The sequence below is a fragment of the Leucoraja erinacea genome, chromosome 26 (genome assembly GCF_028641065.1).
Source record: "Leucoraja erinacea ecotype New England chromosome 26, Leri_hhj_1, whole genome shotgun sequence".
Classification (NCBI taxonomy): domain Eukaryota; kingdom Metazoa; phylum Chordata; class Chondrichthyes; order Rajiformes; family Rajidae; genus Leucoraja; species Leucoraja erinaceus.
Genome location: NC_073402.1, coordinates 18,805,650 through 19,094,007, shown reverse-complemented (window position 1 = coordinate 19,094,007; position 288,358 = coordinate 18,805,650). Strand labels below are relative to the sequence as shown.

Here is a 288,358-nt window from a genome sequence, read left to right as displayed (position 1 = left end):
ATTGTTGGGAGATCAATACCATCTTACACTGCTGTGCTTGCTGATGGCCCTGCAGGATCTAAGGATGAGTCGAGCTAATTTAGAAGCAGAGGCGATTCAAGAAGGCGGCTCACCATCACATTTTCAAAGGTAATTAGGGATGAACATACATTACCAGAGATACCCAAGTAATGAACAAAGGGAAAAGAATGCTGAACACTGATATAATGAGTTAATGCAGTCACCAGATCAGGCACAAACTACTGACTACTGTCAAACGCATGCTGCAAGGGCCTGATCGATTTGGGGTTCCTTGGAATGTAACCTGACGGGTCTCAGGTTTTGTGGTCATGTACTGCCTCCTGCACAGTTTTGTCTTACAAGAAGCCTCGGTCACAGGGTTCCCAGAGGAGGAAGGACATGAGGTCAGAAAGGGGATCAGTTCAAGGAACAGATGAAGAGGATGCAGAAATAATCCTATTGCTGTCTGACCAAGATGTTCAAGATACTCACACTGACGGCCTTCATTGGGTTTCTAAAATCTGATTATTGCATTCACAGTCTTCTCTGCATCTTATTCCTTTGCTCCACAGATATTTCATCATCTATTTGCCAAGCCTCCCCGCACACAGTCGGTTCACTTGAGATGGCTTTGAAAGTATTTAGGTCTTTGAGCTGAGACCAGATCAGGTCAGGCTAACAACCAGCTGCTCCTTATAAACAACTACACTTAGATTTATAGGTTTGGAACAACATTTTTAAAGTTGGACATATAGACACAGGACACCAGCCTCTGTGCTGGGGTGGGTTTAGATTGTGTTTGTGAACTGGGAAGAAATAAATTAAGACAGCATACAGTATGCTTGCTTTGATGGTTGGGGCATTGAGTAGATGAGTCAGGAAGTCATGTTGTAGTGAAATAATATTGCAGCTTCATAAAAATGTTGTTTGCCCACTTCTGGAGTTTGGGTGCTGTTCTGGTCACACTATACAGGAAGGATTTGGAAAGTTTGGAGCGGCTGCAGAAGAGGTTTATCATCATGCTGCTTGGATTGGAGGGTGTTAGCTATAAGAAAGGTTTGGACAAACTTGCATTGGTGTCTCTGGAGTATCATAGGCTGGGGGGAGACCTGCTAGAAGTTTGTAAAATTATGAAGGGCATTGGTATAGTAGAGAGCCGGAACCTTCTTCCCAGCACGGAAATGTCAAAGGCTAGAAGGCAGAGCTTTAAGGTGAGAGGGGTGGTGGTAGAAGCAGATACAACAATGGCGCTGAAGAGGTTTTTGGATACATCTGCAGGGAATGGAAGGATATGGACTACATGCAGGCAGAGGAGAGTGGTTTAACTTGGAAACATGTTCAGCACAAACATTGTGGACCGAAGGGCCTGTTCCTGCAGTGCGTTATTCTATGTTCTATATGTTTTTGGGATTGGCTTGGGCTTGGATTGGCTGTGGGGGTCGGATTAACTTTGAGTCTGATTTAACATTTCTACCTGAGCTCAGATCCGAGATTTTATCTTCACAAACGCAGGTAAGGGCTAATGTCAAAATATGTGGAATGCCTATTTTCCATCCATTTTTGAACAGTAGCTGTGGACAACTTACACAGTAAAATGTAAATCAATAAGATGTTGGTAAAATACTCACATTGAGCTGTTGGGCACTTCCTCAACATCTGTTTTACAAAAAATAACATGGCTTTATATATTCATTCATATCTATATTTCTTGTAATGGGGTCGAGGTGCTAATTTTTAGAGAAACAGCACAGAAAGAGGCCTTTTGGCCCACCGAGCCCATGCTGGCCATCAATCACCTGTTCAAACTAGCTCTATGCTATCCCACTTTCCCATTCATTTCCCAAGCACTAGGGGCTATTTGTAAAGACCAATTAACCTACGTTGCGCCACCCTAATAACACACCTTTTTACACAAAAACTCAAACTTTCTTCAATTTATAAGTCAATCTGCAGTGAGACTAACTAACCCATTGTCATTGAGATGGCACCACTGGTGCCCAGTGAGTTGTTGGTCCTTTTGTGCATCCCACGAGCTACATGGTTTACCTTGGAGGTGCCAACATCAGAAACCGTTTGCCAAGGGCTGAAGTCAAATGAATTTCAACTTTTTAAAGTCACTGTTTGGAACAAATTTACACCATTAACAAATTAACAAATTAACAAATTTAAGGTGGAATCAAACAATTTTTTGGAAACTACTGGGTCTTTTCAGCGACATCATTAAACCCTAACCCACCCACTCCCACAACTGATTCCATAACAATTATCCCCTCCCGCAATTCAAATTAATTAAATTATCTATCATTATGGTTGGAGGGAGGTGGTGGGGCGCAGCCAGGAAAATAGGCTTACCATTTATTGTGACATTGCCCCATCCCAGTATTATTATTACAACATAAGAACATAAGTAAGTAGGAGCAGGAGTGGGAGTCTGAAGAAGGGTCTCAACCCAAAACGTCGCCTATTCCTTTTATAGAGTCATAGAGTGATATAGTGTGGAAACAGGTTCTTCAGTCCAACTCACCCACACCAGCCAACAATGTCCGTCCCAGATACACTAGTCCCACGCCTGCGCTTGGTCCATATCCTTCCAAACCTGTTCTATCCATTTCTCCAGAGATGATGCCGGATCCACTGAGTTAGTCGAGCTTTATGTGGCTATCTTCAGCAAGAGCAGATAATTTGTCTTTCACGACTGCCCCGCCATTCAATATGATTATGGCTGACCTACCTCAGGCCTAATCCCCTCTTCTGCAAAAGAATTTAAGCTGACAAAATGATGCCTAGTAAAATGAAAGATAGAGCCTCACACAATGAAGTGTGCAGTGGAATACTTTGAATACAAGAATAGGAGGGAGAAAGCTAATAGATCTCCTGTCGACGACCCATCCATACTCACTCCATCAACCAATTTCTCTGCATGTGATCTGCATCATACACCACAGCGATTTAACAAAGTTCCTTCTGTGTCAGCTACTAAATCAACAACCCTCATCAATTGGTGTGTTAAAGTGGAGATCACTTCCAAATCACTCACCATCATGTATTGGACAAGTTCAAGTTCAAGTTTGCGTTTATTATCACTTAACCAACTAAGGTACACTGAAATTTGGGTCATCATTCCGAAGGAATATTAACCATTTCATCATTCGATAAAATGTTGGCAGGCGGAAATACACATTTGCAATTGAGAAATAAAACTACATGATTGATACAAACAATACCCCTGAGTTCCCAAAGCAAAATTCCGCATTCCAAAATAAAACAAAAACTTCTAGAAATACACAAAATGTCTGTGGAGCCAAAAATATAATCTCCGACCTCAGAGTTTCAGAGCTCCGATGAATGTTCACAGACCTGAAACATTGCCGCTTATTTTCTCTCCACAGATCTTGCCTGAGCTGCTGACCATTTCTATCATCTCTTGTTTCATTTCAGATGCACCTTATTTTCTGATGTGTGTACTATCTCAGAACATTTCAGGTGGATGAAGATTCATCGGGACCTTGGCAACACTGGCTCTACCGTCTGCTCCATCGACACTGACATATCTCCATCAACATCGCTGAGTGTTTCTAACAGCTTCTGTACAGAAAGCAGCTGCTGCAATGTACTTTGGATCTTAGGGGCACCGTAATCACTTGTACTCATCATGTATATTTACAGTATTTCTAAACCCCAAGTACCCTGCTACAATGTCGTTGCCACTTTAAATAACTTGTGTTCAATGAAAGAACCATAGTGGAACAAGGGATTTATACACTGTATAGGTTGTGTTGAGAAGAGAAGTAGCGGGCAAGAAGGCCAGGAAATAGAGAAATAAGAAAAGGAGAGAGATAAGAGCAGATCGACAGCAGAGACAGAGGGACAGAGTCAAGCAGAGACAGACAGCATGACACTGAAGTTGTCTGTCTCTGTCACAGGGTGACAGAGACAGACAACTGTGTCTCTGCAGTGTCTCTCCAAGCGATACAGTTGCTTTACTTGTCAACTTGCCAAATGTCGAGTGTTGAGTGGAGTTTTCCCCCCCACAAAGACAGACGTTGGTTGAACATTTAAATCAGCAAAGAGGAAAGGGCACATTTCCTTTCAAACTTCAGGATATTTTGCTCACAGTTTATCAACGCCAACTCGATAAAAACAAGTCATGGAAAGTAATTGCTGGCACAATAAAAGACATTGATTTCACACTGAGTTCCAGAGTTCCCTTAAAACTGTATTACAAAGCTGCACCTTAGGCTGATTGAAATGCAGGCGGCTGGTAAGAGCAATGTTGGCGGGGAGAGAGAGTGATTTGTTCATATGGGTCTGGCATCTGATACCTGCCGTTGCTTCACCAAAGCAGGCAATTTGCTTTAATCCATTGCATGAACGCTTTGCAGTGCAAGTATTCCAAAATGTAATACTGTGGATTTTTAATAAACTTACAAATCTACTTCATAAGTTCATAAGATCTAGGAGCAGAATTAGTCCAGCCAGCCCATCAAGTCTACTCTGCCATTCAATCATGGCTGATCTATCTCGATTACTCTCAACCCCATTCTCCTGCCTTCTCCCCATAACCCCTGACACCCTTTCTAATCAAGAATCGGTCAATCTCCAGTCAATCTCTATAATCTTCTGCGGCACAACTTGTCACAAACAGTTCTTGTTTTAATTGAAGGTGGGTAACTTTATTTTTAACGTGCACATTTTTAAGAAATAAAGAAATTCACAAGGAAATATGTTAGAAAGGATCTGCTGATGCTGGTTTAAACCAAAGATAGACACAAAATGCTGGAGTAACACAGTGGCACAGGCAGCATCTCTGCAGAGAAGGAATGGGTGGCATTTCGGGTAGAACGGTCTTGACCAGAAACGTCGCCTATTCCTTCTCTCCACAGATGCTGCCTGTCTTATTGAGTTACTCCAGCATTTGGTGTCTACACAAGGAACTACATCGGATGGCACTCTGTTTTCCTGTTATTCGTGGACTGAAGGAGAACTGTTTTTTGTTTCCAAAGAGTTCTGTCCCTTGGTGATACCTCTGTTGCATAAAAAGCCGGCAATATCGAACTCCTCATTGCAGGAAACAGAGGAGGGGAGCTTTGATCTATCGATTACAAAACAGCTGCAAAAGCAAAAAGCAACAATTTTCAACTGCATGAACAGCGACAAGGAATTTCTGCAGAACGATACTCATAGATAGTGCCTTCTGAAACTCTTCAGAAGCATCCCATCTTTCTTTGTGCACAGACGTGCAATGGCCTTTAGATGGGCAAAATGTGTTGCCTGGTTCTGCACCAATAAATTGCTAAAAACAATCAGGAGGCTTCTATTTTTAGGTGGTTGTGCTTGACAGAGAAACATTGGCTTGGCCACCGAGAGAAATATGATTCCGAATAGCACAAGGTGATCTGTAACAGCCCTTAGTTTAAAATCTTGTCCAACGGATGGGTTTTGCACCCTCTCTGCCATTTACTGTTTTGTTGTGATTTTTTTAATCAAATCTTTGCTTGTGTATATTTTCAAATTCAGTCACTAGGTTCTTGGTAATTGTTATTATATTCTTAGAATTCATGGGTTGCTGGCATTCAGGGTCCCACCTTTAATCTAGTGAATTTCAACAGATTTACACAATGTCATGGACCTTACTGTGGTCTTCTCCTGTTCTGGATGTGACCAGAGATTCCGGCTCCTATACATCCTGAGAAAACCACATTTCCAGGAAAGAAGAGAAATCAGATCAGAAACCAGATGCACAGAATAATCTCCAATCCAGTGTGATGCTGCTGATGTATCCTGATGGTCACAGAGCTCTTCCATTCAATGAACAGCAGAATGGTTTCATCTGCCATCTCTTCTTTCATAAATTATGATTTATTTGATATCCTGCTAACCAACAGTGGGACTAATTTCACTGTATAGTACAACGGTGAAGTACAACGGGATCTGGGGGTCTTTGTACATCAGTCTATGAACGTAAGCATGCAGGTATAGCAGGTAGTGAAGAAAGCGAATGGCATATAATCGAATATAGGAGCAAAGAGATCCTTCTGCAGTTGTACAGAGCCCCAGTGAGACCACACCTGGAGTATTGTGTGCAGTTTTGGTCCCCTAATTTGAGGAAGGACATTCTTGCTATTGAGGGAGTGCAGCGTAGGTTTACAAGGGATTCCTGGGATGGTGGGACTGTCATATGCTGAGAGGATGGAGCAGCTGGGCTTGTACACTCTGGAGTTTAGATGGATGAGAGGGGATCTCATTGAAACATATAAGATTGTTAAGGGCTTGGACACGCTAGAGGCAGGAAACATGATCTGATGTAGGGGGAGTCCAGAACTAGGGGTCACAGTTTAAGAATAAGGAGTAAGCCATTTAGAATGGAGACGAGGAAAGACTTTTGCTCACAGAGAGTGGTGAGTCTGTGGAATTATCTGCCTCAGAGGGCGGTGGAGGCAGGTTCTCTAGATGCTTTCAAGAGAGCTAGATAGGGCTCTTAAAAATAACGGAGTCAGGGGATATGGGGAGGAGGCAGGAACGGGGTACTGATTGGGGATGATCAGCCATGATCACATTGAATGGCGGTGCTGGCTCTAAGGGCCGAATGGCCTACTCCTGCACCTATTGTCTATTGGATAACTGCAATGGTTTAAGAAGGCAGCCCACCACCACTTTTACAAGGACAGTTAAGGATGGTCGGTAAATGTTCCCCTTATAGCGAGACACATGTTGTAAAACAAAGTGATCTTTATTGTGTTTAACAGAGAACAGCTCACACACCACTGGGGAGGGTTCTCTTTCCCACCAAACTCAGTCACGTGACCCTGCTAGTCCAAGGACCGTGGGTTTACCTAGTAAGTGGCCTGACCCCCAGGTGGCGCCACAGGACCTCCCCCCCCCCCCCCCCCCCCCCCCCCCCCCCCCCAGAACCAGAGACACCCTCACCATTGATAACCACCATGCACTAAAATAATCTAAAAAGCAATCAATGCCTCAACTGGGTCGGCACAGTGACAGTGGGGCGGCGGTAGGGCTGCTGCTTCACAGCACCAGAGACCCCCTCCTCGCGGCCTACCATCTGGATTGGTGCGGCCTTTCCTGCCGGTGACTGGCCAGAGCCTCAGCAGCGGCGCAGCACTGAATTACCATCGCGGAGTGGGCGATGCCTTACTGGGGATCGCCGTGTGGCGTGGACGTGGAGCTGTGGTTTGAGGAACTTCCAGCCACGGGCACCGCTGACTTTAACATCGCGTAGTCCTGGGATCCTTTGTCTGGGATCGCCAGTGTTGGAGCTCCATCCAGCTCAGCCTGTGGACTTCGGGAGCCACGGTCTCCGGTAGGAAGCGGCCGATTCGGAAACTTCAAGCCGCTGAGTGTGTTCTTCCGTTTTCAAAGTCGGAGTTTCATCATCCCGGTGAGAGGGCCTGAACATCGGGCTGCCCGTGGCAGTGACTGCTCAAAGGCCCCAACCACGGGTGAACAAAGAGGAAGAGGACTGAACTTTGTTGCCTTCTCTCACAGTGGGAACGTTGATTCCGCTGTGTGGGGATGTTTATGTTAAACTCTATCGTGTATTGTCTTATTTTTATTGTAAGGCTGTATGGTAACCCAAATCTCACTGTACCAATTGGTGCTTGTGACAATAAATGTAACTTGAACTTAACTTGAACTTGAATTACCCCTAGTGTGTAAGGATAATATCAAACTAATATATAGATGATTGATGGTGGCTGTGGATTCGGTGGGCTGATGAGCCTGTTTCCATGCTGTATCTCTAAACTAAACTGACTGGTGGGCAGACGTTGGCTCAGAGCTTCTTTCAGGCATTGGATCAAGACCTCATTCAACAGGTTCAGGGAATCAAGGATTGGGGGCCAGAGCGCCCACTTGTAGAGTAGCTCGCACTAGTTGGTAAACTGGGTAGTATATGCATTACCCTCGCACATCAAAAGTAGGCTGTGCAAATCATCTTGCAATGCTGCTTTGGTGCCAGCTTTGGATGGTCCAAAAATATGGCATGTGCCATCCTTGAATAGATACCAGGCATTTAGTAGCAGTTAGAACGTGTGGGTAAACACAAAATGCTGAAGTAACTCAGCGGGACAGGCAGCATCTGTGGAGAGAAAGTGTGACTCTCCCTGGAAAGACATCATGGAAGAGATCATTAGTTGCAAACAGGCTTGCTGGAGATTGATTGGAAAGTTGCTTGGAGGGAACTGTACTAATCCAGGGATAATATTTGACACTGGTACAGCAGGGCTGTAAGAGATTCCACTCTTTTGACAAAATGGGCTTCATGCGACAGAGAAGAGAGTAGGTAGCCTGCTGACTGGACTCATGAATGCATGAATGCTCCTGCCTTCTCCCCACAGGCTATGACACACTTCCTAATCAAGAACCTGTCCATCTCCGCTTAAAAATACCCAATGCCTTGGCCTCCACGGCCAGCTGTGGCAATGATTGTGCAGATCACCAACCTCTGACTAAAGAAATTCCTCCCCATCTCCTTTCTAAAGATACGTCCTATTATTCTGTGGTAGTGCCCTCTGGTCCTAGACTCTCCCTCTAGTGGAGACATCACTCAAGACCACATACTGTATATCATCAGGCACCCATTGTCGGTGAATCCTTATCAATCTCATTTATATCCACATCACATTGCCATTTAATTTCCCCCCCACCCACTACACCTTCTCTCCCCAATTCTATCACTTACCGTAGTTTTAGGTTTAAATTAGTTTATTGTCATTTGCACCAAAGTTGCGTGCTAACCAATCAGCAGAAAGAGTATACCTGGTTACAATTGAGCCGGTTTACAGCATACAGATACATGTTAAAGAGAAGATAGACACAAAAAACTGGAGTAACTCAGCGACACAGACAGCATCTGGTCAAGTCAGACTCTTCAGGGAGATAAAACTCCACCCGAAACGTCACCCATCCCTTCCCTTGGCTTACACCAGCATCTGCGGTTCCTTTCTATACATGATAAAGAGAATCACCTGCACACTAGCGGCAGTTTATCTGGCACTGTGCAAGTCTTTGAGGGGACTGTGAGGGGAGATCAGTATCCGGACACAAGGGGAGCTTGCAAACTACACAGACTCGAGGTCAGGATTGAACCTACATTGCTGGAACTGTGAGCCAGATTCTATACCAGGAGCGCCAATGTGCTGCCCATTTATTTACTTCTATTAATAGTAAAACCTTGCAAAAGTCAGCAGGCACATTTGTTCCTGGGAAATCAATAGCTTAAAGTACATAAACAGTTTTTATATGCCTTTAAACTATTTAAAAGATGCTATTAAATTGTGCCTGTGGAGTGTTTTACCATGGGAACTATTGATTTGTTTCTCAATACACATGCCTCTGTGCTGCAATTTCCTGTTCCAATCCAGGTCCTTGGCTGCTTTGGCTCATTGTATCTGCTAGGGAAACAGGTGTGTCTGCACTTTACCCCCTCCGTTATTCCTGCTGCTGAATCAGCCCGAAGAAGGGTTACGACTCAAGGAATCCAAGTCAATGGATATTCTTAAGGCGGACATTGACAGATTCTTGATTAGTACGAGTGTCAGGGGTTATGGAGAGAAGGCAGGAGAATGGGGTTGGGAGGGAAAGATAGATCAGCCATGAAAAGACTTGATGGGCTGAATGGCCTCATTCTGCTCCTATAACTTATGAACATCTGAATTACCTATCTATTCAGTCCACAGATCCTGCCTGACCCGTTGAGCATTCCAGCACTTTGTGCTTTACACAAGATTCTAGCCTCTACAATTCCTTCTGTATTCGATATACAGAATGAGCTATAGATAAAATGATGCATAGAGATCATCAAAACTGAGGGCTGCAGATGGGAGATAACGATGATGGTATTATTGGGATCTCTGGATCTAGAGAATAGTTTCTCTTAGCCCTACAGCGTGTAAATGAAATACAAGATACCTCGCTTTTTTTTGCAAAGTAATTCCTTTTTGATGTACCTATACTTTTTAAAGTTTTTCATCAAAATCATATCAGTGATAAATTACATTGTGCGGTAATTAAATAAATTGGTTAAGGTGCTTTAAGTTTCATGCTCGGGTTGGCTCACTATATTGCTGCCTATTCACCCAGGCTTTGCTATAGCACTCCAGAAAAGCTAAACCACAGCTGCAGTGCTCTCCATCAGATGAGCTTCATAGTCTAAGATCTGGTGGCATCCTGTGGCTATTGTGGTGAATTACATGAACTAGTCTACATTTACACAAAAATCATTCTATATCTTAGTTTATTCGGAAAATGTATTTGCTATTAGTCAGCGTTTAAAGATGTCAATTGCAAAACTCATTTCCCGAAGTGGTATTAAGTGTGGAAAACTTCAATTAACATTCATTGAAAGGAACAGCACAGGAAGAAAATGCCTTCTTACAAAGATTGTCTACTCTAGGACACTCTTGGCTGTCTAAGGAAGCTACGGATGATATTAGATTGAAAGAAAACACATGGAAATTGCAAAGAATAGTATTAGATTTTAGAAATGGGAGAATTTTACAAACTAACACAAAAATTAATTAAAAATGTGATAAAAAGTTGGAAAATAAAGATTAACCCTATACTACCAAATAATGTGATGAATGTAAGAGATTCTGTAAGTGAGTAAAAAGGAAGGTTCAAAAGTGAAAGTAAACATTGGTCTCTTAGAAAATGAGATGGAAGGATTAGCATTGGCAGATAAGAAAATGGCAGTGACTCTAAATAGTATCTTGATTTGTCTTCATATTATAAGAAACAAAAAGTGTATTTAAAAAAATCTAAATTGGAAAAGAAAATGAGGAATATAAAAAAGTATAGCATGAGAGGAAAAACTACCAGGCTAAAGCTGACAAATCTCTGACCTAAGGGCCTACATTCTAGGTTTCCAACAGAGCTGGCTACGGAGCGAATAGTTGCTTTTGGATACTATCTCTGAAAATTCATAACATATTGGAAACACCCAACAGATTGGGAAACAACTGTAATCCCACACATTCATTGCCTTATTGCTAACTTAATTGATTTGTGCACACACATCACCAACCCCATAAAGCTCTATCGTCATTTAGAAGGGTTACATGGTTTGATTATGGAATGTTTTGCAACACACAGTTCTTCCAGAGGTCTATGCCGGGTTGAAGAGAACCTGTGGTTGGAAGAAATATAAAAACAAAAATGTATAATTTTTCATTCCTAACTCAAGAGTCAAGCGTGAAGTGTCAAGGGTTAGAAGCACGGAAACATAGAAAATAGGTGCAGGAGTAGGCCATTTGACCCTTCGAGCCAGCACCGCCATTCAATATGATCATGGCTGATCATCCTAAATCAGTACCCCGTTCCTGCTTTCTCCCCCATATCCTTTGATTCCATTGGCCCTAAGAGCTATATCCAACTCTCTTGAATACATTCAGTTAATTGGGATATTTTTTACCTAATGCTCTTGTTAAGAATGTCATTCTTAAACAGTCTACAAAATGGTTAAACTTATATACAGTGCATATCATCATGCCGAGCAAGTGGGGGCAATGAACTTAATGACATAATTTGGAAATATTGAACGATCAACTAATTTGATCCTTTGACATATCTCAAGTGGGAATGCTATTTTTCCTATCCTAAAATAGAGCACAGAGCTAAAAAATGCTCCATCTGGTGGTTCATCTGACAACTGGTCGCGATGCATATTGTTTAAGCTGAAAGGCACATCAGACTCGGAATTTAAGTTATTACCCTGTAATGAAAATAAACACCGAAGGTCTGTTTATTGCTGATGCATAGGAATGTTGAAATTAGGCATCCAGGAATTTATATTGTAACTTCTGCTGCCTGAATTTTAGGAATCAACGTTGTTAATAGTGTGAGAAATATAGCTCAATATTGTGAAATCCAGTTATGAATTTAGGAATGTTATTCAAGAAATAAAATGAGGTGTGATCTCTGATGTGTAAATGGGGATAATTAAATAAGGAGTTGCTCTTCATATCGTGCCTTAACCAAGGCTTCCTAATATCTCAGACTTACCCTAAAACATTTAGGAATAGCTAGTGCATGAATTTAAATTTTAACTTTTCGCTTCTGGGATTTGAATTCAGCATAGAATAATTTAAAAACTACTTGGATGTGCATTCATTCTATTGTTGCTGACTCAGTCATGAAGCAGGTGTGATTGGGCAAAGCAAGTGGAAACAATTAACTGAATGAATGAATTTGGAAATATTGACCTGGTCATTTGACAAGTTGACCAGTTTGAAGTGGAAATTATATATTTCCTGATCCTGAGCCATCAAACACTCACCTATTTGGTTTTGTCATTAGTAGCCCAAGTGCTGCAATATAAACAGAAAATTCTGCAAAGCTCCATCGGTCAGGTAACACCTATAGAAAGAGAAACACAAGGTTGTGAAGGAATTCAACAGGTCTGCAGCATCTTTGGAGGGAATAGACAGGTGACATTTCAGGTTAGGTCCCTTCCTCAGACCTTGTAGCAACAGATTTAGCCTTTCAGGTTCAATACCCTTTGCCAGAACTGGGAACGAGAGAGATCTGGTTAGTTTTAAGTTGCCGAGAGGACGAGAGACGGATGAATGGGACAAAATAATTTTGTTATATTATTAAATAACAATTAACTGAATGAATAAATATTGTTGAGAGAAGCCCAATTGACAATTTGAAGCAGATTACAGTGTATTGTTTCTAACATTTGGATGGGAAAGGTTTATATGAATATGGGTCAAATGTAGGCAAAACAGATTAGAATAGATGGGCATCTTGTTTTGCATGGATAAGTTGGGCCTGATGGGGTTGCTTCTGGGCTGAGTGACACTACGACTCTTAGAGCAGTACTGATGGACACCAGTACACCAGGCAAGGTAATGGAGAAAAATATAACAAGCCAAAATCACAGCTGGATGACTGGCAAAAGTGGCTAGTCCTATTACAGAGAAGAAAGAGTGAATTACCTAAAAATTGGAGAGTTAATTAATAAGTTAAAGGCTGCAATTTGCCTAGACATAAGATGATATGTTGTTGCATTGGGCCTCGTGGTAACAGTGCAGAACGCACAGGGGAAGATCAGAGTGGAAGTTACTTTGCAAGTAACTGGAACAGGAACTCCCCTTGTCCACATCTCAAGCCTAGGCGTTCAACAGATGATTTTTCACAATTTTTAGCCAGTGGCAATATAAAAATGTCGCCACAAAATACACATTCCCCTCCCCTCCCCTTTTAGCGTTTCAAAGGGATTGTTCCCTTCACAATTCCTTGATTTGCTCTTCCTTCCTAGCCTAGCATTTTCCTATGTAACCACGGGAGGTACAATATCTGTCGCTTCACCTCCGCTTCCCTTATCTGTGAACCAGACAGTTTTTCTCGATAAAACAGTTTGATTCATTTACACTCCTTCAAGGACTGAAATTATTAATAGCCTTGATCTAAAAATGGACCAAAAGAAATAAAATCCAAGAGGTGAGGTGAAAGTGATTGCCTCTGATACAACTGGGTGTGGGTTCAAGGGACCAGGGGGAAACTGAAGTCAATTTGCCTCAAGGGCCAAACACACCATAGGCTGGAGTTGTACTTTGCTCATAAGAGGATAGTTGTAGTTGTTGGATGTTAATCATCCCAGCCATGAGTTTTCACTGCAAAACTTATTCAGATCTTCTAGGCCCAAGCATCTTCAGCTGTTTCATCAATGGTCTTCCTTCTGTGAGATGTTGAAATGTTCTCTGATGATGGTACCATGTTCAATTCCATTCACAACTTCTCAACAAACAGTACCTGCAATCATCAAGCCTAGGACAACATACAGGCTTGGGTTAATATAGTGGCGGGTAATGTTCATACCATGAAAATGCCAGGCAATGAATAACTCCATCTAAACTCTAACCTCCCACACTGGTTATTCATTGGATTGCCATCATCTGTGTTTGCGGGCGGGGGCTGTGTTCGTGGGCTGTGTTCCGCGGGCGGGGACTGTATTCCGTGGGCGGCGGTGACCACTGCAACGAGCCAGGAGCGTTGAGTGCCACGGGGGCCGGGAGCCGCTGAGTACGACAGGAGCCGAGTCCTGGAGCCGATGAATGCAGTCGGGGCCGGGGCCGGGGCCGGGGCAAGGAGCTACTGAGCCCCCCCCCACACACACACACCCACACCCCCCCCCCCCCCTCGCACCCCCTCCCTCAAACCCTCCCGATCCCACAACCACCCCCCCCCCCCCCCCCCCTCCCCTACACCCCCCTCCTCTCCCCCTCCCCCACAGCCCCCACGCCCTCCCTCCCCTACATTCCCTCCCCCCCACCCCTCCTCCCACACACACCCGTCCCCCACAAACCCCTTCCCCCACACCTGCCCCTCCCTCACACCTCCCCCCCCCCCACTCCACTCCCCCCTCGCCCACACACCCACCCTCCCCACCGCCACCTCCCCGCCCCACCACCCCCCCCCTACCTTACCCCCCCCCCCACAACCCCCCCCCCTACCTTACCCCCTCCCCCACATCCCCACACCGGTCCCCCCGCCCTCCCCCCCACTCCCCCCCCCACCCCCCGACAGACCCTCCTGAAGCCGAACCCCCCTCGCTGCAGGACGCTCCCCACCTGAAGCCGTCCCCGGACTACAGAGCGCTCCCGCCGTTGCGTTGGGGGAACAGGTGAGTGGTGGAATATTGCATTGGGGAATGGGTTGCGTTGGGGGACCAGGCCTCCCATGTGACTGGGACCCAACCGGTCCCACTTGGTCTAGTCTAACATAAAACTAGTGTATGGGTGATCGATGACTAGGTGGGCCGATGTGCCTATTTTCACGCTGTATATCTAAACTTTCTATCATAAACAAGGCACTTGTTAGGACCGTGGTGGAAAACTCTTCATTTGTCTGGATGAATGCAACACTAAGCACATTCAAGGTGTTTGACACCATTAATAATAAAGCCGGCTGCACCCATCCATTCCCCTAATCCTTCATTCCCTCGAACACCAGGACACTGTGCCTACAGTACAAGATACAAGATGCAAGATACATTTAATTGTCACATGTGCCAGATGGCACAGTGAAATGAAATTCCCATACAGCCATACAATAAAAATAAAGAACATAACACACTATAGAATTTGACATAAAACATCCCCACACAGCAGAATCAAAGTTTCCCACTGTGTGGGAAGGCACCAAAGTCAGTCTCTTCCTCCACTGTTCCTCGTGGTCAGGGCCTCCCCAAGCCCTCCGCAGTTGCAGCTACGGGCAGCCCGATGTTCAGGACCGCTCGCCGGGGTGATACAAGTCCGACGTCGGGGCTGCGGGACGTCCTCAGCGGCGTGGACACCAGAGTCGGCCCCCTCCTACCGGAGTCGGCGGCTTCCAAAGTCCGCAGGCCGCGCCGGGTGGAGACTGCTGCTGTAGACCCTCTGCAAGGCGCCCCAGGACTCCACGATGTTGTTCAGCGCCGCCCGCGTTGGAAGCTCTCCGCACCAGAGCTCCACGATGTTGGAGCAGCGGCTCAACACTCCGGAGCTCCAAACGGCGACCCAGGTAGGCATCGCCCGCTCCGCGGTGACTCCAGCGCTGCGCCGCCGCTGTAGCAGCTCATGTCCGGTGCTCGGTCCCCGGCAGGAAAGGCCGCTCCGATCCAGCTGGTAGGCCGCGAAGTGGGGGGCGAGGACGCAACTCGGAGAAATAGTCTCGTCCCCGCCAGGAAGAGACTGGGAGACGGTTTCCCCCTTACCCTGCCCCCCTCCCCCACATAGAAAAGCAAAAGTTCCCCCCCAAAACAGACCCTGGACTAACTGAAAATTTTAAAAAAGATAGAAATGACAGACAGGCTGTAGGCAGAGGCTGCTGCCAGTGCAGCGCCCCTAGAGGAGTAGCCCCCATCTACATATTGCACTGTACTTACTGACCTATTTCCACTGCCTCTCCCAAACCAACAGGAAGCCCAGGAAACAATAGGAATGAGAACCTATGGATTTCCCTCCAAGTTACACACATCCCAACAGGTCATTTCATCACTACTGATCCTTCATCACTACTGAGTCTAATTTTTGGAGCATCGCCCCAGTAGCATTGTTGGAGTCCCATCACACTCTCTGTGTGAAACATTTTTACACAGAGAGTGGTGAATCTCTGGAACTCTCTGCCACAGAGGGTAGTTGAGGCCAGTTCATTGACTATATTTAAGAGGGAGTTAGATGTGGCCCTTGTGGCTAAGGGGATCAGAGGGTATGGAGAGAAGGCAGGTACGGGATACTGAGTTGGATGATCAGCCATGATCATATTGAATGGCGGTGCAGGCTCGAAGGGCCGAATGGCCTACTTCTGCACCTATTTTCTATGTATCTATGTATCACTAGAAGGAAGGCAGCAGCTGCAGAAAGTGCCCCAGCACCGCCCTCTTCAGGACAAGTACGATATAACTGCTGCCTGTAGTCAAAACACCCCACAGACAAATAAATAAAGGAAAGTCCCCTGGATGTGGTCCAAATAGTTTTATGCTGATTTTACTATAAACACTGCTTGTTTAACCATTAAAGACTAGTATTCTGAATGCTACCCTGACCACATTATTTACCCATGTCCTGCAGGGGTCAGTAAAAGTACATCCCAGCTCCCACTGCTCTTCAGTCTTCAGCAGCCACAGTTTGTGTTAGGTCATCATCTGTTGGATTTCACAGATGGTTCACCTCAGACTTCTGAAGATTGATTTTCATTTGTCGCTTTCCTGTCCGAGAGACTGTTCCATCCATTCACTCCGACTCTCTGCCTCTATTTCCTGCCCCCAATTTAGCAATCTGCAAACTTCTTCATTCAGGACTCCACTATTCACATCCAAATCATTGATACAAGCCATGAAAAGCAAGAATCATCACCGCAGTCCCCATTGCTATCCTCTTTCCAGTCACCATAACACATCGTGGCTGTTGTCTTCAGTTAGCTGCCATTGAATGTGGACTTTCCCTTTCCCTGGGGGGCTCATGGTATTTTAATTTTGGTTGTTACTTCCTTGCTCATTCTGTCTAAAGCATTTGAATATGCATGTGCAGTGGCGGACTAGGTCTAAAAATATTGGTTGCCAGGAAACAAAGGGGGCCCACTTCATCAGGGGCCCACTTGCCATCGGGCAAGCTGACACCCTGGCCAGTCCATCACTGTGCATGTGCTGAAATATGCAGACACAGAGATTAACAGAGGAAATTAAAATACAATAAACTCCAATAATCCAGCATGCTTGTATTTCTGGTGGTTCCAGATTGGCAGGTATTTTTGGACTACATTGGTATTTCTATTTATAAAGCAATACAGTGGCGCAGCTGTTAGAGCTGCTGCTTCATTACACAAGGGACACGGGTTCGATTCTGACTTTGGGTGCTGTCTATGTGGAGTTTACACATTCTCCCTGAGACCATGTGGGTTTTTCCCATGTGCTCCGGTTCCACCTACATCCTTAAGATGTGCAAGTTTATAGGTTAATTGGCCTCAATAAGGGAATCCGCTCCCCGATGGGACGAGAGTTGTTGTTGCTGGGCTGTGAGTCTCTGGATCTCCGGCTTGCGCGTCATCGGGGGAGTGCTTCTGGTGGGCCAAGTGGGGGATAACATAGAACTAGTGTGAACAGATGATGGGCTTTGGTGGGCTGAAGATCCTGTTTCTATGAATAAACTAAAGTAAATTAAACATTACTTTTATTAAGTACTGCACAGAAATTTTTTCCAGCAAACTAGCTGAAAGATCGTGCCGGACTAACTATCGACCAGTGGCACTAACGTCTGTGGTGATGAAATGCTTTGAGAGGCTGACCATGGCGCAAATCAACTCCTACCTCGACAAAACCTGGACCCACTGCAGTTCGCTTACTGCCACAACAGATCAACGGTGGATGCGATCTCACTGGCTCTCCACTCCGCTCTGGGCCACTTGGACAACAAAAACTCATATGTCAGGCTGTTATCCATTGACTACAGCTCGGCATGTAATACCATTATCCCCTACAAGCTGGTTACCAAGCTCTCAGATCTTGGTCTCTTCGCATCCCTCTGCAATTGGATCCTCGACTCTCCTCATTCAAGGATCTTACTGCTAAAATGTCTGCTCATTTATACGGGAGGTACAGTGGCGCAGCTGTTTACAGACCTTTCTTCAAGGACTGAAAAAATGTCTGCTATTCATTTGGATCAAAGTGTGTCCGTATTGGTGGGAGCTGTAGAGTCAGCCTCGTTAACAATCAGCACTTTGGGTGCTGTTTATGGGAGCACCTCCCAAGGCTGCATGCTCCAGCCCCCAACTGTACCCACTCTATACTCATGACTGCGTAGCCAGACATAGTGCGAACTCCATCGTCAAGTTCGCCGAAGACACCACTGTTGTGGGACGTATCACTAATGGGGACGAGTCAGAGTATAGAAGTGAGATCGACCGATTGACCAAATGGTGCCAGCACAATAACCTGGCTCTCAACACCAGCAAAACCAAGGAACTGATTGTGGACTTCGGAAGGGGTAGGATGGGGACCCACAGTCCCATTTATATCAACGGGTCGATGGTGGAAAGGGTCAAGAACTTCAAATTCCTGGGCGTGCATATTTCCGAAGATCTCTCCTGGTCCCAGAACACTGATGCAATCAAAAGGAAAGCACATCAGCGCCTCTACTTCCTGAGAAGATTACGGAAAGTCGGTATGTCAAGGGGGACTCTCTCGAACTTCTACAGGTGCACAGCAGAGCATGCTGACCGGTTGCATCGTGGCTTGGTTCGGCAACTTGAGCGTCCAGGAGCGGAAAAGGCTGCAAAAGGTTGTAAACACTGCCCAGTCCATCATCGGCTCTGACCTCCCTACCATCGAGGGGATCTATCGCTGGCGCTGCCTCAAAAAGGCTGGCAGCATCATCAAGGACCCACACCATCCCGGCCACACACTCATCTCTCCGCTGCAATCAGGTAGAATGTATAGGAGCCTGAAATCTGCAACATCCAGGTGCAGGAACAGCTTCTTCCCCACAACCATCAGACTATTAAACTCAACTTCAAACAAACTATGAACTTTAACAGCCTATTGCACTTTTATCTGTGTATTTAAGTGTATATATATATATATATATATTCTATGATATATGGTCACACTGATCTGTATTTATGCCTTAAAATATTCTGTTGTGCTGCAGCAAGCAAAAATTTCATTGTCTTATCTGGGACACATGACAATAAACTTTCTTCACTTGACTTGACGAAAGGAATAAACCACCCATCACAACTGTCGTATTCCACTTTCCCAATCGGCAATCAAAAATAAAGAATAATAAAAGGAACCAATTCCAAGCCTTGAACTGAGTTGTTGTTCAGCACCTGACATGTATAAACATAGACATAGACATAGAAAATAGGTGCAGGAGTAGGCCATTCGGCCCTTCGAGCCTGCACCGCCATTCGATATGATCACGGCTGATCATCCAACTCAGTATCCCATACCTGCCTTCTCTCCATACCCCCTGATCCCTTTAGCCACAAGGGCCACATCTAACTCCCTCTTAAATATAGGCAAGGAACTGGCCTCAACTACCTTCTGTGGCAGAGAATTCCACAGATTCACCACTCTCTGTGTAAAAAATGATTTTCTCATCTCGGTCCTAAAAGACTTCCCTCTTATCCTTAAACTGTGACCCCTATTTCTGGACTTCCCCAACATCGGGAAAAATCTTCCTGTATCTAGCCTGTCCAACCCCTTAAGAATTTTGTAAGTTTCTATAAGATCCCCCCCTCAATCTTCTGAATTCTAGCATGTACAAGCTGAGTCTATCCAGTCTTTCTTCATATGAAAGTCCTGCCATCCCAGGAATCTGTCTGGTGAACCTTCTCTGTACTACCTCTATAGCAAGAATGTCTTTCCTCAGATTGGGAGACCAAAACTGTACGCAATACTCCAGGTGTGGTCTCACTGTACAACTGTACAACCCTGTACAACTGCAGTAGAACCTCCCTGCTCATATACTCAAATCCTTTTGCTATGAATGCTAACATACCATTTGCTTTCTTCACTGCCTGCTGCACCTGCATTCCTGTCTGCTGGGTAAGTGAGTTGTTCTGGGGATTGAGGAGTGGGCTGGGGTGGGGGTTACGATTAACTTCACTGTGGCCCACATTACATCCTAAACATGATTACAATTAATTCATGTTACGACAACACGATGCAAAGTTCAGAGAGGGAATTTCCCTGATTTACTTCCAAAGATCCAGCCCAGCATTGTTGGGCAAAACTTCCAAAGCTCTAAAAGAGTGCAGAGGGCAAAACTCTAAAACTTCCAGCATGTTTCAAATATAGGACATCACAGCCAAAGCAGCATGACCCTAGCGCTGGCATTATTTGGCTCATGTCATCTCACCTCCACCTCCTGCTTTCTGCCACTAGGAGGCACTTGGGTATTTCTGTAGCTCACTGAGAACATCGGGTGGATGACTAAAGCAATTGCAGCATCACCATACACGCACTGGACTAGAAGAACCTCAATAACTGGGTCTTATCAGCACCAGAATTATTATCCTGCAAACTCCCCACCCTGCATTTCTAAATTGGAGCTCAAGAATCTAGGCTAATGCACCACTGCATAACAGTGGTGGTGGTGGTGGTGGGGGGGGGGGGGGGGGGGGGGGGGGGGTTGCCCTCTTAGCAGTGCAGCCTTTAGGCTTAGATGTCGAAATAAAACTTTCCCTATTCCTTCATTTTTTGTCATAAAAGATCCCAAGGCCACATTTGAAGATCTGGGAGTTATTCCAACTGCCCTGCCTGATATTTATTACCCAGCTAACATCATTGAACGTCTGATCATAATCGCATTGTCTGCTAGTGCCCACTGTGGGCAAACGACATAACAACCATGACAACATGCTTTTAAATGATTTGGGAACAGGTGCTATACAAATCCAATTCTTCGTAATATGTTGAAACTCCCCCAGTCGCTCTCAATATTTTCCATATTCCCGGTGTTATTAAATTCTTTATCACCATTAATTCTGCAACTACCAAGCTTCTAGGATAAGTTTCATGATATCGTAACAATTTCTCCTCTTCCATCCAACCTAGGCCTTATTTCACCAGTTAATAATACAATTTCTGTTGCCACAAAGTACTGTTAAATAAACCATGGTTAAAATCTCCATCCAGAAAGCCATATGATTCCCAGGCTTTACAAACACAGGGTTAGACTACAGAATTAATACTTTTGCTCAGCTTGTAACTCTGCACATTGGGCTATATCTGGAATATTACACAACACGATTTAGGAAGGACTTGGGACACTGGCTGCACAGTGGCGCAGTAAGAAAGCGCAGTTGCACAGTGGGGCAGCACAGTGTGTGTACAGTAACACAGCCGATAGATCTGGTGCCTCATGTCACCAGAGATCTGACTTCAATCCTGACCTTGGGTGCTGTCTGTGTGGAGTTTGCACGTTCTCCCAATGACCGTGTGGGCTTCTTCTGGTTTTCACCCATATCCCAAAGATGTGTGGGTCTCTAAGTTAATTGGCCCCTGTAAATTGCTCTAGTGTGTGGAGTGGATGGGAAAGTGGGATAACATAGAACTAGTGTGAACAGTTGATGGATACTCAGTGGGCTGAATGGCCTGTTTCCATGCTGTCTCTCTAAACTAAACTAAACTAAACTAAACTAAACTAAACTAAACTAAACTAAAACGAAACTGGAAAGAGTGCAGAAACAATTTTTAAAAATCACTCCAAGAATATTGGTTCATAGTTGCAGTGAAGTGCTGGAGTAACTCAGCAGGTCAAGCAACATCTGTAGCTGCAGAGGGGAGACTGCCAGAAATAAAAAGATCACTGACTGTTTGGAGAAGGAATCCGACTGGAAATGTCGTCTGTCCATTTCCCTTTATAGATGCTGCCTGGTCTGCTGAGTTCCTCCAGCACTTTTTTTAATCTTTTCTTCAAGATCTTACACGATTCAATTACAACTCACCTCGCCATCTGAAACCTTTGCAAATACAAGTTTAACCTGCCCAGTTTTAGATAGAGTGTGGAAACTGACCTTTTGGCCGAGTCCATGCCAACCATCATCGATCAATCGTTCACACTGGTTCTATGTTATTTAGTGACCTCACCCACTCACTACACACAAAGGGCAATTCACTGAGGCCAATTTACCTGCAAACCCGGGTGTCTTTGAGGTGTTGGAGGAAGATGGAACACCTGGAGGAAACCCACGTTGTCATTGGTAGAAGTGCATACCCGAGGTCAGGATTGAACCTGGGTCTCTGGCGCTGTGAAGCAGCAACTCTACTAGCTGCACCATTGTGCCACCCATCACCACTGTGCAACATCTTTGCCCACGCACTGAACCTATCACTATTCTTTATGTCCCCTTAAGTGTTCCTTGCATCTCGCTTTCACCCATATCTTGGAGTATAATTGGTTCAGGAAAAGAAACTAAAGACAAAATGGGGATCAATTTTCTACAGTTACAAGAGATACCTTCCAAAGGATCAGAAAAGTACATGAAGGAGAAATATTGCAGGCATATGGGATGAATGCGGGAGTGAAATTAACTGGACTGTTCTTTAAAAGATGCAACGTGGTCTCATGGCTTCCATGTTGTACAAATCTGTGACCCTATGATTTAGATGTTGTCAAGATGATCTCTGGTGTTTCCTTTTGGTAGCATTGGTTATACCACAAGAAACCTGGTACAATTAGGCAGTGAGTGTAATTTATATTGGAAAAGCATTGCAGCCCCCTGTAACTGGCAGGAGACCCCGAGAGAACCGTTGAACAAATCAGCCCTTACGCTCTATTTACTAAACCCAGGGTTCCACTCACTTTAATAACTGCTTTGATATCTGTCCCTCTGCCTTCTTAGATTTGTCCCCTCTGTTCTCCCACTCCTTTTACAATTATCATATCTACATTACTAAAAGTCTGATCTTGACCTGTTGTTCTGTATATTGATTTTAGAAAAAACGCTGCCACTTACGGCTGTGATTTGTGGCCATCTTACTCACAGTCCCCCTCCGCTGTGCAGAACAAGAGGATTTTCCCCATCGAAGAAAAATAAAAGAGTTATTAGTGTTTAAAAAATGTTGAGATTCTCTCTCATGAAGGCCACACCCCTTCCGGAGGGACTATAAAACCCGTATATTGGAATTAGTGGAGAGGTGGAATATTGCATTGGGGGACCAGCCCTCCCATGTGAACTTGGGACCCAACGGGTCCTACTTAGTCCAGTAACTATTAAAACTCTCTTTGTTAGTACGTTTGTTTGTTTGTCATTCACATCTGCTCCAAAACCCGACGTGGTAACAGAGAAATTTTTACATATTCCAGTAAAGATTTACCTCATGCTTTCAAAAATCCCCTCATCTGAATGTTTGGTTAATTATTTCCCAAGTTTATTACTAAAATTGTTTTAAAATCTAACTGCTGAAGCCAGCTGCATTACGTCACAATGCTTTTGCTCCTCGCGCAGCCACGAGCTGCGGGTTACTTAGCCCAGCCGTCCTCCCCCCCCCCAGTGCTCTGGATTGAAGCCCGTGAGCACGTGATCAACCCGGAGGTTCCCGGAGGTCTTTGTCAGTCTCCCTACCTGCTTCCACTACCTGCAACCTCCGGCAACCACCTGCAACCCCCGGGAACCGCACGGAAACCTTGGGTGGGGCGCAAAGTCTCCAGAGGTTTCCGTTCAGGTTTCCTAAGTGGGAGAGGGGCATAAGGTTCCTTACCACTTCAGGTGGGAAAGATTTCAAAACCAACGCAGACAATGAGCTGGGCAAGTTCTGGCATCCAATTTTCAAATTTGTAATTGTCAGTCAGTATAGTTTATGGAAAGCAAGGTAAAATCTATTATATTATGTTCTTTAGTAAACACATCTTCAGTGTGGATAGGCTGTGTGATGGGAGAGGTGCTGAACAATCAAGAATGGCAAACTCCAGTAAACGTATATTCAAAGCAACTTACTGAAGACACCATTCTTCCAACACGAGTTTACATTTATTCAAATATCTTATCTAAAAATCTTAATTGCTGAAGAAAATGGAGTTTAGGAAAAAGAGACACTCAATTCACTATGCAAAAATAGCCACCTATAATCACCTTTCATGAATATCAATCAGATGTAAAATTCCATTGTAAGACATTGAATATAAGAAATGCAAACTTTACTTGGTAAACTTTCACTAAGTTGAAAGCGCTTATTGAAGAACATTTGCTTATCAGGAGAACTTAAACTGAATTAAAATTGCACCAGTTGATATTAAAATATATGGTTTTGTCTCGTGTGGAAACAAAGGACTCTCTCATGCCTTTATAGAACTCTCCCGTGCATTGAATGTTCTGCTGTGTCACATCAAAGTCTGAAAATAACTCTTCCAACATCTTTGATTGTCTGCACAATTGTTTCACAGTCTAAAGAAGGGTCTCGACCCAAAATTCCTTTTCTCCAGAGATGCTGCCGGACCCACTGAGCTACTTCTGCTTTTTGTGTCTACCTTTTATAGTTCATCTCTATTCACCTTACTGCTATTTTTTAATTTCCTTCATTGTAGCTGCTGCAAAATGTTAATGAAAGTTAACGCTAAATTAACAATACGTAACAGAGGCCACAAATGCATCTCAGTGACTTCAACACGATGCATATATGGTGAAATATTTCACCAAGTTTAGAAGTCAAGACTGAGGTGAAGAGAAATTTCTTCCCTCATGGTTGTGAATCTTTGGAATTATCTTCCTCTGAGAGTTGCGGACAATTCAATGCCAAGGTCGAATTTTGGACATGGAGAAACGGAATGAAAGTGGAGTCGAGGCCAAAATTTAGTCCACCCCTGATCTAGAATAGTTATATGGTATTGAAGATTGTTTTGCCTACTTCTCTTCCTATTTCTAACATTTGTGCTTTGTTTCTCTGAATGCAACAGCTTTGTATCATTGTGGATATGTTGCAAGCTGGGCATCACAGGATATAAAGGTGACAGTGGCAAACTTTGCCACTCTAGAATACATTAAAGTCACTTACATGAAATCACATTGAACATACAAAAGTACAACCGGAATGTGCCCACAATGGCCCACAATGTTTGTGCTGAACATAAGATTCAAGGCCTACCACTGACCAGATTGTGTTCAGTAAAAATACTTCCACATACAAATTCAGATATTGTTAAATTGAATAATTCTTCAGAAATCTGGTAGCACAATGGGTTAAATCCTTGGCTGTTATCTGCCTGTTCATGATCCACATCTCACTAGTCCGTGCATATCTATATACCTATCCAATAGCCTCTTAAACGTCACTACTTATCTGCCTCTTCTACCACCCTGGCAGTATATTCCAGGCACCGATCACGGCCTATGTAAAACACCTACACCACTCATCTCCTTTCAGTTTTGCCCCTCTAACCTTAAAGCAATGCCCTCTAGTATTTGATATTTCCATCCTGGGGAAACGGTTCTAACTGATTACCCTAATTAAGCCTCTCACAATTGTATATACTTCTATCGGGTCTACCCTCAGCTTCCAACATTCCAGTGAAACCAATCCAGGTTTGTTCAACCTCTTCTTGTTGTTAATACCCCCTAACTCAGGCATCGTTCTGGTAAACCTCCTCTGTGCCATTTCCTAAACTTCCACATCTTTCTTGTAATGGGGTGACCAGATCTGCATGTAATAATCCAAATGCAGCCTAACCTACTCAATAATACTTTAACAATGTAACAGATTTTGTTAAATTGACAAATTCTACAGCAACCTGGTAGCACAGTGGGTTAAATCCTTGACTGTTAAATACTCACTCCCTCTACAATTCAAGGTAACATCTGAACCAGCTGTATATATATTCTCCAGTGACAGACTGAATTGTTCCAAATAATGTTAGAGGAATGCCGGGGAGTTAGTTGTGCGTCAGAGTTGCCGACCTTGGGCGGATACAACTAAAGTTGTTCCATTCTTTCCAAAATATTGCAGGTCTGATCAAGGGTAAAGCTTCTGAAACACTGGCACAGTGTGAGGGCCTTTAAAGGCAAAATCATCTTAAAGGTGGTCAAGGAAATATTGGACATGCTCTGAATGATGCCCAATGGATAGTGAAGGAGGGAAGGTGGGAAAAGGAAGGGAGGAGGAGGAAAAGACACCATAATTACAACCCACCTTCTAAAGATTGAAAAATATTGATCAGAGTTCTTTCAGGACCTTGCCCAGATTGACATTAAACTAACTATGGTTAAGTATTTTTTACTGATCGCAATTTAGCCTGTGTCCTAGTAGGTGGGCCTGGAACTTTAATGTTTCAAAGCAAATCCAAGATGGAAGAAAAATACAAGGCATGGTGTAACCATGAATTTACTTGGTTTCAGCTACACTAAATATGATTTGGAGGTGAGGAGAAAGAATCTTCTAAATTTATATTTAAAACAGAGAAATCTATAAAGTGTAGCTGGCATGCAGTACAGAACATATTTCTGCAGGAAGGTTAAATGCCACATTTCATTCTCTCATACTAACATAGAAGTGATTTAAGTCAGAATGAATACATTGTTCAATTACATTTCTACAACAACAACCTGCATGTGTGCAGCATGAAAACAAATGACCAGAAGCTACTGTAGGTGGAGAGAAAAAGATGACTAAAACATAGCTGTCTTCATGACCTTGAGAAGGTTTGTAAAGGAGGAGAGGGAGGGTGACAAGGTTGAGGAGGAATGATTACGAGTTGAAGCTGAGGCTCTGTGAGTGTCGGTGAATCAGGGCAGGGAATAAGACCAGAGGTGAGGAAATCAAATATTTCAGCAGGTGATGAAAAACGGAATAAATATTGTGAACGTGGGAGAAAACATGTCCATGGAGGATTAAAGCACTTTGCACAGAGAGCTCAGGGGAAATAGGGTTTCTAGATCAGCTTGACATATTGCAGGCTTAAGTATCAGTGGACAAGTTGCAGTCCCTGGAATGCAATGAAGACAAGATAATAGCAAATGGTAACGATCATAACATCATAAATGATTGGAGCAGAATTTAGGCAATTCTGCCCATCAAGTTTACTCTGCCATTCAATCATGACTGATCTATCTCTCCTCATAACCCTATTTTCCTGCCTTCTGCTCATAACCTCTGTCACCCGTACTAATCAGGAATCTTTCTATCTCTGTCCTAAATTTATCCACTGACTTTGCCTCAGCAGCCTTCAGTGGCAAAGAACTCCACAGATTCACCACTCTCTGATAGCAAAATGGGTTCAACAATTAGTGACAGATCACAACCCACTGTTCACCCTCATCACAATTAGACAATTAGACAATATACAATAGACAATAGGTGCAGGAGTAGGCCATTTGGCCCTTCGAGCCAGCACAACCATTCAATGTGATCATGGCTGATCATCCCCAATCAGTACCCCATTCCTGCCTTCTCCCCATATCCCCTGACCCCACTATTTTTAAGAGCCCTATCTAGCTCTCTCTTGAAAGCATCCAGAAAACCTGCCTCCACCGCCCTCTGAGGCAGAGAATTCCACACTCACCACTCCCTGTGAGAAAAAGTGTTTCCTTGTCTCCGTTCTAAATGGCTTACTCCTTATTCTTAAACTGTGGCCCCAGGTTCTGGACTCCCCAACATTAGGAACATGTTTCCTGCCTCTAGCGTGTCCAAGCCCTTAACAATCTTATATGTTTCAATGAGATATCCTCTCATCCTTCTAAACTCCAGAGTGTACAAGCCCAGGTGCTCCATTCTCTCAGCATATGACAGTTCCACCATCCCGGGAATGAATAGAATAAAATAGAATAGTTTTATAGAATAGTTTCTTTATTGTCATTGTAACATGAACCATGTACAACAAAATTTAAAAATGTCAGCCAGTCAGTGCACCATTCAACCATTTCTAAAAGCTAACGATACATACAAGATAAAATATTAAAAGATAAACAACTAAAATAAATATCATGAAAATAGCACGCATAAACACCCAACCCTCCATCCTTCTGTCGATTTCACAGTGTACCACAGTCCCTTAGTATGTCTCGCCCCTGCGTTCCTTGGCGGCTACATTTAGTGCTTTTATAGCAGTGGGGTAAAAACTGTTTTTTAGTCTGTTCGTCCTTGTCCTTGTAGATCTGTACCGTCTGCCTGACGGCAACAGTTCAAACAGGGAGTGTCCGGGGTGGGAAATGTCCTTTATAATACTCTGGGATTTTTTGATGCAGCGGGAACTGTGTAAGTCCTCCAAGGTAAGGAGAGGGCAGCCGACAATCCTCTGGGCGTTGTCAATGGCCCTCTGGAGCGCTTTCCTCTGAGCCGCTGTGCAGCTGGTGTACCACACGCATACACAGTATGTTAGTATGCTCTCAATGGAGCACCGATAAAAGGACAGCAGCAGTCTCTGAGTGATGTTGTTCTTCCTGAGCACCCTCAGGAAGTGCAGTCTCTGCTGGACCTTTTTCAGCAGCGCAGTGGTGTTCACGCTCCATGTCAGGTCCTCCTCAATATGGATTCCCAGGAAGCGGAAATTAACCTTGTAAACCTACGCTGCACTCCCTCAATAGCAAGAATGTCCTTCCTCAAATTAAGGGACCAAAACTGCACACAATACTCCAGGTGTGGTCTCACTAGGGCTCTGTACAACTGCAGAAAGACCTCTTTGCTCCAATATCCGATTTGTCGTGTTATAAAGGCCAACATGCAATTCTTTGATGTTACAATGAACCATTGTTCTGCTTGCAAATTATGGCCCGCAGTTGGTATAATTGTAAAACTTAATCATTTCCATTTTCAACTATTTAAATGATGTCAAATCATGATATGAATGTTGTACTGTATTATAACAAAGATACTGCACGTTACCAACCACAGAAGCGCAGCTGAATGTCACATCAGGCCAAAGTTAGATTGAAACTGTTAAATTTAAATTTATTCCTGGAAAAACTGATGATACCAGAGGGCCATTACATTTGCAATAATTGATATCATTCGTTATAAACAAAACATTTAAGTATTTGGTTATTGAGCAAAACCACATAGTAATAAGTTGCAAAGTTGCACTAAGTACACTATTATTCAGTAATACAAAGAACACTGTCAACACATATTAACATTCGCTGTAATAGGTGCAGGGAGAGAAACAACGGGCCACAATTATCACTTCATTCCAACTGGTCAATGCTCAGCCTTTACCAGAAAAATTATCGTTGATTAAAATGGAAATGTACTTAAGGGCTTAATCAGTATTTTTGCATCTGACGTATGCAGCAATCTAGTCAGCTTCAGCTGTAGTGAAACATGAACATAAGGATCTAGCAAGTGCCTGAAGAAAGCCAAGCATCTGCATCCCAGGTACCAGGGATAGAGACACATTGCACGGAAGGGGGAATGTATGATTAATATTGTGGGAAATCAAACAAAAACGCCATATTATTCAAGTCGATGAGGTTGCGGCACTATTGAATGGTTCAGTTAAGCTAAATACAATGTACTCCGCCAATGTCTGCCAAGGTCCAAGAAAAAATATGAAGACTCAGTGGTGGGATAGGGCTACTGCTGAGCCATTTATTATAATTTGGTGAGCAGTACTTATAAATCCAAAGAGGAGAAAGAGTGACAGTTCCCAAAACAATATAAACCATCATGTTGTAACGATAATGTTCAGAATTAAACTTTGCTTCCTTTTGAAAATATTGCTACTTGGCTGTTGCTCTCCTCCAGCGATTTTATTGCAAGGCACTTCATGTATCGGGAGGTCAATGGTTGATAGTTTTGAATCTGTGGAACCATGTGGACTGAACGTCCAAAGTCTTCCGAGTTGTTATGCAGATGAGAAGCTATTACTAATTAATGGCAGGGACTGAAGTGAAGCATGGGGGGGACATTAAACTAGAGCAAAGTATCATGGTGCAATGGTAGCAGTTTGTTTCTGGTTAACTCTTAATTAGCCACGGTAAATCAACATTAAAGCAATTAACTATTCACAACAATCCCACAGAAAAAAATCAGTTGTTCATTTGCCAGGGTCATGTATCAGAGCAAAAAAAATGTAAGGAAGTCAGAATGATGAAAGACCAGTGTATGTTGTCTACTGCATCCATTCTTATCACCATGGGATTGGGAGTCAGTGATGTCCAAAGGTTTGAAAGGTAACCCTAAGCTGAGGGAATCTCCAAGTCTGTATAGAAAGCAGGCAATTCATCTCACTTATTGTAAAGCAATAACCAATCATCAGGTGTGAGGTGCTCTCGGGGTTGCTGTACTTGGCACAAGTGTGGCCTGTCCCTCCCTCCTACGCCACGGAGATCACCCGGGCCGTCTTCCAGTTCATCTGGGGGTCGAGGATGGACCGGGTGCGACGGGTCACAATGTACAAGTTGGCAGACAACGGGGGTAAAAGCGTGCCCAACGTCGCCCTCATCCTGATGGCCACCTTTGTGTGTGGCTGCATCAGGCGGAGTGTAGAGCCAAGGCACGTGGGCACTAAGTGTCACTACCTGCTGAGGTTCTACCTGTCCCCGGTGTTGCGAAGGATGGGCCTGGCGCAGATGCCACGCAATGTGCCAGTCACCTGGACATTGCCGCCCCATCTGTCGTCTGTGGAGAGCTTCTTCCGGATCAACACCTTTGACCACAAGTCCATCGGGCAGTGGTCAGCACGGAATGTCCTGCAGGCACTGCAGGGAAAGGACTCAATGGATCCAGTGGCGTGGTTCCCAGAGCAGACTGCCCAGCTTGTCTGGCAAAATGCCTCATCGCCAGAACTCACCAACAAGCACCAAGACCTGGCTTGGCTGGCGGTGAGGGGAGCCCTCCCAGTTAGATCCTTCCTGCACCGTCGGAACCTCACCACCAGCTCACGCTGCCCCCGGGACGGTTGCGGTGGAGAGGAGACGGTTGCCCACCTCTTTGCAGAGTGTGGGTTTGCAAAAAGAGTCTGGAGAGGTATGCAAGGGTCCCTGGAACGATTTATCCCGAACAGCTCCGTCACAGAGGACTCTGTGATCTACGGACTGTTCCCAGGGACACATTCAGAGACTGACATCGAGTGCTGCTGGAGGGTCATCAACTCGGTCAAAGACGCTCTTTGGTCTGCCCGAGCGTTGCTCACCACCCAGCAGAGCGAGATGTCCGTCAGGGAATGTTGCCGACTGGCCCACTGCAGACTGCAGGAGTACGTGCTAAGGGACTCGCTGAAGCTTGGTGCAGCCAACGCCAAGGCTCGGTGGGGGAGGGCCACAGTCTAGGGTCCTTCCGCTGCTGGACATGGGGGGCACGGTATGGTGGAGACGCCCCTCAAATTAAATTAAGGGAAGGTATCCCACGCCAGGGGGCCACAGAGTGGCACGGGTGGGGGACTGTTTGGTGAAATTTGAAAAATGTAAAAAAATTGTACTGAAAAAACTTGTATAGTCTCCGAAAATGTCGGATGAATTTTGTTTGTTTGAATGGTTCAGGAATTGTATATATTTATCAATGAATAAAGTCTATTTTGAAATTAAAAAAAAAAAAAATAACCAACCGTATGACCACATATACCATTGTAACAACTTGGATAATTGGCAGATCCATGGCTTTGTAAGAGCGAGTGCTGGTGTATACCTCTGCGCCGCAGTTACAGGCAGGTGGCAACTTCAGGAGTTTGGTTCTTAATTTCGTTGTACATGGTTCATGTTACAATGACAATAAAGAAACTATTCTATTCTACATGTATCTCTCGTTTGGTCTTCACTGCTGACTGTGGGTTTGATGGCTATCGGCAAATCTTACTCCCTGACGGGATATACAGTCTCCAGGTTCTGCCCCACAGGAGGGTCAACAGCTACCAAATTCAGGCCATTACTCCAGCTTCATCATTACTGATTAAACAAGTATTAATCAGTTGTAAATGTTTCACTTACTTACACCGTCTGGTGCCGTACAGATTATTCTATCTTTGATCTGACATTGGTACCGGCTGATATTTTCCTAAATAAGAATCTTGTTACACATTTTGAACATTTAAAATGAATCTACTTCAACTTGCTTCCTGTTGCCTCTATGACAACCCGGCCTGCACTGGCATTGGTGCTGTAAACCATGGTAGGGAAGATCATTGGTCATTAGGTCTATGCTGACAAGAATTTTAAGTCTAAGTAACAATTGAATGTATTCTATGATACCATACGATAGATCTGCCAACAGTCATAAATCACAAAATACATGAAACATGAATTTAAAGTGAGAAGTGGAAAGGACTGGGGATGTGCAAAGATTGGGTGGGGGGGGGGGGGGGGGGGGGGGGTAGGGGGGGGGGGGGGGGGGGGGGGGGGGGGGGGGGGGGGGAGAGGGGAGTCAGTCACCCCCCATGACACAAGGGGGAGGAGTTGTACAGTTTGATAGCCACAGTGAAGAAGGATGTCCTGTGGCGTTCTGTACTGCATCTTGGTGGAACCAGTCTGTTGCTGAAGGTACTCCACTGGTTGGCCATTGTGTCCAGTTGGCCAGTGAGCTGTATTGTCCAAGATGCTACCTTGTACAAAATTCTAGCTTAAGTGCCGTAAAATGACAACTACCACTTTAGTGGGCAGGGGCCAAGCTGTAATGATTATTTTCTAACTGTCTTCCAAGGGTAGCAGACGTTGAAGAGGTTGTAGAAAAATACAGAATAACATCATTAATTGTACAATCTACTTATTACATGTTTCTTAAGTGCTCTCATGGCTTTCTTAACCATAAGTGTGTCCAAAATTCCCAGAAAAACCTAGGCCAAATCTTTAATTTTGAAGCAGTTAATTCTCAATTTATTACAGTTTCCATGTTGTAACATTGGATCTTGATATTATGTCATAAACGCTTTCACGTGCATCAAAAATCAGAATTGTATTCACTGTCCAAAAAGATCCATTATTTTCTCTTTTGCATCTCCTCATATACACGTGTTTGGAAGTGCTGCATCATAATTATTGTCCTTCTCTCCAGTATAGTAGCAGGCAGAACTTGCTGGCAGAGGCCTACAGTCTGTAGTCACCACAACTGGCCACCGTAGGCCTCTACCACATGCAGACAACGCATCTCGTTGGCTTGAAGCATCCCAGACTCCAGCAGCGAGCCTGGAGCCCAACAGCAACTCTTTGGAGAACAGGAACAGAGTGAAATGGATAATAGTAACAGATTGTCTCAGAAAACGACAGAGCATACAAATATGCAAGTGTACCTCCAAACAGACGGCAATCTACAGAGTTCCGCAATAGCCAATATGGCGATATTTTCAAAAGGAAGCAAAATTGATTCTGAACATTGTTGCAACATATGGTTTAAAGTTCAAATTGTTTGGAGAATTGTCACTTTATTTTCCCAATCAATTGATTTACAAGTACTGTTCCCCCAATCATAATAAATTATTCAGAAGTGGCACTACCTCTTTATATTCTTTACATGCCTGTAATATGCCTATTTCTATGCTCTGAGACCATGGATGTTGTTTTCTTTCTGATTATTCCCAGTAGCTGAGGGGCAGATGGTTGGCCTTCTTCAGGCACCTGCTGGGCACTTGTGTTGATGGTGCACCACGGCTTAAGATAGCCTGGTTGCTTCATAGGTCAGATGCTAAGATGATGATATACCCCTCAATTACATTTCCATTTCACTCTTTTCCTTCATCCCCAGCTTTTAACCTTCCCGTTTCCTTGCAGACCCTCCACCACCCTTTCCTTCAGTCTCCCCCACCCCCATTTCCATTTCCACAGCCTTCAATCACTTTGGGAGCAATTGCTTTAACTGTTATCTACTTATTACCTGACACGCAAACTGCAATGTGATCGGCCAATTTGCCTTGAGGCATCCAAAACCTGTCAGGTTGGTCATATGGCTGACTTCATCATTTTGCTAAATTCAGAAATATTTTTATTTGCATAAAATACATATCAATATACATTCAATATTCAACGATACTTTATGTAGATGGTTTATGCATGCAACCTATAATGTAGCTACCTCATCACCATTAACACACCCCATCATATCAGTATCACTATGATATCCGCCCCTTGCTTCCTCCCATTTTGGTCCCGGTATGCCTGTAGGCTGGATGCAGCCAGTGCTGGGACGTGTGTACCATGTGCTTTAATAAACGCTTTAGTAAAGGTTACAGTGTGTCAGACTAAGCACCTTTACAGGATTACCGGTCCTCTGTCGACCCTGCCCCCCCCCCCCCCCCGACTCTGAGCTCGGTTATTCCATGGGAGAGGCAAGTGTTTACCCAGTCCACCACAGCCGATCTCGCCTCCCTCCTTCTGTGCTCATTACGGTGAACATGTAAAGGTGCTTAGTCTGACACACTGTAACCTTTACTAAAGCGTTTATTAAAGCACATGGTACACATGTCCCAGCACTGGCTGCATCCAGCCTACAGGCATACCGGGACCAAAATGGGAGGAAGCAAGGGGAGGATATCATAGTGATACTGATATGATGGGGCATGTTAATGGTGATGAGGTAGCTACATTATAGGTTGCATGCATAAACCATCTACACTTTATTTGTCACGTACCAAGATACAGTGAAATTCATTTTTCTATACAATTCAGTACAGGTAACACGTAGATACATCTTAGGCAAGCATCCCAGATATGGTACAATTATATAGCAGTGGTACACTAGAGTTGCCAGAGTGGGAGCCAATTTCAAGTCCCAGTTGTTGTTAAGTGCTCCACCGCTCCGTACAGCTGCAGGCTGCGTTGGGTACACTTTCTGGTATTACTCAGAAAATAATAGCACTGAGTGCCTACTTCATTATTACATCTATATGCAGGGGCTAGGACAGGTCATCAGAGGCATTAACACCCAAGAATGTAAAGTTGCTGGTTCTCTCTGATGCTGATCCACCAATGCAAGGCGGCACATTGTCTCCCGACATCCCATTTATGAAGTCGGGACACCTGATTTGGAAGTGTGTGTAGATGGCATGGCCAGTGTGTCTGCATTGAGTGAAACAGTGTGGAAACAGGCCCTACGGCCCAACTAGCCCACACCAGCCAACATGTCCCATCTACACTAGTCCCACCTGCCAGCATTTGATCCATATCCCTCCAAACCTGCCCTATTCATGCACCTGTCTAACTGTTTCTTAGATGTTGGTATAGTCCCTGCCTTGACAACTTCCTCTGGCAGCTTGTTCCATACATCCACCACCCTTTGTATGAAAAGATTATCCCTCAGATTCCTATTAATTTATTTCCCCTTCACCTTAAACCTATGTCCTCTGGTCCTCAATTCACCTACTCTGGACAAGAGACTCTGTACATCTACCCAATCTATTCCTTTCATGATCTTATACACCTCTATAAGATTACTCTTCATCCTCCTGCACACCAAGGAATAGAGTCCCAGCCTACCCAACATCTGCCTATTAATTGCTCAGACCCTCTAGTCCTGGCAACATCCTTGTAAATCTTCTCTGTACCCTTTCCAGCTTTAAACATCTTTCCTATAACATGGTGCCCAGAACTGAACACAATGGTAACCAATGGTAACGACAGTTAACGCCTTTTGGATCAGCGCCCAATCCAGCCGAGCCCCAGGCTTTTGCTGGGCCTCCAACAGCCCACTCCACCATCGAGGTGCACTGCACTCCCGCAGATCATCAAGTCAAGTTGAGTTTATTGTAAGGTGAGGTGCAGGTATTATAAAAATCTTGCTTGCAGCAGTAGGACAGGCACATAGACTCAGACAACACACAAAAACATAAATCACATAAATTACATGTAAATTTTACGAGGAAATGAAAAGAGACAGTCTGCACAATAAAAAAGTGCACAACACAATTAGGAAACAAGTTCACGGTAGTCTAATTGGTGGTCGGTAATGTTCCGTGCACTAGGCCTACTCATCTATGCCATCCAAAATACCCCATCTAAGCTAGTCCCACCTGCCCCTGCCCACAATTGGCCCATAGACCCTCTAAGGCCTTTCGTATACCGCCACATTTCCCAGATCATCAACTCAGTACCTTCTGTCGGCAGAGAGTTCCAGACACTAACCACTCTCTGTGTGCCAAAAATCCTCAACTTTTCTCATCTCAGGTCACCACTCCTAAAGGTTTTTCTCATCCCCTAAAGGATATCCCGTATCCTAAACTGTGACCCCTTGTCCTGGACTTCCCCAACATCGGGAACAATCTTCCTGCATCTAGCCTGTCCAACCCCCTAAGAATTTTGTAAGTTTCAAAAGATTTTTTATAGATATGTGAAAAGAAAGAGATTAGTTAAAACAAATGTAGGTCCCTTGTAGTCAGAAACAGGTGAGTTGATCATGGGGAACAAGGATATGGCAGACCAATTGAATAACTACTTTGGTTCCGTCTTCACTAAGGAAGACATAAATAATCTGCCGGAAATAGCAGGGGACCGCGGGTCAAAGGAGTTGGAGGAATTGAGTGAAATCCAGGTTAGTCGGGAAGTGGTGTTGGGTAAATTGAATGGATTAAAGGCCGATAAATCCCCAGGGCCAGATAGGCTGCATCCCAGAGTACTTAAGTAAGTAGCTCCAGAAATAGTGGATGCATTAGTAATAATCTTTCAAAACTCTTTATATTCTGGAGTAGTTCCTGAGGATTGGCGGGTAGCAAACGTAACCCCACTTTTTAAGAAGGGAGGGAGAGAGAAAACGGGGAATTACAGACCAGTTAGTCTAACATCGGTAGTGGGGAAACTGCTAGAGTCAGTTATTAAAGATGGGATAGCAGCACATTTGGAAAGTGGTGAAATCATTGGACAAAGTCAGCATGGATTTACGAAAGGTAAATCATGTCTGACAAATCTTATAGCCCCTCCACCACCCTTATCTTATAGCAAATGGATTTGAGTATAGGAGCAGGGAGGTTCTACTGCAGTTGTACAGGGTCTTGGTGAGACCACACCTGGAGTATTGCGTACTGTTTTGGTCTCCAAATCTGAGGAAGGACATTATTGCCATAGAGGCAGTGCAGAGAAGGTTCACCAGACTGATTCCTGGGATGTCAGGACTGTCTTATGAAGAAAGACTGGATAGACTTGGTTTATACTCTCTAGAATTTAGGAGATTGAGAGGGGATCTTATAGAAACTTACAAAATTCTTAAGGGGTTGGACAGGCTAGATGCAGGAAGATTGTTCCCGATGTTGGGGAAGTCCAGGACAAGGGGTCACAGCTTAAGGATAAGGGGGAAATCCTTTAAAAACCGAGGTGAGAAGAACTTTTTTCACACAGAGAGTGGTGAATCTCTGGAACTCTCTGCCACAGAGGGTAGTTGAGGCCAGTTCATTGGCTATATTCAAGAGGGAGTTAGATGTGGCCCTTGTGGCTGAGGGGATCAGAGAGTATGGAGAGAAGGCAGGTATGGGATACTGAGTTGGATGATCAGCCATGGTCATATTGAATGACAGTGCAGGCTCGAAGGGCCGAATGGCCTACCCCTGCACCTAATTTCTATGTTTCTATGTAACATCCTCCCTCAATCTTCTAAATTCTAGTGAGTACAAGCTGAGTCTATCCAGTCTTTCTTCATATGAAAGTCCTGACATCCCAGGAATCAGTCTGGTGAACCTTCTCTGTACTCCCTTTAAGGCAAGAATGTCTTTCCTCAGATTTGGAGACCAAAACTGTACACAATACTCCAGGCGTGGTCTCACCAATACCCTGTACAACTGAAGTAAAACCTCCCTGCTCCTATACTCAAATCCATTTGCTATGAATGCTAACATACCATTCGCTTTTTACGCTGCCTGCTGCACCTGCATTATCTCCTCCCTCCCCTTCCTCAGTCCCCCTGCTGTCTCCTCCCATCCCCCAGCCTTCGGGCTCCTCCTCCTTTGTCCTTTCTTGTCCCCGCCCCCCCCACCCCCGATCAGTCTGAAGAAGGGTTTTGGCCCGAAACGTTGCCTATTTCCTTCGCTCCATAGATGCTGCTGCACCCACTGAGTTTCTCCAGCTTTTTTGTGTACCTTTGTATGCCTAATTTCACCTCCGCAACATCGCCAAAATCAGACCCTCTCTCACACCTCCCGCTGCTGAAAGACTCATCCATGCCTTCATCTACTCCCGACTGGACTACTGCAACTCACTTCTCCTTGGCATCAGCTCCACCTACATCAACCGACTCCAACTGGTCCAGAACGCAGCCACCCAACTCATCGCCCACACCAAATCCTGGCATCACATCACCATAGTCCTCAAACAACTTCACTGGCTTCCCATCTCCCACCGGATCACCTACAAAATCCTGATCCTCACCTACAAAGCCCTCCACCATCTGCCCCCCCCATATCTCACTGACCTCCTCTCCCCCTACCAACCCTCACGGTCCCTCAGATCCACATCAGCCGGTCTCCTCTCCACCCACAAGTCCAACCTCCGCAGTTTTGGGGACAGAGCCTTCCCCAGGACAGCTCCCAGGCTCTGGAACCCCCTCCCCCAACTGATCCGCAATTCCGTGTCCCTCACCATCTTCCAGTCCCGCCTCAAGACCCATCTCTTCACCTCTGCCTATCCTTAGCCCCACGTCCCCCTCCCTTTTCATCTGTGCATGAATTGCCTCATATTGTGTTTTGAATTGAATTCTGTCTTTAATTTGTGTACTAGTCATGTCTCTACTATTTATTTCATTCCGCTTACATGTTTTTCCTCTACTTGCTAAATTTTTGTAAGGTGTCCTTGAGACTCTTGAAAGGCACCCATAAATAAAATAAAATAAATAAATAAAATGAAATACTTTCAATGACTGGTGTACCATGACACCCAGGTCTCATTGCATCTCCCCTTTTCCTAATCGGCCACCATTTAGATAATAGTCTACTTTCCTGTTTTTGCCACCAAAGTGGATAACCTCACATTTATCCACATTACACTGCATCTGCCATGCATTTGCCCACTCACCCAGCCTATCCAAGTCACCCTGCAGCCTCCTAGCATCCTCCTCACAGCTAACACTGCCCCCCAGCTTCGTGTCATCTGCAAACTTGGAGATGTTGCATTCAATTCCCTCGTCCAAATCATTAATATATATTGTAAATAGCTGGGGTCCCAGCACTGAGCCTTGCGGTACCCCACTAGTCACTCCCTGCCATTCTGAAAAGGACCCGTTTACTCCTACTCTTTGCTTCCTGTTTGCTAGCCAGTTCTCTATCCACATCAATACTGAACCCCCCATTACTATGTGCTTTAAGTTTGTATACTAATCTCTTATGTGGGATCTTGTCGAAAGCCTTCTGAAAGTCCAGATATAACACATACACTGGTTCTCCCTTATCCACTCTATTAGTTACATCCTCGAAAATTTTTATAAGATTCGTCAGACATGATTTACCTTTCGTAAATCCATGCTGACTATGTCCAATGATTTTACCACTTTCAAAATGTGCTGCTATCCCATCTTTAATAACTGACTCTAGTAGTTTCCCCTCTACCGATGTTAGACTAACTGGTCTGTAATTCCCCGTTTTCTCTCTCCCTCCCTTTTTACTTGTCCAAGTGTCCATCCATTTACTTGTCCAAGTGTCTTTTAAATGCTGTTATTGTACCTGCCTCAACTACCTCCTCTGGCAGCTCGTTCCATATACACAACTTTGTGTGAAAAAGTTGCCACTCAGGTTCCTATGAAACTTTGCTCCCTCACCTTAAACCTATGCCCTCCTGTCCTTGATTCATCTACTCTGGGTAAAAGACTGTGTATCTACCCTAACTGTACCCCTCACGATTTTAATCACTAAAAGATCACCTCAGCCTCGTACACCTCAAGAAATAAAGTCCTAGCCTGCCCAAATACTCTCTATTACCATGCCCTAAAATCCTGGCAACATCCTCATAAACCTTTGCTGCACTGTTTCCAGCATAACAACATCTTTCTTATAGGAGGGCGACCAAAACTGAACACAATGCTCCAACTGTGGCCTCACCAGTGCCTTGTACAGTTGTAATATCACATCTCACCTTGCAGTGTCAGAATCCTGACTGGTGAAAACCAATGTGCCAAAATGATGCTTGACCACCTTTCTAGGAACAAGGATCTACACCTCTAGATCCCTCCGCTCTATAATATTCCCCCCAACTCTGCCAATTCCCATGAAGGGACTCGAAATGTTGACAAAGGACTCTAAATATTACTGAACGTTTCAGTAATGTTTTCTGCCAGTTTTCTAAAAAAATAGCATAAATGGAATAAAGAGTTAATTTTTAAATATTTAATTTTTTAATAATAATCAGATGAAATAAATCAAATTCCTTAAAATACGTCAAACACATAGTACAAAAGACATAATTCTTTCATCCAAAAGTTGATTCCCCAGTGTAAATGCTATGATTGGGATCACCGTGATAAAAACTGGCAATTGTAATCCAGCAAAACTTGATAGCATCAATTAAAATGTTCACTGAACTAAATTTGCATGCACCCAATGTCCTCTTTGTCTCCACATTTTATCACTCCATTGTGACGACAATATTTCTGCACTTTACCATCTATCACACCCAAAACCTCTTCCTATTCCATCTCATGGAATGGCACATTGCCCACTGTGGTTTAATGATTGTTGATATACAGTCAGAGCGTTTATGAATGTATCTTGCATCTCACTGGTCCAAAGCACCCAGGAAGGTTTACAGAGCAGCATGTCCTTAAACTATTAACTGGCATGAACAAGTTTCTGTTTTGGTTTGTTCAAGAGTAAAAACAAAAAGGAACCGAACAAATGTTGCACAAACAACTTACACAGCCTCAATCTTTAACTCGTTATCATGTAAGGTAATTACTCACAGGCCTCTGTTACACATCCATGTCAGTCTAAAGGAATTTCAAATGAAAAATTGATGTAAAGGGAACCTGCTTAATTAAGTCCTTGACTGTAACATCACTATCACTCCAGCTTTAAAATATCACCCTATAATCTTTTTCTTCAGAATTAAAGAGTTACATCCTGCCACTGAGGTTTGGGATTTGTTTGGGGGGGAGGGGGGTTTGGAGGTAAGGGGAGGTGGGGATTGGGACACAGTGCAAGAAACACAGATTACATATGGAGATACTGTGTTCAAGAGACCTGGAGGACTGTCGATATCATCCAATCTCACTATGGAATAAACTTAAATACTTTGTGAAAGTATAGTGAATAAACTTGCTCTATATAGAACTTAACCAGACTGATAACACATAGTGTCAAAAAAGCTATGACATTGTATTTTTTTTTTAATTTAGCTGAGAGACCTTTAAATGTAACTTTAACAAAATAGTAGGTAATTAACTGTGGCCTTCCAATAATACAATGCACTTGCCTGGGCTGTGGAAATTTGCACATGGGTAAATGTGCACAAACTCAGGAAGAATGCAGTTGCTAGCCGAATGTTAATGCTAATCATATTTCATTCTTGGCATCTGCAGTCTTAGGCCAGCTTTAAGAGTTGTTCAGAATCATTTTTTTCCAACACTGATTACAGGTAACTGATTATAAATAGTAAGCTAACCAACTAGATTTTAAAACCAGTGTACACATGTGGTTTCTTGCACTGCCACAATCCCCACCCCCACCCTTACCTCCAAGCCCCCCTGCCCCCAAACAAAATCCCAAACCTCAGTGGCAGGGTGTAACTCTTTAACACTGAAGAAAAAGATGATGTGATATTTTAAAGCTGTAAGCTGGAGTGATAGTGATGTTATAGTCAAGGACTAGTTCCAACGTGAACTTTTACACCCTGGCACTGGAACAGATAAGGGATTACACAAAATGGATTAATTGGCTGTGTGGAGGTTTCTGAAAAGCAAGTTGTGATCAAGCATCAATTACGATTACGTCACCTTTAGATGTGGGCAAACTTGTGACAACATGCAATTATTCAAAAGAAACAGGTAAATGTTCTATTATTAATAAAAAAATATCCCACATTTCTGTTTGGTTAAGTAAGCAAAAGAAATACAGGCATCATTTCTCCAAATGTGCACTCCCGTGAAAGCAGGAGGTCAAACGAGTGCCAGGCTATGGGAGATGCACTGTGCAGGCAGGTTTATCCTGGCACCGAGTCAAAAAACAGTCCAAAAATGATGAGGGGAGCTCAGCACAAGATGGCACAGGTGTTAGTATAAGCAGATTCTGACTGGACTCTTATCACAGCTAATTAGGAATAGTTGAACTACACTGATTTTTTTCAAATTCTGAGCACAGATACATCAAAATTTTGAGTAACCTACAAATTCCGAACTTTAGAAACCGCAAACTCTTACCAGATAATAGACCCCTTATTATTTCCAGAGCCATTTGAAGTTTGGGTTTAGGTTTATTATTACTACTCCTACTGACGTACAATGAAAGGATTGAGTTTACACGCTTTTCAGTCAAATCAGATGATACTAAACATAAATTCTATCAGGTCAAACTCAAATGCAACAGGTAGAGCAAAGGGGATGATACAGAGTGCAGAATATAGTTCTCAGCATTGTAGCATACCAGTTCCATAGACAAAGTCCAATGTCTGCAATGGGTTAGAGGTGAATTGGACTATCCTAGATTATGGAAGGACTGTTCGGAAGCCTATGATAGAGGGGAAGAAGCTGGTCCTCAGTCTGATAGTCCACGCTTTCATGCTTCTGTATTCTTCTGCCCAGTGGGAGTGGGGAGAAGAAGGAATGACTGGGATATGACACATCTTTGATTATGTTGGCTGTTTTTCCAAGGAAGAAGGAAGTCAAGAGTCACGAGTCAAGGGTGTTTTATTGTCATGTGTACCAGATTAATAGCTGCAGCACAACAGAGTATGTAAACATAGTACATTGTAAACAATATGATAAACGAGAGAAAATAAAAATTCAGTGTGTATATATAAACATACCCACAAGTACACACATACAGTATATATAAATATTAGACGTGGGACCCGTTGGGTCCCTGTCACACAGGAGGCCCGGTCCCCTAAAGCAACCCGTTCCCCAACATAATCTTCCACCACTCACCCATAGCCGCCAACTGCGCAGGGGCTGCTCATTTCGCCTCATGCACCCTCCCTCATTTTTAAAGTTAAAAGAAAATGTATTTACACTTTCTAGCTAGCAGAATTGAGTGCACTGTGACTTTAAAAAAATGCGTTTACACTTGCTAGGGCGAGCAGAACTCCGTGTACTTGGATAGCAACAATGTTGCGAGCAGGGCTAAGCACAGGGACTAAGCGAAAGACAGTTTTTTTTCCAACGTTTTTAGAGATATTTGAACATTTTCATAAATGACTCGAGATATAATGCATGAAATTTCCATACAATTTTTGACATCACGGCAAAAATCTCTATCAGAATATGTAAAAATGTCACCGTTAGTGCATCATGTTTTCGAGGAGATGTGAAACGCAATTGAACATCACACACACACACACAAATACACGCACATCCAATATCAGAGTTTTATAAGTATACTAGACCACGTGCAGACCCGTTGGGTCTGTTCCCCCAACGTGCGGTTGGGGGGGGGGTAGGGGGGGGAGGGGAGGAGAGGGGTGGGGAGAGGAGGGGAGGGGAGGGGAGGGGAGAGGGGGGGGGGAGAGGAGAGGGGGGAGAGGAGAGGGGGGGGGAGAGGGGAGAGGAGGGGGGAGAGAGAGAGACAGAGAGAAGAGAGGAAGAGGGAAAGAGAGAGGAGAGGGGAGAGAGGGAGGAGGGAGAGAGGAGGGGGGGAGAGGAGAGGAGAGGGGGAGAGAGGAGAGAGGGGGGGAGAGCGGGAGAGGGGGGAGAGGAGAGAGGGGGGAAGAGGAGAGGAGGGGGAGGGGGGGGAGGGAGAGGAGAGGAGAGTGGAGGGAGGAGGGGGGGGAGAGGAGAGAGGGGGGGACGAGAAGGGGGGGGGGAGGAGAGTAGGGGGGGGAGAGGAGAGGGGAGGGAGAGGAGGAGAGGGGAGAGGAGGGGGGGGTGAGGAGAGGAGAGGGGGGGGGGAAGAGGGGGGGGAGAGGAGAGGGGGGGGAAGAGGAGGAGAGAGAGGGGGGGAGAGGGGGGGGGGGGGGGGGGGGAGGGGGGGGGGGGGGGGGGGGGGGGGGGGGAGGGGGGGGGGGGGGGGGGGGGGGGGGGGAGAGAGAGAGGGATAGGGAGAGAGAGAGAGAGGGGGGGGGGGGGAGGGGGGGGGGGGGGGGGGAGAGAGAGAGGGTGCCTTTTTACTTCAACCCAAACAACCATTTGCAGGCAGTGCTTTTTTCCTCAAACTAACCATATTTTCATTTTCAAACCACATTATGGGTACTCACAGCTGTGGAGACATTTGTTCAGTGTTATTCAGAGCTCTGATTGAGGCACACCACTTGAAGAGGCTGATTGAGGCACACCACTTCCTGGTTTTATAGTCCCTCCCCCTCCCTCCAGCAGGGGCAGCAGAGAGAATGGGGAATTTTGTAAAAATATTAATATCTCTGTCATTTTTCATCGACGGGAAAAATCCTCGGCACACATGCGGCGGAGGGGGGCTCTGAGCGAGGTGGTCAAAAATGACGGCCGTAGGTGGCGGCATTCTCTCGGAAATCGCAGCACAGAAGGCCAAAAGTGGTCAAGAACAGAGATTTAGTAATATAGATAGATAGAAGATAGATATATCGACATACATACATATATATATATATATACACACACACATAAACATATGCATACACACACATACACAAAAAACAAACAATAGTAGTGCAATAATAATAATAATATGAACAACAACAACAATAATAATAATAATAATAATAATAATAATAATAATAATAATAATAATAATAATAATAATATATTGAAGTTCAGAGCTTATTTGAGGTTGTAGTGTTTAATAGCCTGATGGCTGTTTGGAAGAACCTGTTCCTGAACCTGGATGTTACAGTTTTCTGGCCCCTGTACCTTCTTCCCAATAGTAGTGGTGAAATGAATGGGTGGCCAGGATGGTGTGGGTCTCTGATGATGCTGGCTTTCTTTTTGAGGCAGCGACTCCGATAAATCCCTTAGATGGTAGGAGAGCCAATGATGGACTGGGCAGTGACCACTCCCGGACATTTAAGTGGCTGAACCAGACCATTGCTGAACTAGTCAATGTGCTCTCTACTGTACGCCTGTAGAAGTTCTGACATAACGAATCTCCGTAATTTTCTCAGGAAGTGGAGGCATTGATGTGCTTTATTTATAATTGCATCACTGTGCTGGGTCCAGGAAAGATCTTCGGAAATATGCATGCCCAGGAATGTGACGTTTTTGACTATCTCCACCATCGTCAAATTGATATAAACAGGATTGTGGGTCCTCATCTTTCAAAGTCTCCAATCAGTTCATTGGTTTTACCAATATTGAGAGCCAGGTTGTTGTGCTGGGACCATTTGGTCAATCAGTCGATCTCACTTCTATACTCATCACCATCTGTAATTCGTCCAACAATGTTGGCGTCATCGGCGAACTTGAAGGTGGAGTTCGCACTGTGTCCGGCTACATAGTCATGAGTATAGAGTGAGTAGAGCAGGGGGCTGAGCACACAGCCTTTTTTTTACTAAAAATTATTGAATCAATTATTTACAATAATATTTACAGTAAATATTAAACAAAACAAAACCCACCACCATAATACAAGACAAACAAATGTACTAAATAAACTATTGTAGCGGTGCCTGCTGGCGTACGCAGAGATCGAACCCAGCGGTCGGAAGCCGCGGTCACGTGATTCGGGAGGGGCCACTTGTTTTGCGCGGTTTTTCACTGCACGCATTAGTTCAGCACTGATCACCATTGTGGGCAGACGGATCTGTAGAACCTGCATACTGGCAATCAAACTTGTGAATAAAGATTTGTTGAAAACTCCAGTAGTCGTTACTCAGGCCACTAAACTATTATACAACGATATTACAATCCTTATTGAGGATGACTTCCACCCCCCGCGGTGCTCAGCGGTCCCAGAAATCCCCCAGGGTGCCCATGGACATTGCATAGTCCCTCTCTAAAACCACCTGGGCGCAGACGTAACCCGGGAAAAGGGGCAGGCAGCCGGCTCGGGCAGAGCTGGTAACCAAATTGGAGGGGATGATGGTATTGAACGCTGAGCTCTAGTCTATAAACAACAACCTGACGTAAGTGTTTTTATTGTCCAAGTGGCCAATAGTGTCCAAGCATAATGGAGTCAAGAGTATCTATCCTGCCTATATTCTACAGTATAGAATTGCTCGCTTGTGGTTGTGTTATCAAGGGTGTTGGGGTTGAGAACGTAGTTGCCATTATAAATAAAGCTGTTTTAAGGGTTGGCAATATCTCCCCTCTTTCCTCTCCCCCATGTCCCTCCCTCCAGCTTTACATTTCACTCCTCCTCTTCTCTCCTTATCTGACTCCCTCTTGTCTCCTTTTCACCTTCAGCCTATGTCACTTACTCCACCCAATCAAACACCCATCACCAGTATGCACCTATTTCTTACAAGACTTTGTCCCACTCCCATCTCTCTTTTCCAACTTTCTTCTCCCTACTCCAAACTGTCCCAACCCAAAACGTTGCCTGTCCATTCCCCCCACAGACACCGAGTTCCTCCAGCAATTTGAGTGTTGCTCATGATTCCAACCTGCAGTTTCTTGTGTCATTATTTTTGGTACATGGATCGGGTCTAGTAGCAAGTTTAAGCAAATAGCCTTTACTTGGATATAACTCAATGTTGTAGAAAGCCTTTTTATCGGGATGCATCACAGCATGGTTTTGGAATAGCTCCATCCAAGACCGCAAGAAATTGAAGAGAGTTGTGGGAGTAGCCCAGATCATCACGTGACCAACTTCCCTTCCACTGACTCCATCTATATTCACAGGCCACAAGCATAATCAAGGACCAGTCACACCCCCTCTTCCATCAGGCAAGAGTAGTTTGAAAGCACATACCTCCAGATTCAGGGACAGTTTCTTCTCAGCTGTTATCAGACAATTGAACCATCCTACCATCAACCAGTGGGTTTTTGACCTACCATCTACCTCATTGGGGGCCTTCAAACTAATCGGATTTTGGTGGACTTTATATTGCACTAAATGTTAATACCTTTACCCTGCATCTGTACACAGAGGACGGATTGATTGTAATCACGTGCAGCCTTTTCGATGACTGGATAGCACGCAACAAAAAAAGCTTTTATCTGAGTACACATGACAATAATAAACAAAACTAAAATTAAACTAAACTAAGCAACAGTATGTGGGAACAAGAAGAAACGGAATTAAGGTTGGTTTTCACACTATGTTGAATTACTGACATGAGCAACGTGACACCAGAGACCTGGTACTTTCCTTCAAGAGGATAAAATCACAGTGGGATAGAGTTCCCCTGCAACCGCAGAAGATGCAACACCTGTCACTATACCTCCCCCCTCAACTCTGTCCAGGGACCCTGACAGTCCTTTCAGGTTAGGCAGCGTTTTACTTGCACTTCATCTACTGTATCCGTTGTTCAAGATGTGAACTCGTATACAACGGCGAGAACAAACGCAGACTGGGCGATAGGTTTGCGGAACAAACTGAACCAATCTGATCTCCCAGTTGCTGGACACGTTAATCCTCCTCCCCATTCCTACACAGACCTTTCTGTCCTCGGTCTCCTCCATGTACCCTCTCTAGAGCTTCCACATTCTTCCTGAAATGAGGCGACCAGAACTGCACACAATTCTCCAAATGCGGCCTGACCAAGGATTTATAAAATTGTAATCTGTCTTTCCGATTATATGACTTCCTGACATATTCAATGCCTGACTGTTGAATACAATTATACCGTACTCCTTCTTAACCACACTATCCACTTCTTATGCTTCTTTTAGAGAGCTGTGACATAGACCCCAAGATTTGTCTTCACATCATTGATGTTTAGTGCTACCAGTGACATTACACTGTATATTGTTACATTTGATCTCCCAAAGACCACCTCACACTGTCCGGATTAAACTACATCTGCCATTCTACACCCATATCTGTAACTGATCTACATCCTGCTACAGCCTTCTTCACCGTCCCCGATTCCACCAATTTTTGTGTCATCTGCAAATCAACTATCCAGCCCATCTCCATTTACATCCAACATAAAACAAAGTGCAGGAGGATCTCAGTGGGTTAGGCTGCATCTGTGTAGATGGACCAGTGATGCTTCAGGTTGTGAATCAGTCTGAAGAACGGTCCTCACCTCACCTCACATATTCTATCCATTTTATCCCCATAAATGTTGCTGGAGCCACTTTCCTGCAGCACTTTGTATTTTGCTCAGGGTACCTGTATATTCAGTTCCATGTGTCTACGTTTTCATCCAAGTCATTCATATATATCAGAACCACAGAACTTGCAGAGATCCGAGATACAGAGGGATCTGGCATCCTAAACAAAGCTAGCATGCAGGTAAAGTAAGTCATTAGGGAAGAATATTACTTATTACTGAGAGAATTGAATACAAAATGTAGAGGGCACTGATGAGGCCACATCTGATGTATTCTGTGAAGTCTAAAGGGCCTGTCCCACGAGCATGCGACTGCATGCGGCAAGCGCTACCTAACGTGGTCGCTTGAGCCGTATGGCCTCACGGGGCCGGTCCCACTTCGATCATCGGAGCCGTATGGAGTTGTGCGGAGCTGGTCCCGACGTCGCGCGGGGCTCCGAAAAACTGACAGTGTTCAAAAATTCCGCGCGGCAATGGCCTGCCGGCCCGCAGCCGCCTCGATGCCGTACGCAACGCCTCGATGGGCATACGCAGCGTCTTGATGCCGTACGTCACGCGCGAACTTCCCGCGGACTTCGCTCAAACTTCACGTCACTGACTCGACCTCCGCGCGGTCCTCGCTTCCGGTTTGGTCGCGCTCGCCGCATGCAGGCGCATGTTGGTGGGACCGGCCCTTTAGTCCTTTTTTTTAAGGTAAAAATTAATTGGAAATAGTTTGGAGAAGTTTTACTGGACTAATGCATAGAACAGTGGATTATTGAATGAAGAAGGATTAAATTGCTGGAATTCAGATGAGTGAGAAGATTTGATTGAAATGTATTGGGTCCCCAGGGGGCAGAACAGGATGCATGTAGCGAGGATGTTTCCTCTTGTGGAATAATTATTTCTAGTGGGCACTATTTAAAAAAAGAAACACCCATTTAAGACATGTGAGGATTTTTCTTTTTGTATTTTTAAGTCAGAGTAAATACTAGGTAAATAGGAAGGTGAAATGTTACCATGGGTAGATTGGATTGCCAAATTGAAGTTACAATCAGATCAGGCATGGGCTCTTAAGTGGCAGAGTAGATTTGAGGGGCTGAGTACTGCTATGCCTAACTCGTGTCTACGATTGTACATATGTTTTTCATTTATTTATTATTCAATGGAAGATACATCTCCAAGCTGATCGGCGATTCAAAGTAAACTGGCAAAGTGAGCTCTGAAGTGATGCAGAGATATGACATTTGGTGTTTTGGCCTTTATTGCAAATGCTGCAACAGCGAAGAAGTTTGATAAGTTTATTTAGAGCATTTAATGCAGTTATGATTTTCATGGTAAAGAACGGATATACTGGCCTGGAGGTACTGCAACTGGGTTTATTTCTAGAGTGCGGAACCTTGCCGAATGAAGCAAGATTGAGCAAAGTCAGCCAATGCCCCATGGAGTTTAGATCAGTAAAAGTATAATATTGTGGGAGGAAGTGCCATGGTCAATGCTGAGAGGCCCTAACTCAAGCTAGAAAATCTATAACTGGAGGCATTTTCATGATCATGGGTTGGCTGTTTAGGACCGAGATAAGGAAAGGTTTCTCTGCTTCGAAGGTTGTACATATTTTCACTAAGGGGGGTGAGGATATTCAAGACCAAGATGGATAAAACTGTAGATGCTAATGAAACCAGGGGAGATGTAGGTTGGATAAAGAACATGATCCACAGCAAACAAATGGTTTAGCAGGTCACTGGGGTAATATAGTCCACCCAGGCTTCTGTATATTCCATTGTTCTTACCATGATCTGAGAGGAAGATTGAGTTTGAAACTATTTTGTGATACACCGATGAAGTAAGAGGTGTTATTCAGGTGGAACAGGGGGAATTTTGCTCTGTAGCTGTTGTTCAATATCTGTTCAAAGTGTTTAACACTGACACAGTAATGTGAATCTCCAATTTCAATTAATGCCGGAAAAAATTAGCAAAAACATCTTCTGAAAGAACTCCTCCGGAATGTAGGCAGGTGTTAAAGACAGATATGCAGCCTGATAGTTTAACTGATATGTACAAGCTGTGCTGGATTTATTCTTGAGCTGTGCCATTATTTGAACTCGCAGAATGTACTATTTGCCAAGTTTACTTCTAGATTCTAGTTTCATCTCAGCTCTGCTTAATTTCAAAATAATTGAAATGGTTGCATTGAGGGATTTCTAATCATGCTGTAAATTTCAAAGGCTTCAAGTAACAGCATCTGCAGGTTTAGTACCACAGCACCTCTTCACAACACATATTTTGGAAGTTGCCATAGACAGGAGACAGGAGACAGTACCTCAATCAACATGTCAGTCCCTCAGGGTCGTTACGATGAAAGCAGCAAAGCTTCTGACATTTCAATAGTAGTGTCAGAACTAGACATCGCAGATAAAAAGTTTCCATATTTGAAACAAGTTTTAGTTGCAGAGATACAGTGTGGAAAAAGGCCCTCCAGCCCACCGAGTCCACTCCGACCATTAAACTAGTTCTATATTATCCCACATTCACATCCACTCCCTACACACTAAGGGCAATTTACAATGAACCAATAAACCTGCATGAATTTTGGGATGTTTTTGGATTTTGGGAGGAAAGTGGAGCACTCAGAGGAAACCCACGTGGTCACGTGCAAACTCCACACAGAGGGCACCTGAGGTCAGGTTTGAACCTGGTTCTCTGGCCCTGTGAGAAAGTATCTCTACCTGCTGTGCCACTGTGCTGCCTTCACATGCAAGCTTAGCATTGGCGTTTGGGTGCAGCCTCCTATCTGTGAGTAGAAACAATCTTCCCTGCGGTAACCTATCGCTACGACTATCCATCCCACAGATGGATGTGAGTTGGACCTTATTAACCATGGCACATTTAGTGTTAACATTGTGAAATGTAATGCCAATCCTTATTGCTGACAGTTCATGTCCCACTAACGTCTCTACTGGTTCCTCTATTTTCACTGCTGTGCTCCATTTTCATTTGCCGACTTTTGCTTGCCATTTGCTTTTATCCTTGGGCTGCCGAGACTGTATAGCTTTTACAATATTGCCGTATGGAGTTATAAATTGCAGGATGAAGGAAGTTTTAGACTCTTCCTCTGCGGCGTGTTCAGACGACTCGCTGCTTGCACCAGAAATTGCGGATGTAATAATGGGGAATGATTTATCTGTTTATTTGAATGCACTCTCTCCGTTCAGGAAATGTCATGCTGCAATAGAGCAGTTTAGGAAACTGTGAGAAGAAAGATTGGAGCGTGGGGCACGGCTCCAGCAACTGAATGACGCCGGTGGAATCGGGGTTGGCACGAGTCACAGGGGTAAAGGTCCACTCACACCCAGCGAAGCACACACCCAGCTGACTGCAGGCACAACTGTTGACTTCCTTTCCTTGCGTTAACATTTGACCTCCATTTGATTGTACTTCCTTCCTTTCTCCTTTTACACCCGTTGCATTAGTGTCCACTCTTGCAATCTTTTCTAATATCCTGTTTTGGTCACTACCCCTGTTTAAATCGCTTCATAAAAATCCAGCTTCAGTGGCCAGTGATTCAGATTCAAAATCCAGCTTCAGTGGCCACGAAATGCATTATTTTTTAAGAGGAGTTGGCAATGATCATCAACAGCACTTAAAAAAGGATTCTGTCCTATTTAGCAGTAACCCCAAATAACAACACATTAAGCCATGCAAGCCTCTGTTTCACTTCATTGGTTAAAATTTTACTTTCTCCCATAAAATAGACAATTTTTATTTTTTTTATCCAAACATTTAGTACAACTGAGTTCTCTAATAGCTATGTCATAGAAATGAGTGATTACTGTTTAAATTTTACTGAATAGATATGCAAGTATAGTTACATAAATTTTATATTATATCATATTAATAAATTAGTTTTTAGCCAAATGTTATTGCAACAAGAAAATTGCAAAACATACACAAGCTTTTCAATACAATGCACACTGCATTCTGGAACTGATAGTTGCAAAATTGGTTTATGATTTTACAAATTTCACTAAGTTTTAATTCATTGTTTTACACGAGTGTGTCTGCAACATTAACTATGTTAACTTTAATACTATCTATGAGATGGTGATGTTAGTCTGAATAATTGAGCCAACTCAAAATCACATTTTGTTGTGCATAGTGTGTGCATGTCTTGAGATAGTATTATTCACCTTCAACAACATGATGACTTGCTTTTGCTTTTCTGTAAATTCAGATTGATTCTCTCTTGTGTCCAGTTGATTACCGCCCTCTGTCAAATGTTAAACAGGTCAGGGGCGAGGTATCATGGTTAAATAGACCAAATCCAATACAGTTGGCAGCTCTGCCGTATTACTACACAGAAGTCAGATTAGGCCAAACGAGGTCAAGAAACAACAACAGCATGCACCTTTTTGTGCACTTTATATTATGTAAACCCATTCTGGTTAGGTCAGTTTCCATTTCATACAGATTTCAATTTTCACATAGATTATGAGTTCTTTGCGATGTGCACTGCATCCCCTCTTCTTAGCCCCTTCCTTGCATATCGCTGCTGATATGTTAATTAAATACTTTTTGCAAACTCTTTTGCGTAGCATGCATCAGTGCATCAGGGAACAAAATAACTTGTTCCAGAAGCCAAGTTGATCCAGGGTATCCCAAAGACTTCCGAGACAATGAGATACCTGCTCTACTTTGTGAGAACGGCACAGTCAATTTTAGCACGGCAAAGTCCTATAAACCATGAACAAAGACCCAGTTAGTCTATTTTGGTCAGGTTGCAAAATTGTAAAATAGTAACGAGCAAGGACCAAACACAGCCTAAACAAAGGGTTTTCACTGTACTGTTTCTCATTACACATGACAATAATAAACTAAAATAAACCAAACTAAATTGAAAAAAAGTGCTAGAGGACCTCAGGGAGCATCCCTGGAGAACATGGATAGATAACAATTCATAAGGTTATACGTCCTAGGAGCAGAACCAGGCCATTCAGCTCATCAGGTCTACTCCACTATTCAATCAAGGCTGATCTATCTTTCCCTCTCAACACCAATCTCCGACCTTCTCACCATACACCCTGGCACCCTTACTAATCAAGAAACTGCCCTGGAGAATCCAGATTGGGATCCTTCTTCAGACCCTAAAGAGTCTGAAGAAGTGTCTAAGGACAGGTCGGGACCCAAAATGTCACCTAACCATGTTCTCCAGGCTGCTGGGTTACCCCAGCACTATGACTTTTTTTTGTAAACCAGCATCTGCAGTTCCTTATTTCCAAACTGCAGAAATTGCTCAACTCAGGTAGCTGGAGCACTAGCTGCCATAAATGTGGGCAGCAGGAATCTCAGAACTACATCCCATAACAACTGAAGCACCAGCTCGTTCAGTACGTAGCTAATTCAACTTAGAATTGTAAAGTTTGATAACTACCAATATCATTCTAGAAGATTTGTATTCTCACGTTTTTTACTGCAATAAAGACTGAAGCAAAACTCTCCAAATCAACCATTCAATTTAGCCCCTTATTGCTTCTTAACCCACCATTCAATCAGACAGACCCAGTGCATTATCAGGACTTAAATCAAACCACTATCCCTTGGGGTAAAAGGTTAACCGCTTTAAACAAACATTGCAATCCTCCGTACTGATTGCTATGATAGGTGCTCATTTTCTTTATTTTACCAAAATATTTATTTTTCTTCAACTATTAACTTTAACTAATTGTCTGTGAATTGATTGCTTATTACTCAGTAATCCAGTCCTATCCTGAAAACCATATCTGATCCTGCAAGCTGCTCCCAGCCACTTAATGCAAAATAAACATAGATACTATGTTTAGTGTTTAACCCATGAAAGCATTCCCATGGTACTTATTACTGAAAGATAAGTATATCTCTGGAAACACTATCACATGTCAGTGCATGGTTTCATCATTGGACATCTATGTCATAGCATGGAATGTCCGGAGTGTTCTGCTCCAATGGACGAAGCTAAGTCGCCATCTTGATGAACACTTTTCATTCTTTGGTTTATGATGTCCTTCATGAATAAAAGATAAATACAATAAAAAATAAAGAGAATCACCCTCTTATGAGGATAATTTCCATTATTTTCTATGGAAGATGCATATTTGTTAATGCAGTCTCTCTGCAGCTGGAGAGACGTGGTGGGCTGATAATATTTTCATGAAAGAGTAAAAGTCGGTGCTCAATGAAAGCAATGGAATTTAGACTGAAAGCAATGGAATTTAGACTAAAATGCTTTGAAAGTCTAGGATTTTAAGCATTCATTTATATCCCTAATGGCATTCTAACACAATTTGAACCTGCCCACCCGTGCTAAAACAGGTTATGAAGAAGGGCCCCAAACACAAAGGTCACCTAGATTCTCCAGAGATGCCACTTGACCAGCAGTCCAGTCCAGCACTTTGTGCCTTGTTTTATGCAAAAACAGAGATACCTGCAATTTAACACTCAGGTGTTGATTACACCATTTTTACGGAGCAATCTGTGTGGCCTAATTTGCCCACTTCCATTGAATGTGTGGAGTGCACTGGACGGAAGACCAGTGGCATGCTCTAGCATGGATTGGGGGCTATAGGAGAGGGCTTAGAGGCTCTCTGAGCCAGCACTGGGTGTGCCAATGGACGAGATTCAGACAAAGGTAGATGTTCCATGGTGCAGAAGGAGACTACCTTATCCTCATCTCTCCTGTTCCTTTAGAATCATGAAGACAGCATTAAAACAGGCCCTTGGTGCATACCAACCAAGCATGCCAACCAAGCATGCCAACCAAGATACAATTCTTCTGCAGCAGTTGGGGTGGTTGCCAAATACCTGATTCCAGTACAAGCCTCAGCTATTCTGTTAATTTGGTGTTCTATGCTAAGCATCGGGTAAAGTCAAGCACCTCACAATCTCTAAACACTAAAACCTAAAGCACACATTGAGAATCTCTTCTTTTCTACTTCTTTTTTATTCTTTCTCTGTCTCCTTTTTATTGCTAAAATAAAAACAATAAGAAGCTGTACATGAATTGTAACATGCCAATATATACTAAGTACCTATGGTACCACATTATTGTACTTACTTCTAATAAAAAAAATTAAAAACATTAAAAAAAAAAGAGAGAATCTCTCTCAGGATGTATTGTGACACAAATAGTCTTGCTGCCATTATCAATGCTGCACTCTCATTTTTTTCGATGGTAGGTTAGAGGACATTGCTAAATTCCTTCTACAGTAAAGAAACAGTACCAGTCCAACATTACCATTTGAAGGCAAGTATGAAGGAGATAAAGATTGGTAAGATTTGTTTCTTTAGCAGGAATACATCAATGGATCAAGTAAGCTATCTAGGTTGCATTCATGTTGCATTCACATTCACGTCTTTCAAGATATCTAAATCAGATGAATTCTGATCTTTTATTAGCATGCTGTAGTTCTAAGTCAGTGGGTTGCAAAAATCTATTGTAACAAACTTCTTCAGATGCTCCCGTGACAGCTCATGCTCAGAGTTAACCATCTTCCAACATATCTGCAATGAGCTACTTGCACTCCCATCTGCAATCTGAATATTTTTCATTCCAGTGGCATTTCCACAGAGGTAAAAACAAATGTAAAAGCATCAAGTACTCTCATAGAATATAGATGATAGGTAACTCTCCTGTTTACCATGCTACCCCCCAGATTGGAGCAGGTTATCACTAACTACTTAGCAACAGCCATTCAGACAAGAATTTGTTCAATGCAGAGAAGCAAGAGATTAATTTCTCTGATGGTTTATGTTTCATAACACAGGAATTACCTTGAAAGCCTGGCGAAACATGTTTTGTGGAAATGATTCAAAAATAAAGTTTTGCCAATTTCCAAATTAGGACCATATCAAAGCCTCTAAATGTAAGGAGCTTGAATTGTGTAAAATTAATGCAGGAACTTGATTATTTCACGAGTGTGTATATCCATTTAGCATGCGCCAGTTACCAGGTCTGATGCCAGCATTCTCAGGAGCTAATTGACAAGCAGGAATCTCAGCAACTGCACAAACAAGAAGAGGAGGAGAAGCGTTAATCAAACATGAAATAAATATTAACTCTTCCAAAACTGACTCCCTTGGGTTTGCTTATTCCATCATTAAAACTATTGCAAACTCCGTGTACATTTGTGACATGAACAACACTGTTAAGCAATCATCGATTCTTTTCACAGAGATCAGCAATACTGATATTAAAGCCACCAATCAAATGATGTGTTTGTATTATATATCAGTCAAGTGGAGAATCAGCACACTGGCACCTCCACTGCCAGCAACAAGGATGAAATCTGAGAACTTCCCACATTAAGTTAAAGATACCGCAAATGTAGTGCAATGTTACAATCATGGGAAGATAAATATTTTATATATTTTAATTGTTTTATTTTCTTGACACCATTTCTCTAACAGCTAGATTGCAAATCTACTTTTGTTAATTGTCTCAGCACAATATTAAGTAATATATTTTCTGAAGATAGACACAAAATTCTGGAGTAACTCAACGGGTCAGGCTGCATTACTGGAGGAAAAGAACAGGTGAGCAACCTATGTCTTCCATACTGTTTCTCAGCAACCCAATTTCTACTAAAATCATTGCACTATTTGTAAGCATAGCAGTATATTTACACTCAACAGAAACTATTTCACTTCAAGTAGTAGTAGCAAAGAACTGCAAATGCTGGTTAATACACAAAAGGACATAAAAGTGCTGGCGTTATTCAGCAGGTTAGGCAGCATTTCTGGAGAACATGGGTAGGTGGTGTTTCAAGTCAAGACCCATCTGATTGTAGAGTGATTGTAGAGGTGGAGAAGGAAGTTGGAAAAGGGGAGACAACAAAACAAAGCACTAATATGTCAATACAGGCGAGGGGGGGGGGGGGGGGGGGGGGGGGTGGTTGAGGGGGGGGGCATTTTGACAGGCAGATAGTTGGAACAAAGGCCTGAGATAAGAACAGTAGGTGTTGGCCAGGTTGGAAGAGTTGTCCATTGTGAAGCCAGGGGAGAAAAGTAACAGGTGAGGAGGGGGGGGGGGGGGGGGGGGGGGGGGGGGGGGGAGGAATAGGTGGGAGTCCAGGTGGGGCATAGGGGATGAAGGGGGGGGTGGGAGGGGGAAGAGAGGAAGGGTGTGAAGGAAAAGAGGTCAATTAGAGGTTACATAAAATTGGAGAATTCAACATTCTTATGTAAGGTTGTAAGTTATCCAAACAGAATATGAGGCGCTGTTCCTCCAGTTTGAATGTGGCCTCACTCTGGAAGTGGAGTTAAAATCGTTAGCAACCGGGAGATCTAGTCAGCCTAGGAGGACAGAGTGCAAGTGTTCAACAAAACGGTTGGCGAGTCTACGCTTGGTGTCGCCAATGTACAGACACCCACATCGGGGGCACCGGATGCAGTAGATTAGATTAGAGGAGGTGCATGAGCATGTCTGTCTCACTTGGAAGTAATGCTGGAGTCACTGACTGATGGAGTCAAGGGAAAGGGGATGGGGACTCTTCCACTTCAAGTTGGCAGACATAGTGCACGTGAATGGGTTATTATTCCATCTTGTTCCAGACTCATCTTTAATTCTGGACGTAAACTTTAAACCCATCATTCTGGGTTCTGTCCACTCATTTAGCTTCACATTATTGCGCAAATTGTGTTTGCACACTTTTGATGTGACTCGTCCTTTGCTGTGTGTTGGAAAGAGCAGCAGGACAAAGCTAGCTGTGCTGCCAACAATGACACAGAAGGGAACTTGTGATAGTGACACTGAACCTCATGCAACACTGATCAGTAAGTAGTAAGTAGTAAGTAAGTACATTTTATTTATAGAGCACGTGTTGAAACCAAAGTGCTTTCAATAGAAAAAATTATTAAGTTTCCGTACATCCATACAAAAATTTTTTATTAAAGAAAAAATGACACAACACATTATAGAATTCAACATGAACGTCCCCCCCCCCCACAACAGAATCAAAAATGTCCACTAGAAATTTGCCAGCTGTGGGGAAAAGCACCAGAAAGTTCAGTCCTCTTCCTCTGTGATCATGGGTAGGTGGTGGCCTCCCATCACCTATTTGTGACCTTTTTGAGGCCTCCGCAGCCAGTCCGATGTTATAGGCCCTCTTGCTGGGAAGATGGAACTCCAGCATCGGGTAAACACTCCTCAGCGGCTTGGGAATGTCTGGAGCGGCCGCTTCCTCCCCGGAGACAGCGGCACCCGAAGTCCTCAGGCCTCTGGTTGGAGCTCTGATCAAACATCAGTGTTCACCGCCCATCTGTGTAGGAAGGAACTGCAGATGCTGGCTTATACCGAAGATAGTCACAAAAGCGGAGTAACTCAGCGGGTCAGACAGACTGTCAGTCTAACGAAGGGTTCTGACCCGAAACGTCATCCATTCATTTTCTAGAGGTGCCTCCTGACCCACTGAGTTACTCCAACCCTTTGTGTCTATTCACTGCCCAACTGCTCCCTGTAGTCCTAAAGCTGTATTCCTTTCTAAACGTATTTGAAATGATTCATGAATACATCTCCTCACAACCTTCTCAATGGTGACAACAGGAAACATAAATTGCAATGCATACATCCCACCAACAAAGTCCACCAGGTGGCGCCACCAGCAGTGGCTGCCTCACCAACAGTCTGTCTGTCCTTTCTTCTTTATGGTTATTTTTAGTATGTGTTAAAAAGTATGTTTTAGTGTTCGTTGGTTTGTTTTATGTGGGGGGGGGGGGGGGGGGAGGAATGGTGAAAACTTTTTTTCAATCTTTTACCCCGATGGACATACAATTTATTTCCGTATCGTATCTCTATCCGCACTGCGGCCTAACATCGTGGAGTTGGCGGCCTTTCTTGGAGACCGACCCGGTGCCCCAAGCAGCAGGAGTCTGCAGGACTTTATCATCGCGGAGCTTGTGATCCCTTTGCCGGGGATCGAAGCTCTAATCGCGGGGCCTGTGGACTCTAACATCGTGAAACATCTCTGGTATGAAGAGGTCGACTCGGGAGCTTCATGCCACAAAGAGAGTTTCAACCCCCGCGATGGGGGCTTCGATCGTTGGCTGCAGGGGCTTTGATTGACCCAACTGCGGATGGTTTGACTGCCCCGACCACAGGAGAACAAAGAAGAAGAAGATTGAACTTCATTGCCTTCCATCACAGTGAGGAATGTGGAATACACTGTGGTGGATGTTTATGTTAATTTTTATGTGGTTGTGTGTCTTGTTGTTTTTCAGTTAGTATGGCTGTATGGTAACTCAAATTTCACTGTACCTTAATTGGTAGATGAGATAATAAACTGACTGAAACCTTGAAACCTTGAAACCTTGACCCAAAACGTCAACTATACCTTTTCTCCAGAGATGCTGTCTGACCTGCTGAGTTATTCCAGCTTTTTGTGTCTATCTTCAATAAATGTAAAATGTTTCAAAGTTCCTATCTTACCTTCCTTCTGTTGCCACCCAGGCAAAAATAGGATGACCAAACCGCGTCAACATCCCAAATACTACTTATTCATTCCATCAAGATTACACAAACTTATGGCTAATTAGCCTTGTGCAAATCCTTGGCACTGGCTTCCCATAAGCCCATTGAATCTCCAAAACCAACATCCTGGGATCAGCATTGACTAGAAACATAACTGGATCCAACTGCATGAATAGTTAGAAGTTAGAATGGCTCAGGTCTCTGCGGCAAGTGTCACCAAAGCCTCTCCACCAGGGCGGCATGGTAACACAGCGGTAGAATTCTGCCTTACAGTGCCAGAGACCCAGGTTCGATCCCGACTATGGGTGCTTGTCTGAACAGAGTTTGTACATTCTCCCTGTGACGGTGGAGGTTTTCTATGGGTGCTCTGTTTCCTCTCACACTGACGTACAGGTTTGCAGTGTAATTGGCTTCATTAAAATAGTAATTTTTTTCACCAGTGTGTAGAATAGTGTTAGTGTGCGGGTTGATCACAGGCCGAAATGCCTGTTTTCACATTGTATCTCGAAAAGTATAACATCTAAATGTTATCAGGAGCTATTGGAGGAGTATAACCTTCATTTGCCTGGATGACCCCAACAGCATAGAGGAAGCTAAACATCACCGAGCAAAACACAGCCTGCTTGATGGACACCACCTTAAACATTCATTATCTCTACCACTGTTCCAAATGGCTACAGAGTCTGTTAGCATTAGGATTCAATGAAGCAATACAGTACGATTTCATCAAGAGCACCATCTAGACCAATGGCTTCAACAAATTATTAGTACAAGGGGAGCAAATATAGGAACATGTCACTACCTTCATGTTACCTCCAGGAAACATTTGGGGCGGAATTTAAAATTGATCACACTTCCTTCATCACCAGGTCAAAATTCTGAATCTCCCTCTCTAATAATATTGAAATATTTTCAGCACAAGGGCAGCAATAATTAAAGAGCCAGCTTGGCACCATCTTCCAAGGGAGTGTTAGGAATTGGCAATAAACAACAGCCTTGAATTAATGAAATATATTAAACAAGAAACCAATAGGGGGATATGAGAAGAATTAAACTATAAGCAACAGTTGAAAATTAATTGAAAAGGAAAATATGCGCTCAAGAAGAAATTCGAAGGAAAGAGCGTAATGCACAGAATTTAAATAGAAATTGTTTGAAATGTATATTTTGTTTTTAAGACACCGGTTAATGTCATAGTGCAAATGAAAAATAGAGAAATTGCAATGTTTGCAGAAGATACCAGGGGGATTGTGAGGACTAACACTGTCAACTATCTATAAAGGCAGTGCAATAAAAAAAATCAAGACTTTCAGATAGAATTAAGGTAGACACTGGAGGGAAAATATTTTTAGGGTTATTGGGACAAAGTATGGGATTGAATGGATGACTGTAAATGGCCTCCTTTCTGTGCTGTTAAAAGTCTATGAAGATTTCCGATAATTTTGATACACCCTAGCAGTGTTGAAAATAGATTAGGAAGTAACTGAATACAGTTGAGAAGCAGCATTAATTTGGCTGCATTGTTAGAATCTTTAATAATGGCACAAAATAAAAAAACATTGAAACATACATTTATTTTGAAACAAGCTCAAGTCGTAGATATTAATTAAAATATTAAGACTAAGTAAAATAAAAAGAAGCTCTTAACCAACTACTCACATGTTTTCACTCCAGGTTAGTGTCTCCTCCACTCCCATGGCCACATGTGGGATGCAGCATTACACTGGAAAATAAAGAACAATATATGAAACTAATAAATGATAGATAAATTGTACACTTAATAGCAAAGTGAGTTAAATCAAATTCCTGAATGATACTAAAATAATGTTACATCTTAAATACTGAGCCTGAGCAATTTTTGTCAGATCGTTTCCATGGTAACAACAACGTGCATTATGGGAATTTCGGTGTGAATGTAAAGTGAAGAAATTGCCACTGAAACATTACGTAGAAGATCAAACACCGAGTGCATTGTGTAGGAAGGAACTGCAGATGCTGGTTTAAACCAAAGATAGACACAAAAACGTGGAGTAACTGAGAGGGACGGGGAGCATCTCTGGAGAGAAAGAATGGGTGACGTTTCGGATCGAGATCTATCTTCAGACAAGTCAGGCGAAAGGGAAATGAGATATAGACGTCTATAACTCTCATTTCCCTCTCCCCTGACTAGTTTGAAGAAGGGTCTCGACCCAAAACGTCACCCATTCCTTCTCTCCAGAGATGTTGCCTTTCACACTCAGTTACTCCAGCTTTTTGTGTCAACCAAGAGTGCATTTCTGGAACAGAATTTAACAAATGGGGACTATTGCGGAATCAGTGAAGAAATGAAGAAGGTCAGGTAAAAACAGAACTAGGTGGCACGGTAGCACAGCGATGGGTTTGCTGCCTTACAGCATCAGAGACCCAGGTTTGATCCTGACCACGGGTGCTGTCTGTACGGAGTTTGTATGATCTCCCCCAGACCGCGCAAGTTTTCTCTGGGCACTCTGGTTTCCTCCAACACCCCAAAGACCTACAGGATAGAGGATAATTGGCTTTGGTAAAGATTGTAAATTGTCCTTAGCATGTAAAATAGCGATAGTGTACGGGGTGATCGACACTCGCATGGAAATTCAATTCCTGAATAAGGCAAGGTCAACAAAGGTAATTTAAGTATTTCCGATGTAAAGCTGATAAGAGGCTGTAATAAGAACTAGCAAAGAAAATAGAAGAGCAAATGTACAAACAGTAAAGCTTTCTCTTCATATTTCATTTTTACTCCAGAACAAGGGGTCACAGTTTAAGGATAAGGGGGAAATCTTTTAGGACCGAGATGAGGAAAACCTTTTTCACACAGAGAGTGGTGAATCTCTGGAATTCTCTGCCACAGAAGGTAGTTGGGGCCAGTTCATTGGCTATATTTAAGAGGGAGTTAGATGTGGCCCTTGTGGCTAAAGGGATCAGGGGGTATGGAGAGAAGGCAGGTACAGGATACTGAGCTGGATGATCAGCCATGATCATATTGAATGGCGGTGCAGGCTCAAATGGCCGAATGGCCTACTCCTGCACCTATTGTCTATGTTTCTATGTTTCTACATATGCTAAAAGCAAATAAAAGATAAAATTGTCCTTTAAACATGAAAGGTGTTTGTATGTGAGTATAATGCGATAGGTGAATTGTCTAATTACTAGCACAGGTTAATGAAGTGAGAGGAGAAATGTTATCAAGGAGGGGACTTTTGTTGTCAAATGTACACTTGTTAACTTTTGAACTCCCATGGGGATAAGTGCCAATAGATTGGGTACTGGTGGTTGATAAACACCAGCACTGGTGAGCTCCAGCACTGTCTAGGTGACTATGGACTCATTCACAGATACTTTCCAGAGATCACAGCAATGAGAGCTGATCACAGGGGGCTGGAAAATAACAAACTTAACTCCTGCCTTCAGAAGGTTAGGCTAGAGCCATCTAATTTTAGACGTCTGAGTAACAATGTGAGAAACTTGTTTAAAACAATGCTTAGGGAGTGTAGCAGAGACCACCTGGCAAGCACAGATTATGCAATGAGAGATAGAGTTGGTGACTGTTTTGGATTTTGTATTGAAATTATGACGTGTGACCAAGTCATTAAACATCCGTACTCGTTAAAAAATATCACTGTTTAAGGTTCAATTCCATATGATATATAGACATCTATTATTTTTCCAAATAGAAGAAAATTAATGACAATGAATTACTGTAATAAAAATTAAAGTGAGAATGGGAAACCATTCACAGTGCTGCACTTCAGGATGGATGGTGTGATCACGGATATTCATCACACTGTTACAAACGGAAACAGTTCAACAGTTGTTTGAATACGTTTGCAGACAACACTAAAATGGGTACAGAGGAGAGACAAAGAACTGCAGATGCTGGTTTACAAAAAAACACCCAAAGTGCTGGAGAAACTCAGTGGGCCAGGCAGTTCTCTGAAGAAGGAATGGGTGACGTTTTGGGTCAAGACCCTTCTTTTCTGAAGAAGGGTCTTGACCCGAAACGTCACCCATTCATCCATCTCTCCAGAAATACTGCCTGTCCAGCTGAGTTATTCCAGCATTTTGTGTCTATCTTCGGTTTAAACGAGCATCTGCAGTTCCTTCCTACACAGTTCACTGGAGAACATGGATCAGCACCCTTCTTCAGAATGGTTGTGGTGGGGGAGGTGGGGAATGGAATCTGGAAGAGAAATGGAGACCAGATGTGCTGGGTCCAGGATAGATCTTCAGAGATATGCACGACCAAGATGTTGACTCTCTCCACCGCTGACCCGTTGATGAAGACAGTTTTGTGGATCCTCCCCCTTCCTCATCTAAAGTCAACAATCAGCTCCTTGGTCTTACTGACACTGAGAACAAGGTCGTTGTTCTGGCACCATTTAATCAGACAATCAAGCTTCCTCCTTTACACTGGCTCGTCATCACCCGTAATTCAGCCAGCAAACAATGGTATCGTCGGCAAATGTAAAGATGGATTGTGTCCTGCTACACGGTCGTGGGTGTAGAATGAGCAGAGAAGGAGCTCAGCCCACAGCCTTCAGATGCCCCTGGTGATGATGAACCAGGAGGAAGTGTTGTTGTCAGTTACACAAAAAAGCTGGAGAAACTCAGTGGGTGCAGCAGCATCTATGGAGCGAAGGAAATAGGCAATGTTTCGGGCCGAAACCTTTGTGCATTGAAGCTAATATCAGTAATTTCATCCTCATTACCACATGGCAATCAGGGCAGAGAATGTAGGTCTGCGGGTAGGTTTCCATCCTGGTGCCAAACAAAAAGGTAGTGTGCCTTAATGACTACTGATAAATCAACATCAGCCTCTAATGCAGCCTTGATCCACTGCAATTTGCCTACCATCGCGGCAATGACGTGGGTGTACAGGAAGGAGATTTACAAGACAATTACTTTTTCTCAATGTCAACAAAAGGAAAGACTGATTGTTAAATTCAAGAGCAGAATGGAATGCATGCCCCAGTCTATATCATTGGCGTGAAGTGAAGATGATCAAATGCTTAGTTTCCTAGTTGGAAATATAACCAAAGGTATGTCGAGGTCCAACCACATAATGCTAAGGCCAAGCAGGCACATCCAGATGCATTACAGCTTGGTCTAGAAACTGCTCTGCCCAAGACTGCAATAAATTGCAGAGAGTTGTGATTGTGGCCCAACTCCCACACTACCTAATTCCTCCCCATTGATTCCATCTACACTTCTCTTTGCCTCAGAGTGCAGGCAACATTATCGAAAACTGCATAAAGAGATGAAAATACATTGAAAATCAAAAAAATGTAGATGCTGGAAATCTGAAATAAAAGCAGAAATTGCCAAAAATACATGGGAACTCAGACAGCATCTTTCCGATACAGTACTGTATCTCAGATACAATACTGGCTGAGTTTGCTGCCTGACCTGTTAAGTGTTTCCAGTATTTTCTGTTTTTATATTGATGCAAAGTGATTGTCCAGCCTATTTTTTCTTTCCAGTTAAAACAGATCAGAACTTATTTAAGATTATAAAAGCAGAGGTCAGTAGATAAGTAGGAAATAAAAGGTGATTGTGGACAGATAGGGACACAGAGGTGAAGCCACAATCAGGTCAACTCCGGCTCGAGAGGCCAGGTGCTTACTCCTGATCCTAATTTCAATGTTCTTTTGATACAGTAAATTGGATAAATAAATGTTTTATAATGAGTAATCAGAGATTGAAGATAGTCAAAATTAAAATACATTAGCATATCAGCTGAAGGGCAATCAAAGTAAGTTTATTTTGCAAAAGGGTGACCAGTGTGTAAAACTAATCATAGTGCACACAACTGCATGGGAAGCTTTAACTGGATAATCTCAATCTTTGATAGAATGAACAGTTACTGAATTTGTAAATAGCATTTCACATGAATGAAAACCAAAAATTGAATGAACAAAACAATCGGATCAAAGTGAAAATCAAAAGAAACAGGAAATGCTGGAAATACTCAGGCTACATCAGTGGGAAGAGAGAAAAAAACTGCTAACATTGACTCTGCTTCTCCTCTCGCAGATGCAGCCTGACCAGCTACGTATTTCCATGATTTTCTGTTTTTCTTTAAAATTGTAGCTGAGGATTTCTGCTGCCCTAACGTATATTCAATGATACTTTATTGCCACATGTATCTACTGTAAGTACAGTGAAATGTTTTGATATGCATACAACTTGGTAAAATGATATAGCAGACCTCACCTCGGCAGCACACAAGTGTCGCCAGGTTTTGGCACCGACAAAGTAGCAAACGTTCACCGAACAGTCTGGTTTACTGCTTACTGGAGTAAGTAACAGCAGCCCCCCTACCAACACCCCAGGGCCCCCCTTCATTTTCCGAGGCTTCATGCCGGATTTGTAAATATATTATTTTCTTGGCATGAGGATGGAATTATTCATATTTTAAAAAATATCAGCACATTGCCGTGACATTGGTCTGCCTGCTAATATATTACATGAGGACGCAGGTGAATCCTTCAAACTACCTTCTCATGCTTACTTTCTATGAGTTTCACAGAAAATCGCTTCTAGACTTATAACACCATTGTTCCGATGCCTTAAGGGCCTGTTCCACTTTTACGACCTAATTCACGACCTCTGCCGAGTTTGCCCTTGACTCATACTAGCAGCATGGTTGACACGCGGTCGTAGGAGGTCGTAGGTAGGTCGTAGCAGGCCGTGATGCTAGTCGTAGGTACTCGTGACATCAAGTAGGTCGGGGCTTTTTTCTAGCATGATGAAAAATGTACACGAGTAAAAAAGGTTGTGAATTAAGTCGTGAAAGTGGGACTGGCACTTTAATTGGCAAACGTTTTCTAATTGCAGATTTCAGGAAGTTGCCCAATGACTGATGTGATTTAGCACGATTTATTGAGGTAAATTTACGACTCATAATCTAAGTATTAGGCAACAAATAATTTGAAATAGGTTTCAAAGTAAAAGCACAGGAACCAGAAACACTCAGAATGATTTATTGACTTCCACTGGCATTGAAAATGCTCGCAGCTGCGTACAAGGTTGCCTATGTTTCTCGCATACCATAATCATTTTACGCAAAGATAACAGATACGCACTCGATACTACAATTCTGAGAAAACCTTGATGTCTGAAATGGTTTTGCTTAACCTCAATATTAATTGTGTACGTTTTACAAATTCCAATGTGGCAAGACACTTAGGGAGGTTGTTGCTAAATCATGGAATTTTAACTTATTTTTAATGGAACTTAAATAAATGAATGTGCAGTAGGCTGTGGAGGAGGGTTGCTTACTAAAGCAATCTGTACCAGAGAGAGACAGCACACACTTCATAGGGAAACTGACTTTGAAAACCACTCTCCCAAACCCTGGCAAGGAGAGAAACATAAACAAAAGCCACAGTGATAACGACGGAGAGAAAATACTGCATAATAACGAAAAAAGACAAGGAGAATGTCACAAAGACACACATACATAAACTGCAACGCTTCTTTCAAAATAAATCACCTTTGATTTTAATTTTTTACAGTTCAATGAAGCTTCGGGTACATTTAAAGACACCTAAAAGTAAACATTTCCCTGACAATCTCCATTTGTCGCACTGAAACTTCATATGATGAAGGCATAGGAAGTTTTGTAACCAGTTTTGACAATACTTGTACTCAATTTTGTGACAGACTACTTTACTGTATCCTTATATCAAGAAATCAATTCAACTTACACTTAACATAGAAGCATAGACAATAGGTGCAGGAGGAGGCCATTCGGCCCTTCGAGCCAGCACCGCCATTCATTGTGATCATGGCTGATCATCCACAATCAGTAACCCGTGCCTGCCTTCTGCCCATATCCCTTGATTCCGCTAGCCCCTAGAGCTCTATCTAACTCTGTTTTAAATGTAACCAGCGAATTGGCCCCCACTGCCTTCTGTGGCAGAGAATTCCACAAATTCACAACACTCTGGGTGAATTTTTTTTTTCTCATCTCAGTTTTAAATGGCCTCCCCTTTATTCATAGACTGTGGGCCCTGATTATGGACTCCCCCAACATTGGTAACATTTTTCTTGCATCTAGCATGTCCAGTCCTTTTATAATTTTATATGTTTCTATAAGATCCCTTCTCATCCTTCTGAATTCCAGTGAATATAAGCCTAGTCTTTCCAACCTTTCCTCATATGACAGTCCCGCCATCCCGGGGATTAACCTCGTGAACCTACACTGCACTTCCACAATAACAAGGATGGCCTTCCTCAAATTAGGAGACCAAAACTGCAAACAATACTCCAGATGTGGTCTCGATAGGGCCCTGTACAACTGTAGAAGGACCTATTAACTCCGATACTCAAATCCTCCCGTTATGAAGGCCAACATGCCATTAGCTTTCTTCACTGCCTGCTGTACCTGCATGTTTACTTTCAGTGATGGGTGTACAAGGATACCCAGGTTTTGTTGCACTTCCCTTTTTCCTAATCTGACACCATTGAGATAATAATCTGCCTCCTTGTTCTTGCCGCCAAAGTGGATAACCTCACATTTATCTACATTATACTGCATCTGCCATGCATCTGCCCACTCGGTAAACCTGTCCAAGTCACCCAGCATCCTCTTCGCCGTTTACACTACCACCCAGCTTTGTGTCATCTGCAAATTTGCTTGTGTCACTTTTGATCTCATCATCTAATATATATTGTAAATAGTTGCGGCCCCAGCATTGAGCCTTGCGGCACTCCACTCGCCACTGCCTGCTACTTGGTTGTTCTTGGTTCTTGGTTTCTTGGTCCCGTTTATTCCTACTCTTTGTTTCCTGCCTGCCAACCAATTCTCTATCCATGTCAATACCCTGTGCTCTAATTTGGTCCATTAATCTTCTGTAATCTTCACTGGATATATGAAGAACAAGTGTATAGAGACCCTGATGCTCATAAATGGTAAACATTATGACAAGTTACCCAAAGCAACACTACATACAGATCATTTAGGTCTCCTAATGACAATAACAACATTTAAAAGACATTTGGACAGATGCATGGATAGGAAAGCTTTAGAGGGATATGGACTAAACAGGGGCAATGGAACTAGCTTAGATGGGGCATTTTGGTCAGCATGGACAAGTTGGGCTAAAGGGTCTCTTTCCATGCTGTATGTCTCTAATCGATATAAGGACAGTTCAGCATTCTTCAACTGAACTTTTTTCTACAGTATCTGGTTATTTCCAGTTTGCTCTATGTATGGCAATTGTATCTAAAGAAGAATGATGAAGAATATTAAAGGTCTGGGTAAAATTGCCACTTGTGTAGGTTACACGTGGTACTACTGTAAATATTCCACAACAGATATGCACGTGCCTCGCTTATAGTCTAATGTCTCAGTCAGTGGCCTTTCAGGCAAGTCAACGCTACAAAATGGAAAGTTGTTTATCAAACAAACTTTCTATTACAAGATTATTCCTGCAGTAATTACATTCCAAATATACATGATTGGCTGTAAAACACATTGGCTTGACGTGAGATAATGAAAGATACTATTAAGTAGCGTTGTTTCTTCCCCTCCATCTCTCTTTCATTCCTTTCTCCTTTCTTTCCTCCCTTCCTTCTTCTCATTCTTCCATCCTTCCCTTACACCTTTATTCCATTCTTTGCTTCCCCTCCTTCAACTTCGCTGTCCCCTCCCCCCTCTCTTCCTTTCTTCCTTCAGACATTCTTTTATGCCGGTCACTGTGTGGATTAACTAAAAGCACTTAATTCCAGGAACAGTCAATGAATAAAATAAAAATACCTGTTAAAATACAGTAGCCCTTGCATAGTTAAGGTTGTCCAACAAGAATGGCCCCGATCAAGGTATTCCAGCACATAAGTTGAAATCTTTCTGTTCAAAACATCTAAACAACGCTTGTTAAACATCAAGAGACAGTCATGTGTTTATTCCACATTGGCACCAGATATGAATCAGAACCATAAAAATCTTACTTTTTGCAGCATTCCTAGCACATGAGATACAACAACAATAAATATACAATAAATTATCAGTTATTCTTAGTAAATTAGACCATGATAATCAAAAGCCAAAGCACATAGAGCAACCAAAGCAGAGTAAAGACTGTAGTGGTTTAGTACCGATGAGGTAGTTGAGGTAACGTTGAGGATCGGGTCCAAGAACCTCATAGTTGATGGGGAAAAGCTGTTCTTGAACCCAGAGGTAACGGTTCACAGGCTCCTGTGCCTTCTTTCTGATTGTAGCAGTGAGCATCTCCATGGATCATAGATAAACTTTGCCCATTTATCTATGGTCAGACCATGTTATGTTAATGAGAAGTTGATTTATCTATTGAATGTTATTGACTTCTTAGCATTTCAGTTCCTAAGATCAGCGAGGAACAGCCAAAACAACTGGTAATGTGCACAGAAGTGTTCCATATCTCCATCAAAACCTATGAGCCTATCCATGTTACAATCGTTCAACATGTCACTCCCATTTTGTGAGCCAGTTGGAATTGCCAATATCAAATTAATATTATTAATGTCAAGAAGGCTATTTATGGTGTGAAGGTTTCAACCCTTCTTGATTTTTATTTAATATGGAAGTTATTAATTTATTCACTAAACTATTCTGCAATTCAGTATCTCGTTTAATTGAACATAGAACAATATAACACAGGAAAAAGCCCTTTGACCCATGATGTCTGTGCTGTCCATGATGCCATCTGCCTGCACATATCCCATCCTTTCACTAATCCCATCTGTCTGCACATGATCCATATCTCTCCATTCCCCTGCATATTTATGTACATGTCCAAATGCCCCTTGAACATGACTAATTTACTGCTTAATAGATCCCACTCCTCCATGTACTACCCTTTTTTTCCTGGGTTAAAGTCTACAATTACAAAAAACAGATTACAGAGGATGTAATTGTTTTCTTTGGAGAAGAGAAAGCTGAGAGGAGCTTTGATGGAACTATATACAATAATGATGGTTTCCTGCTTCACTTTGCTGGATTTGGTATTGATTTTGATCTTGGTTTACTAATGTCACATGGACCAAGTTACAGGGGAAAAAAATTGGTTTGTGTTCTACACTGACCGATCATGCCATACACGCATCCAACAGGTAGTGTGAAAGAGAAATAAACACAATGCAGAAATTAGTAGTTTATTCAATTTAATTATCTATTCCATTTATTATCTATATTATCTTTTCCAAATTGAAGAGTGTCACTGGGATATTAGTCATCAGTATTTATCTGCTATACAAATTTCCAAAATTTACAATGTGTGATAAATGACATCATAATTGGTTTCATTTTTAAACATCGTGGTGTTAGCTAAATAATAACTCAATCATTCACATTTAAACTTGCGTTGAAAAATTAAAAATCTTCTGTTGCCCTTATCAATGTTATATTAAGGGTGTGCTATACTAATGTTGTAGCAACGGCGAAGCATTAAAATGGCTGTACGGGTAAATGTAGACAAAATCACCACACGATTCCAAAGTAATTGAGGGAGTTGTCTCTGTGCGCTGGCCAAAATGTATCCCTTTTCCTAATACCTTTAAAAGATTATCACATTGCTGTTTGCAGGATCTTATTGAATACAAATTGCAACGTACTGCATCTCAAAAGTACCTCAGCAAAATACTGTAGATGTTGGAAACATGAAATAAACATTAATTGTTGGAAATCTCAGCAGATCAGGCCATGGAGACTAAAACAGAGCCAACATTTCAAGTTGATAACCGTGGACATATTTATCAGAAACTCACCTAGTTGCTGTTTAGGGACATGTTAATTAATTTAAAAAAAAACCTATAGATTCACATCTTTACTCATAAATAAATTTTCAACCAGTATTTCACACAATCAAATACAATGTTTCAAAATGTAGTCCTTAGATCTTATTTTTCAGATTGCTTCTACAAACATGAGTGATCCATTACACCATACAAAATAATATTTATTTCCAGTATCTTTTTGTCTGTTTTCAATTTTCTCTCCTCTTGCATTTAAGATGATAGAGGTGGTGTTCGTTCATACCTTGCTCTGTGCTGGTGACTCCGTTCGTAAAAGGCTCACCTCTTAAACTGTGAGTTGGAAATTCTTGTCACATGCCAGAAACATAATCACAAAAATTTGCACTGGCTCTTGTGGGCATAATGAGGCAGTGTGGTGCTCTTTGGCGTCTCACCTTTTAGTTAGAATGTTAAACTGAGGCCTTGTCTGCTGCCTAAGGTGAATTTAGTGAATGCTACGGCACTATTTCGAAAACAGGAGACTATCCCCCTTTGCCCTGGTCAACATATCCCTCAGTGAACTTCAGGCCATTATCACGTTGCTGATTGGGAAAATTGGCTTGTTCAATTCCTACATAAATGTAACCTTACTTCAAAAGTAATTCATCAGATGTGAAGCACTTTGAGACTTCAAGGAGTCAAATAAATGCAACATTCATTTTGGTTTATGGCAATTCTCCATCATGCATGGGATGGTAAGTTTTGCTGCCATGGTGATAATGTTGACAGCAAGCCCCGTCCTGCTCCTCAGAATAGCTGGACAGACAGTTAGGATGCAATCAAAACAATCCATGTGTTGGATGGACATGGATCCGACACATGGATTATGCCTTGTAATCTAAGAATATTGAGGTAAATCACAGATTTACTATATAGGAGGCGTGAATATTCGGCCAATGGGTATATTCAGGACTGAGACAGATTTCTTATGGAATTCATGGACTTCAAGAAATCAGGCAGTAAAGTGGACAAAGTGTCGGATCAATTATGTTTATATTGGATGGAGGAACAGGCTCAATGGGTCCATCTGGGCCACAGTACATCTCTTTCTTAAATAACCTGTTAGCATGGATGGTTATTGAACCTGGAAACTTGCTGATCTGTGTTTGCAATATACCTGACTAAACTAATTGACTTATCAGGGGAACTGGTCTTGCACATTCAGATATATTAAGAAGGTAGAACTACCCTCTCCCAATGTGCCAGGTCAAAAGGCCCTACTGCCTTTTCATTGTCTTCTACTTTTTTTTGTTCCAATGTTAGAACTGAAGTCAGTTTGATTGACAAACATCAATCTGTTAATATGTTGATGCACTTGGGTTATTTATTGCTATGAAGATTGTATAGTTTAGTTTAGTTTAGTTTAGTTTAGTTTAGTTTAGTTTTTAGTTTAGTTTAGTTTAGTTTAGTTTAGTTTAGTAGTTTAGTTTAGTTTAGCTCGAAAACTTTGGTTCGTTCATCCACCGAGTCTACACCAGTATCACTTTTCATACTAATTCTATGTTATTATTCTTTCACATCTATTCCATGCACAGTAGGGGCAATTAACGGAAGCCAATTAACCTACAAACCCCCATGTGTTTGGGTTATGGGAGGAAACCTGAGGACCAGGAGAAAACCCACATGGTCACTGAGATAACATGCAAACTCCACTTAGACATTTCCCGAGGACAGGATTAAATCCGAGTCTCTGGCACTGTGAGGCAGCAGCTGTGCCACTGTACCTCCACACGCTTCACACTTGTAATTATCACTGTTGCACATTGTTTTAATTACAGATATTATTTGAAATTTTATACCGATTTTTCTCTCTGGCTCATGTATTATTTGTTACAACTTTGTAGCAATTCAGCATTTACTCAACAACTGATTCACTAATAGAGTAATATATTATATTTAAATCAATTCTAGGCTCCAGGTAAATTAGTTAATTTATTAATTAGTTGATTTCATTTTAGATGCATTGAAAATCCTCTTAGTACCTCTTCCATTGACAAGAATGTTCTATAAATTGAAATTACAACAGGTTCTTAGATTTCAGTCTGGAAGTACTGTGAAAATTTTATCATTTGCACTCAGTATGTTAGTATCCAGTTACTCTTTCTGCTATTTTAAAAGAGACATTATCCATTTAAAATATAATTTAATACCCCTTACAAAATAGCAAAGATTATTCAATTCTTAAATATTTCACATTGCCCGAAGATATTATCACAATAATGTTGCTTATTTTTAATTGCAGTAAGCTATATAATAACATTTTAGATAGTACATTGTTTAAAAACTGTAGATTGAATGTATCTTGTAGTCCAGTTGATATCCACAAACTCTTGTTGCCTGTTATTCTGTCTAAACCTTGATAAAAAAATAACCTTCCTACTTGGCCATTTTGCAAATCTCTATTGGGTATTAGTTGCATACAAGAAACTGCCCATATGATATATTTGAAATATTAAAGAGGGGCCCTCAATAAACAACATTTTGCTAAATTTTTGCAGCCTGTGATTTATAATGGGACCAAGCAATGTACATTTTCTCATTACAAATCTCACAGTGCAATCCTCAAATCATTACAGCACAAAACAAAGACTAGCCCATTAACCGAATGCCAGCATCTTGCAGAGCAATACTGATAGTCCCAGTCTTCCATTATTTGTCCAGAACCCTGGAATAAATTTCCCTTAAGCAATTATCAATCTACTTGATGAAACAAACCCTGGTTGCTTCTATTTCCAACACGCCTATGGACAGGAAGGTCCAGATCATATCTACCCTCTGAATAAAAGTAAATTCCCACATGATCCTTGTATCTATTTTTCCCATCACTTTGTGTGTTAAATCATTATTAGCAGATTTAAGTACACTATTGATTCTCATGTCACATCTTGTAGAATTTCAGCCATGTGATAAAAAATACAGCTTCATAACGCAAAACACCCACCACTCACTCAGTCACTTCCTTGAAAGTGGAGTCTTTAGGTTTATTTTTCTTGATTGACAAAAGTTGAACTTTAACTAACCCCATGATATTAATATGGGTAAATGAAATTGTACAAGGGCGAAGCTGCTGAATATACAGTAAATGACCTCAGATTGTTTTGCGTTAAACTTCGTAAAGAGATATGCCCTCCTAATACTATTTTGCTGATAAAATTTATTTTCAGATTATGAATATTTCATTTTACCTGCATTTTTAAAAAAAACATTTAATCTGTTTTTCATGCTTTCAAAATTATAAATCCTAACTAGAATATAATTTTAAAACTGTTGTTATATGAGACTAAGATTGATGAAAATATATCATATTGATACTTAGACTAATATCTTCACTTTTATTAAACCAGAAAATTCTGGAAATATCATGCTGATAAGCTGGCTTTGAAATAAAAACAAATAACTCCCATTATGGTCCCAAGGTCATGATAGGAGTAGAATTAGGCCATTCAGCCCATCGCCTACTCCGCCAACCAATCATGGCTGATTTATCTCTCTGTCCTAACCCCATTCTCCTGCCTTTTCCCCATAACCCTTGACACCGGTACTAATCAAAAATCTATCTCTCTTTCTATTAAGAATCTATTAAACATCAGCTTATTTTCCCTTTAGTTTTGTGCATTCCATATTGTCCATCATTGATATCTCTGCATTCTATTATGTCACAGTTTGATGATTGTTAGGTAGCAGGTTAATCACACTAGGGCTCTAAATCTACTGCTCTAAATTTGAGTACAGCATAAATACCATTGGGGACTGTTGGACTGAAAAAAAGTGTCGTAAGCTCCTCTTAGTAACTCTATGCGCCCTGCAGAGTTATATTTATATACCTATGTTAAAAGGGAATCATAATCAGTTCTATTATCCTAACAGGTTTTCTTGTGAATTGTGTTAGAAAATGAGAAGCATCAGAGTATTCAGAAGAAAACATCTTTCCACGTTTTATTTTCTAATTTGTCCATGGTTGAGAAACTATTTAGACATAAGAACTAATCATCATAGTTTGCGTTCCTTGCAGGATATACCACCATAGTACAACTGTCATCAGACCTTGACCAGCTTTGAGATATATTTACAATAGTCTGGACATCATTAAACGAGGCACCATGAGACACTTCTCATATTGAAGATAATGTGTAAAATACATGACATTTAAATTGACTACTGATTTAAGAAATGACCAGTAATAAGAAATTCCCAAATGGGTTAAAAATCTTCTCTGTGTTCTTGCAACATTTACCTTGCTATTTAGGCTCCTTGCGTGATAGTTATATTTTCTGGTATTTTGAGCTGTCTTAAACCTAAAATTATTACCTTGTCAACAGTAAACGATCCTTACCTTCTAAGATGGTCATGGAGGAGATCCAGAGTGACTCCTTGGACTATTCAATGGGTACAACTTTCTCTTTCTTTGCCTATTCCAGAACTAATGGGTTATTCGATTTGATTTTACAACTATAATAGCTACCAATGTCATTTGATAATGTTTTGTGCACTATGTCAAACCATAATATTATATGACATTCTACTAAATGGGATGTTATACTTTCTAACCATTTCCCAATTAATTATATAATTACCCTCTTTGCAATACTATCTTTGCAAGTCCCAATGTTCTATTGTGTATCACCTTGAGTTTTATTATTAGAGTCTTGTACAAAGGAAAACAAAAATTTCCTTTGCTCAAACATGTTTTGAATGGCAAGATAAATTGTGCTAACAAATCTTTCACAAACAGCATTGAGGTTGATGCTTATAATTAATGAGGTGAGTGTGAAAAGAGGTTCATCTGACAGCGGAGAATAAATGAAATGAGAGTAAAGCAGCCTTCACACCTATCTCCTAACACTTTTTTTTTATCGGACATGGAAGGGGAGTGGTGTCCTGCTTTATGTGTCTCTTGAAATCAATGCCAAAACCAACAATTTTAACATTAAGAGGGTCAACATTTGCCCTGTGACTAACTTCCAGTGGTAGAAAGAGGTGGAACTCCTGTTCCTTCAATGTGTAAACGTCTTCAGTGATTAGATTAAGAGATGAAAAGAAGGCTTTTAGTTGGTTAGGAATGGTGTTAAACCCCACAGTAAACACATGTTCTTTCTGCGCAGTTAAACCAAGGGATTCATCAAGATAAAAATGAAATACAAATGTAATACGATTAATACTATTAAAGACCAAAACTGTGTTTATTAATGTTCAGGCATGTATATTTATCATAGGGCTCCTGTCCTGTATCGGATGCACATTTTCAATAATGTCTAAATCTCAAGAATGTTAAACCTGGACCTGATTAAACTCCATAAATGTAAGAGTCTAGGCATCATATTCAAAGGCCACGGGGCAGAAAGGCAATACTAACTGTTGCAGGAGTGTATTTGGGCACGACGGGTGAATGCTATCCGAGTACAATTCACGTGAGGCAGAGACCTGTATTCTGAATTTCTTTTAACATCCGCAATATCTAGCGATTTAAAGAACTGAAGGATTTCGGTGGTGTAAGAACAAAGTAGATAGGTAAGATCCCCATAATCAATGGCTTGTAATATGCACAAGGTAAATCAATTTTATTTTAATAATGACATTCTTAGGCTTTGATGTTAATACATTGGAGTTGTCAATAATGGGCCCTTTCTTTTGGAATGTTACCAATGCACAAAATTGGATCAGTAGGTTAAAGTTCATTTTAGACTAACCCAAAGACTCGTTTCAATAAGAATCGACACAGTTTGGCCACTCTAAATGCAGGACAGCCTTGTGCAGTAGTCGCACGTAGTTTAAGGAAAGGATTTCAAACTATAACACCTGTCCCTTTATCCCATTGAGTCTGTGCCAGCTCCTAGCCAGCGCAATCCAAAATTAATCTCATTGCATATGCCTGTTTCTAACCTCATTCTCCATTATTGCATACTTCTGAAAGTACAAATGTGTGGATAATATTCTCCTCGTCTTTCTCCTCGCCGTTTTAATAAATAAATCAATGAACCAATTCTAGATGACCCTCCACTCAGAAGTAGCATTTCCCACCATTTCCAAAGTCTTGAAAAATTATAAATACAAATATCCCATTAAGCTCAATTATTTTTCTCTATCTCAGTGGCATTTTCCTCAGAACCTCACACCTCCTTTAACAATAACTTATCCTGCTCAAATTAACCCGATGATTCTGTGCTGAATGTCCTCTGTGCCTTTCTGTAACGAGATGCTTAAAACTGCGCAGCAATCGAGGTGTGGCCTTGTATATATTCACCGAATTGTTCCTGTTGTTTGCTTGTTTTATGCGTCTGTGCATATAATACATATATATTCAGTGTGTACACTATATGTGTGTGGTATACACACTGAACTTTATTCTCGTTTATATATTGTTTACATATTCTGTTGTACTGCTGCAAGTAAGAATGTCATTGTTCCGACTGGAACATATGACAATAACTCACTCTTATCCTACAAACGTCGGTAACCTTCTGAACGGGTTTCCTTATTTGCAAGGTTGGCGGTTCACTGACATTCCACTAGGAATAGTGTCCCAATCGCCTTATGTCCAAAATTGCACAAAATTGAAAATACTAGGAGGATTAATCGTGAGTGCTGTTCGCCTGGTTTATTCCGAACCGGGATGCATCTAAAACATCAGATGAACGATGGTCAGTAGTGTATAAACCGCATCGTCTCGATTGTATGACTCTGTAAGATAATGTTCACTCCGTATCAAGGATAGTTAAAAATTGTTACGATATGTGAGAATCCCTTTTATTCGCTAAAAATGTTCATGGAAGGAGATTGCAGATTGTATCAATCCGCCGCGTTAGACAGTGGTTGAAGACTTGAAGAGCAGTCTCGACCCGAAACGTGACTATTGCTTTTCTCCAGAGATGCTGTTTGACCCGCTGCTTTACTCCAGTCCATGTTGAATAGTCCTTGCATGCACTGTAAGCCGAGGTGGAACCCTGTACTTGATGTTCCCAGCTCCCAGACATGCCAGGTTTGTGTAGTTGCATGTGTCCTGGGCTCTCCAGTCGACCCGTTATTTTTTCGTCTCCAGTTACCCCCCCCCCACACACACACACACACACACACACACACACACACACATACACACACACACACACATACACACACACACACACATACTTCCTTCCACACCATCACCTCTGCTCTCAGTCTGAAGAATAGCTGCGACCCGAAACATCACCGATTTCATCACCGAGATGCTGCCTAACCCGCTGAGTTACTCCAGCACTGTGTCCATCTTCGGTATAAACCAGCACCTGCAGTTCCTCCCTACACGTTACTTCTGTCGCCGCCGTGTTTGGCCACTGAGTGTGTTATTGGCCTTTGGCTCGAGCGCCCTTATCAAGAATATTCCCTCTTAACGAATGATTATGAAGTTTCCTTTACAGGTTTCCTCGCATGGCAACTATTTCTGAAACCTACATTTTCTTGCGCGTCCATTTTCTCAATCCCGTTTTAGTCACGTATGATAAAAAATAACAGAAGGCGGATAATAGAAGGAATAGGAGTCACGAGTCCAGCTTTAGCTTAGTTTAGTTTAGTTTATTGACACGTGTACCGAGGAACAGTGAAAAGCTTTTGCTGGGTACCAAATAGATGACATTGGTGTTAGCAGTGAATCTAATAAAGAAGAAATTACAGCCCGATTTGGGCACTACTTTCTTCTAATCACGATTTTACTTGGAGGTTAGCTGGTTTTGTTTGCAAGTGGTTGATAACAAGTAGTAACATTCGCGAGCCTGTCCGTTACATGGGGTGCTTCCCAGCGTTGGCTTCACCCGGGACACTCGGGGCAAGGCGGTCGCTCTCGCACCTGCAATGCCGGAGACTGTGGCTGGTTGAAAACTCCGGGAAACTCAGAGCAGAAGAGAGCCCGCCCCGGAAAGTTGAATGCGGGCGGGGACTGGAAAGCCAGATTGACAGCGAGATGCGTTCATTGGGTGATGGGAGGTCCCATTGAAATCTCCCATGATTTGATTTCCATTTCCTTTCCATTTTTCCTTCGATCTCTGACCAGCTGATGAACTCTGCCTCTCGCTCTGTCACTCGCATCCTCTCTCAGTAGTTCTGTCAGTTACCCCCCCTCCCTCGGCGGATGTCAGTGGTCGGGATCTACACTCCGGCGTTGGGACGGACTGGGAGCCGCTGCGAGTTGGCATCAGTTGAGATCGCGAGGACTTTCCACTAAAGGACATCTATTTTGAGTTGGTGGGGGGTGAACGCTGAGTGCCGGGCCCCGTCTGTCCCGGGACATTCAGGCTGGTGGCACCGCTGAAGCCTCTCTCTCTGTGCGGGAGTACCCTCGGCTTGTCCCGGGACCCTGCCCTCGGAGATGTACCAGGGTCTGGCCAATCCCCCACCTTACACGACGCACCCTGACCCTGTCGGGGCTTTCCTCCACTCGGCCAGTTCTGCCGTCTATGTCCCGAGCTCCAGGATGAGCAGCGGGCTGTCGGGCTTCCCTTACCTGCAAGGCAGCTCCCCCCAGCAGGCCTGCCCAGTGTCCGCTCACCCATCCTGGGCTCAGGCGCAGGCTCAGGCGGCGAGCAGCGAACCTTCTTGCAGCCGCAACCCCGCTTCCTTCTCTTCCAGCCCGCCGATGTCCAGCGGTTCTCCCGCCTTCAGCAGCCCTCTCTCCATCTCCTCGGCAGCTGCCGCCGCCGCCGCCGCCGCCGTGCGGGACCAGGTCAGTATCAGCTGGACCCTCAGCGGCTCCTTCCCCAACCACTACCCGCAGTACCTGAGCTCGGAGGCGGCCGGCGCTTGGAGCCCGGCTCCCATGGACAATCCTGCCTTCAGTCTGATCCAGCATCGCAGGCACGGCGAAGGTAGGACCATGACTTGGTGCTTTGGGGAATGTGGGGTCATTTACTCCAATTAAAAAATAGAGGCAAGGAGGTGTTTGTTCGTGTCCTAAAATAACCGTACACCAATTTCCACTTGATCTGTTCGCCAGCGGATCACCGATGCCTACCAGCCCCTCTCCCCTAAAACCAGCTTTACATTTAACATATGTAGATTCAGGCAGGAGTGAGAATCAAGAAACGTATTTCTAATCCTTAAAATATCTGAACGTTGACATTTTAATTTGTGTTATGCACAGTCTACAATCTGGAAACGTGAAACTTACTATCACAATTGGAGAGTTGACTCTGTCTGTCTATCTGATGTACATTGGCGGTCCAACAGTGTTTCAGTTTTACAAGTTGGACTCAAATCATTAATTCAAACAACTCTAAAGAAATTATCTGTGACCGTAACAGTTTCTCAATTTAATTAACGAAAATGTCTTCAGTACAGACTGTAGCATTCTACCCATATTGTTTGGAAAACAAATGCGACACATTCTAATGATACAAACTATGTGACGAATTATTGTTATAAATATTTCTCCAGGCGTCAGTAAATCTGTGTTGATTACAAATTGTGCTCAAACAGATTAAATGCCGCGAATTCTATTAACTGGAATAGACCAGGGCGGCGCACAAGTTGTTGTTTTTCTAATACTATTGTAACAGCATTGATTATAAGAGGCGCAGGCGAGGCCTTGAAAAGATTTTATGCCTGTATTTATGCGTTGGAACCAATGATTCTGTTAGTTTAATTGAGAGACAGTGGAACTCTATTTTTTTAATAAATTCGCCGTCATATAATTTAAAGTGTAGATACTGAAGAAAAATCCCACAGTGTATAAATTCAGAATATCGGGTCTGTGTTTGTTCGGCTGCATGAACAAAGTAGATCACATGACAGCGAGAACATTCAGAAGAAAAATAGAACCCATCTTTAACGCACTTGTTACATTAGTTTGTAGCCCACGTATTATTGTGTGGCGCGTTCTGCTATTCTGGCAATCCTAGCTCGCTGTCTTTGGACGTGAAATTGATCAAACTGTTGCACTCAAATGGTAACTGATCAGTCTGTAACTGATCATGATTAGGGATTGAGAGCATTAATGTTCCTGATGATCCAGTGGCTGGATTCATAGTTAAAATCTCATCGTCCACCTTGCACATTCACGTGGGAATTAAATATTCCCCACCAGTACCCACTTGCACTTCAATTAAATATTAATTGAATGAATCTGTTGTCCCTTAAGTGTAGAACATGCCGAGAAACAGACCAGGTATCAACGAGAAGTTAATGACTTTAATTATATATGTTGATGCTATCTTAATAGACGATAAAATATTTGTTTTCTTAAGGAACCAATGCTATATATTCCAGCTAAAAGCAGTGCACTTCCCCTACAATTCCTTCCTGAATTTTTTGATTAGCGCTTTAAGGGTCGATTTCAAAGCTTGGCCGCAAATGTTTATTTTCGTTGAATTTGCGTCGAAGTTTTCACATTTCTCGCGTCGTGCCTGTATGTAGGCTTCAATGTAGTTCATTGTGACGGCTCTGCCCTGTTTCACGGGGAGATGTCAACTCGTTTTTACACACACTGCATAATAACCCAACGACCAGAGGAACCTACAGAGTGGGGTGGAAGTGCGGGTTCATTGGGAATGGGCTAGCATTCAACCCATTGAGGTTAATAAGCCCTCTGGCAGGTTTAAAATACACTCCACCAGGCCTCATTGGAGCTTGCAAACTTTCCTGATATCTTCGTTGCCTGGTTCTCTAGAAAAAGAGTAATAGTATGAACTTACTTGCATTGAGCTACCATTTACATCTGCCACCTTGTGGGCTATAGATTATTAAAAATACATAGGAGCAATGGAACCGGCGCTTCCAGGATCCAATCTTACACATAAGATGTAACCTTGTTTTTACGTGTTAGACGAACAAGGACAACCTACACTATCCACATACAGTGACATTACTGGAAGCAGTTTACAAGTATCCATCTGATGCCGTCTGCGGCTATCAGACAGCGGAAAGTAAGGGTGATCCAGCAGAACATTTCAGTCAGAGTTCTGCTCAGGCTTTGCAGGCCGGCCTGGAGCGGAGCCGCTGCTTAGTTTAAGGGGAGTAGATTTCCTTTGTTGCAACAGAATGATTCGGCTATGTGTGGGAGAGTTACAGGAAAAGGTGTTTGGCAGGAGCGGGACATGTTTAGTATCAGGAAGGGAATCATGGAAAGTTCTGTTTTTTTTAACTGAACTTGAAAGCTTTCGTTTGTTTAACTATAAAATCTCCTGAATGTCATTAAAAAAAAGCACAAGGCCCTTAGTTAGTTTAGTTTAGTTTATTGTCACGTGTACCGAGGTACAGTAAAATCGTTTTTGTTCGTAATAACGTATAATCATAATTATATGAATAATAATAATATAATAACAATAATAATAATAATAATGATAATAATAATAATCATAATAATCATAATAATAATAATCATCATCATCATCATCATCAACATCATCATCATCTTAGGTGATGCTTTCGGTATTTGAAGGGCAAATTGCAAGTGTCAAAACGCAGACATAAGATGCTGGAATCGTGAGTGAAAAAAAACACAACCTTCTGGAGGAACTCTGCGGGTCGCGCAGCATCTTTGGAGGGAAATTGGCAGGTGACCCTTCGGTCCATCTGAGGAAGGATCCCGGCACGAAATGTCGTCAGTCCTTCTCCCTCTGCAAATGCCACCGGGCCCGCTTAGTTCTTCCAGCAGTTTTTCTTTTGCTCGCTATACAGTGCGCCGGCCAACACACAAACAAAATTGAAATACATTTTCTAAGGTCCTTTTTAAATGTTCCTATCTAACATTTTCATCTGAATAAAGCAGCTGCTATGCTTTGTTTTAAATAGAATTTTCAAAAGATTAGTTAGCTTGGTTTGTAAAGAAAGTTTCCGCATTGTAACTGTGAGAATGAAATGGTGGCTCGCAAATTGGGCTTGAGATCCTTTGTCGAATGGTCAACGCTGATCGGCTTGGTGCTAAATATTCTCTTTGTAAAATGTCCTGTCTACAATGCGACTCGAGTCTAGATTTGCCTTAAAATGCAAACACAACATTGTAAATGTAATGCAAAATCAACAATGTTTGATTTCAATTGTAGTCGAGGTTCTACAGATAATTAAGGCACAACAGGTTGCAAACGGCCTGTTGTGCCTCGCACGGGGAATTGTTTTCGTCATAGATTAAAAATCTCACAAGTCAGGCCCATTGCAAAACCATCCAGGATCGAGCAGGTCATATCTGATCCTGCAGTACCATTCCCTAAACAATGCCCCAAGAACCTCCGTCTAATTCGAATCGGTGATCCCTTTGGACTTTGTAAAGGAACGGCGAAACTCATTTGTAAAATAAATGTGACGTGTTCTTTTACCCAAGAAAGGTTGATCCCCGCACCCCTCCCCACCCCACCCCGAATTCTTCCAGAGTATTTAGGGTTGAAGGGCTGGTGAAACGGATGTTGGTGTGAAAGCAACAGACAGGAACACCTGAAAATGAACGAAACGAACTTAATGGAAATCAACACTTTGGCATGGAGGGGGGGGGGGGGGGAGACAGATCGTTGCAGATTTGAGGAATTATCAAAACCCGCCAGCCTCAACATTCAGATGATACTGATACTATGCGATACATTGAATTTAGGATTTAGTTTCTATCTGGACGAGACAGGCCGCCCGTTGGTGGTGACATCCTTCAGCCCTCGGCGCCACTCGCCATAGGGGAGGGGAAACCTCCTCATTGCACAAAGATCACTGATTTGTTTTTGTACCGTGTTGTGGAACATTGGGTTGTGCTCGGGACGTACCGCAATGTCCCAGTACAGTCGGCAACCTTCACCCGCCTCGTTATTTTTACACACTTTGGGAGGAGCGGTGGGCGGGGAAGGGAGCTCGCTCAATTGCGAAATGGAGCTAGTTGCGTGGTTTCGACTGGATGTTTTTTTTTGCACCAGTCACCGCCATCCATTTCATTAACTTTCTAGCCTCTTTGCAATTAATTAGCTTCCTTTCCCCTTCAGCAGCCCGGAAGAGGCGATTTAGCTTGGGGAAATACATTGCAGACTGGATGCAAGGGAGCAGACGGACCGGGGGATGAAGGGTGTCAGACCAACAGTCCGACTGTCTCGGCCAGATATTAACTGACTCCTTCTCTAATCAGCTAAAATGGCGATATGAAATAGGGAGGGAAGGAAAGATTCAGCCAATTCGATTACAGAGTTGGAGTCTACTGCAATATACACAGATAGTATAGTTGGATAAACATCGATGAGAATTGGCAAATATCTTTGTGAGCGAGAGAGGGTCTGATTCATTCTGGTTTGTGGGTTGATTTGGCTTTTGTAAATTGTCCCTAGTATGTAGGATAGACCTAGTCTACGGGTGATCGCTGGTCGGCTCGGACTCGGTGGGCCGAAGGACCTGTTTCCAACGCTGTATCTCTAAAATTAGAAACTCTAAAACTAAATCTAGTTAACCAGGGGGTAATTAAATCCCCTGATCACGATTTGTAAAATACAGAGTGTCTGATGACGAGTGCGACAGTCCAGCGGCTTCCAAGCCTTACAGAAGAAGCGCCCCCTGATTAATGGTGGGGACAAAACGACCACATACCAATTTGACACTTTACGTCTTTCCCCATCATGGGAAAAGTGTCCCATTTTTATTATTACGTACTTCTTTGGGAAATAAAAGTCATTGTTTTCTGCTGAATTTCAATAAAACTTCTCTGTCTTTTTTTTAACATCCACTGCTAGCAATTCTTACAGAAATAGAAAATGTAAATGCATTCGAGAAGTCAAGCAGCATCTGTGGAATGAGAAACTGTTCACGTTTCTGGTCCGCGATGCTTTAACATAATTGATTTTCGCCTGCAATGGTTGAGCAGGCGGGGTGCCATCGGCCTGCACATTTATGTGAGGTTATGGAACTTGAGGCTTGGTTCGGGCCAGAAGATAACACGGCGCCCGAAGGGAGTGGAGGCAGGCGAGTTAATATTCCTCCCCCCTCATCCGCGTGAACACCGCAACCTCGATGGGAGAGGTTGAGGCAAACATGTGCATTTGGCAAAAACGGTCAACTCGGTTCAATCAAATCACCTGTAGTGTGAGCAAAGCAGACTCTAGTGAGAGTAGTTGAGATACCCTACCGGAGGGAGAGATTATTTGCCCCCCTTCCCCGGGAGATTCACTTCCTCTACGGTCTAATGGTCTGCGTAGGGACATCTTCAATTAAACACAAATTCAATGTCCCGGAGTACACAGCTACACGGACGATTCCGTGGATATGGATAGTGTTGCCACGTTTATAGTGAGGGTAGAATTGAAAATTATAGACCGTAACGAAAATGGTCTTGCCATCAAACAGTGAATAGCGGCGGGGATTGGATTAGCCGGCACTGAACAGTGAAGTCGATGATACCACCGCAAGTTTGGGAACATACTTTTCCCGCTCTGGACAGTAAAACATTACTCTTAGTAAAAAAAAGAATCGGAAAAAAATGTTCAATTGTTAAAGCGAAAAAGGAGCGTCGGAAAATGTTTTTTGAAGTAGATGAGACAAGAGAGGAGGTTACAACGGGGAAGGGTTCGGAGATCAACAGCGGGTGGAGGAGAGAAAGAGGCGCGAGCGGGGGGTGTCTGTTTAACACGAACTTTAGACTGGAAATCCCGATCACGGCACTCTTGTCCGATCCGTAATCCACATCACGAATGTATCCCACAAACTCACAGCTGCCGAGATATGGAAGTCAATCCGAGGCTTTATTGAAAGCCCGAATAATGTGCCGCGGCACATAAGCTGTTGAGAAAGCTGCAGAATTTCAGACGTAATTAAGATTTATTTTCCGATAGTCTGGAATTACATGGTGACTCCGCCGACAGCACAGAAGCGGTGAATATCTGGGCCGCTTTAAAAAGTACACATCTTGCCTTTCAAAGAACGATTCATGAGACCTGGGTCTTTCTCACAAAGAACCGGTGTAACCAAATATTCTTTGATCAGATCTTAACCAAAAACAAACGTTTTCTTTCCAATCAAATATAAATGTGCGTCGCTTCATCCACAAGCAGTGCCGGCGAAAAGACCCCGGCAACCCAAGCGGAATTTTAAAAAAAACATCCACTGAACATCGGTTTGCCTGCCCAGGTCAAATGTATCACCTCCCACTTCGCGAAAATAACGCGCGCATTTTAAAGTTAATAGCCGATCACTTTTGTATTTGGGCGAAGAAGGGTCTCGACCCGAAACGTCACCCATCCCGTCTCTCCAGAGATGCTGTCTGTCCCGCTGAATTACTGCTGCATTTTCTGTCTATATTTTGTATTTAATTCCCGCTGCCCAAATACTTCTGCCGCTCACCAACTTCCTCGACTCTGGTGTGAACCGCAGTAATGTTGGGCCGGCAAGCCTATCTTCCTTAATTATGTAATGTAATCGTTCTATCTCCTCAAATCTAATTCGTCTAACGTGATTATTTTTACAGCTTCTCAAACTAAATATTAAATATCACAGACACCGGCTGCTCTGCTTCCATTCGAAACAAAAAAAAAACGCTTTGTTTTGTTCAGGCCTTTGGAAGCAATTAGACTAACGTTACACAATAAGTAAAACACGACAAATGTCAGAGGCGGGTGTTCCCCGTGGAAAAAATCACACTTCACAAAAATGTCACCATCTCAGCGTTCCTTGCACCAAATTTTCTGATGCCGATTTTTCTCTCTCCTAATTTTCCCCGTCGTTGATGAAACATGATGGCAGTTAGATGAGAAATCTATTTCACAAGGCGATTTGTATCCATTTTTTGTACGATAGAATAACATTGGATATCCAGTGTTATCCTGCCATGCACAAAATGTGAGCGGTCACTCTCCCAACTACAGCAGAAATGCTAAATCCGCTTTCAATATATTTTTGTTTAAGAAGGAACTGCAGATGCTGGAATGTCGAAGGTACACAAAAATGCTGGAGAAACTCAGCGGGTGCAGCAGCATCTATGGAACGAAGGAAATAGGCAACGTTTCGGGCCGAAACCCTTCTTCAGATTCTTAAACATATTTTTCACAGTTTGCGAAATTACCAGGATGATTAAAATATCTGTGAAAGAGCACGAGGTTATATTGAAAACAGTTCTTGCATCGGGTGCTGAGCTAATAGATAGAGGGGAAAAAGCTGAAGTAACTCAGCAGGTCAGGCAGCTTCACTGGAGAAAAGGAATAGGTGACGTTTCGGGGCGAGACACTGACGGCAATGAAGTCACTTCAATGAGTGCGTGGAGTGGTTTTATGCAGCTCAGCTAGAATTACGTTAATCGGCTTCTGGAAACCCATTGTCAGATTGTGTCAGTCAGTGGTTTGGTGAGACAGTGTGGGGGGTGGAGGGGGGAGTGGGGCGATACACGGTGATCAAATAAGTAAAGGTTACTTGACGTCTGAACTGCCACCGAATCAACTTCGATCAAACTATTGATTTGGTCTGACTGGCACTTGAACCACAGTGACTGAGTACCGACGCTTGTAATAAATGGTTAGAGAAATTTCTCTTGCGAACTAACATTGAATTGGCTGCAGATTAGGACCTCCCCGTCAGTCCCCATCGCTAACCCCCCATGATTCCAAATCCAAAATCATTTCACGCATATTTTTGTAACAAAATATATTTTAGATAGGGGAGTCAGTTATTTCTTCTGGCTGTTATTTGTGGAAGTTGCACTGAGGTTCTGTGTAGAAACTGATTTCATTAATGATTCCACTTCCCCGACCGCTGTTGACTTGCTGCCAGTATACAAGTGATTGGATCCCCCAGTACTTGCATTTCATCTGTGACTGTGTAGAACATGTGGGAATGGAAGAGGGGGCAGGAGGGGGGGGGGGGGGGGCTAATTTGAGCTGACGACGGGTTAAATTGCAGAGTTTTTGAAAGCGCGGTCTGGGTCTGAAACCAAAATTTAGACCCGACGTGAAATGATTTCTTGTTGTTCTCAGCTGCGAGGTGAGGCTGATTACGAACAGTTTTCACTCATTTTCAGCTAAAAGTTAGTATAGCCCATAAGGCCTCCGACATTCAAAGCAGGAATGGTAACGTGGAACAGTATTGGAGTTGGACAAAAGGGTTGGGACAGCGGCGCAATTACTACATGTCGCCTTATGCCTAAACTGGCAATTATTGATCACTCACAAGAGGCGCTCAAAATAACTGACCGGTTCCAAACTGTGCCGTTTAACTTCAGACTGATGTAGACAGACGCTTGGTTAAGCTTACACACCCCAGCGGTATGAACATTGACTTATTTAACTTCAAGTAGCCCTTGCTTTCCCTATCTCACCATCACCTCCCTTTCCTAGTTCTCCCACCAGTCTTACTGTCTCCGACTACATTCTATCTGTTCCGCCCTCTCCCCTGACATCTGTCTGAAGAAGGGTCTCGACCAGAAACGTCACTCATTCCTTCTCTCCAGAGATGCTGCCTGTCCCGCTGAGTTACTCCAGCATTTTGTGTCTGCCAAGATGAGTAAGATTATCTGCGGAAGTTTCGATTCCTCTGGCTTCGGAGACATTTTAGATGCCGGCCCAAATTTGACGTTACAATGGAAGAGATAAAGGGTTCAGGCTCCACTAACTGCACTGAATGTGAATCTAATCCAACGTGTAGTTCTGAAACTGTGAGCCGGAACGCAATAGCGTGATTCATCCTTTCCTTCTCAATTGAGTCCATTGTCGCTTTAAGGGAATCCCACATTCAGCCTTTGTCTTCAAAGCAGAGATACAGACCCATCAAGCCACTAAATCCTGGACACAATAAAGGTCTTCAAATTCATAACACGTTATCATGTTGACGATATGAAGGGCCGGCAAATCTTCCAGGGAAATTGTTTATGCATTAAATTCAAGTTATGTTTCATTATGTTCCCTAAAAGGCTGCAAAGTTTTCAAGGTCACCAGACCATACATTTACTGCGAATATTACACCGGGTCTTCCTATGTTTTGTTTTCTGAAAACATCTTGGGAAGGCCGAATCCACTGTCGCCAGTTCTCTATTCTCCCCACTTCCTGGCTCCTCTCTGAAACTGAACCAGACCGTTCACTATCTTAATCTCCTGCTTGACCGCGTTGAGGTTCTGATGGAGACACAATAGACGACAGTGGCTGGAATCTTGAGCAAAAAAAACAAACTGCTGGAGGAACTCAGCGAGACCCGAAACGTCGTCCGTCCATTGCCTGCCCAGCTGAATTGCTGCAGCAGTTTGTTATTCTTCCTTGAGTTCCTGATTCTTACCTCCCCCGCTGCTAAAGACGCCTGTATGAACATCTGTGGCATTACACTGCTGAAAGCCTATCCACTCCCTCCGACACTCCCGCGCCTGAAAATTCCAATACAATCGGTGGGCCTTGCTTGTTCTACTCTGTGTAACCTTGGAGGCACAACAAGCGGTGCTCGATCACTAACTGCGATCAAATACCATTGACCACCGTCCACATCAGCTACTCTCAAAAGCTACACCACATTTCGAAAATCAACTTTTTTTTCAGATACCTTCTTTAACTCGACCTTCCCTAAATCTTCCATCTCCTCTGGCTTCATAACCCTCTGAGATATTTGCTCCTCGAGTTCTAGTGGCTCCGCCGATTGGCTGCTTTCAGTGAACCAAGGACGTAACGTCAAATTTGGGTTGGTTTTAGAAATGTCCCCGAAGTTAAAGGAACTGAAATTCCCGCAAAGGAATCCCCTCCATGCCACCTCACCTTTCTACATAGAAACATAGAAACATAGAAACATAGAAAATAGGTGCAGGAGCAGGCCACTCGGCCCTTCGAGCCTGCACCGCCATTCAATATGATCATGGCTGATCATCCAACTCAGTATCCAGTACCTGCCTTCCCTCCATACCCCCTGATCCCTTTAGCCACAAGGGCCACATCTAACTCCCTCTTAAATATAGCCAATGAACTGGCCTCAACTACCTTCCGTGGCAGAGAATTCCAGAGATTCACCACTCTCTGTGTGAAAAATGTTTTCCTCATCTCGGTCCTAAAAAAATTCCCCCTTATCCTTAAACTGTGACCCCTTGTTCTGGACTTCCCCAACATCGGGAACAATCTTCCTGCATCTAGCCTGTCCAACCCCTTAAGAATTTTGTAAGTCACTATAAGATGCCCCCTCAATCTTCTAAATTCTAGCGAGTTAAGACGCATCAGAATCAATGGTTACCAAACCATTGACTATTGTTTTTCGCAGCACGTGTGTGCCTGGGCGTCAGTTTATTTCTCCCGAAAACTTTTATACAAAGATCATTGAAATGTTTTTTACTCTAGATGTTTACAACATGGCCCAAAAGCTCAGCTCACCTCACATCTGGAACACGTTTAAAATTCAGCCTGGCATCACCCTAGATTCCCCCACCCTGTCAGGCCGCTCCGGGATCATTGCTTGCTGATTAAAGCAAAGTTCGCTGGGGATTTACGCTTGTGAACGGACTTTTACAATTATCATTTACGCTCAGGGACAGGAACTGCGGCTGGCATTTCTGTAACATCTTTAGTGACAGCTCCCTTGCTGAATGCAAGAGTAGTTCCTCGCTGCCATTTTTCCATCAGCAACATGTACGCACACAATTAAATCTCATTAGAAACGAGAACGAGAAGTAGTGATGGACTACTCAGCCCATCCCGGCTGTTCCATCATTTAGTGATATATTTGATCTAATCGCCATTTCCAACACGTTTCATGTCTAAAATCCATCGATGCTTGGTTGCGGGTATGGCCAACCTACATCCACAATCCAATCCCGCTGGTGTAGAGCGATAGATAGACTTTAGTACTTGTCATTTTATAGCGTTGATTTATATTTCTTCTGTCAGTGTGCTGACTTGGAATCACTTGGAATCTTCTTTCTACCTAGAGCTACTTGATGATGTCCTTGAAGGCCGGGAGTGCGTGAATTGTGGTGCTATGTCAACTCCACTGTGGCGGAGAGATGGAACTGGTCATTATCTGTGCAATGCCTGTGGACTCTATAACAGAATTAACGGGATTAACCGGCCCCTTATCAAACCTCTCAAACGACTGGTAAGATACAGGAGACGCGTGCAGCGGAGCGGATATAGGGGGTGAGGTTAATGCGCTGTTGAAAGAAACAAAGTGTTCTATTTTATTGAAACAATCAGAAACCCGACCAATAATCTCAAAGCCGTCAATAAATGGGCCCCGCACCTCCATCAAGGTGATCATTCAGCATGAGAAGAAGTTCTTCACGATGACTAGGAATTTTGTTTTCAATATTTGTGCTCACTACACGTAAAGGCTTTGTGTTCATCAAGATAAAAAGCTTTAGGGGAAATATATAATATGTTTCTTGTTTTTAAACGAGTAAACATAAATTATTGAACGTGCTTTAAGGAAGACAATGTAACATGTGTATATTAATACTCCTCATTAATTCAACCATACCTATTTTATTTTTGTTGACTGGTTTTACTGCTTTGATAACCTTGGCAATTACTGGTTTTAAGATATCCTGATTATTTTTTTAAGACGATTTTTTTAAATTATTTACAATTCCCCAACATAACATTGACAGAGACCCGGGTTTGACCCTGACTTCGGGTGCTGTCTGTGTGAAGTTTACACGTTCTCCCTGTGGCCGCGTGGGTGTCCTCCGGATGCTCCGGTTTCCTCCTACATCCCAAAGACTTGCAGATTTGTAGGTTAATTTGCCTCTGTAAATTACCTCGAGGTGTAGGGAATGGACGTGAAAGTGGGATAACACGGAACTACATATTAATGTGTAAACGAGCGATCAATGGTCGGCGTGGATTCGGCGGACCAAAGGGCCCGTTTCCATGTTGTATTTCTAAAACTAAAAACTAACAAAATTGGGCTTTGGAAATCGCAATCTATGTGACTATTGTCTGTTCACAGGGGGAAAACAATGCGGTAAAATAAAATTTAATCTCTTCATTATGAAAAGTTTTCAAGGTCCCCAGGTCATACATTTACTGCAAATATCACACCGAGTCTTCCTATGTTTTTACTTTCATCCCTGGCCTGTGTGTACTTCATATATTTTTATACCCCGTGGCATGGATAGAATGGATATGGAGAGGATATTTCCACGAGTGGAGAGTCTAAGACCAGAGGCCATAGCTTCAGAATTAAACGACGTCCCATCAGGCAGGAGAAGAGGAATTTACTTTAGTCCAAGAGTGGTGAATCCCTGGAATTCATTAACACGGGAGGCTATGTAGGCCAAGTACATTGATATTTTTAAAGGCAGAGATAGATAGATTTTTGATTAGTACGGGTGTCAGGGGTTCTGGCGAGAAGGCAGGAGAATGGGGTTAGAGGGAAAGGTAGATCAGCTATGGTTGAATGGCGGAATGGACTTGATGGGCCAAATGGCCTAATGCTGCTTCTATCAGTTATGAACATGAAGTTCCTTCTGCGGACACGTTCCCTGATCTAGTATTGCAAGCACGACTGTAGCCGATTGGAATCGAATCATTGTTCATTCATATCACACTAAGTTGATACAAGGTGGGATTCGTTGCTTTGAATTGATAAGACTTTACTAAAACAATTTGAGCTGGAAATGGTTATAAGCAGGAATACAACACATTCCAAGGGAAGGCAATACAGACTCACCAGCATGGCTATCCATCCATTGAGTTCGTAACGGATATGTAACCTTACTTCGAATGTCCCGTGTTATACTCATTCCTTCTATCAATCCCATGGATTAGAGAGGTAGAGGTGGGGCAAAGCCTGGCGAATTACACGTACATATAGGTGAGGAGGGTGTGATTGACAAATTAATACAGCGAGTCATAGAGGCTAGCGGCGAAAAGAAGAAAAGTGGTATTAGAAAATAAAAGATGGGGAGTGTGTTGTAACGCCCGAGGAAGCGATATCGGTAAATATTTCTCTTGGGCAGATAGACACAAAATGCTGGAGTAACTCATCAGGACAGGCAGCATTTGTGGAAATAATGAATGGGTGACGTTTCGGGTGGAGATTATTTCTCTCCAGAGATACTGCCTGACCCGTTGAGTTACTCCAGCATTTTTTTAATCTATCTTCAGTTCCTTCAGCAGTCCCTTCCTACACATTCCTCTTGGGCAGTATACTCCTCATATTCCGTTTGGGTGGCGTACAGCCTAACGGTATGAACATTGGATTCTCCAATGCAAGTAAGGCCCCCGCTCTCTCTTTCCCCCAAACCGATTCCCACACTCATCTCCCACCAGCCCAATCACCCTGTACCTTTCCCATCCCCCGTACGCTCATTCCCCATCCCGAGTCGCATATTTCCCTTCTATTCACCATCTCTCCCTCCCCATCCCCTTCCACCCGTATCCCACCTTCCGACTTCACACGTCACTTCTCTTCTTTCTTTATCTGACACCCTGTTGGCGTTTGACCCAGAGCTTGAGTTCTTCCAGCAATTTATTTTTTTGCTGCAAACACTTTCATCCAATGTTAGCTATCGTTTGCAAATCCTCCCGTGGACTCTACAACGGAGTGAAATGATGCAACCTGCAGTTGCCCCATACATTACCGGCACTTGGTCATTTACCAACAGAAGATGTTGCAGTAACTGTGCTACAATGCACTGGCTTTTCCTACATGTCCCAAGACACAATTTAGCCTCGCGATCATGTTCTGACATTTATGGACGATCTATATCACCACTGCAGCTACCGCCCATGGCCCCCAGCCCACATCTATTGAATTAGTTTCCTCACATTCTTCCCCAATTACATTTAAAACATTTAACCAAAATAAATGTGTTTCTTACATTGCGACCATTCGCATCCTCAAAAGATCGAATATTCAATGCAACGTTAAACTAGAAACATGTATTGGTATATGTTCTGCACGGGGTTCCCCTTAAACAGCATGAGCAACTAGTTTATTTCTTCCCATTTTAATGCCGTGGGGAACGTAATGGTGCACATGACGTGGTTAGCAACATTTAAACCAAGCCACGTCAAGCCAATACGACGCCTGGTTTTAAGTATAAAGTCAAAACGTTCCCAATAGAAAGGTAGAATACAATAGTTTCTATTCGGAGTTGCCTAGTTGTAAAATAATAATTATCTTATTGTGACAGGCAAATATAAACCTTCATTCGATAATTATAACGTAACTAATTCCCATAGACGAGGCTCTAGGTGGTTGTTGCCATTCAGAAGGCAGGTTCGTGTAGCATTATCTGTTTCATGGCCGTGAAGAACAAAACAGACTGTGTGGTTTGCACGTTCTCCCTGTGGGGTTCCTCCGGGTACCCCGGTTTCCTCCCACATCCCAAAGATGGGCGGGTCTGTAGGTTAATTGGCCTCTGTAAATTGCCCCCTAGTGGATGAGAAAGTGTGATAAGTTAAAACTCGTGTGACACGTGATCGATGGTCGGCGTGGGCCGTAGGGCCGAAGGGCCTGTTTCCATGCTGCATCTTTCCATCACTTCAATCGTTCAAACCAGTAACAGTGACGTGAGAACTGTTCGACCTCCTTGTGTTTGAGAGCGCTACAACAGGTTCATACTGGGGCTTCCACGAAGCTATTTTTGCAGAAGAAACGCTGCTTCATTGAGTGCCACGTATCTATAATAATATTTTGCGTAATTTGTGAGATAATTATTCTTATTTACGCTTTCCCACATATCTACAGCGCTCATTATTAAATACTCGTGAGAAGATAATTATTCTCACGGTGTCCTATCGGAATTCAATCTTGCCCTGACGGCAATGGGGGGAGGGAGCTACAAACACCGAAGACTTTACTGCAGTTAATAGATGAAAATAGTAAAACGAAGGTTTCGCTGAGTTACTGAAGGGAATTCGGTTTAATCCTCAGCTACACCCCAGATAATTAAATATAATTTAGATATACCTTGAGCCCATGATGCACACTTCGTTGTGAATTAATAATACTATCAAAACAATTAATATTGTGATCAGGTTCACCAGAGACGTGTATTTTAAACAAGTAACTGTTAATGTTTAAGGTCCCAAATCCATCCATTAATCAGCAAAACGATAAGGGCGGCAGGAATTTCATTCACATGTTGAAATGTTTTTTTTTAGCCTCTGGTTTATCAACCGGGGTAGCTGTTACGATAATAGTGTCTGTGAAATGTAATCTGGGGGCTTACTTGGACCATTCCCTCCCCAGTGTGTGCTCAGTGTGATGTATGTTTGTTAATGTGGCACTAGTGGTACAATATACACATGTCCGTTACCCCGCTCATAAGATGAAGATTAAAACGACATCCCAGTGTTTGTTTTATTGTTACTCTCTCAGCGCTCGCTGGCAGAATGGGATCCGGAACCCAGATCAAATATGTGCTCAGAAATGATCCTTGGCCAGTCCTTCTAAACGGAAAACAAGCTATTTGGTCAATTATTGACGAATTGTCAGTCCAGCTTGGAGATATCGTGGCCACCTGTCCACACTTAGACAGGTTAATCCGCGCTTTCAATGCACGCTCCTGACATTTAAAATATGTAAATCAGGCAGAGGGGGACTTCCCACTTTGACCCTGCTCTTTGCGACGTGAAAGCATTTTATTTATTAACGCCGTGATTATCAGACAGCGCTAGGAATGGTCCTGACCTCGGTATCCATTTTCAAACCTAGACGGTAAACCCCCTAAAGAGAATATTGGCTTCCTGGTCCACATTTCTGCTTCTCTCGCCGGTGCCGTTACCCTGACATTATTGTGGGATAACGACAAAGTTATGATTCGCTAAGCCGGGGGGGGGAGGGCAGATTGGGGGAAAGCAGAAGCAAGCCGGATCTGGTACCGCAGTTCGCCGAGGATATCCAATCTGTTGGGGGAACTGTACATATGAGGTGAAAGGCAAGCAAAGGCAAAAAGCAGTCCCTCTCCATCAAGGTGGAATATGGAACTGATTGATGTTTAATGTGAAAATAAACAGGCGAGAAACAGACATAGATGCAAATGTGTTTCAATGACTGCGCTTACACATTCCTTCCCAGTAGGGCCAGACTTTTCCCCATCCTTTTCCAAGAATAAGCGCGCCTTCGCCAAAGAGAACACAACTGTGTTCTTTCACATCTTTGCCTTGCAAGTCTTGATCGGACAGCTGGCAAATTCGGAACTGCAAATATAAAAGAAGCACTTGGCAGACGGAACGACATCCCAACGGGTTTCTGCTTCTGAATTCACGCGTAGGTCAATTATATTAGCCAGTCATCTGCAGTAACTCATTAATATTATTGTTGTCTCAGACCACCTTGGGATAACAGAGCTGTCCCCACAGTCCGCGATATAACAGTGCACGCCCATTGTGGGGTCAACTATTCAAAGGTGCATAACTAACAAAGGCCACTGTGTATTATTAAAGTCTAACAGCTAGTCTTAATAGCCTTTACTTATTAAGCAACAGTCAATATTAAAGTATGTTGTCTTGACTGTCAGATAGGCTAAATGATTTACGGATGAGACCAAAGGTCCAACCTGTCATTGTTCTGTCAATAAGTTGGATACAATTAAAATGATTCTTGAACTAAGGCAATCTGTGGTGCTAAAGGTTATTGGAAACCAGGGAGCCATTGGCAAAGGTGTTTCTTCGATTCCTAGAAAGTCTTGCGTAATAGTAAATTCCAAGTATCTAATGTGGAGTTTGATAATAAATAACCATCGTCATCTAGGAAGTTGAGATTTATTGCAAAGTGGCTGTTGTTCGTGGGCAGTAACACCGTCTTTTTTCTGTTAGTCTGCATCTCGGAGAGAGGGACTCTCATGCTCCAACTGTCACACCGCTACCACCACCCTGTGGCGGCGCAATGCGGAGGGAGAACCCGTGTGCAACGCCTGCGGGCTCTACATGAAACTCCACGGGGTGAGTAGACTATAAAAAGCAGAGCGCCGTTCGCAAGCGCGTCCTCGCTAAAGAATCCTCGCTACATCCAACACACGTAATAAACTCACCGCTGGGAAACTCCAGCTTTTTGTGTCTATCTTCGGCTTAAAACAGCATCTGCAGTTCCATCCTGCACATACACCCACAGAGTTAAGGCTGCTTCTCCTGTAAATGTTAACTTAATTTGGATTTCGGCTGGGAACAAACCTTTAGGTATTTAAAATTCTGCGTAATTTGTGAATAAAATTATGGAATTCAAACGAGGCTTTTGCCGCAAGAATCAGCATTTTTCTTATTGCTCCTGTTCCCAAAATGGAGCTTCTATTTTTAATTACTGTTTGGTTTACAACTGTGTTTAATGGAAAGACGGAACCAATACACATATAAAATATTCAGTAATGAACCATCACATATAAAATATTCTGTTTGCTCAGTAATGTGTCAGTTCTAAGGTCGAGTACGTGGATCATCTTAAAATCATTGTCATGCGAACTGTCAAAGCGCGACACAATGGCGCAGCCGCTGCCACACAGCGCCAGAGATCCGGGTTCGATCCTGACCTTGGGTGCTGTCTGTGCGGAGTTTGCACGTTATCCTTGTGACCGCGTGAGTTTCCTCCGGGTGCTCCGGTTTCCTCCCACGTTCCAAAGACTTGTGGGGTTGTAGATTAATTGGCCTATGTAAATTGACCTAGTGTGCAGGGATTGGATGAGAAAATGGGATAACAAACAATTGGTATGAACGGGTGATCGGCGTAGACTCGACGATCTTTCAATCAATCAAAAAATCGAACAAATGGATACAAAGTGCTAGAGTAACTCAGCTGGTCAGACATCATCTCCAGAGAACATGTTCCTTCTCATAGAACATAGAAAACGTAGAAAAATAGGTTCAGGAGTAGGCCATTCGGCCCATCGAGCCAGCACCGCCATTTAATATGATCATGGCTGATCATCTAAAATCTGTACCCCGTTCCTGCTTTTTCCTCATATCCCTTGATTCCTTTAGCCATAAGAGCTAAATAACTCTCTCTTGAAAACATCCGGTGAATTGGCCTCCACTGCCTTCTGGGTCAGAAAACCGATTCACAACTCTCTGGTGAAGAAGTTTTTCCTCATCTCAGTCCTAAATGGCCTACCCATTATTCTTGAACTGTGACCCCCTGGTTCTGGACTCCCCCAATACCGGGAATATATTTGTTTGTATCTAGCCTGTCCAATCCTTTAAGAAATTTACGTTTCCATGAGAAACCCTCTCATCTTTCTAAATTCCAGTGAATACAAGCCCAGTCGACCCATTCTTTCATCATATGTCAGTCCCACCATCCCGGGAATTAACCTCGTGAACACTCCCTCAAAAACACGAATGTCCTTCCTCAAATTAGGAGACCAAAATTGCACACAATACTCCAGGTGCGGTCTCACTAGGGCCCAGTACAATTGCAGTAGGACCTCCATGCTCCTAAACTCAAAACTTCTTGCAATGAAGGCCAATTAGCTTTCTTCGCTGCCTGCTGTACCTGCATGCTTCAGTGACTGATGTACAAGCACACGCATGTCTCGTTGTACCTCCCCTTTTCCTAATCTGACACCATTCAGATAATAATCGACCTTCCTGTACTTGTCACCAAAATGGATAACCTCACATATATCCACATTATACTGCATCTGCCATGCTTCTGCCCACTCATCCACTTATCCAAGTCACCCTGTAGCCTCAAAGCATCCTCATCGCAGCTCACGCTGTAACCCAGCATTGTGTCATCCGCGATCTTGGAGATGTCACATTTAATTCCCTCGTCTAAATCGCTAATATATTTTGTAAATAACCGGGGTCCTAGCACTGAGCCTTGCGGCACCCCATTAGTCACTGCCTGCAATTCTGAAAAGGACCCGTTAATTCTTACTCGTTGCTGCCTGTCTGCCAACCAGTTCTCTATCCATGTCAATACCCTACCTCCATTACCATGTGCTCTAATTTTGCACACTAATCTCTTGTGTGGGACCTTGTCAAATGCTTTTTAAAATCCAGATACACCACATCCACTGAATGTCCCTGATCCATTCTACTTGCTGTATCCTAAAAAAAATCCAGATGATTAGTCAAGCATGATTGCCCCTTCATAAATCCATGCTGACTTTGACCGATCCTCTCACTGCTTTTCCAAATGGGTTGCTATAACATATTTAACAATCGACTCAAGCTTCTACCGATGTAAGGCTATAGCTGGTTTGTAATTCCCCGTTTTCTCTCTGCCTCCTTTCTTAAAAAGGGGGTTACCTGAGATGCTGCCTGCCCGCTGAGTTACTCCCGCAGTATATGTCCCTTTGTGTAAACCAGTATCCGCAGTTCATTTGTTTCTAAAAATGTGATCAGTCTAATTATCAGGCCCGAGCCGGCAAGTCGTCGGCTGAAATGCCACAACTTCAACAGGTCCGCAGGCTGGAAGCCCAGCGAGCGACTGTGGGACCAATGTGCCGCCGCTTCTTTGAGTGAGAACTGAAACACTGTTCCATCGGGTCGGCATTTAAACGATCCCAAGGCACTATTCCGAAACATAAAGAGCAGAAACGTTATCCACGGTGTGTTAGGTATAGTTTATCAATCAACATCGATTCAACAGCAAATTATCCGATCGCCCGAGCGTGATACGCAAAAATCACCTGCCTCGTTTACTGAAACTGAAACCGCCCGTGAAAATTAAAATGAAAAGAAAGGTATCATTGGTTGTAAACCACAACAAATGCAAGGTTCATTTTTGTTTTGTTAAAGATCTCGTCCTGATCTGAAAATAAAGATATATAAGTGGGCTCCACTTGACAAAGCCCGTGACTCCTGAGACTGGGGCCCCATGCACATATCATATGCGCAGCACTCTCGTTTCTTAAATAAATATGTGGTCCTATTTTAGCTCAGAGTGTTATCCCACACACCACCTCCTAATTTAAAGACAATCGAGAGGCGATTGCGAGTGAGCAATGGGCTGATTTAAATGCCAACATTTTGTTTCTGAATGAATCCAGGGTATTACAGTTACACTCTGATGCCTGATATGATTTTGGAATTCAAATCAAATCTGCGCCGTCCTGCTTTATATTTCAAAAGTGATAATACAGAGAACAGTTGGGATGGAGTACAGAGCAGTTAATGCACAAAACGAGGCCATTTCTGCCCACCATCCCCGTGTTCTCCACCCCCATTATATTCATACAATTATTTGCTTGGCCACTTCACTGAATCTTCGCTTCGCTTCGCCTACTAGATACCGCGACCTTTAGCAATGAAGAAAGAAGGGATCCAGACACGGAAGCGGAAACCAAAGAATGTGAACAAGGACGCATCTTCCGCTGGTAAGCGACAGTCGGCAGGACTGGTAACTTTCCTCTGACAATCTTTCAGTATTTTTGCCAGGATAGTCCGAGCCAAGGATCTTTGGTACGAGCATTGGGAAGGGGCAGTGGAATAATGACACGCTGAGTTACTCCAGCACTCTGTGTCTTTTTATGTATTAACCAGTATCTGCAGTTCTTTATTTCTCCATCAACGCAGGTCCTGAGAACAAATGCAAAATTCACATCGCTTTATAAATGATAGGACATTTTAAACAATAATTTAGAGACAGTTTGTGGGAAATGCAAGTGCTGGCACAGATTGTTAAAGGATCCACATCCGAAGGACTATTTGTTGGAAACGGGTTAGTACTTCTCTACGTAGCTCAACTCAGTTGGTTCAGACTGGCCAATCGACACTATTCCGTCTGAGAGACGCCGCCGCCGAGAAGATAGGTCTGCAGAAGGGTCTCGACTCGAAACGTCACCCATTCCTTCTCTCCAGATGCTGCCTGTCCCGCTGAGTTACATCTGCATTTTGTGTCTTTCTTCTGATTGAAGGAATTTGCATTGGCTCACACTTTTTGTCATTGAAGTTCGGCGGTGTGCTGCTGGAAGATGAGCGCCAGCCTGGAAGATTTGGTGGACAGCTGTGGGCGAGGGTAGGATTAGTGGGTTCCGGGCAGGGTGGATTTGGTGGGCTTGCAGTTGTCGAGGGGCAGGATTGCAGTCGAGGGAAGAGGAGGTGGGGAAAGGAAGCATAGGTTTACCTGTCACGGTGGTATATCGGTAGTATCGCTGATTGCGGTTCATAGTGATTGGAAGAGGCTCGCTGGTTGAGGGATGCTACGAGGTTCTGTGTTCAGAGGGGTGACCAGTGGTGAAATGCAGCCAACGATTGTACGGTGGGGCAAGGAGATTGGGCCCGGGGCGAAAATGGTGGGTGAGCTCCATAAATGAGACGGATACTTATTATCCCCCGCCCCCTTAAAGGGGTTCCATTTGCATCGATTTCCCGTCAGCTGTCCGTGCCTGCTCAGACTTTGCTCATGCACTCAAAGATTTTCCTGGAGTTGTGAGCATTTGGTGTGGCGGGGTGGCGAGGTGACGCAGCAGTAAGTCCAGGATCGAAGCCAGAGTCCCGGGTTCGATGCTGATCCGGGTGCAGTGTGACCGCGTAGATTTTCTCCGGGTGCTCCGGTTTCCCCCCCACACTTCAAAGACGTCCAGATTTAGGGCTGAAGATGTCCTGGTTGTGTTGCTCCTAGCCCTGGCCATCCGCGAGTCGCGAGTCTGCCCGAGCCGGCTGCCTGCCCCTTTTCCCGGGTTACGCCTGGGTTACGCCTAAGATCTTCGCTAGAGAGGAGCTAGCGCTGTCCACGGGCGCCCTGAGGGATATGCGGGACCGATGGGCACCGCGGGGGGTGGAATGTGTCGTCAATAAAGATGGGGAAATAGTGGTTTCATATTTAAGAATATTTGTCTATTTTGTATTGTGGTGGTGGGTTTGGTTGTATCTTTGTGTATATCTCTGTAAATAGTTGATTAAAATTATGTTTGGTAAAAAAATACTTCAGATTTGTAGGTTATTGTAGCATTATATGTTTCATAGTCATGTAGATAAAACAGTGCTGAATGGTATTTGTACCTTCTCCCTGTGAGTTTCCTGCTTCCTCCCGCACTCCAAAGCCATGCAGATTTGTAGGTTAATTGGCCTCGGTAAAAAATTGTAAATTGTTCTTAGGAAAGTTGCTAGTGTCCGGTGATCGCTGGTAGACATGGACAGTGGCAAGAAGAGTTTGTTTCCGTGCTGTAGTCTAAAGTAAAATGTAAAGTCATTCCTTCTGCCCATGTTTACTGCGGGCGGTGCAGCAGTGGTAAGCGTGTATGCTGGCGGGTGTCTTTGCATTGGCGCTTCGATACAGGGAGGTCCGGAATGAAACTAACACCCCGAGCCACCTGCATGAAGTCCACCCATTTTCAATTATGTTTCATTTTGCAGTGAAAACGATCACACGCGTCCCAATATGTGATGCTGCTACCCGCTCTGCATTTTGTTTGAATTGACACCAACCCGATGTCTCTATTTTTGTCCTTCAGCGCCCTTTTCCAGTTTGCCATCCACACCTATTAGCACTTCTGCGGGTGCATTGGAACTTATCACACCAAAGACCGAGCCAGGCCTTTACTCATCTGCATGCAGAGTTCAGAGAGTTAGCACCCAGGTAAGTCCGGGAAGCGGGGAGAATTTCAAGGGGCCAATGGTACTTTATTGTCACGTTTACCTAAATACAATGACATTCTTTTGTCGTTTGCAAACAGTTCAGTGATAATCCTAATAAATTGATAAGTAATAGGAGCAGAATTAGGCCACCCGGCCCATCAATTCTACTCTGCCATTCAGTCATGGCTGATTTATTTTTTCCCTATCAACCCAATTCTCCTCCCTTCTCCCTATAACCCGTGACACCAATACTAAGTAAGAATCTGTCAATCTCCGCCTTAAGAATATCCATTGACTTGGCATCCACAGCCGTCTGTGGCAATGAATTCACCACCCTCTGACTAAAGAAGTAATGCTAGGTTAGGCACAATCATATTAAGTGTAAGATTGCAAGACGGTAGGCCACACTGAGTCATCTTGGGTTCTGAGAAAGGCGACTCCGATATTTTCTTTTGAAGTGTAAAGAAACAAAGTGGTCCAAGAGATTAATAGGTAGAAATTCTAATTGTGCTCTACTAATTTCCCCTGTGATTTAGTACCACCATAACTCTGTCCCAACATCTTGGACTGGGTTGATGTTGGTATTGCAGCGAGCCACCTACTCTATGAGTCAGAGTTTCCACCTGTCTGGGACAGGAGGCAGTATGTGGTGCACATGAATGGGACCCCAGAGCTTAGCGGGGTTAAAGATCCGGATCAACAGACAATTAACCGGACAGGAAGGTAAATCTGAGCATGAGAAGGATTTAGATAACACGAAGGTCCAGTAATCTTCTTGGAACTTGAAGGAATCTTTCCTGGTCCTCACCAATTGCAAGAAATGCAGTCAAACTGTGCCAAACTTCTTCTTGCTAGCTTCTTTCTTCCAGGCTGCAAGCTTACACTAAATTACTTTGTAAACTGTGCTAAATGTTAATATTTAACCATTCCAACATGACAATACTAACATAAATAGCACACCCAATGTTGCTAATGTTCCATGTCAACATGTCCTCTGCTCTTTATTTCCAGGACACATTCGGGCCAGGTGGCAACAGTCTTCGCTTCAGCATTCCAACTTTGAAACTGTCAAACTCAAGTGAACCTAGCACCAGTAGAGAATCCAAGGGGGGCAAATCCTACCCCTTCGGAAGCATGGAGCTGGTCTGACGCCAAACAGACCGCCACCACAATCTACACGAATGCTAGTTTCATTAATGGAGTTTGCAACGGAGATACATTTTATCTGAATGAAAACTGGAAATGACGAAGAGGATACAAGAATGCCAAGAAGAGAAATCAAATGGAATGCTGGGTCATATCATCTTATAATTTAAAAAGAGTGAGTGTTGCAGAAATGATGTCTTATTGCCAAGGTTTAACACCACCTAAATTCTCTGTAGGTGACCTTGGTGCATTCTGATCCAACATTGTTTGTAATTAAGTGCCTTATTTTGGACCACCATTTGCTGTATGTCTCTAACTTTCCACTTGAAATGGATATATTTGGAGTGTGCTCCCTGGACCGTTGCACATGTGGAATAGTTTGAACAGACTTTGCCTCTGGTAAAAATACATTTGCATTTCATCGAGGAATTATTTTTTTCGTAGTGTAAGTAGTTCTTGTTCTATTATGGATGGTTCAAGCTAATAATAAAATACAACTTAATAAATTCTGATTGTCTCTTGGCTATGGGTGTCACGCCTGCAATGTGTTGATTGTTTTAGTTGAAGTTGGTTAAGTTGCAACCTCTTTGGACTAATACCCATAACAATCTGTGGATTTACCACAGGAAGAAAAGTTAATGATACCTTTGTGTCTGGGCTTTCAGGATTGTGTGCTTGTTTGTATGAATGCACATGAACTCAGGTCGGGCTCAGAGTATGGTGAAGGTTTTTATAAGAAGAAATATTTTCAGCAAGAACACTTACATTCTTTTGTAGTCAATTGGAGGCATTCGTCTATTTCATTTATAAGGGGTACCGTGCACACAGTAGCAAATTTATGGTTTTGTGAGAAGGAATAATATAATTTGAGAAGATCAACAGTAACGTGCTAAATAAGGTAAGGCATAACGTGCTGGAGTAACTCAACAGGTCAAGCAGTATCTCTAGAGAACATAGATGGATGACATTTCGGGTCAGGACTCTTTTAAAGACTGAATTGTCAGTCTGTTCATGAGCTGAATAAGGGTCCTAATCCAAAACATCACCTATCTATGCCAGAGATGCTGCCTGACCCACTGAGTTACTCCAGCACTTTGTGCTTTTTTTTAAAAATAAACCAGCATCTGCAGTTCCCTTTTTCTGCTAACTAATTTAAGGCCAGATGATCAAATATACCCATGGAATCAACGGTATGCACAATAAAGGACTCTTGGAATCTGGATGACAAGAAGCATCATCAGAGGCACTACAGCAAGTGTACACCAATGGTATATTTACAATAGTATCGTCTTACAGATTGAACAATGTCTTTATTATTGATGGATAGAATGAAGGTCATTTTGCAGATACATGGTCATGATGAAGAAACGTGCTCCAAGATCTCAATGGACTACTTTACTATATTCATAAATTACCCACTGTATGTGAATATATAACACACTCATATATAGAGCATCGCAGACAGCACCTGATTTATATGGAACCATACGATGTCAGATGGATCCCATTTCTCAGGAAGCCAATATGTTGCTTTCATTCTTGCACCTATCATTTCATAGAAGACAGGGGGAGACAGAAGGGTCTGGAGGAATGGACTCTTGGGAATTCTATTATTTTAATGTGTCTCCTGGAAGAATGAATTTGGCTTTTCTCCAAATTATCTTCAGATTCCTTTAAAAAAAGCAAATGTTGCATCGGTATTTACACTTCGTGAATCATGCAATGTACAAATTGACATTGACCTTTACATGTGGCTAAATGGTTTGCTTCTAAAGCCTAGAATTTATGATAACATAAAGTCAAGAACACAGCGATACTCAACACATATGCCTTTGCAGTTACATGTAGAAATCAGGAAGCCATTGTGCAATTTATTCTGCTTCTCCAGAACTATAGTTCATAGCATCCCACCGAGAGGCCTAACATTCACAGACAGTTAAAGGTGTGAACTAGCCCGAACTTGTCTATTCAGGGATGTCAATTTTTAATGCTGTGTAGTTTTAATTACACAACAAGCAATATCTCTGGCACCAACGATGTACTTCTATCATGTTTAAGAAGAAACTGCAGATGCTGGAAAATCGAAGGTACACAAAAATGCTGGAGAAACTCAGCGGGTGCAGCAGCATCTATGGAGCGTAGGAAATAGGCAACGTTTCGGGCCGAAACGTTGCCTATTTCCTTCGCTCCATAGATGCTGCTACACCCGCTGAGTTTCTCCAGCATTTTTGTGTACCATGTACTTCTATCATTGTGGTGTTTCATACCTGGAACAACAACGGGTGTATTTGCTCTTCCACTCATCTTTTCTATTAAACTGATCTTATTTCACGTACACATACCTTATTTCCATTTTTCCTAATTAAGGGGATCTGCCGTAATTGTAAAAAAATGGATGGGATGGGATTATGTCAGAGAATAAAATGAAAAGTGTGTGGTTTGGAAGCACATGGATTCAACAAGCAGATTCCCTACCCTAAAATCCATCTGTGCAAATCACCAAATATTTCTTCCTGTTGTGGCCATCCACTATTCTGAATCAATGCTGCAACTCACAGAGCAAAAGCCTACAGAAAGCCTGGGGCAAGTGGAATGGTCAGGCCAGTGCTGTCATTTGTGACTGGCAGCAAATTCTGGCTATTGAACGATACTGAATAAAAGTTATTTTTGATCATAATGTAGTCCAATGCTAAAGATCACCTGAAGGAAAAAAAGGACAACGGCAATGCTTACGGTAAAATATCACCAGGCAAAGCAAAGGATTTTGAGTTTGATATGTGCAATATTCTGCCATGGGCCCGAATTCCTGAAGCAAAGTGCAGTCATCCCCACATCAACGTCCCTTACAGACGTCAATTCTAACACCATTCCTTCCCGAACCCTTTGCATTTTATGTTCAAAATAGAACCTGAGGTGATCACAATGTTTCTGGATACAGAAAAATCAACTGACCTCCATTGGGAAATGACCTGTAAGTGTGGCTACCTGTCACTGGAGAGGCTCTGGTGGGGAACCCACACCAGATTCACCTGCTGATGCTGGTTGCTTCCATGAATAGGAAGGAACTGCAGATGTTGGTTTAAAATGAAGATAGACACAAAAAGCTGGAGTAACTCAGCGGGACAGACAGTATCTCTGGAGAGAAGAAATGGGTGACATTTCAGGTCGAAACCCTTCTTCAGGCACATGGATGATGGGCACCCACTTGGTGAGAGTTAAATGCCTTCGGTTTAGCCACAGTCAGCTATTGTGGGACCTAATAGGGAAATCTATCTAGGAATAATTGTCCTTTTGCAGAATTGCCTACCCCAACATGTGGTGGAAGCTTAATTATTGCACATATTGAAAATGGTGTTGGTAAAACATTCAATAGATCAAGGAAAAGAGGGGTATGATGTAATGGCGCAGAAGAGGAGTTGAGCCCAACATAGATCAGCCATGATCACATTTAATGGCAGGGGAGGCTTAAGGATATTGATGGCTACAGCTGATCCTATTTTCTTGTGTTCTTCTGTGTTGCGTTCTCTTCAAACAGAAGATTCAGACGTGTTTAGGACAAAAATGCTACGTTGAGAAAAAACAATGATGAATCATGCAAAACAAATTAGATTTATACATTTATATCATTATGCACATCTAATGAATTAAGCATATTTAAACAAAGTTAATTGAACCCACCAACCAGCAGTTAATGTACAAAAGTTGTATCTTCACAAACACAATAGTTTGCTGATCAAGTCAATTTTATTCGTCACATGCACATACGAGATGTGCAGTGAAATGAAAAGTTGCAAAGCTCGCTGACTTATGCAAAAAGACAAACAAACAAACAACCAAACAAACTACAAACGATGGTGAGAAGATACTGGCTCTACTGTCTTCAGTCGATAGTTATGATCCGCCACTGATGAATACATTTGGACTTTGCATCCTCTGTTCATAAGGTTTCAGGGGCTCCCAATTTAGGGGGATATAATGGACACTGTGATCACTCATGGAATGTCATTGCCAGACTTTGTTCTGTGTAAATGGAGTCACTAGTGGTTCTCACAACTTCAGTTGCTATATTTGTGCTGGTGATTGCAGCCGTAGGAGTGCTGATACAATAATATCAAGACAGTGAAGATATTGATGCAGCAGGAACAGAACACAGGATTTCCCTTGTCAGAGATTAGGTTACGGTGGTACCAGTAAAAGAGTCCTGTAAAGGGCTGTTGCAATAGTGTATTAAGCCACTGAATATTTACAGTGTTGACTTTAGGAATTGTGTTGTGGTTTCTGTACCTCTGCAAAAGGATTGTATAAACTGTTATCCATCCCTGTTCTTGGCCAGCTTTTCATCAGATTGTGGTCGGTTTACCTACGTAATCACTACAAGACATTAATAAAAGTAGAACAATGTCTGATTTTGTTATCAGCACAAATGAATCAGAGGTTAGCATCTCGATTGCAGTCTGAAAGTAACAAGCACGTTCAACTATGCAAATTTAGTTCATTAAACAATTACAAGTATATGATATACATCAGTTACACATTTTGTTCTTATAACACACTTGTACTATGAGCAAATTGTGTATTAAGTGTACTCGGCAAAATGGCATGCGTATTATCAAGAAGATATTTATTAAACATTGGGTAATAGACTTTACAGGAGCTAATAGCACAATATTCATTATAGAAGCCAACAGCAACAATAAACCTCAAAGTGCACCAGCAAAGAGGCCACATTTTGTCAAAGTAGCCACTGGTATTGTAAAGCCCTAACATACTGTTTAATTTATTGTTACTTATAGGGTACATTTCCAGCGTTTGAATTGCAAATGTGTTCTTACCAACAAATCATTTGCATATTTACTACATTTAGATTAAAAATGAATTACTTTCCTTCCTTTTTTTGACAATTAGTTTAAATATATATAATCAATTTCATTATTCTCTGAGTATTACCGACCAGTAATGCCTTGGGAACAACGGTTACATTTTTCTTTATAGAATTTTATTTTTACTACAATCAATGTTTGTTGCTTTACATGAAATCTATCTTAAATAAATCTCAAACCTCATCCTAATATCTAGCTGATACACGCAATAACAACTGAGCCAGAAATTGTCCATTCATGATGATCTCTCTCTGTATTACTTCAACCATTCTATTGCATGGCGCTGGTGTTATCTGGAACTACACAAACAGATGATAATGACAGGACCTCCTGTCAGTGCTGGCGTCTTAAACTTGGATGGCAAAATCCTGCCTTGTAGATTTCGTCCCTGACTCCAAAGCTGATGTATTTTTTCTGGCACGACCCTTCTCGCAGTTTAGAAGCCAAATGATTCCACTGCTCCTTATTTATTGCTTAGTGAAAATTTAAATCAAATTTTCTTCGGCATTCTTCTTTCTATAGTTAGATTACCTGCCCATTAGATTTGGTAAAGTTTAAAGCAGTTTAGGAAAGCGACGAGGAGGAATTTCTTTAGACAGAGGGTGGCGAATCTGTGGAATTCATTGCCACAGAATATCAATGGATATATTTAAGGCACAGATTGATAGATTCTTAATTAATACGGGTGTCAGGGGTGATGGGGAGAAGGCAGGAGAATGGGGTTGAGAGGGAAAGATTGATCAGCCATGATTGAATGGCAGAATAGACCCGATGGTCCAAATGGCCTAATCCTGCTCATATCACTTATGAACCTACGATGATCCAAAGGTTTAATTTTGATTTTTAGACACGTCAAATAAATTATTTTATTATAGACAACAGTTATCAGGTTAAAAGCACGATGATGTCCATCTCATTTTCTTACCATGTTGCCTGTGCTTGCTTTCTAAAGCTTTCTATTACTCTCGGAAATACACATATATTAGATTGCAGTTAGAAAGTAACATCGTGTGCCAGTTTTGTAGAAGGGCTGCTGTAAGTTTGGACCTGTGCATGTTTCATAGCAAAGTAACACAATCCAACTAGAGACTAGTTGATGGTGGACATCTTACTATGTACTTCAATATCATTTGTGAAGAGATGGGAAACTCTGGCACTCGTTTGTATACCAAAGGATTTTAGAATTTCAATAGATACAAGGATAAATCATAAATTTGTAATGCATAGAATAAAAAAGCAAAATGAAGTTTTATTAAAGTCAAGAAAAGGTACAGTACAGCCTGATGCATTTAAAGATTTTTTTCATGCTGTTTGCATCTTTTTGCTGATCATAACACCGTACCCACCTGCAAGTAGTTGAGGAACTTGAAGCAACATTGACACGAGTGGGAGAAAATCTCTGCAGGCGAATCAATCATTCTCAGAGCATCAGGGATTGTTGTGGAGAAAGAGGAAGATGGGAACCAAAGACAAGATCATAACCAGTGCTCTGAAAAAAACAATCAAGTATAATTTTCAATGCTATTCTTCGGTTGCCAATGCTTTATCTGAACTCCAGCCCATGGTTTTTTTCCCCTTCAATCCTCCATTTGACTTCTACGCCAAGATAATTGGCATAGAAGTCAATTTCCAGAATAAGAAGGTTGGATTAAATAATATAAACATTGAGAGACATGGAGCTTGAAATAAAGCAGCCCAGATCTCTTTGTGATTATTTGAATCTTTGAGTCTCTTGTATTTCTCAAATAATTTTGCATAGTTAACTTTCATTTAATGCATGTGTTTTCAAATGTATAACTGATCCAAATATTTAATTGTCTTATTTGGTCTTGCAATTTTGATGGCATTCATTGATCCATCTAGGTTACGGTTAATCTATTAAACAAAAGGCTTCCTGGGTGGAGATTTGATCAGTTCCTCATTATAATGCAGAGCCATTTAATGAATCAACAATTTCAATAATTGAACAGCCTCTATATATGTTACCTATTTCTATCAAATCTCATTGTCATTTACTTGGACTCAACGTCACCAGTGCACACAATATCATCAGAATCAAAGTGACAATTAGATCCCTCTATTCCAGCCAAATTCAATGTATCCAATTAGATATATAGAATGTGCAACATAACATTGGATGTACGTTGCCCTGTTTTCAAGATTCGGTTCCATTGAAGTCAATAAAGCCAAAGGTGTAAAGCACATAAGTTGCTAAACCAAGAATAAGTGCATGCAACTGGAAGAATTTATACTCCCAGCCCCTACCCCCACGAGTCTCGGTAAATAAGTTTAATCAGAATCAATGTTCCCTTAAAATATAGACTGGGTAGTCATAGAGTCACACGGCACAGCAACAGACCCTTCAGCCCAACTCATCCATGCCAACCAAGATGCCTCATATAAGTGAGTCGCATTTGTCCATTTTTGGCCAATATACCCGTAAACTTTTCCTATCCATGTACCGGTCCAAGTGTCTTTTAATTTATATTATTGTACTTGCCTCAACAACCTCATCTGGCAGCTTGTTGCATATACACACAATTCTCTGAGTGAAATAGTTGTAGCTCAGGTTTCTATCAAATCTTGCCCCTGTCATCATAAACCTTTGTTCTCTGGCTCTTGATTCCCCCACCCAGGATAAAATATTATGCATTCACCCTATCTATTTCAGATGGCAGATTAAATAAATATCTGGTGGTTCTACTGCATTTTTCTTTCTCTACTCCAACTTTTATATTTATGTAACTGCTTTACTTAGACTTCAGTTGTGTTTAGTAACTTCTGCTATACGCTGTCACAAAGTTGCATCAGTAACCAATTTGATTCACTTCATATGATATCAAGAAATGGCTGACAACATGAGATACTGGACAGGCTACTGGACTAGACAATTTCCCAACTCTAGTACAAAGACTTACATTCCAGAACTACTGCAGTTCTGGTCAAATGATATCAGTACAATTCCAACCCTGGCATCTACCCAACAACACAGGAAATTGTCCAGATATGTCCCATCACAAAAAGACAAGAAAAATCAAATATGGTTATTTACCTTTTAATCATTCTAGCCTCCGTTATGAACAAAATTGTGAAAATTGACATCAACGCTGTTATCAAGTGGAACTTACTCACCAATAACCTACCCATCAATATCTGGTTTAGATTTTTCCTAAAACCACTAGACTTCAGAGCAAATATGTCCCAAAGAGTTGAATCCTAAGGTGAGGTGAGATTGATTGTCTTTGATATCAAAGCAGCGTTGGACCGAGAGTGGCATCATGGTACCCAGGCAAAACTGGGAAAGGAATAGGCATCAGATGAAAAAAATGTGATAGTTGTTCTATCTTGCACCTTTAAAAGGTGTCTTTCTTATACATTTAGAACGGAGATGCAGAGGAATTTCTTTAATCAGAGGGTGGTGAATCTGTAGAATTCATGGCCACTGTTGGCTGTGGAGGCCAAGTCAATGGATATTTTTAAGGTAGGGATTGATAGGTTCTTGAGTCATACGGGTGTAAGGGGTTATGGGGATAAGGCACGAGAGTGGGGTTGAGAGGGAAAGATAGATCAGCCACGATTGAATGGCGGAGTAGACTTGATGGGCCAAATGGCATAGTTCTATGTCTTATGAACTCCGGCTTCCTTCCACATCCCAAAGTTCGGAGGTTAATTGGCCTCTGTGAAATTGCCCATAATGTGGAGTGGATGAGAAAGTGGGATAAACATAGAACTAATATGAACGAGTGATTGATGATTGGCGATGACTCAGTGGGCCGAAGGGCCTGTTTCCATGCTAAACTAAAGTAAACATAAACACAATTGTAAGTCCTAATTAAAACAAAACTTTGGAAATATGCAGCAGTCATTCAGCATCGGTAAGAGAGAACGCTTCAGGATTTTATTAAAACCAGGAAAAGTTATAAATAAACCAAGTTTAACATTTTGGAACAAGTTATATTTCTTTTTCCCTAGTCCTGTTGAAATCTCATTGACCTGAAATGTTGTCTTTGCTTCTCTATCCATTCATGCTGCCTGACCCTTGCATATTTTCAGTATACTTTAGGTGAGAGGTAGAGCGCAGAAGCAGGCCCTTCAGCCCATTGAGTCCGTGCCGACCAGCAATCCCAGTACACTAGCACTATCCTACATATTAGGGCCAATTTTACAATTTTTACCTCAGCCAACTAACCTACAAACCTGTACATTTTTGGAATGTGGGAGCGAACCAGGGCACCCGGAGAAAACCCACACAGTCACACGAAGAACGTACAAAGTCCGCACAGGCAGCATCCATAGTCAGGCTCGAACCCAGGTCTCTGGCACTGCACCGCTACTCCCACGGGCATTACTGCTGCACCACAGTGCTGCCATTAATTTTCCCGTGTTTTCTGTTTTTGTTTTAGATTTCCAGCATCTGCAGTATTTTATGTTTGGACAGTCATTGGTCAGTTAGGCTGAGCATCTTCGTTATGTTGTGCGATTCAACATTAAAAAATGGCAGTAATGAAATCCAATGCCAGAAGATTAAATGCATTATTAGCACGAGCACAACATTTCACACGATAACGTTAGCACAGTTGCTGCTTTGTGTAGTGTTTTATGGCAAAGAAATAGCCACTAAAATGTAATGTTTCAATTTTGCAAAATGTTATCTATGTTTTTGTTATTCTCATGAACGCTATTCTCGACCGTGGCAAATGATGAAATATATCTAAAGTTCTCTGCCAGGTTTGGAGCTTTTATTTGCCACAAGAATATGACCAGATCTGGAGAAAGGGAAGCAGGGCATAAAGCTGAGTAAATTTAATACTGTATGGCCAATCTGATGAAACCCATATCAGAATAACCTCCTTAAAGTTAAGCTGTGAAAATAAAATGATTCAGCTATTATCCTCAAAACACACTGGTCTTGAGTACAGACACAAAAAGCGGGAGAAACTCAGCAGGTCAGGCAGCGTCTCTGGAGAAAGGGAATAGGTGACGTTTCACGTTGAGACCCTTCCTCATATCTTGAGTATCTTTGGTGTAAATTTGAATTAACAGTGATGTTTACAACTGGATATTATGATATGTTCCCAATATCTGACCTTAATATATTATATTACACAATACTATTCATAATATAAATTGTTCACACTATTGCTTTGTCTACATGGATGTCATTGTTTTAAATAGAGTCAACAACAAAATATCTTCCACTTGCCTGTCAGTTAACAATAAAAGTGACCACACATGTGGAATACTTTCCAATCCACTGTGACATATTATGACATACGGTTAAACTCGACAGCGTCACAAGTTGGTTAATTTGCTTGTCATTATCATGTTTGGAAAACAGATCAAGTCTGTGACTTTCTGTAAAAACATTCTGTCTCTGTTCTCAGAGTACTGATAAGCACAAATGACAGAGTGTCTGTACTGTGTCTAATGATAAAAGTGTCTGTACTGCTTCATGTATCAGAGTGAAAATACATTACTCTAACTCAAGCAAAGGTAATGATAGTGTGTGTTAACTCTCTGAGCACTGGATCCCTATGGTTTTCAAGATCCATTTGTAATCTCATAAAATATACTTAATGTCAGAAAGATAATTAAATAAGCTTTTGACAGAAATGTCCAGCATCTCAGAAAATGGATGGACATCTGATGCCTTACAGTGGCTCATGTGCTTTGGAGTTCAGAGATAGGAACAAAGGAATTAAAACTAAACACTGGGCATCAGCAGATGTGAGAATACTTCCTGGGAGTATTACATACTAAAGTTTTGAACAAAAGACTTGCATTTATAATACATTTTGTCGTGTCCTTCAGAAACTTCCTTCCCAGATGTTTTTGCGTATGGTGAATTAATCTGAAGTAGGATGACTTCCGCACACAATTACAGTGTGAAATCTATCTGCAGCAAGATCCTACTAAGAACAACTGAATTAACGTCATTTAATGAGAAATACAATTCACGGTCAGATATCAACACTGAAGAAGATTAATGAATGTCGGCACACAGTTGTGAACTGAACATCACAGCTTTGCAACTAATGAATGCATTACAGCTTGTAACTAAGTGGAGCTTCAAAAGACATTGATATATTACCTCAAAAGAGTGGAAATGGGTGCAAGATCATGAAGTTAGGAAAACACTTAAAAATGGATTAAAAGCATATCTAGATAATTGGAAATAGGTATTTGAACAGGAGATTCCCACTTAATTAAGTCAGTAGCTTAATCGTGATTATTCTCAGTGTTCAGAAGTGACTTGGAGGAAAGGGTCAGTGGTTCAATTGTTCCTTTATCATCACGTGTACCAAGGTACAGTGAGATTCTCTTCTGCATATGGATCAGTAAGATTATTGCCATACACAAGTACAATCCCTGGTTAAGTACAGAAACAGCCCACTGAGTCTATATGCAAGAGTGGCCAGGTTTTGGTGCCATTTCACAGTCCCAACTGCAGTGGCCTCAAAGGCCTGTTGCAGCCGTCATCTCCATCCGGGTTACCAGCGAATTGTCGTCCCTTTCTTTCCTAGGCCACCTTCAATGCTTGTGCCACAGCGGAGCCTCCAACAGCTGGTCTTGATGGCACGGAAGGTAAATCCCTCCTGTTCATCTTGCCTTGCCCAGCGTCCACCGCCTTTGCCAACTTCCTCCACCTCCCCTCCGGTTCCCGGTATTCGGGGGAACGAATAGGGGCCGGGCTCAGTGGCTCCCCTCTCCCGGTTCCAAGTCTGCTGTCAGGGTACAGCCGCAGCTCATCGGGACCTTCTGCCAAAGCGTCATATCCAAACTTAATAGCAAGACATTTCTGCATAGGGAACACGCATTGCACAGGATGCTGTTGTTATTCAAGTACGTTCTGATAAATAATTTACCTGAGCTTGTCAGGGATAAATAGAATTTCAAGTGAATTAATGGACAATGAAAATAGATGCAAAATAAATATATTCAACACGATCAATGAATGGATGTTGTAGAAGGTGGAACAAAGGACGTTGACTGAGTACAGTGAGATGCTCATGAGTAAAAGCTGAGTTTAGATTCCATTAGAGTACCAGGTGCTTAGAGTTGATGTTCAAGGACATTGCTAACCCTCACTGCAACTCTTTTAAAAATAAATGTGGGAGGAAATATGATACTGGCTTGTAACAAACCAACAGAAAGGGAATGGATAGAGAGCAAACAGCGACAGTGTCCAAACAAAAGCAAAACAAATGTTGGTTATTATGGATCCTAAACTCAATGCATGGAGCTAAATTTATGACAATTTAAGGTTGAAATAATTGTTTTATGTTGTTTCACATTTTCATAGAATCCTTGCACCACACAACATTGCATTCACCCATGAAGTTTGCAACAATTCGTTGTAGCACACATTTCCTTTTCAAAGCTCCGAGTTATTTTTCCTCCCTCATTGCTTCCATGTCATCACCATTCCCTGCAGGATAAGTGTTTCCTCACGTCCCCATTGTGTGAATTGCCCAATAGATTATTGGTGCTTGCTGGTCATTTTTCTTTCAGCTCATGGAAAGATTGTCCCTCCGTCTTTCCCAACTAAATCGTCGAAGGTCTTGTTCTGGAGAAGGTCGCTCTCCTGAAACATTAACGGTCTCTCCTTCTACAGATTCACTGATTTTGCCCTAAGGAAAACAACTAGTGAATTCTCAGTCGAAATCCATGGCTGAAAATATTCCTCACCGGAACCATTCCACCAAATCTTTCTCACACCATCTCTAGAGTGTTTATAACCTTCCTAGGGCATGTTGATCAGAATTACATTGAAGATTCCAAAGGTGGCTTTGTCAGAGTGTTATGCAGTTTAAGTGTAACACCACCAATACCCCTCCCTTCCCCCCACCCCCACACCCACCCCCTGGTCTTGAGTCTCTGCCTCTACTTAAATATCCCATGCGTTCCCTTGGAATGTCTTTACACTTACAGCGGTTTATTTGCATGTACACCCAGTCCCTCAGTTCCCGCACATCTTTAATAACTATGTCATTTCGCCAATACTGCTGTTCATCATTTTGCCAAAACTTATATCTTCACATTTTTCCGTCATAAATTTCATCGACTGCTAGTTTGGTCACTGAGCCAGTCTATCTATGTGTCTTTGCAGGATATCACTAATTACCACACCGTACTATCATGGTTTAACACGCTTCTTAGCTTTGTGTCAACTATAAAACTCAACATTTTACTCTGCGCACCCATTTTCAAGTAATTAATATGCACCAAATCAAAGGCATTACTGCAATTTATAAACAGTGAACAAAACAAGGAGGCGTTCTACAGATCTCAGCCTTGACTATATTCAGTGACTGAACATCCTGTAACATCAGCTACAGAGCCAACTTTGCAACAACTGGACTGCGGCATCTAATTATGAAACATCTGAAGGATAGACACCAGAATTAAACTCATCAGGTCACTTCACTGCCTGGACATTACATTAGAAGTCCATGTTTACGAAATTATCCTGCCAACAAAATAGGATCTGTGCTCAGATATGAACCAATCAAAGTTCCATGAATTCCATAAAGATCAAACAATCAAAACTGAAACACTGCAGGAAAGAACTGCAGATTCTGGTTGAAACTGAAGATAGGCACAAAATGCTGGAGTTACTCAGCATGACAGGCGGCATCTCTGGAGAGAAGGGATGGGTGCCGTTGGATCCACCATGTGGATTTTCTCCCAGATCCCAAAGACATGTAGGTTTATAGGTTAATTGCCTTCTGTTAAATTGTTCCCAGAGTGTAGGGATGAGAATGGGATAACATATAACTACTATGAGCGGGTGATCGATGGTCACCATGGACCCAGAGGGCCGAAGGGCTTGTTTTCATGCCATATCTCTAAAACTATATTTAATACGGCTTCCATTCATTTCCATTGAATTGCGCACTAGAAACCTCAAATCTTGCTGCTGTGTGAGTTGACCTTCTAACGGACCAGTCCAGAGTATAGAGGGAGAAAACCCCAACTCCAATACAATGAGAGCACCCTGTTTAACTCGCACATTATATGTTGTGCTTCCTTTTCCCTGTTGTGCTCACTGTTTACTTACACTTCAAACAATTGCTGCAGTATCAACAGCTTGTTATATGCGCAAACTCAAAAGACAGATTCATTTGAAAACGGACAGATGATGACTGAGATGTTCAGGCTGTGAAGTTAGGATTTACAAGGATTTATGGAGATTTACACCCCATCATTGCAGAAAATAAGCATTGGACTCTGGGTGTGATCAATCCATCCACTGCAGAGCAGTGTGAATAAGCAGCACGCCGAATTTAAACAGAAATATCTCAAGCGATTCAAGATAGTTTAATTGTCATATATACTGAAAACAGAATTATGGAATTCGTACTTGCAGCAGCATGACAGACCTGTAAACGCAATAGATAATATATAATAAACAAAATAAAATTATTACATTAATAACACCCATAACTAATGCAAATATAAACCTGTAGATCTTAGTACAACCAAAGAGACTCCTTAGTTCATGATGGTTTTATGTATTGTTCAGCAGCCCAATTGTTGTTGGGAAGAAGCTACTGTTGAACCTGGTGGTCATGGTTTTAGATTCATCTACTTTTTCCCCCTATGGTGGGAATGAAATGAGAGTGTGCGCTGGGTGGTGTGGGTCTTGGATGATACTGGCTGCCTCTTTGAGACAGCATCTCCTATTGATCCCTTTGATGGAAGGAGGTCAGTATCTGTGATGGACCGAGCAGTGTCCATCTACCCTGCTCTGGAACCTCCTTCCTCTCTGGGCGTAGGTACACAAATTTCTTTGGATGCTTTTCAATATTCCGTTTAATGAGAATTCATCAATAAGAACAACATGTGTTTGTGGATTTACGGAATAATGCTGCTCCACGTGTAGAAATGAGTTGGATAATGGGACCTACTTTCAGGAGTTACCACAGATGTCTTCAGTTAATCTAATTGCCTCAGAGAAGAGAAGAATATCCTGAAGATTCCTCGCACTCTTTCTACTCCACTCTGGTGATTGTGTCAGTGCAGGGATGAAGCGTGAGAGAATTGGTGATGAGTGTGATGGTCTTGGGTTGACACAGCTCAGTAAGATTGTTCTAGCATTTTTATTTTTATATATTTGTTATTGAGCTTATTTATTGCAGAAGAAAATAATGGGATAAACTGATAGGATGTGGGATCCAATGCCCTTAATGTTTTGAAAATGTTTCAAAGAATTTCAAAGGTGGGACATGTTGGTTGGCGTGGGCAAGTTGGGCTGAGTGGCAAGTTGGGCTGAATGGCCTGCTTCTACACGGTATGACTCTATGACTCTAACATGTCTATGATCACACAACATAATTACAGGGACTTCAAGTGCAGATAAAGTATATGGCATACAATGTAAAAACTTGTAGGCTATTGCCAGAGTGAGGCTATTGTAATATTGTGGCCAGAGAATGACTAATGGTCCTACAGCTCCAGCTCTAGAAACATAGACACGTGGCAAATAGGATCAGCTGGAGGCCTTTGTCCCAGTGAGATTACTCCACCACTCATTATGATCATGTTTCAACATTTATCTTAGTGCCATATTCCCATTCTCTCCCCTACTCTTTGATTGTGTCTAGAAATCTACCCACCACCTTCTTATATATGATGTACACAAGTTCACCACGCTCTGAACAAATAAATATCACCTCTTCTCAGTCCTCCATGTCTTAGCTCATTTGTGGAGACTGTAAATCCTAAAGCCCCTGTCCCACGACACAAGTTCACCCAAGAGCTCTCCTGAGTTAAAAAAAAATCTAACTCGTGGTAAGTATGTAGAATGTCTGTAGCGGGTACATCGGAGCTCGTGGATGTCCCGTAGCGGCTCGTAACGCTAACGGCAGGTACTCAGGAAACGCGGAAACTCATGAAATGTTTTCAACAGTGTGAAAAATTTCCAAGAGTCAAAAAATACTCGTGATGAAGTACCACGAGTTTGATTTATTTTAAACTCGGGAGAGCTCTTGGGTGAACTTGTGTCGTGGGACAGGGGATTTAGGATTTAGTTTCTGCAGGGAGAGCTCTTGGGTGAACTCGCATCGTGGCTTAATTCTAGACCCCCATTCAGGGGAACCAGTCTCCCTGAATCCAATTTATCTCGTTCATCAATAAAATCCCCCATTCTTCTAACCCCGATTGAATGAGTACAGGTCTCATCAACCTAATCCCTCCGCATCAGTCAATCCTTCTCATCTGAGGCACAAAATGCTCGAGTAACTCCGTGGGTCAGGAAGCAACCCTGAAGAACATGGATGGGTGACATTTTGGGTCAGGACCCTCCTTCGGCCTGAGGAAGGACCCTGGCCCAATATGTTACCTATCCATTGAGTTACTCCATCACTTTGGGTCTCTTCTTTTTGTAAATCAGCATCTGCAGTTCCTTGTTTCGACTTTCTTCCCATTTGCGGAATCATTTTGCTGGACACTCCCGATGGCAAGCATAACCTTTCTTGTGTAAAGAGACCAAAACAGATATAGACTCACCAAGGACCAAAGTAATAAAAATAAAACAAGGCATCCTATAGTTATAACAGAACATCCATGCTCAATTGTGTTATTTCTGCACGGTAACTGCACTAATTCTCAACACATATGTTGACATTCAATGCTGACAATATTTATAAAGACATTGATTATATATAAATTAGCTCTCATAAATAGCCAGCTCTTCGGATGTGCAAATAAACTTTAATATTTGCCTCAACTTACATTAAAACAGTGAATGCATCATCATCATTTCCAAGGAACTATAAAGCCGCGTTTGATGCCTTGAAGTCACGTACTTTGCTCCATAAAAGGATGGTAATTTTTCCTTGCTGTCAGAAGGTAGCCAGCAATAAATTGGAATAGCAAACAATCTAAAAACTAGGGTGTAGGAAGGAACTGCAGATGTTGATTTAAGCTAAAGATAGACACAAAATGCTGGAGTAACTCAGCGGGTCAGGCAGCATCTCCGAAGAAAAGGAATAGGTGATTCTTTGGGCTGAGGCTGAAATGGTTGTCCTATTTTTTAATGCACTTCAGGCAGCCGTTCCATGCGTTAATATCTGGTGTTATAGATTAATTTATGTGGCTGGAAGAAGCTGCAAATAAAATCCCCCTGAGGCCGAGAGGTGTATAAGATCATGAGGGAAATAGAGAGGATGAATGCACGGGTTCTTTTCCCCACAGTGAGGGAATCAGAGACCTGAGGACATAAGTTTAAGGTGAGAGTGGAAAGATTTAATAGTAATCTGAGGGGCAATTGTTCACACCGAGAGTGGTGGATATATCGAATGAGCAGTCAGAGGAGGTAGTTGAGGCAGGTACTATTACAACATTTAAAAAACATTTAGACAGGTACATCGACAGGAAAGGTTTAGAGGGATATGGGCCAAACACAGGTAGGTGGGAGATCTTTGTCGCGATGGGCAAGTTAGGTCGAAGGACCTGTTTCCATGATGTATGATTCTATGTTATAACTACAGAAAACATCAAATAAGAAAAATCCTTTCAGTTTGTCATGACATTCTTATAAACCCCAAGAAGCCTAATTCATTCCCAAATTTAAATCAAGCAGTTCAGAGTGATTTACATTCGTACATGCCTATCTTGTCCCTTCCTTCCCCTTGTATAGCAATCCCATGACTGCAGCAGGTCAGAAGTAATTGATTTTCAAACGGTTTGATTTAAACATGTCCTAATTAAATTATGCCCATAAAGTATTCTGATATCCCTATTCTTCTAAACCTCAGCCTTATTCCAATTTATTATCAAGTTATCTATGACCTATCTTAAACGACATATAATGTTAGCTCAATCAGGGAATCTATTCATGATTCAATATTCAATGCCCTCCCTTTCTTTAAATTGATCTGAAGTGACCTACATAATTTTGAACAAAAACTAGTGAGGAGAAGTTGATGAATGATCAACACTTCATTTGTGCATCTTAATAAGAGACAGAATGTCCACATCACCTCAGAGATTCCCCCTTCTTTTAGCTATGAATAAGGGCAGCAAATCATTCCATGTATCCTTCTGTCACATTGTTAATACCCTGTACTATTTTCCAATTTCTTCAGCTAGCATCTTCAGACAAACTTCATTTGCAATGCTTCCTCTTAAAGGGGAGTGCTTGCCTAAAGATCTAGCAGAGGCCACTTCATTAAATGTTAGATCCAAAACCTTTTGCTCTGGGCATTAAGCACTACCTCTTTCTTCACAGAGACAAAAGTTGCTGAATGTTCCACACCGTATTTACGCAAGCTAAGCATTTTATCCAAAATAAAACCTGTAGCTTCACACTCACGAGACGAGAATCCGCTGAACACAAGGTATTTACAAAGCAGCAATGGGTAAAATACACAGGCACAGTTATCAAGCTACTGTGCGATCAACTATTCTTTCCAGAGGAACTGATTATATCCGCTGTCTCACACTCCACTCCAGTTAAGACGCCAAAAGCCGAAAGACTTAGACCGATCCACTTTTTCAAAGAATGTAAAATCCACGTAGCAATCTCATTACAACATCCAAGTGGTATGTTTTCCTTTCATTTACTCCTGCGAAGCAGTGAAACTCCAGCGAGAAATGGATCCGTAATCCTATCAATTGCCAGCTGGAATACTTGGAACATTCACCGGACTGAATTGAAACCTGACCAGAAATGAGGCCTCGGCCAAGCAAAGTCACAGGGCCGTGAGAATAGGCTCAATCGGCAGCAGCAGCTGTTGGCTGAAAGGGTCCCTTAGATCAACTAATGCATTTCTTGCTTCCCAGTCTTTTGTGAAACTCTACCAATAATTAATGAGAGGGTATAAAACTGTTAGCTGTACAAATATATGAAAGATCAACAAGCCAATAAAGAACTAACGTGATCAAATTGAGCCTGCTTAAAAGTAGCACTAATACTGGGTAGCAGAGGACATTTGCTTATGAACTATTCAGTCAACATCCTACCTCAGCATTGCAGTAACAGATATGAAAAGCGTTAGCAGTTTAACGATCTAGGCCTAGTCCTTACTATGAGTGACTGAAGCTGTGACAGTTTCAGACATGGAAGAACATTTTTCGACAACATCTAATATTTCACCTCAACCACACCTCATCTTTCACTTCGGCAGTTTACAATCCAGCGGTATGAATATTGATTTTTCTAACTTCAAATAACCCTTGCTTTCCCTCTTTCTCCGTCCCTCCCCCACCCTAGTTCTCCGACTAGTTTCATTGCCCTCCCAATTAAATATTACTGATTGTATGCCTCGTTGTCACCTTCCCCTCAGCTAACAATGTACCATTCTACATATCCTTGGTCATCGTCCCCATTGATCTGTTTTCACACCTTACCCTTTCATATCTGTCTCCCTCTCTGCTGTCTCTCAATTTGAAGAAGGGTCGCCACCTGAAATGTCACCCATCCTCTCCAGAGATGCTGCCTGGCCCGCTGAGTTGCTCCAGCTTTTTGTGTCTATCTTCGCCATTAGATGTTTGTTCTGAATCTATTCTCATGGGTTTTTGACTTTGAGTTCATTCACGCCTCATTTCTGTTTATCCTTACGAATTAGAAGCAGGAATTAGTGAAGTCTTTCAGGCCTGCTTTGCATTCAATGATATGCTGATTAATTGGAATGTAATTTTAAATTTACATTCCCACCTAGCCCAGGTAACCTCTCACCCACACACTTATTCATCTACTCTTGTCTTAAAAGTATCCAAAGCTTCTGCTTCAATACAATACAATACAATACAATTTATTGTCATTTGAGCCCCAGTGAGGCTCAAACGAAATTCTGTTTCCACAGCCATACAAACAAAGACAATTTCCTAGACATACACACCGCTCCATCCATGATGGAAGGTTGCTCCCCTGTTCTTTTTGATGTCAGGTATGATTCCCACGCCATTTTAGATTTACGGCCCCGCTTGTTCTGTCAATCTGGAATGTCCCACGGCTATCTCATGTACGGGTCGTTTGACACTTTGCGTTGCATTCCGGGAAGCGGCCTCTCTCTCCCCCCCGGACCCGCGAGCTCCCGATGTTATCCACCTTACGAATTAGAAGCCCCAGGAATTAGTGCAGCGAGTCTTTCACCGCACCCCACGCTTTGCCATTCAATGATATGCTGATTATTGCTCCGCAATGTCTCCCCAGCCCCCGGGTTTAGTTTGGAGGCCGCTACATGCTAGGCCCCCCGACCTGGAGAGCCAGGGAAAAGGTCGGGGTCTCCCGAACAGGGAAGAGATTTTTAAACTCTCCCCCCCCGCCCACCCACACATTTAAAACTTATTATTAAAAAACACCAACACTACATTTAACTAGACAAAAAATAAAAAAAGACAGAGACAGGCTGCAGGGGCCGCTGCAACTGCAACTGGCGCCGCCACTGCCCTTTGTGGAAAAGACTTGCAAAGAGTCACAACCTTCTGATTTGAGAAGTTTATTTATTGGCAATCAAGCATTTTCAAATTCGGTTGACCATGCCTCAGAGGGCATTGACTGAAAAGTGTTCATAAATACAAGGAAGAGTGTGGCAATGGGCCGCCTCAGCAAAACCGACAGGAGAGAAAAACACATTGGATGCCATTCAGTGCCATTCTTGTTATTCAGAGTGTGTTGCTACTTAACCTACTGCCGGTAGTCTTGGGATGCCCTCACTGCATCTGCATAAGAAGAAGTTGTTTATTCCCATTCCCATGGGCTTGTTTGCATTTCTGTCATTCCAACAACTCAGTCTACACCATCTTACCCAGATAATCTGTGGCAAAGTCCTTGAAAGTTTCAAATAAAAAATATACTCCACAGCCCTTCAAAATGGACCCAAGCACCTGATAAATCAAGGTCATTTCTTTGGTTTTTCTGCATTGTTTCCATTTCTCCATACATTTTTTAAAAACATTGTAAGTTCGTAATTATTAATGCTCCGTCCATTTGTGAGAGCCAATGCTACTAATTCAATTGTTCCAATCAGTTTCACACTGGAATAATATTACACGTTTATTTGCCTCAGGTAGCATAAGCATGAGCATTAAACAGAAATGGATTTATGACTCAGCAAGTTAACATATCCCATTACTGCACAAGGCAACACAGCCATCCACTAAACTATTACAGAACATTTAAAGTGGTGATTTTTAAACTTAAATTGCCTTTTACATTCACTCTCCATAAGAGTGCACTTCTTGTAAGTGTATAAAATCATATTGAAAAATGCAGAATTAATAGTACAATGTCATTTTGGGAATATTAAGGGGAGACATCTGTGAGAAGAATGTGTCTCATTTAGGTGTATGGCTTCCATATTAAGGATGAACCACAAGAAGAGGTTATATTTTGTTTCCATTATGCAGTTTGGAGCTGTTGTGCCACATGATGCGCTGGCACATAGGACTTGTGGTTTTAAGGATCCTTAAAAACAATACACCATTTTGGGAAAGATCATTTAACTTGGGCCCGCACTGTGGCGCAGCGGTAGATATGGTCAGACACAGATTTGGTCATGACTGTGGGTTTTCTCTGAGTGCTCCAGTTTCCTCCCACACTCCAAAGACGTACAGGTTTGCAGGTTTAGGTAAAAATTGTAAATTGTCCCTAGTGTGTAGGATAATGTTATTGTATGCGGTGATTGCTGGTGGGAGCGGACTCGGTGGGCCGAAGGGCCTGTTTCTGCACTGTAGCTCTAAAGTAAACTAAACTGGTTTGATTAAATTCAACTCTGTGCCCACTTAATTGAAATACAAGCAGACCCTAATACATACACTCTGTATGATTGAGAGGGTTTAATGAACCATTAAAGTTACTTATGTTTCACTCCAAATATACAAGATCACTCAGCAGCACACACGTCTCCTCACAGTTTGCCAGCAGGGTTTATTTAGATTTCTCTCTAATCTGTCGATGCGCCACAATTTGGTTCATTTAAAAGCTTTTGTACTTCTTTTTATCAAGGGTCATCTGGCGCACACTGGGTTTACAGTTTAACTTTCAGTTGAACCTCCACGACAAGTAGAGAGCTCTCTTCTCTGGAAGGGCCAGAGGTTAACATCAGTGCACTTGGCCATAGGTTAACACCAGTGCACTTGGCGGACCAATCCATCCAACAAAATGGTGTCATTAAAAACCTTAAATGGAGATAAACTGTTAACAAATTGGTTGACAGTAGGACCACAAACTTCTTAACATTTTCAAACAAAAAGATTAATTTAAAGGCTAATGTTTATTAACGTGATTTCCTGTGGTCCGGAGAGCAATAGATGAAAATGCATGGAGCTCGAGGCTGAGGTAATCAGATGTGATCACTCGGATCAGCTTCATCCACAGAATTAGTCCAATTCATCAGCTGATACTGCAGCAGATTCTGCCGGAGCGGTTCTTCATGTGTAATTCAGCATCAATTTCCTTCCTTCTTTTGTGTCGGATATAGATTTACTTACAGTAAACTGAGGCATCTGTCATTTATAAGCTCAGAGGTAGGCTTAATGTGCTTTACCCTGCTGGTAGTGGTGTAGGTAGGTCAAGCAACCAGGCAGTAAGTTCCTCCCAGATACAACCATAGAACTGCCAGCAGATGTTCCACATGTAATAATTAATGATAAGTGCACTGGGCAAAAGTAGATTAAAAGTAGCTGAGAACAAAAAAATACATATTCAGTTATTATTCTGTGGTGCTGGTATGAATATGTGACAAGGGCAGCATGGCAGTGGAGCAGTAGAATTGCTGCCTTACAGCATTTTCAGTGCCAGTGACGTGGGTTAGATCCCGACCACAAGTGCCGTCTGTACATAGTTTGTACGTTCTCCCCATGGCCGCATGGCTTTCCTCCAAGATCTTCGGATTCCTTCCACACTCCAAAAACGTACAGGTTTATAGGTTAATTGGCTTGGTATAAATGTAAATTGTCCGTAGTGTGTGTAGGATAGTGTTTATGTGCGGAGATCGCTGGTTGATGTGGACTCGGTGGGCCGAAGGGCCTGTTTCCATGCTGTATCTCTAAACTAAACTAAAAAGATCAAGATCCATTCAGTGATCAGAAAACTGCCCCATTATTGCATTTCTTCACTCACTGGTGCTCAGTTTACAACCTTAGTCTCACTCAAAATCCCAGTGAGTTGGGCCTGTGCACATCAGCTAAATAACTCTCACTAAGTATCTAAAGAGTTTAGTCGTGGGTTTGGAGAGCATTTTACCATCTTTTGTTATCACCAGAATTAATTTCTCAAATGCATTCTCTCTGATAAGTTGCCTAGAAAAGTAACTAACTGAAAGTTGACCACCATAGCACAAACCTTTTATAATTAGTTCAAAGAATGCAATGTCAATTGATCTCTGAGAGCAACATTAGAGGGGCTAAAATTAATCTGTGTGCTTTGGTTAAGATGGAGATGGTATGAGTCCTATTTGCTATGTAGTCATCCTGCTAAAATGAATTGCATGGGTATCTGTGTGTGAGGGCAGAACCAAGTTTCCAGTTGTCCTTTTCCATTTTGATATTATCTATGGTCACACACGAAGCATGATAATGTAGATGAGGGGGAGCAGGATATCTAATGACCATGTCAATGTACACCAGCACCAGCTAGACAACAAATTCAACTGGCCATCTTAAAGTACTTGTTTTCACTGGATGAGTTTTGACAACTGTCAGCTATCTCAGTCTCTATAGCAGTGCATTAGTGATAAGGTTTGACTAATCTGTCTTCCCCCATTTGAAGAAGCATCTACTAAACATAGAGTGCAGAAGAGATTTACCAGGATGCAGTCTGGATTTGAGGGCATTAGCTATAAGGGGTTGTTAGACAAACTTGGGTTGTTTTCTCTGGAGTATCAGAGGCTTAGAGGAAACACGACAGAAGATTGTAAAATGATGAGAGGCATAGATAGGGTGGATAGCCTTCACCTTTACCCAGGGTCAAATACTAGAAGGCAGAGCTATATGGTCAGTGGGAGAAAATTTAAAGATGTGCAAGGCAAACATTTTCTACAGAGAATGGCGGGTGCCTGTACTGTGCGACGAGGGGTGGGGGTGGAAGTTGATATGATACAGGCATGTAAGAGGGTTTTAGATAGATACATGAATACACAGGAATGGAGGCATAAGGAGCACATGCAGGCAGAGGAGATTAGTTTATGTAGGCAACATGTTTGGCACAAACATAGTGGGTTGAAGGGCGTGTTCCTGTGTTGTCCTGTTCTATGTTCTACATGCTCTAAATGTGCTGAATCGTGTTTGACACACTCAACTCCAACTCACCCCATGATCAATCCACACAGCCTCATTAACGTTATGTGACACTGCATGTCCAGTTGTGATATGACCATCACCTGAAGGTCTCTGTGTCTCTGGGTCTCAGATGGCAGATCTTAAGTTCCCAGCCCTGCACAGCCAACCCTTTTAAAGCAGATATGAAAGGAATTTAAGATAGATTCAAATATTCAAAATAACATTACAAATTAAATATGTATTTATAACGCATTATAACACTAATATAATTTAAATATTAAAGAATAAAACCAAACCATATCACTTAACTATTCCATTCAGGTTGTGATGCCCTTCAAATGGGATAACTAGGTATACCAGAATTTGGCTTAAAGTTACGATGGAGATATGGGGCAGATTCAGCCTCCTGGCTTGACTTGGACTCAGTGTTAAGTCCAACGCCAGTGGTTAGAAAATGTGGAAAGGCAGTTCACAGAGAAACTGCAAAATGAAGAGGAATGCAGTGTGGGCCAGTGTTGTGTCTACTCTTCTGACTATTTGCACCTTGAGCAATGCACAGCTGTGCAAAATAACCAAGTTACATCAATGGGTATTTCAAACTCCAATCATCAGTGGGGACACAAGGAACTGCAGATTCCGGTTTACCCAAAAACTACAAACTGCTGGAGTAACTCAGCAAGTCAGGCAGCATCTGCGGAGTACATGGGCCGGGTCCCTTCTTCAGTATCTAAGTTTTGAACAAGGGCCCTGATACGAAATCTTGCCTATCCATGTGCTTCAGAGATGCTGCCTGACCGGCTGAGTTGCTCCAGCACTTTGTATTTTTTTCATCAGGAGACGGATCAGATGTTTAACAATATTGAACAATTCACAAGTGCAGAAAAGTTATCCCAGAAAAATATTTTTTTTCTTGTGGCATAAAGTATGAGTTAATTAGCCCTGAGATTGAAATTCAATCAGCCAATGATGGCATGCATGGTGGGGCATAACCACCATGTAAATGGCCTTACAACATGGATGGAACAACTAAATAAAGTTGCTTGGTTTTATTCTTTATATCAATGAACATTAATGTTTAAATTAATTCATAATATGAAATACGTTATTAAATATACTTTTACAATTTTATAGGCCTGCTTTTTCTCATTTGAACAAAGCACTTAAAAAAAACCCACTCGGTTCAAGAATATATGGTCCAGTGACTGCTTAACATTGAATACATCTAACAAATATAATTAATATTCGAAGACACATTATATATATCTACCCCTAATTAAGTCAAGGAAATTGTGTACAGTAATACATGCTAAACACTAGGATGTAGCCTGAACAGTTATCTGTTTAACTTAAGGGCCTGTCCCACTATACGAGTTTACCCAAGAGCTCTCCTGAGTTTAAAAAAAAATTATACTCATGGTAAGTACGTAGAATGTACGTAGTGGATACATCGGAACTCGGGACGTCTCTTAACAGCTCGTAACGCTAACGGCAGGTACTCGGGAAACGCGGTAAGCTCGTGAAGTTTTTTCAACATGTTGAAAAATGGCCACGAGAGCCCCAAGTACCTCCAAGCGGCTATTACCGTAATTCCCCGAGTTCGAATCAGGGGAAACTCGAGAGAACTCTTGAATTACCTAGTTCAGTGGGACAGGCCCTTTATTGGATCAGTATTTGGTTACTGGAAGGCACAGATGCATTTGTGAAAGTGGCCTGACTCTTGAATCTGAATGAAATTTCTTTTGTGAAAACCCACAAGAGTAGTACTACAATTTGTAAATAGCAGTCAATCCAAGAACGATATATTTTTCCATTAAATAAATGGATTTAGGGGGATGTAGCAGAGAGATTTGGGTAACAGGACCATTGAATTGGAGACACAATTTCAAATCTTGCAACTAGGAAATTTAAATTCATGTAATAAGTCTGGAATTAAAAATCCAGTGTTAACAATGGTGATCATGAAATGGCTGTATAATTATAAGATATCATCTAATTTATTAATATCCCAGAGAGACCTAGTGATCATATAACCCTAGCATTTGTGGCCATAATGGTTGATTCTTAACGGCCTTCCCAAATGGACCACAATTCCCACAACTGGAGAATGAACAATCTTTTTTAAAAAAAAGCAGGAACATGAGAGACTAGAGATTGTAGTTTGACAGTGATATTGAAAAGGCAACGGCATTTCTGTCCCTTTCCACCAGTATAAGACATTTCCTTTCAACTTTTGTGGCCAAGATATCGTCTGGAGCTGCGGAGATGACCAGACACTTGTGCAGGAAAGAAAGGCTCGCCTTCGAGTCTCACAGTCAGTTTTCCTTATCCATCTCCAGTGGGAAAACAATAGCCAGCACAAACACAATCGTCCTGTATTGTTTATGCCACAGTGGACTTATCTGCATGTCACTATGATAGCTTCCTATTACACGGTACATTGAAGACTGAGTAGTGGGATTTTCAAATCAACAGCAAATTTGTTAATTAACCAAGATTATATTCTGCTCTTAAATAAGAGTTTCGGCCCAAAACATTGCCTGTTTCCTTCGCTCCATAGATGCTGTCTCACCCGCTGAGTTTCTCCAGCATTTTTGTCTACCTTCAAATGTACTTTATTTGCAGTAAAATTAGGTCTTCTTCCAGTTTTTCTTCCCAGGTCAGCCAGGAGATGCCTGATTGCTTTAAGTGTGGGTTACCAGGCCGCTACTCAAAGTCAATTCACCCATTTTATGTAAGATGAACAGGCAAGTGGAGGAGGCTGGATGGGCTTGTAAAACAGTGGGAGTATTTTTAGAATGATGCAATTGGAGCAGAGTGCTGCCTCTGTTCCAATGGTGAGCTCATTAAGCTGAAGAACTTGTTATCTCTCAGTTGCTATAAATAAGATTAAATGTGATGTTGCATGTTAGTTAATGGTAGCCAAGTCCACATTCACTCACTTAAAGGAGCATTGAGTTTATGATAATTATTTTTCCAAACCATTACATTTAATTACAAATAGCACAAACTGCTTCATAAAAAACATTTCTGCAGGCACATTGTTTGAGTTGGAAACTTGAGCGGTGTTGATGCATCGTGATAAGAGGATATATTTAACTATTTTGGACGTGTACTGTTTGCTTTCCGATTATTCCGTTTTGTTGTTTCATCTCTGAGGAAAGGTCATCAACCTGAAACGTTAACTCTGTTCCTCTCTCCACCGCTGCTGTCCCAAAATGCTGAGTATTGTTTGCATTTTATTTCAGTTTCAGGTAGGGAAATATAGATCAGCCATGATCGAATGGGGGAGCTGGCTTGACATCAGCTGCCCTGGACATTTGAATGATTGTTTTTACTGTATTTTAATGTTGCTGTTTTACCTGCTTTTAACTATTTATACTGTTTCATCAGGGACTGGATTATTTTTTACTGTTATTATGTGTGAAATGTTTTAAGTTTCATGTGCGATGCTCTGGTATTCCCTGGGAAACGTTCTCTCATTTTGCACTGTACAACTGTTGCTTTGCAAGATGACAATAAAGGTTGATTGATTGATTGATGGGTTGAATGGCCTAGTTCTGCTCCTAAGTCTTATGCTCTTATATGAGTCTGGACAGAGGCTCCAATCATGATAGATGTGGACAAGGTGCCCGGTCATTTCTAGGACCAGTCCAAGGAATCATTGTTCTCACAGACCCCACATTCTCTGATCTGTGGTTGATCTCGCTCTCGGGGATAGACAGCAAGATTTTGCAGCAATAAGCGTCAGGTGGTATGAAATAGAGCCACTGGCCCTTAGCAGTCCTGACAGCCCTCGCACATAAGGCAAAACCAGGGATGCAGCATTGCTTGCTGTCATGGATTGTAATGAGTTTTAAATGTTTCTGATCACGTTTAAACTAACAGGGCAGGGGGATGGGAACCAATGGAAGGAGACAGAGGGCCATAAAAGGACAGAACTAAAAGGTAGAAGGGAGATAAGAAAATGTAACCCTGAAAGCTTTGTGCCTTAATGCGAGGAGCATTCATAATAAGGTGGATGAATTGAATGTGCAGTTAGTAGTTAAGGAATATGATATAGTTGGAATTATGGAGACATGGCTCCAGGGTGATCAAGGCTGGGAGCTAAACATGCAGGGGTATTCAATATTCAGGAAGGATAGAGAGAAAGGAAGAGGATGTGGGGTGGCATTGTTGATTGAAGAGGAGATTAATGCAATAGCAAGGATAGACATTAGCTTGGATGCTGTAGAATCTCTTTGGGGAGAACTGTGAAATAGCCAAGGGCAGAAAATGCTTGTTGGAGTTGTATACAGACCACCAAACAGCTGTAGGGAGGTTGGGGATAGCATCAAGCAGGAAATAGGGAGGTGCAACGAGTCCTGGGTATGCTCGTACATCAGTCACTGAAAGTAAGCATGCAGGTACAGCAGGCAATGAAGAAAGCTAACGGCATGTTGGCCTTCATTTTGAAAGTTCAGGAGCAAGGAGGCCCTACTGCAGTTGTACAGGGCCCTGGTGAGACCACACTCTGAGTATTGTGTGCAATTTTGGTCTCCTAATTTGAGGAAGTACATTGTTGTTATTGAGGGAGTGCAGCGTTGGTTCACCAGGTTAATTCGCAGGATGGTGGGACTGATATATGATTAAAGAATGGGTTGACTGGGCTTGTATTCACTGGAATTTAGAAGGATGAGAGGGGATCTTATGTAAACATAAAATTCTTAAAGGATTGGACAGGCTAGATGCAGGAAAAAGTTCCCAATATTGGGGGAGTTCAGAACCAGGGGTCACAGTTTAAGAATAAGTGGTAGGCCATTTAGGACTGAGATGAGGAAACATTTCTTCACCCAGAGAGTGGCCCCATAGAAGGAGCATTCACGTTGCGGGACATTTGTAACAAAATGGGCACGAAAAGAAGAAGAAGACCCAGAGAGTTGTGAATCTGTGGAATTTTCTGCCACAGAACGGAGTGGAGGCCAATTCACTGGATGTTTTCAAGAGAGAGTTAGATTTAGCTTTGAGGTCTAAAGGAATCAAGAGACATGGGGGGGAAAAGCAAGAATGGGGCACTGATTTTAGATGAGCAGCCATTATCATATTGAATGATGGTGCTGGCTTGAAGGGCTGAATGTCTTACTCCTGCACCAATTTTTCTATGTTTCTATTCAGAAACAATTTAAAAAAAATTAAAGATAATGATTACAAAAATTAAAAACATTTCAAAATTTAAAATACACATAATTAGTTACGAATAATTAAAAACATTATGTTAAAGCAAAATTATTTTCTCACTTCTACCTAATAATCCACAGGCCTTCACCCCCAATGGAAATTGATGAGGTCTCTGACCTCTTGCCAGGTCTGACTGCAATCTCCATTGAGATGCAGCGCCATCTCTGAGTGGGTCCGACTCAGTGGAAGAATAACACTGACTGAATGCTCAGGGGCTATGGGATAAGGCAGAGAATGGGGTTGAGAGGGGAAAATAGGTCAACCATCATTGAATGGTAGAGTAGACTTGATGAATGGACTAATTCTGCTCTTTTTACTTATGAATGCTGGTGGTTCTGGTCAGAATCACTAAACTCACCCAGCAAGATTCACCCATTGACATAAAAAATCTACGATTTAGATGTCAACAAATGGGAAATCAGGGAAGGTGGAGATTGCTGAGGAGGCATTTGTATAATTTCAGCTTTCCCTGTAGATTTGGAGTTCTGCCGAATGAATCATTGCATTGATCAGGTGTTTTTTTTTAAATAAATGAATAATGCAGGAGTATTTTACTCAAATGCTTGGTGTTTTAAAATCCCCTTGCTCAAAACAAATTTGTTTGCATCAAGGCAATTTTAAAAAGCTGACAGTGTATTTCAGAACAACAGACAACCACAATGAGACCAAAGTGCAGGGAGATTCATTAATTCTTTTTTCTGACAGCAGAAATTGTGTGGGGTGTTTGCACTTGAGATACCGTATGCGTGTCAGGCAGTTAGCTGGTACTTGCTTCTTGAGTTGGTCTTCATTTCCTTAAGACATTTTTGAGAGATTAGTCAACTCTGACTCAATAGTTGCCTAAGAAAACAGATGCTGGATTATATTTTATTACACGTATATTTTAGCAAGAGAATGTAGGCAAGAGGATAATCTGGGAAGAATGAATTGTTGAAAGAGCAACGTGTAGTTAGTGGTTAAAACTGAGTGTTTTTGGTGTATTTAATAAAGAAACTATTGTGACAAGTGAGATAAAGGCTCTTCATTGCTCTGCTGTGTACATATATATGAACTCTAAGCAGAGAGGTTTGGTTTTATTATGTTTATAACAAAGAACTGAAGTGATTAAAAAATAATAATAAAGGCCAGTAGGGCAATACATTTTGAATTGACAGATTACAAGTGAAAACCCAGAAGAGGCAATGCAGTCCATCATGTTTATTCTTCTGATAGAGGTATCTAATTCTAATACATCATTAACCTATAATATGTAGGAAGGAACTGCAGATGCTGGTTTAAACCGCATATGGACACATAATACTGGAGTAACTCAGCGGGACAGGCAGCTTCTCTGGAGAGAAGGAATGGGTGAGGTTTCTGGCCGAGCCCCTTCTTCAGACTGCTAATGCCTCTTCCAAATCAAATCTCTTTATGGAAAATGATCACTGAAGTTTCATCTTACACTTATTAAATATTTTTGCTTCCCATTTTATCCTCACGCCTATTTTCTTTACAAACGTTTTATCCCTTTGTGTTCTGATGGCAATGTTGAAATTGTGTACCAATAAAATATGGGCTTTCTGAAGACATAACAGAATGTTTAAAACTTCAATCAAATCCTTCTCTGCATTCAAGACTGGATATACAGTACATAGAATCCCAAGGAGGAGAATGCTACATTGTTACTCAATATGCAGTGTTTGAAGTCTTGTATTTGGATTTGTTTCTTCCCGAGATGGTTCTCTAGATTCTCATCCACCAGACAATAGCTTATCCACAGTCTCAACAACTGCTCTTTAGACTCTTCTCACTTTCTTCAAGTTAGACGTGGAGCCATGGGGACTCGCGTGTGCCCCAGCTACGCCTCCTGCCTTTTTGTTGGTTACATCGAGCAATCCTTATTCCAAACGTACACTGGCACCATCCCTCAATTCTTTCATCACTACATTGCCAACTTCATTGGGCCTGCCTCCTGCACCCATGCAGAACTCATTGATCTCATTAACTTTACCACCAATTTCCGCCCTGCCCGCAAATTCATTTTGACCAGCTCTGACACCTCTCTCCCCCTTTTATTATCTCCATCACAGGGAACAGACTATCGAGTGACATCTACTATGAACCTACCAACTCTCACAGTTATTTCAACTACAATTCCTCCCACTATTCCTCTTGCAAAGACGCCATATGCTACCCTGAATTTCTCCATCTCTGCTGCATCTGCTCCCAAGATGAGTCTTTCAATTCTAGGACATCCAAGATGTCCTCTTCCTTTCGTAAACATGGTATCGCACTGCTGTCGTGGATGGATCCCCCATCTGCATCTCTCCTCAGCATTCTGCAATTCTGCTCTGGCTCCCCATCCCCTCAGACTGAACAAGGACAGAGCTCCCCTGGTCCACACCTTTCATCCCACCAACCTCTGCATCCAACACATCATTCTCCGACATTTCCGCCACCTTCAACATGAACGCACCACCTGTCACATCTTCCCATCCCCACCCTTTCACCTTTCCGCAGAGAGCACATCCTCCAAAACTCCATTGTTCACTCATCCCTTCCAATCCAAACTACCCCCTCCCCAGGTACGTTTTCCCTGCAATCACAGGAGATGTAACAGCTGTCTATATACTCTTCCTTCACATCTATCCAGGGACTCTGGCAGTCCTTCTAGGTGTGACAAAGGTTCATATTCACCTGCTCTGACTACATCTACTACACTCAATGACCTCAATGTGGCCTTCTGCACATTGGCAAAACCAAGTATAGACTCGGCAACCATTTAGCCACACACTTGCACTCAGTCTGCCAGGGCCTGCTGAATCTCCCGGTTGCGAACCATTTTAACTCCCCTTCCCATTTCCATAATTATTTTTCTGTCTTGGGTCTCCTCCATTGCCACGGTGAGGCCACACGCAAACTGCGAAACAACACTTCATATTCTGCCTCGGCAGCTTACAACCCAATGGTTTGAATACTGAATTCTCCAATTTTAGGTAACTAACCAACAGACAACCCCATTCCGCCCAAAGATCCTATAGCGGAGCAAGATAGACCACTCCTACTAAATGCAAAGGGCTGACATGTAGTACGCAACGGAACGGAACGTGGGCCTTTTTTTCATCCATTTCCGTAACCGGACCCGACCCGACCCGACCCGACTCGCAGTGTAATCAACGCTGCGGGAGAACAGTTTGTGTTAATTAATTAAAATTCTGAAAATGAGAAAATTTTTACCAAACAAATTTTATTTTTACGAGGATGTTTCCATAACCGACTTCCGTCTCCGCACTAATATCCTATGGGATCTTTGGTGCAGAGACGGAAGCCGGTTACAGAAATGGGGCCATGAATCTGCCCATGACCGTACTACGTCTTTTTCGTCAAGTGGACTATCTTGCTCGCTAAAGGATCTTTGATTCTGCCTTTTTCACTTCTTCCCACCCCCCACCCTCTCTTCCCTGCGCCCCTCCTGGATGTGCATTCATTTATCCCCTTACATTCCTTCCTCTTGCATCACAATTCTCACCTCCTCGATCCTTCTCACTCACACTTCTTGTCTTTTCATCTCTGGTCTTTGTTCAACTATCTGCCAATCCCCCCCCCCCCCCCCCCCCCCCCCCCCCACACCCCCCCCCCCCCCCCCCCCCCCCCCCCCCCCCCCCCCCCCCCCCCCCCCCCACCCCCCATCACCTGCATCACATCGCTTGCCAGACTTCGTTCTGCACTACCTCTCTTCCTTGCCCACCCCCCAATACTTCAGTCAGTTTGAAGAAGGATCCCGATCAGAAACATCACCTATCCATATTCTCCAGCAATGCTGTCTGATCCACTGAGTTACTGCAGCACTTGGTGCCTATTTTAGTAAACCAGCTTCTGTTGTTCCTTGCATCCCTGCATGAAACATATTCAGAGTCATGCTCTCTAACCGCGGCTCATTCCATTGATATGATCCAAGTGTGAGTACATGTTTATCCTCCCCGCTTAAATTTCCTTTCAAAATTGGGCTTTCGTTTTAAATTGCTGCAAAGTAATTGCTCAAATGACAAAAACTGCATCTTCCATTTCATGAAATTCCTTTTGAGCTTCTACCAACTGGTAACTTTGTGCCTTTTCCCTGTGTTCCTGATACATTGTTAGTTCCAGGGTCATTGGACTGGTCTTGGTGTTACAGTCCTATCTTGGGTTCTTGCCTTGAAGGAAATAATCCATATTAAGTGAAGAAAAAAGAATGAAAAGAAATAAATTGTTAAAAAAAAAAAATTAAATAAACAAAATACTTGTACACAGAGCACAATTTAAGAAGGGCTTAAATAGAATACAAGGAGAATCAAATTGCAACATAACAATGAAAATAAAGTGGAAAAGAAGAGGAGCAGAATAAGAAAGGAACTGATGTAAAAAATATTTATATTTCCTTAAGGAGGGTAAGCCATTTACTAGCTGTACTGGGGAACTGGTTGAACAAGGTAAAGTCAAAAATGTCCCTTGTACAAAAATAACACTTTGATGGCTTAAAATGTAGAATGTTGAACTGCACCACACAGGAACTGGCCCTTCGGCCCACAATGACTGTGCTGAACATGATGCCAAGATAAACTCGTCTAATCTGTCTGCATCTCATTTGTATATCCCTCTATTCCCTGCATATCCATATGCCTATCTAAAAGTCACTTAAACACCACTATCGCATCTACCTCCACCACCACCCCTGGCAGTGCTTATCAGGCACTCACCGCCCTCGTGTAAATGATTTGCCCTGCTCATCTCCTTTAAACTTTTCCCCTCTCACCTTAAAGGTATGCCCTGCTGTCATTGACATTTCACCCCCAGGATAAAGGTTCTGACAATCTACCCCGTCTATGCCTCTCATAATTTTAGATACTTCTATCAGGTCTGCAAATGCTCCAGAGAAAATAATCAGTCTGTAGAACCTCTCCTTATAGTTAATACTGGGGTAGGAGATTGCAACCTTCACGTGGTCCACCCTGTTTCAATGAATGCAATCAACCTGGCGTGCACAATCAAATAAGATCAAACAGAACCAATTCTCCTACAACTTTAGGCCGTGCACACCATACGCAAGAAGAAGATAGTTAATACTCTCCAATGCAGGCCACATTCTGGTGAATCTCTTCTGCACCCTCTCCAAAGCCTCCACATCCTTGTACTATTAATATACAGAAAAAGGCTATTTGCCCTCATCCGCTCTCCCTCCCCCGCTCAGTGTGGTTGTTGATGACCATTTAACCTGGTCGTTTTCCTACCCAGCGCATTATTCCATTGGTGTCCCAAAAGTGTTTTAAGAAAATGGGAGCTGAAAATATACAAGACAAGAGCCGAGAAAGCTGATAGAAACATCGGCAAAAAATATTTTTTAGAGGGTGGCATTGAATGTTGAACGTTTGCTTTTTAATTTTCAGAAAGCAGGCCGATAGTTATTACCAATACTAACAGCCCTTGGGAAGGTGGTGAGTTTAGAGATGCAGCATGGAAATAGGTTCTTTGGCTGACCCATCAATCACCCATTCATGCTAATTGTATGTTTGCAAATGTATTCCCTACACACTAGGGGCAATGTACAGAACCCAATTGACCTACAAATCTGCATGCCTTTGGGAAGTGCGAAGAAACCGGGGCACTCAGAGGTAACCCTTGCGGTCACAGGGAGAACATGCAAACTCCACGCAGACAACACATGAGGTCAGGATCAAACCCGGGTCCCTGGCACTGTGAGGCAACAGTTCCACCAGCTGTGCCACTGTGCCACCCCTTAAATGCAACGTCTTGAACTGCTACAGTTCTTCTGATGTAAGAATTCTCACAATGTCATTTGGTGGCAATTTCCAGGATTTGGATGCAGAAATGAACAAGGAATAATGATGGGAGATGCATGGAACTGCAGCTGATGCAATCTGGAGCAAAATGCAATGTGTTGTAGGAACTCAATGGGTCAGGCAGCATCTGTGGAGAGAATGGACAGGAGGTGATTCGGGTCAGACCCTTCTGAAAACTGATCAGTGATGTATTTCCAGATCATGACACTGTGTAACTTGGAAGGGAACCTATAGGTGGTGATGTTCCCATGTACTTGCAATTTGAGCAGTGCTCAATGAGAGGTAAAGCGCCCATGTTAGTGTGGAGAAGGGAGTGCCAGTAGATCATATTAGGAAGAGTACACAGTGCAAGCCAGAAGGTTGGGCTGGTTAAATTTTACAGATAGGTGTAGTCAAGCAGCATGGAATCATTGCTGAAAACAGAGACCCTGAAGTCTATGTGTTTGTGGAGGGCAACAAAATGGGGGGAGTTTGTGGCTAAAGAGGACTTCATGGAGTTGAATGTAGGAGCAGAGGTCTGGCAAATGGAAGTATGGTGGGCTACACTCTGAAAACAAGCAGGCAGGAATGTGGGTCAGCTGAGTCTGAGGAAATTGTGTGTTTCATTTTTATCCAAGGTAGCGATGAGATAGGGAGAGTAAACAATATTACACAAGTGGGATTAATGGTTCTGTGTGATAGGCAGGACATAGTAAGTTAGAAATTTGACGAATCCGTAGCATTATTGAAAGAAATCTGATATTTCAAGACACCTTATGGTTAAATTAAGTCAGATCCATTATTCAAGCTCATAAATCTAATGCTATATAGAGGTTATTTCAAAACCTGCAATACCCCTTACTATGTTTCAACAGTGTGGTTCTGTCAATCATTATAGGAACTGCACAGTTGATCATTTCAAATGGTGCGACTAAAATGCAAAGTTTGTAGATAGTGCTTTTAAGATATTAGATATAGTGATACATCCTTTTGCATTTTATCACTTTGGTAAATATACATAATTACAATTAAAACAGAGCAGCTGTTATGACTCTGCAAAACTGTTGTACTGGCACTTGGACAAGAATTGCAGAGAAAATGGTCTCAAACATGATCTTCCACACTGGAAGAGCTAAAATATATTTGTGCAAGCTGAAATACTTTATCTTTGGCAGTTTTTTTGTTTAGGGCCAAGCCTTGTGTTTACATTCAGCAGACACCCAGTGACATTTTGAGGACAAAGAAACATTATTTTCAACAGAAGCACTCCCCCTGCAGTTAGTTGCACATATTGCTAAACACATCGTGATTAATGGATTATAATCTCATGTATGATTTATTACCTATATTTTACAAAAGCCAAAAAGGCCCCACTATTATTTGCTTGAACAGCTTCACTCTATAGGAAACAAATAGTTTGGTAAGCAAATAAAAGTGTTGTAATTGACACTGCAATAAACAGTAAGTGGTAATATCAAACTTTCAATTGGATTAATATAAATCAAATCGCTGTATCATTTATATATGTTTACTGTCTGCCTTACTCTGGTCTGATTTATTGTGGGACTCCATACTCACCCAGTTAGATGACTCTCTACTACTTTCCAAAATAACCTAGAAAACCATTAAATTCAGGAGGCGATTAGGGGTGGCCTATAAATGCCGACTGAGCTGGCGGTATCATCACCCTGTGAACTCGCACTTACAGCCATAGCTTCTGGAAATGTCAGTTTTTTAGGAAACTAATATGGGGTAATAATGGGGTAATGAAGATTATATCAATTGTTTTAAACTTTGATAGTTTATTCTAACACGGGTCATCTTTACTTAGCCCCAGCAATTTACTTGTAACTATTTTTTTTTCAGTTTATCAGATTTAATCAAATGTTATAAACAGGTGGGATGTAGTGGAAAATATTCATCAGCAGTACCACCTGTATCTCCCTAATTGCTGGTGTGGAATAAAATATGTGACTGCATTGAAAGTAAGAATACACTGAACCAAAACAAGTTTCCCCATTCATGCACGATCACTTTTAATTGATCATCATCTTTCACGTGAATAGCAGCTATTTACATTTGACCTGTTATATTGCAATGTTGACTCTTTAGCCACTTAAAGATGTGAAATAGAATCTTTGATGATCCCGCTTTGCTTTGTTTGTCCCTTTGAAAATAATAAATGTAAAAACACATTTTGGATTTATTTTATCTATTGATTTGTAGAGTACTTTTCCATAAATGGGGAACGGTGATGAAACGATGAAAAAAAAATAGCAAGGAACAGTTACTGAGATGAAAATATCAAGTCAGATTATTTTTACAATCACATTTCCATAACTTTTACTAATATTTCAAGAACATCACTGTAGTTGCATTGGTAACAGTCTCAAGCAATTCTTGGAGTACATAAAAAGCGTAGGTAAAAATAGATGACTTTGGAAAAAATCGAAAAGATAATCAAAAGGATTATTAAAAACAAATAACAATCCTTTTTTATCATGAATAATGCATTTCTAACAGCACAATTTGTTTTCCATAGATTGTTCACCCCAATTAAGCAGACTTTAGCACAGCTGTATTGACAAGAGAAAACGTGCTTGAGAATTTGTAACACTTACTTTTCTATGTACACAGAAACCGCTCTTTGACCCACAACAGAGTTGCTTGTTCTTAACTTTGTACAGATTTGGTCTTCCTATTTATCTATTAAAAAATAAATTCATAGTCAGTGGCTGTGTTCGTGGAACTCCAGCAATTGGGAATGAAGATGCTTACTTTCATCACTCGGTCAGTGACTAGCTGAATAAATGCAGCTCCGTACAACTTCAATTGCACTGATTGCAGTTCAACGAGCTCCAAGCTCAATGATCAATCCGCACAATCCGGGCCTCTGTTTAAAGTTCTTTTCTGATAACAGACTCAAAGTTCAGGGACCACTCCTTCTTCAAGATATCATTCAAGAGTATAAACCAAATGAATGCAATTACTTGTTATCTGACTAGTTCCGAAACTGACCATTGAAACCAGTTAATTATATTCTGAAGAGAAAATATAGGCATAGTAGCTGTTGAGAGTAAGGATTTCATTAATTCAAATTATTTATCAGCTTTTATTTATCAGTAAGTTCTTTAAAGTGATTCAATTCCATCCTTATGCAATTTGCATGACTGTTCATTTTTAATGTAGAATTCAATTTTAAATTCAAGAGCAGAATGTATCAGTTTTTTTTAAATATTCCCATCATTTCCCCATAGACTAGAGCTGAAATATATTAAAAAATAGGCATGTTGGCAAGCTAGAACTTGTGCAGGAGCATAACTTTTCTTTCTTTGAGGAGGGAACTAAAGGGAGGCATTAAATAATGACTTTACATAAATCATTACTTGTGCAAAGCATTAGTTGTTCCAAAGTTTGCATGACAACCATTTCTTTATGTAATCACAACATTGTAATATAAATTGCATCAATAAATCAATTGCAACTGATATCATAATGATTATATGTAGGAAGGAACTGCAGATGCAACTTTAAACCGATGATAGAAACAAAATGCTGGAGTAACTCAGCGGGACAGGCAGCATGAAAGGGAAACGAGAGATAAAGAACGATGAGGTTTCCCTTTCCCGTGACTTTCAGTCTGAAAAAGGGCCTTGAACTGAAACGTCATCCATTCTTTCTCTCCAGAAATGCTGCCTGTCCCGCTGAGTTACTCCAGCATTTTATGTCTGTCACAATGATCATGTTCTTCATCTCAGAACCATGGTAACATTTTCCTCATTAACAGTTAAGGTAATAATTAGTAAAGTAAATTTAGTGTTGTTTTTGAAATGCATAATAAAACCCAGCAGAGACACTGAGGTTTTAAGAGAAGGAAACTGAAACTGGGTTTGACAGATTTATTATAGTTCTTTGAGAGCATAACAAGTTGGATAGATAAAGAGGAAACATATTGTGTATCTGGATTTTCCGAAGACCTTTGATAAGATGCCTGTAATGGCTACGGCACAAGAGTCATTGCACTAGCGTGAATGAAAAGATGATTTATTAAGAGAATAAAAAGTCTGGATCAATATAATTATTTTCATTATAACTAGTGGGGTGTCCACAGGGAACACTGTCAGGTGTAACGTACTGAAATATCTGTCTGTATGATATAGATGGAAGGGTTGAGGAGACTTTACCCAATTTTTTGGCTGATGATACAAAAATAGGAAAGCAAATTGAGAAGAAATCATTGTGGAGAGAAATGTAGATAGGTTCAACAAGTGGGCAGAAATGTGGCAGATAACATATAATGTGGGAAAATACAGGGCTAGACTCATTTCCACTGAATGTGATCACAGAGGCACAGCAGGCAGGTATAGCTAGTAATTGGGAAGGCAAATATAATATAGGCTTTCATTGTAAAGGGCATGGAGTATAAAACATCCAGAGCACACCTTCAGTTTCTTCCCAGCTGTTATCAGGCAGCTGAATCATCCTGCCACAAGCAGAGAGCAGGGCTGAACCACTATCTACCTCTTTGGTGACCCTCGGACTATCCTTGATCGGACTTTGCTGGCTTTACCTTGCACTAAACATTATTCCCTTATTATGTATCTATACACTGTGAATGGTAATCATGTATCTGTATTGTCTTTCTGCTGACTGGATAGCACGCAACAAAAACGTTTTACAGTACCTTGATACATATGACAATAAACTAAACAGAACTAAACTAAACCGAGCATAAAAGTGGGGAAGTCTAATAATAATAATAATACATTTTATTTATGGGTGTCTTTCAAGAGTCTCAAGGACACCTTACAAAAATTTAGCAAGTAGAGGAAAAACATGTAAGCGGAATGAAAAAAATAGTAGAGACATGACTAGTACACAAATTAAAGGAGGAATTCAATTCAAAACACAATATGAGGCAATTCAAGCACAGATGAAAAGGGACGGGGACGTGGCGCTAAGGATAGGCAGAGGTGAAGAGATGGGTCTTGAGGCGGGACTAGAAGATGGTGAGGGACATGGAATTGCGGATCAGTTGGGGGAGGGAGTTCCAGAGCCTGGGAGCTGCCCTGGAGAAGGCTCTGTCCCCAAAACTGCGGAGGTTGGACTTGTGGATGGAGAGGAGACCGGCTGATGTGGATCTGAGTGACCGTGAGGGTTGGTAGGGGGAGAGGAAGTCAGTGAGATATGGGGGGGGCAGATGGTGGAGGGCTTTGTAGGTGAGGACCAGGATTTTGTAGGTGATCCGGTGGGAGATGGGAAGCCAGTGAAGTTGTTTGAGGACTGGAGTGATGTGATGCCAGGATTTTGTGTGGGTGATGAGTCGGGCGGCTGCGTTCTGGACCAGTTGGAGTCGGTTGATGTAGGTGGAGCTGATGCCAAGGAGAAGTGAGTTGCAGTAGTCCAGTCGGGAGGAGATGAAGGCATGGATGAGTCTTTCAGCAGCGGGAGGTGTGAGAGAGGGTCTGATTTTGGCGATGTTGCGGAGATGGAAGAAGGAGGTTTTAATGACATGGCGGATGTGAGGCTCAAGGGAGAGGGTGGAATCAAAGATCACGCCAAGGTTGCGGGCCTGGGGAGATGGGGAGACAGTGGTGCCGTCGATGGTGAGAGTGGGGTTATTGATTTTGCTGAGTGTGGATTTGGAGCCTATGAGGAGGAATTCTGTTTTATCGCTGTTGAGTTTGAGGAAGTTATGTTGCATCCAGGTTTTTATAGCTGACAAACAGGAGTTGATGGGGGGGGGGGGGGGGGGGGGGGGGGGGGGGGGGGGGGGGGGGGGGGGGGGGGGGTTGTGGGGGGATTTGGTGCCAAGGTACATCTGGGTGTCATCAGCGTAACAGTGGAAGTCCAGGTTGCAGTGGCGGAGTATCTGACCAAGGGGGAGGATGTAGATGATGAAGAGGAGGGGGCCGAGTACGGAGCCTTGGGGAACGCCTTGAGTGACTGTGGCTGTAGCAGAGGTGTGGTTGTGGAGAGAGATGAAGTGGGATCTGTTGGAAAGGTAGGAACGGAGCCAGCTGAGTGCAGAGCCTTCAATGTGGGAGTGGCGGCACCTAACGGCAGCGGCTCGACTACAGTCGTCTGTCTTTTTTTATTTTTGTCTTGTTAAATGTATGTCTTGAGTTAGTTTTTATTATTTTTTTATAGTTGTGTATATGTGGGGGGTGGTGGGGGGGCTGTGGGGAAACCGTTTGAATCTCTTCCCTGTGCGGGGACCCGACTATTCCCTGTCGGGTCTCTGATATTGTTGGGCCTAACATCGTGGAGCCGGCGTTGACCTCCGGCCGGGACTAACCTGAGGGCTCCAGTTGCAGAGCCTGCGGAACAGACATCGCGGAGCTGGCCAACTTCGGAGCGGGAAGAGCTGTGGTGGTGCGCGGCTGCGACCCGACTTTGGAGTTCGGAGGCACCGGCCGCAGACCCGGTGGACGGGAACATCGGGAGCTCCAAGTCCCTGGTGGGAGACTGCTTTTCCGAGCTCCGCAACGGCGACTTCTCCCGCTGGAATCGCGGGTTTAAAGGACATGGAGCCGGGGCCTAAAATCGCCCGGCGTGGCTTAAACGGCCTCAGGACTTACCATCGCCCGCCGGGGGCTTTAACATCGGAGCCCCAGTTCGCCTCGACACTGCAGTTGGACTGCTGAACCGCGGGAGAAGGAACAAAGGGAAGAGATAAAGACTTTGCCTTCCATCACAGTGAGGAGATGTTGGAGACTCACTGTGATGGATGTTTATGTAAACTGTGTTAAGTGTGGGTCTTGGATTGTTTTGTAATGTAAAAAACTGTAGAAATTATATTTCGTTATACGACAATAAATGCATTCTATTCTATTCTATTCAATGCCAAGGTCCCCAAGTCTGGTAAGCAGGATGTTATGGTTCACTGTATCGAAGGCTGCACTCAGGTCGAGGAGGATGAGGATGTTGAGGGGACCAGTGTCAGCAGAGGTGAGGGGGTCGTTGAGGACTTTGAGGAGAGCAGTTTCTGTGCTATGGAGGGGGCGAAAGCCAGATTGGAGGGGTTCAAATAGGTTATACGCAAGGAGGTGGGAATGAAGTTGTGACGCAACGATACGCTCCAGGGTTTTTGAAAGAAAGGGGAGGTTTGAGATTGGGCGGTAGTTAATGAGAGAGGAGGAATCATGACCAGGTTTCTTTAAGATAGGTGTGACAGCAGCAGTTTTGAAAGCGGAGGGGACAATTCCTTGGGACAATGAGGAGTTGAAGAGATTAGTGAGGTAGGGGCAGAGAACGGGGAGGCAGGACTTCCCACCCATGACAGGTCTGGCTACAATTGATTAAGTTGTTGGTGAGATTAAACTTGGAAGTGCATGTATTTAAGGAGAGATAGGCTTGCATTGGAAACAGGTCAGAGAAGGTTCACTGTGCTGAATTTGGCTAGCTTAAGAGGAAGTGTTGAGCATTGGGGGCCTACTATCGCAGAATAATAGAAACATGCAGCTCAGAAACAGACCCTTTGTCCCACCTGGTCCACCTATTTGCTGTCTTTAGGCCTGTATCCCTCAAACTGTTCCTATTCCTAGAATCCAAATAACTTTTAAATGTTGGAATATTATCTGTCTTCACTTGTGAAAAACAGGGGTAGATCTCCACAAAACGTCTACTCGCTCACCTTAAATCTGTGCCCTCTAGTTCTAGACCGCTCTGCTCTGAGTAAAAGACTATAACTGTCTATCCCATTAATAATTTTGTAAACCTCTATAAATTCACCTCTCAATCTCCTGTTTTAGTAAAAATAAACCCAGCCCAATCAATCCCTCCTGATAACTACAGCCCTCCTGGCAACGTCCTGGTGAACCTGTTTGGCACGTTTTACATTGCTCCCATAACTTGATCGCTACAGTAACCCACTTGTTACAGATTTCCCATCAGAAGAACACCCATTCATCGCCATCCTCTCCCTCCGATGTATCCAATTCACTCACACGCCTTGAGCCTTAGATAGGCACAAAGTGCAGGAGTAATTCAGCAGGTACACAAAAAAGCTGGAGAAACTCAGCGAGTGCAGCAGCATCTATGGAGCGAAGGAATTTCCTTCGCTCCATAGATGCTGCTGCACCCGCTGAGTTTCTCCAGCTTTTTTGCGTACCTTCGATTTTCCAGCATCTGCAGTTCCTTCTTAAACACAGTAATTCGACAGGTCAGGCAGCATCTCTGCAGAAAAGGAACAGTGAGGAAGGGTTCCGACCCAAAACATCACCGGTTCCTTTTGTCCAGAGACGCCTTCAGTGAATCAAGTTCAACCCTGGCCTTCCGTGCTGCCCATGTGGTGTTTGCATGTTCTTTCTGTAACTGCGCAGTTTCCCTGGCGTGCTTTAGTTTCAGCCTACATCCTAAAGATGTGCTGGTTGTGAGGTTAAATGTAAATTACCACAAGAGGGTAGGCGAATTACACCCTGTAAATTACCCAAGAGGGTAGGTGAATGACAGAATCAGAGTGTTAAAGAGAATAAAGGGATCAGTGTACAATTAGAGTAAATGTACGATTGATGGTCGGCACAGACTCAGTGGGCGAAAGGGCCTGTTTGATGCTAAAATTCATGTAGCAGCAGCACTGGCCTCAGTGACTAGCCACTGCCACGTAACCTATTTATTGCCTTAATGCATGCCCACAAGGTTCAATGTTGTTAATGGGCAGCACCACACTTCACTGAGTACTGTTGACTGCAAAATCAAAGAGGTGACAATCTTTATATAAAATATTACCTAACCACCTCCAGACTCGACTGCTAAAGGCATTTTAAAACAGTGATCAGACATATTGACCTTAAACATATGATTCTATATGCTATCAATTAGTAAATTCCAACCGTTTTTAATCTTCAATCGCAGTACTAAGGCAGTACTGTACATTCAGGGGTGTTGTCTTTAGTACGGTCATGTAAGTGGATATAAAAGCTGACGCAGTATATTTGGAAAGTGATTTCATGTCGTGCTATAACAATTTTACAATGTTCAAATATTTAACGGCAAAGTACTTTGGGATCTCCGAAACATTAAAATGTTGATCCGTGTCTTTAATTTGTAATTTCTTAGTAATTGTGCTTTTCAATGCATTTTCATTTTTCAAGTGGATTTTAAGCAGAAATTGTGGGGATGGATCAATAATTCCCATCTGTGTACTAATGAAGACGTGTTCTGTGCCTTCTCTTCAACCTTGTCTTTAGTGATTCGTCCCATAAGACAGTGTAGCATGAAGTTCAGGTTCAGGACCGTTGGCAGCTCCAGGGATTTCTTGCTGAAATGGCAATTCTTAATCTGAGTCCGGATGAACTACAAACAGGATTATGAAATTACCAGAGTTTAAATCTGTCCGCAGAAGCAAATTTCAGCTGCAGTTAGGAGTAGCTAAAACTGTTTTAGATTTCTTTGTCTTTACATAAAGGAAAGCGAGGCAAGAAGTGTAAAGGATTAACCTTGATCGAGACTTGTGAATAGAAGCCGAAAAAATAGCAAACTCACTTTCATAATGGCTCTAATAGAGCACTTGGCTCTGCCTCTTGACCAGTACAATTGCTACGTATATATAGGAAGTTGGGCTTGTATCTTTGATTCTTTACTTCATTTTAGCTGGTCAATCTCTTGCGTTGCCCATGTACTGTTTTATTGTCATTTATGATTTGGATTAAATTATATTTTGTATGTTGGCTTATCTGCATATCCTCAACTGGTCTAGCTAAAATGTGTCCAATATTTTTTGTTTTTATTTCTAGTTAAAACCATCTTCATGCCACATGAAGTTTCCTGATCTAATCCAGCACCATCCCAATAACTAAAACTATATATTTCTTTGCAGGTCAGTATTCCACAAACTTTCTGGATATACACTGAACCACTGAGTTACCCCAGCGTATTGTGTCCTTTTGGGCAATTTATTATATAGATCGTTTGGGAAAGATGCAATATTGCTGATTATGGGACAACTGACACATTGATCATCTGGGAAAGCATATATTATTGATGTTAATGATAACATGTATTATAATATATTATAATATGAAACATACATATTATAATACATGAAGGTCACTCCCCTTCTGGTGGGAGGGGGGAGGGACTATAAAACCCAGAAGTGTGGGCGTGACTCAGTCTCTGCAAGATGGAGGAGGGAGAGGTCACGACTCGCTGTCTTTAGTGGCCTTGCATCCTGCTTGAATGGGTATGAAACTGCACTTGAATTTGGTGGAATTGCACCCTGCTTGAAATGGAATTTCAAGGAATAGCTGTGAGTCAACTGCCAGCCCACCAGCCGTGAGTCAATTGCCAGCCCACCAGCTGTGAGTGAGTGAGCTGCCAGCACAACAGGCTTGAATGACAGAGCCGCTAGCCCAAGAATCCATTCAGCCCACAACGTCCATACTAGCCCTCTGGAAACCAGTCCCTTCAGCCCACAACACCCATACTAGCACTCTAGAAAGCCCCCCCCCCCCCCCTCCACTGGCTACCAATATTGGAATTGGTGGAGAGGTGGAATATTGCGTTGGGGGACCAGCCCTCCCATGTGATGCTAGGACCCAACGGGTCCCACTTAGTCTAGTATATATTTAGTAAATGTATAATGTTGATCAGATTAGTATACTGTCATATACACCGTGCGGCAGAATTCCTTGATCGCAATAAGCTTTCAGAGTAAACAGTATATAGACAGTAATGTTAAATACAACAATAAATGCAATGAGCATGAAACAGCAGAATGCAGCTAGATTGAAGTGTAAGAACAGCATGGAGTAAAAGAAAATTAAAGTAACAGTAACAGAATAACTAAAGGCAGAGTAAGAGAATTTGGCTGTACGTCGCAGAAGGGAGTGTGAAGGAAGTTATTGGTTCAGGAGATGGAAAGAAGTGGGGAGGAAACCAACCTGAAGTCTAGACATCCGAACATTCAAGCTCCTGTATCTTCTCATACAGTATGAGTAATGCCACCCTACAACTCCAGGACTGCTTTGATCGCACTGACTGGGACCTGTTTGCACAACAGGCAAACAGTGGTACAGAGGTAGACTTGGAGGAGTACACGTCCACTGTGTTCTCCTACATCAACTGCTGTGTGGAGACTGTCACAGTGGACAAGCAAATAAAGATGTTCCCAAACCGGAAACCCTGGATGAACAAGGAGGTTCAGGATCTGCTAAGGGCACGCAACAATGCCTTTAAATCCAGGAACACTTCTGCCTACAGTGCGGCCAGGTCGAACCTGAACAAAGGCATAAAAAAGGCCAAAGACATCCACAGGCAAAGGGTGGAACACCACAATACCGCGGACACCAGAAGCATGTGGTCACGATTCGCTGTCTTTAGTGGCCTTGCACCCTGCTTGAAGGGGTATGAAACTGCACTTGAATTTGGTGGAATTGCACCCTGTTTGAAATGGAATTTCAAGGAATAGCCGTGAGTCAACTGCCAGCCCACCAGCCGTGAGTCAACTGCCAGCCCACCAGCCGTGAGTCAACTGCCAGCCCACCAGCCGTGAGTGAGCTGTCAGGGACATCACTGACTACAAGAGCAGCCCAGCCTGCCCCCACGGTGATATCACACTGGCCAACGAACTAAACACCTTCTTTGCCCGCTTCAAAACTGGCAACACCACCAGGAGTGGAATAACCCCGGCCATGGCGGAGGGACAGGCCTTAACACTGAGCACTCAGGAGGTACAGGGCGCTCTGTGTAGGATCAATCCACGCAAGGCTGCAGGCCCGGATGGAGTCCAGGGTAGGGTACTAAAGGATTGTGCTGTACAGCTGGCGGAGGTATTCACGAGAATCTTCAATCTACCTCTATCTCTGGCAACGGTCCCCAAGTGCCTGAAAACAGCCACCATAGTGCCGGTGCCGAAACAGTCTAAAGTCACCAACCTGAACGACTACCGCCCGGTTGCCCTAACTCCAATCCCAATGAAGTACTTCGAAAGGCTGGTCTTCTCCCACATCAAATCCAGCATCCCTACCTCACTGGACTCTCATCAATTTGCATACAGGGCAAATAGATCAACAGAGGATGCCATCTCTCTGGCTCTTCACACTGCCTGACTCACCTGGACAGACAGGGCACGTACGTGAGGATGCTCTTCATTGACTATAGCTCTGCATTCAATACGGTCATCCCCACCAAGCTCACCACCAAACTCCACCAGCTAGGCCTCAGCTCGCCGATATGCGATTGAATCCTGAACTTTCTGACAGAGCGACCGCAGGCAGTGAGACTGGGCCCGCACCTGTCCTCCACTATCACCCTGAGCACCGGCACACCACAGGGCTGTGTACTAAGCCCCATGCTCTACTCCCTCTTCACTCACGACTATGTTCCTGCATTCGACACCAACACCATCGTGAAGTTTGCAGACGACACAACAGTGATTGGGCTGATCACCAACGGTGATGAAACAAAATACAGAGCGGAGGTGCAGAACCTGGCAGACTGGTGCGCATGTAACAACTTGTCACTAAACACCTCCAAGACGAAGGAGCTGATTATTGACTTCAGGAGGTCCCATAATGGAGAATACGCCCCAATCTCCATTTACGGGGAAAGTGTGGAGAGAGTGTCCAACTTTAAGTTTCTGGGCACTTACATTTCGGAGGACCTCACATGGTCCACCAACACCGCTGCGCTGGTCAAGAAGGCACAGCAACGACTGTTCTTCCTGAGGACATTAAAAAAGACTGGTCTGCCCCAACAGCTGCTGACAACGTTCTACCGCTGCACCACAGAGAGCATATTAACGTATGGCATCTCTGTGTGGTATCTCAGCTGCACGGAGGCGGAGAGGAGAGCTCTTCAGCGCGTCGTCCACAGAGCGCAGAGGATTATTGGGACACAGCTACCAGTCTTGGAGGGCATCTACCACACACGGTGCCTCAGGAAGGCCGTCAACATCCATAAAGACTCCTCACACCCTTGTAACGGACTGTTTGAACTACTTCCCACCGGCAGATGTTACAAGGCCTTCTACGCCCGAAAGGCCTTTTACATCGGTTGGAAGCTGCATACTAAATCTCGTTGCACTGACATGCAATGACAATAAAAGATATTATTATTTATTATGCTTAGGGGGAAAGCATCCTTGACAATACTTCCAGCCTTCCTGATTCAACACGTGAATATGGACTGGATGGAAGGAAGTGATGAGCTCTGTGATGGACTGGGCTGTGTTCACCACCCACTGCATGTTCAAGTTGGCAAGAACAGAGCACTTGCCACACCAGGCTGAGATGCATCTCGTCAGAATGTTTTCTGTGGTGCATCCAGACAAATTCGAGCAAATCCTCGTGAATATGCTGAATCTTCTCATAAATAAATATTTCTGAGAAGTAAATATGCTCTTGTGCTTTTTTGGCCATCTCATCAATGTGAAGGGTGATCATAAAGCACATTGGGTTAGGTTGCTGGGAACTTGAAACTGTTGACTATCTCTACTGCAGCTCCATTAATGAATATAAGGTTGTGCTTTTTTAGCTAAACAATCAACTCTTTTGTCTTGCTGACATCAAGGGCTAGGTTATTATCCTGACACCATAACATGTGATTCTTGATCTCTTTCCTGTTATTTGCCTCATTTTTGTTATAGATACGGTGGACAATAGTGGGATCGTTGGTGAATTAAAGATTGAATTGCTCTTGTACTTATCGACACAATCATGTGTGTACAGGGAGTGGAGCAAGGCACTGAGCACATAACCCTGAGGGGTAGCAATGTTGAGGGTCAGGGTGGAGGAAATGTTAAGACAAAGTTCTAACTGAATGAGATCTAGCTGACAAGAAGTCCAGAATCAGGTTGCAGATTGACGCTCCAAGCCAAAGGGCCAGAGGTTGAGGGATGATCCTGTTCGTAATTATGGTGTTGGAAGACCAAGTTATAGTTAATGAATAGCATCTTGACATAGGCTCAAGATTATGCAGTCCCAGAAACCTGTGAAACAGTAGCTTTGCTCTTAGCTCTTCAAGCTTGTTCTCAAGAAATTGAATATTAGCTAGAGGTAGGCTGGGGAAATAGCGGTGTGGGGCAAAATTTCCATTGTTACAACCATACCTGGAGCCTCCCACCTTTTACTGCTTCACCACGTTCCAACCTTGTTTAGTTTGAGTGCTGGGGTAGCAGGGCAAAGGCCTCGGATGGCATTAGGATTAACAAACTCATCCAGAAGGCTGGCTCCCTCCTGGGAGCGGAGTTGGATTCATGAGAATTGGTATTGGAGGGGAGGATGCTCCTGAAACTGCGGAGCATCTTGGACAATACAGCTCACTCCCTCCATGACACACTGGTCAACTTCAGCAACAGACTGATTCAACCAAGATGCTGTACAGAACACCACAGGAAATCCTTCTTCCCTGTGGCTATCAAACTGTACAACTCCTCCCCTTTCTGTCGTGGGGTAGGCCGACTCCCCTCCCCCCCCCCTCCCCCCCTCCATCCCCCTCTCAATCTTTGCACATCCCCAATCCTTTCCATTTGTCACTTTAATTTCAAGTATTTTGTGTTTTATGACTGTTAGCAGATCAATTTCTCTCCTGGGATAATTAAAGTTATCGTATCGTATCGTATCGTAAGCATTCATAGTTGCGCCAGTAACGCTGTGTCTGACAAAGATCAGTAGTTCGGAGAGTTCCTTTGAAATAGCGATGATTGACAGATTTTCACCACTGCAACAAATTACTTTCTCAGCAGTGGAACGAATAATCATGAAATACTGTTTTAAGAGAAGCTTCATGTAACTTTGTAACTTTAAAGTAAATGCACAACAAACCTGCAACCATATCATCAAATGAGTTTCCATTCAGCCAAGGGGAAAAATGGAAATGTAATCAGGTATAATGATATTAAATGAAATCCATCTTGGACTTCCTACAGCAGGTATCTCAAACCATGGAGAGATACCACTTCTGCCCCCATAAAATACATCGAATGCATTGCAAGAATAAACAATTCAATGTCAACATACTCTACTTGGCCAACATTCATAGAACCAAGGCCCTAATTATACTCAGTCATCTCCGCATTGTTCTAGGTCCAATAAAGCACCATTGACTTGAAATGTTGACTCTTTTACCCGTACTACATTTGCTGCCTGATCTGCTGAGCAATTCATACGTTTTCGACTTTTATTTCAGATGTCAGTGCTGCTGCAGGTTTTTGATTTTCATTCACGTTATTCCCTGGCCAGCGAATCAGACACTCTATTTCAAACTCTAGTACAGGAAGAGATTGCAACAGGGCCAAGGCAAAGATTGAAGGATATTCTCAAGGGCCCTGTGAAAAGATGCAACATACCCCCCGACTCCTGGGATTCCAGGCCCATGGCTGCTCAAAATGGTGTAGCAGCATTTAGGACACTCCAAGCCCATAAGCACAGGAAATCCACAGTAAACAGTGGAAGGATGCACCACCTCAAACTATCCACATGTATGTCCCATCAGATGCCACCTGTCTCACCTGACATGCCTGCCCCATGTGACCTCCATCAGAAACCACAGACGAAAGTGGAAGCAAGTCATTCTCAATCCTACGAGCCCACCTTAGATGAAATGAAAATCCTTTTGTAAGACAGTCCAATTTGAAAACATATGGCATCATTCTTAATTTGGCATGGTATGCAAAAATCAATCTAAAATTTAAAACTCCACACAACCACATCTTAAATGGAACAGAATTAGGTTGTTAAATATTCAAAAGGAGAGTTACAGGATAGAACATTATTACATAAACATACTGAAAATTGAAATGCTTCATTTATTGACAGGGCTATTCAAAGCAATTCATACTAGATTTTATCCAGATCACAGTACACAGACATAATTTAAAAATGCAATCAATACATTTGAAACATTTTACATTTGCAATTTGTAAATTGGTTGTTTTTGACTGAGCACAGTAGCCAGAAGTTGACGTCAAAGAAGCCATCCAGAACAATTCTGAGGCAGATTGAACACAGCTCCCCGATGGTGGAAGAAATTCATATTACAAATGAAAGCCAAATTCAACACTAAATTTTCGACATATAATTTTGATCTTACAGGACATCGTACTGGTTTTCTTTATTTTATTGTTTCTTGAGGTGCAATGAATTAAAACAAATATTAAATAGCAATTCTTAATTTAACTTTAAAAATTGAAGAAATAATAATAAAACCACAAACATTGACAAATAACTTTAAGCTTTTTGCATGCATGATGTAATAATAAACATCCAGAAAACCAATGGAGTAGAAATTTATTTGGATATCTAAAGAATATTCCATAGAAATAATTTGTATTACAATGCATTCTTTCAATAAATTGCAAGAACCCAAGAAATAATGAGTGTGGTCCTGTCTATAAATGCATGTAATTTCAATTAAATTCAAATATTCTAGCTAAATTTTTGATGCATTTATTCCAGATAAGAGGTAATTTAAAATTGATGGCTCAACAACAACCAACAACATAAACTTTCCAAAAATATTAACAAATCAACGTGGGCCTTTCAATGAGTTTAAACAAATAAAACGCAAATGTTGTCTATATAAATGCGATGCGTGGATTGGTTTTGAATGGTCTATCAAAATTCAATTGGTAATGGAGTACTGTTACCTAGATACAATTTAGTATGAATACACCTTTATATTTTAAGAATAAAAGCGAGTTCAACCAACAATAAAAAAAAATGAAGGTAAATTTCCATGAAGGATATCTCACAGCTATCCAGGATAGGCTCATATCTCCACAAAGGAAGTTGACTAAAATAACTCATCAGGGATGAAAAAAAAGTACATGGGAAAATATACCATTTTGTCACATCCAGTTGGGCCCAATACAACCGAGGAAATAATCTGAATGAAGAATTCTATTTTAAATTACTTTGGGGATGTGAAATCAAACGCTGATGCATTGCCCATTTTGCAAAAAATACAGCCTCATTCAGCTGTCATTTTTCACAATCAATCAACCTCCTGGATAATTCAATATCAAAACAATGTAGCAAACAAGAAACTAACCTGTATAAATCAAATTATTAGTTATTTTCTCTTGTAAAATCAAATTTAAACATTGATAAAAAAAAAAAATTAAATGTTTGTCAGTTTGCTACTTTTGTTTAAAAAAAATTTATTTCAACTGATCAGCTTATTCTCAGAGACCATCCAGTTACTTGTCAGAGCACAGGTCATGCTTCACAAAAATAAACAAAAAAAAACACTGAACCATTCAAGCATTTTCACAGACACAAATGCTGGTGCATAGTGCATAGTGCAACTTTCCCATACAGTGTATGCTTTACAAGCAAGGGTGAACGATACAACGGTCTTTTCCTACAACTGTATATGTTTACTCAATCTTTACATCTTTAACGTCATTTAGCCGTTAGCTAGCTTATGACATGAATAATTAGCCTCTTGGTATAACTATTATAAACAAATTTGCAAGTTCAAAAGCAACTTACGAGCACTTTGTGATTGCATTAATCCTCACTAGTGTTATATTTATTAAAAGCTTCGTTACAAATCAGATTTAAATATGGATATTTATAAAATATCATAATGAGTAATTGCTGGTAGCTTACTCTGAAATGATACCGATGCTATCAACAAATCAATCTGGTCATTATACCCTGTAGCTGCTAAAATGGTAGATTAATTTTAAATAAATGGATTTAACATTAGTGTTATTCTGTGGCCTGAATGACTTAAAGTGTGTTTCTGGCAACGATGAGCTGATACAATGTCAAACTGCTAATGAATACAAACACGTGTTTATTCTCTATCAATTCTGCATGGAGTCAAGAGTGTTTTATTATCATACATCCCGAAAAGGAACGGAATGGAAAAAAGTGTATGAAAGAACTGCAGATGCTGGGTTACACTGAAGATGAGACACAAAATGCTGGAATAACTCAACAGGACAGGCAGCATCTCTGGAAAAAGGAATAGGTGACGTAATTTGACAGAGTATCAATAAAAGTAATTCTAATTTCAGGGTTAACAGATCCCTAAGAAGGGTCTGAATCCGTCAAATGTCCTGGATTTTCCTTCACCCCAGAGATGCTGCCTGTCCCCACGACGACTGTAGTCCGGCCCACAACAACAACCGCATCGTCAAATTGCTAACGGAGTACTCCACAGGAAAACAAAAGATCTCATTGTCGACGTCTGAGGCCACAGGAGGTCCCCCACTCCTACACACAACATTGTGTATCTAACTTTGGAATGGAGAAAAGCTGCATCCAGTAATTTGACAGAGTATCAATAAAAGTAATTGTGAATTTCTGCACTAAACGGCTTCATTAACCTAGCTGGAAGCAATCATACTACGCTTATACGGTCCATCGAGAGTTTAGCATTAAATTTGGCTTTCTTCCCTGTTAGGTGACAGCGCAGAAGATTGGTTGCCCCATCCCTGATGGATCTACACCTCCCGCTGCCTTGTAGGGCTGCTCACCAAAACACATCCTGCGTTTGGCTGTTCAATCTAGAAAATGCAACTTTGAGGATTTGCAACATTTCAGACCACATGCACTGACTTAAATCGGAAGCCATATATGCTGTCTAGGGAGCGCCGTAGAAAAAATCCCCCCCTAATCAAATTTTTCTCTTGAATAAATAGTGATTGCATATCATGATGCTGATGGAATCTACTATATTTGTACTGCTAAACACAGCTCAATCTAGAAAATGCAACTTTTGAGGATTTGCAACTTTCAGACCACTTGTTAAATCGAAGCCATATGTGCTGTCTAGGGATGGTAAAAAAATCCCAACCTAATCAAATATTCTCTTGAATAAATATGATTGCATATCATGATGCTGATGGAAACACGATAGTTCCTTCTTGCACATTATCTCCTGGGCCTGATTCAATCTTCTGACATTGACATGTGACAAATCTTTGCCTGCAAGAATATAGAAATTCTCTCTTTCTAGTGCTTCTGAATATGTAATGCTTTGCAGTGTGTTCTCTATTATGTGTTCTCTATTACATTTTTTTGCCTTGACTTGATATCATCAGTATTTTGGCATGATATGCAAGGCATCACCACTAAACACAAACGCATCCACACATGTGCTCAAAATTCAAGACTTTCTGAATCCTTTTCCTCTTCTCAACTTGAGGACAGCTGACAAGATGATGTGGTCCAGCACACAACACCAACTCGGAATCTTCTCAGATGATTGGCTTTGTACCACAAACCACATTCATTTACTCACTTAATGAGCAGCAAATCCTTCCATGTTTTAAAAGTAAAGACACTCAGAGCACAAGCATCAATCTGTAAGCGTACCAAATTTGGCTAATTTCCATTCACATCACTCCAAATTTGGTTTGAATGACCTTTCTGTAAAGCATGTCAATCTTATCATTATAATTAAATGACCCAATTTACATCATTGTTATGTAATCTTTTGAGTCTAATTTTAACTGACAGCAGAGCAATGATGCCGAACAATAGGACAACAACTTCAACATTTGAGTCGTGAAGTTAAAACTGAATATGCTGGAAGCACTCAACAAGTCAGACAGTATCAATGGAGAGAAAAACAGAGTTAAGGTTTCAGTTTAATGAGATTTCATCGGGCCTTTAGAAGAAAGGTCAGCAACCTGAAACATTATCTTATGCGGCATGACTTGCTTAGTATTGCAGAATATGTATTTCTAACCAGATTTCTACCATCTGCAGTATTTTAGTTCAAAATTGTTCAAGTCTTAGCAACCTATTAATTATAACACAAACCTTTGCGACTTAAAGTCATCATCTAACAGAGTGGTTCTGCATTATGCAGAACAGATTCTGGTATCACATTGGTCTCATTTTTGCCATTTCAATTTAAGGTGCACAATTAATTTGCAACATTTTTTTCATTATTGTCACCACAGCAATTTGCTTGTTGGCATACAAATGGTATATTTCCAAAACGGTTAAAATCTTACCCCAATTAATGGCATTATTCTGGGGAAGATTATCACTTGCTAATTAAATGATGTCAAGTTACCACCAATTGGATCGTTCACCAGTGATGAGATGTGGTCTGGTGCCAGTGTATTAAAAGGAAGACTTCAGTTTTATTAAAATAAAACAACCCAGCAGCAAATATTGACCTACATTCAAAGGGAATAACAATACAATGCAGTTCCTTCCCATCAAAGTATAAATTAAAAACCACCCTGTTAATTTTCACACTAACAAAAGATTTAAAAAACACATTCCCAACATTGACAAGAAACAAAGGAGTGAGAATCAGTTTTATAAAGCTAAAATGACTGAGGTCATTACCAGTTGTGCAATGTTCTATACAGGAGTTAACTCAAACTAAGCAACAGGTGAAAACAGCAAATCCCCTTTGTGCTCGCCTGCATGATAATTCTTCAAAGGTGTAAGTTCATTGCATTTTATCCAGTATTAAAGGATAGTGTTTAATATCACAGTATTTAGCTTTCCAGAGATTTCAGTTATTAATAAAGTCATTGACCTGAAGAAAACGGTCATTTGCAAATCACAGGTGATAATTAAAGTTCACAGGACATCCAGTGTGTTCTTCACCACATTTTTTGGTTCTTTGAGATTTCCTTCATGCTGCAATACAATTGATTTCCAGCAGGTGTCCCACTGGAAACACAAGACCTCAAAACCACAAGAGGGCAGCGAGACTGTACCCATAGGTTTCAGCTTCAGAAATTAATGAAATGCTACGGTTGCAATCATATACATTTTTCATGACCAGTTTGCATCTCGCCTGTGTCTTTTCTCTGGACTTCAAATGAGAAACCAGTTCTGGTGAACTTATGCAGAGCAGTTTAAGAATTGGGCGATTGAACTGACATATTTCACAGGGATTGCACACAACTTCTCCATGTAGCAGTCACTATTGCTTCAGATCAATCTTCATTTTACTGAGCAGAAACAGTGTAATACTGGGAGACAGGTTCTACCCTAGATCTATAGTTTTTACAGGTCGGACAAGTCGATTCCAGTTATAGGACTGCTTCTCTGTGTTTCTTAGTTTTATGAACTATTTGTCCATTATGGATTGATCCATTCTGATTTTGCAGTAATTTCCCTTTCTCTCTGTCTGGCCAGGTGAAGATGGCTTCATCACTGTCAAGTTCAGATTCCGAAACCATTAAGCTGGTGTTCTGTGCTGGAGCTTTCTGCCTGCCAACTACAATGAGACATTTATCAGCAATGCTGTAATGCAAGCGGTGGGAAAGGGAGTGTTCTCAGGCAGGAAATCATTCTTGAAAAATACCATTCTTAATTCAATTTTTTTTACTCATGCAACAGTTAATAGTTTGATAAAACCATGTACTTGGTAAATGAGAATATAAATTTTCCAAATTCATGTTGCAGAGTTGTAATTTAAAATGCGCATTCAAATCACAGCTGCAAATTTGTATCCACCGGCAACTCCATTTTGCAAATAATGCATTTTGGCAATTAAACAAAATTTGGGTAACTGAATAGCAGGGATCACTTTAGCAAATCTGAAGATATCAATGTTTAATACCCATCAAAAATGCAACAATGAAAAATAGAAAACTCTGCCAGGATTTTGGGTTGTTGCCCCAAAGAGCTATCAACAGAGACGTTTAATATGCTATTACACTAATTTCAAAGTGATCATTAGTTTTAAACTGGTTATACAAGAACTAATTTATAAAAATAATTTCAGTATGGACAATAGAAATAAATACCTATAAATCTTACACAGGCCACGTACGCACATTTATAACATGACAAAAAACCATTACTGTATGTGATAAATCACATTTATTGGTGTTCTGGCCACAGTACACAAGGTTTAATCACAATGTACTTAGACTGTTATGAAAATGCTTGAAAATAAATAATAAGTGAATCATAAAAAAAATCATAAACCTGGGAAAGTTACTGTAAGGGATTCTGAAAGACAGGATTTATTTTCAATGGAAAGGCAAGAACCAATTAGGATTAATTAGTATAGCTATGTGCATGAGAAATGATGTCTCAAATTTGACCAAGTATTTTTTGAAAAGGTAACCAAGAGAATTGCCAAAGAATGGTGGTAAATATTGTCGACATGGAGCTTAACAATGCCTTTGACAAGGTCCCGCACAATAGGGTGGTCCAGCCAGTTACGGCACATGGGATCTAGGGTAAGCTAGCCAATTTACCTGGTAGTAGGAGGCAGAGTATGGTAGTGGACTGTTGTCCTTCAGATTGGAAGCTTGTGACCAGTGATATGCCACATAGATTGGTACTGGCCAATTTATATTTAAGAATTAGAATTAGAATATAGGTTGCATATTCTAGAATGAGAATGATCTAGAATGAGAATATAGGCTGCATATTCAGCAACTAGAATGAGAATATAGGCAGTAAATTTACAGATTATAACAAAATTGGTGGTATGATGAATAGTGAAAAAGGTTGTTTTAAGGTTTATATTAGGATCCAATTCAATGGGGAAAGAGGGCAAGAGAGTGGCAGATGAAATTTAATCCAGTTAAGTGCAAAGTCATGCATTTTGGTAAATTACACTAACATTTTCTTGAAATTATTTGCCACAGAAGGCGGTGGAGGCCGTCAATTGATATTTTTAATAGATATTTTATTTCTCTATCTATAAGATATTTTATATTTTTATAGGCATAAATGGATCGATAGATTCTTGATTATTAGGGGTGTCAGAGGTTATGGGGAGAAGACAGGAAATGGGGTTAGGAGGCAGAGATAGATCAGCCATGATTGAATGGCGGGAAGACTTGATGGGCTGAATGGCCTAATTCTGCTCCTATCCCTTATGACCTTGCCAGGACATATACAGCAAATGACAGGGCCCTGGGGAGTGGTGATGAATAGACTCCTTGGTATACAAGTACATCATTCCATGAAAATGGCAACATAGATAGGCAATGACATGGTATATTTGCCTTGATCGGCTGAGGCATTGAGTTCAAGAGTTCAGTTTAGTTGAAAGATACAGCACGGAAACAGGCCCTTCGGCCCACCAAGTCCATGCCGACCAGCGATCCCCACACACTAACACTATCCTAGACCCACTAGGGACAATTTACAATTTTACAAACCAATTAACCTACAAACCTGTATGTCTTTGGAGTGTGGCAGGAAACCAGAGGTCCCAGCGAAAACCCACGTGGTCACGGGGAGAACGTACTAACTCCATACAAGCAACACCCGTAGACAGGATTGAACCTGGGTCTCAGGCGCTACAAGGCAGCAACTCTACTGCTGCGCCACTCTCACCCTATCTTAGTGTGAACACAATCCCCCACTACCACAACTTTTGCAGTTGAGAATCCCGCCTTTGGGACATCACAGGTGCCAGCACACCCGAAGTGCAATGGGATAGCTGGGAGAAGTGGCTTTTTGATCATGGTCTCTCCCCCACCGGGTAAGTATTGACATTGTATCAATCCACCCTACCAGAAACACATTCTTCTCCCTTAACAACATATTAAGAGACCATTTCCTTTGTGACTCACTGGTTTACCTGTCCATCTACATCAATCATATGGTTTACCATCTATAAAACAAGCTTTACATATTGCATAAAAAATGCTGGATCTGTAGCTAGTTCAACAAGATGTATTCAAGAGAGAGTTAGATATAGCTCTTAGGGCTAACGGAATCAAGAGATAGGGGGAGAAAGCAGGAACTGGGTACCGATTTTGGATGATCAGCCATGATCATATTGAATGGCGGTGCTGGCTCAAAGGACCAAATGGCCTACTCCTGCACCTATTTTCTGTGTTTCTAATGACGAATAGAAGTTGAAAACTTAAATTATATCCCATATCTTCTTTTCTCAGGTAAAGTTAAACTGGAAATTGATATGATTTGCCATAAGTGAAAAGGTTGAAGAACACTTTTAAAAAAATAGCATAATTAACAAGCAGAGGAGTGCTTCACAGGAAACATTTTTCAAGTATGAAAGCTATTAATGATAATGTAATTATGAGAAGGAATAACCATGAAGAGGATAAATTTCAAAAAAAATCAGCTAAATCTTTATTTCACTTTATCAATGTTCCAATATCTTAACTTAGATGGTGGGTAGCTCTACAAAGTGACAGTTTCTATTTTTCATTCCAGCCTGAGAACTGCAAAAGTCTGACGGACTGCATCATTTATCAACACATATTAGATTCCAAAACCTGATACGACTTGACATTTTAAGAATTAGCACATTAAATAACTTAATTGTCACCATTTGACCTGTAATTGAAATGAAGATGAAACAATTGATGCAAGGAAAATAAGCAACTAAATCTCACCTTTGGTGACACCAGCAAGGTCATGTCTTTATAAATGATGGCTCAATGAAAAAAAGAGGAAAATGGAGACAGGGAGTGTGAGATGAGCGTGCACGGTTAGTGTAATTAGTCCACCAGATTTGCAGTGCATTGAATTTTCCAGAATAATCTTGATAAATGGAAAACTGGGAATGTCATGAATTACACAATCTGATCTCTGTTGAACATGAGCTGATTGAGATAGCACTGAGTGAAACTTTGCATAGGAACAGAACTTCAAAATTTACTCTGCATTGGAAATCAAGCTCTATTGCAACCTGCCTCAAGTACATCAATTCTGAGATTGCACTGGGGACAATAAAATAGGATATATAACAAGGATACACAAAGAAGTGCAGTTGCTGGAATCTTGAGTAAAACACAGTGCTGGAGGAACTCAGCGGGTAAGGCAGCATCCGTGGAGAGAATAAATCGGTAATGAGTCGGGTTGCGACCCTTCTTCAGATATATAACATCGCTTGATATGTCATTGTGTTAACATGTGGTATGTAAACTAATACATTTCTGTGCGTCTTCCAAGAAAAAAATGTTTCTTGCTTATTGGTTTTCAAGGGTACTGTACAAAAGGTGCTATACAGAAATGAGCAAAGGTTTGGGTTGTAATTTTTCATTGGGTGGGTTCCTGCAACTTGGTGGAAGGCAGAGCAAGAAATGTGAGAGTTTGCATTCCTTTCACAGAGGACGATAAGTGATGCCTGGCCGTACAGAAAGGGGGAGGGGGTAAACAAAATGTATAGTAATTTCACCTCCCCCCAAGAGTCACAGCTTCAACGTTTCCTTCTTATTCCAATACCTGGCTTTGAAGTAGTCTTAAATTCCATACTTTCATGATCATCTGTTGCATCTAATATCTTATATCTGCTTTTTCTTCTAGGCTTTCCTTTTCGTCTGAAATAACAATAATTCATAATTACTATTTTAATTTTCATATCCTAATAAATTACATATTAAACATATATGTGTTAAGGCTTTGCATTTCAGATTATTTTCTTATAAAGCAGATCCTCAGGAACAGACTCAGGAATAGCTGCTTCCCGAGAATTATATCTACCATAAATTCAAATCCACACATGCACTGACTACACCGCCCAACAGGACTTCCATCTGTATATATGTATGTAGCGCCGTAGAATTTGTGCACCTATTCCCCCCCCCCATCTCCCTTCTGTTTTTTGTTTTCCAAAAAGATGTTGCATTTACGAAAGTTTCACTGTATATGTATAAAATAAAGATATCTATCCTAGGCTGAACATCTATCTATACTATCCTCTATTTCAAACATTTTAACAAATGTATTATAAAATAGATTACCCAGGCTGAACAAGAAGACTCAAACATTTTAACAAATGTATTAAAATAAAAATGGAATAACAAAATAAAATTATTTTATTTCTGAATTTTCAAAACAATGTGTTTGAGATTTTCGTCTAATCCATTCATAGGACATGAATGCTGGTTAGCCGAGCATTTATTATCCAACCTTGACAGCCTTTGAATCAAATAGTTTCCTGAATCATTTCAAAGGGGAATTAAGAGTCAACCACAATGGTAGATTTGGAATTACAATTACATCAGAAAATCTACATTAAAGATCTACCATCTTTAGCTCAAAGGATATTAGTAAACCAGATAAGATTGTAATGACATGCAAGCAGCTCTTTGGAGATGATTACTATGCTGACAGCTCTTTGGAGACAATTACTAATACTAATTTTTACTCCCAATTTATTTAATTAACTGAATTAAAATTCTCCAGATACTATGGTAGGATTTGAATTTTGCCTCTGGATGACATCTGGATTTCTGGACTTCTACTGAGAATAATACATTCACAGTACGGAGGACATGGTATCAGGACAAAAATCTTTCCCTCAATGTCAACAAAAAGAGGGATCTGCACATCCACTGCAGGAAGGGAGGTGGAGCAGGCAACCCAATCTGCATCAATGGAGGTGAGGTTGAGATGGTTAGAAAGCTTCAAGTTCCCAGATGTAAATATCTCCAATAATTTGTCTTGATCCAAACACACTGATGCTATGGCAACACGCCAACACTTCTAGTTTCTCAGGCGGTATCTCTGCAATGCAGATGCGCCTGAGAATGCATTCTATCCAGATGCATCACAGCTTGTTGTCTTGGGCAACGCGTTTGCCCAAGACAACAAGATATTGCAGTTATGAACGCAGGCCAGTCCATCATACAAACAAGCCCTCTACCCCCATCAACTTCAGAGATGTAGCCAACATAGTAAAGGACCACTCACTCCCCTCTCCCGTTGGGTAGAAAAAACAAAAGAGGTCTCGATCCGAACTTTCACCCATTCCTCCTCTCCCGAGAAGGAGAGGGAGAGAGAGGTGAGGGAGGGATTGGGGAGGGGAGAGGGGAAAGAAGAGGAAGGGTGAAGAGGAGGGGGAGAGAGTGCTAGGGATGAGGGGAAATGAGCTGCGTCTGTGCAGTTGGGGGCTATGGGTGAGTGGTGGAATATTGCATTGGGGGACCAAGCCTCCTGTGTGACAGGGACCCAACCCACTTATTCTAGTAGTTAATTAAGCCTTCTATTGACTCCATTTATATCTCACTACCTCGTTAAGGCCAGCAGCACAATCAACGATGAGTCGCACCCTGGCCACTTCTTCTTCTCCCCTCTCCCTTCAGACAAAAGGTATAGAACCATGAAAACGTATACCTTGAGATTCAAGAACAGTTTCTTCCCAGCTGTTACCAGGCAAATGAATCATCCTACCACAGCCAGAGAGCAGTTATGAACTACTATCTACCTACCTATATACTGGTGTATTGTGTGCAGTTTTGGTCTCCTAATTTGTAGAAGGACATCTTTGCTATTGAGGGAGTGCAGCATAGGTTCACGAGGCTAATCACCAGGATGGTGGGACTGTCACATGAGGAAAGATTGGAAAGACTGGGCTGGTATTCACTGGAATTTAGAAGGATGAGGGGAGATCTTATAGAAACATATAAAATTATAAAAGGACTGGACATGCTAGATGCAGGAAAGATGTTCCCAATGTTGGGGGAGTCCAGAACCAGGGGCCACAGTCTAAGAATAAAGGGGAGGCCATTTAAAACTGAGATGAGAAAAAACTTTTTCACCCAGAGATTTGTGAATTTGTGTAATTCTCTGCCACTGAAGGCAGTGGAGGCCAATTCACTGGATGAATTTAAAAGAGAGTTTGATAGAACACTTGGGGCTAGCGGAATCAAGGAGTATTGGGGAGAAGGTAGGCACGGGTTATTGATTGTAGATAATCAGCCATGATCACAATGAATGGCAGTGCTGGCTGGAAGGGCTGAATGGCCTCCTCCTCCACCTATTTTCTATGTTTCCACGTTTCATTGGTGACCACTCAGACTATCCTTGAACAGATTTTGCTGGCTTTTCCTTGCACTAAACATTATTCCCTCCTCTTGTATCTATACACTGTAAATGGCTTGACTGTAATCATGTATTGTCTTTCTGCGGACTGGAAAGCACACAAGAGCTTTTCACTGTACCTTGGTACATGCGAGACAATAAACTAGAAAACATTTAATAGCAATTATCTTTAAAATGCTTTAAAAATATGGGAAACCTTACGTAAATGCGGACATCTTTAAATGAGTCATACATAACCCAGCATACCCTGTACTCCTGCTGCATAGTGTAATTTCTCCTTTGTCAACGCTATATGTTTAGTGGCCAAATGTTTTCCATTTTATTTACTACCTCCTCAGTTTCTGGCTAAATTAAAAAATAGGCATTTATAGCAAAGGAAAATGAAAGCTTCTGTCTATATATAATGGCCAATAAGTATCTCTGTGATGTAGCAACTACTGCACTTAGTAGTGAATCTGTGTACAGACTACAATAATCACTGGATAATCTCTTTTTAATTTAATGTTGATTGAGGAATAAGTTCTGGCCAATAACTACTCTGACCAAAACAACATCTTTGGAAAATAGCAGACTTTGTTTTGAGCCCAGTAACTATGAATACAAGGGTTATTGAATTTTTTGAATAGACAGTGAAGAGGTATAATGTTCACTCTGGAACACTAACTTTATTCATGGCTTGTAAGTAGTCTTTTCTGTCAATCTCATGTTTCATGCTTTAAAAGATAGATACCATGGATTGAGAAAAGTGTGTTAATGTACTCAAGTTACAGGTGCATGCATATCAGCAGAGATATTGACATTTTAACTTAAACGCAAATAGATTTAATATTTTGCAGATATTACAAGATTGAATATTTCCCATTTAAGGATTCATTTTTTAAGCTTTTTCAATTTTTGCCGTTCTTTTGAGCAAAATCAGACTGGACTGTAGAGGTGGAATAGCTGAAGGAATGTCTCAATTTACCAAGGAGTTGATTTTTTAAATTGAGTTTTTTTTTAAAGCTGTGAGTGTTGTCAAGTAGTTACGAGCAGCATCTTCAACCATTGCAGTTCTTCTGGTGAAAATACTCCCACAGGGCTATTGGATTCAAGAATTTAGATCCAGCAATGAAAGAGAAACATCAAATGTAGGGGAGGCTGCAGATAATAGCTTTTCTATATACCTGCTAGTTTCATTTTTAGAGATGGCAGGGGTTGCAGGGTTGAGAGATGCTGAGAGAATAGACCAGGTGATTTACTGCATTGCATTTCATAGATTCCAGACATTGTAGGTATGGCGAAGCATATGAATGTTTCATGGGTAGGTGGGGTGCCAATCAGTAATGGTTTTGTCCTGGATGGTAGCAAGATTCAAGTGTTTTAGGATATCATTCTTAGCAGGTATTCAATTACACTCGTGAACTATGCATTGTAAACAGTTGAGAGGTGTTGGAGTGTTGATACAGATGAACTAGGTTCAGTTAGTAAGGATAAACCTTTAAATGGACCATCGATGATTTATCTTTCCCTTCAGTAAACATGCATCTCCATAGATGAGATTGGAAGGGCAAAAGAAGCAGAATAGGTTATTTGTTTTTAATTAGTTCCAATGGGTTCAGAAAGCTTGAATAATGAGACAAGACAGGTACTATAGATTGCAGAGGCATTCTTACCTTTTACAGAAGCAGTGGACCATCCACACTAAAATGCCAATGGAGACAAGTATGACGAATGCAGCTATGACAACATAGAGCACACTCCATTCTAGAGACAGACAAAGATTGAGATGTAAATATTTAAGAGTTTTATAAATGCGCACATAGACACCTACAAAGAAAATAGATTTACTACGATGCACGCATTTATGTTCTGTATATATTTGTTCTCTAAGCCCATTATAAAGAAGATTTCAGGTGTAAATATTCCTTGGTTTTCACAAAGATATTACTACTATCTTGCAGCTGCTAGAAATATGTAATGATATTATTGCAACATTCAAGTGTTGGAAAAAGGGTGGCAGGACAGACCTGGGGGTTGGCAGACTGAAAAGGTGCTTACAGGGCTGACCCACATGGGGGGGTGGGGTGGGAAACGCCCAGCTTACAACCCAACAGTAGGACGATTAATTCTCCAATTTAAAAAAATGTTAACAAACTCACCCCCCCTCCCCCATCCACCCCCCCCCCCCCCCCCCCGCTTTCCCCCTCCCCCCCCCCCCATCCCCCCCCCCCCCCCCCCCCCCCCAACGCCCACTCTCACCCTTTTCCCTGCCTCCCATCTCCTTCTATTTTTCCATCCTCTGGCTTCACAATCCGCAACTTCACAATTTCTGTGCTAATCTCACACTTTTTGCCTTTTCATCTCTGGCCTCATCCAACCTTCTGCCAATCAAACCCCTGCCCCTCATCTATATCCACCTAATTCTTGCCAGACTTTGTCCGGAACCCTCCTCTGTTCCAGCTTTCTTCCCTTCTCCGTCACAATCAATCTGAAGTAGGGTCCTGACCCAAAGCGTCACGTATCCATGTTCCCCAGAGATGCTCCCCGACCAGTCAAATTACTGTCTTTTTCATATAAATGTCTTTTTTAATTGTCTTTTTCATATAAATGTTTTTGTAAAATAGCCTTGAGTTGACATCCTTCACGATTACACAGATACATATATTTTATTTTGTTCCCATTTCAGTTTCTTCCTGTATAAATGATGTTTCTCTCGTTGGACACCATACAAAAGCAATTTACTGTCAGAGTTCCAGAGATAATAATTTCAAGTCTAGGTTCAGACTGGAAAGATTAGAATAGTTCTCCTCAGATTTAAGAAACAAAGATATGTGATAGATCTACATGAACATTGCAAGGTAAAGTGAGACAAGCTGTTCCAATTAGGAAATGTACTGAGGAGCAGGGTCACAGATTCAAAGCAAAAAGAGTAAAATATACAAGATGGGCAGGGGGAGGGGAGAAAATAACATTTTGTTTAAACATAATAGGAAAAAAATGCTTATGGTCTGGAACTCAATACTTGCAAGGATGGAAAAAACAATAAAGTATAGCTTTCAAAAGAGAACAAGAATAACTCGTGGAGAAAAAAAAAAAATTCCATTGGAAAAACTGTGGGGGAAATTCAATCAGACAGACTTATCTCCACAGAGTTGGCATGCGCTTGAAGGTTGATAATGCTTCTATTCTTCCAAAGCTTACCACAATTACTTTCTCCATCTCCCAGATGAACTCGAATGAAGTTCTCCATCCAGAATGGGTCACATATGCAGCGCTTATTGAAAGAATCACACCGACCATGGTCTGAGCAATTCAACTGACAAACTTAAATCAGAAAACAGCAAATAGAAGGGAGGGGAACAGAGCAGGTTAGTAACAGTTAGCGGTAAATACATGCTTTAAGACTCTAATTTCCAAGGAGTTATTTTTATTTCAGTTGCAAATAAATAGACCACCTATGAAATATTTCTCTCAACGTGTGAAATCATGTTTCCTGCTGGTTCCTTATTCTAAAATAAAGCTATTTTCTGCTCACATTGCTAAGCCATGTTTTAGCCTAACCGTATTTCTCAATAGAAATATAATTTAGTTAGAGTAAATCATTTTAATACTAATGATAGATGTACAGTGCCCTCCATAATGTTTGGGACAAAGACCCATCATTTATTTATTTGCCTCCGTACTCCACAATTTGCGAGTTGTAATAGAAAAAAATCACGTGGTTTTCACATCAAAGTGCACATTGTCAGATTTTATTAAAGGGTATTTTTATACAGTTTGGTTTCACCATGTAGAAATTACAGCTGCGTTTATACATAGTCCCCCCATTTCAGGGCACCATAATGTTTGGGACACATGGCATCACAGGCATTTGTAATTGCTCAGGTGTGTTTAATTGCCTCCTTAATGCAGGTATAAGGGAGCTCTCAGCACCTAGTCTTTCCTCCAGTCTTTCCATCACCTTTGGAAACTTTCATTGCTGTTTATCAACATGAGGACCAAAGATGTGTCAATGAAAGTCAAAGAAGCCATTATGAGACTGAGAAACAAGAATAAAACTGTTAGAGACATCAGCCAAACCTTAGGTGTACCAAAATCAACTGTTTGGAACATCATTAAGAAGAAAGAGAGCTTCCTAATCGCAAAGGGGCTGGCAGGCCAAGGAAAACCTCCACAGCTGATGACAGAAGAATTCTCTCTATAATAAAGAAAAATCCCCAAACATCTGTCCGACTGATCAGAAACACTCTTCAGGAGTCAGGTGTGGACTTGTCAATGAACACTGTCCACAGAAGACTTCATGAACAGAAATACAGAGGCTACACTGCAAGATACAAACCACTGGTTAGCCGCAAAAATAGGATGGCCGGGTTACTGTTTGCCAAGAAGTACTTGTAAAAGAGCAACCACGGTTCTGGTAAAAGGTCTTGTATGGAGGAGAGAAGGAACTGCCCAAGATCTAAAGCATACCACCTCATCTGTGAAACACGGTGGTGGGGGTGTCATGGCCTGGGCATGTGTGGCTGCTGAAGGTAGTGGCTCACTTATTTTCCTTGATGATACAACTACTGATGGTAGTAGTATAATGAATTATGAAGTGTATAGACACATCCTATCTGCTCAAGTTCAACCAAATGCCTCAAAACTAATTGGCTGGCGGTCCATTCTACAGCAAGACAATTATCCCAAACATACTGTTAAAGCAAGAAAGGAGTTTTTCCAAGCTAAAAACTTGTCAATTCTTGAGTGGCCAAGTCAATCACCCGATCTGAACCCAATTGAGAATGCCTTTTATATGCTCAAGAGAAAACTAAAGGGGACTAGCCCCAAAACAAACATAAGCTAAAGATGGCTACAATACAGGCCTGGCAAAGCATCACAAGAGAACGCACCCAGCAACAACTGGTGCTGTCCATGAATTGCAGACTTCAAGCAGTCATTGGATCCAAAGCATATGCAACAAAATATTAAACATGACTACTTACATTTTATGACATTGCTGTGACCCAAACATTATGGTGCTCTGAAATAGGGGAACTGTGTATAAACACTACATGGTGAACCAAAAATGTATAAAAATGGCCTTTATTAAAATCTGACAATGTGCACTTTAAGCACATGTGATTTTTTTTCTATTACAAATCTCAAATTGTGGAGTACAGAGGCAAATAAATAAATGATGGGTTTTTGTCCCAAGCACTATGGAGGGCACTGTATTTTATTCAAAGTACAATTCTTGCAAGCACACTGACCTGTAATTTTTAAACTGTAAGCAGAGAGATGGTAGTCTAATCATGTATGCATACAGCATAAACAGGAGGACCTGGCGTGGGGGAGGGGGGACGGAACAAAAGAGGACCTGTTACTTTGTAACTGTTGGCACCATTTATGTGGCGACTCTGCATACCTTGGGTCAAAAACTGTGACTGTGACTCGTCACATGTGACAAAGTATTCACTCATTCATTCATTTCAAGAAATAGTCAAACTGCTAAGTGAATGAATGCATGGGAAAAAAGAGTTGAGTATGGGAAAAATATTCTGTCCCTTGGTGTGATATTGTAAACAGTTGAAGAAATCACACTCTCAGCAGAGCAATCTGATGGCTATCACAGACGGCTATCACTATCCATCAGGTTCATACAGTTTGAAAAAGTACTAAAGTCAAGATGCTTTGCACTGTATCGCCATAAAAGGAAAACCCTTGATATTTCTGTACTCTAATATATATCTTTCCAAGAGCAATGTTGTATATTACATTGTTGCATGAACTAAAAGGATACAAACTATACAGGTGGAAACATATAGAAACACTTGCTAACATGTTTGATGTAGATTTCTGGCGTAACTATACTTGAAATGTGTAAAGCAGAATGCTTTTGCAGGGCAGGATATTACAATATTGCATTTGAAATGTTTTACCAATGTTAACCAAGGTCAACCAAATGATTTTAATTTTAATACAATTCTTTAAAAGAAGATTTTGCTGAGCTTTCAAATTGGATTGACTTTCATGGCAATTTTGTTTTTCAGTAACTAGCAGTGCAAATAAGTTTATTCTAATCTATTCATTTGCAACACAAGCACCATAGTATAAACATGCTAAAGCCATACCATTAAGCACCAGTAAAGTTACCGACTATAGCTAACATAACACAATTAGAGATAAAGTTCATGCATGTTTGTGCAACCTCCAAAAATAGACTAGCAAAGTGTACAAATATAGTTTCAATTTTCTTTTTAAAATAAAGAATAAGATACAAGTCAACTTAATAATGAGGGCAATTCCATAATTCACACTGTTTTAGAATTGATATTGATGCTTTAACATTAATAAAATTAGAAATCTGCTTATCTTTGTTTTAAAATAACTCGTTCCTCGATATACATCAGATGCCAGCTTGAGTTAAAATGGGTAGCTATTAAATAAAAATCGTTGGGGGTGCAATTTTATCAATTACACGTCGTGCTAATTAAACTGACCAGGCAGTACTATTTTCCAGTCTATAATTTCCTGGAGTATGTTTGTAATGCAGGAGAAGTACAGATAAGCCAAATGAACCACAACAATCCTGAAAAGGGTTTGGTTTTACATTTACATATACAGGTGCACAACCTTTTATCCGACAGCCTTGGGACCAGACACTTTTCGTAATTCAGAATTTGTCGGTCTTCGGAATGGAATTTTTTTAGCGTAGATTTTAATGGCTGGCTCAGTGGTAGAGTGCTCGGCTCATATCCGCAAGGTCGCGAGTTTGCGCCTTGATCCCGGCAATTACTCGGTCGCGAGTTTGAGTCTTCAATGTCGTTTTTTCATGCAGAATAAATGTTTGTATGAAATGCAGTGTAGGAGAGGTGTACTGACTGTGTCGGCAGAACTTTGGAAGTGATTGCCCACCAGTCTAAAACGCCGCTGTGTCTCCCTGTCCCTGGGATAGCAGGGGGCGATCAAACAGCACAATACCCCCCTCCCCCTCCAACTCCAGAGGAATCCGCTCCCCGATGGGCCGCTACGGCGACAAGTGGCAGTTTGCCCACAGCCCGAGCTGCGCCACCCCAAGAACACGACGTACCTTGCACACCATCCGCTTCTGCCCCTACGTGTTCCTCTGGAGTTGGAGCGGGGCTGGGCTGGAGTTGCTGCTGGCTGTGGGTCTCGGGGATCTCCGTGCTTTCAGTGGGCCTGGGGGTCGCTGTCCCGTTGGTCCTGACGTCTCCAGCCACCCCCCTGGACTGGAGCTGAGACTGGGAACTGTACCGCCCTTGCCCCCTCCCTCTGCAACTGCAAACAACCCCACTCTCCTGCAAGGGCGGTACAGTTCCCGGAGGATAGCAGGTGGCCGGAGACGTCAGGACCAACAGGAACCCGCTCCCCGATGGGCCCCTACGACGCCCCGAGCTGCGCCCCGTCATCCGCAACCCAGGTTCCTCTGTAGTTGGAGCTGGGCTGGGCTGCTGCAGGCTGTGGGTCTCTGGGTTCTCCGTGCTTGCGGTGGGCCTGGTGGTCGACGTCCAATTGGTCCTGACGTCTCCGGTGACTGCACTAACCTGCTGGCTGCCATCACCGACGTGAAGACAGTACAAAGCCCCCGCGCCGGTGCGATAAGCGGGGAGCTGGAGAGGGGAGGGAAGGGGTCACACACATGGCCGGGAAGCAGAGGGGTGTAGGTGGGGTGAAACTGAAGGGAGCGACAATCTGCTGCTGCCTACACGCTGAGTTAGAAAGTTCCCACACAAGACTCACGATACACTGTATCGTGTCTACCGTGGGAACTTTTTAACAGCGGGCAGGTAGCAGCATATTGTTAATTATTAACCCTCCCGCGCAATATACTCTCACCTTCTCTTTTATGGATGGGGATTTAGTTCCCCTTTCTTCGAGGACCGACCGGAGGTTCCGCTGTCACCTCTGCGGGCCGCCCTCGGTGAACGTCCTGTCTCCCTGTCCCTGGAATAGTAGGGGGCGATCAAACAGCACAATACCCCCTCCCCCTCCAACTCCAGAGGAATCCGCTCCCCGATGGGCCGCTACGGCGACGTGGCAGTTCGCCCACAGCCCGAGCTGCGCCACCCCAAGAACAAGACGTACCCCTTGCACACCATCAGCTTCTGCCCATACGGGGAGCGTGTTCCTCTGGAGTTGGAACGGGGCTGGGCTGGAGTTGCTGATCTGGGATCTCCGTGCTTGCAGTGGGCCTGGGGGTCGGTGTTCCGTTGGTCCTGACGTCTCCGGTGACTGGCACTGTGCTGCTAGCATCGCGACGTGAAGACAGTACAAAGCCCCCGCGCCGGTGCAATGAGCGGGGAGCTGGAGAGGGGAGGGAAGGGGTCACACACATGGCCGGGAAGCAGAGGGGTGTAGGTGGGGTGAAACTGAAGGGAGCGACAATCTACTGCTGCCTGCACGCTGTTAAAAGGTTCCCACACAAGACTCACGATACACTGTGTATCATGAGTCTACCGTAGGAACTTTTTAACGCAGCTGGCAGGTAGCAGCATATTGTCAATTATTAACCCTCCCGCGCAATATACTCTCACCTTCTCTTTTATGAATGGGGATTTAGTTCCCCTTTCTTCGAGGACCGACCGGAGGTTCCGCTGTCACCTCTGCGGGCCGCCCTCGGTGAACGTTTTCAAGGACCTTTCTTCAAGGACCGAAAAAATGTCGCTATTCGGAGGTTTTCGTTATTTTGATCTTCGGATAAAAGGTTGTGCACCTGTAGTACAATGAAGCTATAATTATGGAATCTGGATGAATATGCACCAGTCACCCATTTTTAAAACATGACTAAATATGATAGATCATTATGTAAAGGCAATGAAATGGCAAATGATCAGAGCAGCCATTCTCAATTACCAACTTTATGTAATTTGCTGCAAATACCAAATACATTATCACCATTCATTTAAGAATTCCTTGCTGCAAGGAATTTCACGAGAGACAACATATAACAACAAAAAGGAATTATTTCAGGGTAAGTGGGTTATAGGAGAATTTTGGACGCAAGGAATTTTAATTTTGCTTTTTAATGGCTTTTGGCTAATGACTGTATAGCAATGAAAATGAATTTCACACTTAACAAAAAAATAAGAACAGCCAATGAGTCAATGATGCCAAATAAGTTGAGCTTTCAACCTACGCACAAACTAAATGTGAACATGATTCATGACATTCAATGAATGTAATCTCTCCTCCATTTAGGAAAGATTATATTGTGGTCTGATGGAATCTATCCCAGGTTATTGAGAGAGGCAAGAGAGAAGATTGCAGGAGGCTGGAGGACGAATCTTTGTATCTTTAGTCACAGGCAATGTCCTGGAAGATTGGGGAGTAGCCTATCTTGTCATTTGTTGAAGAAGAGAAATAGGGATATTCCACGTAGTTATAGCGTGGCGAGTCTCACATCAGTGATAGGGAAGCTATTAGAGAAGATATTTCAGGATAGGACTATGCATTTCGAAGAGAATGGGCTAATTAGGGACAGTGAGCATGGTTTTGGTCGCTACAGGTCATGTCTTATGATGTTGATTACATGTTTTGAGAAGATAATTGCTAAGGGTAGCACAGTAGCTGTTGTCTACATGGATTTTAATACAGTATTTGATAGAGACTCTCATTTTGGGCTGATCCAGAAGATTAGGATACATGGTGATTGGTTGTTTACCTTTCTCATAGAAGACAGATTGTTGAGATGGAAGGCTGATATTCTGGCAGGTGGTTTGTGACCACTGGAGCTCTGTGCAAGGTCCTCTGTTGTTTGTGATATATATTAACATCGTGGATGTAAATGGAGATGGGTTAGATAGTTTTTATAGACAGCTTCAGAAGTGGTGGAATTGCGGTCAGTGAGGAAGGAGTTCAAAGTATAAAGCAAGACAGATCAGCTACAGAAATGGGCGGGGAAATGGCAGATGGAGTTTAATCTGAGCAAATGTGAGGTGGTGCACTTTGGGAGGGAGGAAAGACATCTGAGGAAAATAAGGCAGGACCCTTATTGTCATCGATGTTCGGTGGAATCTTGGGGTCCAAGTCCATCACTCCCTCAAAGTGGCAACACAAGGAGATAGAGTGGTAAAGAAGGTGTATGGTACACTTGCCTTCAATGGTTGGGGTAGTGAGACTAAGCACCAGGAAGTTGTGTGGCAGCTTTATTGCACTTTGGCTCAGCTCATTTGTGGTATTGTACACAGTTCTGGTCATCCCAACATAGAATGGATGGGAAAGCTTTGAGAGGGTGCAGAAGAGATTTACAAGAATGCTGCCCGGATTAGGCTCTTAGCTATAAGGCAAGTTTGAACAAATCTGGATTGTTTTCTCTGCAAATTTGGAGGTTGAAGGGAGACTTGATAGAATGTATAAAATTATGGGAGGCATCGGTAGGGTAGACAGGTAGAACATTTTTCTAAAGTGTCAAAAACTAGCTAAGGTGGGTGGGACAAAGGTAAAAGGGGATTTGGGGTGTATTTTTTTTATAGGATGCCCTGGAATAATTTGTTTGATGTTATTCCAGGTCACAACAAAAGCAGTATTGTTTATTTTTTGCGTTTAAAACTCTGAGATCAGAAATTAATTTCTACCCAAAGCAACCTGAATTTTATTGCGACAAAAACATTAACCGTTCTTATTTCTGATTTTCCGTATAAAACATTATATTTTACACAAAACCAAATATCTTCATTTGCATATATTTGTATAAAACTATCTGATCATTAATTATTACTCACTGACTGTAGCTACTTGGAGAGCACGAAAAACTAGGAAGTCCGATTTCTGTTTTCGAAATTTATTCTTCAATATGCGAGCAACATCCTGTCCCTTCAATACCTGATGTATTTGTGTATTCCTTACACAGAAAATAATCTGCGTGCTGGGAAAATCATTGAATAGAATTACAGAACATTGTGTGACTGAATTGTTAACTCCACAGTCCATGTTTTACATAAATCTTGCTTATTGGCTTTTTTTGGTAGAGAAATAATTTCACTTGAATGATTTTGAGAAAACAAACTGCCGAGTAGGCCACCATATTTATTAATCTAGTGAAAAACTAAAGAACAATAAATATGCCTGTTATACAAAACAAATATATATATATAAATAATAGACCACAAAAACGTTTGTGCAAATTGCAACAGAGAAAGTAACTGTGTACAAACAAATTTAAGTTTAAGGAAAGAAAATTAATTATATGCAACTGAGATTGGGATATAGGCTTCGCAACAAAATGGGGAGGTTTCCTTTCAACTTGAGACCAATATTAATAACCATGCAATGCAGAATTATTTTTTTCAGTAAGAACAATTTTTTTCATTAATAAAACTATTTTCTTCACTGTAATTCACATGCCTCTAAGAGGATGATTACAAAAAACCTTTGCAGCAATTCAAACACTGTACACAAGAAGCTCCTTACCTCTGTTCAGTGTAGGGCTGTATCTTTTGCACAGTGATATCTGAATCAAGGACTCCCAGTAGGACAGCTATTTGCCGGATCAGCATGCCCTTTTGCCTTTCAGTTAACTGGCTGACACTGACATCCAAGATAATTTCTACAAGGTCATTCTTTCTGGGATCTGAAAACAAAAAACATTTTTTTCTTTAAAACAGCAGATGAGTTACATTTTGTTATATTTTCAACTTAAATACCAAGATTAGAGGTTTTAAAATTGAGGTTATTAACTCTAAACTAAAGTTATTTTGTCGCACAGGATATGCCAGATTTTCCTTAATCCCAGCAACTTCTTGAATTAAGTGGCATGTTGGATCTTTTAAGGCAGCAATCAAAAATTGTCCATATTTGGCAAGTCAGATATACTTACAGTTCTGACCTGGTGAAGGATGTTAGAGAACGAAAACGATTTTTATGAAATACATATTGGTGGAATTTAAAATATTTTATTTTATATTACATTAAAGCAATGAATGGTTAATGCCATAGAAACATAGAAAATAGGTGCAGTAGTCCATTCGACCTTTTGATCCAGCACCGCCATTCAACATGATCGCGGCTGATCATTCAAAATCAGTACCCCGTTCCTGCTTTTTCCCTCGTATCCCTCGATTCCTTTAGCCCCAAGAGCTAAATCTAACTCTCTCTTGAAAACATTCAGTGAATTCGCCTGCACCACCTTCTGTGGCAGAGAATTCCACAGATTCACAACTCTCTAGGACAAAAAGAAAAAATGTTTTCTCATCTCAGTCCTAAATGGCCTACCCCTTATTCTTAAACTGTGACCCCTGGTTCTGGACTCCCCCCAACATTAGGAACATTTTTTCTGCATCTAGCCTGTCCAATCCTTTAAGAATATTATATGTTTCTATAAGAAATCCCTCTCATCCTTCTAAATTCCAGTGAATACAAGCACAGTTTATCCATTCTTTCATCATATGTCAGTCCCGCCATCCCGGGAATTAACCTAGTAAACCCACGCTGTGCAATAATGCCCTTCCTCAAATTTGGAGACCAAAATTGTACACAATACTTCAAGTGCGGTATCACCAGGGCGCTGTACAACAGCAGTAATACTTCCTTGCTCCTAAACTGAAATCCTCTTGAAATGAATGCCAACATGCCATTAGCGTTCTTGCCTGCTTTACCTGCATGCTTACTTCCAGTGACTGAAGTACAAGGATACCCAGATCTTGCTGCATCTTCCCCTTTTTATAATCTGACACAATTCAGATAATAATCTGCCTTCCTGTGCTTGCCACCAAAATGGATAACCTCACATTTATCCACATTATACTGCATCTGCCATGCATTTGCCCACTCACTCAACCTTTCCAAGTCACCCTGCAGCCTCATAGCATTCTCCTCACAGCTCACACTGCCACCTAGCTGTGTCATCCACAAACTTGGTAATGTAATTTAATTCCCTCATATAAAATTGCTTATATTGTGCATAACTGCAAATAACTGGAGTACCACGATTGAGCTTTTGGGGAACCCCACTAATCACTGCCTACCATTCTGAAAATGACCCATAAATTCCTACTCTTTGCTTCCTGTCTGCCATATGTAGCAGTGGTGAGTAATTTAATTGTAGCATTCAAGCAAGTGCTATATAAGTATTTCAAAGGAAGGAATTTGCCAGCTATAATCCACAAAGTCCTTCTCCAACAGTGCCTTCCAACATAGATACAACTACATCAGGAATCAGGACAGATGATGCAATGGAAACAATGTCCTTGCTCAACAGTAGGGTGGGATTAGAAGAATGGCTCACCACCACATTCTCAGGGGCTGAATGGACAGCAAACACTGGTCTTGCCAATGATGCCCATATCCCCCAAAAGTTAAAAAAAGTATGGTTGAAATTTTATTTGGGCAGTAATTCCATCTTTAAGTGAATAAATGCAATGTTTATTACAGTAGCCATACTAAATACAGTGGAGTACCAATGACTGTTTTTTCCTTGCCTGGTCTAACTTCCAATGTTGCTCTGTCCACATGATTTTCTCTTTTCGCATCAGTTACTTTCAAACGAAATGTATAAAGACCTTCAACCAAATTGGATAGGAAAAGCACAGGCTGGTGGTCAGAGTTATTCAGCACATCCTAGTAAAGAATAGTGAAAAGCACACAAGAAAATTTATATGGAGAAATGCAACTGAAGGACGAATTCTAGACCAATGGTGATATGAAACATCAACAATCAAACAGGGGTTTTATTAGTGTACAAAGGAACGGCAGATGCTGGTTTACACCAAAGATAGACACAAAATGCTGGATTAACTCAGCAGGAAAGGCAGCAACTCTGGAGAAAAGTGAATGGGTGACGTTTCGGGTCGAGACCCTTCTTCAGACACCGATTCAGAGTCAGAGCTTGAAGAAGGGTCTTGACCCGAAATGTCATCCATTCCTTCTCTCTAGAGATGCTGCCTGTACCGCTGAGTTACTCCTTTATTTTGTGGATATCTAGGGCTTTTAATAGTCCACAATGATACAGGAAACATTTTGCAGCATAACATAATGAAGTACTGTCAATCTACTCACATGTTTAGGAGGAAGTCAACAAACTTAAACACTTTCATTTCATTATTCATTCTTAGAACAATTTTACGAAATAATACATTTTCAGATATCCACTGCTAAAGTTTAGCATAATACATTCAACAATGACTACCATATACTGCAATATTTTCTCAGGTTATTTCGCCTGTGAACGTCAAATACTTACTCCAGCTGCTGGGCTGCTCTCATCCCGCATCCACAGGTAGCTGACGATTCCATTATCATCTGATGATTTTGATCCATCAAGCATCGCTGTGTTATTAGGAAGTGTAATCACAACATTCTTTGTTATCTTAGCAACTGGAGCCTTATTGATTTCTGTAAAATGAAAAGCAAAAAAAAAAAAAATTGTTATCTCTATCTTAGATCTTCAAAAATATTGCAAAGTGTGATTCAAATATCAGTTAGAATGCTATGCAGCAATAAACAGTCTATGAGGAAAACTATTCCCCCTTGTACCTTATTTAATGATAGCGTAATTATCCATTTCAAAACCCCAATAATTGATGGAGGTTTTCTGTAAATAATTTCACCTTACTGGGTTTGTGCAAGGTAACCACGGGCCTACTTGTGGTTGGCCTTAATATGAATTTATCATGAGCTAAACTTTGAAAGAACTAGCAAAGGTCTTCAGCCACATTAATTTCATATGGAATTAACATCCAGTAATTGTGAATTAAAGACAGAAGTATCAAAACACAGCAAATCGGCCAGGACATTGTCACATGTTCGACACAAATCAGAAACATTATTAACTGAATTGCCAAGTTCTTCACTTTAGTCTACAATAATAATTTCACAACTAAAACTAAGGAACAGAGTAGCCATTAACAAAGGAACCATAGAGTAAAACTAGCAATCGGATAATTTGTAATGATCATTATTAATTTGAGTTGTTACTTTCCTTAATCACTTGGATATAAACCTAATGTTGTCATCTCCAGATCTGAAAAAAAATACATACCTTCCCTCACAATAACGCGAACAGAATCATGACTCTCCAGATTTCTTTCATCTTTCACCGTCAGTGTAATCACATAAGTCCCAACCTGGAGACCTGTTACTATGGCAATGGCACTGTTCGCATTCTCAATTTTCACACCATCTGGGCCACTGAAATATCAAAGCATCAAACTTTACTTAAGGTTTGGGTTAACAGGAGGGCACATGTTATTCTATCATCAGAGGAATGCTGGCTGAAAACGCAAGTTTCAAAACATTTACTTCAACCCTAGATTTGAAGGTCTGCATTTGAAAATATGAGTTGGCCTTTTGATTCATCTCATCAGTGTTGGAATAGGACACTCTACATGAACAGTGTTTAACTTCTAATGAATAACTAAGTATATATTTTCATTTCAGTTGAAATGTTGCTGTCAGATTAATTACATGCTGACAGGTGACTGACCTACTTTTCCAAGTATGGGTAACAAAATACCTGAAGAATTCTCGGCAAGCAACTTATTCCAAAAAAAAGCTGTAAAATCATAGAATTACTTTCAGCTCATTGACCTCCCCATCCCTCCCCAACAAATTAAAGAGCTATCCAACCTTAATTTACCTTATAGCACCATGTTCATAGTACTACAAATTATGATTCTTAAAGCAAATATCTGAGAACTGTTTAAATGTGTTTAGGTTTTTGCCTCTCATTACCTTTCTGGCAGCAAGTCCCAACTTCCTCCTGGCTTCTCGATGCAAATCGTTTTCCATAATCTCCCTCAAATCCTTCTAGCAATTACTTTAAATTAATCAACCCACCAAGATAAATAGCCATTTCGTCAAAGTTGGTTTTAAAACCTCTCAGCCTCTTCTTATATTTAAACAAAAACAATTTTTGCTCTTCTAATCATTCCTCACAATCATAGTTCCTGATAATAAAGGACTTGTGGGTATACACCAATATTCTTTCGTTCTTTCACACCACTCAATATCATACGATTCATTCTACATTCCCTTTTCTAACAGCACCACCCTGAAAGCTTTACCTTGCACTACTTCTACATTCCATTTGGCATTTTCTTCCGGTTGATCAGGCAATTTATACCATCCTCCATTCTAAAGAACGGTCTCAACACAAAACGTCACCCATTCCTTTTCTCCAGAGATGCTGCCTGTCTGGCCGAGTTACTAAAGCTTTTCATGTCTATCCTTGGTGTAAACCAGCATCTGCAGTATCTTCCTACACCATAATCCTTTGCTTCCCACACCGAGTCAATCTTGTATCCAATTTGCCATTCTCCCATGAATCTATTGGGCTTTTATTTTGTCCAATGCATCAAAAGCCTCATTCTCGTTGATTCTTAACACCACATCGGTATGGAGAAAATCGATAATTTTGAACTCGTGGTGCAGTGGTAGTGGGGTTGGCATGTCGTTGTAGGTAGTCGAGATAGCCGTAGATAATCTCCTTTGCTGACCGGGCATTTAATTGGCTCATTGGGGGAAAAAAAAAACGTAAGCACGAGTTTTCAGAACCAAGGAAAATGTTAAATGCCTGTTAAATTTCACAGCTGTGTATCTCTGGCTTATTAAAGTTGTCTGGCTTCACCTTGGTTTTCCTTCCCCCCCCCCCCCCCCCCCCCCCCCCCCCCCCCCCCCCCCCCCCCCCCGGCTCACTAAAGGACTGTGCCCTGTGCCCCCGTCTTTAACCTTCCTGTTCACCTTGGTGTGCAGTGTGAATTTGAGACAGTGCTCCCCCACTTCCCCTGTGTGTGTGTGTGTGTGTGTGTGTGTGTGTGTGTGTGTGTGTGTGTGTGTGTGTGTGTGTGTGTGTGTGTGTGTGTGTGTGTGTGTGTGTGTGTGTGTGTGTGTGTGTGTGTGTGTGTGTGTGTGTGTGTGTGTGTGCGTGCCTGTGAAGCGCTGCTGGTCGATCCAGCTTGTAGCTTCAGGCTAGTGCCCCCGAGCTTCAACGTCGCAGACAGTTTGCTGAAAAGCGCGTAAGTGGGACAGCCCCTTAAGTGCTACCATAAAAACAAATTAAGCATCGTTGAGTTCTGAAGCCTTTCAGAGAGCTGCAGATGCTGGTGTACACGTAGCATCTCTGGAGATCATGGATAGATGAATTTTCAAGTCAGGACCCTTTGTCAGGTTGGAGTAACTTTTCAATCGCTTAATATTTTGACCAACATTGCTTGAGTTTTCATAAATAGTGGTAATTAAATATAGCTTTCAACGGTTGAAGCTGGAAATTGCACCACAAGGTCAGGCACATTTCCAACTGGATCCGGATGGGACAATACAAATAGTACCACTGGGATTAAGCCTTATGGAAAGATGGCTGGTTGTTGCAGCCAACTCCTGGTGATCTATCTGGGAAAGTTCCCTGTCTTCCACTGGAAACCTGCTCAGATATACCACCAACAGGCTTAATGGAATCAATGCCCTAGTTCTCTTATGGGAGAATAAAATGCCCAAAATGCTTGTAGCCATGGGATCAATAACATTGAGAAGTCTGTTTTGATACACCAAGACAAGGAAAAATGTCACATTTAGCTTATCTGCTAGATAAGAGACATTGACTTTCTCACTGCTGTAACAATGTGTACTCTAATTTCTAAGCCCATGTTGGGAAGATGCTATTGATATGTCAATACAAACATAGGCCTCTTATTATAAGCATTTGGGATGGTGTCTGCATCATTGTCAGTGGACAAGTATAAAGCTCACATGGTTGTTTATTCTGCAGATATGTGGGCAAATCAGATTTTCAAACTTGGGATGAATAATGCAGAGTATTTTTTTTTATTACATCTTATGCTTTGCTCTTAACAGGCATTTCTAAACATCAGATTGGTTTATGACATGTCATCGCAGGGAAACAAATGGAAGTGGAACATTTCTTGACTGGACAGTTTGGTACCATTTGCCAAAGTGCTTTTTCCCCAGTTCTGTGATGTACAGTATGTGTGCCAAAGGACATTTTCCTGGATGTCAGTACTGTAGCATCAGATGTATTAAAAAAATTACTCTGCATTATTCATCCCAAGTTTGAAAATTATTACAATTATTAAATATCAGATTCTTATCTAGAAAATGAAAATGACACTTTTTGGGAAGGTTAGCAACAAACTTGATTTTTTATACTACAGATAACAATTGTTTTTGTTTGATTATAGTTATTTTGAATGAATAGGGCACGGGATAAACCATTGGTTTATAAAAGTGTTTTGATGATTGTTTTTACCTCACTTTTTCCCAAAGGTAGGATATAATCTTCTGGTCATCTGTGCTTTTGCTGCCATCCAAAGTTGTGCTGTCCACAGGGAGTGTCAACTCTTTATCAGGTCCTGAGTCTGCCACTGGGGCTTTGTTATTTTCTGCAAAAAATGAGCAAGATAGAAAACATAAACTACAGTATTATTCTTCAGACCTGCTGTAGTATTGAAAATCCTGTGCTTTGAGTGAAATGTTAAAACAAGGTGAAGAACGTAAACAACCAAAAATGGTTAGCAGGACATTTGACTCTCAACTTTCTGAAAGCTTGCTGATCACAAATCGATCAAGGAGTGTTCCCTGAAAATGTTGCCACAGGTAGATAGGGTGGTGAAGGCAGCTTTTGGCATGAAGGAATGAATACTTAATTGTCACATGTGCTGGCCTACATAAGTCAGGGAATTGAGTACAGAAGTTGGAACATTACGTTACAGTTGCATAAGATGTTAGTCAGGTATTCAAATCGTGTTCAGTTTTAATCATCCTGCTGTAGGAAAGGTGCCATTAAGCTGGAAAGGGAACAGAGATGATTTACAAGGATGTTGTCACAACTTGAGAGCCTGAGCTGCAAGGAGCGGTTGGTCAGGCTTGACTTTATTCCCTGGTGTTCAGGAAGCTGAGGAATGATCTTATAGAGGTTTCTAAAATCATGAGGAGAATAGATAGGGTGAATGCACTAAGTCTTTTTCCAATAATTTGGAATCAAAAACTAGAGGGCATAAGTTTAACATCAGATGGGAAAGAATAATACAAACCTGAAGGGCATTATTTTCACAGGAGGTTTATGGCTATATGGAATGAGGCTGTTACAATAATAATATTTAAAAGACATTTGGACAGATACATGGATATGAAAGGTTTATCAGATTATGGGCCAAATAATGCCAAATATGACCGGCTTAGATAAGGCACCTTGGTCGGCATGGACAAGTTAGGCAGAAGGGCCCATTTCTGTTATGCATGACTCTTATCAGTTACCTTTGCAACTGAGTATCCTTGGAGAATCTAGGATATTGCAAGGATGTGAAAGTCCGCATTATCAATGTAAATTAATCCTTCTGTAGCATATGGTTGTATAAAAGTGCTACAAAAAAATACCCATATTACTTATGGGAAGTAACATTGATTGCATTCATAAAGCATGATAAATGAAATTTAAGTTGGAGAACAATAATAGGCAGCACGTGTTTGTACAGCAGAACCCTTTCTAAGCATGTACCTGGTTGTACTATAACCATCACCTCCGCGGTAGCCTGGTGGCCTACTGAATCGGTAACTGTTAGTTGAAAGATGTAGTCCCCTTCCTGCATTGCTGATAGTTGGAGTGATGATGTCCGTACACCCTGAACAGAAGGAACATGTATTTTGTTAAATAATAATTAAAAAAAAAAAAAAAAACACTTTATTGATCCCCTCAGGGAAATTCAGATGTCCAGAAGCCCCCAACAACAAACCCACAGATTCAAAACGAACGCAGACAGAAAATACATAGAATACACTGTGGACACTACCTGAGAGCAATAAATACTTAAAAAGACCAATAATAAACAATTAAAAATTAAAAATTGCAAGAATGCATCCCCATACAGCCTAGCGGTCCGAATTATAAAATCTAATGGCTGCAGGGGTGAAGGATCTCCTGAACCGCTCCGTTCTACAGGGCAGGGAGAGGAGCCGGTTGTTGTTCCGAGTGCTCTTTTGACTCTCCAGAATTACATGGAGGGGATGCCCTGGGGTTTTTCAGGATGACCTGCACCTTGTGCCTCATACGCCTCTCAAGCACATCCATCCCAGAGTCTACTCTCCACTCCAGCACTGAGCTAGCTCGCTTAACCAGTTTGACCAGCTTCTTGTTGTTTCTTTCACTAATGCTGTTGCCCCAGCAGACACCAGCATAGAAAATAACACTTGCAACCACAGTGTTGTAAAACATGTGCAGCATGTCATTACACACATTGAAGGATTTGAGCTTTCTGAGGAAAAAGAGTCTGCTCTGGCCTTTTTTGTGGAGGGAGTCAGAGTTGACAGACCAGTCCAGTTTGTTATCAAGGTGCACTCCAAGGTATTTATATGTTGCACCACCTCAATGTCAGCCCCAGCAGCGTTGACCGGCTGAAGGGGGAGCTTGGACCTGCCAAAGTTAACCACCATCTCTTTAGTCTTAGTTGTGTTCAGGATGAGACAGTTCTCTTCACTCCAGGCACAAAAGGAACTGGTCAAGTTCCTGTATTCCTCCTCCTGCCCGTTCCTTACACATGCCACAATCGCTGTATCATCTGAATATTTCTGTACGTGGCATGTGTCAGACTTATAATTAAAGTCTGCTGTGTACAGGGTGAAGAGGAACGGGGCCAGAACCGTTCCCTGTGGGGCTCCAACATTGCACACCACTGTGCAAGAGACACTGTGCCCCAGCTTGACAAACTGTGGTCGACCCGACAGGTAGTCGTCTATCCAGGAGATAAATGTGGAATCCACCCCCATCTTCTTAAGCTTGTCATTCAGAATCAGGGGTTGGATGTTGTTGAACGCACTTGAGAAGTCGAAGAACATAATCCTCACATAGCCACCGGGTTTGTCCAAAAAGGAGTAGATCCGGTGCAGCATGTAGAGGACTGCGTCATCCACCCCAATGTTCTCCTGGTATGCAAACTGTAGTGGGTCGAGTGCGTGCTGGACTTGTGGTCTCAGGAGACGAATGAGTAGCCGCTCCATTGTTTTCATGATATGGGATGTAAGGGCCACCGGTCTGTAGTCGTTGATCTCGGTCGGCCGCCCTGCTTTGGGAACCGGCACGAGACATGATGTTTTCCACAGACCTGGTACCCTCCCTGACTGGAGGCTCAGGTTGAAAATGATCTGGAGCGGCTCCGCCAGCTGAGCCGCACAGTCTTTTAGTAGCCTGGGACATACACCATCAGGGCCAGCTGCTTTACCAGGGCGCAACCTCCTCAGCTCAGCTCTCACCTCGTCCGCCGTGAAGAACAGTTGAGGAGATGCCGGCATAGGAGGTGCTGCAGCTGTGGTGTTGGGGGGGCTGCCTCGTGGAGGTGATGGTGGGGGAGAGGCTGCACCTGTAGAGGTGGGAGGGGTACCAGATCAAACCTGTTATAGAACAGGTTAAACTCATTGGCCTTGTCCATGTCTCCTGATGGCTGGCTTCCCTTCTCCTTGAAGCCAGTGATGGTCTTCATTCCTCTCCACACCTCTTTGATGTTGTTGTACTGTAGTTTCTTCTCCAGCTTCCTTTTATAGTTCCCTTTTGCCTGCTTCAAACTCCTTTTCAAGTGGTGCTGTATCCTCTTGATTTTTACCCGATCACCAGCCTTGAAAGCCTCCTTTTTCTCGTTTAGGAGGCTCTTGATGTTGCTTGTAATCCAAGGTTTGTTATTGGGAAAGCAACAAACAGTTCTTACCGGCACAACAACATCCCTACAGAAGTTGATGTAGTCCGTTATGCATCCAGCCATGTTGGCGGCGCGACTCACCCGTTGCAGCGGCCCCTACAGCCTGTCTGTCTTTTTTTTATTTTTTGTCTAGTTAAATGTAGTGTTGGTGTGGATTAAAATGGGGATTACGGAAATGTCGGAGACCCTATACTTAGAAAGAATTAGACTTGTCTTAATGGCCAAACAAGATCTTTTCGATAAAATCTGGGCTCCATTCATTAACTATCTGAAGGGATAGATTGGCACAGCACGAGGACCCAACTGAAACTTGAACTCAGGATCAGATGAAAAGCTATACTTTATAATCTACGAACCTATTTCCATTGACGTATTACAGGTAATCCATTCCACCTCCTTTGTTTTTCTGTTTTTTTTTATTTTTTTTTTTTAATTTGTAACTTTCTACCCTCTCTTTCTCTCTTTTTCTATATTCCAGCGCCCGCCGGGGGCTCCAACTTCGAGACTTTTAGAGCGGGAGCAGGGCCGTACATCGCCCCGCGCGGCCTAAAATGGCCGTGGGACTTATCATCGCCCGCTTGGGGCTTGGACATCGGGTGAGACATAGAGAACAGGGGAGAGAAAAGACTTTGCCTTCCATCACAGTGGGTTCACTGTGATGGATGTTTGTGTGAATTTAATTGTGTGTATGTCTAGGAATTGTCTTTGTTTGTATGGCTGTGGAAACAGAATTTCATTTGAGCCTCACTGAGGCTCAAATGACAATAAAATAATTGTTGTAATTGTTGTTATTGTTGTTGTCAATGTCCATACAGCTGTTTGATTCCTGTGACTCCATCAGTATGTCCCAGTCTGTGCATTGAAAGCAGTCCCTCAGTGATTCATTGGCCTCTGGTGTCCACTTTCTGAAAGACCGGGTGGTTGTAGGCTGTCTCAGTACACAGGGTTTGTAAGAAGGCCTTTGATAAACCAGGTTGTGATCTGATTTGCCAAGCGGTGGAAAGGCTAAGACACTATAGGCCTCCTTGACATTGACATAGCACAAGTCCAGTGTTTTATTGTGCCTTGTGGGACAGTCAACATACTGTGAGAAGCCTGACAAGTGGGGGCTGATGTTCACATGATTGAAGTCCCCTGATAAGGCAATGAGTACATCCGGGTGTTGGGTCTGTAATCTCGCGACAGTCTCTTGGATGACGTCACATGCGACTACAGGCTCCGCTCGAGGAGGAATGGAAACAATAATGGCGACGATGTGGGAGAACTCCCTCGGTACATAATAAGGTCTCAGTCCAACCGCCAGGAGCTCAAAATCCCGACAACAGATCTTATCTTTCACAGTTATGTGACCTGGATTACACCATCTATTGTTCACAAGCAGAGCAAGTCCCCCACCTTTGATCTTCCCACTCGCCTTCGGGTCTCTATCTGCTCGTACCGTAGTGAAGCCGGGGAGATCCACACAGGAATCCGGGATGATGTCCATCAGCCACGTCTCGGTAAAACACACGAGACTGCACTCACGGTAGACCCGTTGGTTCTTCATAAGGGCCTCCAACTCCTCACACTTGTTAGGGAATGAGTTGACGCTCCCCATAAGGATCGATGGCAGAAACGGCTTGTATCTCCACCTCCAGGCCCTTAGCCTGGCCCTTAGCCTGGCACCTGCATGGCAACGGCTTCTTCAGCTCAGACGGAATATGGTGTTTTATTCCGTAAGCTGTCCGTCGCCACATAAGGAGTTCATCCCTCCTATACGCGACTCTACACATGCTAAACAAAACACACTAAACCGCTAAAACACTAAACAAAACTCGGAGCTACAAGGACTTGCTGCCTCTCAGTTCGGCGCATGGCACCCTTGGCAACTTGGGCAGTTGTGGCCCATTGACAGCAATACCAACTTAAAACTTCTTTTCTGTCACCTCGCTGACTCAAGGCAAGCCTCATGAAATTGATTTAACTTCATTTTGAACTGAAGTCAATTACATTCTCTGAACACATTGTTGCAATTGAATGAGATTAAACAGAATATTGTTGAAATGTTCCTACCTGCATTTCAACTACCTTGCTCTTGCTTTTTGGACTTAGGGACCACTCATAGCTAATAATTCCATGGTCATCTGTGCTTTGATTGCCATAAAGCATGATGGAATTCTTGGGTAGCGTAAGGACTTGATTTGCTCCAGCGTTAGCTATAGGCGGATAATCCACTGCTTTATGCACCATTACATATGCTGTTGCTGAGTTGGTGGCTTCATCAGAATCCACAACTGTTAAGCTGAAAAAAAAAAAGAAAATAAATTACACCAATCTTCCAAACACACTGGACTGCACTACTGGACTACATTAGCAATATCCACTGATGACTAACATGGCAATATTAGCCCAACAAGTGCTCCAAATATTGTTCAAGGGAACAGAAATTCTTTATAAATAAAAGCCTTATAAATGTTAAAATAAAATTGGTCAGAGAATGTGACTGCAGTGTTTAGAGAGCGGAGGAGATTCACCAAGGTGTCACCTGGGTTCGTTTTTTTCAGTTATCAGAGACTGCTTCGGCTTGAGAACGTAGTGGAGAAGTGTGAGAGGCATATGGTTTAAGTTCATAAGTGATAGGAGCAGAATTAGGCCATTCAGCCCATCAAGTCTTCTCCGCCATTCAATTATGGCTGATCCACCTTTCCCTCTCAAACCCATTCTCCTGCTTTCTCCCCGTAACCCCTGATACCCGTACTAATCAAGAATCTATCCAGCTCTGCCTTAAAAATACCCATGGACGGCCTCCACATCCTTCTGTGGCAACGTATTACACTAATTCACCACCCTCTGACTAAAGACATTCCTCCTTATCTCGTTCCTAAAGGAACGTCCCTTTATTCTGAAGCTATGACCTAGACTCCCCCATAAGTGGAAACATCCTCTCCACATTCAGTTAAATTTAATTGAACAAAAATAGTAAAATGATTGTAAAATAATTGAAAACTACTTTATCTTCCCCTTTGCTTCCAAATGCAAAGCTCTGCATTTACTAAAGAAATCGGTGAACCAGAATCTAAGTCAGTGTAACATTGGTGGCAATTCTCTGGCAAGATGCCACCCCATGTCAGCAAGATTAGGTCCCATCAACAGTAAAGGACACCGACTCCTAAATCTATCTGCAAGTGCAGGACTAACCACTGGTGGATCTCTTTGTATCCACAGGAATCACCCAATGAGATTTGTCCTTGAAATATAATTGACTGAACAATAGACAATAGGTGCAGGAGCAGGCCATTCGGCCCTTCGAGCCAGCACTGCCATTCAATGTGATCATGGCTGATCATCCCCAATCAGTACCCGTTCCTCCCTTCTCCCCATACCCCCTGACTCCGCTATTTTTAAGAGGCCTATCTAGAGCTCCAACTTGAACGCGTCCATCGCCCTGTGAGGCAGATAATTCCACAGACAGGAAAACAAGATAACAAATTGAAGTTTCATGCAGACATAAGTAATTGCAGATGCTGGTTTACAAAAAAGGACAACAGTGCTAGAGTAACTCAGCGGGTCAGGCAGTATCTCTGAACATGGATAGGTGAAGTTTCAGGTCAAGGCCATTCAAGACTGATGAATCTCATCAAGGTGAAGAAGTGCCCCGACCCAAAATGTCACTTATCCATGTTCTCCAGAGCTAATGCCTGACCCACTAAGTTACACTGGCACTTTGTGTCTTAAGTTGAACTTTCTATGTGTCATGTGCACTAAATGCAAATCACTAGGGGGCAGTCTAATGTTCTAGTTAAGATTTTTTGCAGTAATAGAAATAAATTAAGTCTGAATTTGTATTTAATTTAATGTTACCATTACAATTTACCACATTCCTCCTCCAACAGTAGACACTTCTATTTCTGTTTGATCCATATTAACAAAAGATATCTTGGTCTATTAATGAATTTGCCTCAATGTTTTGTGGAAATAATGATCCATTGCTTTGTTCCAATTATTGAATTCATTAAGAGTACCCAGTGAATGCTCAAGCTTGGAATATCTTCATAAGAGTGAAGATATTCTATTCTATTTGCATCTTGGATTTCCCAACGAGGACAAGATTAACAAGCAAGATAGGATTTTAGATAATTCGGTGTTCACTAATCATTGGCATCCTTCGATGAGAAAAACCTGCGCCTGAAATATATTTTCTTGGATAAGTAAGTTGGGAATACAGTTTCAGTTAACTGTACAGTTACAGAATCAAGCAATTCTGCAAAGGGAGGAAAACTAGCTACAGTGTAAACCATTTGCAGCGTTAACTGTTAAACTACAACCTGAAGTTAAATGAAAGGGAGCATCATACTACTTACTAACAAAAGTGCAGAAAGGAGAGATTTATATTTAATACTTTTCTGCAATATATTCAAAGGGAAAGAAATTTGAAGTTATTTCCCAGGAACATATCCCGTCAATGTACTATGCACAGTACGTTTTCACACTGATTTGGAGCATCCAAAAATTCAATAACAGAATAGCAACTCCTGCTTTTTGGATGCTGGCATCCATTTCTAGGGATGTTAATGCAACCCACAGACTACAGTTGGGAAAACAAATTGATTTAATTCATTTTTAACATGAAGTCTTATGCGTACTTAAACTTTTGCACTTTGGTACCTGAATGTATAATTTCCTGGGACCAAGTTAGTCAGCTTCAGTATCTGTGTATCTGCTGACACCTTCTCCTCTCGCAATGGACCCTTCACCTCCTCCCATTGGTAGCTTACGATTTTATCGTCATCTGTGCTCTCTGCAAATAGAAAAACATAAATTTCCAATTCAGTTGATGAATGTATTATGACAAGACTAATTAATTTTACTTCGGAGTCACGTGAGTGACTACGTGAAGAAGGGCCGTCTGTCTCCGCGCGCGTCATTACGTCTGAACGCAACGCGCGACGGACTGGCAGAGGCACTGCGTCCTCCCAGGCCGTTAGGATGGGCAGGTAAGGAAAGTTGAATCACTTATCTGCGTTCTTTCGGGCTTGAAACTTTTGTAGTTTCAGGGCCCAGATGTCGAGGATACGGGGAAGTCGGCTGCCGAAGACCGCAGCATTTCCCAGTAGCGGGCAACGGTGTTTCCCGACATTTAGCGCCGGCAGCTGAACCGGCAGGAGACTTGTTGCAGGAGGAGAGCTCCGTTGGTGGTCCTGCAGTACGGGAAAATCCACCCGCAAGTCAAACAACCCGTTGAGTCAGAAAAGTCCGGGGAGGGAAAGGGATACCCTCCCTCAACGGAGAGCGTCTGAGGACGACTCTCCCACATAGGAGCAACTTTTTGGAGAAGTTGCTCCAACAATGACCTGCTCCAAGGAGAGAGCTGTGTCAGCCCGGGCCTACATCGGCAGGCAGTACCGGGAGCCTCGCATAATGGGGCAACCCAATGTCTTCCCCATTGGAGGGGGAAGTACATATGGAAGAAACCACTCTGAATCAGAGTACAAAAGCATGGGGGGGGGGGTGGGGGGGGGGGGGGGGGGGGGGGGGGGGGGGGGGGGGGGGGGGGGGACCTTCCCCAAGCAGAAGCAAGGAGTAAGTAAGTTTCTTTTACTTATATAGCACTGTTTAAGTTAACTTGCACCAAAGAGCTTTACATAAAATAAATAATAAGCACAAAAGAAAAGAAATACTTCTGCAATCATCCAGGTTCCACTGGGTGCTTCCCTGGATAGAGATCTAGAAAATGTCTCCTGCTCTGAGGAGAGGAGCATTCACGGTCAGTTTCAGTCTGACCCTAAACAAGAATCTCATTTAGGCCCGCTGGAGGGGCCATGTCAGCGCAGGTATCCTCAGGGGCTTGCGGCAGCACCTGTTTTCAGGGCTACCTACAAATCTCACTCTCAATGGAGGGGAGTGTGAGTGATCAGTAGGTAACTGATCTCGAATTACAATACTATATTATACCATTTATTTGTCATTTGAACCTCACATAACGTTCAAACAAAATTTGGTTTCGAGATCAGTAGGTAACTGATCTCGAATTAAAGTATGAACATACTGAAGCACATGCATATGGCCTCAAGAGACAGCAATTGGCAGAATATCCGCACAAATGCCGGCAAGTTTGTGATCATCATAGAGTCAGAGATGTACATCACAGAAGCAGTCCCTTTGCTACTACTTGTCCAAGCTGACCATGATGCTTGTCTACACTAATCCCATTTGCCTGCATATACCTACATCTTTCTACCCAAGTGCCTTTTCAAATGCCTTTTATATATTGTAATTATTTCTGCCTCCACCACCATGTGGGATATAGTTCCATAGAACCACCACTCTATGTTAAAAACATGTCCCTTAGAGCCGTTTTAAATTTCCCGCCTCTTATCTTAAAACTATGGCCTCCGGTTTTAAATCTTGTTTTAAATCCATTACTATGAGAAAAAGTCTGGTTATCTATCTTGCTAGTGCTACTCATAATCTTATAAACCCCAACAGTCCAATGGACCCAGTCCATCCATAGATCCTTGTAACTAAAGCCCCACCCCCCCCCCCACCCCCCATTCCAGGCTGCATCCTGGTGGTTCTCTTCTGCGTTCTTTCTCATGCTAGCACATCCTTCACGTAGTGTGGTGAACAAAACTGTGCAATCTAAACAACATTTTGTACAAATGCCACGTGACATTGCCTCAACCATGAAGGAAAGCATGCCAAATGCTTCTTCACCACCTTATCCACCTGCAACACCATTTTCAGGGAACTTTGGACTTGCACCTCAAGATCTCTCTGTATATCAACACTCCCAAGGACCCCACCATTTGCTACATATGCCCTGCTGGTTTTTGACATCCCAAAATATAATACCTCACATTTGTCTGGCTTAAAATTCCACCTGTTCGCTAGTTAACAATTTATAGTATTTAGGTAAAGCCAGTCTAATATGTAGCTTAATCTAAATATCTCAATTTTTAACCTAACTCATTGTAAAACTGTACATATCCTCTTTTGTATTCATCTCAACAAACAGACACCAGGATTTAGAGAGAAGATTCAAAAAGTGTTCACAATCTTAAAAAAAAAAAATCACATTTTAATTTACGCAAAGTAAACATACTAATAGTATTTTAATCATAGCCTAATAGCAGATCTGTGTTACACTGCAGTAAATCTACGAACTTACGGCTTCCATCAATAAAAGTAGACGTTGTTGGCAGTGAGATCTCTTGCAGTTTTGGAGACACGACAGCCACTGGGGGCTGATTTACACGAGGTGCTGCAAAATAAACCATTCATAGTTAAATGAAAGCAATATTAAAAGTAGTAAATATGGCAAAAATGCACCTACTAAAATGTGGCTTTGCTGCAAACAAAAGCGATACTAACAATTAGCTAGGACTATGCAGCAACAAATCCAGCTTCATCAAATAGCCTTTCTATAATTAGAAAACAATTCATTTGCTTGAAACATACGGGTAAAGAACAACCGTTTCAATATTCTAAATGCAAATAGTTTTTGGCTAGGGCTATTCAAATGACTGCAACTGAATATCCTGCTGCCAGCTGAATCAGATTCAGGAGGCAATTGCCAAAAGTTCCAATTGAGACTATCAGGATTTCACCTCAATTGCAAATGTCTGGAACCCGCAGGTCAATCTTTGCCCACTTTGGTTCAACATTGGACTCCACAAAAATGCCCCATAGAAACGTAAACCAGCTCACTGGTCATTATTGTATCAGAACAGTCCCTTGCTTTTCACCAAGTGACCAATTGGGTATGTTGTCTGTTTTTGTTTGTAAAATAATCACTGCTGTCCATCATAAGCTACTATGTTGGATTACAGAAGGAAACCAAAAAAACTGCCATCATTGCCTTATGCGCAAGTACAATTCCCACAAGGATATGAAATCAGTTCTCCGAACCTGCCTAGTCAGCCCAGGCTCATTTGAATTAAGAGATGACTGTGAGTGAAAAGATAATTAATATACTTCTTAAGTCAGTAAAGAGTTCAAATGTTTTAATTTTATATTTGTTATTAATTGATTTTAGTTTTTAAAATAGTTTTTGAAAATCTCGGAATGACAATAGCGTCACAGGTGTAATTAGGAGATTATGGGGAATTTGCTGCCAGCACTGTGCTACTTATTCCCATTTCCAATTCTCAAAGGACAAGCATGAACTTAAACTTTGCCAAGCCCCACCCAACACCAAATTGCTGACAAATGGCATCCTGATCCTAAATGACAGGGCCCTGTGCAGTTGGCGAAAATGTTATGACTTAATACTGTCAATGGGGTGGACGGTCCACTGTGGACCAGAATTAAAAAAAAACATGTAAAGCCTAGGGTGAAAAGGAGTCATCATCAGACTTTGCAGCCAATCCAAGTTGCCAAGGACATTGAATGTTTCTTAATGTCACTAAAATTTAGAAACTTCCAAAGCCAACTAAAAAGTGATTTAAGAATATTTTAAAACGTGTGATAAGAATGGAAATTAAATTATTAAAATAATAAAGCCAACTCAATGCAAAATTGTAAATTATCATATACTTGTCATTCTCCCTGATACCAAGAAATCTATTTAAATGAATAACCTTGCAGTTTTATGTCAAATCTAACTAGTTCAATGGGTACATTTCTGGGGAGCTGCAAAAGTTTGTGCCAGAAAATAACTATATTTTCACAAGAGCTCAGCCAGTCATTTCAAGACTTCTAGACAAAGTGTATATACAGATCCAAAACATATTGATACTGCCAGTATTTTTACATGAATTCTGGACTGTTATGTCCACACCATTCCACATTATGAAGTTCAACATCCATTTACAATGACGGCTATAGTTTAAGCCTGTTCTAGTGTGACTAGAAGTAGGTGGAAACAATGCATTGTGAGATAGATTTTAGTATAAAACATTACATTTGCATATATGGTTTCCATTATAAATAGAGTCACAGGAATTTATAATGGAAAATGTTGACTGTTGGTACTGTAGTTTTAATGTCTTATTAATATTAATTCCAGTATAAAAAGAACACAATGTGGATTGCATTTCATCTTTGTGACCTATTTTAATTATTCCTTCCACTTTAAATGATATTTCTTCAGAGGATTACATCTGGTTTTGAATTTTACATGCAATGTATTTGCAAAATTAACTAATATTAAATATAATAAATTTATTCCTCTCTACAAAGCACATTTTTGAAAATATTAAAGAATTTTAATAACATGCTGCACAAACTATTGATATTAAATACATTAATTTACAAAGTTAACTCACCTATTTCAACTTTAAACCTATTTTCTTTTCACAGATATTGAGTATTCAAGTGTTTCTACTTTTATTTCCCATTTCCAGCAGTTAAAATATTTTGCTTTTATATTCATTCACTCACCCAAATAATTTAGGGTTATTTTAATTTGCTTCCTTTTCTATTACACTTTTAGTTTCTAAACCATAGACACTGCTCTTTAAAGTATTTGAACCTTAATCAGAACAATTGACCACACTGAGCCAATTGATTTGTTGTTACATGATAATTTTTGAGAGTTTTAATCATATCCTGAGCTGCTACACTTAAGATTATAAAATCACGAATACTAACCTGGTTTAACAGTCACATTCACTGAGCCTTCTCCATATGCATTGTCTCCTTGAACTATTAGCTTGAACATGTAGAAACCAGCTGAAAGCTGAAAAATTGAAGTACCAAAACACTGTTTAGTTCAATGTGCAATGCACTGGATAAGCACTACACGAGTGCCAAGTCTGCTTATATTAATCAAATCGATCAGTAGTAATTTTCCAAACTTCCCTAGAATCTATAATAGTCCGAGTAGAATGAAGCAAACACAATAGCAAAATCAACTAACATTATAAATTTAACAAATGCATTAAATTCCTCTGTACAAAGCACATTTTTGAAAATATTCCAGGATTTTTGTAACAAAATGTACACTATTGATATTAAATACTTTAATTTACAATATGAACTCAACTATTTCAACCTGAAAGGGGAGTGACAGCAAACTCACTTAGCCTGATATCATCTATCAGGAAAAGACTGAAATCCATTAAGAGCAAGATAACAGAACGCTTAGAAAATCTACATGACTGGGCAGTTAAAGGAAATTATGTTTGCCAAACCTGATGAGTTTTTTTTTAATATAAAAAAAGTAAATAGGAGTTTAGTTAATGGTGTAGAACGTACAGATTTTCACAATAATAAGATATCCCGGGAAGGATAATTACAAGCAAATTACAGGAAGGAGGATAATATGCTAGTATGGAAAGAGGATTGATTAAATATTAGAATACAAAGAGCAGGAATCAATGGGTCAGTATGAAGTTGCCATTCTAGTGGCCCAAATTAAAAGAGAATAAAACAAATCCAAATATATTGATGATACAAAGCTGGGTGGGACAGTGAGATTCAAGAGGGATTAATGCATCTGAAAAGGGACATTATAGGCCAGGTGAGTCAGCAAAAAGTCAGCATAAAGGAGTGAAGTACTGGAAATGTTGATGTCGAGAATAAATGGATTGGATTATCCTGTTTTTTTTATGAATACACTATACCTAGCTAATTTTAAAATGTCAGGGAGATACCAGTGTTGTTGCTACAGTGGACATGGTTAAAGATAAGGTTATTTCCAGAGTGGAAATCTTCAGAAATACAGCTGGTATCTTGTCTGACCCAATGTCTTTCCTATAATTGATTTTCTCAGCCTCTTCTTTATGTCAGATAAACCGAGTCAGATTAGCGAAAGGCTGGCTTCTATGAGGCAAGGTTCTCAGAAAATTAGTTCATCATTTAGCACTTGCATTGGACACGGATGCAAATCTTCAGCATGGTTATTGCACTTGCCTGTTGGGCCCTGCTAGCAATGAGGCAATGGATTTTCTATGGCTGTTTCCTTCTGATAACTGTCCAATTCTCCACCACTTTTTGGATTATCTTTGTCATTAATTATTTTTTTATACTTACTTTGGAGAGTTTCAGTGTACTCAATTGTTGACCCTCCATTTCTCCCATATAGTCATGTGGGTGAATAATTAGTTGCCAATCATATTTATAGCCTGGAATTAAAAATAAAGAATTATAACCAGGTCGCATGTTAAAAATCAGGTCCTGATGTGACAATATATAAAATCAAATAAGAAAACATTTGAATAGTTAAAGGATGTCTCAGCCAATTTTACTGAGAAGATTATGTAAACTAACAAACTGAGGCATAGGAGTTGTGATGCCTTAGATTACATACAAATTACTTAAGAGGCAGCTTTAAAGTGCATTAAGACAATTCCTCAAGACCGGACCAAGTACATCCTCAGACCGTGTGTGTGGGGGGTGGGGGGGGGGTGGTAAGGGAGGAAATTGCAAAGGCCCCTGCAGAGATATTTGAATTATCTTTAGCTGCGGGTGAAGTTCTGGAAGACTGGCTAATGTTGTATCATTATTTAACAAGAGCAGCAAGCACAAGTCAGGAAACTACAGGCCGGCGAAGTAGATTCTTAGGGACATAATCTACTAGCATTTTGATAGGCATGAGCTGATCAGAGATAGTCAGTATGTGTGCCTGGGCCTTATATATCAGAAAAGTTTTTTTTTTTTTTTTTTTAATATAAAAGGTCACAAAGGATTGATGAGAGCAGTGAGCAGGACTGTAGCCAATGTCTTTGAAAAGTTCTGCATGTTAGGCTAGTCTGGAATGTTAGATTGCATGGAATTCATGGTGAGCTAGCCATGTGTATTGTCTGAAAACTAAAGAGCTGAAGAAATGAATGAATTCAATATGAATAAACAGCCAAGATGATTCAATAAGTTCATTCATTCCCTCACGAGTAAATAGAGATCGAATCACTTACCTTCTGTGGAAGGGGGTAACACAAAGGCATTCAGATCAACCTTATCCGTTGGCAGAGTTATCTCCACTCTGTCCCCAGCAGAAACAATCAGTTCCTTCACTGTTAACAACATATCAATGTTTTAATATCAGAATAATTGTTTTCATTCTTTCCAAACCAATTTTGTGATTCTATAAGCTTCTAATACTCAGTTCTTCATTCCACAATCGCTTAAAATCTACTTAATTGTGAACTGTTGAAATTGTTGTTCACAAAGGTTGCTTTTGACTTGCAAGTGTGTTCAAAAGTCATTATGCACCGAGAACAGAACGATGAAATATTTACAGCTTAACAGACCCATTAATGTAATATCACAACAAATAAATATACAATCATTAATACGATAAATTATCAATCATACTACGTAATCCACAATAGAAGACTGCTAAAATAGCGTTGTGTTTAAGTTTGTATGTACAGTACTCGCTTCTCAATCATAACAGCAAAATGAGAGCTGAGCTGGTTATGTTAATACTCATTTTCAGAATGATCAGGATGGATGGTTTTATTTTTGTCTAAACTTATGATGGATTAAATCCAAAATTATATGAAAGGGCATTTAACGCCAACATCTGGGGAACTTTCTTTTTCTCCCCCAAATTTATGACTTAATTAACTGTTTTCTCACTCAAGTCAACATTTATTCCAAAGATAGACAAAAGTGCTGGAGAAACCCAGCGGGTGCAGCTAAATCTATGGAGCGAAGGAAATAGGCAACCTTTCAGGCCGAAACCCTTCTTCAGACTACATGAGCACAGAAATCTTTGCTGGCATATGCTAGTGCATACTGAGGATGCACAGTAGTCTCATCATTCCAAATTGCACATGAGATATAAACTGAGGCCCTATCTGTTTTCTCAGGTAAATGTAAAATAAACCATGTCATTATGATCATGGCAGCTATTCTAAACAGGTTATTCTAGATAATATTTCTCTCTCAACCATTCTCAAAGAGATTAGTGGGCAATAGCACTTATTAGGCAGTGACACTTCCCGCATTAGTGATCTAATTTGCAGTGCATTGTAATGCACGTATGGCATCCCGAGGTGGAGATGAGAACTTTTCCCTTATTAATGCAATCACATGCATGAGCTAAGAAAAGTGTAAGTTGTGAATAGCAAACTTGATTTGAAAGGTTTTAATTCAAATCTCCCATGGAAAACATTTCTGAGGTTACTCTTCAATTATCAATCACTATCAAGAGAATTAAATGGAGGTGAACAAAGAAATAAATTGCTGCAGTGGATACGCAAAGTCAGTATTTTCAGCTCACCTGCAGTGGCATCTGTGACACTGGGTGGACGAGTTGTAGGCTGAATTACAGCAGTGGTGTTCAGGAGTGGGGGTGCAGCCGTGACTACTGACAATGTTCCATTTATGCTGTCATTCGTTGCGTTCATTTGGTTGGATGATGGAGTGGTCAATTTGGAATCTTGAGGAATGACCAAAGAGGCAGCATTTGGCAAAGGGTTTTCTTTACCAACCTAAGTAAAGCCGTAAGAAAATCAAAGGTTAATTAAACAGAATTGAAACATTTTCCTTGGAGTTTTAATGGAAACATTTAATAAACAAGGAAGACAACCAGGTCTAGAAAACGTTTAAACAACAGTGTAGGAACGTTATGCCACTGTATTAATGCTGAAATATAAAAATACAATGCATTTTTCATATATCATCAAAGCATCATTCCATACTAATGAGCTATGCCATTTTTAAATGTTCAATCTGAAACAGCCAGCATGGTAGTTAATACTCATGATTATAACGGTTTTTATTTATATAACTGTTTTCATTTATGACACTTTTAACAAAATGGGCAATTAAATGAGTAAAACAGAAAATGAAAGATTCAGACTGCATTCAGAATAAATTTCCACCATGCAACAAGTGGTTTGAATGCACATGGAATCTTACTATAAGATAAGTCCACTCTTTCTGGAACAGGAGCCCGTTCTTGAAGAGTGTTTCAACACAAACTAAAGCTGTCCCTATGCAATGCATTCCTCCAACAACATCATTCAGCCGGATCAGACAAATTTAGGCACATGAGGAGATCATTCAACACAGTAGGTTGTCATGTTGAGTGTGTGGTACCACATGTTCACACCATCATGTTCAGTGTGTGGTACCACATCCCTCCTGTGAAATGCTAGGAACAACAAAATGCAATACCATAGATGAAGCCCAACTAGTGTTTTTTATTAAAACACCTGTGCTGTGTGTAACTCATCGCCGGAGAACATGTTTAGGTCATGTTTCAGGCCAGGATCATGTTCTCCAGAGATGCTGCTTGACCCGCTGAGTTACTTCAATACCTGGTGTCTGTTTTTGTAAACCAGCATCTGCCAGTTCGTTGGTTCTAATATTTTATATAGTTCCATCTTCAAGTTCTCATTTTCTATGGCTCAAGCTGATGCATAATAAATTTCAAATGCATAAAAATATAAACATCCACAAAACATGATGGCGACTTAATCACTACGGAATGAAAAGCCTGACTGAAGTATTTGAACAAATTGGATAATTGGAGAGATGAACCAAAACAAGAACCTGGATCACTTTTCACCTCCCAAAACCAGAGCTAAATAGGGTGACTGAAGTACCCAGGTTCCCAGCTTGGTGTAATCAGCTACTTTAACAAAGTACAATCATGGACCAAAACACTGTTATAATCTTTAACCACTATTTACAAGTGAAACTCACAGACTTAATGGGAGCTACATAAAAATGTAACACTCCGCTAGCCGAGTGCTTTTATTGGAAAACTATTTTGTTGCATGAAACAAATGGAGTTCATTAATATTATAAATATTTATAAATATTATAAATATGAAACTTAAAACAAAAATTAATTACTTGTTGCCATATTACGCTGAGTTTACTCAATATTTGTCATGGAAAAATGCAGTGTTGAAGGAAGAATGTTCTCTTGTCCTCATTGCTACCCTTTTCTGATCCTTGGGTCTTAACTGTTGCATTAATTTAAATCAGACTTGGATATTCAGAATCTTATCGCTTAGTTCTTTGTCCCGATATTATTCTGGAAGTGGCGGCGCTCGTGAACAGCTGCGGCTCGCCTGCAGTCCGTTTGTTTTTACTTTTTTGTGGTGTTTTTTCCGTCTTGTTTAGTTAAGTTTTTGGTTTTTAGGTTTGTGTTATGTGTGTGGGGGGGGGTTGAAACAGGGCTATCTGTCTCTCCCTTCGGGGGAATGCGACTTTCTTGTCGTATCCCCCTTCTCTGCCTCCGTCTGCACTGAGGCCTAATGGCGGAGCTGGCCTCGAGCTCGACCTCGGGGCTCCGGAGGCAGAGCCTGTCAGGACTCGCCCTGGGCTCACTCCCGTGAGGGCAGCCCGGCTTGGGGCTGGAACGGCGCTCCCGTGAGGGGCTGAGACGCTCCCGTGAGGGCGGCCCGGCTCGAGGGTAACGGCGCTCCCATGAAGGCGGCCCAGCTCGAGGGTAATGGCGCTCCCGTGAGGGCGGCATGGCTCGAGGGTAACGGCGCTCCCGTGAGGGCGGCCTGGCTCGAGGGTAACGGCGCTCCCGTGAGGGCAGCCCAGCTCGAGGGTAACGGCTCTCCCGTGAGGACGGCCTGGCGCGGGGCTGAGACGCTCCCGTGAGGGCGGCCTGGCTCGAGGGTGGAACGGCGCTCACGTGAGGGCGACCCGGCTCGGGGCTGGTACGGTGCTCCAGTGGCTGAGACGGCGTTCGGCCATAGGCCATTGGACGACATCGTCCACAGCTGCGTCCGCTGGACTGGAGGGCAGCAGTTTCGACCACCCCCGGGCCGCGGAGTTTGAACCGGCCCATTCGCGGAGCTCGGTGAGCCGCGGGACTGACTTGCCATTGGCCGGTGGGGTATCGCCTCAGCGCAGAGGGAGAAGAGGAGGGAAGAGACAGCAGCCCTAAGATTTTTGCCGCCATCACAGTGAGGAGGTGCTTGGTGGACTCACTGTGGTGGATGTTAATTTGTGTTTACTGTCTGTTCTGTTGTTTATTATTGTATGTATGGCTGCAGGTAACGACATTTCGTTCAGACCGTAAGGTCTGAATGACAAATAAAGGATCTAATTCTAATTCTAATATTACACAAGGATCCATTAAAGGAGCCACAGATCACAAGTAAAATGAATGCCCATTTTAGGCTTATACTCCATAAATCCAGATCACTAGATCAGGAATATGCTTAATACTGGTAATGAGCTAATAAGGTAACATGTTGCCGTTTCTCCGATCAGTGAAGAACCAAGAATTCGCATTTTTATCTTCCCCTTAAACAGTAAACACTTGCCCAACAAGTACAACTGGATACTAATTTATTTACAAAATTAAACTGAAACGAGTCGTAACGAGTTGAGCCCAAACTTGTCGGCATCAGCTTATTGCCACAGAAGACTGTGGAGATCAAGTCAGTGGATATTTTTAAGGCAGAGGTAGATATATTCTTGATTAGAACGGGTGTCATGGGTTCTGGGGAGAAGACAAGAGAATGGGGTTAAGAGGGAATAATAAATCAACCATGATTTGATGGCAGAGTAGACTTGAGGGGCCGAATGGCCTAATTCTGCTTCTATCACTTATGAACATGAACTATTGTCCGTTAGTGCTGCCCAAAGTCAGCCTATTGAACTTACATACTCTGGCTACAAAGGACCTGATGTGTTGGTGGAAGATGCCCAGGACTCCAGTAGCAGCTATGCTAAGGCTGGCCCATCAATGGCAACTTAAAAGATCTAATGTGAAATTGCCCAAAATGCTTTTAAATACTCTGACATTGAGAAACCTTTACAATTAAGATAATTAGGGCAATTTTAAATAATGAAAATTAGTGAAAGATTTAAATAGTTATAATTATTAAACTAATCTTTAATATTTAAGAGAAACTTAATTTTCTCAGTTTACCTCCTTTGAGCACACATCTTCTGCCTGGCCCATCTAGTTATCACACTATTCTCCACATTCATGTGAGGATTTCACTTCATATTCTGTTATTGCATTTAATCTGTTCCAATGATACCTCTCTCAAGACAGTGGTTATTTCATGTTTTCCTTCATCTTCAAAGGGAACTTCTACTTTATCAAAGTTGACAGCGCTATATTTGTCCCATTTTCCAATGATCTGCTCTCAACCCTCTCTTCTCAACCATAACAAGAATGGTGATCCTCTTCTCCTCACCTTCCATTTTTTCCTAAACTTAGGTGGCATTCGGTTTACTTATAGAGTGTTTAGTTTGACACGTTAAAATTAGCAGAAATGTTTTAGAAAATAATCGAGAAGGGCTCAGACACAAGTTTAAAGAGCAAATATGGCTTAACATTTGTAAAATATTAATGCTGAAAATCTGAAATAAAAATAGAAAATGAACAAATGCAAACTACTGAGACAGAAAATGAAAATGTAATCTTTCATCAGAACTCAGATCATTCACCTGAAATAAATTTTATTTCTCACACTTTCTGAATTTATGGATTTTGCTGGAAACATTTTATGAAGTTTGTCACCTAATGCAAAAGAATCAACATTTAACAATGCCCGATGTACATTCCATTAAGAAATAAATATAAAAAGAAAACACCATTCCAATTAATTTGATAAGTGACATTGCTTATGACTAAATTTAAAGAATAATTACACTGGCATAATTAAGAATATTCATTTTCAACATGTCACTTTTTAAATTAATGAATCATTGTATTTTAATTAGGTAGAGCACCCAGTAGATGCTTCCTCTTTTGAGTGATTAGCAGATTGCTTAACTGACCCAAATTACCCATTTCATTAGTCAAGTCGTCATTGTGGTTAGTCAAATGGAAAATCTATATCTTATCACATTAAGATATCAAGCATTTTTCACAGACACCAACTTATTTTTTTATATAAACAAGTCAAAGCTTTGATTCAACATATATTTTAGCTTTGGTCAATATGTGACAATCCTTCACTTTGAGTGCCACACCCTACATTAGTATTGTCCTTTCAAGACTGTAATTCAATCTTGGCTCCCATATCTGTAAGCCATTCCAGTCTTGCCTTAGGGCCAACTGAACACTCAATTGCATTACAGCCTTATAACCAGTTGGCAGGTACTTCTTAACCTGTCTAGTATAGTGTTCCCATCCATACCCCTATATCACATTTGACATTTCATAATGCATGGGGATTTCAAACCATCCCACCATGAGTCTGAAAATAATAACATAAAACCTACGCAGGAAACATTTCGAAATACATCAGCAAAATAGTTTCAAAATAAGATAAAACTTAATTTGATGCAAGGAGAACACATTTTCAGCAGTTGAGCAATTAAATGTCAGAATAATATTAACAGTGTTGTCTTAGCTCTAAGCTACAATATCAAATACTTGAATCACAATTTATCAATCCAGTCAAAGATGACCAGTGCATTAGCTATTTAGCAACAACAATAAAACATACTTTTAAGTCACTAAGCCAGTAAACTCAAGTTTCATGGATAATTGGAGTTTTAGTTTAGTTTTTTAGTTTAGAGATGGAAATGGGCCCTTCGGCCCAACGAGTCTGCACCGACCAGCAATCCCTGCACATTAACAATACCCTACTAGGGACAATTTTACATTCATACCAAGTCAATTAACCTACAAACCTACGTCTTTGGAGTGTGGGGGGAAACTGAAGATCTCGGAGAAAACCCACGCAGGTCACGGGGAGAATGTACAAACTCTGTACAGACAACACCCGTTATCAGGATCGAACCCAGGTATTTGGCGCTGTAAGGCAATAGCTCTACCGCTACGCCACCATGCCACACCCTGTAGTGTAGAACATGCCGAATAAAGATTCTGTTTTAATTTAATGCACCCTTTTACATACTTTATACCTGTCATTTGCACTTTTCGTCCACCATCCTTTAATCAGGTAAATTTAGGTGGCATGTGTCGCTAAACACACCACTTAGTTCAATCCTACTGTTATGCCCCTGTCCCACTTAGGAAACCTGAACGGAAACCTCTGGAGACTTTGCGCCCCACCCAAGATTTCCGTGCGGTTCCCGGAGGTTGCAGGTAGTTGCCGGAGGTTGCAGGTAGTGGAAGCCAGTAGGGAGACTGACAAAAACCTCCGGGAACCGCATGGAAACCTTGGGTGGGGCGCAAAGTCTCCAGAGGTTTCCTAAGTGGGACAGGAGCATTACTCTGCAACAATATCTTGGAATCTCCACAAATTAATGGTTAATCTCCTGAACACTGTTGCAAGAAAATGTGAAGTATGTACCATTCAATAATTGTGCATATTTAAAAATGCTTTGATCACTTTAGCTTTGGTTGGAAATGAGGTGCAAGGGAGAGACAGGGAGGAGCTTAATTGAGGTGGGTTCTTGGCACTCACGTCATATGTAGAATCACAGCTTGCAACCCAACAATCAAAAAGACACGACTATTATTTGTATGATCTTTAAAAGTATATTTAAAGTAGGGCAATGGCTGCATCAAAAATGCAGATACAGCAAATGTAAAATGATAACTGTTAATTGCTGGGGAGGTTTGGCTGCATCCGTGGATAAAGAAACTTCCTTATGCTCGTGTTGGACCTCATTATGATAGTATGAGACTACAGACTACAGGTCAGAATGGAAATAGGGTGAAGACATAAAGTGGCAGAGAACTGGAAATTCAGGGTCGCCACTGTGTACTGAGCACAGATGTTCTGCAAAATGATCATACAATCTGCTTTTGATTTTTCCAATGTTGCAGAGAAAACATCTTGAACTAAATGTAGTGGCATATCATCGTCTCCCACGTTAATTTTCTGTCCTTCTCCCATTCTATCCGATGGGTCTGTAGCTTCCCTGAAGCTTGGGGACGAGCACTTCATCTTCTGTCTGGGCAATTGCAGGCTTCTGCACATAATAATGGATTCTATAGCTTCAGGTAATTTGATTTTTCCATTTGTATCAGTCATCCATCTGTGATATCGGCTCAGCTTGTTTATTGTTCTCCACCTAGCCCACTCCACATTTTCTCCTCTTTCAGTTGAGGGCATGGCCTGCCTGCTACATCTTCCTGTTCTGCATTTCCTAACTCCAACACTCTTTTGTCCATGTTCTCCCACTCTAACTTATCACTCAAGCCCATTTAACTTTGTTTATAGTTGATCCCTGCAGTCTCCCTGCTGAGAATGTTATGCTTTTATTTTAGTTTCCTTATGGGACAATCTAGATGTTATTTTTTGCAAAATGCATAAACAATCACTAAACCAACAATTACTAATTTTGGCAAAATAAAATCTCTTAATCAAAAGGTTAAAGGTGGATATACTGACCAATATAATTCCAAAATATTACTTTGTATTCTCAGAAGGAAATCCTTCCCTCCACACTACTCGAACACTGCAATGGCTCACACAAACATTGTTCACAAAGTAACTTGTATAAAATGACATGTCGGTACGATGAATCACCCAAGCAGCACTTCAGGCTATTTCTTGGGCTAACACCAAGTGAAGATTTAAAAGTCATCAAAGCGTATTCAGTAATATGTAATGCCATCCATCATTTTTTAATATAGTTCAAAATGACAATTATAATCACACATCAAACTCTGCACATTTGTTTAATAGTGAAGCATTAGTTTAGGTGATTAGTTTAAAGCAATGAAGATTTACCTTTGGCTGCAGAGCCTGCATCGTTGTTAAATTTTGCTCATCTAAGATGGGAGCAGATCTTTCAGTATTTTGGTCATTCACAGTGTTATTATTTTCCTTGATGCTTTTTCTATGAGACTGTTCATCTTTTCCTGCATTTTGTTGTGATTTTGAATAGTGAGTGCTTTGCTGATCTACATTTTCAGATGTACGTAATTTCTTATTATCATCTCCGATGGGCTGTGTTGCTTGTGTTTGTTGCGAAGTAGAATCTTCAATTTTTGGAAGCTTTGCAAGACTATCAGAGGGTGCAGATGCCTCACGTCTGGTCCTGGTAAATGTGTTATTTTCCTTTGCGACCAAAGAATTTCCAAGTAATTGGCCTGTAACTGGAGTTCTGTTCATTCTGGTCAAATTAAGAATTTTAGCCTTGGCAAGAAAATTATATTTTATAATCCTGTGATTAGAACTCTGCGAATCCCCACAAGGCAGAAGTTTATCAATAAATATTAGGATAGAGTTGGAACTGTCTGTTTTGTTAAACTGGCAGTTTCCTCGTAATCTGCAGTCCAACAGGTAACACTTCCCTTCCAGTAGCCATGCCACATTACAATGGCATCTTCGACAGCAGGCTTCTCTGCAAGACTGAGAAGAGCTGGCTTCCACCACAAATACACTTCCCTGTCTGACTCGCGCAAGCATGCCTTTTTGATTCGCTACTGTCCAACAGTTCTCTGTACTTGCACCTACATTGGAGACAAATGCAGAAAGTGTTAATTCTTTTATACTTAGTTAGCTGCATCACTTTTGTTTCATTTTCTGATCAAAGTGAAACTCTTCCAAAAATTCCAAGCATTCATTTTTGAAACATGCGAGGGTTTATCTGCCAAACTTAACACTGAATTTAGTACAGCAAATTTAATATATCTGACAGAAGAGTTAGAGCACACTACATATGTTCCTGGCGTTTACCAAAGTGTAGATAATTATAAACAGGAGGTGGCCATTTGGAAAATTGATTTGTGCCAGTTAATGGTAGAGTAATCCCATTAGAGTTATTGCCCCGCTCTAAGTACACAGCCTTTGACATTATTTTCTTTGAAGCACTGATTCAATTTTGAAACATCACATTGATTCTATTTCCACCACTCTTACAGGCTGTGAAGTCTGGATTATAACTGTTCTATGTAAATAAAAACTTTTCTCTACATCCAGATTATGGAATCATTTACTCAAAGCTGCACATCTGCTTCTCCCCAAATTCCAACACTGGAATCATCCACCAATAGGATAAAATAGAGAGAACTATTTCTATGTATCTGATATATACATCACTATAATCCCCACAAGATCTGGACCCAAGACAGTAGGAATACAGTTGCACAATGCTTAAGGTACACAAAAATGCTGGAGAAACTCAGCGGGTGCAGCAGCATCTATGGAGCGAAGGAAATAGGCAACATTTCGGGCCAAAACCCTTCTTCAGACAATGCTTAAGTTATGCATAAGCAGACAGGGTTCTAAATCATTGATCCAGAGAAACACGTTTGAATGGGAGCTGGAGAATATGTAAAAAATATATAATAAAATCTGGAATTTATAAACATCCTGTCTCTAAAATGGTAACTATAAAAGTATCTGAATGCTGCAAAACTTACCTGGCTGCTAATGTCCTTCATCTTTATCTGGTTCTGATACATATTCTAACTGGATTTCCTCAGTTATAGCACAATCAAGAGTGGATAATGAGTTAGCTGAGGCACTCAGTTGACCCATAAGAGCTTGGCATTCCATTTTAAGATTTAACCATCATTCAGGTAAATAGTTAAAACCCTCTAAAGCAGCATCAGCAAAACCCCTGTAAGGATATTGATCCCCCTCCAACCCAGGTGCAATCTGACTTTTTACAGATTATTCCTGCCCCAGATGAGATCCCAATCTAAAAACCTCACTTTCTCCCTCCTGCATCTGCTCTTTAGCCATTTGTTCATCTGTCGACCTTCCTATTTCTATGCTCGCTAGCACATGGTACAGGAAGTGATCAGAGATGTTGGACTTACAGGACCTGCCTTTCAACATTCTACCGAACTCTCTAAATTCCTTTTGTAGGACCCATCCCTGTGAGGAGGGATTGGGGTGCTCATTTACACAAAACACAGAGGGTAATGGAAAACTAAAGGACTGGGGATGTAATTGCAACGTTGACATCTGGAGGATGGGGAAAGAGAATGGGGAGGAGTAGACAACAACAGCAAATAAGTCTTTCTACAACTTTGCTGTTTTGGCAAGAACACAATTAATGGCCCTTTAGTCTCTGTAGCCAAGAAAGAATTGACCTGTCTTGCCAGCAATGCAGCATAGATTCAGTTAATTTATTTATGGATGACACAGTCAACAGACAAAGAGAAAGAGAGTAGAAAGGTTTCCAGAATCATTGTGGTTTGTTAGAATGAGAGGCAGTCTCAATGACACTCAAGATTCGGAAAGGGATTAATGGGGAGATGCTGCTTCCTCTAACTGGGAAATATCAAAAGATTCAGGGACAGAGAAGCCAAATTGGCTGATCCTGGATTGTAACGATGAAAAATCTTTTACAAGAAGTATATCTTTATCATTCTCTACCTGTGCAATATTTCCTCACACTTTTCCATTTACTTCAGGGACATCTTAGTTGTGTAGTTGTAATACATTGCTAATATGGGGTGGAAGATTGCAACCTTCACATGGTCCACCCTGTTTCGATGAATGCAATCAACCTGGCGTGCACAAACAAATAAGATCAAATAGAACAAGTTGTCCTACAACTTTAGGCTGTGCACGCCATATGCATGAAGAAGATTGCTAATATGCAATATTTTAATGGCAAATGAGCATCTGCCCGGTTATACATGATCAGTGTAACCTGCCTCCCAGCACAGAGTCAACTCAGTAAACTCCCTCTGGTTGTAGGATGACCTAAATAAAGCTACAGTGCCTGTCTACCTTGATTAAATATTATTGTGTACGAAGGAACTGTAGATGCTGGGTTACTCCGAAGCATTACACAAAATGCTGGAGTAATTGAGTCAGAGGAGAGGGAAACTAGAGATATGGAAGGGTACAGAGAATGTTAGGTGTGAAACTGACACATCAAAGCAGATGTTTAATAAAGAACTGCAAATGTTGGGAAAATCAAAGGTAGACAAAATATGCTGGAGAAACGCAGTGAGGCAGCATCTCGGGAGAGAAGGAATAGGCGACGTTTTGGGTTGAGACTCTTCTTCAGACCAGATGTTGATCAAGAAATAGTGTTTCGTTGTTGGCAGAGGGGAAGATGGCAATGGAGCATACAAACAGTAAAATTAATCAGGAGGACAGTGAAACTAGTCCTAGAACAAGGATGGGGGAGGAACGGAGAGAGAGGGAAAGCAATGGTTACTTGAAGTAAAATAAATCAATATTCATGGGTTATAAGCTGCCCAAGTGAAATATGAGGTGCTATTCATCCAATTTGTGTTTGGACTCACTCTGACAGTGTAGGCGGCCTCAGACCGAAAGGTAGATATGGCAATGGGAGGGGGATTTAAAGTGTTTAGCAACCGGGAGATCGCGTAGGCCTAGGCAAACTGAGCGGAGGTTGCAAACTCAGCAAAATGACCACCTAGTCTGAACTCAGTCTCCCCAATACATAGGAGTACCTGGGGAGGGGGTGGTTTGGGCGGGAAGGAATGAGTTAACCAGGGAGTTGCAGAGGGAACGGTCTCTGCAGAAAGGGGTGGAGATGGGAAGATGTGGCTAGTGGTTACCGGTGGCGAAAATGTGGGAAGATTGTGCTGTCACATAATATTAAGATCATGTTCAAATAAGACCATTTAGGATTAACCAATGCAGATTGAAATAAGATATCATTTGCTTTAGTATTTCCCCACTAACTCTCCATCAGTAGTGAGAAGCAGAAATATTATATCAAATTAACTGAAAGAGTTTCCACTTTGGTTATGTTTTAAACTTAATAGAAGCAGTGCAGACACAACTATCATTTATACAACAATGTTTCTTGAAACTTCAATGAAGCTTGTCCAAGTTTATTTAAAAAAACAATGACATTAGAAAATATAAAATGCCAGAATTTGAAACAATTGGAGTTATTAGAAGATTTAAGACCAAGATTTAAATGCGAATAATCTTTCGGGGGAAGCACTGAAACATGTCATCATCTGCAGCTGGTAATCAGCAGATAATATTATAAACATCAACCATGATTAGCAAACTGACATGCATGATTCACTCTGCCAATTAGATATTACTCATATTAACAGAAGAATAAAACTTGTGTTCTGGTACTTATTAAAACGCATAGCAGCACTATTAATGTATCCAATGTTCCAACAGGAGAACATGCACACAAAAGTTCGGAGAAATTGTGGTGTTAGAATTGTTCTCAAGGCAAATAATCTACAAATATTTATTAGATAAACAACAGTGGAGTCAGCCCACACATTTGCTTTTGTGGCCAAATGGCTGGTAAAACCTAACATTTTCCAAAGACAGCCTTAGACAGCCAAGACAAAAGTCCATACCCATTGGCCACCTTGATGTATTTCTGACAGCTCAAATTGTAAAATATCTTTGGTCTCTTTTTGCATGTCTCCAATGTCCAAATACATAATAGTCATACAGTGTGGAATAGTCGCGATAGTCGCTGCCTCAAATACCTCCTCTGGCAGCTCATTCCATACACCTACCACCTTTTGTTTGAAAAAGTTACCCGTCAGATTCCTATCATATCTTTTCCCCTTAAACCTATGTCCTCTAGTTCTCGATTACCCAACTCTAGGCAAAAGACTCTGCGTGTCTACCCAACCTATTCCTCTCATGATTTTTTTTCACCTCTAACAGATCAACCCTCATCCTCCTGCCCCCCAAGGAATAGAGTCCCAGCCTGCTCAATCTCCCCCTATGGCAAGGACTCTTGAGTCCTGGCAAAATCCTCATAAATCTTCTCTGTACCCTTTCCAACTTGACAACATATTGCCTACAGTACAACATGGTGCCCAGAACTTAACGCAATACTCACCAACATATTATTTAACTGCAACACGACCTCCGAACTTCTATACTGAATATGGATATACTGATGTAGGCCAATGTGCCAAAAGCCTTTTTGACCACCCTATCTACCTGTTGCGCCAAACATCAAGGAACTATGTAGCTGCACTAGTAGATCTCTCTGCACTACAACACTCCCCAGAGCTTTACCATTCACCGAGAAGGTCCTGCCCATGTTAGACTTTCCAAAATGCAATGCCTGTATTAAATTCCATCAACCATTCCTCAGTCACCTAGCCAACCGATCAAGATCCTGCTGCAATTTTTGACAACCATCCTCACTATCTAAAATACCACCCCCTTTTGTATTGTTTGCAAACTTACTAATCTTGCCATGTATGTTCTCATCCTAATCATTAATATAGATGACAAACGGTAATGGGCCCAGCACTGAACACTGAGACACACCACTTCTCACAGGCCTCCAGTCAGAGAAGCAACCTTCTACCTTCACCCACTGCTTCCTCCTATGGAGCCAATTTTCAATCCATTCAGCTATCTCTCCTTGAATCCCATGCAATCTAACCTTCCAGTTAACAACTTTGCTTAATATACGTAGCTCCACATTTTTAAGGGCAATGAATTAAGTATTACATGTTGGCATTATTAACAGCATCGACTGACAGATTACAATCAAATAATATGGCACTTTCATAAAAAAGCAAACCTTTGAGCATAATAAACAATTAAAGTCCAAATCACCACCACTGCTATCATAAATGTTACCAGTCATCCCTATCCTATCAGATGGTTTTTGTTACTGCAAAATATGACAAATACAGTTTAACTGATTACACACCAGCCACCTTTGGGATATTGGTGGTGGTGGATTAACAGATTTTCTGGACAATGGGCTGTCACTATTAAAATATTCAAACACTATTAATATTACATTTCTATTTAAAATAAACGTGCCACAGTGTTCCAGTGAACCTAGCGATGATAAATGGAGCAGGAAATATACAAGCACTCTAGATCCCAGCTCTGGTCACAAACCTATTCAAACCCCTGGTTCTTCACATTCCAATCCCAGCTCCAGCAGCACACCCAGGTCACGCATCAGATGGTGGCCTCAGCTGCACTCAGGACCCTTGAATTTAGCCACATACACTGTTTGCACTCTGGACTCTGGCTCTCATCCTTGAGCAAGTCAAATGTCAAACATTCAGGATTTTCTAACAATCAAATAACAGATTGTCGGGAGTTTATTGTGATATAAACATGAATTATCCACTCAGGAATACAGTTAAACACTAGCATGACATGTTTGTGTATGGTGGTCCATTCTCTTTATGTCCATAACAAATTAAAAGTAATTCAGCAGAGACTAGGTACAGGAAAATTGGTAATATTCAATTTTCTGGGAGAGGGGGGGGGGGTAAATGTTTGAGCCATTGAACCAGGATTCAAACTGACAATCTCAAGTTCAATCATACAGTTCATTTTCTCTTCTGGAAAGATCATGCAAATCAAGGCAGGAAAGTGAACTTCCTTACATTCTCTTCAATTTAAGTGAGTAAGAAGATAACACCTAGAGTACATTCTGTGCAAAAATCAGGATTTTTCACTTTGATAGGAACAAAGGAAAAATAATGTTTTTAAAATGAAGAACATCCATTAAAACTTGCTAACTTGAGGGTTTTCAATGCGTTGCACTAGAGATGAAGTATAATTCACGAATTATTACGTAAGACTTTGAGTTTTACAACTTTGAATTCTGTGTAGAAATTATACAACCGTGTAATGATTAAAGAAATTAAATCATCTTACTGATGTATTATATCTTTTTTACCTCTTTTACGTCGAACAATCACTGTTCCAGGCGTACACTGGCCCTATGCCCGAACTCTACCACCGCTACATTGCCGACTGCATCGGTGCTACCTCCTGCACCCGTGCTACCTCCTGCACCCATGCAGAACTCACTGACTTCATCAACTTCACGACTAATTTCCATCCTCCACTCAAATTCACTTGGACCATCTCCGACATCTCCCTACAATTTCTAGATCTCACCGTCTCCATCACAGAAGACAGACTATTGACCAACATCTATTACACTGACTCCCATAACTATCTACACTACACTTCTTCCCACCCTGCTTCATGTAAAGACTTTATCCTCTACTCCTAATTCCTCCGTCTACACCGCATCTGCGCCCCCGATGAGGTTTTCCATACCAGGTCATCAGAGATGTCCTCATTCTTTAGGAAATGGGGGTTCCCCTCTTCCACTCACCAAGGTGTCCTCGATATCCCACAGCTCCGCTCTTGCTCCCCCTCATCCCATCCGTAACAAGGACAGAGTCCACCTTGTCCTCACCTTTCACCCCATCAACCGTCGCATACAGCATATAATCCTCCAACATTTTCACCACCTCCAGCGGGATCCCACGACTGGCCACATCCTCCCATCTCCACCCTTTTCTGTTTTCCGCAGAGACCGTTCTCTCCGCAACTCCCTTGCCAACACGTCCCTTCCCACCCAAACCACCCCCTCCCCGGGTACTTTCCCCTGCAACCGCAGGAGTTGCAACACCTGTCCCTTTACTTCCACCCTCGACCATCCAAGGACCCTGACAGTCTTTCGGGGTGAGGCAGAGGTTCACTTGCACCTCCTCCAACCTCATCTACTGTATCCGCTGTTCCAGGTATCAACTCCTGTGCATCGTCGAGATCAAGCGCAGGCTTGGTGATCGTTTCGCTGCACACCTCCGCTCAGTTCACCATAACCTACCTGATCTCCCGGTTGCTCAACACTTCAACTCCCCCTCCCATTCGCAATCTGACCTTTCTGTCCTGGGTCTCCTCCATTGTCAGAGTTAGGCTCAGCGCAAATTGGAGGAATAGCACCTCATATTTCGCTTGGGTAGATTACAATGCTGCAGTATAAACATTGACTTCTCGAACTTTAAATAGCCCTTACTTTCCTTCTCTCTCCATCCCCTCCCCCTTCCCAGTTCTCCCACCAGTTTTACTGTCTCCGACTACATTCTATCTCTGTCCCGCCCACTCCCCTGACATCGGTCTGAAGAAGGGTCTCGACCCAAAACGACACCCATTCCTTCTTTCCAGAGATGCTGCCTGTGCCGCTGAGTTACTCCAGCATTTTGTGTCCACCTTTTATCTTTTTTAGTTGTGTACTTATTGTAGAGTCTGCTGTTGTGACACATTTAACTTTCTTTTATTTCTGTACTAGAAAGCTTTTTCTAGCTCAAGGTTTTAAAGAGAACATAAGAAATAGGAACAGGAGGTGGGCATATGACCCTTTGAGTCCATTAGAATAGATCATTATAAAATTACAACTGTCTAGAAGATGATTTTCTTTCCTTGTCTCTACATTAAACTTTACTATTCGTGTAGGTTTAGGTATTCTCATAAGTGAATTGCATAAAATTAGCCTTGGTACAATAAACAATTGGTAAGAACTAGACCAAGTGGGCCCTGTCACACGGGAGGCCTGGTCACCCAATGCAACCCGTTCCCCCCAACACAATATTCAACCACTCACCCATAGCCCCCACGGGACGCCTGGTCCACCAACGCAACCCATTCCCCAACACAATATTCCACCACTCACCCATGGCCCCCAACTGCATAGGGGCAGCTCATTTCTCCCTATCCACCAGCACCCTCCCCCTGCTCTTTACCCTCCCTCTTTTTAAACTTAAAAAAATTGACTGTACACTTTAAAAAATCCAATTGCACGCTGCCAGGACTCAGTGTCCTGTGATTTGCAACATTGTAACGGGCAGAGCCAGCAAATGCAATTGGATTTTTTACAGTGAAAAGTTAAGTCATCAGTTTAAGTAAATTAATCCCATTGTAACATCGTAGCTGCTAACCAAAGATCATATAGCAAGCAAGATAGATCACTCGACGAAAAAGACGTAGTGTGGTCATGGGCAGATTCATGGGTAATTTTCGGCCCCATTTCCGTAACCGGCTTCTGTCTCCGCACCAAAGATCCCATAGGATACTAGTGCGGAGACTGAAGCCGGTTACGGAAACATCCTCATAAAAATAAAAGTTATTTGGGAAAAATCTTCTCATTTTCAATTATAATTTATTAACAGAAACTGTTCCCCCGCAACGCTGAATACACTGCGAGTCGGGTCGGATTACTGAAATGGATGAAAAAAAGGCCCACGTTCCGCTCCATTGCATACTACACGTCAGCCCATTGCATTTAGAAGGAGTGGTCGATCTTGATTGCTATAGGATCTTTGCTGCTAACTGCCACTGCAACTTGAACAGATTTTTGGCAAACTGGATTTTGTAAAGTTCAAAATGTGAATAACTTGTAAAATATACCATCAATGTGAACAAAACTTGATACAACGCACCACAGGACAATGGTGTGCAAAAATTGTAGCGCTATGTAGAGTTTTGGCGTAATTCAGGGTATGACTACACAGACTCACAAACAAACAAGATGAGAGCTTTAGTAATATATAGATAATAGCCCTTGTATGTTTGTTATTGTGAAGGGGTTGCAATGCAATTGCAGAAATGTTTTCTCAAAATTGCAGTCCATTGATGGACCATGCCTGGAATACTGTGCGCAAATTAGCTCCTGTTGGGTCTCAGAAAATGTATTTGCACTACCTGAGAGGCAACTGGATTAATTCCCAGGACAATAGAGCAATCCCAAGGCAAAATAAAGTTAAATGCTCTCAATCTCTAGAGAAATAATTTTATTACAATATACAAGTTTTTAAACAGGAAAAAGAACAACAATAAAAATGTCCAGAGGCAATTTCCCTTGGTTAGAGAGTCAACAATAAAGTATAATGTAAACATTGTGTCAGGATGGCATCTAGTGCATGGCATTTAGGACAAATGACAGGAGAAAGAAAAATGTCTTCTAGAGTAGTGATTTTAGAATTATCTATCCTAATGGTCTTTGAATACTCAGATGCTCAGTGTATTCAAAGGTTGATAGATCTTTGGGAATGTTGAGATATGGGAATTGGACAGGAAAGTGGGGTTGAAGTAAAGGCCAGATATGACTTTTTATAATGCCAGCACAGGTGCGAAGGGCCACCTGCACACCTCGTGTTCCTATTTCTTACTCTCTTCTTTAAAAACTCAAGCTAAAAAAGCTGCCCGGCACAGAAATAATGGAAGGTTAAAAGTGTCACAGCACTCTACACACGTAGACCACAAAAAAAGATATCATACTGTACATAAGGCGATTCAACTTCTGTAATCATTATACTGTTTAATAATTTCCACACAGAATTCAAAGTTGTGAAAATATAATAATTTGTAAATTATAACTAATCTCCATTGTAATCTATTTATCGAAAACCTCAACCCAAAAATGGAGCTATCCCAATAACTCCACTGCCATGTTTCCTTCCAATCTTCTATGTTTCACAAGGAATTCTTTTAAAGTCCAAAAAATACAAATGCAACTTTTTTTGCAGTTCTTCTTATCCGAGGTATAAACCTTGCAAATTTCTTCTAGACTGCCAGAAATGCTGGCATATCGTTCTTAAATAAGGGGACCAACTTTGTGTACATGCTCTCTACCCCGCACAATTATAATAACACCTCTCCATTTTCAAACTGCAACCTGGCAAATGGCATTTTGGTCTATTATATTCCGAACTACATGCTGCATCTGCATGCATTTCATGTACAAACACACCTACATCCCTTTTGCATGACTTTAGATCGGCAGTTCAATGATATACTGTCTGCAAACAATAAGTAACTATTGTCCTTTCATTCAGATTAAGAATGAGGCACTCAGGTCCACAATTCTTCCATAATCACTAGAATATCCCAACTATGTAGTTCTTTAAATGAGAACTTACGAGTGTGGGGGAAGCAGCACAAAATATAGATAAAAGTAGGACATGAAAAACCTGCTGCTATGAATAAAAACAAGGATAATGTGGGAAAAAAGGATGCTGCTTCTTTGACTTTGTATTGACTTTTTTCAAGAACCTCTCCCTAAAATGTCAATAAACAATCTTTCATCAAACATTCTTTCATCAAACATTCAACAGCTGGCATCTGACAATATATACAGGGACAGAAGTGCTATCAAAGCAATTCATCATCGGCTAATACACTGGAAAAATATGAGAATCACAGATGGTGATGAGTCAGAACATTGAAGTGAGATCGACCGATTGACCAAATGGTGCCAGCACAACGACCTGGCTCTCAATATCAGTAAAACCAAGGAACTGATTGTGGACTTTGGAAAGGAAGGATGAGGACCCACAATCCTGTTTATATCAATGGGATGATGGTGGAGAGAGTCAAAAACTGCAAATTCCTGGGTGTGCATATTTCCAAAGATCTTTCCTGGACCCAGCACACTGATGCAATTATAAAGAAAGCACATCAACGCCTCTACTTCCTGCAAAGATTACGAAGATTCGGTATGTCAAAGAGGATTCTCCTGAACTTCTACAGGTGTACAGTAGAGAGCATATTGACTGGTTGCATCATAGCCTGGTTCGGCAACTTGAACGTCCAGGAGCGGAAAAGACTGCAAAAAGTTGTGACCACTGCCCAGTCCATCACCGGCTCTGACCTCCCCACCATCGAAGGGATTTATCGCAGTCGCTGCCTCAAAAAGGCAGCTACAATTATCAGAGAACCACACCATCCTGGCCACACACTCATTTCACCACTGCCATCTGGAAGAAGGTACAGGAGCCTGAAAACTGTAATGTTCAGATTCAGGAACAGATTCTTCCCTTCAGCCATCAGGATATTAAACACAACAACAAGTATGCTCTGAACTACAACAGACTATTAATATTATTGCACTATATTTGTTTGTTTTTTGAGTATGTGTGTATGTGTATATACACACACTGAACTTTTTTTCTCTCGTTTATGTACTGTGTTCACATATTTTGTTGTGATGCAGCAAGTAAGAATTTAATTGTTCTATCTGGGACATATGACAATAAAACACTCTTGCCTCTTGAAAACAGTTGTGCATCAAAAACAAATAAATTAGTTCTTTGAATTTGAACTGCATTATGTTAAGATTTCAGTGTAAAACTGCTTGCAATAAAATGAAACACGTGTGATTAGATCAGAGGGTGCAACTTACTTGTAAATGAACTCAATATGGTCAGATAGAAGCAGATGTACAACAGGTCCCCAAGCTTTGAAACGCATGCTCGCCTAAAGAACATCGAAACTATTACAGAAGACATCGCTGGGACTGAAAGGTTTTTCTGGCTCCTGTACATGGTCACCTTGTTACTGAAGATAACAATTGCCTGCAAAGAACACAGAACACATATTTTTGCAATGTCAGACAATTACAGCAAAGCTGAAAATTCTCATTCAATCAACTATTCCTAAAATTGAACTTTGCCACAGAAAATTGAATATAGCGACAGTGGCAAGTGAAAAAAATATTTTCATGTACTGGCTATTTTCTGTTTAGCTCTTTATAAAATTAAGGGGTTTTGGACAATGACACAAATAAAGATTTCTTAGTGACAGGGTTAATAAATTGGGCAGATGTTTAAGTTGCATTAAGCAATATTCAGTTAATTACGCCATTGGTAACAAATACATAACACTGGACTCAATGCATAAGAGAACTCCGAGATACTGCACATAGTTTAGCCCACAGATGGATTACAAAAGATCCTATTCACATTCACAACTAGCTTGGCTTCAGTCTTCTTTCTTTCTAAATCACAAATAAATCTGTAATGTTAGCCAATAATGTTAACTATTGAAAGGTGAAATGAAACTGCAACCCAATTATGGAGAATAGCAAAATACTTATTAATTTGTTAAGTAGGATTTTTTACTAATTATAATGCCTTAGATACAAACTCTGGCTATTTGCATAAGAAAACCTACACCACGACTGTAATGATCCACAAAGCAAAAAATGTAATTACTGAAGCCACATACATTCTCTTAACCATAAAAAAAGTAGTGAGTTTTTTCAGCTCCTTCAAAATAACTATGCATCAAATAAAAGGTTAAAAACAATCTGATTTGATCCTTAATGTCAGTGTTATTTGTGGGAATTGTAGCACTCAATTAAGTTGCCGTATTCCCTGTATTACCCTGTATTACACAGGAACCACATTTCCAGAAAACATATTCATATTTTTATTTTGCATGTTTTCTTGGAACATAGAAGGTATCCATTTGATTAAATTAGCTTGTGCCAGCTCTCAGAGCATTCCAATCATGGAATCATGTGATGCAGCGGTACCGTAAAGATTGCTGATTTCAGTGCATGACGTGGATAGATCTACATCTCCGAATACAGATTTGAAAAATTCTCTTTTAAGGGGCCTTCTCTTCTATTTCTACTTTCCACTTTTTTTTATTTTTTATATACACACTTCACGTTTTTCTACTCTCTACCATCTATTTTTCCACTTTTTCCCCTTTCTATTATTTTCTTTTTCTTGTCTTGCTTACTTCCTTCTCATAACATAAAACTAGAGGTTGTACATATAATGGATTACGGTATGACATAGTTGGCACCTAAAATTAGGTTCCACTGTACTGTTTTGTACTTCTAAGAAAATAAACAAAAACAAAAAAAAAAAAAAAAGCAATCTGATTTGATCCTTAATGTCAGTGTTATTTGTGGGAATTGTCGCACTCAATTAGGTTGCCATATTCCCTGTATTACACAGGAACCACATTTCCAGAAAACATATTCATATTTTTATTTTGCATGTTTTCTTGGAACATAGAAGGCATCCATTTGATTAATTTAGCTTGTGCCAGCTCTCAGAGCATTCCAATCAATCCCATTCCATTTACCTCCTCACATTGTGTAGGAAGGAACTGCAGATCCTTGTTTACACCAAAGATAGACACACAAAGCTGGAGTAACTCAGTGGGTCAGGCAGCATTTGGCCACTGAGTAACTCCGGATTTTTGTGTTTACCTCCTCACCTTATTGGCCAAGGGGGCATTTTTCACTAGAGGTTGAAAAAGATATAATAATAATAATAATAATAATAATCTTTATTTATATAGCACTTTTCAACAAAACCAGTATTTGAACCAAAGTGCTTTACAGAGTTTGATTAAATTAAAGAACAGACCAAATGTCAATATATCCATACAAAACAAAAAAGAGAAAAAAATATGAACAAAAACAACCCCACATTCTGCAAAATGAAGAGCTATTGGAAAATGGCAATAGTACTAGACCACTAAAATGTACTAACATGGAAAATGTAACTAATTCAAAGTTTTTTTTTAAATCTTCGAGAATGAGGGACTGCAAGTTTCCCCAAGAATTTTACTTCCTAAGAAAAATAAGTACATTTATATATTGGGAAAAATGGCTTTTAAGATTTTTTTTTGTTTAATCAACTCAGACTCAAAGCTGTTTTACACATTGATAATTATCTGGTTGTTGATCTTTTAATTAACTAGACTGACCTTTCACTTGCATTAGCGGGTCATAACAACAAAGCTTCCATTTCCAAAATACTGTTAACTCATAACATCCTTTACAACAGCACTGTAACAAAAATAACATAAATCTTGCACAATGATATCAGGGCAGGTGGCAGATCAGGGCACCACTAATGACAGTGGATCAATTAAATATTTTAATGTTTTGGGATTGGGCAAGATCAGATATTTTTGAAGACATCAAAGCTGGAAAGGCATACAGAGACTGGAAGAGTGGCCAAAGCATGGAAGGATTTAGAAACATAGAAAATAGATGCAGGAGTAGGCCATTTGGCCCTTCGAGCCAGCACCGCCATTCAATATGATAATCATCGATAATCATCAAAAATATGTACCCTGTTCCTGCTTTCTCCCAATATCCCTTGATTCTGTGAGCCCCAAGAGTTATATCGAACTCTCTCTTGAAAACATACAGTGAATTCTCCTCCACTGCCTTCTGTGGCAGAGAATGCCACAGAGATTTGAAAACAATTAGAATTTTGTTATAGTACTGTACCAAAGTGAAGTTACTTAAATAAAGTTTATTTTTCTTGGTAACTGCTATCATCAAAATCAATAGGAATACAAGGGAAATGAATATTCTTAAGTGAGACTTAGCCTGAAAAACCCTTAAAAACCTCTAGGCTGATGCAACATCTGTGACTAGGCACACTACACAATCAAAATTCAGCAGATGGAATCAATTCTGACAAACATACAAATGGAACTGGAAATGAATTTGATAGAATACTGAGTATTAGAAATTTGATTTACCGAGAAATAAAATGTCAAAAGAATAAGACTGATGAAATATTTTGGTACTGTACAGTAAAAGATTAGTTTCATCACACTTTAAAACGTTTAGACATGTGGAATGAACCACGAGACCATACACAATGAGAAGTCACACAGAGTGAAAGGCTCTCATAATTAAAACAATGATACATTTATACTATAGCCAACAATATAAGCTCCTTTAATTAATATAACCTGATTTTAAGAGTCCTTCATTCTTGAAATGGAGCCTAAATTAAAATTATTTAATGTGCAAGTAAGATTCATGCATTGACTTTATTAAATATTGTTTCTGGTCAATGTTATTTTGCCAGCAGCAAGGATCATGAAGGAGAACAATGCATGACTAGTTCTGTCAACTGAATTACATGATTTGTATTGAAATTCTACTTGCTTTTTTTTACTTCACATGGCAGGGATTGTCCGTCATCTAAATATCACAGTATCTGCTCACAGGATTTGCCTACTTTATTGATAACCAATTGACCATCCACAATAAATTATTTCAGGAGTTACCAAAAATACCATCTATGAACAACATTACAAAGGCCATGGTGCACATTTTAAATCATTTTGTGCAATAAAGTCGTTGGCATCCTACTTTTAAAAAGGATGTGCTTTTAACCTTGCAGATCTGACTCACCAGTTTTGCTCTTTTATCTTGGTGTCATCTGAAACACTTCAGACAACATTGATTCTTAACAACTTAGCAAGCCATTCTAAGCAATCATACAACAGGGTGCAATTAGGAGTTCAACAATGTATTCTTCTTCTTCTTCAAGAAGAAGAATACATTGTTGACAAGAAGAAGAAGAAGAAGAGGAAGGGCAAACTTGAAAAGATATTACAAATAAGCTTTTAATTAGCCCATCTTTTCAAATTGGTTTTAATCTTACAAACAAATCTCATCAGCAAAATGCATTTTGAAAAGTGCTGCACCACACAAGAACATTGCTTCAAGGTATCACAATCCTAAAAAACAAAAATATTTCTACTGTCCTCAATATATTTCATATCATGAATGCTCTTCACATTCTGCACCAATTCCTCATTAACTCACTGCGTACAAGAACTATGGAAATGTTTCAGTAAAATGCTGGAGGAACTCAGCAGGTCAGGCAGCATCTGTGGAGGGAATTGACAGACAGTGTTTTGGATTGGGACTCTTCTTAAGACTGATTAGAATAGAGGGGGGAAAGCTTGCAAAGAGAAGCTGGGGTGGGACAAGGCAGAGCAATTGATAGGTGAATTAAGACGTGAGAGGTTTGATTGGAAAATTGATAGATTAAGCAAACAAGGCTAAAGATGAAATGGAGACAAAATGGTATGTGATAGAGAGAGAAGATGTGGTGTGAAATGTCCAGCCAGAGGGAGAGATATGGGTATGGGGTACAGGTTTTGTCCTGCCCCCGCCTTGGTTTTCCAGCCTTCTTTTCCCCTACTCAGGTCAATCTTTTTTGCTCAAGATTCCAGCATCTGCAGTTTCTTGTGTCTCCAAACAATGTTTCCTGTTCTGAGAGGATACAGGGATTACTGGTTGAAAGCAAGCATTTAAGACAATTGGAAGAAAAAATTCTTCTCTCAGAGTTGCAAATCTTTGGAATCCTCTTCCTCAAAGGGCAGTGGAAGCAAGGCTCATTAAGGCACAAGTAAATAAGGAAGAGAACATTTACAAATGGGACAGCAGAGCCGAGTTTAAAATCTGGCCAACCACAATCTTAATAAACAACAGGACAGGTTTGAGGAGCTGAGTGGCCCACCCCTGCTCCTAATTTATATGTTCATATAACTGAGTTAGGTTTCAACCATTATACTTGGCTAGAGGAGCATTGAAATTTAGCCCATGAACGTACAGGAAGAAGATCCACATTGGATGATCAGCATGAAATTCATAAACTTTTAATTCTGAAGAAATGGTTCCTTCACCTTTCCTTTTGTGATAGATAAGTAGTCTGAGTGTGGTCAAAACACTCAAGAAATCCACAAACGTATGACCAAAAGGCAAAAACAAAACATCCCTTCACATCATGCACTTTTCAAAAACATTTTAAAATTGCATCACAGGCCATAGTTGAAAGCAAAGTTTATAATAAATCTTATCACAAAAAGGTTCTTACTCTACAACCGTATCTTGAAGAGTGCTCTATTTTCCAAAATAATCCAATAAGAATTCTTAGTTACTCCAAAAACATTCAGGGACTGATAATGTCTTATTGATTGACTGGTGAAATGTAAAAAAGTGTATTGTGTCAACATCAATATCAAGATTTAGATTTTTCATCCATCAGTTTCTTCAATTTGAAACTCAAAATCAATTAATCAATAGCAAGTAATTTTAAAATATCAATTGGTATATTTTTCAATTTTCTTCAATAATTTGTTTTGGTGGAAAATTTCAATTTTGCTCATTCATTAGTGTACTTGTGTCAATTACAAACCCTGTCAATTAAAACCTCCCTTTAAGATATCAGTGATTAAAAACAGAATGCTGGGCATAAAGCATCAGCGAGGAGAGAAAAAAAAATCTATAATTACATGGTAATAACTTTTCATAACTAGCCAATTCTAATGCTGACTGGAGAGGCTGTAAAACATTGAATTTAACAATGTAGTTAAGTCTTCAGGGCAGTAATACATTATGTTGGAAGATGAGCTGCTGTCTCTCCAACTTGCATCTGTAAATACAGAAACATAGAAAATAGGTGCAAGAAAAGGCCATTCGGTCCTTCAAGCCAACACCGCCATTCAATATGATCAAGGCTGATCATCCAAAATTAGAACCCCGTTCCTGCATTCTCCCCATATTCCTTGATCCCGTTAGCCCTAAGAGCTATATATAACTCTCTCTTGAAAAAATCCAGTGAATTGTCCTCCACTGCCTTTTGTGGCAGAAAATTTCACAAATTCACAACTCTCTTGGTGAAAAGGGTTTTCCCCTTGTCAGTTCCAAATGGCCTACCCTTTATTCTTAAACTGTGGCCCCTAGTTCTGGACTTCGTAACAATGTAGGAGACCAAGGCTACAGGTCAAAGTGGAAATGGTATGGAAAATTAAAGCTCTGAAAGGTCAGTGTCGTTTTGACCTTTGTTTTTGCAACACCTATTATCAGCTGTAAAATGATTACCAAATCTTTAATGTAAGGTAGAGAAATAGTATCCAATTAGTGCCTCACTGAGAAACAATGCTTCGGCCTGTGGATGTTGGGAAGCAAATAGTGGCTAGTGGAATCAAGGGATATGGGGAGAAGGTAGGCACGGGTTATTGATTGGGGACGATCAGTCATGATCACAATGAATGGCGGTGCTGGCTCGAAGGTCCGAATGGCCTCCTCCTGCACCTATTTTCTTTGTTTCTATGCTTCTAAAGAGGTAAAAGGGCAGCTGTTGCATCATCCCAGCTGTATAAGAAGATGCAGTGAAAAGGAAAGTGTTTATTGTTGGAGACGGAAGAGTTAATCAAATTTCAAGTTTTCAACATCGCCAGCATATTGCATTTCACATTTTCAGTTCCCCTTCCCGATCACGTTCCACGCATTTTCATTTATCTCACCCAGACTGTCTGCAATTAATAAATTCTCATCACCCTATCTCAACCAGGACCAATCTGCCCGCCACACTTACTCTACGTTTTATTTTGTGCTCTGTACATCTTCCCTTCTCTACGACTTAAAGGCATTTTCATTTTTTAACTTTATAAATTCTGAAGGAAAATCTCTGATCCGAATTTTTAATTTGGTGTCTCTCTTCGCTGAAGCCGGATTAACACCATCAGCAGTTTGTTTTGATTTTCGGCCTGCGAACATCATTACATTTAAAACACTCGTGCAGGTGAGATCTGTATCGTCGGAAGCCTTTCATTTGTGAGCCCTTAAACTAAACATTGCCTGCCAAGATTCCAACGACACTTAACTAAAAGGATAAGGGGACATATGAGTGCCCTAGTCAACACTGATCCCTCAGTCAAAGAGATTGTCAAGTGAGTTAATTAGTTAGTTGTTGCCTTCACTCGCCTGAGTAGTGGTATTTGTTGACTGTAAAACACTGGCAGAAACGGGAACATGGACAGTACATAAAGCAGACAAAAACTTAAAGATGTAAAACCTTATATCACTGCAAGTATTAAGTCAAATCTTCTCACACCAATAGTTGCCTATCTTGCAGAATAACTTCAATCGTACTATTGAACAACTGACGCATTACTCTCATCAAATCTAAAAACTAAATCCATTATAACAACACCGCGCGTACATTCAGCCGCGAACAAGCGGATTTCGTCTGCCAGTTGAACACATCGATATTCGGCCTCTACTAACTCACAACTCCGGTCAGTGAAAATGCAGCCGATGCCATATGGCAGTCTTGGGCTTTAGACAGTCGAAGGTAATAACCTCGCCAATATGAATCGACACTGCGACCCCAGAACTCTGCATTAAAGACACGTCTGTCTTAGAGAATTGTAAACGCAGTCGCATCCGTATAACCGACATCAAGCATTCGGCCTCTACAAACCCTGTTCAGATTCAGACTCCTCCGGACGATGTTCGCCTGTCAAATCTGCATCCAGACTCCTCCTCGTTTTGTTGCCGGCAGATGCGCTGGGCCCGGACCCGGATCTCCGGTCTCTCACTGCCCTGTTCCCATCATCACACTTCTCTTCAGCCTCCGGCTCTCTGTATCTCTCTTCCCCAGTGTCTTATTCTAGATTTCACCGGACTTTCGCTGACGGTTCCTTACTCTCCCTTTTGAGAGCAGAGGGAGGGCAGCTTAACTCAGCTCTCCGGACCTTCTCCCTCTCCCAGTCAACCCCCTTCGCTCTCCCCACTTTCTCTCTACCTTTCTCCCTGTCTGAATCGCCCTCTCTCTTGTGCCTCCCTCTGCCTAACAGAGCCTGTCTTCCTCTCTGTGTCTGTGTCTGTGTGAATCCCCACTGTGGGTGGGTGGGTGCTCGCCGGTACCTGTGCCTGCCTGCTCCCCTCTCTCTCTCTCTGTTTCTCGGTGCCTGTGTGTATTTGCCTGACTTTCCCCTCCCCTCTGTGTGCGCGTTTCTCTGATCACGGGGAGGGAGGCATCGCAAACCGTCCAGCGTCACTTCCGCGGCCGACATCCGCCTCAGAAATACACTTAGAGACTTTTAATAAATTATTTCCGCCCTTCAACAAATACCCATCACCTCGTTCTTCCACCAGGTCAGGAAAAACACCCAGAACCATTTAGATTGCTATTGAGAGAATGCAACACGGCGACTAGAAACCGTGAGGAGCAGGTAAGGGGTCTGGAGGAGGCGGGAGTTTTATTCCCCACCAACAAGTAATGCATCAGTGTGTAGGAAGCAACTGCAGATCTTTGCTGCAGATGCTGTTTTACAGCTAAGACATACACAAAATGCTGAAGTAACTCAGCGGGACAGAGGAGGAATATGTGACGTTTCGGGTCGAGAACCTTCAGTGCATCAGTAATACATTAGATTGAGAAAACGTCATTTAAATGCATGCAATGTTAACAAAAACAATCGGGGGGAAGTTAAACGTATGAAACAAGATGTTTGCGCCATTGTTTCGACCGCAAGTCAATAGCAGCGCCATTGTCATGTGGCTGCTCTCATAGTAATGGAGGGAGGAATCCAGCAACCACTGGAAGGGCAATGAGGGTCTCTGATGATGGCTCCGGACCAGAAACATCACCTATCCATGACAGGTACACAAAAGTGCTGGTGAAACTCAGCGGGTGCAGCAGCATCTATGGAGAGAAGGAAATAGGCAACGTTTCGGCCCGATTCGATTTTCCAGCATCTGCAGTTCCTTCTTAAACACCCATGACATGCTGCCTGACTCGCTAAATTACTCCAGAAGAGAATGTTATGTCATGTTGCTACTGACGGTACCGGCGCCCAACACGACACGTGTAGGAAGGAACTGTAGATGCTGGTTTATACCGAAGATAACCCTAAATGCTGGAGTAACTCAGCGGGACAGGCAACACCTCTGGAGAGAGGGAATGGGCGACGTTTCGGGTCGAGACCCTTCTACAGAACCGGGCCTGGGCCTCCAACCGGCGCCTAGCAACCGTTGCTTGGCGATGAGTCACGTTCGCATTGGTCTGGTCCTGTGAATACAAGCGCCCCTGATTGGTTCGGATTGTTGAGGTGAAAGGTGACAGTTGCTTTGCTGCGCACCGGGAAGTCACGCGTGTTCCCATTGGCCGAAAGAATGGAAGCAGAAGCAGCTGCTGATTGGTTAACGACGTTCGGGGTGAGAGTTGACTGTTCCCGGATGGTGCGTGGAGGACCAGGTGGGTTTGTTCTGTGTGGTTTGCTCCAAAGATCTTATAGCGCTATAAGATCTTTGGTTTGCTCTTTTCCCCTCCTTTTTCATTTTAACCGGCGACTTCATGCTTTGGAATCACAACCATTATTGTTGGTTTAGTATTTCATCATAACGAGGTGAGCGCTCCAGCAAGTGAGGGTCCGCAGCTTTGTTGGGAGACCCTAAGAGGTGGTGATGTCAAACCAAAAGTTAGTTTACCTGCTTTTAGTCAAGAGTATTTTATTACCATGGGTCTCGAAAACTGAATAATTAAATTCTTACTTGCAGCAGCACATTAAGCATGTTAACATAGTACTCTGTAAACATCATTATGGACAAGGAAAGAATAGCTTAGTGTATAGAAATACAAGCAATAATAATGCAAAGATAAAAAACAATGCCCCCAGGTCTATGTCGTTCGGAACTTTGTTGGAGGTTGTCGTAGCCTTGTGATTTTGTTTTGGACAAAGCTGCTCCTGAAACTGGATGTTACAGTTTTCAGACCTGATGGCAGGAGTGAAGATTCAGCATGTCGTACTGCAGATATGCTGCCTTTATTGGAAGGTGCTTTGAATTCTTAATAATCTACATTATAACCATAACTTGTACTTGCACACTCACTTATCTTTGAACACTGCTGTCTTTATTAAAACTACACTGGAATACTGATGATATATATCATGTATCTATCCAGTCCCAGAGAAAGACAAATGAAAACAAAATTAACCGAGTTAATGCGTAGGAAGGAACTGCAGATGTTGGTTTACACCAAAGATAGACTCAAAATGCTGGAGTAACTCAGGCGGTCTTGATCCAAAACGTCACCCATTCCTTCTATCCAGAGATGCTGCGTCCCTCTCAGTCACACCAACATTTCGTGTCTATCTTCAAACTGAGTTAATGGATCCACAGATAAATGCATTAGACTGAGAAATCAAATTACCTGTTGTGCCCAAAATGGTAGAATTCAATGTTGAATCCAGAAGGCTGCAATATGTTTAGACAGCGAATGAGGTTTTGTTCCTGAAGCTTAATTTGTGATCGTACATGAGGCTACAGAGTGATAGATCAGAGTTGGACATTAATGTGTAGGATAGAACTGCAGATGCTGGTTTAAACCGAAGATAAACACAAAAAGCTGGTGTTACTCAGTGGGACAGGCAACATCTCTGGAGAGAAGGAATGGGTGACATTTGAGTAACATCTTGACCGGAAACGTCACCCATTCCTTCTCTCCAGAGATGCTGCCTGTCCCGCTGAGTTACTCCAGCTTTTTGTGTCTATTTTGGGCATTAATGTGGCTGGCAACTGGAAGTTTGGGGTCACCTTGCATTTACCTATCTGGATTGTTTTGTCAGCATGTACTCCAATTCTACATAGTATTTACCATTTTCTTGAAATAACATTCTTTGAAGTTTTTGCCCATTTTCTTTTTTACTGCCATTCAGATAGCTTTAAATGGCGTCAAATTCAGACAAAACAACTGGGACTGAAAGTCAGTCAAGCAATAGAACACTGGAACGATGTCTTAAGGTTCTACAGGATGCAAAGAATGATAGTGAACAATTTGCTGCACTTTTACTGGTAAGAATATTTGAATACATCAGCTTAAATTTGGTTGGATTTGTTCTCTGTTGTAACTAACTCAATGTTAGATGAGATTTTTCCAACAGAGTTTTTCAATGTATGAATTGAGTTTATATTTCATTTTATCAAATATTGCATTTATTTTGCTATATGAATTGTCACTCCATTAGGCAGATAACTTAATTTTCTATGTAATTTGCTTACAATTCAGTTTGAGGTAATAGTCAAGAGTGTTTAATTGTCAAATGTTTCAAAATGGAACAATTAAATTCTTATATGCAGCAGCACAACAGATATACAAACAGTATTCTGTGATCTCATAACAAACAACAAAAAACTTCAATCTATAAAAACAAATGGACAAATAAATAAATAGCAATGCAAAGTCAAAATTAATGCCCCCAAGTCTGTTGTTTGGTGCCTATTTGGAGGTTGTAGCGTTTAATAGCTTGATGGTTGTAGGGAAGAAGCTGCTCCTGAACCTGGATGGTACAGTTTTTGGGTTCCTATCCCACTTTCCTGATGGTAGGAGTGAAATGAGAGTGTGACCAGGGTGGTCTGGGTCTCTGATGCTGCTTCCCTTTTTTAGAGGCAGCAACTCTTGTAGATCCCTTTGATGGTGGGGTGGTCAATTCTCGTGATGGACTGGACAGTGTTCACCGCTTTTTGCAATCTTCATTCCTTGGCGTACGAGTTTCCAAACCAGGACGTGATGCAACAAGTCAATATGCTGTCTACTGTACTTCTCTAGAAGTTCAAGAAAGTATTTGTTGACATATCAAATCTCCTTAATCTTCTAAGGAGGTAGAGGTGTTGATGGGCAAAGTTAGGAAGTGATAATCAAAATGGTATTTAAAAACAATTCTAACATTCTATCATTAACTGGTGGAATGGGTAATGGTGTTGGAGTAACTAAGTGGGTCAGGCAGCATCCTGGAGAACATGGATAAGTGACATTTTGGGTTGGGGCCCTTCTTCCAACTGAGTAATTACATTTTGGTTCTGTGCAGGCTTCGACAAAAATGTTTGAATTTTTTGCAGACAGGTTTGAATAGGACATGTTAATTTTGGTATCCAAAGAGATTTACCAGTATTATGCAGATATAAGGTTACATTTTGGTTATTGTTGCATGGACTGGTAATCTAGAAATTGTGAACTCTGTTCTGAGATTTAGTTTGTGGTTTCAGCTTGAAAATTGAAGATCACTATCATTGAACCAAACAAATGATTGCAAACCACTTGCTGACCTTCTGTATATGAATGTTTTATAAATAAAATGATTGCTTTTTATTCACTTTAGGTGACCAAAGTGGTGAAGGCAGGTGAAACTGATGCAGACTCTCGGCGACGGATATTTGATGCTATTGGATTCGCTTTCCCAAATCGACTCCTTATCACCAAGGAATTACCCAGTGGTTGTCCCAATTTAACTTTCCGAGCTCTGGGCATGACTCTGTTTGCATGTTTTTCCACAAATCCAGAAATGGTTTCTCACCCTCAAATGTTAAATACAATTCCCATTTTCAATGAAATTGTCAGTTCATCAATAGAACCTGGAGCAGATATTACCACCTTCACATCAATGATTGAAGATTCATATCAGTGTCTTCAGGCAATATCCTCTTCTCCTGAAGGACAAAGACATTTAATAACTCAAGGAACAGTGTTTGCATTATGTCGTGCTTACCTAAACCAATGTCATGGCTGTGAGAAGGCATTGTATCTTCTTGTCTGCCTGCTGAATGCAATGGAAAAAGTATGCTGGAACACTTGTAAGTCAGAGCTCCTGAAGGTGCGCAACATACTTAGTGAACAGTTTGCTACAGATCAAGGTCATCAGAAATTTGAATTGTGTAACCTGATGCAGCATTTTCTACCCACCCCATCTGAGGATCCAACAGAGGATCCAACTTTCACCACATGCTTGAAGAACTGTTATATTGGTCTCTTCAGTATTCTAAGCAGTAAATTGAGTATCTCACAAAGGGACCCAGCACTGAAACTTGCTGGGCTCCTGTTGGCTGTTTATGGCACAGACTGGATTATGACAGTAAATGCTGAAAAAAGAAGCAAATTCTTATCGTTGTTAGTGAACCTGGCCTGTGTGGAAGTTCGGATTTGTTTGGAAGATCCCAGTCTAGAGGCAGCTTACTCTAAACCAGATGTCATCACAGCATGCTACAGTATAATTGAGTTTGGGATGATGGTTTGTGTGCTTGGCGATAAAGTCCATTTAACCGAAGCTGAAAGTAGACAATTAATTGCAATAATGGTGGAGGCCTTTGGAGCGATCATTGACTATATTAAACAGGTGAGGTGTGGAAAAGGGTTTCTCATATGAATTTACTGCATTTTTAAATTTTTATCCTTTGTCTCCATTTTCTAGTTTAGAAATACAGCATAAAAACAGGTCCTTCAGCCCACCATTCCACTATCAATCACCCTTTTACACTAATTCTGATATCCTTCTTTAGCATTTGTTCCCCACACACAAGAGCAATTTACAGACGCCAATTAACCTACAAACCTGAACATCTTTTTTGGGATATGGGAGGAAACCAGAACACCCAGAGGAAACCCACGTGGCCACGGGGAGAACGTGCAAACTGCACACAGACAGCACCTGATATCGGGATTGAACCCAGGTTGCTGGCACTTTAAGGCAACAGCTCTACCAGCTGCCCCACTGTATGTACAGATCTGTGAAGTAATAGCGGGGGAATTTGTAGTACCTTGACACTAACTAGGATGCAGTTGTGTAAGAGGCAATGAGTGTACATGACTCTTTCACATTAAAAAAAAAAAAAATCCTTGACAGATCTCTGTTTAAACTTTCCCCTTTCAACTTAAATCTATGCCCACTGGTTTTAGTTCATGCTATTCTGGGGCCTCTACAAGGCCACTCTTATGACCTCTACAAGGCCAGCCTCTTATGACCTTTGGGGGGAGGAGTGGTGGAGGACTTGTGCTGTCCTTGTAGCTCAACCTTCTCAGACTTGATAATATTCTCGAACTGTATTTTCCATCTTTTTCAGTTTAATTACATATTTCTTATAGCAGGTTGACCGGAATGGTACTCAGTACTCCAACTTGATTCAACTTTTTGATCAGGGATGGATGATGAGGCCTATGTATTTATTGTAATGCAGATTTTAACAAGGTTTTTGAGATTCCATTTATAAAGAACTAGTCAACATATAAAAGATTCAGGGATCTGACAATGTTGGCGAATTAGATCTAAAATTGATTTGCCACGAATAAAGTGGATTGATATTTTTGTGAATGGAAGACTGTTATCAATTGGCTTCTGCTGAGATAAATGCTCAACCTTTTGGCCTTCTGTGCAGCGATTTCTGAGAGAACGCCGCCACCTACGGCCGTCATTTGCATTTTTGGCCACCTTGCTCAGAGCCCCCATCCGCCGCATGTGTGCCGAGGATTTTTCCCGTTGATGAAAAATGGCGGAGATATTAATGTTTTTACCCCCCCCCCCCCCCCTCCCCTTTTCTCCCCCCCCCCCTTCTCCCCCCCCCCCCCCCTCCCCCCCCCCCCCCCCCCCCCCCCGGTCTTTCCCCCTCTTCTCCCCCCCCCTCTCTCTCCCCCCCCCTCTTCCCCCCCCCCCCCCCCCCCCCCCCCCCCCCACCCCCCCCCCACCCCCCCCCCCCCCCCCCCCCCCCCCCCCCGGTCTCTCTCCCCCCCCCCCCCCTCTCCCCCTCCCCCCCCCCCCCCCCTCTCTCCCCCCTCCCTCCCCCCCCCTCCCCCCCCCCCCCCCCCCCTCCCCCCCCCCCCCCCCCCCCCCCTCTAACTCCCCCCCCCCCCCCCCTCTCTCTCTCTGTAGGGAAATTACACTAGAATCTTATTCAGTGTTAGATCATGAATCTGGTCAGCATATTAAAAAATTGTGATTATGTTGGGGGAAGGAGGTTAGAGGAGCTTTGTTACAGAACAATAACTTGTAGAAACGAGATAAAATGTGACAGACTGATTTAATTTGGAACAGAGGAGACTTAATTGAAGTGTATACATTTTGAGGGATTGAGGGGGAATAAATAGGAATCACCTATTTCTCTTTGCCGGGTCCAAAACAGCAGATATGGATTACAATATTTTTCAAAACATTAGATGGGAGACATGGAAAAATACTTTCACTTAGGATGTCTGGAACTTGCTGCCTCAGAATAATACTTGGAATACAGATATAACTACGACCTATGTGGTTACAGACCTGTGTTGGAAGTCGGGATTAAACCGAGTAACTTTTTTTTGCCCAGCCCAGAACTTAATGTGCTGAATAGACTCCACTTATGTCTTTCACTTCCTGTGGTTGTTTTTTCTGTATTGAAGAGCACCCAACTATCAGAGATTTGTTTTAATTCCACAGCTCTGATGCTTTCATAGTTCATTATCTCTTTGGTTTTAATAGAACTCTTAAAATTATACTTTATATAAATTTGGCAAGAGGACTAATTACACGTTTGCATAAAACTGCAGATGGTTGTATGCTACATTGTACAGATTGTGTGTCCTTTTTCAGTTCATGACAAATGTACAATTGGTTTGCTTTAATATTTGATGAATGCAAATTCTAATACAAATTTAATAACAATGTTATTTAAATGAATGCATTTTGTACAGCAAAATGTATAATTGTGATTTGGTGATCCAATATTTATTAAATAATGTACTGCAAATAGTAGAATTCACCAGACAGTATATTTTTAATCAGAATAAGAGGCAGCAGTTGGGGGGAATGATTGGATTATTTACCGTTCATGTGTTTTGAATCTGCTTTAGACTGTGTGAAAAACCAGAAATGACCAAAACCTCAGATTGAGTTTGGATAGCTGAGTTGGCCATGCATGTAATGTAAACAAACATCAACATTGGCTTATGGCTATAATCAAAATAGACTGATGACAAATATCCATGGGAAGTAGAATTGCTATCAAATGTATATGGAGTTTCATACAGCCTATGGTAAAGGGTGGAATTTCGATAATAAACAGCTAGAGTTGAAACTTCAATTATGTTATTTGCTCTGAGTGCATTTTCTCTTTAGGGTGCAGCAAAGCTGATTTTTTTTTAAATCTTATGTAATTTTCTGTGTTCTGGTGTAGAAAAGAATAAGACACCATGTCCACAATTTATTTATGTAGCCAAGCAGAATTTCCTATCAGTGGCTTATTGTTTAGAAGCTTTCCTTTATAGTTAATTGCATTATACTTCAAATATTCTCAATAATTCCTTTTAATGGGAATGTATTACTTCTATTTCACTTTTTAAAATGTAGTTGTAACTAAATCAATTTGGTTTTTACCTTAAAATTCTTCCTATAACGCAGGTGAAAGAAGAACAACTGAGAGACCCATTTCTGTTTGCCTCGATCAGAGTATTAGGTGCATGGATGGCTGAAGAGACTTGTGCATTAAAACAGGAAGTCTGTGATGTGCTGCCTTTTCTGATTCATTATGCTCGGGTTCTGTTTGAATGTCCAATTAGATCAGATAACGTGGACAATGAAGTAAAAGAACTCTCTCTAACGGATAGTTCTGAGGCAAAAACCTGGTCGAGGGATGCTTTGAGGTAAAAAAAAATTGCAATATAACATTTTATGGTCTATTTCAGAAACTGGTCGTGTAATTTTACTCTTATCCTGAATGAAAATTCAGCTGTAATTTTACAATCGCAACAATAATAACATGGAGACATGCTAAATTCCAGAATTTGGATCTCTGCCGTGTAAAGGCTGGATTTCCAATTGAGAAATGTTGAAGGTTATTGAAGCTCGGGAGGACAGAATTGGAGAAACGTAGTAGGAAGGAACTGCAGATGCTGGTTTAAACTGAAGGTAGACACAAAATGTTGGAGTAACTCAGCGGGACTGGCAGTATCTCTGGATAGAAGGAATGGGTGACATTTCAGGTCGAAACTCCATCCAGAGATGCTGCCTGTGCGCTGAGTTACTCCAGCATTTTGTGTCTATATTGGAGACACTTGTATATCTCAGGGAGTTGAAAAATATTAACAATAATATGGAAAACTGAGATTATGGATGAATGTGAATATTTTAAAACCGGTTGCCAATTTAAGTTAATAGGACTTTGCTGTCCTCTTCTTAACTGACACTAATTTTTTGATCTCAAGTTAAGAGGGTAAAACATGAGAATGCTTTGGAATAATTGGTTCTAAAGGTGCAGCTGGAAGAGCTCCTACCCCACAGCACCAGAGACAGGGTTTGTTCCTGACCTCAATTGGATAAGCAAATTGCTCCCAGGTGAATGGGGGAAGAACATGATAATGTAATGTGAATATTTTTGTTAAATGAATAAATGTAGGATTAATGTAATGGGTGGTTTATGGTCAGTATTGACTTGCTGAACTAGAGACTTATTTCTGTGCTATATAGATATAGATCCTTGTGACAAAGACACAGATTAGTAGCGGATGATCTGAGCTTGGATGGAGATGGGCAAATAGCAATAGGCAGCCTAAGTGTTGATGTGGGTTATGTGTTTGGGAGTTTCTCTTGGGGTTAAATATGACAACAAGCCTGTATAGACTGGGACCATGTCAGATTTTTTTTCCTCATAAAAGAATGGGTTGTTTGCTGCTTAACAGCGTTTGAGGAGGAGATTAAAGACCATAGTTTGTATTTTGCTGTGCTTCATTGGAAGACATTACAGCCTATCTAGAATTTGATTTTCAGAAAGCAGTTAGAGTTGTGGTGAGCAGAAAAGCAACATTGAGTTCAGTCTGAAGAAGGGTTTCAGCTCGAAACGTTGCATATTTCCTTCACTCCATAGATGCAGCCTCACCCACGGAGTTTCTCCAGCATTTTGGTCTACCTTCGATTTTCCAGCATCTGCAGTTCCTTCTTAAATATTGCTTCCTACTTGCTGGAGTTCCCCCAAAACGTCTAGATTGATTTAAGAAAAGAGCTCCAGATGCATGAAATATAGCAGCAGAAAGTTCCATGAACACAGCAGGTCCAGCAGCATCTGTAGAGCCAGGTAACCCTCCATTAGAACTGGATTTTAAACTGCGAGATTGGGGAGGGGTAGGGTAGAGGTTTATGGAAAGAGTAAAACACAATCTGTGATAGGGTAAATAACATACTTGTCCAAGTGTTAGATGCTTTTGGGTAGCATCTAATTAATAGAAGAATGCAGGCAGTTGCACGGTGGCAAAAAAAAAAACCCTCAAAAGAGCATTCTAGCTCGGTGAAATCTAGAATGCAGCAGGTACAGGAAATTTAAAACAAAAGAAAATGCTTGAAATATCCATCATATCCATTTGCATTCAGGTTAAAAGAAAAATAGTTCATTTTACTAGTGGATGACCTTGCATCAAAACTAGCCAATTCTGATATAAGACTGGTAATCTGAAATTATTGTATTCACCATAGGGCTATAACATGCCAAGGGCAACATAGTAGATGAAACAGATTAACCTGATCTCCCAGTTGCTCAACACTAACTCCTCTTCCCATTTTCACACTGACCTTTCTGTCCTGGGTCTCCTCCATTGTCAGAGTGAGGCCCAGTGCAAATTGAAGGAACAGCACCTCGTATTTCACTCGGGCAGCATTATGAATATTGACTTCTCTAACTTCAAGTAGCCCTTGCTTTCCCAGTCATTCCATCCCCTCCCCCTTCCCAGTTCTCCGATCAGTCTTTCTGTCTCCGACCACATTTTATCTCTAAGGTAGACAAAATGCTGGAGTAACTCAGCGGGACAGGCACATCTCTGGAGAGAAAGAATGAGTGACATTTCGGGCCGAGACCCTTCTTCAGACTGTGAAAAGCCATGTATTGAAATTAGATATTGATACAGATAGTTTGCATTTCGAGCAATGCAGATAAATGTATAACATACAGGAAAATGTGGGTAACATAGAAACACAGAAAATAGGTGCAGGATTAGGCCATTCGGCCCTTCGAGCCTGCACTGCCATTCCATATGATCATGGCTGATCATCCAACTCGGTATCCTGTACCTGCCTTCTCTCCATACCCCCTGATCCCTTTAGCCACAAGGGCCACATCTAACTCCCTCTTAAATATAGCCAATGAACTGGCCTCAACTACCTTCTGTGGCAGAGAATTCCGGAGATTCACCACTCTCTGTGTGAAAAATGTTTTTCTCATCTCGGTACTAAAAGATTTCCCCCTTATCCTTAAACTGTGACCCCTTGTTCTGGACTTCCCCAACATCGGGAACAATCTTCCTGCATCTAGCCTGTCCAACCCCTTAAGAATTTTGTAAGTTTCTATAAGATCCCTCCTCAATCTTCTAAATTCTAGCGAGTACAAGCCAAGTCTATCCAGTCTTTCTTCATATGAAAGTCCTGACATCCCAGGAATCTGTCTGGTGAATCTTCTCTGTACTCCCTCTATGGCAAGGTACACAGCTGCAGATCGGTCATTACATGTTGAATAGCAGAATAGGGTCAATCAAGGAGCTAAATATCAATTATTTGAATGTTTTTCATGCGTACAAAATAAAATATGTATTTTGTGTTTTATCATTAACTTCTGAATCAGGTTTGTGTTGTCCTTTCATTTCATAGGAGCACAGCAAGAGTTACTTGAAAAGATGAGGATTACTGGTAGAATCTGTTTCTTAATACTTGGGTGTACTTAAAATATAGAGCTGATTATATGTCTCTACTTACAGGTTCTTGTTACCTGGATTTTGTCACCTTTCAGTTGAGGATGCTCCTCGGAGAATCTTAATTTCACATGGGTTTCATGTTTTGCTTCTCCGCTATTTTACACAACAGTGGGAAGTCTTCAGTTCTTGCCAAAATGCACAGCTTTTACCAGATAAAACAGAGATGAATCTCCGAACGGCCTGTGGAATTTTCCTGAATCTTGTAGTAACTGACCCTGCACTGATAAGGTATAAACAACTCAGCTGAAGAATTACTCTGTAATTTGATGAAAATTAGTTAAATATTGAAAAAGAAATGTATATTAGGATAGTGAAAAGAATGCACAAGAGTACCAAAATTAACTTCTTTATAACAACATCTCTAATATTTAAGTAATACATCAGTGGAGGGAACAAAGAGAAACTGGAACATTCATTACACAACTAGACTTGGGTACAATAAACAAAACATTGGTTGGGTTTCAGTTTACAGCTTGAGCACAGGTGCTTAAATGTTGCTTGCTGATCACAATCAGCTGCAAGAAAACCTAATCCATGGGTCACGGTTTAAGTGTTCTGTTAAATGTCAAGCATCTTGGCCAGGTTCCAGCAATGATAATTCTGCAAGATAACCATCGTTTATGTTGCATACCTGCTCCTGTTTGGTCCCAAGACAGAATTGTAATTGTGACCACTTTTTATAATGTATTAACTTTTTCTGAATATGGTTGTCATCCTTTCCCAAGTACAATTACCAATGATCAGTCATGGACCAAGCACATTGAAGCAACAGCCAAGAAGGCACACCAATGCCTCTAATTGCTCTGGAGACTGAGAAAATTTGGCATGCCTTCATTGACTTTCAGATGTCTACAGATGCACCATAGAAAGCATACAGCTGGGTTGCATCACAGCTTGGTTTGGGAACAGCTCAGCCCAAGGCTGCACAAAATTGCAAAGAGTTGTGGATGTAGCCCAGAACATCATGGAGACCAGACTACACACCATTGACTCCATCTATGCTGTCTCAGAAAAGCAGCCAACATAAAGGAAGTCTCAGCCCCATCATTATTTCACCAGGCTCCCATCAGGAAAGATTGGACAAACTAGGCTTGTACCCAGAAGAGAGAAGCATGTGGACAGGATGAATGTGGAGGGGATGTTGCCTCTTGGGGGAGAATCTATATAGACCCTTTATATAATTTCATTTATGGCCAATATGTGAAGTACTGTTTTGCTCCTTAGGTGTTGTATTTTGGAATTCTCTTTGTCAAAGGGCTGTGGTAATAGTCTTTGAATATGTGTGAGCCAGAGATTATCCATATTTTCTTAAGACGTACCATTTGGCCCATTGAGTTTGTGCTAGTTCACAAATCAATGATGTCAATCTCATTACCCTATTCCCTGCTATCTATTCTCTCATGCTTATTAATGCTGTCCCTCACCCAATTCTCTCACTAGCCATTTATTTGAGTGTTCATTTATAGCAGCCAAATAGCCTAACGACCAGCAGATGTTTGGGATAAGTGAGGAAACCAGAGCAATTGAAGGAACCCCACCGAGTCCCATGGAAAAAAATGTAAACTCCACGTTAACACCACCAAAGGTCAGAACTAAGCCCTGGACCTTGAAGCTATGAGGCAGTACCACTGTGTCACATTTGATTCTTGACAAGCAAGAAGTTGAAAGATTACTGTGGGTAGTCTGCAGTAGGTAGGTTTGAGTGGCAAATGGCCTACTCCTGTTCCTAACTTGCATATTCAGTTTCGCAACTTTCAATGTTGGGGTGAGTTGTGAGTCAGCGTAGGTAAAACTGATAGATCCGTGCCAACAGCTACCTTTGCAGTTCTATCTTGGCCCCACATCCTTGTATATATGTCCAACATTGTAATTGTTGGATAAATCTTTTTTTTCCCCCAAACCAAAATTCTGCCATCGCATCCAGCTGTGATGTCTAAATACAGCATGGATTAATCCTGCCTCCTTCCTAATCTCTATTATTTTGTTGCTAATTACGTTAATCTGTGGAGTTTTCGATGGCCACCATTGACCTTTTGTTTTATCATTAAATAGTTAGCATCCGTCCATCTGAGAGGATGATGCTTTGATTTCCTGTTTGTAGAGGGAAATGTTTCACCTATGGTTGCATTTCCTGCTTGGCTGGGTATGCCTATCCTTGACAGGCATACCCTCCCGCAGCTTCCACAGGTGAAATTTCTGGGGGCCAAAGTTCCTCCAAGCTCCCCACACAGTTTTGTCTGACTGTGTTACCGTGAGGAGGCACTGCGGGATTCTTGATGATGCACAGGTTAACATAACAATAGCACTAAATATTCAAGTAATATAATGTGGGTATGCATTATTACAAGTGGATCAGTGTTTATGATTGGTGAAAGTTCATTGGCTTCTCATTCAATTACATTACTAAAAATGATATTAGTAACTGGTTCCACAAAATTTTATTCTGACCCAAACTGACCCAAATTTGTATGGGTAAAATATTGCCAATATTATAAGTCTTCAATTCATAAAATTAATATCAGCATTTTCTGTTTTTAATTCATCTTTATTAAACATTGCTTACCCATTGTTTTCTTTTAATTTATTGTTGCAGGCAGGAAGAGTGCTTCTTAGCATTACTTAATTTGTTAATGGAATCCTTGCCTTCACTGCTCTGCAACCAAAGTTACCTGATTCTTGCTGCTAATTTTACCACTTTGGGATTAATGATGAGCCGCATATTGGCTGGCACTCCAGGTACAAAATAAAAAAGCTAAATTGTTACATATCAGTGTCTCAATTATTGTTCAAAAGTCCAAGTTTGTATCTAATGTAAACATATCTGTACTTTAGAAAATGGAGATTGTACAATATTTTACAGTAATGTCCATCTGCACTGGAACAATGCTAATGCAAATAAATTTAAATCATTTTACATAGTAAACGCTGAATAAGAGTTCAGAAAAATTAGCAAAGCTAAGACTATGGAAACCAGTTTTGAGGATGCCTTTGAATGTAATGGAGCTGGGTGGGGAAGAAAAATGTTGCCAAAAAAACTGCAAATGCAGGCAATATTGGTAAAGATTCTATCACCAAGGTCGAGTTTAGTGACAAACTAATAGCAAGTAGCCAGTGTTGGAAGATTAGATAATCTGACTTGTGACTTTACTGGAGGAAATTTCCTGTATATATGTGCCTTGGTGAAATTTGCAGTGGAGCCGTAATTCACAATATTTTTAACTGTGTTGACGAGAGTGAAAGGTTGTGGATCAGATTCAGATTCAATTTAATTGTCAGTGTACAGTACAGAGACAACGAAATGCATTACAAAAGGATTAGGTCATTAAAGGTTAGCGAAGACAAGTTCTAGGTGAGTCTGATCTGATTTGAATAGAAATCTTATGAATAGTTGAAGCTTGGAAAGATAATCCAGAAAATGTTGGTCAAGTTTAAAATAAAGTGATAATTGTGGAGATGACTTTATGAATATGAGGTAGAAATGAAGTTACAAGGTGGAAAGTAACTGTGAAGTATAGCTTGGACATATGGTTAGCCTACCTTTGGGTGTAACCCCAGTGACTAATCAGAATAATATCATGAACTGGTTTCCTGGGTGCTGGTGAAAGATATGTTCAGATATTCATTAGGAGAAAGTTTAAGCTGAAACGCGTCATGCGTTTTTTTAATGATCTTAAGCATGTCAATGAGATGGAAATTAGTTCATTGTTTGTTCATATTTTTATCAAAAAGCTATGTTTATGTATAATGAATGAGGCAGCAAAGGATGCAGCTTAATAGGAAGGTGGAGGTCATTGTAATTTGTAATTGTAATTTTATTTATTTAGGGGACAGTGCATATTAATAAACATTTACATGTAATACGCAAGATTGTAGCCAGTAGTTAATTTCCATCTTTAGTCCCTCGGGTAAACAAGGTAAACACATCACAACACAATCAATCAATAAGAGAAGAGGAGGTGCAGCAGCATTTATGGAGCGAGGGAAATAGGCAACGTTTCGGGCCGAAACCCTTCAGCTTTTTTGTGTACCTTCGATTCTCCAGCATCTGCAGTTCCTTCTTAAATAAGAGAAGAGGATTGTGCAAGGATAGTAGGAATAGCCTTTCCAAAAGTAAAGCTGGGACAGATAGTCAAGCAGCACGGAAACAGGGCCTTCGGCCCAATTTGCACATGCCGGCCAAGATGCCCATCTACTTTAGTCTCACCTGCCTACATTTAGCCCATATCACTCTAAACCTTTCTTATCCATGTACCTGTCCAAATTTCTATTAAATGCTTCTTATAGTACCTGCCTCAACTACCTCCTCCGGCAGCTTGTTCCATACACCCACCGCTCTCTGTGAAGAAAAAGGTGCCCCTCAGGTTCCTATTAAATCTTTCCTATCTCACCTTAAACCACTTTAGTGTCATTTGCAAAATGATACCGTCTACATTCTCATCCAAATTGTTTTAACTTTTATGTCGTGTGTGTTTTTTTTAGTGTGGCTGTATGATAATTTGCATATCACTGAACCTTAATTGGTACACATGACAATAAAAGACCTTTGAAATCTTTGAAGCAGCAATGGGCCCAGTACCAATCCCTGAGGAACACTTCCAGTCAAAGGCCTCCAGCCCAAAAAACAATCTTCTGCCATTACTCACTGCTTTCTTCCATGAAACCAAGTCTCTATCTAGACGACAATCTCTTCCTGCATCCCATGGGATGTAACCTTCCGGACCAACCTACCATGCAAGAACCTTAATAAATGCATTGCCAAAGTCAAAGATAATGGTAGAATGGTGAAGAAAAATATGCTTCTTAATGGTCAACTTTGAAGATAGTGGATCTGAGAGCATAAAGTCAAATGAAGATATGGGATTTGGGAACAGACCTCTGTGGTATCTTCTGGTCTGAGCAGAAATACGTAAAGACTGAAAGACTTTAGAAAAATTACAGATTGTTGGAAGAGAAGTGAGACAGCCAAATCATTATTTAACTTTTGAGCAGAGGTGGTTGATCTTGTACTTGATATTCAATAAAGGTCTGGTCGCTGGGTTGTCTTGTCATTTGTATTTTGAAAAGCTATCTTTTTTTTCCAGTGCTTCAGGAAAACGCAGTGCCCCGGGGATTTTTCCAAGAAGCAATTCAATTTCTTTCAAAAGCACATGCGGCTGAAAAGGAAGAGGCAGATCAAAGAACACTTATTGTCCTGACTGAGCAATACCAGGAAGTTTGGGATCAAATCTCTGAGCTTTGGTTTCTAGGAATGCAAGCTTTTAGTAGTTGCATACCTTTATTGCCATGGCTACCACAAAATGTAATTGAATCGAAGTGGATGAATAATATTTTTGATTTGCTAACTCAAGCTTCCCCCACGTCTGTTGAGCTTGACCTTGTTGCTGCCTTTCAATGTGTGTTAGCTGAGCTAGCAAAGAACAATAAATCATGCAAGGACTTTATGTTACTCAAGAATGGTGCAGAGAGAGCAAACCTGTATGGAATGTCTATTTTGAAAGATGTTCTCTGCAAAAATTAAAAACCTAATCTTGCTGTCCTGAATTTGCTAGATTAAGCAACCAGCGTAACTATTTGTAGCTTCAGTCTGCTCTCAGAAGCTTAATATGTTTACCTGTGAAGATTTTTTTAAGTAGTCACTTGAATTTTATGCTTTGAGTCTTTCCGCTATTTAAAGTTTCATCCTTAAATGTTTTTATATTCAGTCAAACTTAGCAGACGGAGCAGGTTTGGCCCTGCACATTTTTGTAACCAGAAATCTCATGACTGTTTTCTTGCACTTACTCACTTTTGTCCCTGGTTTTAAAAGTTTTATGGTAAGTTTGATTGAAAAGCTTATGCCTGAAGATATCTTGTCATCAACAGCATACAATTAAAAAGTGAGCTTTTTGCAAAGAAGTATGTATCATAACTATTTTTGCTTAATATAAAAATAATTAGTGTGTATGTAATGTCAACCATCAATGTGATTGACTCTTGTAGTGTTGTTATATTTTGGAATAATCTAGTTTGCTTGATGAGCTTAGTTCTGTTCATAATGAAAATAAATGCGTCAATATGGTAATAACTTGAATTGACATATTCTTGTTAGTACCTCCAATTTAAAAGTGTGGCTATGTACAGGAATATTCAGATGATACAGTGATTGTGGCATGTGTAAGGAACGGGCAGGTGGAGGAATACAGGAAGTTGACCAGTTCCTTTTGTGCCTGGAGTGAAGAGAACCGTCTCATCCTGAACACAACTAAGACTAAAGAGATGGTGGTTAACTTTGGCAGGTCCAAGCTCCCCCTTCAGCCGGTCAACGCTGCTGGGGCTGACATTGAGGTGGTGCAACATATAAATACCTTGGAGTGCACCTTGATAACAAACTGGACTGGTCTGTCGACTCTGATTCCCTCTACAAAAAAGGCCAGAGCAGACTCTTTTTCCTCAGAAAGCTCAAATCCTTCAATGTGTGTAGTGATATGCTGCACATATTTTAGAACACTGGTTGCAAGTGTTATTTTATACGCTGTTGTCTGCTGGGGCAACAGCATTAGTGAAAGAAACAACAAGAAGCTGGTCAAACTGGTTAAACGAGCTAGCTCAGTGCTGGAGGGGAGAGTAGACTCTGGGATGGATGTGCTTGAGAGGCGTATGAGGCACAAGGTGCAGGTCATCCTGAAAAACCCCGGGCATCCCCTCCATGTAATTCTGGGGAGTCAAAAGAGCACTCGGAACAACAACCGGCTCCTCTCCCTGCCCTGTAGAACGGAGCGGTTCAGGAGATCCTTCACCCCTGCAGCCATTAGATTTTATAATTCGGACCGCTAGGATGTAGGGGAATGCATTTTTGCTATTTTTAATTTTTAAATTGTTAATTATTGGTCTTTTTAAGTATTTATTGCTCTCAGGTAGTGTCCACAGTGTATTCTATGTATTTTCTGTCTGCGCTCGTTTCGAATCTGTGGGTTTGTTGGTTGGGGGCTTCTGGACATCGGAATTTTCCTGAGAGGATCAATAAAGTATTTATTATTATTATGTAATGTTATCTGGATTTGGATTACATTACTGTGTTGAGACAGAGTAGAAAACTGTTTTAGGGTACATTTATTCAATATTGAAAGAGAACTGTGAACTTTCAATGCTCTTAATAAGCACATAAATATCTCTGAAATTATAAAGAGGTTCTTGAAGGTGATTCTTAGTTAATTCAGATCTTAACGATCTAATAGTTAGATGTGTCAGATTATGTGCAATAGTTCTCCCAGCAACAAAATCACTATTTTCTCCTAATGTTAAATTTTCCAATTTTGTAAAGATTATAGATATTGCTGCCATTGTCCTTGAAGTAATGTCTTTTGTGTTTGGCAATATGCTGCTAACCATGAAAGTTAGAGGAAATGGTGGAACAAGTTGTATGCAAATTATGCAGTAATACTTGATGCATATAAGGGAGATTTTGTTTTGCTTTCAAAGAATGTATGGATCCAGAAACAATGTGGGAAAAAAAGACTAGACTTATCCATGTGAAGCAAAGCTTTTGAAATTGAATCAACAAATATTTTGGCAGCATAACCTGAGTTTTCATAATCGTCATTGTTTTCCCATCTCATGAAACTCGCTATTCTAGTTAAAATAAGAGCTTTTGACATGGAGTGATATTGTGGCTCAATTCCATTAACGTCCAAAATTCCACACTTTTTTTTTCATTTTGGGTCTATTTCTGTTTTGAGAGCCCAAGAGATGGACATGGAACTAGTTGAGGATTGAATGAATACTTTATTGTCATGTGACAAGCGAGTGAAATTCTTTGTTTGCTTACCTAAGATATGCAAATAGTCACCACATAAGGGGGCTGACAAAGTTACATAGGTCCACCTTTGTTCTCCCCCTCCCCTCCGCCCTCATGGCAGTCCTCCCACACTGGGTTGTCCATTGTTGCCCTATGACCTCACGGCAGTCCCCCCAAGCTAGGTCCTCCTTTGTTCTGTCCTGAGGCAGGGATGTCCTCACTCCACATGGTCCGTCGGTCGGCAGGCCGCTCCCCCATTGCCTGTTGATTCCTCCCCGGATGCCTCTGTGGTGCCGCCCCAGACCTTAGCCGCATGGCTTTGTCGACTTGTGGGCTCCAATCTTGGTTACGGGCTCCGCCCACCCTGCTCCGTCAGCCATGTGCTCTGCTGGCTCCAATCTGCGGGGGCTCTGGCCATGCCGACCCACGGCAGCTCTGGCCTTGGCTCCTAGGAGGCATCTGAACGATGAACAATCAAACCCCTCTCCTTCTGCCATCCTCCTTCTTCCCCCCCCCCCCCCCCCCCCCCCCCCAACCAGCACCTCAACATACATTCCCCAGCTTCAGCATATCAGAGGTAGAACTGAGGTGGGGATTATAGCACATTTCTTCCCCTCCCCGCAGTTCACAATCACCCCTCCCTCTAAATACCAGTTATTTCTCCATCTCATAATTGCAGCCTTGTGTGCAGCCCCAAGCTCCAAGCCCTCTTCAGCCCCCATGCTAAGATTCTCTGCAGGGGTCAATTTACCACAATCTAGTTAATTGGCACACCTTGATAACACTGCCCAATGTTTTACAAACTACATTTTATTTTGCTATTGTGATACATGTCCTTGATACATGGCAACTTACACCCACCACCCTTTGTGTGAAAATATTACCCCTCAAATTCCAATTAAATCTTTTCTCCTTCACCTTAAATCTATGTCCTCTGGTCCTCGATTCATCTACTCGGGGCAAGAGACTCTGTTCATCTACCAAGTCTATTCCTCTCATTGTTTACACCTCTATAAAATCATCTCAACCTACTGCGCTCCAAGGAACAGAGTCCCAGCCTACTCAACCTCTTCCTATAGGTTAGACCCTTTAGTCCTGAAAACATCCTCGTAAAGCTTCTCTGTACTCTTTCCAGCTTAACATATCTTCTATAACATGGTGCCCAGAACTGAACATAATACTCTAAATGCGGCTTCACCAACGTCTTATACAAATGCAACATGACCTCCCAACTTCTATGCTCATTACTCTGACTGATGTCAGGTGAGACTAGTATGGGATGGGATATGTGGGCAAGTTGTGCCGAAGCGATGACCCAAATTATGGTGCAAGCTCTCATGATTGTAATTGTAATTGTAAATCTTTATTGTCATTTCCTGAGTATTCGCATACCCAGAGGAAACAAAAAAAAACGTTGCTCAACCAGTGTCCATTCAGTTTGCATTAAAAAATAAATAGGAATTAAGATTAAAAAATGGGTTAAATTGCGTTAATTTCTAGGGTTACCTCCTTGTGATGATATGACAAGGAGGTAACCCTAGAAAAGGGCGGAGCTTCTGTTGGTGCCACGTGACCGGGTTGGCGGCGGCCACTCCCTCCCCTCTTGCCATGTATGGTATGAAAGGAGGCGGGGACGTTGGTGAAAGCCAATCACCGAGCGGAGGGGGCGGGACTCTGCACCCGCTTGCTATATATGGCAGGACAAGAGGCGGGGCCCCGTTGGTCAAAGCCAATCGCAGGTCGGAGGGGCGGGTCGAATGGGCCGAGGCGCCTGCGCATCGCGGCTGAGCGGGAAGCTGATTTGAATCATCGCTTGTGTTGGTGTCATTTTTCCCGCTATTCGAAATCGAGATGGGGAGCGGCGGCGCTCTTTTACTTTTACATTGAATGACTCGAGTATACCAGGCCGTCGGCAATCGGGGCTTGTTTTAACATTTTACTCAAACAAGTGTTTTAACTGCCTTTTCCCGGAATGTCTGTGGAGGAGCCGCGCGGCGAGGTAAGGAGCCAGCAAAATGGAGCCGGGCGGCGGCAGCGGGCCGCTCTAGGAATCCCGCGATGGGGCAAACGTTGTGGCCGCAGCTACTGATCTCCCACAAAGGGACTGCAACCGGCCGCCTCCGCGACGGTGCAACAAGAATTAAGGGAACCGTGAAGTGGCTGCTGGCATTTTGCAGACCTGTCATCCGCCGCGGGCTGTCCCTTTGCCTGTATTTAAATGTGACTTCGGCTGCAATTTAACTGTGCCTGTTCCTATTTTATACACCTGAACCAGGCGCTGGGTATGCAGCATTAATCTTTGCCCTAGTTCAGATGGATGCAGCGTTAATCTTTGTTCATAGTTTTTTTCCATTTTGGCGGCAGCTTGATTAGTAGTTAGGTTAGCCGTGACAAGGTTGGCGGGTAAGTGAGCTTGTGTGGTTCAACAGAGTGCAACATTCACACATTTTATATCCTGTATTTAACTTCTCGGACCATCGCCACATAAGTTGACGTTTATTGTAGAGTAATCTTGGGAACATTTATCTTTTAAATAAAATAATGTAAAATATATTTTCATGCAACGGCTCAAGATAAAACGCGGTCAGTGAGGTATTCAATATCTATAAATGACTATTCCAATTTACGTAAGGTTTTTATTTTAGAACATCTGAGTACAGACTATTGCTGCTTTCTTGTGGGTGAGTGGGGTTAAATTCCACGAGGATTCGAACTAGTTTGAACGACATTGTTGGGTCGCAATATTCACGTCTGAATGACGAGACTCGGGAGGGTGGGGATTTGAGAAATAATAATATTTAAACTATTCATGTTTTTCGCCCAGTGTCCAAGTAAAGGAGTTGAGTTTAATCGTTGTCAAACTTCGGTGTCAGTGTTGAAGAGTCAAAAAATCCTACAATCAAAACAATAGATTCCGTTTGCATCTCATTCTAAAAATACACCTTTATAATATCCGAGAATATTTGTATCATGCCTAATAGTGTGGCCAGGCTTTGTGTTTTCGATCCAAAAAGTTAACTTTGTTCTTTCTGTTGGTGGCCTGAGGTACTAAATGTTTCTGGCACATTCTGTTTTTATCTAAATTTTTCGCATTTACAATTCTTTGGTGTTGATTTAGTCTGATCTATTTTATTTCTTGTTGGACTTTTACCTCTGTTTGGAAGTGGAAATTGGGTGTGGGAGTGATGGGTTCAGTGGGATTCTGAAATCACTTTCTTTGATTCTTTCGGTGGATGCTGCTAAGCTTCAATTGATCATTTGATCATTTTAGCAAATTTAAGAGACACAAAGCTGGGTGGCAGTGTGAACATTAGCACATTTGCAGATAACGCAAAGCTGTGTGGCAGTGTGAACTGTGAGATGGATGCTATGAGAATGCAGGGCGAATTGGACAGGTTGGGGGAGTGGGCAGATGCATGGCAGATGAAGTTTAATGTGGATAAATGTGAGGTTATCCACTTTGGTATAAAAAACAGGAATGCAGATTACTATCTAAATGACGTCAAGTTGGGAAAAGGGGAAGTACAATGGGATCTGGGGGCCCTTGTTCATCAGTCTATGAAAGTAAGCATGCAGGTACAGCAGGCAGTGAAGAAAGCGAATGGCACGTTGGCATTTATAACAAGATGAATCGCGTATAGGAACAAAGAGGTCCTTCTGCAGTTGTACAGAGCCCTAGTGAGACCTCACCTGGAGTATTGTGTGCAGTTTTGGTCCCCTAATTTGAGGAAGGACATTCTTGCTATTGAGGGAGTGCAGCGTAGGTTTACAAGGTTAATTCCCGGGATGGCGGGACTGTCGTATGCTGAGAGAATGGAGCGGCTGGGCTTGTACACTGGATTTAGAAGGATGAGAGGGGATCCTATTGAAACATATAAGATTGTTAAGGGTTTGGACACGTTAGAGGCAGGAAACATGTTCCCGATGTTGGGGGAGTCCAGAACCAGGGGCTGTAGTTTAAGAATAACGAGTAAGCCATTTAGAACGGAGACGAGGAACTGTTGCAGTTTAACCATATATACGGGGTACATTACAGAGTGATTAAATTACTGGATTAGTATCCCAAGGCCTGCTACTCGTATTGATGTTAAAGTTGGAATAAAAATGGCTAGTATCAGTAATGGGACTCATAATAGTGTATCACCGTGTTCAGGAACAGCTTCTCTGCCATTACCAACTTATTGAACAGTCCTCACATTGGCTAGGGTATAGCCTCATTTTCCAAATGGCCTCAATGCAGACCTTGGACTTTTCCTCTGCAATTGTAATGCTATGGTGCTGTAACACTATATTTTGCACTCTGGTACTTTTTCACTTTGCACAACCTATTGTTCTTGTGTATTACCTGATTGCAGTCGCGTTCAGTATGAATTGACTGGATCGCTTGCAAACTAAGATTTTCACTGTGTCTTGGTACCAGTGACAGTAATACATCAGTACAAATAATAGTCTCACATGTCCTTAAAGGAAGGAAATATTTCAACCTGAGTAGCATGGCCAACACACTCGCAAAGCGACGCAGTTGCTTCTTATGTACTCTATGAGAAGGCTGGAAATCCAGACTGTTCTGGGGGCAATTAGGCAAGGAGTACAAAACCATTGCTGCTGCCAGCAATGTCCATGAGCCATGAACGATTACATAAATACTTTGTTGCTACGTGTGCAACTTCAAGTGCAGTACTGTTACAAAAAGATTGCATATTAAAGTCTCATACTAGTGCGTGCTTCCATCCATTACGTTTTTGTTACTGAATTATGAAATTACAATAGTAAAATTGATTCCTGGGATGTCAGGATTGTCTTATGAAGAAAGACTGGATAGACTTGGTTTATACTCTCTAGAATTTAGGAGATTGAGAGGGGATCTTATAGAAACTTACAAAATTCTTAAAGGGTTGGACAGGCTAGATGCAGGAAGATTGCTCCCGATGTTGGGGAAGTCCAGGACAAGGGGTCACAGCCTAAGGATAAGGGGGAAATCCTTTAAAACCGAGATGAGAAGAACTTTTTTCACACAGAGAGTGGTGAGTCTCTGGAACTCTCTGCTGCAGAGGGTAGTCGAGGCCAGTTCATTGGCTATATTTAAGAGGGAGTTAGATTTGGCCCTTGTGGCTAAGGGGATCAGAGGGTATGGAGAGAAGGCAGGTACGGGATACTGAGTTGGATGATCAGCCATGATTGTATTGAATGGCGGTGCAGGTTCGAAGGGCCGAATGGCCTACTCCTGCACCTATTTTCTATGTTTCTATGATTACTTCTATTTGCCTATATAAAGTGCCCAAAATATAGCAGACGTAACACTAAATGAAGAATTGTTTGTTGTGTATCCAAAGCCTTCATTTTCATCCATTTCACCATCATACTGAAAGTAAGCATGCAGGTACAGCAGACAGTGAAGAAAGCTAATAGCATGTTGGCCTTCATAAAAAGAGGAGTTGAGTATAGGAACAAAGAGGTCATTCTCCAGTTGTACAGGGCCCTAGGGAGACCGCACATGGAGTATTGTGTGCAGTTTTGATCTCCAGATTTGAGGAAGGACATTCTTGCTATTGAGGGAGTACAGCGTTCAAAAGGTTAATTTCCGGGATGGCGGGACTGTCATGTGTTTGTATGGGTTGTACAAGCTGGGCTTGTATACTCTAGAATTTAGAAGGTTGAGAGGGGATCTTATTGAAACATACAAGATTATTAACGGATTGGACACACTAGAGGCAGGAAACGTGTTCTCGATGTTAGGGGAATCCAGAACCAGGGGCACAGTTTAAGAATAAGGGGTAGGCCATTTAAAGCGCAGATGAGGAAAAACATTTTCACCCAGAGAGTTATGAACCTGGAATTCTCTGCCTCAGAAGGCAGTGGAGGCCAATTCTCTGGATACTTTCAAGAGAGAGTTAGATAGAGCTGTTAATGATAGCAGAGTCAGGGGATATGGCGAGAAGGCAGGAACAGGCACTGATTGTGTATGATCAGCCATGATTACAGTGAATGGCGGTGCTGGCTCGGAGGGCCGAATGGCCTACTCCTGCCCTTATTGTCTATTGTCAATTCAATAATGTGTCATCTAAATAGCTGCTGTTTCTCGTGTTTCAAATAGTCATCCTGTGTTTATCTTCCTTTCCAGCTAAACCCTGGTAGTGAAGAATCAACAAATGCCAATGATACTGACAGTGGTGGAAGTTATGGAATGCATTCTAACAAAGGATTAAGTCACTTTAATGGAGGTTTGTGTTCCTTTATTGTATTCCTTGATATGATGCTAATAATTTAATCAACCTATCTAAAATTGATATGATCCAAGTGAAATTCACACTGGTATTTTATAGAACTTCTACTGTACATTAGATGGCTTTGGTTCATCATGCTCATATTGACTCTATGTAAGCTAATCCAGCCCGTCCCATTATTTTGCTCTTATAACCTAGCAAATTACTTTCCATCAAGTGGCTATCTGGTTCCCATTTGAAAGTCCTGATTGACTTTGCCTGTCACCCTTGAAAGTACAGAGTTCCAGATCATCATCACTTAATTTTTCCTTGTGCATCCAACATTGCCATATTGTTTGGTCATCTTTTTGAATCTGTGACTCCTGATTCCTGAACCATTCAAAAATAGGACCTGCTTCATTCTGTTTAACATATACCATAAACCCATTACAATCAAATCACTTCTCAAAGTTCTGTTGCTTAAAGGAGAACTCTAGTTTTTCATTGCAACCAAGAAACATAATAAATAGATTCTGCAGATTATTTTAGACCTTTTATATGACCAGTATCTGGTAACGTTCTCCAGTCATGATCAATCCAGTGTTTTTAAACCATTCAAAATAACTTCCCTCCTTTTGTACTTGTTCTTCTATGTATGGTGTCCCATGGGCATGGAGAACTGCTTGATCAATATTTGGAGGAACTCCAAAGTTGTACTGTTGTTCCTGTAGAAAATTGTATAAGCCAAGTAATTGAAAGCTAATGATTTTAATATTGGTGTTGGGAAATTATTGGAATCTTTTCTCGGGGTCGGGCTGAACCTTATTTAGAAAGGCACAGATTAATCATGGATAGTCAAATTTGTGAATTTTTTGGAGTGGTAATAGTAGTTTGAACGGTCACTCATTTAGTAATTTATGTGGAATTTAGAAAAGCCTATGATATGTTTTTTAACGTACCTTGGTTTAAAAAATGGCTTTTATGATCCAAAGAAGAGCGGAAAATTGTATCTAATATTTATCTATGTCCATAGTAAAGATGAGGGGGTGGGGGCTCGGAAAGCGCAAGTCATTAAAGAGACGAAAGGCATGCGAGGCATCTTGGACATGGGTCGAGAGAGATTGGACAGGATGGAGTTGAGGGGGCGATAGGATAGAGTCAAAGTACATGGAAATCATTTCTGTGGGACAGGAGCAGGCAGAAACAATGGGTCTGCCAGGAAAGTTGTGTTTGTGGATTTTGGAGAGAAGGTAAAAACGGGCTGTGCGGGGCTGGGAAACGATAAGGTTGTAGGCTGTGGAAGGCAGACAGCGAGAAGTGATTAAATCAGTAATGGTGTTTTAGATTAAGGCCAAGTGCTGCTCTGTGGGATCCTGGTCGAAGGATAATAATAATAAATTTTATTTATGGCCGCCTTTCAAGAGTCTCATGGACACCTTACAAAAAATTAGCAGGTAGAGGAAAAACATGTAAGGGGAAGGAAATAAATAGTAGAGACATGACTAGTACACAAAGTAAAGACAGAATTCAATACAAAACACAATATGAGACAATTAATGCACATATAAAAAGGGAGGGGGACGTGGGGCTAAGGATAGGCAGAGGTGAAGAGATGGGTCTTGAGGCGGGACTGGAAGATGGTGAGGGACACGGAATTGTGGATCAGTTGGGGGAGGGAGTTCCAGAGCCTGGGAGCTGCCCTGAAGAAGGCTCTGTCCCCAAAACTGCGGAGGTTGGACTTGTGGATGGAGAGGAGACCGGCTGATGTGGATCTGAGGGACCGTGAGATGCCGGTGGGGGGGGGAGAGGAGGTCAGTGAGATATGGGGGGGGCAGATGGTGGAGGGCTTTGTAGGTGAGGATCAGGATTTTGTAGTTGATCCGGTGGGAGATGGGAAGCCAGTGAAGTTGTTTGAGGACTGGAGTGATGTGATGCCAGGATTTGGTGTGGGTGATGAATCGGGCGGCTGCGTTCTGGACCAGTTGGAGTCGGTTGATGTAGGTGGAGCTGATGCCAAGGAGAAGTGAGTTGCAGTAGTCCAGTCGGGAGGAGATGAAGGCATGGATGAGTCTTTCAGCAGCGGGAGGTGTGAGAGAGGGTCTGAGTTTGGCGATGTTGCGGAGATGGAAGAAGGAGGTTTTAATGACATGGCGGATGTGAGGCTCAAGGGAGAGGGTGGAATCAAAGATCACGCCAAGGTTGCGGGCCTGGGGAGATGGGGAGACAGTGGTGCCGTCGATGGTGAGAGTGGGGTTATTGATTTTGCTGAGTGTGGCTTTGGAGCCTATGAGGAGGAATTCTGTCTTATCGCTGTTGAGTTTGAGGAAATTATGTTGCATCCAGGTTTTTATAGCTGACAAACAGGAGTTGATATGGGAGAGGAGGGGTGGGGGGGGGGGGTTGTGGGGGGATTTGGTGCAGAGGTAGATCTGGGTGTCGTCAGCGTAACAGTGGAAGTCCACGTTGAAATGGCAGAGTATCTGACCAAGGGGGAGGATGTAGATGATGAAGAGGAGGGGGCCGAGTATGGAGCCTTGTGGAACGCCTTGAGTGACTGTGGCTGTAGCAGAGGTGTGGTTGTGGAGAGAGATGAAGTGGGATCTGTTGGAAGGGTAGGAACGGAGCCAGCTGAGTGCAGAGCCTTCAACGCCGAGGTCTTTGAGTCTGGTGAGCAGGATGTTATGGTTCACTGTATCGAAGGCTGCGCTCAGGTCGAGGAGGATGAGGATGTTGAGGGGACCAGTGTCAGCAGAGGTGAGGAGGTCGTTGTGGACTTTGAGGAGAGCAGTTTCTGTGCTATGGAGGGGGCGAAAGCCAGATTGGAGGGGTTCAAGTAGGTTATACGCAAGGAGGTGCGAATGAAGTTGCGACGCAACGATAAGCTCCAGGGTTTTTGAAAGAAAGGGGAGGTTTGAGATTGGGCGGTAGTTAATGAGAGAGGAGGGATCAAGACCAGGTTCCTTTAAGATTGGTGTAACAGCAGCAGTTTTGAAAGCGGAGGGGACAATTCCTTGGGACAATGAGGAGTTGAAGAGATTAGTGAGGTAGGGGCAGAGAACGGGGAGGCAGGACTTCAGCAAGGGAGTGGGGAGAGGGTCGAGGGAGCAGGTAGTGGGTTTGGAAGAGCTGATGAGTTTGGAGATTTCAATAGGGGTGACCAGGCCAAACTGGGAGAGGAAGCAGTGTAGGATAAGTAGGATGAGGTGTCTGAGATTTGTCGCCTGGCCTCAGCCCAGTGGAGGTCAGCGCGCCAGACTACCATGGCACCTCCCAATCCAGGCAGCATTCTGCTAAACCTCTTTTGCATCCGCTCAAAAGCCTCCTCATCCTTCCTGTATTGTGGCAACTAAAAATGCACACTTACAGATAACCCTTGTCATATTGATTCGGCTCTAACCACCTAGCAGTCATTCCGCGAAACAGTGAGCTTTCCAATAGAAAGTTCTGCTACCCTGCTGGGTATTGGGAGGCTAAAAGCACAATCCCATTAGAGTGATCGCATCACTTTTATTTTTGAGCTTAATCCATATTGCCAGGTCAGGTCCGGGGGAGTCCCCTGCCAAGGGTACCATGATATTATGTGCTACCTGCTCCATGGTCGGATAGTCTTGCTTCTGACACTTCAAATGTGTATACAGTTTCAATACAGCATTTTTTTTCTCTATCAAATTGTCAATTGGTTGTACATCGAAGTGCTTATTAAATCAACACACAAAATATATTTCAGTTCCAATTCCATATTCATGCTAAGATACTGCTTTTCTGAACTATATAATCAATTTAATGGCAGATAAAGCAAGGATTTAAATACTAAATATTATTTTTTAAATTAATTGAATAAAAACAGTGATAACCAAAGATCCTCTAGTATCTTTGGTGATAACAAAGTTAATTGTTACATTGAGAGAAGACAATGTAACTAATATTGTCAGAAGAACTGTTTAAGAAGGAACTGCAGATGCTGGAAAAAAAATCGAAGGTAGATAAAAAAGTTGGAGAAACTCAGTGGGAGGCAGCATCTATGGAGCGAAGGAATAGGTGATGTTTCGGGTTGAAACCCTTCTTCAGAAGAACTTAACACTTTGTTTCTTTCCAGATTCAGATGAAGAAATATTTGTCTGCAAAAAAGTGAAGAGAAAAACTCTACGAGATAGCGATAGTGATGAGGATTCAAGCAACGTAAAAGAAATTGGGAGCACCAAGTTGGATAGTGCGACTGATAATGAGGAGCAAAGCTTAAATGCCAATGATAAAAACAAGAAAAAGAAATTCCATCGTGTTCAGAGAGTGATAAAGAATAGTGGTGAGAGTGATTCTGATGTTGACAATGAATGCCAAGCTAGACTAGTAAAATCCAGTTCTGTTAGTGATGAAGATGAGGAAGTATCCACAGGAGACCTACAACATAGAACTTCTAGTTTGGACGATTCTTCAACTAGTCAACAAATTACTAAAAATTCTTTGCATCGGGAAGGGCAAGTAAATCCAAAGAACAAATCTCAGAGATCACGAGACAAAAATAAGAAACAATTGGAAATGGTTGAGAAGTTGAAAAGAAAAAAAAAGAAACAAAAAAAACAGGTGTGTTCAAAGAAAAATGGATTCTCAGCACTGCTTTAAGGCAACAAAAATTTGCATTTTCCAATTAAAAAAAAAAAAGTTTTAGCTTCTATGTTTGAATAATTAATCACGTTAAGATATCTGAACCATTTCAACTGTATTTAGGAAGTGCCAACAGAATTGAAGACTGCGGATGACAGTGGCTGTCTGCTCAACAACAGTGACCTGTTTGAGACTGAAATGGACGATGAGAATGACCTCAATGGAGAGGAAGAGGAGTTTTCATTGGATGCCATACGAGCAGCAGTGAAAAAGAAAGCAAAACACCCCAAAGTAAGTTTTTTATGTTTTATTTTTGCTTATTTTATATCACAATATTAACTGTAGTTTTGTGTACCAAGTGAAAGTTAACTGGTATTCCACAATGCTTTCCTTAATTCATTTACCATAAAGCAGATGATTGGCTGCTAGTCATGGTTTAAAATATAAAATTCCTGCTAGCTTTGTCTTCCTTGCACTGATCTAATTTTGAAGTTTTGAGTTCAACCTATTGGCCAAGCATACTGTTCCAACAAGTATCTAAAAAGGGAGATTTTACTATTTGTACCCAATTAATATTATAATATGCAGACTATTTTTCCATGAACTTAATCATATTGTTCTGTGTCCGCTGCATGGAATAGTGAGCATGCTCATCCATGTCGTATGTAGGCACTACCTTGCGAGACTATCCTGTATTCCAGTTGTGTGTCAAGTGAGTGGCAGGAAGTTTCCAGAAGTGCAAGGGAGTTCAAACCTTTGATACATGGCATTGATAAAATACAATTAATTGACATTAGGAAAATGAAAAGCAGCTAAAAATACTCAAAGATAAATTGAATTCACTGTTATATTGAAATTATTTAAAAATAACTCCTGCTTTGCTTAGCAAAACAACACAATTCTAAATGCAGACCCAAGTCCTCATTTTAAATAAATGTGGACATGAACCTGTATTTTTTAACCTGGCATAAACCTTCTGAGCATAAATACAGGGGAACCTCAGCCAGATAGAGCTCCATTGTTGAACTCTGTGTGGAATCCCGTTCACCATTCTGAATTTGTGCTAACTTACATCCTTGTGCAAATTAGTTGAATAATGGACATTTTGATATTTTTTCATAAGATGAGTTTCTATGTCCTCCATTTGTTCTTGTATTTAAAACTGTTAATGTTCAAAATAAATTAAAGGCAAAATAACAACCTTGCACCAGCTTTGCACCAGTATTGCACCATCCAGTTTTATTTGAGAACTAGTCAAGACTAGATATCATTCCAACAAAGATTATAACCTTGCATCAACATAGCTCAGTCACAATGAGAGATCATAAAGTTGGTAAGGGTGGGCCAAGCTTCCAAGATTGTCAAACAAGGCTATGAAACTGGATCGCTATCGCGCAAGAGGACGGGCTGGTGTGGCCACAAAAGGAAGACGATGCCAAGAAATGAAGCTTTGCTGACTCGGGGAAAGTAAGAAAGATCTGAGAAAGAGAAGCGATGCCCCAAAGAAAGTTTTGGAGGCAGCAGGAGTCTCAATAAGCTTACGCATCCTGCGCCTCATTGCAATTGTATAGCCAGAAGATTTGTGAAAAATCAACTTCTAACTGTGGTAATGAAGAAACAACAACACCAGTGAGCCTTCATATATAAAGATTGGTCATGTGATGACTGGAGAGAGGTATTGCTCTGTGGCAAAATCAATTTCCCGATTCAGGGCCACGTGGCCAACATATTCAGATATTAGTTGGAGAGCCGATGAGAAAATGCCGTATCGACCAATTCATCAAACATCCTGAAAAGATTATGTTCCGGGATTGTTTCAGCTACTTCTGCGCAGGTCTGCTGAATCCAGTTGACAGAATGATGAGATTGCCGCAATATATTGACCTGTGGTGGACACATAATCTACTAAAGACATAACAATGTGATGATAATGAGTAAAATGCGACATGTAAATGGCGAATTGCTATATCCCAGTGTATACTTGATTTGCACAAGAATGCAGGATGTTGGTGTTTGATAGAAAAGTACTTAACTTTGAACTAAAATTAAATTGTAAAAGTTATTGCTTATTTTTCCCTGGTCAAAGCTTGTGTATATAGCTTTTATTATGAAATAAGGATTTAAGAGATTCAAGATTTGTTATTATTTGTCAAAGGTACTAGATATGAACCGGAACAATACCATTCTTATTTGCTGCGCCTTTACAGGCACGTTAAATACAACAACAAAAACTACAATTAATTATTAGGTATTCCTATTAAACCAGACCATGAGATGCTGCCTGGCCCGCTGAGTTACTCCAGCATTTTGTGTCTAAACCTATTGCTCATGATGTTGCTCTATTTACTCTCGTATTAGACTAAGGAACCGAGCAGATAATGTCTTGGGATGTCTGTTCCCTACATCCTATCTAATTGGTGATGTGATAGTTAATATATTTTCATATTGCAAGTTACTTTTTTGTGAACACACTATTCCATTTAATGATAATTCCTTCAATGAAGCTTTTTGAGATCTGTGGGCCACAATTAGATTTCACATTTCATCATGTAATTCAGATCGTTGCTTTATTTCTCAATGTCTTTCACTTTTAATTATAGAATCGACAACTTGTTCCTTCTGAAAACCTTCATGATTATGACTGTGAGGAGCAGGTGCAAAAAGATGGAAAGAAGGTGATAGCATATGTAAACTTTGGTTGCTTCATTGTTTAACATGCTAGTTAATTTGCATATAATATGCAATATAACAAAATAACGTCCTTAAATTTATACGAATGGTCAATTTTACAGTGTGGAAACCGAACTTTCACTCCCAATATGTCAATGCCGACCAGTTGTCTAACCGAGCTATCCCACTTGCCTGTACCTGACCCAAAAGCCTTCAAACCACTCCAAGTGTCTTTTAAATGACACAATTGTACCCATCTGTACCATTTCAACTGGCAGCTTGTTACATATACATAGCACCCACTGTGAAAATTGTGCGCTTTTAAATCTTTCCCCTCTCACCTTAAATCTATGTCACCTCTAGTTTTAGGCTCCCATACTCTGGGGAAAATACTGTGGCTATTCACCTTATCTATGCCCCTCATGATTTTATAACTGAAACCCTCCAGTTCCAGTAACATCCTCGAATCATTTTTGCACCTTTCTAATATAATGACATCCATCCCATAGTAGGGCGACTACATCTGTCCACAGTCCTCCAAATGTGATCTCACCAATGTCCTATCTGCCTAATGTTACTACTTGTAATGTTCACAGGGTTAACTGAGTTGTTAAGTGCTCACCTTGAATGGCTTGATGTTTAAGTTTGTGCATAAGCATGGAGTAAAATCCAATAATCCGACTATCTGGAAATCCCGATTAGTTTGCCATCTATATTCCCATTCCAGTCGTTAGGCCACGATTTAATAAAGTTTTTTGGGTATCCAATGTATCTTTCGATCTGTAACATCTTTTGTATATGAAAGTCAGTAAGATATTTTGGAGTAACAGCCAATATTCTGGTTGGCCAAAGTATGCTGCATTAATTAAATTTTACTGTTGGGGTTCAACTGCAATATCATAAAGAAAATGTAGTTATGGGCATCGTAATTTCATTAACTTAATCATGTACTTCTTTTGATATGGTGGCTAATTGTACATGAAAAAAATCCAGGAAAGCTCAAGACCATTTTTTCACTACAGGGTAAACTAATGACTTTTGTGCCTAAGAATTTGTTTAATATATTAGATTAAAGGCATCTTCAGCTTTGTGAACAATCTGAACAACTTATTGTAAGTTTCTGAGCTTTACATTGTCTGCAGTTTTAATCTATTAGTCATTTGAGGCTGGTCTGCCCTAAGTTTGAACTTTGCAATTTAAAACAAATAGAATCCAAACACAAGATATTTTGTGTAGAAAGGAACTGCAGATGCTGGATTATACTGAAAAGAATACCCCAGTCGCCCCAATAGGCCAAAATAAATGCTTCTTTGTCCTTTGTTAAAGCGTGCAATATAAATAAATGCTTTAGGATGTCAGTTAAATGCAACAATCAGGGGTTTCAGAAAATTAGCTGCTACAGTTGTAATAATAATCTGCATTGTTATTATTGGGAAAATATGCACAGCGTCGGTTTAACACTGAGCTGACAATATGTATTAACTCTGGGCCATCATCTGCCACATACATGTGCATTTTGTTACATCTGTCCACCAGAAAGATTTTGCATGGCACCTTCATATGAGCGTGCCTTTTACAGAAAGAATGGGCAGCTGAGGCAAAAGCCCAAGTAAATTTCCCGGTCTTGAATTAGAGTAATTCTTTGCCTCAACCATTACCTCAACATAGTTCTGCTGCTCTGTTCATTGAGATATCTCAATTTCATATGCGTGCCACTTTCCTGGACAAAGAGCCACAAGTATTAATGCTAACATCTACCATGTGATCAATTATTATAAAATGGTCTTGACGAATTTAGTCCATCCAGAGTCATGGATATAAACTTTATGAAGATAGACTATGGATCATTGGAGGCATCTCAAAGGACCACCTGTTATCCAGTCCCTGTAGAATAATGTTTGTTTCATTTTGATTCTGATTATTAATTTGATTATTTCGCCTTGGATAAATCAACTTTTATTGATTCTTATAATTAAAAGGTGCGTACAGAGAGGAAGGCAGCCAAAATGAGTAAGGAGGCAATGCGCCAGATTCATAGTGAAACTCAACGACTGTTGCGAGGTGAGTTTTAAGAATATACTGTCACTTTTATATCCCCAAGCTATTTGGTATTGTTGCTTTAATATCCGGTTCCATTGTGTTTTATGTGGGATTGCATAACATGATGATAAGCAAGATAAAACATGTTTTTTTTGGAGTGAAGTTATATAAACTGTTGTGTCCAGATGTTAATGCTTCATGCTTTTCCTTAGTTTAGAGATGTAGTGTGGAAACAGGTCCCTTCGGCTTAGCCAAGTATGTAAAAACGTACAAGGAATTTGATTTGCTATACAGTCATACCAAAAAAGCAACTAGACACACAAATGCATAAAAATTAACATCAATATGTTACAATGTATTATCTTGCGCCGTTTTCTCCCGCGGTCGGGGCAGTAGAACATCCGCAGTCAGGGCGATCGAAGCTCCTGTGATCGGGATGGTCGAAGCTCCTACGGTTGGAACTCCCGAAGTTGATCCCTAATCAAGGAAATGCGAGCTCCATGATGTTAAGCCCGCAGGCTCCCGCAGTTGGAGCTCAGATTCAGATTCAAACTTTATTGTCATTGTGCAGTGTACAGTACAGAGACAACTCCCGAAGTTGATCCCTGACAAAGGAACCGCCAGCTTCATGATGTTGGGTCGCAGTATGGACGGGGATACAATACGGAAAAAGTCTAGGAAAGAGATTTTTTAAACAAGTTTCCCCCACCCACCACATAATACAAAACCCTTCTTCAGCGAGAAGTAGCCAATGGTCTTCAGCTCCCTGGACCTTGATCATGACAGGTGGGGGAGATTCATGCCACTGTAGTTGGGTTTACTGTCATAGGCACAAGTACGGTGAGATCCAGGTACAATTAAAACCCTGCTTGCAGCAGTATCACAGTAACAGACTCAGTGTAAAGAAATGGATAAGACGCAATGTTTGTGCAATAACACAGTTAGAAACATGATAGTGCAAGACATGGTCCGCAATGTTCCATTGCTGAAGTAGATTTAGGTTTGTGTAAAGTTGCTGCCTTACAGTGCTAGAGAACCGGGTTTGAACCTGACTACTGGTGCTATGTGTAGCGAGTTAGCACATTCTTCCTGTGACTTGCATGGATTTTCTCTGAGATCTTCGGTTTCCTCCCACTTTCCAAAGAAGTACAAGTTTGTAGATTAATTGGCTTGGTATAATTGTAAATTGTCCCTAATGTACGCAGGATAGCGTTATTGTGTGGGGATTGCAGGTTTGGCGCGGATTCGGTGAGCTGAAGAGCCTGTTTCTGTGCTGTATCTCTAAACTACAACTAAAGATACACTAAAACATACATTTAACAACAGACTAAAACAACAAAAGAAGAAAAGGACATGACAGACTTGGTGAGGCTGCCATCGTACGGCGCCACCCGGTTTAAAATGAAGTAAAGACAGAGTTAGAGGTGCAATTGTTCAAATTTTGCTTTTGATTATTTTATTAGGAAAGGAATGTGACAGATCTTGGTCTAATGGTAATGCTGAAATCATCTTAAATAAATTAAAATCCATGCCAGCTACAATTATAATATTGTGTTAAGTTTTTTTGTACCCTGCTTTAAGATTGAAATCAATGCTAAGGAAGGAGCTGGTGAGAATTCAATAAGATGACCAGCGTTTTTAAATAAATTGGCATTTGCATATCTAGCCTAGTATCTTGGTTATTGTATAATGCAGTAATTAATAGGTTATTTTGTTTTAAAACCCCAAAAGAAGCAGTGAGTGAGAATATGGTCAATTAAATCACTCATCATCATCTAATTTCACGGTTCTACTCAATCATTGAGGTTCCTTTCAAAGCGGGGGAGCAGGCGTGAAAAAGAGGGGGAATTCTCAGTTATTACACCCGTCTAAGAGCCCGTTTGTACCGACGTCAAAGTTACCAGCAACTAAATATTTGTTATATTGTGATCTTATTTTTCCAGAGGCAAATTTATCTTTGCCCTATCACCTGCCAGAACCACAAACCATTCATGATTTCTTCAAGAAACGCCCACGTCCAGCCTGCCAAGGAAGTGCCATGTCATTGCTCAAGTAAGCATGTATTGTTTTGGAGAGACAATAACTAGTATGTATATATGTGTGGTGGAACTTCAGAAGTACTTGTGCTTTGCTTCATTGTGTAACTTTTACTATTTTATGACTTTCTAGTATAAAAGGCTAAAATAATTTAGCTTATTTTGTACATTGCATTTAATATACTCCTGGAAACTACAATGGTTACAGTGGAGTAAATAGCCGCCTTCTGCACTGTAATAAATATATAATATTAGCTGTTTTAGACAGCAATGCTTCCAATTGCCATGGTTCAGATATCCTTTAGTTTGAATTGCCAGAGGGGAAATTGCAAAGGGTTCATCCACTGTAGGCACTGCACTTACTCAGTCTGCATGGACTTCTTCCGAGCATTAATTTAAACTCTTGTATTTGTAGTGAAATAATTAATAATCGGTGCAGTGAGATTTAAGTGGAAAATGTACATTAGTCTGAAAAGGGAAAATTGCTTATTTGAGAAGCAGAGAAAAAGTATATGCCGTAGCAATTTTCTTGTCCCTGGATGTCTTTGTATGCCCTGCAAATCAAATTTTAACCATATAACTAAATATCCTGGTCTTGTATTTATTTATTAAAAGGCTAAAATAAGTTTCAGCACATGGGAAGTGAGCACATTTCCAAAATTAATCGTGGTAATTTGATTTTGAATCCAGATGTTTCAACTTGTGATATAAACCAGCACATTATTCAAATATTGAAAGTGGGCTACATTGTTAGCGATGTAGGCTTTTGAAATGGATCTGCCTGCTGCAGGTATGCTCAACATAGTTGAAATTATTTGTATAGTTAACATGTTGAATAATATCTCAACATTTTGGTTCCACTGCTCTTATTTTTACTTGGATTTAGAATTTTTATGTTGCGACTAAACAATGCATAATCTTCTTTCAGATCATCGAAGTATCAACCTTGCTTACAGCAGGACACCTCTGATTCCACAACAGCGATTGAAATGTTAGCCGGCATCCCTCAAGATGATAGGCTAATTGATCAAATGGTGCCAAATAATACAATTTCCATTTCTACAACAACTCCAGAAATAGAAGAATCGCCTTTAAACAATTCAGATAATAAAGAAAATACTTGCCTTAACTGGCCTGTGACTGAAACCCACATTGAAAAAAATGAGGGACAAACAGAAATAGCGGACCAGTTGAGTCTCTCCACTGACATAGAGGATGGAGGAAAAGAATTAGTAACTCTTGTGCATAGCACAGAATCTGACCATCACTCTTTCTCTTTGAAACTATCTGAGGAAACTGGATCAAATGAAAAACTTGCAATTATGCCTGGGGATCCTCCTGTAGATAAAATGCAACCTGATGCCACTGTGAAGCTTCCGGGTGATGTCTCAACTGTTACAGAAGAAGAGCGGCAGCAATTGGCAGCAGCTTCAATGAACAAGCACAGAAAATCCAAATTGGATAAATTACGGGTGCTGGGAGTGGATCTAACATTGAAACCTCACCTTTGTGCCGATGAAGGTGCATTTGTTAACCTGGAGGAGCCCAAAGTAAACAAAGGTTATATTTCTCATATGTTGCACGTAGTAAACAATCATGAGATTTTAATCTTACACTAATTTTTCTTGAGGGGCACATTCTGAGAATCTAACTTTGCGTTGTTGAAATTAAGGTATCATAATTCCCCATCTAGTTGGAGCGTCTAAATGATGGTAGGGCACAAATTGATACTTCTGAGTTTCCTGAGATGAATTTCTGATGGGCTTAATTGTGAAAAAACATTGACGTGTGGAAGGAAGGTTCTTTAGGTAATGTAGCTCTAGTCGTTTTTTAGGCATCATCTAACTTCAGAAATGGGTGAAGCCGAGGTGCCAAATTATATTTGGTTGATGTATAAGAGTGGTTTATTATTTAAGAAGTTAGAATTTGTGAATTATTAGCCAGCATTGTCTAGAATTTGAACCTGAATTTGTTCAGTGTATTTATTCAACTGCCAATGCTATGATCACAGTGATTTATATAGAATGATAACAGAATTAGTGAATGTTAGAGAATGATACAGCAATAGCAGGAGAGTACTTGAGCCATCATAACCTGAAAGATTCATGTTATGTTCAAATTAATCACCCCCTTGCTGTACCCCAGAACTAATATGGATTAGTTATCTAATTTCCAATTATTGAATGGTTCAACAATCCCATAGGCAATGCACTTTACACCAAAATATGCTCCATCTCTTTATGCTATTGACCTTAAGTCTTTGGCTTGAACATACTTCTTGCTAAATGCGTTAAATTTCAATAAAACGTTGTATCTTTTCAATGCATGATGTTTTTGCATGATACTTTTGCTTTTAAATTAACGAAGCAAATTTTAATTGAACGAAAATGAATTCAAAAGAGCATTCTTTCTATTCTTCACTCATTCATTGACCAGTATTTGGATAAATTTGTTTTTGTATTCAGAGCTTCAAGCATTAAAGGAGCGTTTCCTTAAACATGGTGTCAAGTCTGCTAAGCAGAATCAAGAACGGCGTGTTGAACTTAACATTATTCGAAAAGCAATCACTGCTGAGGGGAAGGAGGAGCTCAAAACAGATTCCGTAACCGTGACCGTGGGCAAAAAAGAAGTGGAGGATTTTGTGCCAACAAAACCAGGCAAGTAATAATACAGAGGACTGCTGATCAGTCTGAGCATTACTTTTCATCTTGGAAAATAATGTAGACCCTGAGCCATAATTAATTCCTCCTCTGGCCATAAAATCAGCACAGATGTTCACTACTACATTTAAAATTAATGGGTTTCTGTGACTATATTGGCAATACTTGTGATTAATTGTGGCATTTGTATACAATGTGCTCACATTCACCACATTTCGTGTTTGCTTGATTGTTATTGTGGTTTTATTCTTATAATGTTGATCGCATTTTTTTAAACTAAAATTCAACTCTGTTTGTTTTCAACCATTTCTCTAAACTACTAATCGCCTTGCCAAACCTAAAAAATAAAGATTTCCTAGCTACATGTTATGAGGTAGTTAGGAAAATTGAAAGCCAACGAACCAGAATAAATAATAAAGGACAATAACAATATTTATTAACCTCAAGACGCTGACAATATTTGTTCGAGGTTAGTTACATTTTGCATGAAACGACCTTGCACCCATCTTGCAATAACAGTAGGTACACAAAATTGCTGGAGAAACTCAGCGGGTGCAGCAGCATCTATGGAGCGAAGAAAATACCAGTATGTTGGCCTGGTTGATTTTTTTTCTAGGTGGATTTATTCCTGAATACAAGCAAAATATTCTTAAATGTCCTGCAATTTCGCCAGATCTAGTTTCTGATTCAAGGGCATTGAATTAAAAGCTTTGACAAGTATTTTGCCAAGAAACTAATTTTACAGAAATGGCAATAGGATATGTTTGAGTTATGTATTTTTATTAAATTATAATAGTTAAGTAATCCTGCATCATTACATTTTTGTTGCATTATGCAGGGGAGAAGCTACAAGCTTTGAAAGCCAAACTCCAGGAAGCAATGAAATTGCGGAGGCTAGAAGAGCGCCAGAAACGGCAAGCACTCTACAAACTTGATAACGAGCAGGGTTTTGAAGATGAAGAGGATGAGGAAGAAGAGCTGACTGAGTCTGAAGAAGACGAGTCTGAGGTACATTCAATGTGTTTTTTTTAAAGCTTGATAATAATGAAAGGAAAGCGAAATAGTACAGGGAGACATTGTTCTTAATGTGCAAAGTATTCCCCAATTTATTACAATTGAACAAATTTGTTTTTTACACATTACAGGCACCATTGTTCAGTTTTTCATTCCAATGTTGACCATTCTGCTGATCTGTATCAGCAGGGTGCAGACGAGGGAGGGAGGAGGGTGGCAGCGAGATTCACATTCATTCTATATGTTTCTTTCACGTTTTGTCCTGCTAATTCACCAAAAAATGCGAATCTGAATTAACTGAATCGGGAATCGAGGCATCAAAATACATCTATGATGAAAGAGTGAATTTACTTACCATTTAAAAAAAAAAAAAAAAAAAAAATGTGCAAAATTAGGATTCCATTTCTACATATCAAAGATTTAGTCCAGATTGCAATAGTCAAATTAAATAAATTTTGTCCTGTTATAAAAATTGGTAATTAAATTGATGGGGAAGAAAACTTTAGGCTGCAGAAAGATTAGTGGTGTGCATAAGTAAGTGACAAATAGAATTTGTTCTGCTGACGTTTGCTTTCGTGGATAGGAAATCGAGCCATAATAAATTATGGGATACTGTACAGAGTAAATGAATCGAGAAATCAAATTGACAGATTCATGAAGATAGAAAGTTAAGAAATGTCTTGGTCTTTTTTGTCCTGGCGTAGTAAATATGTGAAAGGTCACACTGGAACTATATATAACTAGTTGGGGAAGAGATGTAATATGGTGTATATTTCTGATCAACACACAAAAAAAGTTACAGCACAGATTTATAAAAACCTTGCCAGGGATGTAAGCTCTGGTTATGAGGAGAATTTGGAATTGAATTCTTTGGAAGGGAAGAGATTTAAATGTGATGTATAAAAGGGAGAGATCTGTACAAAGAGAACAAGGAGGGCCAGTTTTCTTAACTGAAATTTTAAAAATAGGGAACAATGATTAAAAGTAATTTGTGGAAGGAACATATTAATTGGTTATCAGAAAGATTTTTGTATTCATCAAGTATATTTTCTCACATTATTGGTATGATTATATTTGTTTCAGACTGTAGAATTCCTTCTTGGTGATGGAGGAGAGCCAGCAGGAGAAGCAGATGATGATACTCAATCTACTGATACTGCTCATAGTAGGTGTTATCCAATTAAAAGGCACTTTGCCAGTTGGATCAGTCTTTCTATATCTTCTGAATATGATCAACATGTGGTGCATAACTTGTTATATATTTAAGAATCTTTATCTTTAGAGAAAAAAATGTATCCAAATTCAATGTGAGATTTTCCTGATTTCTCTATGGTTTCATGTTGTAACATGACATGGCACTGGCAGAACGGTGGCACAGTGGCAAGGTTGCTGCCTTTTAGCGTCAGAGACCCGGGTTCGATACCAAACCCTCCCTTCACCATGTCCAGTTTAAATTCCATTTGGAATATTTTGGAGGACCAAGAAACCAAGAACCAAGTACGGTTGCTGTCTACGGAGTTTGTACGTTCTCCCTTTGACTGCATGATCTTTGGTTTCCTCCCACATTCAAGTTGTACAGGTTTGTAGGTGAATTGGCTTGGTATAAATGTAAATTGCTCCTAGTGTGTGTCGGATAGTGTTAATATGCATCTCTAAACAAAACTAATATTATTTGGCACTGAACTATTGGGGAGAAGTGAGTGCAGTACTATTATATTTTAATGGCTCTAGCGAAAAAGGCTGTACATTTTTATTAATAGGTTATATGAATCAACATTTTATAGTGGTTTTGATTTGCCAGGTTCCTTTAAATACACCAAAACTCTGTTCAGATTTACAGCCATATGTTGAATACAAGTAGTCCTTACGGAGTTCATTTCTGCTATGTTTTCGTTGTTTAAAATATTAAATACTTTTTGTATCTTTTTTCAGCTTTCCGCATGATGTAGCTTAAAACAATGGAACATCTAAATCAGGGGTTGGCAACCTACGTTCCTCGGGCCGGGTCTGGCCCGTAACCCGAAATCATCCGGCCCGCAGTTGTATTTTTTTCCCCCTGTAATCATCCGCCCCGCAGACCTCCGTCATCTCCGGTACCTCTTGAGGCCGAGGCGCCCAGGCATGGTGACGCAAGGAGGCTGCAATGGCGGAGCTGCCGAGTGCGGCCGAGCACCGAGCTCTGACTGTACCGCATCCTGCGCAAAGCCACCGGCATGGCCACGCACCTATGTCTGGGCTTCAATGTCGGCATCAGGGTTGTCAATAAGCCGGGTACGAGTGAGTATGGGTATTTGAGCCACAGCCTTCAGGACAGAGCCAAGGCAATGGTCCGTAGACTCGCCATGTTCGTGAGCGCCCGTAACTAGGGGCCAGTGCGTCCTTGAAGGGGCGGGATCTATGTGAACACGTGATTTGTTGCCTGCCATCCGGGATGGGGGCGGGATGCATGTGTACACCTGATAGATGTGGCCTGTCATCCGCTCACAGACATGCGTCCTGGCCCCTGTGCAGAACAAGGTTGCCGACCCCTGATCTAAATGTTAGTGAAACAGATATTTAATTAGTCTATGTGCAACATTTGATGTTTTGACTAGGAAATACTCAAAGTAAGACATTATCAAAATGTGATTAAAACAAGATTTGTTGCCGAGATTTTATACGGCAACTTTTTTTACCTGCCCGCTTTTAAAGCTTGTGAACAGCCAGCTAAAGTCAGTCTCTCAGGAACATATGTCAAGTCCAAGAAAGAATCAGTTTATCTTGTGAATCTACATGCAGTAATGCATATTCCCTATGTTCACTTTCAACTTGCAATTTTATATTCTGATAAATGGATAAATTAATAGTGTGCATTTTTAAAAGGTGCTTTAATTTGCTAATCTCGAATGTCTCTTCAGGCAGCAGATTGATTGTAGACTGCTAATTTTATGTGAATACTTGATTTCATTTCTAGACCCAGAAACCCAGAAGGAATCTACTCCAAAACCTGTCAAGTCAGATTTTTTACAGTCCTTTAATTTTGGTACAGATTCTTCTTCTAAAACAAGGTAATTTCTAGATATTTGTTCCATAATTTGCTTAGTACGGATCCTTTGATATGAACTATTAAAATAGTGTTCATTCTCATCTGATGATGGACCCTAGATTTGGCTGGAAATCAATTCAAAAAAAGTCTAATGTAATTTAATTTATTTTTTCCTTCTTACCTCCCTGTATTGTCTAACATTTGAAAATGGAACTTAATTTGATTTGAACTTGTTGAAAGTACTCTTTCTCCATTTTTGCTTTCTTGTGAAAATTATTGGTTCAGGTTGAGATGCAAATACATTTGGGACAGGTGCTTAATTTTGCTCCTTATATTTGTGGGAGGAAAATATTATCTGTATGATACGATTATGGTAGGATGTGCATGAAGTACTGATCTTTGCAAACATCTTAAAATTTAATGTCACATTTGTGATATTCAAAATAAGAATTCAACCGTTACTGTGCTTGTTGTGTATGATGGTGCTGCAGCACCAAACCTGTGGAATGGAATTTTTAATCAATTCACTGTTGAAGAATTTTCTACATGCTGTTTTTGGAATAGCATTAGTAAATGATATGTGTAACAATAACCTATAATTGTATCAATTTGAGACTTTTTTATTGTTTTTTTCAGTGAGCCGGCTTCAGGCAACAAATTGAGGCTGCAACTTCAACAAACCCCACCTAAAGGAAGCAGTAAACTTAGTAAAGAATTTTCCTCTCGTGTCTCACTACTACTAAAGAGCAATACAGGCAAGAATTATTTAAAGATATTATTTCAATATCTGGAAGCAGAAACAATTCTATTCTCATGTCTTGCCCTTATTTCATGCCTTCCACTTGATCAATCAAAAAAGCAATATATAAAGAAAGCCGGACCTTTGGCTCTGACTGATCTAGCAGAATTAAATTTGATTATGTTATTATCATTATTTCTATTGACTGGGAAGTGCCTTGTTACAATTCTACAGGTTGCAGCCATGTTTGATACCTAGATTGGTGTTCGAAGAGAACCTCACCCAGCAACTTCTGATCCTTCCTTCTTTTACTTTTATACAGTTTTCAGAATTGTAATTTATTTTTCCTCATGAATATCTTTTCCTTCCTTGTACAAATACCGAGTCAGTCCTAATATCTTAATTGCCCAACTGATTTATCTGGACTTGATAATTTTGCAAACCAGTACTTACTTTTTTAATGTAAGTATTTCAAAGATACATACCTCCTTAATGTGCTTTGGTGAAAATGTTTTTGTTTGTAGCCTTTTGAAACTTGGCATGGGTAACTTGAAGCTTCCTCGAAGGCAGACTGCTGAATATGGCAGATATTTAAAGTGGCACAAGGTATTGATAACCATTGTTTGAATAAAATTGTTTGACAATATATGCATCAATGTTTCAGATGAAGATGACTCCATCTCCCAGGCATCCACAACAAAGGACAATAGCCATAACAGCAGCTTTGAGCTAATTGGATCAATGATTCCTTCATATCAACCAATTAATAAACATCCTGGCAGATTAGGAATTGCTTTGCACGGAGGATTCCGATCACCGTCACCTAACCTCTTTAATCCAAATAGTCAGTTCAAAACAAGCTTCATTAGTTCAGCATCTAAGGTAAGCATGCAATGCTAAATTCTGATGTGGCAGATTTGTTTTTACATTTATTGATCTCCTGGATTGAGGACTAGCATAAATCCTTGTCGCTCTACAATACTAGCTATTGCAAAAGTCAACAAGTTAACAGGACCTATCTGTCCTGGGTTTCCTCCATTAGCAGAGTGAGACTAAATGCAAATTGGAGGAACAGCATCTCATATTTCACTTGGGCAGCTTACAACCCAGTGGTATGAATATTGAGTTCTCTCACTTCAGGTAGCTCCGGCATTCCCTCTCTATCCCTCCTTCACCCAAGTCACACAAGCTTCTCGTTTTCACCCTACAAACAGCTAACAATGGCCTGTATCATCATTACTTTTTTGCATACCTTTTATTCATTGTTCTTTATCTCTCCACATGATCGTCTATATCTCTTGTTTCCCTGATCATTAAACAATCTGAAGAAGGGTCTCGACCCGAAACGACACCCATTCCTTCTCTCCAGAGATGCTGCTGTCCTGCTGAGTTACTCTAGCTTTTTGTGTCTTATCACCAAGTTATACATTACATTTCTCAAAACATTTGGTCTCAATGCCCTGAGGCAAAGCAGGTTCTGTTTGGGAACACTAACTAAAAAGCTGCCACTAAAAGTTGTGCTTTTTACAAATATTTAGCAATGATTCTGTATGTCTGGCAGTATATCAAGGTTAACCTTCCTTCTTCTCCTTCTTCTTCTTGCGTATGGTGTGCACAGCCTAAAGTTGTAGGACAACTTGTTCTATTTGATCTTATTTGATTGTGCACACCGCATTTGATTGCATTTGTCGAAACAGGGCGGACCACATGAAGGTTGCAATCTCCCACCCCAAGATTAACCTTAATGAGCAGGCACGGAAAATTGAAATGTCTATTGAGTAAAAAGAAAGGAAGCAGAGGGCAGTGGTGGTGGAAGGTTGCTTCTCGGACTGGAGACCTGTGATTAGTGGTGTGCCTCAGGGTTTGGTGCTGGGCCTGTTACTGTTTGTCATCTGCTTCAATGATTTGGATAAGAACATACATGCCAAGATTAGCAAGTTTGCAGATGATACAAAAGTGAGTGGTTTTGCAGACAATGAATATGGTTGTGAAAGATTGCAGCTGGATCTGGATCGATTGGTCAGGTGGGCAGAGGAATGGTTGATGGATTTTAATACAGAGAAGTTTGAGGTGTTGCATTTTGGGACATCAAACAAGAGCAGGACCAACACAGTAAATGGTAGGCTCTGGATAGTGTTGTAGAGGAGAGGGACCTAGGAGTATAGGTGCATGGTTCCTTGAAGGTCGAGTCGCAGGTAGATAAAGTGGTCAAAAAGGCTTTTAGCACTTTGGCCTTCATTAGTCAGGGTATTGAGTATAGAAGTTGGGAGGTCAAGTTGCAGTTGTATAAGACGTTGATGAGACTGCATTTAGAATATTGTGTTCAGTTCTAGGCACCATGTTATAGGAAAGATATTGTCAAGCTTGAAAGGGTTCAGAAAAGATTTATGAGGATGTTGCCAGGACTTGAGGGTGTGAGCTATCGGGAGAGGTTGCGTTGGCTGGGTCTCTATTCCATGTAGTGCTGGAGGATGAGGGGGAATCTTATAGAGGTGTACAAAATCATGAGAGGAATAGATCAGGTGGATGCACAGAGTATCTTGCCCAGAGTAGAGGGATCGAGGACCAGAGGACATACGTTCAAGGTGAAGGGGAAAAGATTTAATAGGAATCCGACGGGTAACATTTTCACACAAAGGGTGGTGGGTGTATGGAACAAGCTGCCAGTGGAGGTAGTTGAGATTGGGACTATCCGATCGTTTAAGAAATAGACAGGTACATGGATAGGACAGGTTTAGAGGGATATGGACCAAGCGCAGGCAAGTGGTACTAATGTAGCTGGGACATTGTTGGGCCGAAACGTCTTGTTTCCAAACTCCATGACTCTAAAGCTGTGAATTTTTGGGTGGGGTAAAAGGAATACACCATAAGAGTGAAAATACTGTGTAATCAACAAAATATATAACAATGCATTTTAATGCCATCAGAGTTCTGGGAAGCTATCTGAGCCTTCTATGCCAGTGGAAGATTCGCAAGACTTGTACAATGCATCTCCAGAACCCAAAAACTCAACCGGTGAATCTCAATTCAGGTTCTCCCTTGAAGATGAAACACAAAGTCAGCTACTTGATGCAGATGGGTAAGTTGCTATATTCATTAAAAGGATCAGAGTCAGGAAAATAAGTTTTTGTTATTAATAACACTATTTTTGCTTAGAGTCTAGAATTTTGCATACAACTGTATAGTTTGAAACTATCAAGATGTGGAGTTGTAAATAAAAGCTACTGAAACAACAATGTTTTAAGTTCTTGAGAATTTGATCATTTTATACCATTTCAAGTTGAAAATGGCTGTAGTAAACAGCCACGTCCCCAATCATTAACCTGTGCCTGCCTTCTCCCCATATCCCTTGATTCCACTAGCCCATAGAGCTCTATCTAACTATCTTAAATCCATCCAGTGATTTGGCCTCCTGCCCTCTGTGGCAGTGAATACCACAAATTCACAACTCTCTGGGTGAAAAAGTTTTTTTCTCACCTCAGTCTTAAATGGGCTCCCCTTTATTCTAAGACTGATTGTATGAAATGTTGGGTTTTAAACCTTCCTGGTAGTTATTAAGACATTACACAAAATTTGCAAATTATTTTTTGAACTAGGTTCCTGAATGTGGGTCATCGCAGCACCAAGTGGCAGCCCTTAAAGCGGCAACTGATTTTGGATAGTATGGATGAAAATGCAATGGATGCAAATATGGGCGAGTTGCTGGGTCTTTGTTCAGGAGAGTTCAAACCTCAAAACCTTGATACACTAAAGGATAACAAAGAAAAAGAAAATATTGATGAGCTGCTTGGACTTTGCTCTGGGAAATTTATTTCTCCAGGTATGCTCTTGCAGTTTTAACTTGCATTCTAAATTCTAAATGCTTATACAGGTAATGTGTACATACTATAGATTGGTATATGTTGATTATTGCAAAATAATTGAATAGGTGTGCAGATGCTGCCTTAAATCCAAGATAGACACAACATGCTGGAGGAACTCAGCAGGACAGGCAGCATCTCTGCAGAAGGAATGGGTGACGTTTTGGGCTAAAGAAGGGACTCAACCCGAAATTTCACCCATTCCTTCTCTCCAGAGATGCTTCCTGTCCCGCTGAGTTCCTCCAGCATTTTGTGTCTATAATTGGATAGGTGTTAAATTTGAAAATTTAAAAACACATAGAACGGTCATTTTCTCGGGGTGGGAGATTTAGGGGATGTAAGGAAGAATATTTTCATTTAGCGAATGGTTGTCATCTGGGACTGCTCTGCCTGGGAACCTGGTGGGGACGATATCAGAATTATTTAACAATCAATTGAAGTGTTGCAACAGATGAGGTCAGGGCGGAATTGCTGGAAAATGGGGTTAGTATAAATAGGCACTTGATGGTTGGCACGAACACAGTGGGATGATGCACCTGTTTTCGTGCTATGGTACTTTGACTCAGTTTACTACTCTTGGGAAAAAATGTTGTTAAGTGGAGCTTCGTATACCTCAACAGCTAGGTTGATTAAGTACATTATACACATTTTTATGTGTATTCCTATGTATGGCGAGTGGTAGGTTATTTGTAAAATTAGATCCGGAAATTGAAGACGAGTATTGCAGAGAGTCAATGGCTTTACAGCAGAAATTTGCTACTATCACTAGAATTTATTTGTAACTTTTTTCTCTTTGCAGTAGATTCAATGTCTTCCACCAATTCAGCTGTAAAGCAACAAAAATCAACAACCACAGTATCGGATGATCCTATGACTGAGGTGCTTGCAATTTCCTTAGGGTCTTTTCCCACAAACAGGTAATGTTTCAAATCTGCAAAATGGTGTTAATTGGAGCCTAATGTTGTCTGGATGAGGAGCATTTTATAATTTGCACTTCAGTATCACATATGTTTCTAGAGTGAAAAGTTTTTAATTGCCTGCACTACTTCACATAATAAACGTAAACCTTCTATCCTCCATCCAGGGAAAATGATGAAAACGAAGACGACCAGTTTCAGTTGCAAACAGATGATGAAGTTTTTGAGAGCGAGGTGAGAGATTGTATGAAATTTGAAGCAATGATTCTGTGTGTAAATATTTAATAAGTTCTACTTATCAAAAGTTTGATAATTTAGAGAGATGTCATGTGTGCCATGTAGCAAAGGAATGATATTGTTGAATTATTATTTCTCTACTTAGGATGATAAAAGTGAAGACGAAGGTGGTGAAGAAGCCGAAGGTGGGGAAGAAGACGAAGGCGGTGAAGAAGACGATAGCGGTGAAGAAGATAAAGATAGTGAGGAAGACGAAGAGGAGCAGTTGGCTCAGAAAATTCAACGGAAAAATAAATTGTTAGTATAGCCATGGTTCTTTTCTACCCCTTCCTGCAAAATCATAACCATACCTTTTATACACCTTCTCTCTATTTCTAAAATATACTACTTGATTAAACTTTGGGATGGGGGGGGGGTTGGCTGTCAACCGTGGTCCGCTGCATTCTTCCTAATCATTGTTCCATCTACTGACATTATTTTATTATTTCTGATAAAGGTGGAATGTTGTTTTTTTTATGTTGCCTGGTGGTCGTATAACAATCTGCAGTAGACTATTAGCTACTACACTAATACTGAAATTATTTGACAGGAAACTTGGAGACTTTGTAGAAGAAGAGGCTGAACTCTCTGGAGACGGCGGGGCAAGTGATGAGGAATACGATGCAGAATCTGATGAGTACGAAGAAGATGAAATTGATGAAGATCTGCCCTCGGATGAGGAACTGCAGGAACAAGTGAACAAAATTCACATGTGAGTTTTTGCTGAACAAGTAAAATTATTAATTTTACCTGGAATGTGCAAAAAGGATTTGGTTGAAATAATGAAAATGTTTCACTCAATCTCATTTTAAAATCCTGGTGCCTTCTTATCTAATATTACTTGGGAGCTACATTTTAATTGGATAAAAAGTTATTTTTAATCCAATTTTCAACAAAAAAAAAAAGACAACTTCTGGGAGAGTAACATCTGCTTGCTTAATCCAAGAATTTAAATGAATTTAATTTCAAGTCAAGCCAACTGAGTCGGGGTGGGGGGGGGGAGCAAATGTGAGATATAGACATTGATGTAGAAAGATATGAACAATTAAATAAAAACATTAGCTGCTGAGTGGAATTATGCTGTGTTGCTGTTAAATAACTATTGGTACTCTCTTATTGCACACAAATATGCAGCTTCTTGAAGATGATCAGAGGGCATATGGCATGCTTACCTTCTTAGATCAGGGCTAAAATACTAAAGTGGACAATGGACAATAGGTGCAGGAGTGGGCCATTTGGCCCTTCGAGCCAACACCGCCATATAATGTGATCATGGCTGATCATCCACAATCAGTACCCATTTAATGGCCGCGGGACAATCGCCATCGCCAGCCGGGGGCTTTGACTTTGACTCTGACATCGTGGGGGGGGGGGAAAGTGCAGTGGAGAGATAAGTTTATTTGGCCTTCCATCACAGCAATGTGATGGATGTTTATGTAAATTATGTTGTGTCTTGGGTCTATTTGTTTGTAATGTATGGCTGTAGAAACGGCATTTCGTTTGGACCTCAAGGGGTCCAAATGACAATTAAATGTATCTTGTATCTTTCCTGCCTTCTTCCCATATCCCTTGACTCTGCTATCTTTAAGAGCTCTGTCTAGCTCTCTCTTGCAAGCATCCAGAGAACCAGTCTCCACTGCCCTCGGAGGCAGAGAATTCCACAGACTCACAACTTTGTGTGAAAAAGTGTTTCCTCATCTCCGTTCTAAATGGCTGACCCCTTATTCTTAAACTGTGGCCCCTGGTCCTGGACTCCCCCAACATCAGGAACATGTTTCCTGCCTCTAGTGTGTCCAAACCCTTAATAATCTTATGTTTCAATAAGATCCCTCTCATCCTTCTAAATTCCAGAGTATACAAGCCTAGCCGTTTCATTCTAGAGACGTTGTGTTACAACTTTACGAAGCACTAGTTCGACCACATTTGGAGTATCATGCTCAGTTCTCATTTCCACATTATAGGAGTGTGAGGAAAGAAACAAAAACCTGGAGTAACTCAGCGGGTCAGACAGCATCTCGGGGAAAGGAATAGGTGACATTTCAGGTCGAGACCCTTCTTCAGACTGAGTCAGGTGAAAAGCAAATGAGAGATATAGACGGTGATGTAGAGAGATATGAAACAAATGAATGAAAGATATGCGAAAAATTAACGATGATAAAGGAAACAAGCCATTGTTAGCTGTTTGCTAGGTGCGAACGAGTACAGAAAAATGAGACAGAGAGAGCCCAGATGAGACTCATCAGGATATTACCTGAATTGGAGGACTTGCATCTGGGGACAGATTAAATAAACTGGGTTTGTTTTCCCTGGGGTATAGGAAACTGAGGGATAACATTATCCGTAAATTCCGCAAGACTTTAAAATAGAATAGATAAAACGACAAACAAAAAATATATTAGTTCAAAAATCGATTTGAACAAATGATATCACTACATGGTGGTGCAAGATGTTGGCCATATTGTTCGTTTTTGAGATGGGATTATCGTTGTGCAGGTTGGTTCAAGAACCTGATCGTTGTTGGAAAGTTCCTGTTCCAGAACCTGATGGTGTACGGCTTCAGGCTTCTGTACCTCCTGTTCATTGGTGATGGTGAGAAGAGTGTAAGGCCTGCATGGTGGGGAACCTTGATGATAGATGTCGCTACCTTATGTTGATGTTAGATGGCAGGAGTGTTGTGGCAAAGTCCACTGTTCTCTGCAGTCTCTTGATGTCCTTGAGTCAACAGTCAGGTGGATATAGACATTTAGAGCTAAAGACTATGTATTGAAGCAAGATTGTACGATGTGGATAGGACAGATTTTTTTGTCTCCTACCATCTGATCACTATTTTCCTTCCTCCACAACCGCATACCAACGTTTTGCAGGAAGGTTTTGATGGATGACGATAAACGACAGCTGCGTCTTTATCAGGAACAATACTTGGCCGATGGAGACTTGCACAACGATGGACCAGGGCGGGCACGAAGATTCCGTTGGAAAAATATTGGTGAGTTTCAAAGTATTTTTTGGAGTGCCATTTGGATTTGGCGTTTTTCCATTTCAGCAGGAGTTAGTATTTCTTGTGTATTAGTCTCTGATTACCTTAACGAAATGCTCTGGGGGAAAAGGAAACTGAATCATAGTGACTATATAAAAACAATTTAAATTTTATGTTAATATATCTTATTTGTGTGCTAGTAATAGTGTATGCCAGTAGAGCTGATTCATTAATCCAATGCTATTTTCTTTTGTCTAAGTCAAGTTGATTTTGGTTGACTTTGACAGGATATAGTTTGAAACACTTTTAGTTTTAATTTCTTCCTTATCGATCCATTGTTGATCTCAACTGTTGTTGCATGCAGATGTATTGTACAGCTGTTCAGCATGCATGTCTGGCTCAGCTGCAAATCATTGAACAGAAAATGTTGATCGTATCTAAACTCCACTTTGAATATTTGTAAATGTATTGCTTCAGATGATTTCTCGCCCATTGACCAGTCACATGACGATTCTGAAGATGAAACAAATGAGGAAGTAGATGAGGCAGAAGTAAAATGGCGGAAGGATCGGTTTGAACGCGAACAGTGGCTTCGTGAGAAGGTGCTTTTTCTGCATACAAGTTCTTTATTTTTTTTATTTGATGTATTAGTTATGTAAGTGATTCTTTTTTTACGTTGCATCCCTGAAGCAACTATATTTTATTAAGTTAACATTATTGTGTAATATAAATATTTGAATCAATTCTGGTTAATTGGCCAGACCTGCTACATAGCATACATGGATATTTGTTGGGGAAGGAGGGGGCAAAAACATGCAAATTTGCTTTTGTCTTGTAAATGTATCAGATTTGCAGAAGTATCACAAGAATAGATGATCTGCTTCTGCTGGCTCAAGGGTGCTCTTAGTTTAGTTTATTATTGTTAGATGTATCGAGGTACAATATAAAGCTTTTGTTTGCGTGCTATCCACTCAACGAAAAGACTATACAAGTTTACGTCAAGAGAGTCGTGTTTTATTGTTGTATGTCCCTAAACCGAGCAATGAAATTCTTACTTGCAGAAACAGATATGTAAACCTTGTACCCTGAAAACACCATTATAAACAACAAGAAAAGTTCAATATATATAACAAACAATAATAGTGGCAAAACAAAAATAATGCTCCCAAGTCTATATAGTTTGGAGAATTTTGGAGGTTGCAGTGTTCAACAGGGATAGCTATAGCCTGATGGTTGTCCATGCTGGAGATTTCTGTCCAGAGACGTTGCAAAACCCTGTCCAGCAAACTGGTCCAAGAATAGTCATTGGTAATAGTCAATGCTGCTGTCGCCAGCCGAAGTACATAAAAACTGGCACTCTTCCACTTAGTCAAAAAATAAGCTAGTCCGTTTTTCTGATAATGTATGTGAAGGTGTGAACTATAGAGATGAATAAACTTCACATCATACTGCATGAGATTTTAGTTCAAATATTATAGGATTTTTATTTTGCCTTTAGAGGTAGTAGACAATTTATTGCATGTAAGATAGCGATGAAGGAAGAAAAGGATTTTCTGAAGTTTAAGGTATTTGTTGGCTCGCTACTTATTTTGTTTACTGACAGCAAAAATATTTTTTTCTGCTCCCCCCTTCAGTCCCAGGATGCAGACAGTGAGGAAGACGTTGGTGAAGGAAGCCAATTCATGAAACTTGCAAAGAAAATTACCATCAAAACTTTACATAAAAGTAGGTCCATCTGTTCAAATCAATATTCACATCCTGTGTATAAACATTGAAAAATCACAAATGAACTGTAGAAAGTCAATACCACGCAATAAATGAAACCAATTTTAGTTCTGCTCTTAAATATTGCAGTTGTAACAATGACATTTAAAGTTTTCATCAAAAATGTGTGTGAGGAAACTGCTAAAACTTGTACATGTGAATATAAAACTCTATTATGTCATAAAATGTAGATTTATTTTCAGCTCGAAATTGCCTTGTGTATGAGATTACATTCTTAAGAGAAGCCAAATTAATATTTGTCACATCCGGTTTGCAGGTAGTTCTGCAGAAGTGGTTCCAGAAACAAAAACGCAGGAATCAATAGGAGTCGAGCCTCACAAATCTATTTTTTGGGTATGTAATCAACCTTGTCAAACATGTTTTGACTCTCAATTTCCAGAAATGAGAGGTGAAGGAAGCACACAGATCAGTGTTATTTTTTACATGTGTTGATCTATTTTTAAAAGATGTTACTTCTTTACAATAATGTCATTGTGAGTAAAAATGAAACTTTTTTTAGATGTATGAATATTTTGGAATATTGATTCTGTGCTCCTAAACCGATAATATGTCATAAATTGAGTAGAGTGTGTTTATTTGATTTCAATTGCTTTTATTTTCTCATCATCATTGAGCAATATTGAAAATGTGGCTGTAATGAACTTTTCCTTCATTGGCTAAATGATTGTAGCTAATACATTTTAGATCTAATGTATTAAGAAGGTAATTAAATTGAACACATAGTGCCAAGTATTTTTTATTTTATGGTGTGAGATCACTAGTATGGTGTATTGTGAAGAAGTCTGATTTTGACTGCAACTGAAAGCAAGTATACCAAGAAGTATACCCAGCATTTTAGTTGGAGAGATACTTGCCTTTAGAAAAGGGACAAATATTTCCTGGTTTGTGGCTGTGACAAGGCAGGTCCACTGCTGTTGGGTGTGGAAAAATGAGTATAAATTGGAAGATTTTAGATAAATTGTTTAGCTCTTGTGAAATCCTGTAAAATAAATCCTTTGAAATGGTGTCTGTGTTTTTAGTGAAGTCTTAATAGTATGTTGCATATGTAGGTGAGTTAAATAATCTAACTAAAGTCATGTCAAACAATAATTCCAGGACCTATTGCTTGTTAGATCTCTTAGATAACAGTTATGTAGAAACATTTGCATTTCATGTTTTGGTCCATCTCTTGAGAATGAAATGTCTGATAAAGGCTAGAGAATGTAAAGTTATTGTGTTTTATTGTGGCATAGAGGAAGAATGGATCCCTGCTGAACCAACCTCGAGAGGTACTACAGAAGCTGGCAGCAATATCAGACTTGAATCTAAATGCTCCTCGTGCCAGCTCCCGGAATTTTGTCTTCCACACACTATCTCCACAAAAGAATGACATGAAGAAACTGGAATCAAAACCACAGGTAAGACTGAAAAAGAGTGATGGTATTGGAAAGGTGCAACTATGTCTCGCACTCAGGAGATTTTCCAAACATAGGGCGTGGGTATTTCTGAATTTAGTCTTGGGAAAAGGTGGGCATTCCAAAGAAACATCAGAGGGGGACATTTTGTTGATGGTGATCAAAATCAATTTACATAATTACAAAACGGGAGCAAATTATGGCAAGATTAATTTTACTTGATATAAATTGTTGAGCAAAAATGGTCTGGAAGAAGCTACCATGACAAAGCAGTGGGAGCCATTTAACAAGGGTTTCAGTGGATTCATGGCGAGTACACCACTGCACAGGGAGAAGGTGAGATTACCAAATCCTTAGCTTGCCCGATGACAATATCACAGAGAGCAAGATAAGTCAGTGAAGGGAAGCTAATGTCAAACACTGTCATTCTGTAAGTGTCGAGGAAATATAGGAGTGAAATTAGGAAAGCAAAGAGCAATTATAAAAAATATTGACAAGAAATTGTAAAGATGTGTTGTGAGCACCAAATGAGCATGCTAGTAAGTTCAAAAGGATATGTCCCTTTGGGTACTACAAGGATTATATGTATGGAGACTCATTTTGTAGGTAAAGTTCTTAATATTTTCTGAGCATTTTGACAAAATAACGTGATGCTGATATAGTTCAGGCAACTGAGTTTAAAATACTGGATGAGATAAGCACAAGAGACAGAATTAGAAGGTGTTGCATACTTGACAGTGGAAAAGTGGCCATATCTGGATGAAATATTCCAGGCTGTCACAGAAGTAGCCATTTGGCACCTCATGTCTGCTTTGCCATTCAATAAGGTAATCTTTAACCTTGGTGCCACTTACCTGAGTTGGCCCAGATCCATCGATCCTTTTATATCTACAAATCCTTGCAATCTCTGTCCTCAGTTATTTAGCCTCTCATAACTCTTTGAGCCCAGAGAATTCCAAAGGTTCTGTCCCAGCCAGACAAGCACATAAAATTGTTGGTATAAACATTCTGAAAGAAACATGTTGACCCTTAATGTGGGGTGGATGATGTTGAATTCAAAAATCAAATACTACATCAAATTCTGCAGAATCTTGGTAAGACAGTATCGGGAATATTGCTATTAGTGTTGGGCATTTAGCTGAAGGAGAGAGTGATTTCAGAGTGCATATAATCCAGATTTGCTGAATTATACCAGGGACTTAATTTCCAAACAGAGCACATGTATTCTTTAGTTTAGAAAGTTGAGTCGTCTAATTGAGCTGTATTTTCCTAAAAATAATATGCTTCCATAGATGAATATTAACTCCAAGAAGGGGCTTCCATCGTTTTTTGCAACAATTAAAATATGATTGCATTTGGTTGGCTGTGGATATGGAGAGAAAATGCTGTTATTGTCTTGTGCCCATTCATAGATTATTGTTTTTTTGTGTATAGCTTTGGTAATGGTGTAAAAAGAATATTTCCAACAGAAATAAAGAATCCACTTTATTTTGCAGACTAAACGAAAGACTGCTGCTACCCCGATCACTTCATTAGCAAAGCGACCACGCACTGAGAAGACACCAAAAACGACCCCCCAAACTAGAAGTATATTTCGATATTTAGAGAATTAATTATTGTAATTATAATATAGCTTCACTTGGTATTCAGTTTGTTTTGTAAATTAGGTGTGTTCTGCTTGTATATGATTATAAATGCTCTTGCTAGATTGTTTTATCTGAGAAATAAATACCTTTTTTATAAATCTGTGGCAATTTCCTATTCACTGAGTTGTACATTTGATGCATTCATTATAAAAATAATGAGTTATTATTTCCCTATAGTCCCTACACATACCACAATGTATTGTAGTGTGAGTGCATCATATAAACTTAGAAATAATTTTTTAATATTCCTATAGATTCCTTCTGTGGTAAGGAGGTCAGTGACCATGATGGACCGGGCAGTGTCCACCACTTTTGTAACTTTCTTTGTTTCTGGGGGTTTGAGTTGCTAAACGAGCCCATGAGGCAAAAGGTCAATATGCTCGCTTCAGTACATCTGTAGACAATTATGAGTGAATTCATCCACATACCGAATCTCCACAATCTTCTAAGGAAATAGAAGCATTGGTGTACTTGGCCCAGGACAGATCTTCAGAGATATGCACACCCAGGAACTATATAGTTATTGACACTCCACCTCCAACCAGTTGAAGATGACAGGTTTGTAATCGTCAGCCTTCCCTTTCTAAAGTCAAAAATCAGCTCCTTGGTCTTGATGACATTGAGAGCAAGGGGGTTGCTCTGGCACCATTCAATCAGATTTCAGATCTCCCTCCTGTACTCCGACATTACCCATTATTCATCCATGGTGGTCCAGCAATTGTGTTGTTGTCGGTGAATGGCATTGGAATTGTATCCAGCGACAGTGATGGGTGTAGAGAGACCAGATCAGGGGACTAAGCACACAGCCCTGAGGTGCTGTGCTGAGCTGATGGTTATCGAGGAGATTTGTCCTGCCAATTTGTACTGGTTGTGGTCTGTCAATGAGCACGTTGGACATCCAGTTGCACGGATGAGCAGAGACCCAGTTCCCTCGGTTTGATGTCAATTTGAGAATCAAACTGAGTTAATTCATAAACCTTTGCCAAATCTCATCTCTTCCAGAGAACAGACGTCCGCATGCTTAGCATTTGCCTCATCTGAATTTTTGAAATCTTGTAAATCTTCATACTCCCAACACTTTGATATTTGTAGCGGTGTATAGACTACCTGTGTTCAATCCTCACAAGTGTGGGCTAATCAAGGATCTATATGAATTTACAGGAGTGTATGCCACTGCTCATTAACACACTCTGTAAATAAGTTACCAATGTTCCCAGATATGCTACTCTATGCATTTAGCTTGTTGCTGTCTAAGAAGCATACAGTATCTCCTCTGACCAAATTGAAACATCTTATTTGTGAATTAGAATTATTGGAGACTGTCCATGCAAACCATTTAGATTACTTGGTAGTACAACATAATGAGTTACTCTATTAGTCACAATTTCCTATCCTATCCTTCTCTTTCTAAATTAATTTCCTTTCAAGTATTTATCCATTGTAGTTTTAAAGTGTGTCCACTTCCACAATGTTTTCAGGTGTTGCAGGCATAACTGGCTGCATAAAACAGTAGTTTACTCATGTTGCTACTTTTTTTTTGGTCCAGTGATCAAGAGAAAAATAAAACACTTCACAATGTTGAACACAAAGTTAATTTGCACCCGATTCACAGTCTGGCCGTTCTTCATAAAGTATGCGATTCAGAAGTGAATGCATTTCTCCAGTCAGAATAAAAAAAAAAATAATTTTACATGTATGCTAATTCTTCCTTTTTTTCCTTAATGTAAAATTTAGAAAGTTGAGCTTTAACATCTTCCTAATTTTACTGCCATCTTAAAAGACTTGTATATGTACACTCTTAGACAGTGTACTACTCAACTATCTGTTGCTGTCCTCCCTATTTATTAATTTCCATCTGCAGACTTTGAAATGATGCCCAATGTGTTCAAGTCTGCATCATTAGCAGGGATGGAAATTGTGCATATATCACATTTGATTATGCTACTCGTTAATGCTATAGAATAGATTGCTTCCAGTTAAGTTTTTGTTATAGACAAGGTGATCTTTGTAGAGAATATTGTTCAACTGCCCTAGAAAAATAACATAATGCTGAAAATACCATGACCTGCTCCAAAATAAGATAGTGGAAAGGTAAAG

At 41.3% G+C, this 288,358-nt stretch overlaps 4 protein-coding genes and 1 pseudogene across 10 annotated transcripts; 3 read left to right on the top strand and 2 right to left on the bottom strand.

The window, feature by feature from the left end:
* Positions 1-79,010: 79,010 nt before the first annotated feature.
* LOC129709745 (transcription factor GATA-4-like) lies at positions 79,011-104,377 on the top strand. Of its 3 annotated transcripts, none has more exons than XM_055656299.1 (6): positions 79,030-80,205; positions 91,171-91,337; positions 97,010-97,135; positions 100,419-100,529; positions 102,586-102,710; positions 103,721-104,377. In XM_055656299.1, exons 1-6 carry the CDS (start codon positions 79,710-79,712, stop codon positions 103,770-103,772), a joined length of 1,077 nt encoding a protein of 358 aa, XP_055512274.1. In that variant the 5' UTR covers positions 79,030-79,709; the 3' UTR covers positions 103,773-104,377. The 3 variants fall into 3 exon arrangements, with proteins under 3 accessions (XP_055512275.1, XP_055512274.1, XP_055512273.1); XM_055656298.1 differs by having other exon boundaries at positions 79,040-80,205; positions 100,419-100,506; XM_055656300.1 differs by lacking the exon at positions 103,721-104,377 and having other exon boundaries at positions 79,011-80,205; positions 100,419-100,591.
* A 53,228-nt stretch (positions 104,378-157,605) lies between these two features.
* On the bottom strand, positions 157,606-229,060 carry LOC129709741 (dyslexia-associated protein KIAA0319-like protein). 3 transcript variants are annotated; one of them, XM_055656294.1, is made up of 21 exons: positions 228,590-229,060; positions 220,945-221,116; positions 208,791-209,515; positions 201,428-201,638; positions 200,115-200,213; positions 199,234-199,325; positions 197,851-197,938; positions 195,428-195,520; positions 192,925-193,057; positions 190,333-190,561; positions 186,093-186,216; positions 184,845-184,977; positions 181,623-181,771; positions 180,825-180,976; positions 180,064-180,202; positions 178,058-178,217; positions 177,370-177,512; positions 169,847-169,969; positions 168,319-168,409; positions 164,066-164,160; positions 157,606-160,118 (listed from the first exon to the last, which is right to left on the bottom strand). In XM_055656294.1, exons 2-21 carry the CDS (start codon positions 221,084-221,086, stop codon positions 159,931-159,933), a joined length of 3,309 nt encoding a protein of 1,102 aa, XP_055512269.1. In that variant the 5' UTR covers positions 221,087-221,116; positions 228,590-229,060; the 3' UTR covers positions 157,606-159,930. The 3 variants fall into 3 exon arrangements, with proteins under 3 accessions (XP_055512269.1, XP_055512267.1, XP_055512268.1); XM_055656292.1 differs by having other exon boundaries at positions 228,469-228,590; XM_055656293.1 differs by lacking the exon at positions 228,590-229,060 and adding an exon at positions 228,398-228,526.
* On the bottom strand, positions 162,208-162,358 carry LOC129710004 (U1 spliceosomal RNA; annotated as a pseudogene).
* A 145-nt stretch (positions 229,061-229,205) lies between the features above and the next one.
* ncdn (neurochondrin) lies at positions 229,206-246,538 on the top strand. 2 transcript variants are annotated; one of them, XM_055656296.1, is made up of 7 exons: positions 229,206-229,343; positions 231,831-231,966; positions 233,271-234,281; positions 237,312-237,553; positions 240,647-240,871; positions 243,237-243,379; positions 245,725-246,538. In XM_055656296.1, exons 2-7 carry the CDS (start codon positions 231,841-231,843, stop codon positions 246,159-246,161), a joined length of 2,184 nt encoding a protein of 727 aa, XP_055512271.1. In that variant the 5' UTR covers positions 229,206-229,343; positions 231,831-231,840; the 3' UTR covers positions 246,162-246,538. The 2 variants fall into 2 exon arrangements, with proteins under 2 accessions (XP_055512271.1, XP_055512270.1); XM_055656295.1 differs by lacking the exon at positions 229,206-229,343 and adding an exon at positions 229,621-230,368.
* A 3,626-nt stretch (positions 246,539-250,164) lies between these two features.
* LOC129709740 (claspin) lies at positions 250,165-286,362 on the top strand. Of its 2 annotated transcripts, none has more exons than XM_055656290.1 (26): positions 250,165-250,416; positions 254,539-254,638; positions 258,717-259,201; positions 259,346-259,513; positions 261,823-261,897; positions 263,872-263,953; positions 265,876-265,984; positions 266,897-267,528; positions 268,434-268,625; positions 269,467-269,636; positions 270,726-270,807; positions 272,596-272,689; positions 273,304-273,422; positions 274,071-274,288; positions 276,334-276,485; positions 277,003-277,226; positions 278,066-278,183; positions 278,351-278,417; positions 278,566-278,717; positions 279,010-279,171; positions 281,324-281,445; positions 281,914-282,038; positions 283,071-283,165; positions 283,482-283,554; positions 284,454-284,618; positions 286,112-286,362. In XM_055656290.1, exons 1-26 carry the CDS (start codon positions 250,390-250,392, stop codon positions 286,226-286,228), a joined length of 4,125 nt encoding a protein of 1,374 aa, XP_055512265.1. In that variant the 5' UTR covers positions 250,165-250,389; the 3' UTR covers positions 286,229-286,362. The 2 variants fall into 2 exon arrangements, with proteins under 2 accessions (XP_055512265.1, XP_055512266.1); XM_055656291.1 differs by lacking the exon at positions 250,165-250,416 and adding an exon at positions 250,506-250,820.
* Positions 286,363-288,358: the final 1,996 nt, after the last annotated feature.

What these genes read in the sequence shown, in the direction of transcription:
- LOC129709745 (XM_055656298.1), top strand. Translation starts at nt 79,710, where the DNA reads ATGTACCAGGGTCTGGCCAATCCCCCACCTTACACGACGCACCCTGAC. An exon ending in GCATCGCAGGCACGGCGAAG is followed by an intron (nt 80,206 to 91,170) that starts GTAGGACCATGA and finishes CTTTCTACCTAG; the next exon opens with AGCTACTTGATGATGTCCTT. An exon ending in TTCAGAGAGTTAGCACCCAG is followed by an intron (nt 102,711 to 103,720) that starts GTAAGTCCGGGA and finishes CTTTATTTCCAG; the next exon opens with GACACATTCGGGCCAGGTGG.
- LOC129709741 (XM_055656292.1), bottom strand. Translation starts at nt 228,567, where the DNA reads ATGTCGGTTATACGGATGCGACTGCGTTTACAATTCTCTAAGACAGAC. An exon ending in GTACACTGAAACTCTCCAAA is followed by an intron (nt 197,939 to 199,233) that starts GTAAGTATAAAA and finishes TCAATTTTTCAG; the next exon opens with CTTTCAGCTGGTTTCTACAT. An exon ending in CAGCCCTACACTGAACAGAG is followed by an intron (nt 177,513 to 178,057) that starts GTAAGGAGCTTC and finishes TGATTTTCCCAG; the next exon opens with CACGCAGATTATTTTCTGTG.
- ncdn (XM_055656296.1), top strand. Translation starts at nt 231,841, where the DNA reads ATGGCGTCAAATTCAGACAAAACAACTGGGACTGAAAGTCAGTCAAGC. An exon ending in ACTGACCCTGCACTGATAAG is followed by an intron (nt 240,872 to 243,236) that starts GTATAAACAACT and finishes TTATTGTTGCAG; the next exon opens with GCAGGAAGAGTGCTTCTTAG. An exon ending in CATATTGGCTGGCACTCCAG is followed by an intron (nt 243,380 to 245,724) that starts GTACAAAATAAA and finishes TTTTTTTTCCAG; the next exon opens with TGCTTCAGGAAAACGCAGTG.
- LOC129709740 (XM_055656290.1), top strand. Translation starts at nt 250,390, where the DNA reads ATGTCTGTGGAGGAGCCGCGCGGCGAG. An exon ending in CAAGTGAACAAAATTCACAT is followed by an intron (nt 279,172 to 281,323) that starts GTGAGTTTTTGC and finishes AACGTTTTGCAG; the next exon opens with GAAGGTTTTGATGGATGACG. An exon ending in CTCACAAATCTATTTTTTGG is followed by an intron (nt 283,555 to 284,453) that starts GTATGTAATCAA and finishes ATTGTGGCATAG; the next exon opens with AGGAAGAATGGATCCCTGCT.